This window comes from Chroicocephalus ridibundus, chromosome 7, assembly GCF_963924245.1.
Source record: "Chroicocephalus ridibundus chromosome 7, bChrRid1.1, whole genome shotgun sequence".
Classification (NCBI taxonomy): Eukaryota; Metazoa; Chordata; class Aves; order Charadriiformes; family Laridae; genus Chroicocephalus; species Chroicocephalus ridibundus.
In genome coordinates, this window is record NC_086290.1 from 25,452,993 (window position 1) to 25,741,350 (window position 288,358).

At 40.5% G+C, this 288,358-nt stretch overlaps 2 protein-coding genes across 9 annotated transcripts in view; both read left to right on the forward strand.

Annotated features, from left to right (window-relative positions):
- The first annotated feature begins 31,338 nt into the window (after positions 1 to 31,338).
- On the forward strand, positions 31,339 to 189,793 carry RAPGEF4 (Rap guanine nucleotide exchange factor 4). 4 transcript variants are annotated; one of them, XM_063341029.1, is made up of 31 exons: positions 31,339 to 31,497; positions 43,397 to 43,539; positions 44,662 to 44,750; positions 53,815 to 53,961; positions 106,675 to 106,747; positions 107,804 to 107,868; positions 131,750 to 131,803; positions 132,096 to 132,202; positions 134,111 to 134,232; positions 135,665 to 135,848; positions 142,246 to 142,330; positions 144,917 to 144,977; positions 145,718 to 145,794; positions 146,918 to 147,064; positions 148,247 to 148,362; positions 151,605 to 151,693; positions 154,699 to 154,777; positions 159,235 to 159,385; positions 160,703 to 160,791; positions 161,265 to 161,295; positions 161,539 to 161,617; positions 163,493 to 163,639; positions 164,849 to 164,946; positions 167,957 to 168,082; positions 168,538 to 168,716; positions 173,361 to 173,451; positions 175,637 to 175,687; positions 176,326 to 176,413; positions 176,750 to 176,814; positions 185,347 to 185,401; positions 186,915 to 189,793. In XM_063341029.1, exons 1-31 carry the CDS (start codon positions 31,433 to 31,435, stop codon positions 187,040 to 187,042), a joined length of 3,081 nt encoding a protein of 1,026 aa, XP_063197099.1. In that variant the 5' UTR covers positions 31,339 to 31,432; the 3' UTR covers positions 187,043 to 189,793. The 4 variants fall into 4 exon arrangements, with proteins under 4 accessions (XP_063197099.1, XP_063197100.1, XP_063197101.1 ...); XM_063341030.1 differs by lacking the exon at positions 175,637 to 175,687; XM_063341031.1 differs by lacking the exon at positions 131,750 to 131,803.
- Positions 189,794 to 199,152: 9,359 nt separating this feature from the next.
- The window catches only part of MAP3K20 (mitogen-activated protein kinase kinase kinase 20), a 96,072-nt gene continuing 6,866 nt past the window's right edge, over positions 199,153 to 288,358 (forward strand). Inside the window, exons 1-19 of one of the 5 annotated variants that reach the window (XM_063342655.1) lie at positions 199,153 to 199,357; positions 205,765 to 205,954; positions 231,191 to 231,278; positions 235,431 to 235,532; positions 236,320 to 236,385; positions 237,373 to 237,401; positions 237,517 to 237,654; positions 243,685 to 243,771; positions 247,367 to 247,441; positions 253,232 to 253,338; positions 259,019 to 259,154; positions 270,546 to 270,590; positions 271,414 to 271,444; positions 271,567 to 271,706; positions 272,888 to 272,950; positions 273,926 to 274,018; positions 285,512 to 285,628; positions 287,147 to 287,221; positions 288,274 to 288,358. The exon at positions 288,274 to 288,358 is cut by the window's right edge and continues 66 nt beyond it. In XM_063342655.1, coding sequence (XP_063198725.1) covers positions 205,796 to 205,954; positions 231,191 to 231,278; positions 235,431 to 235,532; positions 236,320 to 236,385; positions 237,373 to 237,401; positions 237,517 to 237,654; positions 243,685 to 243,771; positions 247,367 to 247,441; positions 253,232 to 253,338; positions 259,019 to 259,154; positions 270,546 to 270,590; positions 271,414 to 271,444; positions 271,567 to 271,706; positions 272,888 to 272,950; positions 273,926 to 274,018; positions 285,512 to 285,628; positions 287,147 to 287,221; positions 288,274 to 288,358 — 1,636 coding nt within the window. In that variant the 5' untranslated portion in view covers positions 199,153 to 199,357; positions 205,765 to 205,795. The other 4 variants (XM_063342653.1, XM_063342657.1, XM_063342654.1 and 1 more) reach the window with 4 other exon arrangements.

Consider the following 288,358-nt stretch of genomic DNA (forward strand, 5'->3'; position numbering starts at 1 on the left):
ATCTTTTGCAAAATTAATTTAGTCATCATACAATTTCTGCAGTGTCCGTCTTTGCACATCTCAGGCACATCCAGTAACTTACCAGAAGAAAACTCATCTCTGTAAGGAAACACAGTGTGTGCAGACTTTCCGTCTTTTAACTTGGAAAGATAATAAAATGTAAACCTTGCCCGTGTCTTTAATGCAATAAAAGCATCAGGTTGGGTTGAAGCACTAGGACATGGCTGAGTGCAGTGGTCAGTTCTTAGTTTAAAAGGTTGCTTGTTCTTGCCTACAACTGACCACAGAATCAGAGTCACAGAATGTCAGGGGTTGGAAGTGACCTTCAGAGATCACCTACTCCAACCCCCCTGCCAAAGCAGGTTCCCCTAGAGCAGGCTGGACAGTAACGCATCCAGGCGAGTTTTGACTATCTCCAGAGAAGGAGACTCCACCACCTCTCTGGCAGCCTGTTCCAGTGCTCTGCCACCCTCAAAGTAAAGAAGTTTTTTTTCCTTGTGTTGAGATGGAATTTCCTGTGTTCCAGCTTGTGCCCATTGCCTCTTGTCCTGTCATGGGGCACCACTGAGAAGGGTGTGACCCCATCCTCTTGACACCTGCCCTTTAGATATTTATAAGCATTGATAAGATCCCCTTTCAGTCTTCTCCAGGCTAAACAGATCCAGGTCTCTCAGACATCACACCAGCCCTTTCTAGCTAGCCTGAGAAATGGTGACAGTGCAGCAACTGGCCCTCTTACAGGAACACCGATTTAGATTTTGTCTAAAGAGACCCAGTGAAGGTTCAGCAATATATTGTGCTTTACCTACGCAGATGATTCACCATCCTCCAAGCAAGTATGACTTGTCCTTTGGCACCACATCAGCGCTCAGATTCTGGACCAAGAGGGGAAAGGGACCCTGTGACTGTACATTCTCACCGGATGGTGAATGTACCCCACGCCCTGCCTGTGTGCTGTGCAGCTGATGGGGCTCGCACAGCAAATCTGTTGGCTAAGCTGCTTGTGTGCGTGCAAAGACCTCGAATTTTACTTCCTTCTGAAACACTACATTTAAGCTTTGAAAACCTGTTCCCCAAAAGACGGGTAAAATAAGAAAAGGGATCAAATGCAAAGCTAAATGTGTAGATTTCCAAATGAGAGGGGCTGAAAAGTCTGGGACTGTGTAGCTTTATGAAGATCAGTAAACAGGTAATGTAGAGATATAAAAAATAGGAAGATAGATTTTCCACTGTCAATTACTACTTCTCCCAATCCAAGATCAGCGCAGAGATGAAACAGAGACATATCACACATTTAAAACCTAAGTTTAGAGATAGTAAATATATTTTAGATGCAACATATAAATAAATTGAATCGTTCACTAGTACAAGATATCTGCAAACCCAATAGATTAGCAGGACTGAACAAGAGAGTAATTAATTTCTAAAGGATCATAAGAACAATCTGCCACAAAGGTTTTGGACAACACAAAAATAAATGATTGGGCCAGAAAGAGAAAACATCTAGAATAATGTTGTTATTGTCCTCTATAGGGTTTCCTTGCATTTTCTATGGAATACCTGGTACTTGCCACTGTCAGAGGCTGAATGATGGACTGACAAGGCAATGATTTGATGAAGAGTGACAAATGTAATGTTTCTGTTCCAGAAGAATCACTAAACAGGCTAATTCCTGTGTGTTATTTTAGCATTTTCCTCTGAGAGTATTGACAAAAGTTATTCCTTCAGGCAAACTTCTGCTTACTTACTGTTTAGCATTCAAGAACTTAGAAGGAAATGTACTGACTGTGTGTATTTCTCTTCAGCCACACATGGATCATCTCATAGACTACCAATGAACATGGTTACTACCCAGACTAGTTTTGGCTTTGTGACACGCTGGTACGTTCCATGATTTCTAGTAATTCCTGAGGAACACGGCCCGTTCTGGAGGGGCTGTTCAATCCACATGGAGGGCACGGGAGGGGGAAGAGATGAATCGGACCAAATGGCGCAGGCAGTTGAACGGCCAGATCCATGCATAGTAGTACCTCGTGAGTTTCTGTGGTTGAGAAAAACAGCAAGTCCTTTCTGCTAGTGATTTGTTTCATTTTCTTTATCTCACAGTGGTAAGTATCCAAATATGGAAATAAGGTTAAATTTGGCTCAGCTTCTGAAAATTTGAGCTTGAATATATGCTTTAAAGTGCAGCTGCTGCATTGCTGTGAAATATGCTGCTACAACTGTACATCTACAATGAAAGCGAAAAAAGCATTTTAGAATCTAGTGACAGATAAAGCTGCTGGCTGAAGGGTGACAGGCTGCTGTAGCAGCATTTTTTTGTGCTAAGCTCTTGCTGTTAAGTAGCCTGGTCACAGCCTTTTAAATAAATTCAGAAATATTTCATTTGAAATATAGGCTTAGGTAAGCCATGGATTTAATCACTATAATGACAGGATTTTGCAACTAATTTGGATTTTCATTTTTAGCTGAATGTAATACTATTTTATGAACATATATTTCAGAAAGATTCCCTCAGACGCTTGTAATAAATTCATTTACAGCTACTTGCTTACACACAATAAATAAACCACTGGCTTATTTTTACGGAGAATCTGCACAAACTTTGTGTAATGTTGAACAATGGTAAGGGATTTAAAAAAATTGAAAAAATGAATATGACCTGTTATTATTCTCCCCTTTCTTAAAAGTTATTCAAGGAGTTAAGTTATTCTAGTCCATATAGGGTAATTGCAAAGCCTGGATTAATTTGCTAGTTTTATTGTTTTTTTAATACAAAGTCTAATGCAGATGCTGTTACATTATACATATAATGGCACCTTTTCTTTTTTTTTTTTAGCCATATGCTTGTGCAGTATTCTTTGCCATACTAACTGTTGGACCAAAAATTGGCTTAGCTTGATGTTCTAGATCCCCAAAATTCTGGAGCGCTAGAAATCCCATGCTCATTGACGACTATTGAGCTAAATGTACTGCATCATATATGTAAACCAAACCAGGTATGAATACAGCTGGAAGGTAGTACTACCATTTTTACTTCCTGGTATGTTGACTCTTAATGTGAGTTCCTGGTTTTAATGAGGAAATTGGGAAACAGTATGTGTTAAGAGTAGAAATATTTTTTTTAAACTGTTGCTTCTTGTAAAGAACAGCAGAAAACACCTGGCTTTCAAAACAGTTCAGCGTGTTACTTGTGTGGGGTATTGTATTGCTGTCATGCTCAGGCAGGAATCGTCTCGCGGCCTTTCTTCCTCTTCCTCTTTCCTGTAGTTTGTATGTGTCATCTGAGCTGCATTACCAGAAATATATCACACATTGAAAAATGTGATTAGAAATGATAGAAATTGCCTTTCCTTTGGAAAAATAGCTTTGTTGAGCATTAATATAATAAAGGACTTGTGGTCTAGCGGGAGGTGTCCCTGCCCATGGCAGGGTGGTTGGAACTAGATGATTTTTAAGCTCCCTTCTAACCCGAACCTGTGATTCTATGATTTCTCATGGTGTATTTGGATGAGGGTTCTTCATGCTGTCTTTGGAGATCACTGATCATCAGAAGAGCTATTCACGATAATATTATGTGTACAGAAAAACACTTCATGGTTTGGAATTTGGACTCATAGAGCATTTTAAGCACATATTTTATTAGTCATTTTCTCAGCCTCAGCATTAGTACACATGTAATGAAGATCTGAACAGTCTGAGAATTTTGATATCCTATCTGCTTGGATGTAAGTGGTGTTTTGTGAGTGGGAAGAGAAGTTAAAGCTGGTGTAGTTAGTATTTAGAGTTACTGCTTTCTTTTATACACCCACACACTGGAAATATTCCATAACTTTAAAAGCAAATCTGAGGTCAAGTAAAAGTCAGTTTTATTGTTGTTATGCTCTGGTTCCAACAGTTCTATATTATCGTTGCTTACTTTAAAATTGTATTTTTGCAGAGGGGGAGTGCTATTCTTGAATTTTTTTCATTGTTGTTCACTTTATCGATCAAGCTTATTAAGTCTGGAGGTGAGGGAAAAGCCTAATGAATGGATAAAAAAAAGAATAGCGAAAGAAAAGGGAAATAGCTCTGGGCCATGCTGATAGCATGAAACTCCTAATGGCCCTCAATTTGGACACATGTTGTAAATAAGTGAAGTAGCAGCACAATCAGTAGGAAAAAATCCATACAAGGCAATGGTAATTAAGACATTAAACCAGAAATGTAATAGCTGATGCAACTTTCAGGCACTGGATTATTTATTTCATAATGAAATAGTTTTTCCTTGCTTTTTAGAATATGTATAACTACATTATATAAATACAATCTGAGAGGTGCAAACTTCAGTAGCGCGACCTATGGCCTCACCAAAGGAAATCCAAAATATCCATTTGAAAACCTTGTATTTGAGGAATTAAACAAAAAAAGAGAGGATCAGAGATTGATGCTTAACTGTGTAAAGACTCGCGCTGAAAGGAAACTAATACAAACTGAATGTGAACGGAACCAGAATCTATCTATTCAGACATGGTACATTCAGGCAACGTCACAGTTTATGAGGGAGGTTCATGTCTTGGCATGCTGTCACTCCTCTCAACAAACCATGGGCTTGTAGATCTGGTAGAAACCTCCAGAAGTCACCTAGCCCATCCTCCTGCCTTGTAATGTGATCAGTTATAGTACTGTCATTCCTGATAGACATTTACCTTATTTCTTACTAAAAAACTTTCATAACAGACAACCCACAATCTCTCCAGGCAATCTATTCCAGTCTTTTAAGTACATGCACTGTTGGATTTTCTTTCTCCTCCAATGTCTAATTTTAAACTTTGTTCCAGTTTATTACTTCTTGCCCTGTGCAAAGTAGACAGGGAAAACACTTAATATTATTCTTCTTTTTACAATGGCCTTTTATATCCTTGAGGACTGTTACCATGTTGCCTCTCGTCCTATCACACTGAAACCTTTCTGAAATACAGTGCCCAAAATCAGACATGGGGCTTTAGCTGTGGCCTAAGCAATGCAGAGCAGAGGGATTATTTCTCGTGCCCTGCAGGTTATTCTCCTGTTTATGCATCTCAAGATCATGTTGCTGTTTTGCTTTTTTTTGCTTGTTGAAAGCTTTCCTTTTTTGTTTTGCTACAGTGTGCTCAGATGTAGAAAGGTTATTTTTTTTCTAATGCATGCTAGATGTTGTACATTCCCAGGACAAATGTCAGTTATTTTTAAAATATGTCAAAAACAAATTCTGACTCTAATATTAACCTTCTACATGCTGACTGTACGCAGCACTACATGACCTGCCAAAGATACCAGCTGCCTTTTTTTGTCATTTTCCAAGCAATGCAAACACACAAAATGTTCTGATCTGGCAGCCAGAGCCTGAATGCTAATGTGTAGAACAAAGTGTATTATATTTATTTATTGTAAAGAATAACTGTGTGCAGGGATATATTTAGATACTTGCACATAGGCTGCTGCATGGGTACACGCACAAACACATTTTGTTGTATTCCATCCTACAGGACAAGAAAAGCAGAGTAAATGCAAAAGTGGTGGAGCTTGACTTGTCTGTCTTACGCTACCCTGCTTAGGCTCCATCTTCCGTTTATTTTGGTAGAATCTGCTCAGTGCCTTTTACTTTAAGCAGCAGGAAGTCGACACCACATATTTTGTTCTGCCAGAAATAAATCTGAATTTTAAAGTCTTTGAACTCTAACCCCTCGGATGGTTCTAAGAAATTTTTGACTGAGTGCCATTTCCATATGGTTCCATCCACATTGGAACTGTTTTTTCAGAACGTTTTTATATCATATTCCCTTTAAAGTTTTCCTTGACCTGTGTCTCACAATAAAGAGCATTTCTTCATTTAAAAAATACCACGAACTGTTACTGATTGTTGCGTTATAAAGTGGTGGTTATACAGAACTGTCAAGTTCTGTAAGGATTGTAAATAGATTTAAATGTATCGTTTTCACCTGAATACAAAGTGGGTGGAGGTGGCTCAAAGGTTGGTTCAGTCTCAAAGAGAACTGCATCACAGGCAGTGGAGTCCTACCCAACTCTTCCTAAAGTTGGTGGAAAAAGTTCTCTGTATCCACACAGAGACTTCTAAAATTCTGTCATAATATCTATGTCGGCCTTTTGAAATCAGCTGGACTCCAGAAAAAGAGACCACACTTGCTTGGAATAGATTGGCATAGCAGGGATTTACCTGTATTTTATATACATGGGCTAGCCTTTACTAGGTGCTATGAAGGTAAATGTTATTTCTCTTCAAGAATTTCCTAAAAATCTTTATATGCAAACTTTCTGATAGACCAGAACTCACTTGTGATGAACTAATCATGAGGTACTTTGCAATGTCAAGGATTTTTAACATTTGATGCATTTTCAAGTATTTCTGGAAGCGCAGAATGGAGTATCAGTGTGGTTTTGGCATTTAGTAGTCGTGACCTAAAGCTATATGACGGGAGTGCGTTACTTTAAAAGAAATCCGGATAACTGCTTCTGAAAAGGTTCTTCCAGGAAGGAACACAAAGACAACTTCAAGAGGGCTTAATAATCTTTTCGGCTTGTCTGCTGGGAGACTTGGCTGCTCATCAGTCTTTCTTTTATACTTCTGGTTCTGAGTAATGCGTTCACTTCTAGTCATGTTAAAACAACTCCCTTTGTATATTTCCATGTGACCAGTACGGATGCATTCTTATAGTTCAGTGAAGTTTGTTTGGCAGTCTGTTGAAAATTTAATTGCTGAATCATCACTGCCTGTCCATTATGAGTAAATCCCTCTTACCTTTTGAACAACATGACTCATTTTGAAGGATACAAAAGGTATTTATTATTGTTATCGCTTCTTGGCCTAAGAGTTTGAGATCCTGCAGACTCTTTCTGTTGGAAAACAAGCTTGTGATAAGAGCAGGGGATTTCTGTAGAGAGCCGCACTGAAGAATGTATGAAGATCTAATTTTGTGCTTATAGGAGGATCTGAACAATAAGAAGCAAATTCTTTTGCCTGTAGCATCACCAAGTTTAGCACAAAATACATGGAAGTTTTTCTAAAAAACATACTCCTAGTGCTATTTTAAGCTATATTTCACATTTTCTTAGTATTTACTTTTTCCTATTTCTTGTGTTTCTTTTGTTTCTCCCTTATACAAAGGCAGATAAATGTTTCTCGAAATCATCTATTCGCAGAGTGTTTTAAATCTTTGCAGTCTGACATGTACCTTTGGAGCAATTGCTTGCATTGTGATTTGAAGGCTTTCTTGTTTAATTACTCTACAAGACATTTGTTTCAGTAGCCTAACCAAACTTAACCCAGACAATTATTGTTATTCTGTAGCAGCTTGGAAGAAAAGAGCACAGTCTCGGTGAATATCACCTGCACCACCAGCTCAGATTTAACATTACATAAATTCAGTCTCTTTTCCTTCTGTTTTAGATATTCTGCCTTTTCCCTCTGTCCAGACCAGTAACCTTGCTATTATACCAGATTCTCTTTTTTGTCCTATGTCCAGGTTACAGATTTGTCTGACAAGTCTATGAATTGCCTCTTTTCTGTGCACTGACCACCTCATCTCTATAATCCCTTACAAAATGTGCTTTCGAAAGCCTATCAGTTCTGGACTCCAAAAGAAAGTAAGTGTGGAAAGGAGGAAAATTACGCTGCTATGAGACTGCTTCTTCAGACAGCATGGATTATACAATGCTTCAACTGAGTTCTAGATCGCTGCATTTCACACTGCTCAAATTACATGGCTGGGAGAGTTTGTGTAATTTGAACCCTCCCAGGCCAAAAATTAGACACTAATGCCTGCAAAGCCAACGAGGTTGCGCAGATCTGACTGTTCAAGCTCTCTCCTTTATGTCTGTTCCAGCAGAATCAACCTGTGCATTGGCCTAGGCGTTTCACTGTCATACTGCTGGCTGATGAGTACATGCACATATTGTTAAAACATGTCAGTTTTGCGTGGTATCCTGAGATAAGAAACCACCTTCTGCACCCCAGGTCCTTTGAGTGAACACCTGAAAGCCTTGAGAGCCAATCTCCAGACAGATTTCCCTCATTCCCTGCGCTGCCCCTCACAGTTTCTTCCCTCCGCTTTTTTGCTTGCACCACCCCTTACCTCTTCTCTGCCTGTGGTCTGGCCCTATCTCTTCCCCAGGACCCTCCTAAGCTTTAACTACTGTCCCAATCCATGGTTCTATTGTAAGTAATCTATAAAGCATCCAAGTCATTCCTCGCTTTTTTCATAGAATCATAGAATGTGTTGGGTTGGAAGGGAGCTTTAAAGGCCATCTAGTCCAACCCCCCTGCAGTAAGCAGGGACATCTTCAACTAGATCAGGTTGCTCAGAGCCTCATCAAGCCTGGCCTTGAATGTCTCCAGGGATGGGGCCTCCACCACCTCTCTGGGCAACCTGGGCCAGTGTCTCACCACCCTCATTGTAAAGAACTTCTTCCTAATGTCTGATCTAAACCTACCCTGCTCTAGTTTAAAACCATTGCCCCTCGTCCTATCGCTACATACCCTTGCAAACAGCCCCTCCCCAGCTTTCCTGTAGGCCCCCTTCAGGTACTGGAAGGGGCTATAAGGTCTCCATGGAGCCCTCTCTTCTCCAGGCTGAACAACCCCAATGCTCTCAGCCTGTCCTCATAGGAGTTACCCCGTGTGACACAACTCTTCACTAGCATATGTGTGTTTCAATCCTGTGCCCCACTGCCAGTTTGTGAGCCTTCTGCTGCTTACCAGGAGGCAGAAATGTGTCCTAAGGAGGGCCAAGTTTGGATACCCTCACTTTTGTTCCCTGGTGGGCTGGAAGGCTAGGACTTGATTGTGGGAATGATGAGGCAGAGGAATGCACAGTACTCATATTGCAAGATGAGACAGTTTGGCCAGACAGCAGCGGTTTCCTCCCCTGTTTCAGGCCGTGACTCAGACTAAGCCAGAATTGCAGAATGTGCGATGGAAATTGCAAATTGGATGGCTACAGGCCAGTTACATCTGCAACTTGGTCAGTCACAGCGCCCACCTGCCTAAGGCAGATGATATATTCTTTGCAAGGACCTTCTGTGTTTTGTATGATAATGAGAATCAATAAGAACCAGAAAAAAGAAAACACATGCTTTCCTAAACAGCCCCTAAACCACAACTTCCTGACACTGCTGGGGTCCTGCTGGATGGTGGTAGTTACTACTTTTCAGACAGAAAGAACACTAATATTTTTGAGCAAATGGATGTTGAAACCCATAAAAGATGTTGTTGACCACTTTGGTTTTTTTCCTTATATTCCCAATCCAGCAGCCTGTAATTCTAGCAGAGGTAAATCCCATTGTCAGTGGAATTTTCACCTGAGGAAGGGTTTCCTAATAGTGGAAGGCAAGGCACATTTGTAGCAAACAAATTCCGACCATTCCTCTTCTCTACTGCAGCGTAATTGTGTTACAGTGAAAGGCTTTTAACTACGAATCTGACTGAATTGCTCAACCCCCCTAGGAGACATTCCTGAAACATGAATTTCAGTCTGGCACGCTGAACGCGCTGTTCCTGCAGCTGCTGCTATAGCTGACCAGATCCTCTGTAGGAGGAGAGCATTTTAAGGCAGTAGTGGCAAGGCAATCCGGAGAGAGTGTGGGAGAGAATGGTGCTGCTTCGAAGCCTGAATGGCGTTGATTAAAAGCTTCAGCATAGGTTTTAAAAGTGCTATAAGAAGTAGCAATTTTATACACAAAACACCCATCTATGTAATGAGTTACTGACTGTCATTCTGCTGACCTCAGCCTTCTAACTGCTTCACTGTTTTGTTAATCAGAGAATAAAAAAAGGATGCACTTTTTAATTTTTCAGGTTAATTTCAAACCGAAAATCAATTAAAACTCCATCATGTACTATACTACTTACAGTGATGATCAACTATGCATCAAAGATTGCCTTTTCTCAACAGTGTCTGGTTCATATATTTATTTAATGAACATAAGCATGAAAAGGTGCTTATTACAGGGTACCTGTCATAATTTTGATTTATTCTTATGAAAGCATGGTGTTGGCAATAAGCTCCTGGAACCTTTTGCTTTTCATCTTGATGCCCTGCCCAAAAGAAATGAAGAGGCCCTGCTCCAGTTCTAATTTTCTTGTGGAAAATAATGCAGAAACACACATCAAATAATATTACTCTCTTACTCTAAATAGATGAATACACCCGGAAAGGACACAAGGCTTAGAGAGCCTTTCTATGGATATTGTCTCTTATCAGCTCTTTATTTGATGTCAATTACTACATTTCCTTTGTGCTCTCCCAAACTGAGCTTACTCTTTAGATAGTTCAAATTAGCATTTTAAATGCTATCAGTGCAATTTAGGAAGCCCTGTGCTGCTCAGAACCCTCCCCTCCCTGCCTGGGCTGACCGCTTTCTGAGCAAGGGAGAGTCTTTCCAAGAACTAGTCTTAGCACACAGACAGCTCTTTAGGTAGTGAAACATGGCAAACGGAGAACAGTGTTTTAATTCCTTATTGTATCATCTATGCACCAGCGTGTTTGTGTGATTAATCTTTTCTTCTGTTCAGGAAGAGGTACATGCAAACCTAAACAAAGCAACAGGAGACAGGATACTTAAAAAGAAGTGACTCATCTCTTTTTGGTCAGTGCACTGAGATGACAAACAAAAGGCTTTCGAAGCCTCATGAGACACACACAGGGTTTCTCCCCCGAGCTCTGACTTTCATGCACAGAAAGCTCTTATTGCGTGGGCCAAAAAGTAGCATTAAGTGGTCCAAACAGGTCTCAAATCCAGATGATGGGGACTCAGATCATGTGAAATATTGCTGTCTATACCTGCCAGGTATACACAAGCTGTAAATGTGTTTTCAGATCCCACATGGTAAGACCTCCAGAATGAAAAAAAAAAAAAAAATCTCTTGAGGGCTTAACACCTGGAAGACATTTGGCTTTAAAAGTTAGATTTGAAAAGAAGTAGGAACTTCTGAAACTCTTTATTGATTGGTCTGATAGACAAGAAAAGCTGAAAAATGTTTTGCTACATCTCCCTTGCCCTCTCAGGATATCAAGTATCCAGGTTCTGAGCTGTATCAGGAAATCTGCCAGATCTCACATGTTTCTGCTGCTTTCAAGCCCAGTAGGAGTGATACCTACTTTTCTCAAGCCTGTTGAATGACACAGGTACAGGTTGCAGGGACACAAAGAACATTCTGGCTGATGGGATTATTTCTAACCTAAATGTGGCTCTTGGTTAAGGTAGGAGAAAGAGAAGTTTTATTGGCCTGGAAGCAAGTCTCAAAAAAGCTGCTGGACTGCAACCAAGGGGGAGGACGACAGCCTGAGAACACTAGGCTTATAATTCTTTTATTTCTCATTTGCACCGTTTACAATTCTGAAAGCTCCTTGTCTCGTTGGCAGGTCTCTTTCCAAGCTCAGCCAAGAAGCAGCCTATTTAGTTTGCTTTTGTTGAAGCTCTTTTTTGCCTATAATAACATTTAGGGGGATGTTCACTCTTAAGGGTAGATCTGAACTCTTTAGAAACCGTCATATTAGGCACCTGTCTTACAGAGGTACAATGACAAGGATAAAGAGTGAATAGAAAGGAGTTGTCCTCTTCCAAATATAAAAAAAACCTGTAATGGGGAAACCTTATAGTGCTATGATGTGTGTAGCCCATACAAATGTGATTAATATGTAACAAGGGAAAGGCCTGTGAGAGGTTAATTACTGTGCCTGAGGAACATGCATTATCCAAAAGAGAACAGAATAGCTGGATACCACTGGGGCTCTCCGTGAGCTAATCAAAATACATGTAGGTCAGCACTAATGTTGTGACATTTTTCCCAGGACCCAAGATAGCTCAGGTGTCTCATTCTGTTGTCCAGTCTCTTAAAGAACTCTTTAAAATAGTTACTACCATTGGTAAAAAACTTGTGGGTTTTTTAAAATACAAATGTATTCCTTCTCAGTGAAATTCAAAATGGTACCTTTTTAAGGCCAAAAGAGATATTTTTAATTTATGTTTTAAAAATGTAGTTATTTTTTGAAATCTGACACTGTGATAAAAATTGGTATAAAAATTCAAACTACATATGTTGTCCAAGAAGTAATTATAACAGCAGATGAAAGATTTACTTGAATATTTTTTGAATGCTCATTCTGTACCCTGACAATGGGCAAAGAGATACAGTATTCTTCATACATATTAAAGTGATGAAGGCGGAGACATTGTCTTTGCTTTCAAAGTGCTCAGCATATTTTAATAAGATGGTGAAATGTAGTCATATGTGCAGGCTTATTTCTTTTTCAGTTGAAAATCTTATCTGTTTCCATTTGAAAAAAGATGAAAAAATGTCTACCAGAGCCCCTCAACAATTAAGAAGTAGCTGTATATTGCATATTTTCATATGTGAATATATATATTTTTGATGCTAATTTGATGTGACATCAGTGAAAAGCGAAACAGATTTCTTTTGTGGTTTGAATGACCTTTTTCTCTTTTTTGATTTAAGGTGCTATTACAGAAGACACTTCACAGATACAACCCTGCAGAATTCCCATAATATTGGCATTATGAAATTTTCTGACTTGGACTTCACACATATTCCAAGGCAGCAACTCACAAAGTTGGTAATTTCATTTCTGCTTAAAATTCTGGACCCAGAAGTAAATTTCAGGTGCAGCCCCCAATTTTTCCAGTGGAGTTGTGAACTTACGATACTCCTTATGAACCCACTGGTGACTAGTAGCTTGAAAAGTACGTTTCAGTGTACATTGCATACTTGTCTAGAGCCAGAAGCTGAAATACTGGTGCAGACTGTAATTTCATGTGGAATGACTCATGGGATAATTAGCGTGGCATCCTCATGGAACGTGTATTATTGACCATCTAGATCTCTTTATACTTGAGAGGTGTAGAAAAATTGTGACTTCTCAATAATTGCCTATACATCTCAGTTGTATAAGCCAGTACATATACCACCCTGCCTTTCAGAGAGTGGCTTCCTGTATAATGCTAAACGGTCTATGAGAATTCCTAGCTCAGGACTGAGTTGAACAGTAACTCTGCTACCTTTCTTCATCCACTGAGACCCAGAGAAAGGGGAGAAGGAACAGGATTAGCAGGGATGGAGAAACACTAGGACAAACATTTTGCATAAAATACTGCCTTAAAGTCACAGTAGAAGTTCACATTGCCAATACTACTATATTGTTGGGAAAAAGTATTTTTGACCTGGTTCAAGTGATGGGTTACTGAGTTAGGCACAGAAGCATGCCTGTATCACTGGGATAGTAGCACTGGCATTGACTGTGAAGGTATCCTTCTCAATCCCTAGGTAAAAAGCCACTTTCAGTTCTATAACGAAAAAATGTAATTGAAAAGCATTTCTTTAATTTATTCCTCATCTTGTTCTCCATATAATCATGTGGAACTATTTTAAGTTTTCGAAAATGTTGTGCCTGGACTCAGCATTATCAAACTGCTCTACTAATTTTTGTGGTGCGGACAATTCAGTTTCATATTGGCTTCTTAAATGTGGATATATAACATATTGCAGATTAGTGAAATAAAGCAGCCAAGTAAATCTAGACATTTTAGTTGGGGGGTGAGGGGAAGGCAGACATTGGTTAAATTGTGCTTCCGAGTTGTGAATAACTGAAGTGGTGTTTCTGTGTTGCTTAGTTACAGTTTCTGTTTAGTTGGCAATGGAGTTCACTGAAAACTTTAGCTTCTGCTCCTGACAGCTACAAATGCGCATTCACATGTAATCTTATAAACTCAAATACTGTTAAATGCATGCCTAATATACCTCCTCAAGTGTGAGCAATGGATAGCATTGCCAAGTTGCAGAGTCAACACTGAACATCACAGTCGGGCTCAGCTAATTACAAAAAGTTTTCACTGGTTGATCCATTGCTTCAGCTGTTAATACTCTGCCCTGCCATATGCAGAACAAAGTTCAAGAGCAAACATGACCAATTTGCTAGTCTGGTTGGCAGAAGCCGGGCAGTGCTAATGGCCTCAGGAGGCTGATGCTGACTTTATGCCAATTTCAAATCTCTGCTCAGTCTCCCCAGTTTACCAAAAAAGCTACTTTTCCTTCCAGCCACACTGATAAGGGCAACATGCAGAAGCCTGGTATATGACTAATGCTTACCAAGTGTTACAAGGTTTGAACGGAGGGAAATATGAAACCTTGTGACCCTGACTCAGAATAGCCAAACTCCATCTGCTCTGGAGCTTCAAATGGTAAGAACGCCTCCATTTTTTACCGTGGACATTTTGGGAGGTAGGGTAAGGAATGGTGATAATTTCAGTCTTGTTCATTTTAAGCTGCAAAATTTTCATTAAAATAATCGAAAAAATATCTATTCTTAAATTTTTGGGGAAGAACTAATCTTAAGAGAGTGAGACAACCCTCAGATTTGAAGCTTAAGTGATGTGTTGGATTTAAATGCAGTTAGGAATCTCAAAGTAACTGGTAGACAAAAGACTTGGTTGTGTTGTCAGCTGAAGGAACTTCAGAGTTCTGAGTAGCTGCAGAAACACAAAATGTAAATGGAGCAAATGGATCCATTTACAACATGCAGGCAAAAATGTTGTATTATCATGAGGGGTTGAATGACATATACCACACATCGCGTGTTGTCAGGACTAAAATATCTTGGGAATTTCAAAAGTTCTCGGTGAGTATTTCACAGCTCAAGGAGTTGCATTCAACACAGTGAAATTCCGTGAGATCCTATTTTGAAAAGTAAAGAAGGACTAATCATAGTGTTTAAAATTAGTGGTAGCTTATCTTGAAAGGATCATATGATCACATTTTTATCTGCAAATGGAAACAGTGAGAACTACTTAAATATATACAGTTGGTGAACTTGTGGCCGAGACAAACAATTATAATAACATTCTTTAACTTTCTTGGAGTATGAATCATCTTTCACATAGTTTTAAATGGTAAAATTGTGATCTTATAAGCCATGATTAATTTAGTATTTTTTTATTTATTTATTTTTAAACACATGACTTTATCCAACAGGGAAAACTCAGAAACTGCAACTACAGGATATCACAAAACTAGAGAAGACGACTGAACAGGTACTATAGATTACAGCATACCAATCATTGGCTGACAGAGTGCTTTACAGCAAAATTTGGTATGACCCTTCGGCTGGTATTTGGTGTGGGGAATCATTACGGCAGATGTATTAAAAACACCAAAGAAAAATACCACTGATTCCTCCTTACACAAACTGAGTCATCCCAAGTCAGTGTCAGTACTCCTGAAACAGTGTGTTTAGACCCACACTAGAGGATGCCTGAAATCTCACTGACATTTTTTCCCTGAAATACCAATATAATGCTTCTTTCACTATCCTGAATACTTCGGTAGTTTTAAAAAGAAAAATATTAAAGAATCAGTACGATGTATAGGAACTAATTGTAACAATTCACTAGAATTGTGCAGTTTAAGTTCAGTTCAATTGTTTTGTCATTTATCAGTCTGATAGTTGTCAATTTTGTGCATCTTGTTGGCTTCTTTGAAATTACCAACCAGGGAAACCTAATCATTGCGTACCATCTTTACAGAACGGGTGCTTTTGGCTATTGTTACAGGTCACTGCTTTTTTGGTGAGAAATAATTTATTTATGAAATTAAATAACCTTAATTTCTACAAATATGCTTACTATCACTGACAAAAAGAAGGTTTACTGTCTGTAGTATCTTTCAGGTTTGGCCCTAATAAACCGGATAATAGTGTCAGAGACTTCTTGTTGTTACTTTTTAAACCATCACCTTTACAGTGATACAGCAATAAAAACTTGAAAAGGAATTACAAAAAGAATAGGAATGACATCCCTGATCACATAAAGACTTCAGCATACGCATACTTGACTCTCCCTATTCCACTGTAATCCAGGGAATTCCCAAATGCTCTAATGCTACAAATGTGTAAAATTTTTCAGGAATTAATGTAAAACGTTAATTCGTTTCTGCGTGCTTTTCAAAATGATTTGTAGATCCTCTTTGACAACAGCTAGAATGGTAAGTAAAGAAACAAAGAGTGTTTGGCTTAGAATAATCTAGGAATATACTTCCATTGCCCCATATATTTAAACCAGACAATTATTTCCTAGAACTATATTTTTCCAGATTATTTTTCCTTGTTTCCATGTTATTCACAAAAGTGTAGTGTTGTACTGAAAGGCTTTCCAGTCCTGCATTTGGAGGCAGGAGAGAAGGTTGGCTTTTTTTCTGATGATTATGAAGTCAGAACATTTCTGGTGACAGCAAAAGCCTCCCTTACCTCCAGCAAGCTGTTGTCCAGCAGCTTGTGAGCTGATACTTGTACCTGTCTTCAAACAAAGTCTGAATTAGTTTTCTCTAACTTCTCCCGTTTAAGAAGATTTGCTATTTTTATCAGAAATTGAACAAGCCCAGTTTCATAAATAAAGAAAGTTCTTTCCATATACTTTGTTTTGAAGAGGATTTCTGTAATTCTCAACATAAGCTTTTCAACACATTTCTCAGTCAAATGGTCTTTTCATTTCTGGTTTGATACATAGCTATGCAGTTCACTGAAAAGTATTTATTCCTCTTTCTACTGTCTGGAAAGCTAAATTTAATTATATTCATAGAGTGAAGAATAAAAGCATGGACCGTGCACACTGGTGAATGCAATTCACTTTGCAAATTGTTTTTATGGTAATGTTGGAGAAGGTAGTGGGTATTTACTTTGCAGTGGTAGGAACAGGGAGAACAGTTATGTTTCTTGCGGTGGAATATTAAACAGCAAAAACATTGGTAATAATAATAATGATCTTTCTACAAAGCACCACTAGGGTCACTTGGCTGATAAGGTCACTTGGCTACGCTTCCAAACTAATTCACATTCAGTTCCTTTTTTATTTAATTTATGAGAAATCCAAAAAGCTGTTGTTAAGATTGCATACAAATCCTACTTTGTGCACCATGAGGAGATAAGTGGTTTCAGTTAAAACTAAAATTAGAACAATAAAAATGCCAAACCCAAAAGAACAGTTGAAATTTCTAAACCAAGGCACAGAAAAAATTTAAAGAAGGCAGAAGGAAAGTATTATCAGAAGAGATACAAATCTCATAAGCTTCTTGCACTACAAATGAAGACAAGTGAAGCACAAAAACATTACTCTCAAATCCCTCTTGTATAGTGTATTATAATTGAGGTGTCTGCTATGGCATAAAATATTCTTCTGCCAGAAAATGAGCATCATTTTCATGAACTGTGCTTTTGAAATAATTGAAAATGTAGAGTACATTAGAGTACATTAGAGCATAATATTAGTTAATCTGATTTCATGTTGTAGCAGTTGCAAGTGCAAAAGCGTAATGCAACGGTACGATTTGTATCAAGCACTTTAATCCTCTCAGAGTGCTTGTTAATAGTACCAAAATGCTGACAATTTTTGTATCTACACAGTGAATGTGCTTGTTTTCTGGTACCCAGCAGCCTTAGGGTGATGGATCACAGATCCCATTCCACTTTCTCCAAAACCCCATGCAAGATAGTGATGAGCAATGTTGTCTCTGTGTCCTATGTTTAGGGTCTGCAGGATTTACAGGGCCAGTTCTGCATCACTTCCAGGTGTGTAACATTTATATTCCACTCCCACTCCAATCTCACTCGGGTTAAGGGCAAAAATTCTGTGTCCCTGAGACTTTTTTCTTGGGCTCTTGGCATCATATGGAAGCAGTGCTGCTAGCTTGGTGTGGGTCCGCTGTCAGACTACTGCTGCACACTTGCTTCCCAGAAGTATCCGTAAAAAGAAAAAGCTTTCAAATTTTTCTTCTTCCTGTGCCACATCTAGCTGTTAGCTTTAAATAATATCTTATGGATAAACTTATATGGTCAACAGAAGTAGCTGTGCGAAGGAAGGCTGACTGCCTGCTGGAGTGCTTTTTAATACTGAGGCTAGTGCGTTAGTGAAGTACATCGTTAACAGAGGTGGATGCCTCTCACTAAATATCTCTGCTTAATATAACTGTATTAAGTCTTCTAGACCCACCAGTGAGCAAACATAAGAGCCCTACCTTATAAGTAATTAAGGTTACTACTCTAAAGCCACCACTCCGCTGCTGCCTAAGTCTGGAACTCATCCATGCTTGAAGCATTAACACTGAAACACAAGCGCGTCCCTAAAACAAGGCTGTATGAAAACATCAGTGTAGGTGCGCTTCATTACTGGTAATAATAATGTGACATCAGATATTTTCTTTGTAAAGAACAATACCAATAAGCTAATGCCTAAAAATATTTTGCTAGGAAGTGAGTGTAGCGCTGCAGTATTTTTATATTAGTTTGATCTCACACCATGCTGTCCCTCCTTTCCTTCCTGCCCAATGCTATTTTAGCAATATTCAAGGTTTTTAAAAGATCAGTCCAGAAATCAAGAGCAAGGACTTGATTGCCATACTACTCACAAATGGCAGCTGTAGGGCAAATACAAAATGTCAAGTGATCACAACCAGTGCCTTTTTTCCTACTGAAAAGACTTTCTGTATTCACATAGGGTAAACTCAAAGGAAAAGCACATAAAAATGCATTTTCTCTTCACAGTATTCCTTTGGCATGGATAACAAGTATTTAAAGTACAGCAGATGTGCTTCTGCTGTACAATGGAAACAAAGTCTTTTATAACATCTGTTTAAATATTTTTACTTCAATACATATATTGCTGTAATTGGACAGTGGCATGTTATCCTCCTGCCCTTCTTTCCCAGAGGGAAAGAAGCCCTACATTAGTTTCAAATATTTAAATGTTTTACAAGATTATAATAAAATAACATAACATTTGTTGGCTTATTGAGGGGAAGTCCAAAAATGCCTTAAAAAATGAAAGTTGTACGATTTGCATATTTCGCTGGTTTGTCTGCTAGCAAATATTAACTGAGGCATTTTTGGTGGATTTTTGTAGTATGTTCTCAACCGAAGGATACTGTAACCTCGCCTCTTCCAGAGAGGAGAACGCCTAGAATAAATCAGTCCTTCTACAAAAGTGAAATGAGATGGGTTAGTCAGGGGCAATGTATGCTTCTACACTGTACATCACTCAACACTCAAAAACCTTAGCTGAAAGCCTAAAATCTAGTAAGCCTGGAAAGGATCAACAATAGCAGTGAATCAGTTCTTTTCTTGTTTAAGTTTTGCTGGGATCGTTCTGCAACAGGAATGAATGTGTAGTATCTGTATCCCTACCCACACTGATTTCACTCTAGAAAATCTATTAGGTTGTGTAAAAGGCACAAACATGATGAAATTCCCCAAACCTTTTAATTACATTGCTTAGAAACTGTTTTGGCAAAGGTGGGCTAACAAACTACTGCTATTTGGAGGGCCTAAATTACTAAGGAGAGCAAACACAGGTACTTATATGAACTTCTGAGAGAACTCTTTAGAGAGTTCTGCCAAGGAGGCAAGGGAAAATTCTAAATTCTAACAAAATGTCAAGGGGTGGCAATGTTTTTTGATCAGCACACAGCTCATGAACTGACCAATACTGGTCAGTTAATGTGTTCAGTTAATGTGGTCAGTTCAGTGTTAATGGCCTCATACTGGGGCTGTGCCCCATAACCATCCCTGGGGACTAGGGCAACATGAGGGCTGTTGGATATTCTAAATATCCATTGAGGGTGGGGAGTATGCCAAAGTCAGCTGAAGGCAATATTGCTGGGCTATACTGAGATCTAGCCCACATCCTGCTGTGAATTAAAAGGAACACAGGGAATCCTGGAGTGAACTGTCCCTAGAGATCCTCTTCTATCCTAGCCTTCTGAGGTACCCAGCAGGTTCATTTTTATGGCTTTTAACTAGAGGAAATATTTACATGCAGCAAGGAAAGCTGGCCACTATTGGTGGTCACAAATTATGTGTATCTGAACAATATTAAAATCGTAAAGTCGAGCATTCAAAATCTAGGAAATGACTGGATTAAAATCATCCATGGACAACTTGTATATATTTTTTGAAGTTATTTATGATCATATTCCCCTTTTTTTTCATGAGGATGCTTCTTCCATGCAGTGAACAAATGGACTATGCTTCCCCAATTAACTTTGTTTTCTGTGTTGCTCATGTCTTATGTTTAACTGAATACAGTCTGTTCAGACTGTACTGCGACCACAAGGTTAATCATACCTTTACAAGCTTTTCTCTGCACTCATCACTGTAGAATCAAGATGCTTTTCAAATATTATTAACTTTCACAACAGTGCTGGGAAATACAGAGGTAGCACTGTTATTCCCTCTTTTCATATGGCTCAGTAGGATGGACTTAAGGGACTTGAGCTCCAGCCTCTAAGAGAAACATTCTGCATGTGTGTACTCTCACTGAAAAAAACAAAAAACTGCACTGATTTTCAGAAAGGACATCCTTTCAGACCTCAGGTCCCTATTTGACACCAAGAACACAATAAAGGTGCTTAAAGAAAAGGTCACCAGAATATTCACAATAGCAGAACAATGTATATGTCCTAAGCTGTTTGGGTGACTGAATGGCATCGGCTGAGGGTTTCTGACAGAAGATAGACCCCAAATATGGAAAAATTCAGTTTAAGATCTTAAAATTTGACAAAAGCAAAAATGTCTGAAAAGAAGGTCCAAGTATGAGACATGTAAAGCAACCTTAATTTTGTCACCAGCATGACCAATGGTAGCTCTGGTAGTACCGGCCATGGGAAGTCTGGCAGGTGAGGTCCCAGAATGTGCCCTCCAGTCCCACTTCCTGAAATACTCCAACAATCATACAACGAAGTTTAAGCTTTCTAGGAACAGTCATCTAAAACAAACTCAGGGAATTTTGCCTTTCCACGGGGAACTAACTGTGCAGGCCTTGACTTGTGAAGTACAATGCATTTCAAGATCCAGGCTTGGAATAATAAAACATCTATTTCCCATATCTGTTTACCTCATTTTATTTGAACATGAGCCAGCAAAGTGCCCTTGTAGCACAGAAAACCAACAGCATTCTGGGCTGCATTAGGGCGAGCATGGCCAGCACGTCGAGAGATGTGATTATTCTCCTCTACCCAGCACTGACGAGGCCACATCTGGAGCGCTGTGTCCAGTTCTGGAGTCCCCAGTACAAAACATGGACTTACAGAGGAAAGACCAGGAAAGGGTAATGAAGATAATTAAGGGACTGGAGCATTTGACATATGGGGGGAGGCTGAGAGAGCTTGGACTGGTTAGCCAGGGAACAGAAGATTCAGGGGGGATCTTAGCAGTATTTATAAATACTTGATGGGGGGTGGAATAAGGAAGGCGAAGCCAGACTCCACTCAGGGATGTCCAGAGACAGAACAAGAGACAACAGATGCAAATTGCAGTGTAGGAAATTCCACTTGAATGTTAACAAAACCAGAAAAATTACTGTAAAAGCAATTGAATAATGGAACAGGTTACATTGAATAGAAATAGAACAAGAACACAAACATCAAAATGTCAAAAAATGTTAATATGAAATGAATCCCTGCCTTGTCAGGAGCAAGTTGTGGCTATGGGAGGATAATGCAAGCTGCCAGCAATTATGCAATATTTTGTCACTTCTCTTTCCCTTTTCAGGAACGCTTCCAAATACCAGATAGTTGATGAGCCATTAGGTCAGTGAGGAGGTGCTTCCTCACTGCATTTCTTGCCTGCTCCTAGAAGCCCAACTTCTTCTGCTTAGTGTCTAAGAGGTCTTTGTCTCCTGTTACTTCCCCAGTGGTAACTTCATTTTTTTCTTTATCTGCATGGAATTTTCTAAACGAGATTCTTCGCTATGGGCCTTGAGAAATTCAAATCCTGTACAAATTCGGAGTCAATGAACTTCTGATCCAGCAGTATCTTTGATTTCCAGCCTGATGCTCCCCTTTTACCCAATTTTTGTGCCAGCCTCTCATTTGCCTTTTTTCTTCCCTTTTGTTTATCTACTCTTCCCGTCTTTCCACTATGAAAGAAGCATTAGAAAAATGGGCATTTCAAGATAATTTAAAAGCTGCTGTCACGCATGAATGTTGCTAATTTCAGGGGACAGGGAGAATCTGAAATGCGGAATCTTTCTTCCATCAGGAAAATCAGAGAACACTGAAGACGACAGAGCATCTCTGTAAAGATTTCCCGTATGTTCAACAGTCTCCTCTTAAAGCTTTCAGATTTGTATAACTTTTCTCTAGAACCAATACATGAAAAAAACCATGCTTCGAAATAGCTATTTATTGTTTTTATGCTACTGTTGTGTTATTAACATATTTTTAATCCATCCAGGTCTCCTCCTGTTGTTTTTACACACACGAGGTAGCACCTCACGATTGCTATTTGACTACAGGGCTACAAAGTTTTCTGTCACATAAGTCCACAGTCTGGTTTTTAACGAAGAAATGCCACCTGTCTGTACCAGCCAGGATGCAGCCCAAACCACGGCTGTTTCTTTCCCCATGTGCCAATTGGTTCACCTTCTTTTCTCGGCCAGAATATGTCATGAGGGCTGCCTATGCTGTATTCAGCTCAATCTTTAGCCATTTGGTCTGTATTATTTCTGTGTATAAGCCGGTAAGCAAATTTATTGTATTTCCAAAGCTGTGAAAAGAAGACTATAAAAATTTTAGATAATCTGAGGTGCACTGTGTCATTTTTACTGTGTAAATAAATGATTGAATTTGTCTTTCTTGTTTCCTTTGCCTAATTTCACTATTTGTTTTTTATGGGTATGTGTTGGTGCCCCCAGCAGGCTCTCAGAAAAACTAAATCTGTAATCCCATGAACTAAACCCTGCAGAAAGAATTAACTTGTTTACTGTATTGTGATGAATAAAATAGCTGCATTGAATGTATATGAAGCTGCCCAATGAATTACTATATAAACGTGTTGTCATGTGCAAACATGTGAGTCACATATGGTCTTTGCCTATAACAGACCATACTGCAGTGTACAAGCAAATATAAAGCTCTGAATGCTTTCATTAGAGTACTCCTGTGATGCTAATTACAATCCTGTCCTTAGAGTAGTGAAGGAAACCTATGTAAACAGGACAGTCTCAGACTTACTGAATCTCTTTGACTTCATTGCATGTATTTATGAAACTATTACTTGCATTGAAATCATTTGCAGGTTTTATCTAAGTTCACTTTACAGAATTGGACTCATAGTTGTCCATCATCTTGACTGAAAGAACTGCAGAGAACTAGAATTTGCAGAAAATAATTAAAAGACTTGTTTCTTTATTCACTGAAGATTACAAGTCATTATTTCCTGTAAGGTCTAATTAAATTACATGTCCTAGCTATATAGGACTCATTGACAAAGCTTTTTAGAAGTGTTTATTTTATGATATGGATAATATTTTACAGATCTCAATTTTACAAACAAGGAATCAGTGTGACAGATAAGGTTGCTCACTTCTATTAAAAAGCAAGAGGCATTGGGAGCTAGAGAAGGAAGGCTATTGAAATCACCTGTGAACCAGAGGACAGGAATTTTATTTGCCAGGAATTAAGAGGTTTTTTCCCTTGAAAACCTCTTAATTTGAAGAGAGGTGTGTTACTCACATAAATAAAAGTCTCTACTACTGACAGGCTGTTTCATGAATTGTCATAAAGGACCTGAGGGGGACTGTAGTCAACTGATTTTATGCCACACATCTTGTGAATAATACAAAACCAGAGATAAATAGAAGAATCTCGTCATTGCATCAGAGCTTAGTTTTTCAAGTACCTATGCATCAATACAAAAACACAACTGTGAAAATTTCTGGAACTGAATGCTAGGATAAATGTGGAATAGACTTTAGGAAAAATAAATTTATCCTACAGTGATCAAGTAATGTCGAAAATGAAATCTCTTTGAATTTAGTCTGGAAATATCAATATTATGAAATTATGAATATTATGAAAATAAGGGACCTAAGGAGGCTCACCTTCTACTCAAATTTTCTTGCTGAGCTATCATCTATGAGGACACAGCGACCACAAGGATGTTTAATGGAGTACCTCACTCTTAGGAATTCCCAGGCTTTCCCTCAGACTCCACCCAGTAAAATGATGAAAACTAGTTATTTCATAATAACAAAGTATGATAGCCTAATGGCTTCAATGGCAGCTGTAGCAAATTTAGGGGCAGGCCATGAATTTCCTGCCCAGAAGTATATCCATCTGTATCTAGCAGAGAGAGCTGACATAAAGCTGTGAAGATAAAACTCAGCCCAAACAGTTTGAAATGTCTTCATCTGGCTCTGCAGCTAAGCAAAATCACCTTTGCTTTCAGCCTTTGATGAAAATTTATGATTGCTGAAATGCAGCAAAGCTGGCAAGGAAGGATAAAGGAATAAGGAATTATACATATGGACAATAAGAACTTAATTTGCTTTTGTACCTTGAGTGGAAGAATGAGTGAATAATTACAATCCAACGATTAATTCCATTAGCCATAGTAAGTTAGGTATGTCCCAGAGAAAGTGAGACATTTGAGCTGACAGTGCAGTGCGAATAAGGTACAGTGGAGTTCCTAAGTGCATACATTTGTGTTACGAATGAACATTTGTGGGGTCAGGTCGGGTCCAGAGGCAGCACAGCTGCTTTCAGGCAGTGGGGAGCTGAAATAACATACCTGTTAGGCTCTTATGGGTATGTGGAGAGCCAGCTTAGCGCCCCATGAACCCTATTCCTATGACTGGGCATAAAGACAGACCCTCTCGACCGCATCCGTGATTCAGCCCCAGCTGATCAGTTTGATTCGGGTCCGTAAAGAAGCAGTGATGTGTCTGCCCTGTACTCACAGAGTATGGAGCACGATGGCAGGCTGTGTGGTCTAGTGTGGCACTAAGTTCTACTGCCTCCTGAACGCTGTACTGAAAAGGGACATAGCACAGTCTGAGTCCCAGCCTGCCTCATATCTTTGGCAACTGCAAAGAATTTTCCTGATATTTCTCATCTTGAAGTTCCTTATGTTGTCCTGCATTGTGCATACAAAGTTCTGTTTAATCCCAGTATGCTGATGTGTCTGTAGATCTAAATACCAATAAATCAAAAGAACATTTATGTAAAGTATTCCATCTTCAAAGAACTGTACTTCACCAGCTAATCTTTACAATACTCTTGTGACTAGAGTTAGAACTTGTTGTTTATTTATTTCAATAGACTTTCTTTTTCCTGTGAAATAAGATTCTGAGATTCTGCCTTCCGCTCCCAGCCCAGCTATCTAGGTTTTGGTGTAACTGAGGAAGTGGGTTAAACAGAACAGCCCATTCATACCTTCCCCTGCTCATCTAGTTTTGTAAGACTGGAAGGATTTCACAGAAATCCTAGGGAGAAAACCCCTATTCAAAAGAAAGTAGTTCAAGTAAAAATAAGAAACCTAGGCATACCCATAATGTTGTCAACATTAATAATTTGAAGCATATTTCTTACTGTGTGGTTCCACTGAGTCTTTTTGGAATTAATCTCAGGATATGGGCTCAGATTTCAGGTGTGCAAATCAAATGACCATCTGTTCAAAATGCGACTCCACAGAAAGGCTTTGATATTGGTCATCAAACAGAAAAATGTTTATAGCAGTTCCGTGTAACATGCTGCCAAACCCGTGCCAAATAATAATACAAAATGTGATTGCTGCATCGTGTTTTCTTAATGAGAAATGGTATCACAAGCTCGCTGTAATTCACGCTATGAATTTGAGAGTATTTTATTTCAAGGAGTATAAATTAATACAACCCTCCTTGTGTTGGCCTTTACTATGATACGGACAACACTTTTATTTTACTTTCACTTGGAAGGACAATGTCAAATAAGGATGGGTAAAATGATGCTGAATGCAGCACTATATGTAATGAATAAGCAATCCTTTACTGTTCAGGAAATCTGCATAACTAGTAAGGCATAAATAAAATTGGACATATGTTCTAAGTCCAGTTATCTCTTTTGCTTTCAGGAATTTAGGAAACAGTCCTGGTCCTGCTCAACACAACAGCAAACTGCCACCTAATTTTAAAGAACCCAGAATCTGAACTTTATGGATTCACATAAGCATCAGCTCAGCTGTGTTTTCTCCACCTTGCACCTGTGCTCATGCTACGCCTTCTATATAGGACACTGTATGTTTTCTTTACAGTATTTGTGTTTCTTACCAGTTTATTTGTATTTCACTTCTATTTTGTTGTTGGCATCACTGAAACGCTTTCCAGAATATGCCAGCAGAGCTCTCATGAGAAGTGTGCTGGAAGGGTTTCCTGAATGATGGAGGGAAAGGCTTGTGGTACCTTGGGATTTCAAGAAGGTGCTTTGAAGGCAACTGGGGAGTTGTCCTGAATCAGTGAGGAGGACAGGAGCAAGAAAGAGACAGAACAGGGAATGATGCATGAAGTTAATTTGGGAAGGAAGTCCTTATTTGTTCTAAAAAAGCCTTTGCTATGTCAGCCTTAAACCCTTTGCTGGGTTTAAGGATTAGCATTGTAGAGGAGAATCAATATGTTGCTTGTGGACTTTACAGGACAGTTCTAATAACATATGTGTTGGTTTTAAGTTTGTACATCACCACATCTTTTGCAGCCCTCACAGCATATAAATCCCAAAAGAACTCACGTGCAGGTTTCTGTGTCTTTATTCCACTATATCCTGGTTACTCCTTTGAAGTCAGTAGGTGTTGTGTATATACAAATGGCAAAACATCATGGTTCTTACAACCCTAACCACACTGAATGTGGCACTGACGGATTCTAATCATGCATCATAGTTCTATCAGTCTTGATTTTACTTCCAGGGCTTCCGAGCGATCCATTAGTCTAAATTATTGTTTGAGGTAGAATTTATGTACTCATTCTGGACTTATGCTAATTAATTTGGATTCCACATAATAACGCAAAACATGCTTAAAATCAAATTAAGTTACAAAACTGAGATTCCTCTAGAGAAAGGAAATCTTAAATGTTTTAAAGCTCCTGGAGCTGGCCTTATCTTACCCTGTATCCATTGTATTTTAGGATTGTAGCCAATGTGTTGTGCTATCAATTAGATTCAGTATAGTCAGTGTGAATTAGAAAAGTCCTGAGGCTCAGCAATACTTCTACAGAGATAGGAATCAGGGGAGTGCATTGGTGGCTGGAAGCCAGCTGTTTCCCCTAGGTACTCTCTTGAACACAGATGGCCAGAACTGAGGACTGAGCTTCTGAGGTTTTGTGTCTTTGCTCTGAAATTAAATTGCTTTAGTTTGCTAGCTGCTGTGATGCCAATGGGCAGGTTATAGATTCTTTGTCCACTAATTCCTCACTATATCATAACTGCAATGTCATTAGTATGGAGTATTATAGATAGCATCCAAAACTGCTGGAGAAAATAGGGCAACCCCCACTGTTTTTTGTTTTAACAGTATTATTGCAGTTGCTTGATGTAATTAATGGTGTAAAGAGGTTTCCACAGTAGCCCTTGTTTGTACCCTATTACTGTGTAATGCACATCTTAATAAATACATTTAGTAATTATTTTTTTCAATCTCTAACAACTACCATTTAGTCCTTTGGTTCAAGTTTTTCATAGCAATTTCCTGTTTGAGGGGAATTTATTTTTTTCTGAAAGATTTTAGCAAGAGCTCTTTGGCCGTATTTGAGTAAAAACGTGAAGGAACGAGTATTTGTATTAGCAAGAAAACGCAAAGAAATAGTCAAGCATGAAATTCAACATGATCTGCCTTATGTGCCATAGTACAAACAATAGTTGGACCCTCCAGTTTCTGACTCTTAGTCTTGCAGGCACAGGATAACTGAAAGGCTGGCTGATTTCTGGTTCTCTGTGGCTTAAGGACTTCTGCATGTCCTGCCACTCCTTTGTAAACTGTAGAAAGTTAAAAGGTCAGCTGATCTTTTACATACCTCAGCTGGCAAATCTCCATTTCCCAGCAGCAATCGCCTTTGAAAGCAGCTGCCGTCCCAAATTTTTGGCCGCATAATCAACTCTCACAAATCAGACTGTAAAAAGTCCCATTAACCTTATGTTCAACAGGGAGAAATTAAATCTGAAACATTATTGTGGAGTTCCACAAACACTGAAAAAGAAGGATTTGTTTCTGAGAAAGATATTTTCACACCACCAGCCATTTAATGATGCATAATCCTTTATGTTTTCTCAGGTGAAACTTCACAAAAGCTGTAGTAGAAGGCACGTGTAGGTATAGGTGAGACTGAGCACAAGTGCATTTTTGGCCATTAACAATCCTGGGTCTCAAATATCTTTTGGGTCATCTCTTTTTCATACAAGTATGTAACTTTAAAAAGTAATGAAGAATGGGCACTATGAAGCACGAAGAGGAGATACAGTCCTTATAGTAATGAAGTGTGCTTCAGCATTTTCCTTCTAGTATGTGTGCTTACTCACAGGTGAATGGGCACTTGATCCTATTAACATAAGGCCAGTGCACTCAAATGATATGTTTCCTAGGCTGGTTACGGTCTGAATTCTTAAGAGTCACAGGATAATCTGCATTCTATTTGACTTGTCATGTGAGATATATACTGCTTATTTGGTACTTTTTATCTCAGGAGAACATGCAGTGAGCTGGGGTCCAGGATTTCTTATTTGAGTAATCAGGAGTTCCTGACATTTCTGTGCAGTTCGGAGACCCTTTGGTTGACACATGCTGACCTCTGAACCAATCAAATATTTATTGCCTGATTCCTAAGTTTCTCTGAGAAGTTCCACTCAAGTCTTAATCAGAAAGCTACATGATTACTCATAATCCAGCTGCCAGAGGTCTATTTTGTCTGTCTTGCTCTAATTGCTCTGTAACTGAGACACTTCTGAATGTACCCAGGGTTTCTAGCCCACTCTGGGCCTGTCTAGCTCGCACAATCCACAAAGTGTTAAACTCTCGTTTAATGGTTAGTCCACAAAAATTACATTTCTGAGCAGTGTAAAACGCCACAGCCAGGCATTTGAGCAACATCCCCTTCACGCCTACAGACACTGCATTCCTTGCAGTTAAACGCATTGGTAACTGCAGAGAGCTGTCTGAGAGCAGCAAGGTTGCTTGGTCAACGGTAGGCTCATGAGCACTGACAAAGCTTTTCACAAGTTGCATCCCAGGAGAGCATTCCAAAGGTCTTGTCTCTTCAAGCTCAGCCTCTTTTCTTCTAGCCAACTGCTTACCAAAGAAATATGCCTGCTTGCTACCTTTTATGGAGGCCTAGCCTGTCCTCTAGTGGTTGGGTCATTAAACATTATACGGATGGGAAAGGACTTGACAGAGGTGGCTTGAGTGAACACTAAACAGTTGCGGCACCATGGTTTCGCTGACTGAGCTATGCTGTTGCTATGTGCAAAACTGCTGGTACTGGTATGTGTAATGCTGTTTGTGTCAGTGAAACAGCCCGTGAGAAAAGATAAAGGCCTTCAGCTAAGAGTCACTTCTGGGTTCCTTCTCAGGCCTTAAGAGGAAAGAGCATCTACTGCAGCTTAAACTGGGTTGAGAGGAAGAAAAGGCAGTAAGGGCTGCCTTGTGTGATTGCTCTGGAGGGAAAATTGCAATTATGTGGAATAATGCGATGAATGTTTTATAATGGAAGTACAAAATTAGTGAGCTTTATTGATTCATCTGTAATGCACATACTATGTGATAAATCATTAATTTGAGAATTTAGAGTTTCTTACATTTGAAGCCCTTGTTCTGTTGGTTCCTACTCACTCACATATTGAGGAATGAATAGCATTGATTTTCCTCAAGTAGATTGATTGCTTAGACGCAAGAACTTCTCAATTTTTTCCCCACAGACTATAGCAAAGGAAGAGCTGCAGCTTTGATCTCACTGACTGGCAGCCTCTTCTATTCCTCTGGCACGCACTTTAATTTTTTTAAGGCAATATGAAAGAACTGGCTTTTGTGGCATTTTCCTCTGCTATGCCAATTTCTTAGCTCTATCCTTTTAGCAAAAGGGATTTTTAGATATATTTTCATCATACTGTTCAGTTAACATCATACTGTTCAGAAATAAATGTTAACATCATATCCTGATGTTAACATTTATTTCTGTTAAAGTGATGAAGAAGCTGTGGCAGCAATGAGGCTGTTAAAAGGAAGATGCAATATCGAAGTAGCGCATGTATGTAAGAAAATTACACTTGGTACAGCAGAAGAGATTAGAACAGAGGGCAGAGAAGATAGCCCATGGAGAACTGTAAAAGGCACTGGTAAATTGTCAGCATCTGAATTAATCATTTGTGTCCACACTGTAAAGCAGACAAGAGTTATAAGCCTGAAGGAAGGCACAGTTTGAGTTTTGTTTTGCTATCATCTACATCTGACCCCAAACATCCTGCTGAGATTTCTGTAGCTACCTACCCTTCTCCCACGCTACTCAAGGCAGGTTGTGTTGACTGTACGCTGAAGCTTATGGTACACAGATTACTTGGGAAGATATGATCTAGATCCTAAAATATTTTGTAGAAAATATTTCACACAGAACTTTGCAAAATGGGGAGACCTGCTGCTCTGCATTCCTCTGCTCCTCACGTTTTAAATCATGTTATGTATTAGCATCCTTAAAAAACCTGCATCTTGCAAGCCACGTTATCACAACAGAAGGATGTGGATGGTTTTCACTGTATGCTACACTCACCCTTCTCATGCTGTGTGTTGGGTTCCTTCCAATTGTCCAATCCTATTCACAGGCTGTGCTGCCCAGCTCATTTTTCACCTACAATAAACCAGAGCCTTTTTGACACAGTTTCATGGCTGAGGACGGGATGGACTGCAGGCTGGAGGAAGGCTTCAGAAAAATTCCTGAAATGCGGACTGCGCCTTCCTTCCACTCACCTACTGTGGGTGGAATACGGGGGTGGGGGGGGGGGGGGGGGGGGACGACGACGGACAGGCACACAGGGCTCTGGAGAGCTGCTAAAATACTCCTGAGCTGCTTATTATAACTAAAAAGCTTGTATTTCCTCCCCCTCCCCCCCAACCCCAGTCAAGGACATCTGTGGTGAAGCAAGGGCAGGGACCACTAAGCGGAGTTCAAGTGTGCTCAGGACGCCAACACCTTCCATGAGGGAAGCACCTCCTCTCCAGCCTGGCCTCACACCTCTGCCCCAGCCCAGTGCTCCCCGCCCGGCGGCCGCCGCCTCCCCGCGCCGCTACCTGCCACCTGCGGGGCGGCGGGGCCGGGCGCTCCCCCGGGCGGGTGCCCCGGGTCCCAGCCCAGCGGCGGGCCGAGGCGTGAAGGCCGCCGAGGCGAGGGTGGGGGCAGCCAGGCGGACCCGCACCCCCGCTCCCCGCTGCCTGCGGCGGGCAGGGCGGGCCGCCGCGGGGGCCTGGGCGAGCCCATCGCGCCGTGCGCGGAGGGAGGGAGGGAGGGAGCGAGGGAGGGAGGACGGACGGACCGACCGACCGGCGGGGCGGGCAGGGGGGACAAGCCGCCGCCAGCCGGGTGCGCGGCGACCTGATCCCTGTCCAACATGGTCGCCGCTCACACCTCCCATTCCTCATCCTCCGGCGAGTGGATCGCTTGCCTGGATAAAAGGTACTGGCATCTTCACAGGAGCGGTTGCGGGGAGGGGGATGCTGTGTGCGTGCAACCAGCCCCCCTGCATGCAAGCATGTACGTATGTATATATGTATGTATGTGTGTGTGTATGTGCTGACACCGCCCGCGCTCCCCATCAGATCCTGCCTTACATAAGGAGCGTGCAGGTGGGAAGCAAAATGCCCGGAGGAAGCGAAGCCGGGGCAGGATGAGAGGCTGGAAATGCTGCCGGCTGCGGAGGGGACGGGCGGTCCCCGCGGGGATCGCAGCTCTCCGCCGAGCTCGGCTGCCCGCAGAACGCTACACGTGCTGGAGGGGGAGCCGCAGGGCGGGGAGAGGGCGACACGGCCCGGGGGGCCTGGGGCTGCCGGGCGGGGGACGCGCCCTGCCGGCCATGGCAGAGCCGCTGCCCGCATCCTTCGCGCCCCGCGCCCGCCCTTCGCCTCGCCTCGCCTCGCCGCCCCTCACCTCGGCACGCCGCCCACCCGCCTCGCCTCGGCACGCCAGCCCCTGCCGCACCTCGGCTCACCGCCCCCCCGCCTCGCCTCGCCTCGCCTCGCCTCGCCTCGCCTCAGCACACCAGCCCCCGCCTCGCCTCGCCTCACCTCAGTGTACCGCCCCCCCACACCCTCACAGCCCCCGGCCCAGCCGCCTCACAGGTGGGGCGGGAAAGGGCAGACCCTCGCCTCAGAGCGCTCCGTGGCGAAAGCAGGTGCAGGACTGCTGGCCGGGAGGGGGGTGGGAAATATGTCCGCCTCGAAAGAGGACGCCGGAGGTTTCCCTCAGCGGCGGCACCTTCTTGTCCCCGCTGCGGCGGCGACCTGGGGGCCTGCGATTTGTCCCCCCGGACGGCCAGCACGGCGTGAGTGGGAGATGACGGCTGGCTAAGGTGTGCGCACTTCTAAAAATACCGGCTATTTAGTTATTAGAAAAAGACGTTCCTTGGAGTGCTTTCCATGGGTGTTGCAGCAGAAAGTGAGTCGAGTTGCATGGTGGGTGGCTTGAACGTCCTTTACTCTATTGCTACCTTCAACACTTACTGGATCAGTTCAGAAGTGAAGTCATTCGATTTCTGAATGCCCACTGCATCTCCTGTAGTCTAGGAAAATAGTAACAAAAATTTAGACCATAAATATGCTATAGGGTTCAAATAAAGCTACTGGAGAGAGTTCACTTACAGGGCGTATGGCAGGTTACTGAGCATCCTTAGCCAGCGCTGTGGAGAGAAGCCTTTGTGCACGCAGAAGGAACCTTCCTCTTCTCATAATTTCTGCCGTTTCCAGCTAACCTCTTAGTGGTGTAGGGCTGCTCTTCTAAGGTTTTCCTTGACAGTCCAGGCAGCAAACTGTAAGAAGCTAACGAAACTTTTGGTGTAGGGACCTGCCACGGATACTGATCCCTCTCTGTAACTTCTTAAAGGTTAAACATCGTCTATAAATGTTGAAAGTACTCTAAATGTAAATACAAACAGAACTGGTGATGGTGACCTCACCATATAAAAACTGAAGTGAAGCAGGGAGCTGGATTCTCCACTCTGTAAACTGACATTGAGTGGGTGTGAAGAAGCAGAGTATGAGCCCCAGGATTTTTAAATAGGTGATCCTGTAATTTCTCAGGTTTCTTAAATGCAATACATTGTGAGATCTAAATTGTAAACTGATATTCAGGGATTCATGCTTAATGAGGTGCATAGCCTTGGGGAGTGAATGATGTTCTAAGAAACACATGCGAGGCATTTAATTTAGAAATCTCTCTGCCATTATATTTATATGAAAATTAATATGCTGACCGTTTTTATACTGGGAATTTCATTAGAGCTATGAAGATGAAACTTTTTTTTCCCTTTTTGTTACTTGGAGTAAGCTAGTAGCACCAATTTGGTGAGTGGGAAGAATCAGTTCCAGGTGCCCTGAAGGATTATATATTATTATCCTTCTTTTCCAGAGGGCAATCTGGATGTAGGACAAACCCAGGACATGAGAGATTGTAGGTTTTTTCCTTGGTCTCTGCCATGCTTTGCTTTATGATCATAGGAAATACACTTACGAGCTTTGTTCTGTTTTTCCATTTAAAAAGCCAGTTAAAGCTATGCTAGAAAAGTAACATAGGAATCTAAGTACTATTAGATAAAGCATTTTTAATTAATTTACACACTTGTATTTCTAGAGTGTATTTCTCTTCCATAGATGACCTATTGGTGTACTCATTTGACTTACTATGTCATTTCTATGTATTTTAAGCTTTTTAAAAAATCTTAACGGCATTGTCTAAGGATTCTGTAAATATAGGATCACTTAATGAGCCAAATCTCTGTAGGATACCATGTTTTTATTGAATAATAAAGATAGTTTTAATACATTTTAGTTAATGAATATATTTTCAGGAGGAAGGTAGTCCTAAAACAGGTTTGCATTAGAATTTTAGGTGAGACACAACAAAGACAATTAAAATGGCATGTAATATGGATTATCCAACTTCATTCTTTAAAAAAAGGAGAATTAAGCTGTAAACGGAAATAACAAAATACATCATGTACAGAAATTATGTATTTTGTATACGTTCTCCATGTTTTTCCCCATGTCACATATCAAACTAGAACTAGTAACATCTAAAATGACAGCACATATGAAAATGAAGAACCACCAATATGTTTCAGGAGAAATGTTATTACTGTGTAGGGTACTGTGGGCTAGGACCATGCAGCTTCCATGTGTGTTTACTAACTACAAAAGCCAAAGATCCAACACTTAAATACACAGGGCAGTATTTATATATGAAGTCAGAAGTGCAAAGGTAGAGAAAAACGGGAACAGAAAAATTCATAACACTGTGGTCTATCAAGAATATTTTATTTTTGCAGGAGAGAGAGAGGATCAGTGGTTTACGCTGTACATCCTGGTTGCACCTGGAGATGTAAATAATTTTTCTGCTAAGGAAACCAGTCCTTTTATCTTTGAAGTAAATAGTTGCCTTATCACTGATTTCCTAGGGAGCAGAAGTATGCCTGCCATCTTAGCATTTTTCTGTATGTCCGATCTGCACATAATAATTAAAAGAAGGTTGCTGATTTATGCAAGTGTGTATAATTAGCTTATGAACAATGTCTTCTCTACTCTCATGGTTTCTTTCACACCAAAGGCTATCTAACCAGGAAGTTTCCATGTTGACATAATCTTTACTGAATGGTAGACAAAGTATTTTTTGCATAACTGTTATTTCTCTAAACCTGATCACAATTATGAATTCAGGTACGTGTTTTAATTGGATTTAAATACAAAATTTTAAATTGTGTACAGCATTCACAACAGTCAGAGATCCCAGGATTTCATACCTGCCTATGGCATCTTGTCTTTTCCTCTTTATTAAATATAACCTTTAGTGCCTTAGTGGACTCGAGGAGCAGATCAGAGAGCAAAGCATGTAACTTTGCTAGCCTGGTGTGCTAAGATGTTATGATCTTTGCTCAGCTATTTATAAATTATTAAAATATGAATGGGTGTTTTGAGGACATACTGTACATACTGAGCTTTTATATCCTTGTCATCCTTATTAGACTTTTGACTTGCATCATTTACATCTAACAAAACCAAAATAAGACATACAGAATAATATCTTAGATCTGTACCATAAGCCAAGCTCCCATAGATTTGAGTGTAAATTCTGGCTGAAGCTACGTAACAGCAACATATTTGACTGAGGATTTTTTTTTTAGTTCACTGTAACATATATTTGAGGTGTAAGTTGTTTGTATATGCTTAGTAGTCAACAGGTCTCTTGTGAGTATACATATAGGCTAGAATAAAGAACTGATATTCTGAAAGAATTGTTGTAAAAGAAGAATGGAAAACGTGTGTCGTCTTCTATAACCTAAAATTACGTCAAAGATAATGTGATATAGATTTGTAATCAGACAATATTGTGAATATTTTAGAATTGCTTTCTGATGCTATTTTATTTAATTTTAAAATATATTTTTAAGTGATTGGTAAAACACACATTGACTTCTGTATATTTTAAATTTCTACCCTTGCTTTTTATTTGTAACAAATCCATAGAAATAACTCTACCGCTTTTCACGTAGTTTGGATCTGAACAAAATCATGGACATACACTGCAGCTCCTGTTGGCCTGCATGCTTTTGTTTTCTCTCTGTATGTAGTAGGTAGCTAAGCTGGTGTATACTTGGATCAAGTCTGTGTGGGGATCTATCAGCAGCAGGCACCGTGGTGGTGGTGGAAACTCATAGACAGAGCAGTATAGACACACCCTAAGTGCTTTCTAGCACTCATGCAAAGGTGCAATCTTCTGAGAGTGATGAATAATAACTTATTTATCTTTCCACATCATGCAACTCATTTTCTAGTCCAGTGCAAAGGTGCAGTCTTTCATGAATAATAAAAAAGCTCTTTTTCTTTCCGTATCTCCTCAGAGAGACCAAAATAATTGTTAATATAGCTTGCCATAAGCTTTTAGGTGTGTGCATTTTATTGAATATATGAATTCAAAATAACTCATAGTGAGGGTGGGAGTTGTATTTTTAAAAAATTCAAACTGCTTTATTCTCTGCTCATGGTCTTAGGCATTTCTAGTATCAGCTTTCACGTGTTACGTGGGGTTGCAGTAAGTTACACGTTTGTTCTACGTACAGGTATTAAGAGGAAGAAAAGGTGATTGCCCTAGCATTCATGTGTATAAACATTGTCATGGCCCACCAGAGCAAACTAGTACATACATATGCCTATTAGGACAGAATATATTCAAATTTAGTTGGTAGTGTTTTGAAGTGGATGCGTGATTGGTGTGGTACTTGTGCAACTGTAAGTTTTCTCTTTTACCAGATAATACTGGAAACTGTCATTGCCTGAGTTATTTCTGGCATGTTTTTAGGATGTGATCTCTAAAATCCTGTATTCTGAGTAGATTAAATTTCTTTTATAACAAAACCTCATATTTAGAGCAAAGGATCTGTAGTCCTCAGCACAGGAATATCCAGTGTAATATCTCTTTGCGTCTGCATCTTACAATTTGCTGCATTTAACGAGCTCTTCATTCTTATGATACTTCCTTTGTTCTGTAAGTCTTTTTTGCACTGTATTTGTCGTGATCACTTACTACGGCTGCCGATTTGTCAGTATTCTCAATGTTTCCTGAACTGACTTGCCACTTCATTTTTGAATTCAGCAGCTGTCAAAAAGTATGTCAACGTAAATCTGTAGAAGTTATTTCCTAGCTGCTGTAAGTTTTAAATTTTCATTAGCTGTAAAAATGCAGATCCTAAATGGGTGAAAGTGCATTTAGCGCAGTGTATTGGTGGATGGCAGTGGCCAGAGTTTGAATCAAAGGATATCATCACTTTTGCATATTGTTCAATTATAAATTTCATTTGCAATGTATCTCAGAGCCTGTCGTCATATTAAAGTGCTTTTAATGTCTCTTATGAAGCTACAGTGCTGGTTAATGTAATTTCATCCAGACCTACTTCTGTCAAATGCAATTTTAACTGTCCTGAGCTCCAATTCACATTTATAAAAGTTGGAGGGTTTATTCAATGAGGTTTAGTTACACCTTGGTTGCAAAGCATGCACCATACAGAAAAATTTTCATAAATGAAAAGAGAAAATTTCCTTGAAATTTATTTTTTCTCTTGAAGTATTTGTCTTTTTAAAATGCATATGAAGGTAAAAAAAATTCTTTTTATGTTTTGCTTCCTATTATAGCTATATTGTTCAGGTAGTGTGTTTTTAACTTGAGATAAATCTTTATGAATATCATTACTTAACAAATACATCTTTTGACATACCACTATTTATAGAGTTCTAAAATTTGACCTATTGGAAGGATGCATAATTTGTAGAGCAGGGTATGTAAAGAAATGAAGCGCAATTGATTGCTCTGTCTAACCCTCCAATAATTTTTCAGTGCATTGGCCAAACTGAGATGAAGGCACAAATATAATTGAGTAATATAATAATGAGATGAGTGTGTAGGTAAAAAAGAGACCCCCATATTTGCATTCTTTTGGCCCTCACTAAGGAGGGTAGAACTCAAATATTACAAACTCTGCCTGCCTGCAGGTGACAGCCAGTCGGTCTGCTTTAAACTGTCTGGTCAAGCAGTACCTGCATAGATGAGGATTATCTACAGCATTTCTTGTGCCTTGCATAGCAGGACATCGGAGGTTATCATAGGGGTTCTGAGTCTAGGTGACAGTAGTAATTTGTTGCAAACTAAGCATCAGCAGTTTTACTTGTGTTGCCTTTTTTTTTTTTTTTTTTAAACTCTGGAATGATTTGTGTGTCTAAGAATCCTAGGGAGCAGGGTTTAAATAAAATTTTATTTCCTGTGCATCAGAGGAAATGTGAAAACCAGAATCCCAAGGTCTCATAAAATGGAAATCAAAAGAAAAGAACTGTAATTTGACTATTGTTGAAAGCCTCATGATGAAGTTTTCCTATGACAAGGGAAAGAGGAGCTGAAATGTGAATGTTGAAAACATGGATAGTATATATAGTACATAGTATATATAGTATATATACAGTATATACCGACACAGTAGTATTGGTAATACTACTGTAACAAGTGCAAAGTCCCTTCTGGGGAGAGTTGATTGCCTTTTGTTGCCATGGAAGTAAACCCTTAACTGGATGTTATTCAGATTAACACTAACTTTGTTTATATCTAGCACGTAAATCTCTTACAACAGTTCTAAAGCGTTTTGATAGGTCCCTGGTATCCCTTTCTTAAGCTTCCCTTTCTCAAAGAGAAATTAAAAGTCACAGAGTCTTACAGCATTGCCTGGAGGAGGGAGGTGCTTCAGTGTTGTCCTGCTCTCACTGAGGAAAAACGGTGTCTTGGTACTAGTATTCATCTGCATCCTACTGCTTTGCTTTTCTGCATGTCAGGAGAGGGTAGGAGAAAGTACAGGGAGCATAGAGGAATGATCTGGTTTCAGTGGCATTCCTTGCTGTTCTTTCCTTGCTCATGTTTCAAAGCAGACTATACTTTAAAATACTACTAAATTCACCAAATGCCTCATGGAAGTGGTTACTGGTACCTTCCAGCTCATAGAGTTTGCTTCTGCATCTTTGAATAGATGCTTTAGTTTTAACCCAGAGAGGAACTAGTTTTATTTGTCTGTTATGTAGTGTGATACTCCTTTTTCTACGAACAGCCTCAGCAGTGGAAGAAATACATCATGTCTGCTCATCCTTCATGGGCTGTTCATTGCTGTCTGAAACACAATATTGCACTTTTAAAGAGTTAAAAAGAGCAAGGGAAGAGAATGGACCTCAGTGTTTTCATTCAGTTAGAGCAGGGTTCAAATGTAATACAAATAAACATTTTAAAATTCTAGAGGAATCTTGGCAAAGAAGGTAAAACTACATATCTTCTGTTTTTTCTCTTTCAAGTGTCAAGCCAATTATGAGGAAGAACCTAAAAAAAGGACATATGGTAGAAGAGAAAGTAATAGGCTATAGTTAAACTTGATAAAAACAAAGCTAAAAACTCCAACCTTGTTCCTTTCTTCTAGGTTAACAAGTCTTTTACAGCATACATAAACATTCAAATATTTAATCTTAATACCATCAAAATAGTTTCTTTCATAAAGCTATATAAGCTATTTAAACAGAAATACTTGCCCAAATTGTATATGTGAAGAATTGTGGCAATTATCCTCTGTCTGTGTTTAAACTTTGAGGTTGAATAGTTTGCACTTAAAAATATGAAATAGACTTCTGAAGATACACTTCTGGCAAGTTTTTTTTATAATCTCCTTTTACAGATAGTCAAGCAGAGATTGTCAAGAAAATTGTTTTATCTCTATAAAATATATGCCTGAAATCTTCACAACCAAATAAATCAGGGCTAAAATATCCTTTAAAGAAGCCTTATTGACATAATTGAATAGAGATGTGTAACTAGCATTGATGCCGTCGCTTTTATATGTATGCTGTGATGTTGTATTGAAGAAGCAGAAGAAGACAGATGACGTGTTGTGTGAAAATATTACTGCCAGATAAGACTTACTGTGCTCTGAAGAGGCAAATTAGTATATAAATAAGGAGCTAGATAAAGCATTCGGTGAACAAACGAAGCAGAAAGGCTTGTAGGGCAGTGAAAATAAATTAAATACTCTTGCTTTTCATAATTTCCTAACCATTTTATAGCCCTGCTTTGCAACACTGGAAATGCCCATCTCACTTTGGCCACAGTGGAGTGGGATGTGTGCGCAGTGCGCTGTTGAGATACAAATTTAGGGACAAGCATATTAAATTGAAGATTGGAGGAGGGGTGTAGAGTGTCACCCATGCATTATCCTTCATGGTAAGAGATACTAAGTATGAAGTCTTCATTTCCTCATGTCAGTCATTCCTCCTGCATGGTTTTGTCCTGGCATTTGCTGTGCTCATGGCATGATACCTACTCAGTTATCGGGCCAGTTAGTGAAGTGTGGTTACTACAGCTGCTAAAGCTTTTTCTGGGCTTGTATCCTGTAGAAAGGGAAATGGAGATACAGCAGCAGTGCCCCACAAAGATGCTGAAAACTTGGGAAAAGGGAGTAAGAAGTTGGGTTTTTTTTAAACAAAACAGATGAAGACAAATGTAACACTTCTACAGTTTGTTTTACTTCAAATTTATTTTAAATTGGGTGAGGCAGCCTAGGTAGCGTCTACTTTGCTGGACAGAGTCATAGATTTTCTACGAGAAGGATGGCCTTGCCCTAAAATGCTTCTACTCTAGCTGATATCTCTAACAGACTGTTGAGAACTGAAGAATTTTAATTTATTTAAGAGTGTTGTACACACTTTTAGATTTGTCTGTGGTCCTAAACTATACATTGGACTAGAGCTTTCAGAAACAGGACTACAGTTAGGAAAGGACAAATCCAGTGGTAGTTGAAGTCTCACTGAAATGCATTTTTTAACTTCTTATGCTCACAGATATCAAGTTATAACTCTGCAGCATCAGCAGTGAGAGGACACTTCAGTAGCACCCCAACATCAGTGTCATGGAAGAGAACAGAGGGATACCTGCACTAGTTTAGCAGAGGGGGGCTAAGCTCAGTGAGATTGCTCTTTAATGAGCAGCAGTGATCACAGAGGGAGTGACTTCAGGCGCTCTGATATGGTCTCTGGAAAAGCCTTTCCAGAAGCTTTTGGAGCCATGTAGGGAGATTCACCTCTTTGGGGTTGACTTTTGCAGCCCATTGCCCTGGTTTGGGGAATGGTTCCTTTCTGGATTAATACCACTGCCTCCTATTAGTGTGACTACAGTGACATTGAAACTTGAATAACTCTCCATCGGCCATCAGTAGTACTTTTCTAATTAATAGGTTTAATCATTAATGTTCTAAGGAATATATTATAATATTATCTGTTTAAATAGTATTCTAAACTATGCTTTAAAAAAGTTTACAGCAACTTAGTAAGATAGCTGCAATGAGTAGGTAAATTTATGTTGTCCTGTGCTGATGTTGTTCCGTGCTAGGCAGCTTGTACTTAGGAAACAGAAAACAAAGTTTGGCATCATAAATAGATTCATTAATTTTAATGATGATGACAATAGCTACAATGATGATAATTTTATTAAAAGATACTTTGTAGAAAGTGGTCAAACTTTGCCTGAGTTTTGCAGGCATGTGGAAAAAGCGGTTAATTGGTATTAATTGGAATTACCATGGTATTTTATTGTTCTCATTATGCTCTCTCACTAAGTAAAACTATCCTTTTGAAACCAGTCTCATTGTGATAGATTATAAGCACTTGATAGAAATGAGTTTCGGTTCTACTACTATTACTGTTACACTGCAATCTGGAGTTTTTACACAGGCAAAATGCCATGTTCTAAAACACTAAGGGCCACCTCAGCTTGGGACACCAAGTGTTACTTAATTCCTTACTCCTAAACATTGAGGATATTTCCCAGGAGCTCTGATCTAATCCAAAGGCATTTTGCTGTCAAGCAGCTTGGATCCTAGTTAATTTTTATGCTTATTCACCATCTTAACCAAACAGCTAAATCTTAAACTAGGTGTTTGTCTTGTGTCTCATTTGAGAAACATTAATAAATTGTTATTCCAGGCTACAGTTAAGATTCCTTGCATGATTCTGTGCTGGCTGCTGCTCTCTCTTTTTTTTTTTTTTGCTTTTTTGTAAAACACAGCTGGAGGACGAGGTACCTTTTCTAAGACGGATTAATAGTTAAATCATTCACTGAAAGGCTCTCCCAAATTCTAGCTTCGTTTCCAAATGTGCTTGATCAAAATTTGTGCCCTCCCAGTAAAAATATTCCTAATCTTCTTAATAGGATTTTGACAAGAGAGTTAATGCTTATTAGTACCTGTCAGCTAGTGCACAGTTAAAAAAAAAGGAATGGGTGAAAATCTTACTTGAAATATTTCAAAAGGGAACTGTTGTAGTTGGTTGTAGTTTGAATTGGTAAGAGGATGTCACTGTGATGTAGAAGGAACTATACACCAGAGAGTTATTATTCTTATCTGTAGTTAATCCTCGTAAGTTGGAGTATAAATGAGGATAGAGATTTAATCCCTGCTAGACTTAATTTAATAAGAAAGATGAGAGACAGAGATTCAATGTGAGTAGGATCTGGGCGTCTTTCCTGAGACGAAGATTTGGATCCCTTAAGTCTTCGATTCCAAAGAGGAATATTTAAAAAAATCCCATGGAAGGAGTGCTGACACTGTGTGTGTGACAATAAGATGATAAAGATATGTATTTGTGAATTCAGGTTCATTGTAAGCTACCTGACTTCTGTTCATTTAGAAGCCCATCCACTGGCTAAGAGAATGTTTTTGTCAGTATTATTAACTAGCAGCATTTGAGTGAGTGATAGGTCTAATGATCACAGACAGTTGTCTGTCTTTCTGGTACCCCTTTATACATAAATGATTTCTGCATCTGATCCAGCATGATCTCCTAGGAACGTTCTGTGTTTCTTTCTGCGCATAGTGGTAGGCATTTAGTCTGTTATGAAAGACTCTTTCTAACGCTGTCAGTTAGTGGTTGGTTTACCTGCTGATTCATAACGTTTGATAATCACATTTAAAATGTATGTTATGGAGGTAATTTGCTTTAGTTTCATACATACGTAGTAGTTTTCTGAACCTGCTGAACTGCTGGTCCACTGCTACTTTGTTGGAGGGAGTTCTACAATTTTATTTTTCCTGAAATCTTGTGGGTTTTTTTTAAGGTGTTACTGTCATAGATTTTAAATGTTTTAAATATTTGGATTAAAACTCTTTACCCTTACCAATGAAGAGTTAAGATTCTTGCTTCTGTATTTAATTTGTCCAACGTTAAGAGACAGGAGCTGCATGAAAGGGAATATACTTATTGCAGTTGTCTTGCTTGCTTTCAAGTGAGAAGAGAAAAGAGAACACTCAAGTTAGTTTGTACCTAGTACAACGCGGAAGAGAGATGTGGATATAGCAGGTACTGCTGGTATCTAAAGCTTTTCTTTTAGCCAGGTAGAGAACTTCTATTTTGGGCACTGATTCCACAGACCTCTTGTATGTTTAGGCATCTGTTTATTCGTGTTCCCTTACAAACTTAAAACTATATGTCATTCTAAGCTCTTTAGGATAGGGACTGTATCATCATATATACTTTCGTGGTAATTGCTACAGGAGGACTTCCGTGCTAAATGGGGCTTCTGGACACTGCCTGTGTTGAAATGATAATAATCATGCTCAGGTTGATAAAGGAGAGTTGTTAGGATGTTTTGGGAGGGTTTCATTATGTACCTGTGAAATGCATTTTAATTGGTTTATATTGTAGTGTGAGGTTTAATGCAAACATTTGTAAGTCTGGTGCATGCAGGTGGGGATGTTTCTCTGGTAAAGCCCTTGAAAATTTTTTCCTTTGTTTTCTTGCAGACCTTTGGAACGTTCCAGTGAAGATGTAGATATAATATTCACAAGACTGAAAGAAGTGAAAGCTTTTGAGAAATTTCATCCAAACCTTCTCCAGCAGATATGTCTGTGTGGATATTATGAAAATCTGGAAAAAGGAATCACATGTAAGAGAGCTTCATATGATGATCTATTTTATGTAGATAAAATCAGGGGTTAGGCTGGGATTGTCTCCGGGAGATCAATGAGAGAGCACAATCAGTGGAACGTCCTTAAAAATGTTTACAGTCATAGTCATGGGTGAAGGCAGGACTAAACTGCTTGCTCTACAAATACAGTGTGCAGTGAATCTACGGTAACAAGGCACACATTATTAGATATAGGACTCTGCCACTGTTTTCTTGAAAGATTAGAAGCAAGTCATTGCACTATAGCCTTATTCTTCCTCTGCAAATGTATTATTGATTTCTTTTGTAGGTGCTTTGTGATGTCAGGGGCAAAAGTGTATCACCTAGGCATATCACTAATAGCGTGTGGTTTGCAGTCACTCTGGGTAACACAAGACAGATTTGCAGAGCTGCATACTGCTTGGGGTGCAACAGCTCTGTGTTTGCTCTGGCAACCTGTATGACAGATGAAGGTAGACAGCTGTACTTGGTCTATGAAGCTGAGATGGAAATAAGTGGTGGTCCTGTGATGGGAATGTGTGGGTTCCCAGAGCTGTACCAGGGGAATAGCTGATGGAGACCTGTGCTGTTTGGTAGTCTCAGGTACCCCTCAGGTAAATCTGGCATGCTTTAGGCACACAGCACTGGGGTTTGCTTAGAGTAATAGGGATTCTGATGCTCTGTAATCACACAGTTGGAATGCCTGAACATCAAAGTCCTGCAGTTGCTTCTCAGCCAGAACTCTTATTGAAGGCACTGAGAGCTGTGTCGGCATTCGAAGATTCTGAATTTCCAAGGGACATTGTTCAGAAAGTATTTTTTTTTGTCTGTTTTTTTTTTGTTTATTAACTAAGATAGCAGTAAAAGAGAAGCAAACTGGGCAGAAGAGTGAGACAATTTCATGTGCTTTCATTGTTTCTGTAGCATACCGACCAGTTTACTAAAATACGTGGTTTCCAGTGTCACTGGAAATACTACTGTGATAGTAACTAAGTAGTCTGATACAGCAAATTCTATAGTGCCAGCAGTGACTACAGTAGTGTAGTAATATGAGGAAAAATGTTTGTTAATGTTGCTAAACTTAAAGAGATAGCCCTTATTTACAAGATTTCATCTTTCCAGTATTTCGTCAGGGTGATATTGGGACCAACTGGTATGCTGTTCTGACAGGATCACTGGATGTGAAGGTTTCTGATACGAGCAACCACCAGGTAAAATAGATTTTTCATTGAAACCATCCAGTCAATAGTACAAAGAAAGGGTGTGACTTATGGTGAGGTAGATAACAATGACATATATTGTATAGATATTTTATCTTACCACAAGCATATTTCTCTGTGTCTCCTTTAGTCTCAGTTGTCCTTTGTCTCTGGAGGCAAATCATGCCATTGATTTCAAGAAAACTGCAATGTAATGCTCTGAAAAGTGGTCTACATTTTAAAAGGAAACAAGACTCCTCTGTCTTTTCTAATAGTGCCATATGAAGTTAAGCTAAAGATCTGAGTTCTTTTTCCTGGAAATATTCAGTCCTTGTTCAGAAAGTTCAAACCAAACACACCAACAGTGCAATCTGATAACAGCATACTGCAGTCTCCACTGTGAGAATGGTAAAGTATTATAGAATCATAAAATGGTTTAGGTTGGAAGGCATCTTAAAGATCATCTAGTTCCAACCCCCCTGCCATGGGCAGGGATACCTCCCACTGGACCAGGCTGCTCAAAGCCCCATCCAGCCTGGCTTTGAGCACCTCCAGGGATGGGGCATCCACAACTTCTCTGGGCAGCTGGTTCCAGTGCCTCACCACCCTCATAATGGAAAATTTCTTCCTGATATCTAGTCTAAATCTGCCCTCTTCCAGTTTGAAGCCATTACCCCTTGTCCTATGACTACATGTCCTTGTAAAAAGTCACTCTCCAGCCCCCTTCACATACTGGAAGGCTGCTGTAAGCCTTCTCTTCTCCAGACTGAACAACCCCAAGTCTCTCAGCCTGTCTTCATAGGAGAGGTGCTCTAACTCTCTGATCATCTTTGTGGCCCTCCTCTGGACTCTCTTCAACAGATCCGCTTCGTTCTTGTGATGAGGACTCCAAAGCTGGATGCAGTACTCCAGGTGGGGTCTCATGAGAGCGGAGTAGAGGGGGAGAATCACCTCCCTCCACCTGCTGGCCATGCTTCTTTTGATGCAGCCCAAGATATGGTTGGCCTTCTGGGATGAAAGTGCACATTGACAGCTCATGTTGAGCTTCTCATCAACCAACACCCCTAAGTCCTTCTTTTCAGGGCTATTTTCAATCCATTCTCCCCCCAGGCTGTATTTGCGCTTGGGATTGCCTCGATGCAGGTACAGTAGCGTGCACTAGGCCTTTTTGTACTTCATGAGCTTGGCATGGGCCCAGCTCTCAAGCCTGTCCAGGTCCCTCTGGATGGCATTGCTCACCTCCAGTGTGTCTACTGCACTACACAGCTTGGTGTCATTGGCAAACTTGCTGAGGGTGTACTCAATCCTACTGTCCATGTTGCCAACAAAGATGTTTAACAACACTGGTCTCTCTACTGACCCCTGAGGAACACCACTCGTAGAAAGAGCAGAGTATTGGTACTGCTGCCATGTTAGCCTGGAGGTAATACCTATTCAGCGTTAAGAAGTAAAAGAAAAAGTAAAATTCCCCCCAGATTGCAAGCGATTTCTCAGTATCTTGGTACTCCTGAATTTACAAAATTGGGAATTTAGAGTAAATACAAAAAAAAAAAAGGATGAGATCTTTCTCTTGGAGAGGGTTTCCCACCCATGTCGTCTAATGTCATGCTGACAAGTCATGCACTTCCTGCTGTGAGATGAGTCTTCTGGGAAGGCATCGTGTCCCATTCCCTGCTCCCATGTTTGAGATCTGGGATTGTCCCATCATGTAGCTCAGCATGGGGTTGTACCTCTGACATGTGACTCATTGTGCCTTCACACAAGTGGTATAGCTACCCAGGACCTGAAATACAACAGTACCCCTTTTTCCTGCCTTAATTGAATATAGCATGTGGGACTGCGGATGTATTCTTTGCTTAAACTTTGGTTGATTGGGGAAGGTTTCTTGCTTGTAGAAGATTGGCAGAAATTGGATTTTTCACTTGGTTGAGCACCGCATCACCAATGAAATTGGGTCAGAATGCAAGTCAGGGCAATGTGTGAGCACTGGGTCTTTCTATTTCTTACAGTAAAATGATAAATACAAAAGGAACTTCTTTCATATTATTTTTAGCGACCTCTTCAATATACTATACTAAGTAGAGACTGATTGAGAGTATAATTAGTTTGTCATTGGTATTGTCACAATTTGGAACAGTACTGGGCTCTTATGAGACCCTTTTTTTGCAGGTCTAAAGCAATCAGGAATATTTTCCGGTGTTTGCCGAAAGATGGCACTACACTGTTGTTAAGTTGCATTGCTCTTTACTGAATCAGAAAGAAATATATCCACAAAAGTGTTCTGCATGTGGAAGTTAAATTAAGAATCTATTTGGAGTGTTGATTTGTTCCATTAGATAGAGGATGGAACACTTCAGCCTTTTAAAAAATCTCATGTAAATATTTTTTTCTGTTTATTCAGGTTCACTGCATTTTCCTGCCAATAGGAAACTATAGAACTACAGTTCATGTTGTGCTAGTTTTAGAAATTATATTCTGCACTAATTTCTTAACCTTGCATTTCCTTCTCACAGAACAATGAACTGAATTCTTACCACTACCTAGTTGCCATAGGATACAGCCTCACTGCCAAAAGCACAGCAGCTCATGCATTTACCATTCTAGTGCTGGATAAGTTTGATGCTTGGGGACCCCCAAATAGTATTTGAGTCCAATATTTTCTCTGGTTTTGCTCCAGCTTGGAGTTTATACCTTCTCCATCCTTGGTCCCCTGCTCCTTGTCCTGCCTTTAGCTCCTGGGTGCCCTGTTCCAGTCTTGCCTGTACTTCCTTGTTGGCATGGCGCTAGTCATTCTTGAGCTTGAAGTACTTGCAAGTACTCCCTGCCTTCTTTGCTCACTACAAAGCCTCCTTTGCAAAGTCATAGTAATGATTAATTGCTCTGCTGTTACTATTATACCATAAATGGCACTAATGCTAATGAGAAACTGCCATCAAAACAGAAGAGATGCAGGAGTTTAGCTGAGTTTACAAGGTCAGAAGTTTTTAGTCTCATGTAAATAAGTACAGAAGGACTATGCCATCTTTTCTAGGAAGGGAGATGCTAACTTTAATTCCTATTGGTTAAAAACTCTTTAGAGATGACTAATAATCTTTTAATACTTAAGATGAGCAGGAGGTTGTACTAGATGACCTCCTGAGTTTTCTTGCAGCTTGAATTGTCCTATGATTATATGCTGATGCCTGCAGTGTTAATGTAAATATGGAAAATCAATTCTCTTGATTAAAAATACAGTAGTCCCACTTTTACTAGGTGTTTATCTGTCTGCCTGAGGAACTTCAATTTCAGCAAGTCTGAGAATAAATGTATCGTAGCAGCTGCTGTGTGCTAACTCTTTATGCAGTCACCTTTTGTGTTTGGTAGTTTTCTCCCATTAAAAGTGTGGTAAGTTATTGTGCACTTGGTGCTTACTTGGAGTGTCTTAATGGCCTTTGCTCCTACAGAGGCATGTTGTTACATGTCTTGCACTAGAAATTATATCTAAACGCACTAATGGATCAAGACTTCAGTGTAGCTAGTGAAGTGTTAATTCATACATATTCTTGCTGCACACCAGCTTAGTCATGGAGACACCTGTGATTTCTCACAGAAAATGTTAGTAATACTGATTAGAACCAAATTGAGAATTAATATAAATAGAAATATTAACATCACCTGTTATTTGCTATTATGGTAAGAGGAAGCATTCCATGTACTGATTTAGATAGTTTAATAAAGACAAACACACATATTTAGGGTCTCATAGGTAAAGCCTTGCCTTCATCTTGGTTTGGAAAAATCCTTTCTGACTGCTTGCAAAACTGTATTATGTCACAAGAGGGCAGTGTTAGAATACATAACACACTGAGTACAGGCACGATTTAATACTAAAATGGGTAGTTTGAAAATCATATTCAACTATTTACAATATACCTGTGTGAAAGAGTTTGACCAGAGCGGATTTCTCTGTTACTGTTAGTTCTGTTCCGCTGAGGTGGTAAAATATGCTAGCTGCTGCTGATCTTGGTGGTAATTAATTTGCCTTTTAAATGGGACAATACAATTTACAATACAGAGTTCTGACAGGATTACCCATCCTGTGGCTGGTCTGCTTTCTGTACAAATTATTTATGAATTTTCTGGCTATTTAACAATCAAGAAGAGACTGAAGAGGACTTTTTTAAGGTAAAAATGTCACACTATGAATTGCAGAGGTAAGTGTAATGAACTGTTTTGGTCTTGCCTCAACTTGTTTGTAACAAATACCCTGATAAATATTATACTTAAAAGTCACACAAAGACTTAGTAAGTCCCCTTCAAAATAAACCAAAAATGCATCCTGTTTAGAATTTATCAGAAAGAGGTCTTTACCCTCAGCTATGAACAAACTCTGAATTTAATTTTTATTTGGCACTGTTACCTACCGAGGTATATAGTAATAGAAGTTCCTCTTAGAGATATTCCTAGTTTGGTGTTGTCCTAAGAATACTGCTGACTGCCTTGTGTGTGTTTAGTTTTTGAACTCTATTTTGAAAATGATCAGGGTCTGAAGAATATCTGTTGGCAAAGTCTCAGAATAAAGCTGGGGATAAATGCATTATGACAAAATCATCAGTGTGGCATCTTTGCCAGATTCTGCAGCATTGTGTTTTACTAAATTAGATTCAGAGGCTTTTACCCCAAATGATTTAAGATTTATATTCCTATCTGATAAAACGAGGAGGAATGAACAGAAGAAAGACAAAGACCAAGTAGCAATTTGATCTGCAGTTTTGCTGTAGTCTGCCAGCTGAATCATAGTGTGCCTGGGGGCCACTGCTAGTTTATCTTGCCTGTGTTTGGGTGGAGTTTATTTAAGCCGATCAGATTTTAAAACCAGGCCAAACTGAACACAGGGCATTGACTTTACAAACAATTAGCCTTTTTTATAAAAGCTTTAAGGAAGGAGCTGTGGGTGCTTGGGTGGTACAGCAGTGTCAGTTGTGGGAAGATGCACAGGGCTGGGGATCAAAAGCCAAATAAGTTAGTGGGGTTGCTGAGAAGAATGACTGTGAAGTAAGAGATTCAGATGTCCATGTAAGAAAGGGAAGAATTTCCTGTCTGTTTGGAACTGAGGACAAAGGATAAGATGAAGTGGAAAAAAGGAAAGGGATTTAATGAGGACATTCCTTGCAATACTGCTTTCTGCATGCAAATGCCATTATGTGTGCATGTAAATGCCATTATGTATTTTGGACATAACCTATGTGAAGTCACAACATAGGTTTCTACTGTAGTCTGTAGTGTAGTGTAAATATGCCCAAGCTGGCTTGAAATTATTTAGTTTGAACATGAGAACTGCTCTACCCATTTTAAGAGATTGGCTGGACTAACGGAGTCGGTTGAGAAGCAGGATGTGTTGGCCCATGCTGAGCTCCGCAGTGTCATGGTTGTACTAATTTTGGTTTTGAACTCAGCTTATTGAAAGTTACTACAGAAAAATAATTCCACTTCTGTCTGCCAAGTAACCTAGCAAAAAGTTCATGACACTGCAGGTAGCTTTCAAAGGATCAGATAGAAAGTTATGGAAATAATGAATCTGTTATCACAGTACAGTTAATCTGATCTGTAAATATTTTAATTAGGAACTAGAAGAGAAGTTGTTCACAGTCTTTCTAGAAGCATAATGCCTCCTTTAAGCAAATCACCTTCTCTTGTGTAAAGAGGGTGGCCTAATGTGTGTTGGGAAACTGCAGTTCAAGTGTAGAAAGATATTTCTATGTTATCTTTAAAAGAAGTTTGATAAGGATTTCCTATATGAATGGGTCAAATGTGCTCCAATGGAGGTAATAGAACAGGAAAATAATTTCACAGATAGTTTAGTTTCATGTGTATCCTTTGGTTTCTCTGTTATAAAAGGAGATTTTTGCTGAGCAGAAACTGAACAGTGTCAAAGTAATAATAAGCAAACTTTTCAAAATGCCAGCTTTTGCAGATCTCCAATTAAACATGGAGATGGTATGGGGTCCTGGAGGGACGCAGATGTGGAGGTGAAATAAAGATACAAGGTGTGGGAAAATGATGAAATTAAAACCAAACCAGGTACATCAGCTCCCTTATAAACTCAAAATATTGAATAAATTAAAATTTCAAAGAAGAGTGCCCAATCCCTTTCAACCTAGTAATTGTAAATTTTTTCCTGTTTTTTTTTTTTTAAATTTCTCTTTCAGACACCATGATTTTGTTTAGACACAGTACAAAAATTCTAATTGCCAGGTTGGAAAATAGAGAGTGTCACAAGTCAGGGAGGAGCATGTGGGGATGTGCCTTGTGGTGGTGGGGGAGGAAATAAGGCAGAGCTTTGTTTCTGATTCTCACCATTCCATAGAATGGTCTTACTAATTCAGTAATGTTTTAGATTGATGGGGGCAGAGGTTTAACAACTCTTTCACCACATGTGTCTCACCTGCCAGTGAGAGTCAGTGAAACTGAATACACAAGCAGCTTCTGATTTGAACCATTTTATAGCGTGTTCAGAGGATAGATAGCAATGGAAACAATCTCATCTTTTTAAGTCTTTAATACCGCCTTTTAAATAGCTGTGTGAATTTTAGCTGGTTACCAGCAGCTGGAACACCCTGCTGTTTCTGGGATTGCAGAGGGGAACAGCAAACTGAGTTTTGAGCTGCCAGCAATCCTCCTGAAGTCTCCACTGAACAGCAGGAGATTCTTGAGTGTAAGGTTAACAGGCGTAATAGGAAATGCACACCTGATTCCCCAGGAGGCTGGAGATATATCAACAAGGAGCAGAGGGAAAATGGGGCTCTGAAGTCTTGAAGAAGACAGATGGGCTTGCTCCCTAGCTGGCTGTGAAACTGCAGCTCCATGGAGAGCAATGATGGCTAGGGAAAAAACCTGAAAGAACTTTCACTTGATAAAAGCTTGGACTTTAATGAAGGTAGATAGGACCATTCTAGCTCCTTGACTTAACACCCCACAATGTTAATTCATTTCTCAGGTTGAACAGCTGTCTCATCAGACGTTACCTTAGGAAGCGGTTCCTTAACCAACACCTTTCTTTTTCTCTTCTTCTCTATTCTGTTTTTAAAGATATATTCTGTAGGGTTGTAAAGAATCAAAAAAGGTACAGTGTTTATTTTTCTGGAGGGAGGGAAAGGGAGTGAGAAAGAAGTTGGAAGATGTAGATATTGCTTATGATCCACCTGGTGGAAAAGGTTCTTTTTCTGCCAGGCTATTTGTTTATTTTGCCTTAAACAGAGATCTTTTATCTGAACTTTCTAAATAAAGTTGAGAATAACGTACTGGAGACCTGGAGATCAAATTTTGTGTGAGCAGTAGGCACATTTTCTCTGTAGCTCCCTTGAGTGCAGTTGTGAGTGTGGTCGCGTGCCTATAGTGTTTCAGCTCTGAAAGGTAAGATTGTTAAGGCAGGACTTTAGTGTGTAGCCTGTATTATAGGCTGTTTGTAGAGGCTTCGGTTTAGGTGCCTAGGTGCTCATTCCCAAATATTCTTTCTTTTAAACAGTGCCTGTCCATATTTGCCTTCCTTGAAAATTTATTTCTGACAGTTAGTAAATTCTTCCTAGATCTTTTCTAAGACATAATTGATTTTGTTTTTCTGAACACATAATTTTATATGGTAATATCTGTGCAAAAGCAATTTGCTATGGTTCAGGGAACTGGACTATTATGGGCATTTGTCTTTGTAATGCAATTATAAAGCTACTAACTTGATCTTAATAACGTTTGCCTATTACCACTTATTAGATGCATGAAAGGAAAACAATGCAATTTTAAACACAGAAAATGATGCTGAAATATGCTCATGCATCTCTCCTGGATTATCATCCACAAGGATGTAGTGGATAGGATGGCAAAATTCTCTGTTTTTATTTTTGTGGGCATTTCATGAATCCTACATTTTAGAATTAAACTGTATTTCTAATGTTGTATCAAGTAAAATTAGCATGTGTTTTTATGTGTTTATGTGTATTTGTGTGATTTCTTTAGTAAATTGCAGTTTGTATCTGTTTAAATTTTTAATGCTGTTGCTATTTATTTTTTTTATTACTCAAAAGACAGTCATTTAAGGCCCAACTTAGAAAGAGATGTACGAAAGTGTTCAGCTTCAAGCCTGTGCTCAGGAGCGTAGCAACTTGTAAGCCTAAAACAGAATATGTAACTAAAGATCTTGATTCAGCAAGTTATTTAATTTCTAGTAGTTTAATTTTTTGTCTGCAGTAGCTTGTAATTTGTGTTGGAACTATTACAGAGGAGTTCCTGGCCAAGGGGGATTGATTTAGACATCTTTCCATCACATGAATGGCATGTGCTCATAAAGACTCTTTTGAAGTGGACTTTACTTGCATGTTTGGGACCATCCTGAATACTTTATTCCAGGTTGTTTTGGACTTTCATAGTTTTCTTGAAATCCCTGACTTATGCGAAAAAAATGTTGTTTTTTTTTTTTAGTCTGGTACTTAATCAGCAGGAATCCATTAACGATTGAGAGATTTACTGGCATTTTCAACAGAAAGGCCAAGAGTTGATTAAACTGTATGACTGCATTGTGCTCAGACTTTGTACAACAGAGAAATGCATTATAAATACAAGGGGATATTACAGTTGAAAGTTATTTACTGAGAAAACATAACAGTCGAATTTCCGTTCTGATGAGGGTAGCCTACAGTAGGGCAGAAATCTATATTCCAAGATTGCGTTTCCAATGCTAGTTATCGTCTCATCACCTCTGACATTTCCGAAGGGTCTCATTATCACAACAGTCTTTAGATGTAGATGAACAAGAGGTCTGAACTGTCTTCCAAAGTTGAAGGTGACTCTTGTGTTCTCTGCTTTGCAGACAGAAATCTCTAATTCAACTGATGGTCATAGAAACCAGCAGTCCTCCTTGCTTCCACGTTGAGGCTTCCTGTGTTGTTAATCAGCATATTGATTTTTTTGATGGCACTTTAAATTAATTTTCTTTTAAAGCAAATTGCTGAAGAATCTTAAGGCAGTGCTATTAGCAAATGTGACGTAAAGGCTCTTAAAATACCCTGGAATATTTAATATGTGTCGTTTTGTTTTTAATTCGAAGGATGCTGTGACAATATGCACTCTGGGAATAGGAACTGCTTTTGGAGAGTCCATTCTGGATAACACTCCTCGCCATGCAACCATCGTTACCAGAGAATATAGCGAGCTCCTTCGAATTGAGCAGAAGGACTTTAAGGCGCTTTGGGAGGTAAATTCAGATTTATTTGCTGTTTATGCAGAGAAAAGTGATTTAACCTTTTAAGTGTTTGTAATGAAATACAAGCACATTTATACCGTAAGCAAAATAATAATTCTTTTAAATTAGTTTGGACAAAAAAGAAAGTGTTTTTAGTTCTTCTTAGTGCTTCATATTTTTCATGATTACACACTCCTGTATTTCTTTCTTGTGGGCTTCTTTTAATGAAGTAACTTCGGTGAAATTTCTGGTGGAATTTATTTGTATACTGCAGGTGTTGCTTTCGTAGACTTAAACTTGCTTTTATTGCCAGCATTTATGAGGAGAGTCTATCCTTAATATATGCTGATATTTTAAATTATTCTCCTTTACTCCTGTCCTGTCACCAACTGTAAGGGGTTTAGAATTTGCAGAGGGATCAAGATCACTTAAAAATTAAGTTGCTGATTACATGTGAATTCCCTTAAAACTTTCCTTTGTGGAGAACGTACTGCTGAGATTCTTCATTCTGTAATCTGTGTGTACTTTGGTATCCATGCTGAGAAGACTTCATTAACATGTTACTGTGCTAACTTACTGAAATTCAATCAGTTTGCATTTTTGTAAGCATTACACTTGATTTTGAAAAGTGTTCTGGGAATTGGAGGGCATCCTGTTGCCCTGGCCTACACTATTGCCAGTTTGTAGCACCAGCTTGTTCTAAATGGTGACTGTACAAATTTAGGTGTTATGTAGAGAGCTGTTGGATGGTGTGACAGTGTCCTAAAGTTGCAGATCTAGCGACACTAACTGTATTTAAGAGATAGGTGCTGGTTGTAGCATTTTAGTTCAGCTTCTCTGCTAAGTGCAGACAGGTGGATTGGTTTTGGTTTTCTCTTTTCCTGAGACAGCAGTATTATACTCCAAATAATCGTCCTAACGCAATACTAAAGTAAGGCTATCAGAAAGAAAATCAAATCCACAACTAGCTCCACTGACCTAGGAAACAGAACTAATATCACCTGTCTACAAATATGTTATCTTGAGCATAGTTAATGGTGCAGCATGACCAAGGCATGAAATATGTGAATGAAACATGCTTGCCATTCAATGCTCTGACAGTCATTCTTTGAATTGCATAGCCATAATATGTACACTTTTTTTGGCAATGTCTACAGCTAAAAGAAAATGCTAGTAAAGTCTCATAGCAAATTTTAAGAAATTCACAGTGCAATATTTTCCTGCAGTTCATGCTTTTTCCTCTACAGGAGCTGCGTTGTAGTTTTAGACCCTGGCATTAAAAGTTTAAGTATGCCAGCGGTCTCATCTGTTTTAACATATGCTATATGTTGATTTCATATCAGAAATATTGGAGGAGTGGAGGTTAAGTTCCCTTCTTAAAAATTTTGAACCTTAAATCATAGAGTTGTTTTAAAACAAAAATGCTGATGCCATTTGCTCTTTAATCACTAATCCAATGTTATTTCTAACAATTTTGCTGATTTTGAGGAGTTTTTGATGGTAGATGCTTTTGCAAAAGGTCACGTCTGTTGAAAGTATTGGGAGCTATCACAGGGAGCCTTAGCACACATTTTGTATGTTGCAGATTTCATGAAACTGTGCACTAGAGCATGTCATGGATGCTGCAGGTGTCAGTCACAGACCACAGTTCACCTTTGGTTTGTGCAGTTTTATAGTGAACTTTTCATGTATTTTGGTGTGCTTTCTTTCAAGGAGGCTATCCCTGTGCTTTTAGTTAGTGGGAAATTATGCCATGAAATATAGCTTTGCTGTTTAGTCTGAGGTGGAATTAAGTTGTTCATTTTTTTCAAGGCAATATTAAACTGCAGCTAAGGTATGATAAACAGAATGTTCAAAACAGACAGAAAATAATTTAATAAAATTCCCCAAAAATATACTAGCAGTAGTAGCAATAGTATATTGTTATTGTTATGTGAACAAAAGTAATTACTTTTCTTCAGGGAACCTTTTTGTTATGTTATGGATGGTGTGTTGTTCTGTCTGCCTTATCCCAAGATTCACATATCTTTGCTGTGACAAAGCCCATGTGGGGAAATGGTTATTGATACAGTGGCGTGCCATTCAGATAACTTTTTTTATTTGTTTTTAATGAAAACCCACACAAAGTCACGAATGGATCACAGATATTTATTATCAGTGGTACCACGGTAAAAATGGGAAAAGGCAACAATGAGTGTCATTACAGTCCAGATATGGTGAAATCTAAAATCTGGTGCATACAAATTTCAGCTCTTCAGATTATGAGAATTTAACGCCAGAAAGAAGTAGTTTCTCCGTTAAAAAAAAAAAAAAAAAAAAGCTGAATAATTCCAAAATAATGTAGGTTAAGAAAGGTTAAGAACAACCTAAATAAACTCTAGGATTGGAATTCTTAAAAATGTTACAGCTTTTATGAATGTGGGATTTTTAATAACAGAAGTGCAAAAAATATATTTTTTGCAAACAAAGTTTTTTGTTTGTTTGTTTGTTTTCCCATGAAATTTACTTTTGGGGAAATTCTCCTTTTTCCCTCTTCGGAGGGAAAGAACAAATGAAATATCTGTTAGCTGCTTAAAGATTTTTGGCATACAGAGCATGGAAATTCCAAGACTACAGTTTTTAATATTCTTTTTATTTTTAGGTTGTGAATATAAACTTGGAAAATGAACCAGTATAAATTGATTCAATATTGACCTTAATTTATTGTGCAACTAATCTGAAATCATAGGACTAAGAGCTATGAACTATCTTCTTTTTTACTTAAAATTTGTTAACACTGAAACCTACTGGTAATGAAATTCACATTTGCAACAAATGGTTTTTTTTACCACAAATGTATGCAGTTCTTTGAAAGACAAATAAATATCCATTTATACCGCTTATGAAACTTTTAGTATAAACCCTGAAACTAGATTTTAAGAGTGATAAAGATATAATACCTATCTGGTTTAGATATTTCTAAGTTTAGAAAGAATTTTCAGAATCTCTATAACTTCATATTATGAATATACAGATTTTTCTGAGTTTTGTTTAATTTGAAAAGTAAATTTTCCTGTATTAGCTGTATTGCTCTAAGAAACAATTGTATTGATGGAAAGTTTCACAGACCAAATGTGGCATATTAACATATTTAATGCACAATATGTATCAAAGTGTATTAATTTATTTGAGTACAATTACAATTGAGTCTATACCTGAAAGAGATTGCTGCTTATAAACAGACTTTTTTCTTTTTTATCACTAATCTTCTGTCAATTTTATAACTTTAGAATCACAGAATCATTTAGGTTGGGAAAGACCTTTAATATCATTGAGTCCAACCATAAACCTAACACTGCCAAGTCCCACTAAACGATTAAATACTCATTAAATAAAAGACAGGATATTCTTTATCAAAAATATAATAAGATGCCTTCTGTAATATACACAACCACATATACATTCAACCCTTTTTCTATGACCTTCATTTTTAACAGTCAGGGAATACTGGTCAAAACAAATGATATTGTCCTGGTAGCGACAATTACCAATTAAAATGGCCTAGTTTTTTCTCTAACAACTATATCTCTCGAAATAGCATCCTGCTTGGGAACATCTGTTGGACTTCTAAGCTTACTCATCCTCAGAGACTTGTTTCTATCAACGGCTGCTATAGCAGATTGGAGGTGATGAAATCTCTGGTTAGGTTCTCACACAGCTGAACACTGTTCCCTGATGAAAAAGCTCTGGGAGGTTACGGGAATCACTGGTGACGTGCCTTTGTGCACCCATTGTCCCTGGCTTTCATCTCTGAGGAGCACTAACAAACATGGAAAAAGTTACAATACTGTAGACTTCCAAGGTGCTGTATGGATCTGTAGGAAGAGGTACTCTGTGTGGATAAGAACTTGCTTTCCCTCTTTAGTGTCAATGAGTTAGTGTGGTGCTAGCTACCGTGCGCAAAAACCTGTTTCAAAGCACAAAGGAAAATACATCCAAAAATAAACATGAAAGCAGAAGGCTACGCACGAGGAGCTCTGGTCATGCACATCCTGTTGGGTCACTGGCTTGCTCCACCCCTAATAGTTGGATTCTTTTAAACAGAGTAGGAGTGAAATGAATGTATTTGAGCAGTGTTATCATTACAGAAGTTCTCTGTAGTTCATCCTCAAGCTTTGTCCTTTCATGCAGTTGCAAACAGATTCAAACCCAGACAGGAAGGGAGTGAATCTGCTGAGAGGTGACTTATTTTTAGAGGTCTTTCCTACCACAGTGAATTACTCAGCCTTCCTTGGATAACATACAAATAACCAATTTCCTTTTGTGTGGAATAAGATTATGTTGGAAGTTACTGAACATGCCTTGAGAAACATTTGATCTTGAGTAAATGAAGAACAGCTATCGCTTCGGTATGCAGTAACTTTGGAGAGAGGGAAACTTGGCCCCCTATAAGGTCAGAATGAATATTTTAATTTTTTTTATTCCTATTCAACAGCACTTACACATCTTGTAGTCTGATGAACAGTAGTGTAGCTTGCTTCCTGCTTTTGCCCATCTGATGATAATTCATAAGCCCTGAGCAGACTTCACCGCTCTGAAAAAATAGCTTTGGGAGAAGGAGCTTTCTTACTGTCTTTGTTTTCTGAACACTGTGAATGCTTGTTTTTAATGATCTAGTTTAAAACCAGATCCTCTGTCAGAAAAGAAGAAATTTTCCGTACAGTTTCAATGGAATGCTGTGTAGGAAATATGTGTATGAAATGGCATGCTGACTTAAACATTGTAGCACTGTTCAGTGAGATTTCTGAATAAGGCTTAAGTTCATCAGAATTGAGACCACAGCTCTCCGTGCATTTCCATGTAGTATCAGTTTGTCTTTTTAAGGTGTATCTAATCATATCCCTTATATAAAGGTATAACATAATCTTATGCCTTGTTTTATGTGTCAGGATTATGGCAGTAGGAATTACAAAGGCACTGTAAAAATACATTAATGAAAATTAACATGTAAGGATTTTAATTTGATTTATCCATCTGGCCATGCTATAAGTACTTTATCAAAGTGTGTTACTAAATCTCATGTAGGTGTCTCGCAGTATAACATAGTAGGCAACATTTCAGGGAGGCAGCCTTTTCCTTGCCTGAGGCTGCTGAAAAATATACGTTATGTTGTTACTTGAGAATGTTCTTGCTTCTTTCTCTGGTAGATTCCTGAACACCTCAGAGTGTTTAAGGAGTGGTAGGAATCTCATGTAAATGTCAGTACTTTCTAATGCACCTTTTCACCGATGAGTATTCCATACCAGAAATTCTTTCCAATTCGTTTAAGTGAGAGATTAAATTTGATCTGAGAAATGAAATATTGGGAGGGGGGAATCAAACAAAAAATCGGATTCATGTCCAGCCCCTAAACTATCAACTTGATTTATGGTATACTACTCTGCCAGTTTATTGCCCAGTAATCAGTGGCAGAAGTCTTTGCCCTGATTTACTGATTTCCCATAGGTGAACATAGTAGAGGTATAAAACTACAGTTAATAAAATACAGAATATTTAGCTTTGCAGGATGGATGACCATGTGATTTAAAATAGCGAAGTGCTTGGAGACCCACCAAAGTATAAAAAGGTGGTCATGGAACGCTCAGCTGTCTTTACCTGCTTTGTGTCACACTCTCCATTGACTGCTCAAATTCTACCTTCATGATTTGTCTCTCTAATGGGGTTTTATTTGAGAAATGTAAAAGTGATCGAATTGTAGTAGCCTGCATTTGCAAGGTAGCTGGAATACTGTGTTCACCAACCTCTCAAATAGCCGTCTTGTCAGAATAAGGAAGAATTTTTCCATGTTATCAGATACAGAATACAACACAGAAGGAAGGCGTGGAAGGACCGAAGTGTGTGGAATCTGTTGCCTTATGCCATCTGCAAATCTTCAGCTGATGACCAATTCAAATTTGTATGCAAAGAAAGAGAGCTAGTGTGACAGACAATGAAAAATGAAGTGATGATAGGCAAGCAGGAGATTTTTTTCCTAGAGTAACACATGGAAGAAGGAGGAATATAAAAAGTCCTCCTCCTCTACCCAGCTTTAGAATATGACAGTAAACACAGAACTGGCAAGATGTGAGGAAAGCTTTGAAAGTAACTAACAACCCACCTTCATACCTTCTGTGTTAATACTGATAAAGCAAGCGAGTAGCAGGGAAAGATTCCAAAATTGTTATTATACCAAGAATTGCCAGATTGCACGCCCAGTTTTGCTGGGTGAATTGAGCATATTTCAAGTGAATACAATACAACTGCTTTGATACACATGGACCTAAGTTGGAGCAGAGTCTGCCCTTTAGTGCTGCAGTTATATTGGTTTTGACCATCCTTGTAACATGCTTTTAGGGTTTTTTCCTCTTGTTTTGCTTTGTCAAACATTTCTAATTTTAACGCATGATGCTCTGTCTGGTACAGCAGACTTAGACGAGTATGGCACAGCATTCTATCCTCAGTAGCCACACTTACATCAGAACAAGCCATGTTTGTCAGCATAGCAACACGGTGACAGCTGCTTTCATTCGGGTGTATTAACCACTTCACGTTTTAAAAAAACGAATGCAGATTTTGTGAATACTGTTTATGACAGTGTATCCCCTCAGGTGACCTTCCTGGCCATTGGCAGTGGAGAAACATATCTGGGAACCAGATTTTTCATTTCAGTAATGCAGCTTTTCTCTTGGTGTGATATGTACTGATGGAAGCCTGCAAGTCTTTTGACAGAGTCTTGCTATGATGTGTTCTTTTCTAATTAATGGCATTATGGCTGAAAAGTTCATAATCAATAATTGTCCAGTCTGTTTCAGGTAATTTGCTGTGCCACTATGTATGATCTTCAGTATTGTCAATGAGGCAGAATCTCTGCAGAAGATCAAGGGATCCAGTTAGTTTTAACTTTGGAAGTTTCCCTTTCTTTATTGATATCCTTGGTTTAAGGTAACAGACACAAGCATTTCAGACACCTCTTAAGCAACTGAAAAGATTGAAAAATCTCAGGCTGATTGGAAAGGCCTGATTCTTCCTCACGTCCCTCTGCAACAAACTTTCCCGCTGCATGGTCTTGTATGTCATCCCTACAATCGGTTTGTACATCAGTCTCCCCGTCTCTTCTGCATCTATTTCAATAGCAACATTTTGTGACTGTGTCACTGATCACTATGCAGAGGTGGAATAAAGCTTTGTAGACTTGATTTCTCTTAAACTATAGCAGCATGTTATTTCTCTTAGGTGTAATTCTGTATCACTGTAAGTAATGCCCATCAGCTTGAAGCCCCTGTTGAATCCTATTATGCCAGACACTGTGCAAAAATATAGTAATTCCTGTTTACAGCCCTTGTAAATGTTTATATGTTTATTAGCACTTCAAAGTGTCTTAAAATATATTGCAGAAAGCTTGACTTATTTGAGGTTCCTTCTTGGATAAAAAGAACTAGAAACATCCAGCGAGCATGTCAGTCTCCCTGTTAAGTAACGTCTTTATTGGTTTTCTCATATTTTATCATGGTTGGAGGTAAAGTTGAAAAATTGGAATTCATCCGATTTTCAAAAAAAGAAATTATTTTGATTAACTCCTAAAATATTTAAATTACAGAAGAACATCTGACAAACTGAAATGTGTACACTTAAAGTCTGCAGATGTTTTTGAGGCTGCTATTTTTCTTTGAAGCTTTACTGCCAAACTTGCACTTTCTATAACCAGCTTTTTTATTAGCAAAGAAAATGCTTTTCATCCTCAGCAGATTGTATTATTAAATGTGGTATCTCTAAGCATGATGTGCTAAATGGCAAAAACATATATTGCAAAACACAACTGGGAGCCTATAAATCTTATTTCAGGGAGCAAACTTCTGGACTTTTGTTAGTTCATTTTTATTAGGTAAAAATGTCTTTCAGAAGAATCGTAAGATTTGAAGCTTATAAAATATTTTCTGTCTTTTTTTCCCAAACATATATTGTAACTATCAAATCTGTCTCTCATGCTTATCTGTCACAGGGAGAAAAAAATGCATAACACAGCATTAATGTTTTTGTAGATATGTACGTGCATATGATCTGCTCTCTGTCTAATATGTATTACTACATGAAATTCCTATTTACCTTGTCAAACTTCTGTGTCAGATTGCCTGGAGCTTTGGGTATAACTGCATTTGGGTTTGGCAGTGTCCTTTCCTGCCTTAGAATGGATGCCAAAGTGATCAGCTACGGTCAACCATGGGATCGTATGTGGATGAGATTATTTTGGAGATTGACCCTTTCTGATCTTCTAGTCAGTGTTACCATCTCAATCTTTGGTTTCTTTTCAGATGAGTCACGCTTTTTCTTCCATACACAAAAGGTTAATCTATTATTGCTGATTTCTCCAGGTTCTTGAGAAAAATAGCAAGCCCCTAGAAGCTTCCTTTTAGCAATTGGTTTTTGTCGCTTTACAGCAATGGGTATGGTTTTGTGTTCCTCCAAGGCATTCCTACAGAATGTGTGCTTGCATGCTGCATTCGAATGGGTGCTTTCTGCTTGTACTGTATAATGGGTCAGGCAAATAATGGGATGCCATTTATTAGATCAATGGAGATGTTTTAATATTGACATTTTAAAAATCCATTAGCTTAAACCTGCTGGCATTAAAAAAAAAATTAGAGATCTTTGACAACAAGATCTGTGGCAGTGGAAGATCTTATGCAGATTAATACAAACCGAAAGCAAAGCTATTGCATTATATTATTATTTTTTATTCTGATACTCTTGTTTAGTTTATAAAACATTTTGTAAAAATACTGTAAAAGTGTTCACTTTCATGTAGCAAGAAAAATGAAACTTACAAGTCCTATTTAGTGGAATGTGAATTCCTCCTTCCTTAAGCAGGCATTAGCCTTAAATGAGCATTCAAAACCATAAAACTCAAAACAAGCTAAACCCCAGACATTATCAATCAATTAGGTTTATGGATTAATAAATGGGCTCAAAAAGAGAGTGCCCTTTCCTTGCCTTAGCTAGCACAGTTCTGATAGATGTCTTTTTCTGGTCATAATCAGAGCTGTAAGGTTCAGTGTTTGCCCCTTCCCTTAGACTGGTTCCTCCCCTCTTTTCATCCATGGTGAAACCCTACCTTATTGAAGTCAATGAGCATTGTGGGATTTCAACCCAGATAATTACCAATTGCTTCTTTCTCCTTGTGTAATATGCAGCACAGGCAGTTGGCACTAGGTTTAAATCCTCTTTACTCTCTTCCCTTCTGTAACAGTTTCTATCCACTGACGTAGCTGATGCAACGTGAGAGCATGAGGTTGGAATCACTTAAAATGATTTTGTGGCTTACCAGTTCAGGGGTGCTTAGCAAAATGGTCGACCCGATACTTGTACTGAGGTAAATTGTATCGAAGCCTTACAAACTCCAGGCATCCCAGAGGTACGCTTAAAAATGAAGATATAAAAGTCTAAGACTTGAATATGGAATATCTTTCCTGTGGCAAAGAATAAGAATTGCAGGGCCCAGCCTGTCATCTATGCTGGTTATGGCAAGTCCCAGATATTAAGAGGAGAAAGAGATCTAAAAAGCTCCAAGTAATCCATGTGCTTGCTCTTGAATCAGTCCTTGTTTCAATCTGAGTAGTGGAACTCCAACACTTACAGTTCTCAGGGTTAGTGGGTTTTGTTCTAATTCCATTCGTTCAGTGAGCTACAAAATTCCTAGAAATCTGTTCACCAGCGATGTGAAAATATCAGGCCTGAAACATGCCCCGGGGGTCCTGCAGGCCCTCTGTAATGTTTAATTCTCAAGGGAATTTATGGAACCACCTGTTCATGGATAATTTTTTTTCTTTTGGTGAGTGGTTGTTTATGCCACAAATATTCAAGAACAGCACGTAATAAGATGTGGTGGCCTTCTACGGCATGCACTCCCTCTATTTTCATACTCTAAGAAGTGGATTTTCATAGAATTTGTGTTTTCATCTAATATTTCTGTTACAAGCTGTTGAAATCTGTGGTTTATCAGAATTTGTGGATTCATGCCATCAGTCTGGTGTGATGCTTAAGGCTCAATTTCTTTATCGTTCATCTCATGCCTGATTAGGTAAGACCATTAGTGTGTATTTCCTCTGAACTCTGCTTAAAATAGTTTCTCAGTTAAATCACAAATGAAGAAGTTAAAAGAAAACTGAAACTCACAAATAAAAGTTTACACACTAAATATCTTCTGACTGAACTTGTGTTTATTTTAAACTACATTGCTAAAATACTCTTGTCCTTCTAGATGCTGTACTTAGCTCTAAGGTAGGCTTGTATGAGGGTGCTAAAAAAATCAACATGTAAAATTAAACCTTGCCATCGTGCAAGTACTTATTGATATAATTCAGCTTGCTTACATTTCAACTTCTGACCGTTCCCTGAGTAATTTCTATTTAATTTTGCATTCCACCTCTCTCTTGACCTTTGAGAAGTATCTTTTCTGACTACAAGTGCAAACTATTTTCTTGGAGTATTAACAACTTAATTTTCCAAAATAGACAAACAAACTTTGTTCTGTTAATTTCCACAAAACCCTATGCAGACATTCATCAGTACAGGTTGGTGGAAACAGGTACAATATCATCGTTTTGTTTTAGCATAATAAAAATATGCGTTACAATAGGATTTTTGTATGACCTGGTCTTTGAGAAACTGAGTCCTTCAAAGAAATCACGCTGTTCTGAAAAGACTGAGTTATAAGGGAACTTGTTCGAGTTCCTTAGGCTTTTATGCGTAATTCTCTCTGGGGATAATGCTGGAGACTCAGTACAATTAAGGAAAGATTAAAAGCTCAGTACAGGCTTATTTTCTCTCTTCTTTCTTTCTGCCAATACCCTTCAAGCCTGTATCCTCTCTAGAAGCACGAAACATTGTTCAAAGGCCTTTTTTCTTTCTGCCATAATTTCTCAGGCAGTTTTCTGGTACGCGTCTCTTCCACAGATTTATGAATATGGTTTCTCTTTCTGCATTTGTCACTTTTGCTCCTGCTCGCTTTTAATGTTGATCTCTGCTTAAGAGTTCATTGGTTATTTCTCCTTAGGTTTCTCTGACGTTTTGATCCTATTAGATAACCAGGGATCACCAAGCAGTTAGGAAATAATTCTTGCCCTGTTGAAGTCGGTGAGAATTATGCCATCACTTAGTATTTTTTAGTACATTTGCTCTGCAGAGCTAAAGCAATGAAATGTAGTAGAAGTGTAGACAATTAAGCAGGTATGTCTGAATACACCGATGGAGTAGCAGATTTATTACTGAGAAAGGACCCATTTTACATAATGCTTTATTAAAGAAGAGCTACGCTTCAATCTGAGCATGTAATAGCTGGGGCTTTTACCTATGCTGTTGCTGTGGTGTGGTTGAAAGGTAATATGCTTTGAGATTACAAGAGAAGTTGCATCAAAACTCTCATGTTTGCAGGTTGTTTCTGTCTGATGTATTTACATACATCTGCCATATGGAGTTGCCTTATAGAGGGTGTTAATTCCATCTGATCTCATATACAAAATGTACTTTGTGTCATTTTATTCCGAGACAGGCTTCTCCTGTTTTAACAACAGAATGTGGATTTTTCTTCCTTTTAACCTTTCCGAAGAATGACTTACTAGGACTTCAGAAAATGATGCACGCTGCCAGTTAGCCCACAAGTACTGATGCTTGAATGGGTTGTTGTCAACTTTGGACTCTAAAATTGTGTAGAGGTGTGAGGCGCAGGAAATCCTGGAAATGCTTCAAGCCCTAGCAGTGGTAGGAACACGGATTGTACTACCATAAGAATTCTCGAAGGGATTGATTTTACATGGGCATCCATACTGTTAATCCAAGTATCATTACAGAATGGTAGGGGAATTACCTTTCCTGGTATCCATTAACTGGACAATGTCTTTGGATAAGAATGGAGTTGATCTGTATTGAGTAAAATGTAATGAGTGGTTGTGATATCCAGAAGCAGACCAGGAGTTATGTTTTCCCTCCTTATTTAACAAAATAATTCATACTACTACTATGAATTTTATGCTTTTTAATGTGTGACAAAACAGTAGACCCACAAAAAATGACCCTTGTCATGTTGTTCTGTTGCAAGTAGCTTTTGCAGAGAGTTGGAGAGGTACTTTATATCTGCCTACTCCCCTGAGGGAGAACAATGGCAGAATATGGTGTATGTATATGTAAAATAATATAAAATGTCTAGAAAGAAATAGATTCTTGACTGTGACTATTCTTCCGTGTACCCAGCTAATGCAAAGCTTTAGCATTTTTCTTCTTTCCCAGCCAACTAACATATCTGCCGATTTTTCCTTTTAAGTATAACCTTACTGCTAAAACTTGCTCTTCTTTATTTCAATCTACATGTGCATATCTTCATTATCTGATAATGCTGTTGCCACATGTACAAATGAAAATTATTAATTTAATATGCTAAAGAGCTTTATACAGAAGCATCTCCTACTTTGAAAGCTGTTAATAATGAATGCTATCTTTATGTTAGATGTGTTCTTTTTAAATGAACATTTTTGAATGGCTTGCTTTGTGTGAGTAGAATTTGCTATAAGAGATGCCCATGTGACTGTCCCCAAAATCGGATTGCTCAGCATGATGAAAATAAATAGAAACATATACGGAAGTTTTGATACTATAGCAAAGAAAATCTCTTAATATTACTAGTTTAATTTTCAAACTTTAAGCAGGGCATGTGCTGCATTACTGGTCTTGTTAATAGTATGTAGAAAGGCACGATATTCTTAAGCCAAACCTGCCCAATTACACTAATTTTATTGCAATAATGGACAGTAGCATTTGCCGTGTGTGGGGCAAAAGGTTTGACATACTATGTCTTCTGTGTTTTGCTGTGACCAATACCTGCTATTTCAGAGAAGCTTGTAGAAGAGCCCTCGATGAACTGTTTATTGTAAAAATGGAGTGTAACAGCATAGCATACTGCATAAATAAAAACTCATCATGCTTCCTCCTCATCATTCTTCAAGAGCGCGACTGGTTCTGTCCCTTCTTTTGGAACTAAAATAATGTCTTTATTTAATGAGATCTGTATTTCTATTTCTCTCATTCCATTCACTCTCTCCATCTCCGCTCTGGAGAGCTATTGGTCCATATTGTACGCTCTCTAAAGTTTTCTCTTTGCACATTTTAAGTCTCCATGCCAAATGGCTTGTGAATGGGTGCTGCTTTTGGAGAAACATTCCACAGCCAAGTGCATCACATGCTACTAATAAATTTATCCTGATTTCCCCTTCAAAACTTGTTTTCAGAGTTCATTCTTTGGTTCTTGTCTGTACTTCTTTCATGCCCCTTGGATGATTTCTCTCCGTCCTCAGTATTTATATCCTTCACTATTTGCACACTGTGGTCATGTCTATGTTTTGTCATAACTTTAAAAAAAATAATCACATAACTTCTTAATTTTCCTGAAATGCCATCATGCTGCTTTGTATGAGCTCTCTGGAACACAAAATTATATGACCCTGTCTTTCATGTATATCTGGAACATACCTTATCTGGTGTTTACTATCAGTTTGACATGCCAGAATTTGATCACTGTTGAGATAACAGCATTTTGCTATTGTATTAAGGAAGACTGTTACTGTAGTTAAACTTTCTATTCAGAGCTAGAAATGATGTCAGTGGGAGGTATGCTGTATACTCCAACTATATTCAGGATTATTGCTTCCTAGACTTGGCTCACTCGCTAGCTCTACATAAATGATGTCTCCATTGAATTTTTCCAAATGGATCTTTTTCTCAGCATTGCTAATTCCCTAGAGACTTATGTATTATATTTATTTTTTGACCAGTGTTTTTATCTTCTCCTTGCCTAGTGTTTTCATAATGTATTATCAAGTTGTATATTCTTGCTTTGAGATTATGAATAAATAAAAAAATTAGGACCCAGTGCTTCAGTACTTCCTTAGACATCTCCTTCTTACGTGTTGCCATGTTTCATTATCTTTTATTTGCAGTCATTTAGCCAATTGTTAATTTTCATGACAGTGCCTCTACCCAAGGCATTTTCAGTTTTTTTTAAGATGAGCTTAATATGCTTTACTTAAATATTTTACTGATATCCAAGTAACGTGACAGCTACTGCATTCCTTTCGTCCACTACTTGCGCGACCAAAAGAAAAAAAAAACAACAGCAACCCAAATGTAAATTCTCCAACTTTGGCTACATCAGTTTTGCTGCTTTACAAATTTGTTCCTGTTAACTATGTGTGAGGGCTCTCTGATCTAACTGCAGTAATGTTTACTGCTTCACTCTTGAAAAGTAATTTCCAAGTATTTTTGGTTTTTTATTAATTGTAAGGTACCTTAGTGCATGGTGCTAGATACAGCCTGGTCTGAACTAAAGCGGTTAGTGGTGGTGTAAATTACGCCATCCATGTGCAGTGGATGTCAAATAGTGGAAAATTACTGCAGTTCTGGTATTGTAAAGGTTTACAGAATCAATTGTGAAAATTCACTCTCAAATGAAAGAAGGAAAAGTATATTAGAAAACAAGGTACTGACAGGAATATATAATTCCAATTTTTTTTTCTCTCTTACTCACGTGTTTTCATTCCTCTCCTTAGTTATTCCTAGCTGTCCTAGGACAAAATTCACCACAGCATAAACCAGTGCAACCTGCATTCCGTTATTCTTTGTCACATCTGCTAACATTTAAATTAAAGCAAATTAAGATTTTTGTTGGCACTGCCTCACAATTCCCTCTTATCATGATTATTGTTCCGCTACATTTGCCCCTCTATCAATATATACATCATTAAATAAATAAGAACCATAAATGCTGAATGGTCTCTTGTCTGAGTGAATACTGTTGGTTACTCTGCAATATGATGATTTATTTCCACATGTTGCGGATGTGTTCTCGTGTTTTTGGAGTATCCCTTTGTGCCCGTGTCACAAGAAAGCGTGAGGAAGAAGGAGTGACGCCAAACTCACCTCCAGCTTTTTGCTTCATGTCACATTTTGTTCTTCAGTCAAAAATTGTCTGGCTGACTGCTTTGTAGCAGCTAATCAAGGTCAGGAAGATAAAGCAGAAGTATAATAATTATACACTATATTTGGAGAAGCTGCAACAGTCAAAGTATGTACAGTTGATTTCAGTGACTAGTAGTCCCTTTCTATGCAGGATTTCTGTAAATATTCAAGTGAAAATATGCAAAGCAACTTCATTCTGTTTTCAGAACGACATTGCTCATAAGAAGTTTTATTAATGTTGTGCTCATCCCTTTGGCATGGCTGAAACAAGTAACTCTTGTTTCTGTGCCCACTCAACAAACTTGTTGACCTTCTGACAATTACTCATTTATGTTTTCACAGTGGCTTTGATTTCCAAAATGCAGTAATGGTAAACAACCATTGCTCATTTTTCAATAACACTTTAGTACCAGGTCCACCTCCTTTTTTGACTCTTGGCTTTTTACTAGTGCATTGCCTTTACCTTTTGCAATACGCTCCTTTGAGAAAACTGCCTTATACAAGTCTTACTGATTGAGATTAGGGGGTGATGCTAGGAACCAGAAACTTAAGAAAGCTTTCCTGCTCAGAAAAGTGAAAAAAATGCACTAAGTATCATGAGTTTTCACAATCAAATCCAAAGGCTTTGTTAAAAGCAAAGAAAAATGTGAGCAGGATCCGCTGCTGAAAAGAAACAGTGTACTCAGCATTTCTAGATTTACTCGTTCCAAACTTCATTGCAGGTGGAGAAAGTTACAATATCTAATGAACAGCTCGTGGCATTGATCTCTGGATAAGAAACCCATCCCACATTCACTATATGTAATGCTACCTCTTTACCTAGCGATCCTGTTTACATTTGCCAAAACAATTTTTCCCAGTTCTCTCCACCCAAGTTGGGTTTTGAGCTCCTCTAATGTTTTTTCTAAGTGTGATCTAAAATGTGTCTTACAGTAGTCTTTACACATGGGCTTTCTGAAGTTTAGCAATTTTTTGTGAGGCCATATCTGTCCATTGCGCAGATGCCCTGTTCTCCATGGAGGAAGCTATTTCATCTGGCTGGGTTTGAAGGCTAAGTTTAGCTCTCTTGGTTATTAAATATACATTTAATGATAGATTCAGCATGCCGAAATTTCATTAAGGGAAAGCAAGGGATGAAACACTTGGATTGTTATTTGCTGTGCAGTAAGACAGTTTATAACCGTCATCTTTTATTTTGTTTTTAACCTGTAGTCTGATCTGATGTGGGAAGTGGAAAGGACATTTCACAACACTGCCACTAAAATGCAAGCAGATGTACAGGGCCATTTTGAGAAAAGAGAAATTCATCTTCATTGTAACACTGTTGTTCTAAGGAAAAACACGAGGCCGATTATTACTGTTTAGAAGGATAAAATGTAGGCTTGTGCTTTCTGCCTATTCAGCTTTGTCCAGGGATTCTCAGTACAGTGTTGTTTGGCAAGTGGGTTCTGTAGTCCATGGCGCAGCACATATATAGTCTTTCCTGTTTTGTTTTCAGTTGATCCTTGCTGCTTGCGGAGCCCCACGTTGTGGCCTGTGCAGTTTGCAGCTGGTGGACTCCCCTGATTTTTAGGGATCTCCGTATTTCAAATCCTGTCTCAACTTTTATTTTGAAAGAAAGGCCCCTGTTTTTCTTGCAGAGAGTTTTTCTTGTTTTCCCCTGCTGTTTTTCTTGCAGAGAGAGCCTTGAAATGTAAACTGGATACCTGGGGTTAAAGTGTTCCTACTGATTTATTTTCCCTAAACATTATTGATTATTTGGTCTTCTATTCACTAAAGCCAGGTCTATACTAAAATTTTGCTGGCAGGGTTGTGGGGAAAATGTTATAGTGTTAGGTTAGGAAAACAGATTTTTTGTGTGGTATAGTTAGCCTAAGGAAGCACTTGTATAAGGGACAATTGTAAAAGAGCTTTTGCTGTCACAAATTTTATTATCCCTAGCATAATTTGCTGACCAAGGTTAAAATGTAGGGCAAGCTCTGAGTCGGCCTTTTGAAAACTGGTAGTATATTCCCTTAATTTTCCATGTCATGGCAGTGTTCCATGGGAGGAATGGGCTATCACTGATTAGACAAACTACCAGTAAATTCCTGTGTTCTTCCCTATGGAAAGCCTAAGATGTGCCAGCTTTGCTATGCACCTGTTCTAATTTCTAGCTGTAAAAAAAACAGGTCATATAAACCTGTCTCATGAACACCATAAGTCTTTTTGCAATTTTCTTCAAGGCATTTAATTTTACCCTCTTGTTTTCTCCATATGTAAAGTGAGAAAATAGTATATATTTGTTTCCTGAAAGCTTTTTGGTGATTGTTGAATGGTCGCACAAGCTGTAAACATCCAGATATATCATATGCAACAGTTGAACACACAGACTCTTAACTTCTATGAAGAGTTGCCCTTGACTATATGCTTTCTTGGAGCATCAGCACAAGTAGTTGGGTGCCCTTTCTGTGATGGCACTCTGACTATGGCTTAAAAATTCTGGGATTTTTTGTCTTTTATGTAGTTTTTGATAGGTTTTAGATGGCCCCCAGACAGTAATCTTATTGATCATTTAACCTCCAAAATCTTTCCTGCCTGTCTCAATCTAATATTTGACATCTTAAACAAATCAGATACTTGCATAAGTAAGCCCCCTGATGTCTTATCTGTGGTTTTGAGAACCTGCATTTTTTTTTCACCTGCATGTATTTATTTGCTTGAAATTGAAGCGGGCTTGAAATCAGGAATAAATTAGAAATACATTTAAAAGTCTGCATTTTAATATTCTTTTTCCTGAGCAACACTCTCTTTACAAAACGTTGTTTGGTTCGTTTCTTTTTTCCCCCAATTAGCTATCTTCCCTCTTAGTAAGATTTTAATGTGGATTTTTTTCAGTAGAGAAGTCATGTTTAATTAAAGGTTACTTGCATGTTTTCAATTACAGATGATAATTTGTTAGACTTTACACTCTCAATTGCCTTGAGTGATTTCCTGTAGAAATACATATAATCCCTCTGCATGTTTGAAGTATTAGCGTGTCATTTGCATAGCTTGTGTGTAATACTTAAGCAAACCACTGGGGCTTAGGAAGGACAGATGATGCTTTTTAGTGGCAGTGATACGATGGCTATTCTTTCTCTTCCCTGCTGAACAGATTTGGAACCAACTTTGTTGAGAGAACTGGAAATTATGTGATCAAACCAACGTGTTGTTTCAGGACACAATTGGGAGTTAAGCAAGTGGGCCAGCAGTAATGTTAGATTCATATTTTTGCTTGACATCAGTCAGTGCAGATTGTTGTTGATTCTTACTTCATGGCTTCACGTAGTATAGCAGAGAAAGTATGTATTAACACGTCCCAGTTGGTATATGTCAGAATTCCATCACAGATAAAGCTGTTGTAGTTTTTAGCTGCTGGAGATGAGATTGTAGGAGGTTTAAATTTTATTGCAACCATGTGTTAAAACCACGGTTTGTTTGGTCTACTAAAATAAATCCTGTGGTAACATGGTATATATGGTTCTGCTCACCCCTGTTTAGAAGAGATTAACTGGGACTGGGGTAGGTGCAGAGGAGGACTACCATGGTAAGGGAGATGGAGTGTGTATTTTATGTAAGACTAATAGAGCATGTCTTGGTTAGTCTGTTGTTGTGAAAGCTGATAGTAAATATGATTGCTCTCTATAAATACCTAAGATCAGCATTCAGGGGTAATAAACTGTTAAAGGACAGTGCTGCTCAGGAGCAGGTGGGTACTATTGCAGCTTGAGAGTGTACATTAGAAGTTTCTTTCTAACCGTCAGAGCAAGGAGGTTCCAAAACAACTTCTAATGGGAGTTGGGGGGCAAAAGAATGGTATGTTTAAAGCGGAGTTGAATTTTTATTTTTTTTAGAGTAATCTTCTGTGTGTGCTTGCAATAGCAGCTCCAGTGCTGTTTCTACACTAGATTTCAGTATTTTGGCTAATGTTCCTTTCTCCTAGTACAGCAAAGACACCTTTCATAAACCATGAGGACATCCATGTCACACTCCTTTTTGTTGGTGGAAGCCTGTTGGGAAGGTCAGCATCATTCTGTCCCCTCTCTCATGTAGTGAATCTTGAATTATTTTTTTTTGGTATTGTAGCGCGTTTCTCCACAGAAGGGGTGTGGGTTGGAGCACTGCTGATGCAGTAGAGCTGTTACTTTAGGACACTGTCCTGAGGCCTGAGAGTTGGGAATTGGAATCTCATTACCCAGAGAAGGCAACTGAAGGTAGAATTACTGCTCTTTGGGTGAGTCTGGTCCTGAGGAGGATTCAAAGGCAGATGGAGACGCAGCACCCTGGCTCCACCTTGCTTGAAATACAGACTTTCAGTACTCCGAATGTGTGGTGGTAGGCACCTATCATCCAGACAGACTTCTGAAATTCAAAATCATAAGATGCTTACTCAGGATTTGCAAGGAGCTGTGTGGAGGCTGGGAGGGCATGAGGTTGAAGGTATGTGAGCTCCTCAGTGTTCCTGTTTAACCAGCTGCTGGCAGCTCAGCATTGGGGATGCTTTGAAACTTTTTTTTTTCAGGTACCATTTCTTGGGAGATTCTCACTCTGGCTGCTGGGCGCCCTTCTGCATTCACCCGTTTCATTCCTTATCAACACACAAAAAGAGGAGGAAAGCTGGGGAAGTTGGAAGAAGTCATGTGCAGTCCTGCACCTAGATCTAAAACAGCCTTTGTCACAATTCTGTGCTAATGAGCATTCTTAGGTTACTGTGCTCCTGTGGCAGGTGTAAAAATAAGTATATGTAAAATCCAGAAAGCATTTTGAAATGGATGTCACCACATTTTGCCGGAGTAGACTTTCAGATTAGAACAAAAGTAACCTCTCTGTTTTAGGGTTTATAATAGAGTAATGAGTTAATTCCATTTCCTTCTTTCTTTCCTGGTTTCCTGTTTAAGGTAAAGACACTCCATGTAATGTTTATCTAAAATGAATGCTAATAATAAACAGAGAATAGGTCTTTATGAGTAGCTGAAATTTTTCTGCTATTCAAATATTACTAAAGTTTAAGCAGCACATATTTCTTGTTTAATATGTAGGTATGGCATTCGTTTCTTAAAAACAGAGAGGAATACTTTATCTTCTGTGATCAGAAAGAGTAGCAGCTAGGAACAGCAGTGATGTGAGTTGTTTTGACAGTGAGCAAACTTGTCAGAATGTTCACATTTTCAAGACTAGATGGTCTAAGACATCCATTTTTTCCTAAATATTTTTCAAAGTCCTAATGAAAATTTAAACAGCCATAGCTCATGGTGTCTTGAATTGAAAAGATCATAAATTAACAATTGCAATTTGCTGCTAAAATACTACTTGTTTACTGGAAAGTCAAAATAGTAACAACAAGGTTCAGTCAGGTTCTTTGTAATACTTTTACTAGCTGAATTCAGCAATCCCACAGTGTAAAATATGTCAGTCCTAAGGAGAAAAGAAAGAATTCATAATGAACACATATACTGTAAGGCACTGAAATAATTTTTAACCAAATGAGTTTATATGTTAAGTACCTTTAACATATAAGGTACTTAACTTGCTTTTTTTCATAAGCCCTGTTTGCATTAATTATTTTCACATTGTCCACTTCTTTGGGATAAACTAGAATTTCACTGTGTGCTTATAATACCTTTGTGTTCCAAAGTGAAAATCCCATGTTTTTGGCTGAAATGTTGGTGTATTACAGCCGTCTCTTGCCTAGGGCCATCTGCATAGGAGAATATTCCTTTAACAGAATAAATCACTAAAAGACTATAGCAGACTTATTGAAACCATTCTTCTCTATCTCTGACTACTGTTCTTGCCAAAGATATTAAAAAAGAGGCTCAGTGGATAAAAACATGGTATTTGTGTGCGACTTACCTGCTTTGCAATGGTTTCAGAATGAAAAAAAAATTGTGCTACATTCACTGGCTCTTTAATTTGGATTGCCAATGATAATGCAGAGTCTACTGCTAAAGAAAGGTAGGATGCAGAGCAGAAACATTAGTGCTAATCTGCTGCAGAAGGACTAGATAAATCAGCACAGCTCTCATACATCACTAAGAGAGAAGCTGATTGCAACTTGACCATGTGCCTAAGTGGTCACATCAGCAACAAGAACGGAGCATGGATAAAAAAACTAAAATGTACCCTTAGGGCTACTTGCTCTGCAGGACCTATAATAACACATCAATGTAAGTTTAAGATTTCTTTATTTTTTGTTTCCTTCTCTTGTAATTATTGCTGTTTACAAGATTGTGTTTTTGTTTTGCATAGATTTAGGGGAAATATAATGGAGCGAAGTATAATACTAAGCAGATAATAGTTTGATACTGTTTATGTCTGTGAATAATAATGGGCTTTATTACTGTGTGTCTCAACGTAGTTCTTTGAAGATGTTTTAATATTTAATCCTAACAGTCATATCTCAGAAATTCAGTAAGGTTTTTGGTGAGATGATAGTGAGATCTCTCTTCATTTCTGTCATCTTACATTTCAAAATGATTTGAAAGACAGAATGCCACAAATATATATGTGTGTGTGTGTATATATATATTACTTCTACTCTGAGAATTTTTGCATTTTTTTAATTCTTTCTGTTAAGAAAAACGCTTATAGAGAGTGATTTTTGTGGACCTTTCTGTTCCTGAATTAAGTACAGATGGTTATTTTCCTACAATTTTTAAAATTTGTGCAATGCTTTAATTTAATGTCACTTAAGCATCTGCAAATAGGGGAGGCAGGGATAAGATGGAAAGTGAATAAGCATTGATTGCTAGTCTGAAAATTAAATTTTAGAAGTTTTTGCAATAAATCTGATTTCAGTTCATTTTTTACTAAATTAGATTATCATATTTAAATTGAGGCTACTATAGAGCAAACAAATGTGTGAAACTATCCTGGATAGCCCACATTTCCTGCTGTATCAGACTATAAAGACGTTGTTGATTGTAGCTACCCAGGAATACCCTAATTGTAGAATTCAGAACAGCATGTTTAAATAATGCATGTGAAAATAAAAGGGAAAGGTGGAATTTTACTTTTCAGATGTTAAGGTGATTCTTTGTTCAAAGAGAAAAAATGTATAGTAAAAGCTATTGATGTGGAATCTTGGGCTCTCTGTCATGGCTTTAAGGAAAGAGGCAGGGAAACCCAAGACAGGTCTTGCTGTGCAGTCTGAAAGTGAGGGAAATTCAGAAGCAGTTCTCAGAAAAACCCCACCAATAATGCTTTATTTATTTACTTGGTTTTAGGGAAAGATAGGGGCTTCAAGCAAACAAATTTATGAAATATTAAAAAGGAGGAGTGAAGGATGCTTCAGTGACAGGAACTTGATAAAGTATGTGTAAAGATACAGAATGGCATCCATTTATTTTATATTGTTGTAGCTACAGCCAAATATAATTACAGGAGGCTTACAAACAGAACTAGTCTACATGTGTTTAATCTAGAAATAGTTTATTTTTGTAGAAATTGAAAAATGTAGGGATAGTTGTATGGCTGTTGTCCCCTTCCCAGAGCTAAAATACCCAGAATGTGGGCCAGTTTCAGGTTTTGAGACCCAGATATTTTGTGTAGGTCTTAACCAAAACAAAAGTTAAGTTATTAATAGTTGCCACTTCCCTACAAGAATAGTAGATGGGAATGGAGAAGGGGAAAGGTAAGGCTTTATGGCAAAAAGGATGCTCATTCTTCCCAGCAGAGTAGATAACCAACCTGGCCAACTGACAGATGAAATGCGAACCAAGTACAGAGTTTATTTTTGTACAAAATACGCATATGCATGATCACACAGGCTCTCAGTTGCACTCAGCCCCTGAAGCTGAGGTCCTGTTGGGAACCCGTAGCTTTAACAGTCTGACTTACAAAATAATAAACACAAAAAGAGAGGAAAGGTGTATGGCAACAGGAAGCAAAGAGGATTGGTGATTTCTTTGACCTTGTTACTTCTGTTCTAATGCACCCGGTGCGTTACTAAGTTGTAAACTCCATGGCAAAGATTCCTATGTTTTTGTTCTGTGAAATAGTCTCCTTTCGCGTGTGACACAATAATATAATCAATCTGGCTGCTCTTAATGGAGTTGGACTTCTGTTGGTAAAATAAAGGCATCCTTTTTTCCTGTTATCTGCGTTCATTGGAACAGCAGATCATTCTGGTTTACAAAGATAATGAAACAAGTAAGTAGTTTTCCTTTTCTTGTAACCGGACACAATTTATAGATACTCCTACCAAAGTTATTTTGAACAGTTAGAAGTGCTGTGACTGCTAAGATAATCTGCAGTTGTGTTTGTATTGTGATCTTAAAGCAAACATTTGTTTCTGTGAAGTTTTGTAATGCAGTCACACTTAAATTAGATGCTAAATGAATTGCGTTGCATATGGTATAACTGGATTTAGGTTACTGCTTCTTTTAAGTTTCCTTTTTAGTTGAAGAGACAAAAGTCTATTGAGTACCTTTTGTAGGCTGAATTTGGTCTTGAACGCAGTTTCCATTGGTCAAAACAAGGCACATCCTCTTCCTCTAGTGTGAAATTCTGAGTTTATCTGTTTATTATGATGAGTATTTCACTGTTACCTGTAAGCTCTTTCAGTAGACTCCATTTCAGTAGTCTTCATTTCCACCTTCAGTTTTAGTCAAGAAATTTATGCTAATTGTAGTTTCTTGTACTTTAGAGAAAAGTGTGCTAATGGACACTAATCCCTGCACTTTCAGAGCTGCAGGGGGCTCACTGATGGCAATTTCAGTATATTGACTTGGCTTATACCTACGATACTCAGGCAAACAACATACAAAATATTCTTGCTGCCATTGAGTTTAATGGAAAAGCTCCTATTAACCAAGGTTACCAAGGCAGGGCCTGAAACCTTAAAGCAGCATGAGACCTGTGGTGGTATCTCACACAAACAGAAAGGCTGTCCTAAGAAAAATACCCGGGTGTAATCACAGGGGTTCAAACTGGTTTGATTAAATAGTGTTTCTTCTAGTTTTTGATCTACAAAACTACAACTTCCACTTGAAGTTTAAAGTCTGGCCTCTACTATTTCTGTATTGGTCGCCGAAAGAAACTGTATTGCCCCAAGGAGAGGCCCTTCAAGTTGTGTGAATACCAAAGGAGAGATTGTACTGCTGTATTACTGCAATGAATATGTTCTGCTCCCATCCTGAAGCTTGCCAGTTCTGCTGGCCAGGGCAAGGGGTGACATGGTTTTCCTTCTTCCTGCTCCTCCTTGTCCTTTCTGGGCTCTTGTCACTTCTGATAAAAGGAGACACCATTTGCAACTATCCCAAGAGACCTAAGAACTGTAGATCTTTGAAGTATGTGAGAAAAGCTCCCATCTTGCTTTACGCACGCAGGCCTAAGAGCTCATTGATTCCTTCCACAAGTTCAATAACCACTAATCCATCCACTGAATTGTGTCTGGAATACTGGGTAGCACAACCAACCTCCAGTATAAAATGTTAACTCACAAGCTACAGTGTATAAAGTAGCCACAGATCAACGCAGGTACTTTCAAAGCATCAGTTACCACCTGAAGTACATTTAGAAAATTGTGATAAGCAACTTTGCCCTCAGACAGTGTTGCACGTGCTGTGAAGAGAGTACACGTGGTAACTGTCTCAGCAAAGTGAACTCTCATCCAAGTGTCATTTTCTTCTAGGGAAACGGTGAATCTCTGGAAGGGGCAAGAGAATTTTCCATGTAAATTGACTATAAAAGAAGTAGTACCAATTACAGCTTACAAGAAAAATGAAGAATTTATACCTTGATTGGGTCCTCTAACCGTATCTTGGAACCTGTGTTGAAGATCATGTAACAGTTATGAACTATTATGGAAGAAGATCATGTCTGGAAAGGAATTTCCTTGGTATCTCTCCTCCTAGCTTTCACATAGTCTTTCCAGCCTTGCTAAATGCTGACTCTGAAGTGGATTTCTTCCAGAACATAGTGAACTGCATGGTATCAGACTCTGCTGGGGTGCACACAACAGTGATCTCAAAGAGATAGCTCCTAAGGATCGCCACTCGTCTGATCTTTCGGTCTTGTTTAAGGGAGACTTAACAATGAAAATATGTTCAAAAAAGGGATCATGCAGACTGATGTTTATAACTATCCAGTGAAAATCATAGACTCCTAATTAGGATGACAATGTCTCATGGAGTTTTGTGAAGCTTCTAACAGTTTTTGTTACCTCTCTGTTATTATCCTGGAAAGTAAATAGTTACATATTGGATAACCATATGGATGATGTGTTAGTGTATTTTAAGAAGATTGCTCAGATGGCTCAGAGCCCATAATGGCAATGCCAGGATTTTTATGTACTGAAAATCTAAACAAATAACTAAAAGATGGAAGGAGCAATCACTGAAAGGAAGAGTGAGTGATAAAATGTAGAATTCACCATTAGCATTGGTGACAGAGATCAAGGCCAAGGGAGAAGTACAGTGTGACTTCTCGTACTACACTTGGACCATGTCCCAGTTAGCTTTCCATTTGAGCTGGGGGAGCAGTATGGGTGGTTGTTTCTTGTTTCCAGTCACAGTACTAGGCTGCCAGTGCCCTTTTTAAAACTCCATGTTCCTGCCTCTATTTTGTATTTCCTTAGTGACTCCAGCTGAACTTCCCAGCCGAAGGGGTGCATTTTCACTGCAAGATTACACTTGTCACCACAAGTCCATACAAACCCCATTTCTCAACTTTCCAACTTACCGTTGTGATAACAAGGCCATTGAATAACCTGGCATTATTTTCCTTGCACAGATGATGACTGGCAGGAGGAAGGAAGGAGGCAGAAAGAAAGGTGGTAGGAATAATGCAAGGCAAATTCTTAAGGGATTCCTCCTTCAGGGAGGTGTGTCTCATCATTTTTGTTTGGTGCTTGAACACTGCTTATGCAATATATACATAAATTTTCAGTCTGAGTGAAAAAGGATCCTGTAATCCAAGTCCACTCATTGCACTGTAATTGTAACCTCACTGAAGGAAAGGAACTGTTTGAAACACTGACGCTTTCATATTTTAGTCAGGATTTATCATGATCTGTAAAGCACATAATTCTCATAACAGAAAAGCTTCAGATGTTTTAAACCCTGGCAATTTTTCATCCAGCAAAGAGATTTGAGAAATACCCGGGCAGCAAGCCTTCTCTCAGACGAGACAGAGTGGGCTGGTTTATATCAGGAGCTGTACTTCCTACTTTGCTTCCTTTGCCAGAAATTCTCTTGCCAGAAACTCTGTCATTTCAGCTTTTATCTGTTTTTGAGGGGAAAGAAGTTAACCATCCCAGTAACATCGCCATCACTACAGCACTACAACAAGAAATCTGCAGGCAGTGAAAGGCTATGGAAAACTGATAATTGCACACAAATGCATCATTTCCCCAGGCCACGATAAGGAGTGATAGAGTTGCCAGCTCCATTTTACAGTGGGGAGATACATCAGTACAGATCCATGCCTTTAATATTAATCTGTGGACAATTCTGAAACAACAGGGTGGTAAATATGTTTGGTTTATGTCTGTTACTACTTTTGCTGTATAGCTACATATACAATTAACTATTACAGCCAGTACCATGTTCTGGTATTGGATCTGTTTCTTTGAAGGAACACACAAGCATAGGTTAGATTTTTCAGGAGCTTAAAAATATTCAGTGTCATCATGAAAATTTTCAGTGTTTGTCTACAGGAATCAAAACTTTGTTCTCTTTAGTCTAGGTATTTATGCACAGACCACATGGGCTTCACGGGGAAGGCCCGTGCTTGTGTTTGACAGAGAATTTGACCGAGTGGTTGATAACTGAGCAAGCAAGCTGGAAGCTTAAACATGTATGAGAGCCTATTTTTTATACCATGTGATAACAGTGTTTCTGATTGCTGCGTTTTTTATGGGTACTCTGTGTTAGTAGAGAGTATTTGAATGTAAGCGTGGAGCTCAGCTTGCTGAGAGTTAGTACATGGTGCTCAGCAGTCAGAGGGACCTCTCTCAGTTTCACTGGTTGCTAGTCATATCAAGAATTACTGCTGTGGTGAATGGCAACACTCCAGATTGCATCTCAGTCAAATGGGTTATTCTTCAGAGCAATGCTTTTCTGGGGAAAAGAATATCCAGAGTTCAGATTTTAAGGGCCTTTTGCAGTTTTAGTGAACTCACCTGAGAAGAGCAGTCAGTACTTTATGCAGCTGTTAACTTCTGGAAGTCTGTAATGTATTTACTGTCTATGCCAGGCAGTCAGTGAATGCTTGCAAACGGAGCTTTTTGGGTGAGGAATAAAAAAAAACATAAATGAGGAGAGACTCTGCCAGGAATTAGAGTGACATATGATCTATCACCTTTCTTTTTTTCTTTTTTTCTTTTTTTTTTTTTAAATTAAGATCTGTAGAGTGCTAATAACTTGATAACAATGATGACTAAAAGGGTTATTATCTTTGTTATATGTGCATTATAGCTAATTTTGAAAGTGCCTAGCACCTATCCAAAAGATTCAGTGACATTTATACAGCAGTGGTGGTAGTAGTGGTACTGGTGTGGGGTCTTGCAAAACAAGAAGGTTGAGCAGGGGCGAAGCACAGACTTTCTGAGGGAGCTGGAGCACTGAAAGACTAACAGAAAGCTGTTAGTGCAATATAGCTCTCACTTCAAATGCACAGAGAGCAAGTGATCAAAAATACAAGCCCACTGGCATTCTTTGTTATCTGGGAACGCTTGTTCCCATTGAACGTAGTCTTGAAGGCACTGATACTGTTTTTCACCCCAGTATGCTCTCCCTGATTCACTATATTTTTACTCACATAGGTATATAATGTCCTCCAAATAATCTTAAGCACAAAAATCTTGGGCAGAAAGGATTTTATAAGAAAGCTGGATGTTAATGCTCCAAAGGAGACCAGAGTATCTCCTGGGATTAGTGAGTAGGTGGGAGGAGTTGATTGCCTCAGGCATAGCCCAGGGCCATTAATTCCAGCTAGTCATTAATCCCCCTGTAATGCCCTATGCTGATGCCACAGTTCCTGTTACAACACAGAAATAGAAAGCTGATTGACCTATGGGCTTTGATGGGTTATGTTATTCTTATAATGATTGCTTATATTTCTAAATGCTCATCACTATAGCGTTGGACAGAGTTTCAGTTTGTAAGGTTCATGTCTTTACAGAGAGTTAATGCTTTGTTTGTTACTCACAGGAAGCCTGCAACGATGTTATTAGGATTCCATTCTGTCCTAGCCTTTAAATAAATCTTGACAAGATTGTAGCCTATATGAGGTGTACTCCCTGTATTGAGTCCTGGCAAAGCGAAGTTGATACAAATACTCTCTAAAGACAATTAGCATACGTATTTTCATATTTAGAGAGAATTAAAATTGAAGATGTGGTTCCTTTACTCTGTGGTTGCCATGTAAGGCAAAGTTGCATTTATTTTAGTTTTTGGTTTGATTGGTTTTTTTAAAGAAAAATCCTGAAATTTTAATGAGTTTGTTTCAATACCCAAAGAAATGGTAATAAAGGACAGACTCGTTATAAACCATTTAGAAGCAACTGCCATCACATGCCCTTTACATGCGTGCTCATGTACACAGCAGTACACAATAAAAGCATTGCTGAGCAGATCTTAAAGTGCAGCAGGAAAAAGTTCAAGAGCAAGAGGCAGCCCCCAGCTCCCAGCTTAGCACATCATGTGAACACACATGACTCTAAGCAGCACAGAGTTTAGGTAGCAAACAGCAGCTGTGAGAATTTTCAAAATGCTAGGCTTGCCTGTCTGTTTAAATTCTCCTAAAATGTTTTTGCTCAAGAAGAAAGTTATTAATCTCACCTTTACATAGAGTCCTCCTTTGTCAGGCCTCCCAATGTGCTTTACAGATGCAGAGATTTAGTACTGACATGCATGTGTCAGAGGGAAAATTAACAGACTGACTGCACCACGGTTGCACAGAACTTTGGCAGTGCAGAAATATGGCTACAGATGGGCTTCACTGCTACATTCCCTGAAAAACCAATACAGCAGTACTGCGTAGCAGCTCAGGTCGGGAAGTGTGGGATACTTTACTCAGCTGAAAACGTAGGTGAGTTAACAATGCTAGACTCTATGAGAACAACGGTAAACTGCTTTAACAAGAGAAGCAACAGCCGAGCTCTCTATAATTAGCACTTGTGGTGAAGACATAGATTGTATTGCAGAAATGTGAAATTCCAGTGCTACATTGATTCCAAGAAAGAGGGTATGAGATTGTTTGAGGGTTGTTCTAGGATAAATAACCACTTCCTAAAGCGCTGTGTTCATTATTTACCCAGCTGTGCCTTGTTTAGTTTATGAATTCAGAATCGATCACAGCAGAGTGCTAGGGCTTATTAGAGCAAAAGAGAAGGCTTAGGATAGACTGTCTTTTGGTGTACTAAAAATGTCTGAAATTTATAGAATATATTCGTAAGAGAAGTTGTACTTAAAGTTTAGCAATGGCAGTATGGAAGAAGGCTGGTATATGGATTTTTTCTCCCTCCTTATATGTGAGTCTCATAGACCCTTGTGTCCATCTCATCTCTCACCTAGAGGGAAAAGAACCAAAAGCCAATGTTCTTTCATTTTAGAAAGACTAGTAGGAGTTCTTTTCCATTCAGTTATGTTTACTAATTCTAACATTGAGGCACCTTTCCTTGAAAACCAGCGTTTTCAGAATGCGTGTTTTTCAAATGCTTTACGGTCGTTCCTTTTTCTTCCTCTGACTTTACTGTTACAGTTTGGCTTGCCACTGTGGAGGGGAGATGGGGGAAGGAGGAGGTGGTAACCCTCTTTGCTCTGTTTACTGCCCATTCTCCCCCTTTCCAGTAGTTCAAAATAAATTCTGTATGGTTTACAGAGCTGCCAGAGAAAAAGAGGGGCGGGAGGGACAAGAGGAGAGGGGAACAAAGTGAGAATGGGAGGAAACCTTTGCCCTCTGGGGTCACGGTGAGGCAAACTGTGCATCCATTCACCCATCTGAGAATCACTGTAATGTAAATTAGACCATTTTAGTGCATAATGAGGATTTGCTCTCCTACAACTGGGAGTTAGTTAGTAGTCTTAATTTAATTTCTCTGCTACCCAAGAATTTTTAAAAACTCAGTAAGTTAAATGATGAATTGACTCAGTAATCTAGTCCCTTAGAGACTGTATTTGCCAGGTGAATCAGGGGAGCTGACAGAGGTGATCCTGATCTTCCATGAAGGTATGGGTGAGACTTTATCTAGTAGTCCCTCTTGGCCTGAGCAGTCCTGCAGAAACCCCCAGAGGACTGTGTTAGCTGGCGGTGTATGCACGGTACTGAAAGATTCGTCTGGAATTAGGGGACTGTGTCTTTATCCCAGAAACCTGAAAGCAGTTTCCTCTGTTACGATTCTTTTTCTTAGCAGATCTCCTGCCTGTTAGCTTTGATCATCTGTGGGGTCTGGAATATTCCAGACTTCTGTTTCAAAGGTTGTTCTATAGATAGGTGTGTCTGAAACTGAAGGGAAGGTGTATGGAGCTCTGTGCAGACCTAACTCCGCAGAGTTTAATGTATGTTGGACACAAATGGAGGTCTGCAGTAGTAGTATGTTCGGGGACAACTGGAAGTTAAACCCATCCAAAGATAGTAGTGACTTCCTGCTCCCTGTCTAAAATGTTTGAGAGAGGGACGAGAAATCCTTATGTGCTGTTTCCAGAGAAACATGTACAGCAGTTTGACGCTGACTTATTGTTATTTGAATTTATCTGGTTTGAGTTCCCTTTTTCTTTGAAAGGACTTTTTTCCAAATATTTTTAAACTTCCTTCCTGATGTTTGTCTTTTTTCCAGATTCCAAAATTAGATCAAGTCACATTTCCTCATGGAACTTCTGCTGCAAGGAGGCATTGAGCTTTTGCAGCCCCTAGTCTGAAGGTGCCTGCTCCAGCGGATGACCTGCACTGTCATGCACTCTACCCAAAACCAATTGGACAATGGCAAACTTTAAAAGTTAATGCATGTCCTGATTACTGCCCCATCCCCCTCAGCTTGTGCTTTGTGACTCTTGCTTGATGTCGCTGAGTCCTATCTGTTCAAGGTACTATTTAATCCATGACTTGCCTGCTGCATTCTCGTTTGACCTGTTAACTGTGAAAGCAAAAAAGTTATTTAAGAATGGGCTTGTCAAAGAGAGCATATCTTCTCCCTTCAAAGACCTCTAAGGATTAATATTTGATTAAAATATGACTGCAGCATTAACATGGGTGCCCTGTGTCTTTTTGTAAATGAATGACTAGCAAACTTGTGGACTGTCTAGTTTTTAATTGGCAAATTATTCAGTGAATGCTTCAGGGGGAATTGCAGGGGAGGGTGAGGAGTTAGTTGATTTTTAGATAAATTCATTACTACTTTTATTCCTAGAGATAGTCTGAAGATGAGGTTTGTGGTCATCTTCGCAGTGGCTGTACGTATGACCAATGCAGCTGCTGCACTACCCTTTTTGCCTGCTTCTGTTTGCGTGCTCCATTCTTTATGAACTCCAGTGAATGGCTGCTGATAAAATCTGTTCTCAAAAGGACTTGGAGACCAAATTCCTGTCCATTTTAATACTCTGATGGATTAGAAGGACAACCAAATCTTTAGATATGATTATATGCTCTACAGAAGACTCTAGGACAGTCAGTACAGAGAAGGAAAATAATGTGTAGACTTACTGTACAGTTACATAAATACACTATTGGAATTCCTCACACTGTATCGGTCTACTGGAAAGTACCGTGGAATGGGGTATCAAGACAAGGAAAGAAGCAGAGCTTGAATCTGTTTAATTTTAATTTTGAGTTTGAAAGTCTTGATAGCACTTTGTAAAGAGAGGAGACTGTCCCATTTGATGTGTATGAGTTTGATGTTGCTATCTTTGTTTCTGTAAGTAACATAATCGGATGTAACAGCTTATGAGAACTAAAATAAGACACAAAGGGCTTCAGAAACAGTGTCTCTTTGAGTATGTCTCTTACTGTGTCAGTGTGGGGCTCCTGCAAAGGTCTTTGACTAATTTTCTTTTCTTGATAGTTGGCTGCTGACTTCTTAGTACAAACAGAATAACAGAAAGTACTTTAAAAGGACTACTCTTATTTCCAAAGTATTCTCAAACCAGAAGCTTGGTAGAAGTGAGATATGCAGGCAACTTCTAGTACATAGATTCTGCCTGCCCTGTGGACAGGCCAAGGAGTAGTGATGCAAACTGCAGTCAGAGATTTTTTTTTTATATACTCCATGATCTGGAAGACAGACCATTGGAAATGTTTGACTTATCTGGGTATTCATCTCTGTACAGTTGGAGACAACGAGACATTGCGTGCAAATTCAGGGTGGATGGGAGTCAACTGTTACTTTAGCTTTTCTTTCAGTGGAAAAGGGGACATTATTTTTAATGAGAAGAAATATTATACAACTAGAACTTGAATCACCTTCATGTAACATTTTTCTGGCTGATGTTAATTAAATTGCCTCAGTGAAATACTCCGAAATGCAGTATGGAGTGGAATGTATGCAGTATGTACATATGTGTGCATCTTCTGCTAAAATGTTATATATAAGACATAAAAACAACTTATTGTAACATTGGAAAGCAAAACCAAGTGCTATGTTGTTTTTTTAGAGTTTCATAGTGTGCTTTAGTTACTTCTGTAAATGTCTAAATGGTCTTGTGCAGAAAAAAGTGGCTATTTTCTCATGTTACAAAGAAGCAAATACTGTCTCAAGATTTGCCTTACCCCCTTTCTGGCTATTATTTCTTGGCTCTGCAGCAATGTCTTAAAGCAGTAGGGCCCCCTCCCCAACTTTTGCAGACCTGACCAAGAAGGTGACATGTTGGGTACAGCAGCAGGAGCCAACGGCTGGCAGGACATGGGCCGTTGTTGCGTTGAATGCATTCCATTGTGGAACCATGTCCGACAGTCATAGGCTGCATGGCCATGTGGGAAGGGGCTGGATGTAATCTGCATTTGCACCAGTTCTTCAGAAAGGGAATTCCAGAAAAAGAGATTTATAGACAGAGCAACATCATGCATCATCACTCAATATCGTCAGTGTCTGCTAATAAGTTTTAAAGCTGAGAATATAGGTAATTAGATGCTGCTGATGCAGACTACAGGAGGGAGGGAAGAGGGTTGCAAGAGGGATTGAATAGCTACATCCGTTATTGACTTGAACTCCTTGAAGAGTACATTAGATAGAGCTGTACCTTAATGAAAGCTTAGTATTTGAGATCTTTGTTGAAGTAGGCCTTACTGTGTTACGGGAAAGAGAACATTTCCAAAAATGTTTTGTTACAACTTTTATTTATAATTTCAAGGTTAAAAAAAGGTGCAGCTGCCATGACTTCTATCGCTAATGTAAAAATCTCAGTGGGTTCACTCCAGGTGCACTCTTCTCTTAGCACTCCGTGATTTTATCCAGTAGCTTTGGTTTTACTAATACTGGTGATTTCTGTCACCTCTTGAGAGGACACTGAAGAGCCAGGAATGGGTTTTCCATCTATCTACAAGATATATTTTGAAACATCACAGAAAGGTTTTGAATCTGGGCTGACCTTACTGTTGGGAAGCATTGCCCCGTGCACAGTGGACTGGCTGTCACCATCTTTGTAGGGCTGCTCTTCCTGGAAATTTCTAGGGTTGGTCATCTGGCCTGATAATGAGACTTATGCAATAGCACCTCATTCTCTTTAACATTAACAATTTGAACTCCATATCAGCTGTACGTGTCATGTCCCCTTGTAATTTAAATTGTAATGGTGTGCAACAACAGCAATAGCTCAGCGAAAATACATTTAGAAAAAAATGCATGTTAGATTAAATTATTGATCTAACCAACATGTTTTGACTCCAGGTACGTTGTGTTGAATTTGGACAGAATGGAGGCCTGGGAGGAATATATAGTCCCTGTAATACCACTGGACAGAATTTTTTTTAGTCGTAATGGAATTGTAATTAAAATACCTGCTGGTTTTTCAGTGATGGTCCTGGCGATCCTCTGTGCAGAATGCTTCTGAAATGTAGTTCATCATAACAGAGTTTCTCCAGTCTTCCCCCAGCTTACTCACAATGGGAAGAGGTTTTCCAGTTGACCAGGAGAGCCTTGTCAATCCCTAGTTAGCCTTGCGCCCAAGCTCCTGGGGTTTTTTTGTGCCAGCTTGCTTGCTGACCCTTAGCCATATTCATCTCCCAGGGAGACAGGGCTGGCTTGCCAGGCTGGAGTTGCCCTGAACAGCCAGCATAATGGTTCAAATTAGGGCTGCTGTTTTCAGAAGCTGCCTCTGACATTAAAGGAAACAGAACTGGCCCAGTGCTTACCGCTTCAGAAAAGCCATCCTCTTTGGAAAAAGCATTTTAATTCTGAATAAAACATTGGGTTGGCTTTTAGCTCATGAATAGCACTTTATTCCACTTCAATAAATATCAGTACCGACAAGTAACCACATCATGTCACGACCTTACGTCAGTGCATGGCAACGTTCCAAGTTAATTTTGGCTGTTATTTTCACAGATGCGTAGGACAGGTTTTTGTAGGTATTTGACAGCTAGTTAGGCAGTGCTTTTGCAGACAGAGGCTGTAAAGCAACCTGACAATTATCAAGGCTCCATGGAGTAGTCCTGGCTTCAGTCACTGACAGTATCTCAGGTACTTCCTTCCAAGACTCCTACTGAAGAGTTTGCTCCTTCAAGGAGCACGTGACAGTTGTTGAGTGTTGACAGACAACTGAAGAGCTATAATTTTATGGAAAGCTTTGGAAAGCAATGTTGCTTTATTAACAGGGAAAATTCAAGCAATTAAAAGTCACTGGAAGACAAATGCCCTCTCATCCTACTTGTGCTCTTCGGAGTCCATGAGGAAGGGATGTCTACCAGTGTGCAACCAGGGAAAGAAGTTTTCTTCTGCCTCACTGGGCCCCTGATTCAGGCAGTCTGCTTTCTGCTTCGACGGATGAATGAAAAACCAAATGCCTTATCTTTCTGCAGCTTTAGAAGCTTCTAATGCTACTGTAAGATCACTCCCTGCACAGTCCCAACTGGCAGTTACATGCCCTTGTCGTGTACTGTCATTGCAGAGGTGAACTTCTCCATCGTGGTTCCCTTTTTAAGATTGTATTTGAATAGAGTGTTGTCTTCATTTAATAACCCTCTTACTGGAGTTCGAGGCTTGATAAAGATAGGAGTTTATAGCCTCATAAGGAAGTCCCAAGTTGTCATATGCTTCTTGTGGGATTGTTAAAATGGCCAGCACTTAATAACTGTGTTTCTAAACGCTTAAATATCTTTAAATTCTGTGCCTGGGGTCACTGAATGTCAGTGCTGTGTAGTCTCTGAAATGCCTAAGTCATGTCTATAAATGGAATGTGGTTGCTTAAGTCATTCTGATGCTTTGGGAAATTTTGTACCCTCTGTTTGTTTGCCAATTAAATAGGGAAGGTTACTTTGTTGCAGATGCTTTGTGTAGGCTATCACTCAAAATATTACCATTAGGAAGTGTAGACTTCTGCCAGATTTCTCTTGATATTTTTTATTTACAGCAGAGAAAAACAGATTGAGGTTCGTCATTTAGTGTTTGACGGAAGGCCCTCTCTCTCCCAGTGCTCTGTTTCTATACAGCAATCAAATCCCACATACTGTACTATATTCTGCCAGGAAATCTGCTAACCTTTCATATAATACGTAATAGGTTTTATAGCCAGTGCTGCAGAGTGGTTTTCCATACAGGAGGATTTCCAGCTATTTTTTCCTGCTGCCTTGGTAAGATTTGCAATGGTTCTTTCTACAGTGCCAGATGTTGTACATAAAATAGGAAATTATATACTGTTCTCTTGCTTATTGAGCAGAGAGAAGAATCTACTTTTAAAACCTAGCTGGGAGAGGTTGCTAGAAATGCCAAGTTTAAAGAGGCAGATCAAGTGTGGGAGATGAGAAGGCAAGACAAAACTTGCCTGAATGTGATGATGAATGCTAAATCTCAACTGAAACACAGTTGATGTACTGACATTAAAGGGAATGTACTGAATATATAATCATTGTGGATATATGCATGGGGTTTTGTATTGTAAGATAATCAAATGAGTAGTTCTTCGTACATACATTTACTGACACTGATGGGAATCTCAGGAGAGCTCTAATATCTGTATTTAAAGAGATACCAGGCCAATTACATAGCGTAGTGTTTGTCTAGTCCTGAAGGGCTGCAATGTCAGAATAATACTATTTTGGTTAGCACTTCTATGGGATCCTTAATCTGCATATCTTGAAGCGTTTTACAAATATTAAGCACTTAATTCAGTAGCATTCCACTGGGCTGTGTTCACAGGGATGCTGATGCACTCAAAAAGTTCAATTTCAAGAGTGCCTCATGAATGGGCATGTCCCTGCCCATGGCAGGAGAGTTGGAACCAGGTGATCTTTAAGGTCACTTCCAATCTAAACCATTCTGTGATGATAACCCTGGTGCCCAACTGGTCACGCCTGGCCTGCAGGTTCTTTCTGCTTGGCCTATGGCTTTTTCCTGTCAGGTACTGGGGAGCAGCTGTTTGGCCACCCTGCTGCCTAATAGCCAAGTGCCACCTGCTGCCCCTCAGGCTGTTTCAGTCTCTGCAAACTGAACTGTGCCACCTGTCTGTGCAGGAATAGAGTATGGCCTGGGCTGCGTGACAAGGGGCCACCACAGAACTGCCCTCTGGATGCTGTAGCTGCAGAGGTTTGACCATTCTGCTGCAAGGCATGGGAAGAGAACCACAAAGGAACACATCAAACATAGTATTAATTCTCATTAGTAAGCAATGCCAAACATGTGACACTGAGAATTATAGTTCTAAGGGGATACATCTTTTATCTTTCAGAAACTTCTAAAACATACTGATAAATTCAGAGATGATTTGGGTCAGGCTCTTTGTAGCATTTTCTACTAGACAGAGCCACTTCAGGAGCTGTTTAATGTGTGTGTGTGACTGTTCTTTGTACTGTTTAGGGCGATGGTGAGAGATGCAAATAAAATGTCTCTCAGTGCAAGTTAGAGAAAAGAGAATCAACTTCTCTACTGGGACTGCTGCTCCAACAAAGAAAGCGTCAGTGGAGTCCAGAGTCCTGACACTTTAACCTTTCATCTTCTGGTAGCTTGAACCAGCTTTTCCGGCCACTATCCTGCTACTAGTGTACACTCTGGAAACCTCTCCTGAATTACATCTCTGTTGCCTGGTATATGAGCAATAGCTGAGTTTTACATGTCTTGGATAAAAGTCACACTGGCATGAAATCAGAGTAACACATGGGTGCATCAGACCCTTAGTTTCTCTCTTGGGGCAGAGCAAACCAGTAGGCCTGTGCTGGCAGTGTTGGTCCTGCTTGGCATCTTAGTTAGTTTTACATCTGCTCTTTTTTGCTCATTTTTTAATTAAAATGGCACTTTTGGACACTTGTAGCAAATTTCCTTTTTAAGAGGCCATATTTGCTCCATGCTATTGTTGACAAATTATTCCCTATGAAGCATTCAGGCACTAGCACTTTTTTCTCTTGTCTGGATTTTCCCACTTGTTTCCATTTTCAGGAAGGATTAGTGCTGGCTGACGCTGGCACTACTGACAGTCGCTGGGCAGTGCAGTCATTCAGTAGGTCTGCAGGCCTGTTTATGCTGCTCTTTCTAATTGTGTCAGGTTAGTAAGACCTGTCAAGCTTGCTAAACTTAGGTGATACCAGTGATGTGAAAACTTTGTGATTTTGCCATGAGAAAACACCACCAGCTGTTTTTCAAAACAGTGCCAAAAGTATGTCACACCAATTTCATAGAGCTTTTGTTTACTGCTTTTGGAACCTACTGTCATTTCCTAAAGTTTGGAGGTGAAAACAATTCCGGAAATTGTTATGTGATTCTTCTGTAGCATCAAGGTGGGGGCCTTTTAAATCCTGCCCTCATGCGTGTTACCTATTGGTAAGACAATGCAACAGAGCCTGGGAATAGAAGAGGGCCAGGACCCAGCTGGATCATAGGCTGTCTGCATGTGGCCCTTCCCAAGGATGAAATTTCCCTCTGCAGAAATGAACAGCAAATCTCCTTAACTCTACAGGGTAGTCAGACTTCTCATTTCCCAGTTTGAACCCATTTTGGTTCAAGTATCAGTTATGGTGAGTGAGTGGCATACTTGGGAGTATGTCAGAGATCTCCTGAGATCCAGCCTTCAGTACTAGTTAGTGGAAAATATGCTTTCCTATCAGAAGACGGATGATTTCCAATGCGTTTGATTTTTATTACAATATGGTTTGCAAAACTTGTCTCTAATATGGTTTTAGAGTTGTAGGTTAACAGAAGAATTATGTGAAGTGGATTAAGATGTGACAGCAGCTTTTTCTCTCTGTTAATGAAACCTTTCTTAAAGGCTGTTCTATAATTACACTTGTGGCTTGGTGGATAGTGCCTTGTTCTCATATGCAAGTCATTTGATTCCTCTGGTGCCTCATAACATTCAAGAAGCATGGACTCTTGCAGTGTGACTCATGCTGTAGCTTATTTTACTGCATATTCTATATAAAGACTTTCTTTGAATGGTGAGTGGATACACAGTGTCAAAGTGACAATAACAAGCTTTGTCTGTCTTGCTTCACAACAGAGAAAGAGCCCTACAAAAATAGACTGAAGTGTAGGTTGTTGCAAATTAGGTAGCCCTTCAATTAAGAAGTGTTCTAACTCTAGTATTACCAGTGACCTCGTCTTGTCTTCTAGAGGGACTGAAAGTCTCATCCCTGTATAGCAATACACTTGCTTCAAGAATTAATTATTCTTCTTGCTGTCAGAAAAAGGGTGAGGTATAGCAGACTACTTCTCAATAAAACCTGCCTCTCTTCTGTCAGGAGTGCATGAGAATGCCCACACGTATTTTTCACCCCTGCAATAGCAGGTGATAGCAATGCATTCCAAGCCAGAGCTGCCCGTTTTGGATGCTTAGCACCTTCAATACTGGCGTCAACAAAAGCCTGAAAAAATTGCAAGGTTAAGACACTTAGAAGAATTGCTAATGTTAAGAATCGAAGTTGCAAAAGCAGTTTGGGTTATAAACACAATTACAGCCAATGAATGTGATTGAAGAGTTTTTCCATGAGTGGAAGGACTGAAAAAGCTTATTTCCTTTCCATTTTTGCTCTTTCCTGCCACCAATACTTACCGTACCTTCCATGATGCATCTACTTGATGGTAGACAGCGTATGTGGTGTTTGGAGTTCCACCTGCGAGGATTAGCCAGCCGGCGTGTGTGTACGGACTGGTCAGCTGGCTGCTGCCCGGTGAAATGGGTGACAGAGAGTGCTGCCCTCTCTTCCCTTAGCAGTGACACTATATTTGGGACTTCTGTCCTATTGCTAATTTCTGTTTAGCTTCTAGGACCTTATTTGAGACCCATCTCAAATTTGGTTAAAATTTTTCCATTGGAATCAAAAAAGTTACTGGGAAGAAGGGAGAAAAGGGAGGAATTTCCTGCCAGGCAAAGGGGTTACATTTTGTTAGGAAAGCAGACCAGCAGAACAGAGTCTTTGTACCCACAGCTGAGTAAAGGAAGCCTGGCATGTTGTGGCCACAACTATAACACAAACAACAATTAAAGTTTGTTTGGGTACGCTTTTAATGAGAAGGTTGGGAAAATTATCAGGGACTGTTCAGTGTAAGAGAAATGGACGGAAAGATGAGTGGACAAGATGTTCTCTCTTCTCAGCTGCCACTGCAGAGTCAGACCCGGCGTTATTTACTGCATCCTCCTAGCAAGGCCTTTTTAAAAATAATTTTGTTATGTCCTTGTTGAGTCTCTTTGAATTTTCAAAATGTACTCATGCAGTGTAAGTCTTAAACAATCCATCTTAATTTGATAATCTACAGAAATTATTTAAAATCATGGTGCAGTAATACTGTGCACTGTTATTTTTCCTCTTCTGCTGAAAACCAGTTTAGTTTGCTCTCCATGTAAAAACACCGCATTTATCTAGTACTGCTGTTTGCTTTGTGTAAATATTATCCCTTGTAATACATTGTTTCCAATAGGTTTGGAACAAGAACAGCTAGGGTTCATGAGAAGCAGGTGGTGGGGCCTCCCCAGCACAGCCTCGTGTATTTATTTTAATGCCTTTTTGTCGTCCTTTAAACAAACAAATAAAACGTGATTCTGTAAAGAAGGAGCAGGAAATACAGAGATATCTAAGAAGTGAAAAATTGAAGGCAATGGACTAGAAATGTTTTACTTTCAAAATTAATGAACGTTCTGGCTGTATTAAACCTATCCATCTAGTGGGGTGGGTTAAGATTTCAGAATGCTAGTGGAATTATTTTTAGCCGTGTGCGAGGGGGTACCCAGAAGAAATGGCTGTTTGCCCAAGTGGAATGGAAACATAAAGGTTCAGAAAATTGGTTCAGTTCCTAGGGAGCTTGCTGTCAAATAGATAACTTTTAAACCCAAGTATAAGTTTTAGAATATACTTCTAAAAGTCAGGTCTTTCAGCATGGCAAATGTAAGTAAGTGCCACAAATGTTTCACTGAGAGCATCTTTTAGCCAGTTTGACAGAAGTTGTCTATCCCCTGAGAGGCCAATACTCGGGCATTTGTGCTGACAGGTTTTGGATGCTCGGGCTTGGCAAATTGTTTCTGGAGGAGTCTTAGTGCAGGAATAGCTTTTCATATTGCCCCTCAGATGTGGAATTTCCTTGCCAGATTGCCTCACAGATACATATGTAGTATACGGCCAAGTTTAATGGTCTGTTAGTGAGTCTTCAGCAGCCCCCCTTCTCTTTCTCTTACAGTTGATTGTTTACAGTCTTCCATCATAATAATTTATGTAGTCCTTCCACATCAACTTAATAGTAATAACTGTGTTTCTTTGAATCTGGTTATATCTAGTTAAACCTCTGGGATAGTTTTGGCTCAGTTTCTTTATTGGTTGCATCCCTTTTATAACTTTATATATAGTTATATATATATAAAACACTATATGTATATATAGTTATATAACTTTATATATAGTGGTATAACTTCAGTGCCAGAAAGTAACAAATATCATTCTTTCAGCTGGGAGAGTGTTTCCTAAGGCATTTTGGTTTCAGCCTTTGGAGATCTGTCCTACGATGGATGCCAAAGCTGTGACCTTCTTGTTCTCAGTTACCTCATGCTGCAATGTAATCTTATTTGCTTTATGTGAACAAAAGTCCCTGGTGAAGCATCCTCTTCTTGTATTTAGTTAATTTGTGCCATTCTGCACCTTTTGTGCTGTGCCACTTGCCTGCTTGCATCCTGCCTCTGAGTGCACTGTGAGCCTTCTGGACGGGAGGAGGGAGAGACAGGATCTGACCTTTCATTTTATGTGTAGAACTTAGCAAAGCTGCACCCCCGTCAGGCTGATTCCAGGGCTCTCTTGGCCAGAGGAGGAGACTGACATGATGTTACACTCTTCTCCTTCCACCCTTCTTTCTTTTTCTGGAAAGATTTATTTTTCAGTTTAGTTCAATACTTTACCCTTCGTTGTCTTGGGAGTTGTCTCCATTTTTTTCATGTTCCTCTTGTTTCATTTTTCTCTTTGGGTCATGTGTAGGTTCAGCCTTAAGATCTCTTTACTATTTTTTTCTACTTAAGAAAATCTACAGTGCATTTTCATTACTCTGCCCAGCTGCATATCTCAAATGCTTTTTTAATCTTGATGATAGATATCATTACAGATCATAGTGAGAATGAAGGCTGATAATGAGGAATGAAAATCAAGGTGACCATTTTTTGTGATTGTAGATTGTACTGTGAATGAAACTCCCATTCAAAAAACTAAATAAATAGAAAACAAAGGCTTTTTCATACAAAATTCCTGCCCACACTGAAGTGTTAGCCTAGTCAAACTAGGCTACATGCTTGATGCTCACTTCAATTGGAAAAAAAACACAATTTGAGTAATTTTTAAATGATAACCAAAAGGATTTGGATTATTTTTACCAATCTGAATTAATCTGGGAGAAAGTTCTGTAATTTCTCTAAACAACTCACTCCTCAGAATCTCAGAAGAGTAGAGGGACGGGCAGCTAAATAAAATGTCTTTGGTTTGGGGAATTCACTTGCACTGACTCCAGTCAGAGAGAAAAACCTTGACAACTGCGCCATCCAAATGAAGCTGTTGCACTGCAGATTGTTAATGCCGTTTACCTAATCCCTATGTTACGGCTCAGCTGAATCAATGTTATTAATGTTGTCTGCATTTCAGTTTGATAAAAGTCAGTCATTCCCATCCAGTACGTTTTGCTGTCTTCAGAGAAGATGCTGTTGTACAAGTCTATCAGAAGAGACTCTCTTTCTCAGGCCTTGTTGGGAGCTTCAAACATGAGGGCCACGAGGTGTTGGACTGTGCACGTGGATGTAAGACAGTAGAACTAAACACTGTGCTACAAAATAGATGAAATGTTATTGTGAACTCCAGCGGGGAAGTACCACAGGCAGCATTTAGTATACTACACTGTGCATGCACTCCAGGCTTGAGCAGCTTGACCCATGAGAGATTTATGCTGGCAAGGTAATTCCAGTGGTGCCACTGCAGTGTTTGCTGGCTGAGTTGGAAGTCCAGGTATTTTGGTGTCCTGTTAAGTGATCTATTTTCTGCTTCAGAATACGCTCTTTTCCATGGACTAGAAGGAGTAGAGTATGTTCAGTCATACTGCCTGAATTATAATTATTTAGTTTGTCTTTAGGTTTTCCCCTCTTACTTTTTATTGTACTTGTTTTGATTTCGTAACAGTGTTACTGAATGAGCTGCACAAGCTGTTTTTAAAGCAGCTTACGCTGCAATCAAAATAGTATTTTAAAAGCATTGAAGAAAGGCTAATGTTATAAGGGAAATTCCCTTGTATGTTTACTTATTTACACTTATGAAGTATCCTCATTATTGTTAGGCACAATTGAGTAGAAACAATCACTTAGAGGAATTATCCATGAAAAGGAAGCCTTTAATATTAGAAGAGTATTGGAAGTTGTTATTTGCTTGTTTCTGTGAGACTGACCCCCCTGAACTCATTGAGAGGTTTATATTGATTGTGGAGGAATTAATATTTAACCCAGAGTTTCCTTCCAGATGAAAACAAGTTTCTAGACCAACATACTTCTGTGCCTGGAGGTTATAAATATGAAAAGCAGAGTTACAGATCAGGTCACCATTTTGCTTTTTCTTTATTTGTTTCAAATCTCCTTGTAAAAAACTATAAGGAGAGGGAAGAAAAGAAGCTGTTCATGAACAATGGGTAAAGCCACTGCGGCACACAGCGTCAACACAAGGCCAACGTGTCATTTAAGTTGCACTTAAAACCAATTTTTAGGTCTTAAGTACTGCACAGACCTTGTGGTGACCTTACAGAATTTCACTGGAGAGGGGCGTGACTTCAGCCCACTGTCAGAGCACAGCCTGCACTGGGAGGTTTGCAGCTTTCCTCTCTCTCTGTGGTATGTACCTAGTTCCACAAACGTTTCTTCAGATGAAGCTTTTTTCGTAACATTCATGCAAAGATATGCTGGTCACGTGTACCAGGCCTTCTGTATTTGCAAGATCGCAGTCTCAGGGTGGAACAATAACTGGGTTTTGAGGCTCTGCTGACTTCTGACTTGTCTAGTACACACAATCTTTTTGCCTGCTCTGCAGGTTAAGATATGTGGTCAGAAACAAGACATGTATGTGGCTGCAATTACAGAATTTACCATTCTGTCAATGCATTTCATGAATATGAGCGTCTTCCTTGTGTGACCTTTTGTCTCAGCTGAAGCTCTGCTCCAGAAAAATGCTAAAAGATCAGTTCAGGGAGGCACACCATATTGAAGAAATAGTGTGGGAGGCAGCCCGTAGCTGCCCAGGTGAGGAGCTGAAGAAAGCCCACCTCATGCTGGATTTGCAAATCTCATATTCCCTGTCTCTGATCTTCCTTGTACTCTGTCTTCTTCCATAGCACACCCAGGCTGAGCTCACCTGAAAAAGTGCGTCTTTGCTTCCCCCCTCGTTAAAATAGTGCATCTAAAAATAGGAGGTGTGACTGCCTGATGGTAAAAGGAAGTATTTTGTGCCCAGAACTTTAGGAAATTGTTCTTGGAACAGGTTTCCCCTGTGCACGACCTGTGAGATGATGCCAGACTTAACTTGATCTAAGTGCTGTCAATGTAGGTTTAAAGGTTGGCTGTAGTGGTAAGAAAAATTATTGTTGAAGCGGTACCTTTTTCTTAGTAGTTCTGCTCTGTTTTCGAGACATATCTGATGGCTTTGCTAATAAAGGTGCAGGTTTACGATTGTTAGCATCGCAGCACGGTTTGAAGAGGAGTGAGGTTCTGTTCTGCCACTTGTATCATTCAGAAAATTCCAGCTAAGGTATGATTTGCTGCTTCTCTCCTACAAGTGATAATGAAGGGGGAAGAAAGGAGAGCACAGCTTGATTTTCTGATCTTGTATTGAGTTTGAAGCACTGCTGCTGACAGTCATCATCATCTGATTTTAAAGTGAACAAATTCAACACAGATATCACTGTGAAAAAGTAAACATGGAATTGTATAATGCTCTTTTTCAGCCACTTTTGAAAACGAAATACACGTTAAAGGCAGTTAAATTGAAATATTTTTTTCCTATAAATACATTATCTATTCTATGGTTACACAAGTGTAATAAAAGAAAACACATAAATAAATGCACTGTTTGTTCTTCTTTATATATTTTCTTTGTCCTCTTCTAAGTATATGCAGTCTTTCCCACCCCTCCCAACCAAGTCCTGTCTCCACCCAACTGCATTTCCTGAGTGGATTCCTCTAGGAGACAGAAAGGAGGACTGCATGATGTCATTTCTATATTTAAATTAGATGGAGCAGAATAGGCTGTGTAATTTGTTTAATCACTGCTCATGCTCTAATTTCCTTGGATTTGATTTTTTGCAGTGCAGTCTTATCTTCGGGTTTCTATCTGGTAGCCAAGTCTGCTATTTGGCTTGATTTCAGGGAGCTGGGTGCATTTTTCTTTTCGACTAAAACTCAAGGGGATTCTGTGATCAAGCAAATTCTGCACACAGAGCTTTTCAAGCACAATAAATTGATTTAAGTGGGAATGTGACAGAAAAATATATGCCTCCAAAACAAAGAGATCAAATAAAATCTAAAGCGTAGTTGATTAGAGCCATGCAGAAACATTCAGAAGATGGTAAATAGGTAAATAAATGGAAAAGATGCAGATTCATCTGCTATTATATAAACTGTACTAATTCTGGGATCAGGATTCAGCAATTTCAGTACAGGCATTTCCTGTATTTGTTTTATCTAAATATGACTAAATGGTACTTCACTTCTGCTATTTCAGGCCTTGTCTATCTCATTTTAATGACTTGATAGACTGACGTATACAAAACAGTCTCTGTTCCGGAAGCTGTGGAAGATCTTCACAGGGTTTGTTTTCTAGTTTGCCACAATACATAAAGATATGTTTTTGGTATTGTAGCATTATTTTCTCCTAATTTGTCTTTATCCTTTCCTTTAGAAATGTCTCAGTTCTGTTCTCTTGCCTATACTGTGAGTGACAGTGAATATATATATATATTCTGTGACTGACAAAGGCAAGTATTTAGTAATTTGTGGGATACTTGGTGTTCTAGAGTGAAGCACCAGCTTCAAGCAGTGATTTGCTATCCAGTGTTAAACAGCCATGGGTCAGGTCCTTTTTGTGATACCCAGTTTAAGTGGCATTGACCTGAAATATAAGGAATTTTTCTGATTGAGCTTGCTTTTACTTAGAAGAAATACTCTTACTAACTTGTAAATGTACTAAGAAGGCAGTATCTGAGAACAGAATTATGCCAGAGTCTTCTGTGTGTCGCAGCACATACTATCGGGCAATAGCAAGCGTGTTGTTTCGTTTCCCTTTTGCAACAAAATTTGGGTAAAAAACAAATATGAATATGATTATCAGTTTGGGGGGGTTTGTGAAATTCTGTGAGAATATTAGGCACTATTTATTGGAAAACACTAATGGATAGCAGGCAGATGGCCTGAGATTTTGCCTGTCGGTTCAGTGAGGAGCAATCTTTGGAGCATCAGATCTAAAGGCAAAGATCTAGACTTTGAGGCAGCAATCTCTGCTTGGTTTGGTGGGCGAAAAGAGAATCCAGCGATCTTTGGAGGCGCTTTCACATCTCTCCTTGTTGTTCTTGAGAAAAGGGAAGAAGAAACAATGCACAATGGGAATGACGCACCCTTGTGAGTAGTGCTCACTAGGGAGGGCGTTCATTGCCAAAATGGAATGACTGGTGCAGTCAACTTAGGAAGAGCAGAGCTGTACTGAGAGCATCAGTGATCAATTATTTATTGTCCAAAGAAAATTGAGAAGCTGGCCCACATTGTCAAGCTACAGTGTATATTCCCCCAGAGAAACTATTACAGGAGCATGGACAGCTAGTACGGGAGGATTGCAGAACTCAGGTAATAGTCAAAGTAACAGCATCCAATAAAGTAGTTACACAAGGTTTTGAAAAGTGTGTGTGGAAAGGGCACCCTGATGTTTGGCCTAGGGTTTCTACAACTGAAATGAATTACTTCGTGTTGCTCCCAAGTTTGCAAGCAACGCAGGCTCTGCCTTGTCACCTTCTCTGCTACCAATGGTAGGCAGAATGGGAGGCAGGAAAAGTGCATCTGGTCAAAAGTGACACTGTGGGTTGAGATTGTGAGTCGGGGAGAAAAAGAAGGAGATCATGTCTTCAACCAAGCACCTGTTGTGATCTACAAAACCTTCTCCCGTGTTACAAGATATTTACTTCTCCTATTCTCTGGCCACACGTAGGTTTACCTTGGGAAGGGGAAGCATCAGAAGCCTGACTTGACTTCCTAGTGCTACAAACCATCACTACCTGGGGTCCTTATTCCACAGCCCATCAGATGCTCTTTGCTAATTGAAGAACTGCTACACTTGTGGGAGTATCTGGTGTGGAACCTGCCTTCAAAGCTTTATACCCAGGAGGTCTTCCCTTCATCAGTCCTGAGTCTTTCCCATTAGAGTGCTATGGTTTTGCTACACAATGCATGTGGAAGACAGCAAAGGCTCATCTATTTTTTTCACATCTGCCTGGCTTGTTTTGGAGTGTTTGTGTTATATACATCTCTTTTCTGCTCCTTTTCCCCCTTTTAAACAGGTATTAGCTCTTCAGTACTTGCAGCAGAAGAGAAGGGACTAATTGCAAAGACATATTTTATATACTTCATGTACGCTGCAAAAATTTGTAAGGAATTTAGAGATAGCTTGCATCAGAATTACAGGAATCGCCTTTATAAACATTAGTATATAAAAAAATATACCAAATTATGTTCATGGAGTGGAAGAAAATCTATTGTAGTCGTGAAAACCCCTGAGACTAACTGCAGCTAACTGCAAATAAAGCCTAAATAAAAGCATGCAAAGGAACACACTGAAAAGCCTGATAATGAGTGGCCTTAAAAACCTGTTGGTATGAAGGTTCACCCCCAGCACCTCCCCAGTAAGGCAAGTGTGTGATTCTTTTTACCCCTTTTCTCCCGTCCCCAGCTGTTCCTTGTCAGCGCTCTTGTGTGCTTTAGGCTACAGCAGTGGCTGAAAAGGTCGTGTTAATTTTCACCACTGCATGGATATGAGGTGGTCAGTAACTGGAAGAAAAAATACTGTCTTTATTACTGGTGCTGTCAGATTAGATGCAGGAAGTGTCTGATCTTTAAGCTGTTGCGTGATAGAGTTTATAAATTGGTAGAAATCTGGAGACAGAGTGAATAGGTCACCGAGTGTAGTTTTAAAACCTGCTGTCATGTTGGATTTACGGAACTTGGAGACTTCTAGTAATAAACAAGCTTATGATGATTTGATAGCTGTTGTCTCTCATACAGAAAGCGTTTCCAGAGTTCATACCACCAGTGGAATACATTTTCAAAAGCCTTTTTGTAAATATTTAGTCCGTTAATCTTCAGGATGATTTTAAATGCCACCTACCAGTACAATTTAACTTACTGCATTTTCTTTTCATTTACAGACATTATGGTAACAAGATAGGTCTCACAGTCGGTATTGTGTTTTCCTCATTATCTCAGCTTTGAGAGATCTCATGCCTGGACTCCATTACTCCATCTGATACTGTGTATCTTTATGCAGTTACTGACCTCTTTCTTTGCATCCTTAGGTTTCCCAGCAAAGTGTTTCCCTGACTCCTTGACAAATAACTGTCCCTTGACATTTAGTTTGGCTGATGAAGTGACACAATTTTAGGTGTAAATTATACCTCCTATGTCAGCCTGCACCCCGCCGAGGTATCTTCATGGGACACCATATGGCGATCATAGCAGCCTTCCCTCCAGATACCCAGATATAGAAGGTAGTTTAATTTATGCAGAGGTCCCCTGGAGGAGTCTGAACAACTGAGCTTCCTGAGGCCATGTCTTGAATTAGTCCCTCTTCTGGTAATGCTGCCTGAACCCCTTCACAGGCAGCGCTGTCACTGGGCTGGCTGTATCAGACTCGTAAGTAGACTCATCCCATGGCAGGGTGGCACCTTCATGTGGAAGATGACAGAGTTGGAGTCCTTGGCAGCCTGTGCCTTTGTTCCTGGTGGGCTTTGCCATCCTGAGCATGAGGTGGGGCTGAAGGGGGTTAGGTGCATCCTTTGAAGTCTTATATGCAATTCTGGCTTATTCTACCTGTAGGTATTTTTTTGTTAATAGGCCCCAAAACCTTTTGGAAATTGTATGGTGTGTTCCATGTTTCGTTTCATGAGAACAATACCCAGGAAAAATATTAGAGAATTTATCAGAAGGGAAACTGCTATGCAGTGTATGATGACTGCGAATGCGGTACAGGAAATAAAAGAGAAAATGACTGTCTTCCTACAATTCAAGTTCCTTATCAAGGTGGATTAAATGTGGACTAATAATGTATTTCTGGGAAAATGCTGTTTTGGGAAAAGCAGAACAAAGAAACAAGTATCATCTGAACGGTGAGGAAGAACAAAAGATAAAAACCGTATACAAATTGATTTTATCATATCCCAAATGAAACATTTCAATTTTCGATTTTTAAATCACATTTCAAGACCAAATTCAGTAGAACAAAATGTTTATCTACTCTTTGAATAAAACGTCATTTCAACCTCTTGTGACGTGCTTTCCTTCTTTTCATTTGGCAAAAGAAAATGAGTTTTCCCCTTGTTTTATGTGTGTGATGTACTAGTTGAACTGAGAAAATAATTGTTTCTCACGTTCTTCCTCTCACTGAGTTCCAGGCATAGGACTGGAGGAGAGTATGGGAAAGCAAATGGTTTGCGAAAGAAAACAGGAGAGTTTTATCCTCAAATGAAGCAGCATTTATTTTGTGTGGCTGACCAGGGATATAACATAGTTTTGCTCCTACGAGTTTTCAGCTGGATTATGGGTGAGATTTAAATAATATGTTACTAAGCTTTAGGATGTAATAGCTTGTCTAAAAATAGGATTGGATTATTAAGATTAATGTAATCTTTGTAGCTTTTGTTATTATTTAGAATGCAAGACACTCTTCAGTGCTAGAATTGATGATATTTTCATATCCATTTCTAAGAAAAAGAAATGATAAAGGATAATTTGAGCCTCTGTTAAAATCCAGCAGACAACGTTTTAAAAGTTAATGCATCCAACCATCTCCATAGAGCAAAGGATAAAACTTTTAAATTGTACTAGGAGGGAAATTTTCTGTCTCAATTATTATGTGTGCGTGGTTGAAACCTACATGAACTGCAGCTGGTCGGTTGTTCCCATTTGGCTCCTCGCACGCCCTAAGGACTGCATGACACATTTTATTAATGCCCATCACCAGCATACCTCTTGCACAAGCTTGTCTTCTGACAGTTCCAAAAGGGAATTACAATTCTTTAGCCTTAAGCATGACAGTAATATAGCATGATTGAAAACAAAAACGTCTCACTTAGTCATTGACTTGCTTGTATTTGATAAAAGGACATTTTTTCCCTTGTTTTTTTTTTTAGCTTCTGTGAATTTCTTAAGCCCTAGACGGAGCTTTGAACCTTATTGATCATGTCACCAACATTCACTGAAGAAAAATACCAGTTACTGACATCAGTTACAATTATGTAGTTTACAGTGGTAGAAAGAACATTATTTTTGCAGTTACAAAGTTTCATGTGATAATACAGTTTGTGTGTGTGTTTGTACATAACATGAGGTGCTGGGTTTGTGTGTTTCATAACCTTGTAGTTTCACAACAAACTTTTAGTGTGTTAGGAATTAAATGTTGAGAGGTTTTGCACTAAATCCTGTATATTTAAAATCTGACGCTAAAATGGTATGAATAAGGAACTTCTGATGGGCCTTCAGAATAAAAGGAGGGTTTACCACCTTTAGAAGAGGGGACAGGCAACTCAGGAGGAGTACAGAGATCTCGTTAGGTTATACAGAGAGAAAATGAGGAAGGCAAAAGCCCAGCTGGAGCTCAACTTGGCCACTAACATTAAGGACAACAAAAAATGTTTTTATAAAATACATCAACAAAAAGAGAGCCAGGGAGAATCTCCATCCCTTACTGGATGCGGGGGGCAAAGTTGCAACCAAGGACGAGGAGAAGGCTGAGATACTTAATGCCTTCTTTGCCTCCGTCTTCGATAGTCAGACCAGCTATCCCCAGGGTGTTCAGCCTCCTGAGCTGGAAGGTAAGGATGGAGAGCAGAACAACCCACCCAATTATCCAGGAGGAAGTAGTCAATGATCTGCTTCTACACCTAGACGCACATAAGTCTATGGGGCCGGATGGGATTCACCCAAGAGTACTCAGGGAGCTGGCGGGAGAGCTCACCAAGCCTCTCAAGCCTCTCTCTATCTTTTATCAACAATCTTGGTCAACAGGGGAGGTACCAGATGACTGGAGGGTGGCTAATGTGACGCCTGTCTACAAGAAGGGTTGGAAGGAGGATCCCGGGAACTACAGGTCCGTCAGCCTGACCTTGATACCAGGAAAGATCATGGAGAGGATCATCTTGAGTGAGCTCTCACGGCAAGTGCAGGGCAGCCAAGGGATCAGGGCCAGCCAGCATGAGTTTAGGAAAGGGATGTCCTGCTTAACCAACCTGATCTCTTTCTATGACCATGTGACCCACCTTCTGGATGCGGGGAAGGCTGTGGATGTTGTCTACCTGGACTTTGGTAAGGCCTTTGACACCATCTCCCACAGCATTCTCCTGGAGAAGCTGGTGAATCATGGCATAGACAAGTGTACTCTTTGCTGGGTTAAAAACTGGCTGGATGGCCATGCCCAGAGAGTTGTGATTAATGGGGTGAAATCCTCTTGGCGGCCGGTCACCAGTGGCGTCCCTCAGGGCTCAGTTGTGGAGCCAGTTTTGTTTAATATCTTTATCAATGATCTGGATGAGGGAATTGAGTGCACCCTCAGTAAGTTTGCAGATGACACCAAACTAGATGGGAGTGTTGATCTACTTGAGGGTAGGAAGGCTCTACAGAGGGACCTGGACAGGCTGGATCGATGGGCCAAGGCCAACTGTATGAGGTTTAATAACGCCAAGTGCCGGGTCCTGCATTTCAGTCACAACAACCCCAAGCAACACTACAGGTTGGGGAAGAGTGGCTGGAAAGCTGCCCAGCAGAAAAGGACCTGGGGGTGCTGGTGGACGGCCAGCTTAACATGAGCCAGCAGTGTGCCCAGGTGGCCAAGAAGGCCAACAGCATTCTGGCTTGTATCAGGAACAGCGTGGACAGCAGGAGTAGGGAAGTGATGGTGCCTCTGTACTCGGCACTGATGAGGCCTCACCTCAAGTCTGTGTTCAGTTCTGGGCCCCTCTGTACAAGAGGGACATAGAAGTGCTGGAGCGTGTCCAGAGGAGAGCTACCAGGCTGGTGAGGGGTCTGGAGACCAAGTCATATGAGGGGAGGCTGAGGGAGCTGGGCATATTTAGCTTGGAGAAGAGGAGGCTGAGAGGAGACCTCATTGCCCTCTACAACTACCTGAAAGGAGGTTGTAGAGAGGTGGGTGTTGGCCTCTTCTCCCAAGTGAATAATGACAGGACCAGAGGAAATGGTCTGAAGTTGCGGCAGGAAAGGTTTAGATTAGATATTAGGAAGAATTACTTTACTGAAAGAGTGGTCAGGCACTGGAACAGCCTGCCCAGGGAGGTGGTTGAGTCACCATCCCTAGAGGTATTTAAGGAACATCTAGATTTGGCACTTCAGGGCATGCTCTAGTGGCTGAGATTGTAGGGGTTTGGGGTTTTTTGTGTGTGTATGGTTGGACTTGATGATCTCAATGGTCCTTTCCAACCATGAAGATTCTATGATTCTATTCTATGGTAGTGGTCCGTGATTCTCATGAATCCATAGTTAACAGCCTTCTCTCCATCCCCCCAGTAAAGTAGCTTTCTAGCTTGGGTTCAGCTGAACTTTAAAACAGCCTTTATGGGAAATCACACAACCAGGTACAATATTGGTTTATTAGGACCCTCAAAGTCATGCCTTGGGGAAGATGAAGGAAGGAACTGTTTTACCGCAACTTTTGATAAAATAAAGGCAGTATGCTCCAGTGAAGAAAGCAGGCCTTGTAGCGTTAAGAGTGAAGACATGTCTGACTGCCCCAGATTGCTTGGGTGCATGTGAAGCAGCAGACACACAAATGTAAATACCACATCGTCTGTTGAATGGCTTTATACATCTATACCTGACTGAATGTACCGTCGCTATCTTTCAGAAATATCGACAGTATATGTCTGGACTTCTCACTCCTCCTTATGGTGTTATGGAAACTGGCTCCAACAATGACAGTAAGTATGAGAAAATAGGCATCAGATGTTAGAAAAAAGAGAGGAAAGGGGAAGATGAAAGTTCTCTGGTTTTGGGTGGTGGAATTTAAATGTTAAATTCAATTCAATATTAGGACTGTATTAACACTGCGTATAGTAGGAAATACTTTGGAACTTGCCTAACTGCATTCCCAACTGTATAAAAGTGTACACAGAGCTGTACACAAATCTGGACTATGAGCCAGGCCTGTTGACTAAAGCATACTGTATGATGTCACATAGCATTTAACTGGTTATAGTGTTACATGAATTCCATGGAACATGGCCATGAGTCCTGCTAGTAAAATAAATATGACAAAGTGGCTTATTTTTTTAGTTAGGGCGAGCTACACGACTTGCCTGGGAGCCTAGGTTAGTGCTTGGGCAGGCAGCCGGCAGTACACACGCTGCTCTCTGGCCTTGGTTACGTCGGTAAGTTTGGGTATGTCTCTGCTTCATGAGCACCTGTCAGACTGTGGGATAGTGCTGTAGACCTGAATCCAAGAGCAGCCTTTGGAACTCATCACTTCCGTAAATCAAGGTACTTTTATTTAGTTGCCAGAGGATTGTTTAGATGCCAACCAGGACGGTATGTGGCGACTAGCAATTGCATCTGCAAATGTTGTCCCATAAGTTATGTGTTCAGTATGTTCTATTTGTGAAACAATAGCATAGCATAGCAATGCTAGTTAGTGCAAACTCAATGTCACGTTTGACTTCAGGTACTAAAACACAGATAATGTTAAATGAAAAAGTGTAAATAACTCCTGTATACATACTTCAGATATTAAGTTGTGAGAAAGTACTATATTTAACAAACTGTTTATAGTATTTACACAGGTTACCTTTTTGTCTTTTTTGTGTTCACAAGAGGAAATTTAATCTGAATAAATGTGTTTTGCTCTTAAAAAATCGTAGATTAGTGTGTATGTTATCAAAGTATTGAACCCTCTAACTCCCTGTTCTGTGGATGAATATCTCCACTGTTCCTTAAAGAATGTACCATATGTTTTTATTTTCTGTATTCTTTTTTTTTAGGAATGCCAGATAAGGACGGTATGTCAAGCGGCGCACTTTGCCAAGTTTCTAAAAATTGTAATAAGGTAAATCACACTTAGTTTTGCCTTTGTTCTTGATGGGGACAGGGGGAAAATACAAAAGTACAGTATTAAATTGAAAAGAACCAAGTGCAAATGCAAAGCATGCGGTTGATGTGAGTACAGTGTACAAATTGTAAGGATGCTTTAGACATTGTATTGTATAACTCGAGAAAGCAACTTGTTTAGGATCAGCATTATTAGAACGTGTACTGCTGCCAAAGTTTGTGTTACAATCTGGTTGTCCTATCTTTGTCAGAAAGGTGTTGAGGGTAAGGAAGAAAAGCAGCACTGTGACAAGACCAGAGCATAGCCAATGGATCATAAAATTAACGATTAAATCCTATTTTAAGGCTTAACTGAGTCTTAACTGATGCATAGGCATTGTTCTGGCCCTTTGTTCAGGGTGAATTTTCTCCTGTGTTCAAAGACCAGCTTAACGTCCCAGTTCCCCTTTGTAAAATAGTTCTGTGCCTTTAGTGTCACCAGATGAGGATCCACCTGAAAGAATTCATGAATATTTCTATGCTGTGTTTAAAGTAATTATAATACTGGGAAGAAATAGTATCAGGCATTAACCTTTAGATTTTTTATGGTAGGAGTAGAAAAATTGCAGTACTAAACAGATGCTTGGATGCTTTCTTTCTGGACATAGGAGTTTAATTGGATGCATTTTTGTGATGTCTTTAAAAGGTTAAAGGTATTTTTGTTACACAAAAAACATCTCTTGACAGCAGATAAAGACAATGAATATTTTAGCGTGTTTCCTTAATGCGAAAATAACTACTTCCACCTCTCCCTGTCTGTCTGTCCTGCTTCCTCAAGGGTACTGACCTTTCTTAATTGTCATATTCAGCCTTGATTAAATGTATGAATGTAACGGTGTGCAGTTCCTTTTTCTAGAGTCTTATTCACTAATCCTGTACTACTTCCTGACACAGTCTTATCCTGTATGAAAATAAACATTTTTCCATGCACTGAGTAATAACTCTTAGATACTTAGATAGCACCTTTCATTCTGTAAGCATTTTACAAACAGTTACGAGTTAAGTCTCAGTGCTTCTCTAAGATGTTGGCGTTTCAGTGCTACGCTTGGAGTTAAGCCAGATCAGGGGTCTTGCTTGTCCTCTCAGTGAAAGCATCGCGTGTAGGATCCCAACTAAAAAATGTTGTGTTTTCTGAAGCAGATAGAGGTAACAAGGTGGAAACGTCTGTCTTTCCTAGAAGGTGATATTCCCCCAGTAATGGGCAGTGATGCTCAGCTAAGGATAGTATACGCTTTCTGGTACAAAGTATTTTAGAAACGAAGCAAAATTTAATGATTAATACTCCTGCCAGTGGCTGGGCTTTCCTAGCACAACAGGACTCCTCCCACACAAAGAAATGTTCACCTGGGTAGGAGGCAGAACTTGGCTGGGGCAGGCTCAAACTGTTCAATGACTTTTACAGGAATAAGGTCCTTTGCAAACCGTATTAACTTCCTTTCCAAGACACATATATAAAACAGCCTTCTCCCTCCCACACCGTACACATTTCTGTGGAGAGAAGGTGAGAGAGTAAATATGTGACAGATGCTTGTCACCTTGTGTCATCCTGGAGGAGCTCAGACAGTCCCATGACAAATGTGGCAGAAGAACCTAGACAGCGTAGGAATGGTTCATGAATCCTAGTTCTGTGGTTTTGCCATATGGCCACAGTTCTCTTTAATTATGTTAATTGAAAGGTAAGTGCAGCAGAGATAAATACTCGGGTATTTTGTTTACTGCATGCAAGCTTCATTCTCGCAATTTTAAACTGTACAACTGTTACAGCGCTTACACAACATGTCGATCTTCATGCCCTGCAGTCAATTTTGAATGATCGGGGAGATACTGGGATTGCAGGGCCAGATTCCCAGAATTGTTGCCAGCTATTCGAAATACAAAATAACAGTGTAGCAAAAAACAGCCCTGTGTTTGTAATTTTCATATATTTTGCTTATTTTAGGGTGATGTATGACTGTTAAAGTGACTACTGCATCAGGGAAGGACATTCATCCAGGGAAAGGGAACTAAGTGTTTGCAGGACATCTTTAGACTACTTTATGTCTTTAGATTGCCAGAATGATCCCTGTGGGACTGGCAGCAACTATAGCTTGGAGAGGCCTGCAGGCTACTCTGTAATGTCCAGAAAAAGACTGAGTGAGGAACTTTCTGAGATTCAGAGAAAGTTCCTCAAAATCTTTCATATGGTAAGAAAACATTACACTCTTCGACAGAAGGAGATAACATAATGTCTTTAGTAGTTCTGATCGTAGTGATGCATTTATGTTGGGGGGCATGTGTGTTGTAATTTTCCAGGGAAGTTTATAACAATAAATAATTTGCTTCACATGAAATTCCATATATTCCACTCTTGAAATTTGAAATGCATGTTTTTCTCTTTTAGTCTGTGCTGAGTCCTTTACAAGGACTTTACACTTTGATAGATGATTTTCCATATTTTCTAATTATTTGAGTTTCATCTTCATAGCTTAATTTTTTTCTCCCATCACATCTATTAGTTTTTGATGAGTAACGTAAGATTTTTCTTCTAATACATGCCTTGAAATTTTCTCACCATATGGGGATGTTTAGTTTTCCTTGTTCATTAAAATCTATTAAAAAAATTCTATTTGTAGAAGGCAGCAAAGAGATTTTCTTTTACCAAACACGAATTCATTTGCATTTAGGGTTACATTATTGCACATCATTTAATGCAATGCAGCAGTTAAATTGAGCATAAAATACTGAGACAGAGTATGCTACTGTCCTCGGTTATATTTTGAGCAATGGAAACAAAGTCAGTTTAAAGCTGTCTTACATAAGGGAAAATAACACAACTTCGATCTTTTTAACTAGTTAGTGTAATATCTGTGTGCCAGTCTCTCTAGCTCTAGTTTGAAAATTCTCATGGGGTAGAGTTGGATATAGCTGGATCTGTGAGATGAATATAACCCTAAAGCCAAAATGACAAAATCAATAATAATTTCAAATACATTTTTGGAAAAGGTACAGAAGAGTACTTAGAACACAGGGGAGGTCGGATTCCAGCGTGCAGGCAGAATAGGTAGTGGTTCTGTTTCCATATATTACCAGCAGAGCTGGCAGCAGGGTTGCGTGGTGCTTCCCACTGCAAGATCCTGTTCTTACAATTTGGCCACTTTTTCCCTGTCCACGCTGAATTTGCCATGCTGAGATTATGCTTCTGGCTGATTTTTGAATTGAAATGTATCAAACCTCTCTGACATTGAGGTTGGGGGAAAATACAGAGCACATATTAAACAGCTTTTACCAGTGATGTACTAGCAATCCTGTCCTTTGGACGAGGAGCTCCACATTTGGGGCTTGTTCTGGCATTCAGGAGTGCCATTTGTGACCCCCAACAAAATAAACCATATTGTTAAGCCTTGAAAAGCCTGAGTTGAAACCAGCTGACGAGAGGCGTGTTACAGGTGTACCGCGAGCTTGTGCACAGGATGTGCGCGTTGCCTGTGCGGAATTCCCACACCGTTCCTCTTTGGTCCTGGGCTACTTGGGCATTCCTGTGTTGATGCTTAGTGGTGTGGGTTTTCTCGCAATCACTCATTCCAGTTGCCAGAGCAATGTTTTGATTGTTACAAAGCCAGACACTAACTGAAAACCACAGCTGTCTCCCCAGTGCTTTTCCACCCTCTACTGGTGCCCAAGTAGGATATGAGTAAAAAAATATCCCATTCTTCTATGGAGATGTGATATATAAGATAGTTTTAAAGAAGAGGGCATTGCAGAAATGAATTGCAGAGTCACAGGAATGAATGTGGGTAAGAACCGAGGACAGACCCGTTGGGAGTATGAATCTCCACTCTCCTATGGGGTATGGTGCCGAATGCTTTTTTCTGCTATCAGTAAATGTCTTAAACTCCTTTGCAAACTGTGGATGCTGTACATAAGAAAGCATAGGAACAATCCACAGAAAGAATAGAAGTCTGTGATTAATAACAATTCTTCTATTTAATCAAGTAGTTGGTAGTGAAAAAGTCCTAACCCTGCTCATGATCCAAGCTGAAGTTTTAGATTGTTTTCCATAATGGAATCTCCATATTGCAGTTTGCTAAAAGAACCCCCACATCCTCAAGAAACTACACCCAAAAAAATATCTGCTTGAAAGGAAGGCTGAAAAGTTAAGTGCTCAAAAGCAGAGAATTTCAAGAATGGAGACTGACTGAGCAGTGTTAATGAAGTCCTCTTATCTGTGTTTGTTATGGTACGGACTTCAGTTCTTTGTGTTTATTATGGTACAGACTTTGATTACCTGCTCACATATATTTTTTCTGTGACACAGTCAATTAAAACATCTCACCTCAAAAACCATGCTAGCTTTCTTTTTGTAGAAGTTAATCTCTGTGACTGTTGAAAACCTACATAAATTTGTGCCGCCTTCATTGAAAGCATGCATCCTGAAAGAGGGAAAGTGCTTCTTCATCTCCTTTGTACCGAGGAAACCACACTGAACACAGAAGATATAAGCTGATTAAGTTGTGCGAATTCATACAGTCATTCTTGCTATTGGGTGAAGGATATATCTTGGTTTTTTTGAAATCTCTCTCCTGCTTCATTTCCATTACGTTCCCTACGTTGTCCTTAGGTTTCTATTGTGATAAAGAGTTGGAGGAGCTCCCCCTAGTGCACGAAGTAATATTCGATGTAGCAAAGCTCCTCTAGGATGTGCTGAAAGTCACCTTTTCATCCATCTTCTTCCCCGGTTAATTTGATGTAGATTCCTTTTCTTTACTGAAATTTCAATAAGGCTTAGGTGTCGTGCTGATTTTTACGCATTTAAATAATTTGAGTGATTGCTAAAACATGATTTTCTATTTTATCAACTCTAAATGCATTTAATGAAATTATTTTGAAAAGATCTTTTAGTTGACAGAGAAGGATATAATCTAAGTGTTAATCCTCAAAATATTGCAATTTTCAACATTTCCAGGCAAATGAATATTCACTTATTTCAATTTTCAAGCCCTTAAATATAGCTCTGGGCATTTGAAAGTGTAGTGTTTGTAAAGATGACATTACAATTCATTAGATGCAGCCTTGAAGACCCCACACAAGACACCAGTAATAATCATGTTCATTCACCATATTAGCTACTCTAGCAATAAACACAATCATTTTACTTCTGATTTCCCTATATTTCAATTTACTTTTCCTAGATGACCGAGGAGAAAGCTTATCTTTTAACATATTCGGTAGATTGTCAAATGTGGAGTTTTTAGAGCATTAGCAGAATGCTAAGGGAAATGTTTCACATGAAATTGTGAGCCTACAAGAAAAAGTAAAAAGAGAGAGCAGGAAAGCAGGCAGTGTTCTAGCAAGATTATAGCTGCAGTGACAAGGTGTTTGGAAGTGGTAACCTCTCCAACATTCACATGGAAACTGTGCTGTAACAGAATTGATTTTCTCTGTGGATGGTTTATCTAACTGCCCAGTGATATGTGGGCATTAATTCCTGTCCTCTCTTGGGTGCTGTGCCAGAATCAGTTCTCTTATACAATGTTAACATAGGGTTAAAAAAATAACCCCCTTCTATTTTCTGTTTTTAAAATGGTTGCATAAAAGCACTATGTGCAAATATTTCTAAAAAATCTCTTTGTGCAGTCCTAACTGTACCAATTACTCTGAGGGGCTGCTCTGGTATTTTGGCACCAATTTCACATATATGAAAGTAATTTGCCTCGAGGTCTGTTCAAGTTCTTCGTTTTGCTCTAAGTGGAAGTGCTCAGGGTTCAGTCATTATCACAGCCTGTAACAGTTTGGCTAGTGCAGAGGCTGTGCATATAGTCCCTGGCAATGAGTCACATGGTGACAGCATATGGCAAGAGAGATAACAAAGACAGGAGCGTGAGATGAGTAGGAGCCTGTGAAAAATACATTTTTCATACATTAGTAATGAACTTCATCATGAAAAATGTGAAGGTCTTTAGATGTCATCAGAGCTCTTTAATGTAAACAAAATTGTTAGTAGGTCTGCTGGCTTACATAAGTAGGCTTTGCATGAACTAAATTGTTGCAGAACCGCCAGGGAAGGTGTTGGTACATCACTATCTGCAGTTTCAGCCATACGGAGATGATATACAGCTGTAGGCTTCCCTTCCAGATGCCAGTGTGAATAGTGATGCCTCAAAGAAAAGCTTGCACCACTCCATCTTCTGTTATCAGCTACCTGATAATCTGTGAAATATTTACGACCCATGATTTCATTGTCTACCCTGAATTCTGGAGACCCTAATGGCATTTTCTATTGGAAACAGTTTCTTCAGTTGTATTGAATCATATAATTGAGCTTCAATCTGACCAATACAGAACTAGCCAGAGTAGTCCCAATAGGAAACCTGCAGATCCTATTAGTGATTCTCGTTTGATCTATTACTACACAGGAATGAGTAGTATTGTGGAGAAGAAGACCAGAATCCTTGGTCCAGGTTGCTGTGTATTTACCAGTGTACTGTCAAAATAACTTAATTTCTCTTCAGTGCATACTTGATCCCATTCAAGGATCCCTGGTCCTTGAAGCTCTTCCCTGAATTTGGAAGAAAAAATATGGTCTATTCTTTCTACAATGGGGAGTTTTCATTGTGCTGGTCCTAAGGTTAAATAGAGCTGTCTACAATGACAGTCAGGTTGGTACAAGATGGAGGCAAGACTTCTCTTGGTAGATGAATTAAACTTTTTGCAGAAAAGGGCAGAATTTTGCAACCTAGAGATGCTACAGGAATATTCTTATTTTAAATTTTACCCTTATTTTCTAAGAGCAATAAGAACAGAGGATTAAATATATGTAGGTGTATTTCAGTTTTAAAATATAACCAAATTGACACATTTATCTTGGGAGAAGATGAATAACGGGAAAAATAGTGAATAGTGTCCAATAGCACAGCCCAGCTGAATTGTCAGCACCTGAAGCCAGAGCCTCCCTTTCCTGTCACAGCTGCAAAACATTCCAGAAGCAAACACTGCCCCTTTGCTCAGGAATGGGAAACCGAGCTTGGAAAAGCGTGTCTGCAACTGTATCCTTCTTTAAGTGCTGCAATGACTTTCTGAGTCATTGTGAAACTACCTGCAAGGTCCAAATCAGGGTAGTGTGGGTTTTTACATGAGTGAGGAGCAAAAAGATGAAAAATGAGAGGTACAGGAAAGTGAGAGAGAGAGAGAGAGACCTTCTCTGTTAGAAGCAGAACAAGCCATATACTCAAGTCAATGTTAGAGCTAAACTATATGAGTTTTTAGTTCCATTAATTTTACACTTGAGCATTAATATGTATGATCTCCACAGTATTTGTCTGAACGAACAGTCCCCTCGAGCAGTTATTGTTGTTATTTTTGGTGCTCTCCACTTCTCTTGCTTTTTTTTTTTAATCTTTGTGTTAGCCTTTATTGCAATTTATGCGTATGGTAAAGCCTTGTAATTCTTGTTTGTGCTGGGTGCTGTGATGCAAAGGGGGGATGGAGGCCTCTGCTACAAAGAACTCGCAGTCACAGAAAAGGTGGAGCAGCTGTCAGACAGAAAGATGATGGTTTACTTAGAATGTTGTAAGGCACGGAATTCACATGTGTTCATACATTTCAAATGAGTTTTTTTAGAGGAGCTTGTTGTGATCGGTCCTTGGTGTGATAATCCTAAGAGTCACTGGGAGTGGGGAGAAGTTGTTCAGAAATCAATAGACAAATGAAAAACTAAGTGATATATATTACTTAGTTAATCTTGTGATTTGGAGGGGATCTAACTCACACGGTTGGCCTTCTTCAGGGTAGCAGAGTAAGGAAGTTCTCACCTCCTCCCTGAGTATCCTTTTCCCCACAAAAGGGTTAGAGAGGAGCTTGGGGTAGCACGGGAAAGGCAATTTGGCTGAAGAGACGTTTTCCTGTTCTGACTCCTCTTGCCTAGCTGAATGAGTGTTGCTATTGTAGTTTAGATAAATAAAATAAATAATGGAAAAATAACAGAAATTCCTAGAAAATGCTAGAACTTGTAAAATACTCCATATTGGGAAATAAATGTGGGATCTTCTTTCAATAGGAACATCACACTCAGTTCCAGTTGTCTGGGGAAACAGCATATTGCCTTACCTGCCAGGGCTGGCAAGGGCAGTCTGATAATATACACTGTGGAGTCACATTTGATGACTCTTGCTCCTTGGCTGTGTCTTCCGTGTGATTCTGTCCCAACCCATAAAAAGCATGCACATATGCTCCATTTATCTCTTGTAGTTGAAAGGCAGAAAGAGCGGGTAATTATACTGAGAAAAAAAGTCCTTTTCAAGGTTCATGTCTTCAGACAAATCAAGCGTATACAAGTAACACATTTGGCACTTATATTTGAAACAGCAAAATGAATTTTTTCGAATCTTGTAATTATTTTCTCAAGTTTGGCAGAAAAATTGGATCAGGGATCTTAAAATCAGATTCCTTCTAGTCACTCATATCATCTCTCGCAGAGCATTTTGACTGCCTGTCCTACAATGCATGCTGGAAATTGGTATTCCACAAAGTCAATTATAGTTCTGAGTCAGTAAGAAGTAATCAGTGTGTCTGATCTGATCATTTAGCAGCATCTTTTTTTGTCTGTGTACAGATGACAAAAATTTGAGAGGTTAATAAATAGTGGGGGGAAGCTATCCGGTGACTTTGTTCTTCTTTTTGTGTTAGCTAATCAAGAACCAGGAGCCCATTGTGCTGGCCCCATGCAAAGAACACCACCACCAAACCAGTGTTCCCTTGCGGTGCTCATTTAGAGCCATTCCAAGTTATAATTGCTGAGGCAAAAGTGTCAGATATCTATGAAAGAGCCGAAAATGTAATTGGACTATTATCTCCAGTGATGGTTAAGGAGCGAGTGCTGTTCAGGTGTTTAAAGATTTATGATTTGTGACTTTTCATTATTTATTCTTTTTGTAAATTTCCTCCTGGAAGAAAGCTTGGTACAAGATTGTGAACGTGTTTGATCTTTGTGTGCTTTATCATCAGTGATGCAGCTGTCTTAAAATTAAAGATAGCAGTTAGAGAGGAAATACAAATACACATAGCTGAGTTGACTAGCAGAGAAATGAAAAGAATACATAATTTAGGTTCCAAAATAAAAAATGAAAAAAAAAATCTTACTTCCAATACCAGTTATTGCACTGCTTCTAATTAGGATTACTCAGCCACGCTTGTTTTCATCTTAGGAAATGAAATTATGTAAACAATTTTTATAATAACCTTAAATATGAAGTGGATGGAGAAAGAGCCAGTGACAGGGGAGATTTATGATTAAGTCTTTGTAAAGCTCCCAGTCCTGCTTTGTCCATCGTCACTCTTTAAAGTAGCTGACTTCAAATGCGTGAGTCTGAGGGGCCTAAAGAAACATCTTCTGTGACACCACTCTTTCCCTGTAGCCTTTTGCACAGTGTCTCAGATAGTTACTTTTCACCCAAACCCATTGTCTAACCCAGCCCTGACGAGGGCCAGCGGTGACACCAGGAGCAGAGGTGGGAGAGGGTGGCTGTGCAATAGGAAGATGGTGGGAGCATTGGGTCCCAGAGCAGAGCACATTTGGGCCCGGGGAGAACCGCAGGGCTGTGGCCACCCTTCCACAGCAGTTTCCAGAGACCTCCACTGGGACTGCAGGACAGCTGTCCTCCCCGGTGTCCCCCCTCCAACGTCCCTTTTCTCTACAACCAGCTACGCATGCCATCTCCTCCATCACACTGACGCTCCTGCTTACCTGGGGGGAAGGGAGCAGAACTGTCAGAAACACATAAACCTTTTATCTGACCTTAATTTTCTGCTGACGTGGATGAAAATCAGCTTCGTGGCCAGGGCTGGCACCAGCAACAAGACAGAGCCTGGGTGTGGAGTTCAAGGAGGGGATGGAACTGTCTGCAGCCTTAAATGTGTAACCTCTGCACAAAGCACTACCAGCTCTGTCAGCTACGGGCTGAAACTCTTTCCTGCCCCAAACCTGGCATTTCTGCCAGCCCAGGTCAGCTGCAAGGGAAGTGGAGGCACAACTGGCAGGGGATTGGTTTTTCCAGGCCAGCGTGCAGCTCCATTGCAATTCACTGCTAAGTCACAAATCAATCTGTGTGATTTCAGTCTCCTGTGTTCAAATACAGATTCGTATAATGTATTCCTGTTGTTGCTGTAATACACATACAGATCCAGGCAAATATTTGTTCCCCTCTCCCTCCCTCCTCTTGTATTGTCTTAATTGTGTTCAGAGCCAGCCTAGATTAGGGATTTTCAGCTTGTGGTCTGCAAACTGCTGGGTACTGGCAGCTATTCCAAATGAGTCTGGGAAATGAACCTAAGAAAAGCCTATTGTCACTAGCTGCACAACGTTCCTCATCTTTACTGGCAGAACTATAGGGGTCCACAAGATAAAGGAGCCTAACAGCCCCCCTCCCCTTTTATTTCCCCCAATTCAGTTCACACTCTGCTGTCAGTGTGAGCTGCTGCACATTCCAGGGTAATGTTGGAAAAAACCTGTGTCAACAAAACTGTAACAGTAAGGTTTCTGGCATTCTGGCATTCCTGCACTGTAAATGTGTAGCCACTGCTCCACAGTAGTCCTGGGCCTGTGCAATAGAATGGCTCTCTCATATTCCCAGTATACTGGTCCGAACTGGGGGAAAGAGGAAGGAGAAGAAAACAAGGAGATTGCCTTGCTAGAGCTCCTGGGTGCTACTTAGTCTGTTCGATTTCTTCAGTGTTACAGGCAGTGTTCTTGGAATGCTGTCTTCTGTGTTTTGTGTGGCTTTTCTGCTATGAGGTTTGGGGTAGAGAACCTGGATTGCTGCCTGGAAAGTGCTGTGTGACTTTGTGGCCGTACAGATGCAGGACAATCTGCAATAATACTGGAGTTCACTCTAACGGAAATTCCTCTGGGGAGGATGCATCTTCCTTTCCCCAAGACAGTCTCCTAGACCAGCTGTCATGGAGAAGCTGAAGATTCCTACATTATTGCAGAAATGATGTTTTTTTAACACAAGTTAGCTGGGAATGCTCTAGGTACATGCAGCATTTCCAGACAAGCAGGTTTGGATTACAGTAATTAAACTTCTCTGGAACAGCGAACATTCTCACACTGTGCTTTGCTTAACATAGTGCTACGGTCCTTATCCTTTATACAGCCCACAAAGAGTCACTAAAGAGTCAATTAAGCCAAAGAAGATTTTGAGATTATGTTTAAAAAGGAGGTGCATGGTTGATGGATGGCAGGGACAGATTTCAGCTGGACGAAGCAATATTTTTAGCGATGATGTGAAAATTAATGCCAACATTAAAGAGAGATAGGAGAATGGGGATAAATTACAAAATACATACAATGGGTCCCTTTTTCCATTTCACAAGGACAGGGCTGGTTCTGTGATATCCCTAAAAGCCAGACATCACAGAATTTACACAGCCTGGGCTACATACTGAGAGAGGTAAAAAGAGGTCATCTCTTTCAGAAACATACTATGGTGAACTGGGGTATAAAGAGATGTGGTTAGCTAGGGAAAATGTCAGGTAGAGTAATTTCGCCTCTTCGTATCAGTCTCGGGTTAATTATTGCAGTGTTCTGTGTGCATTTGTGGAGCCTATTTTTTCTCAAGTTGCAATAAGGATTCATTTAGCAACAGAAGCAGCTTGGAGTATGTTTAGAAACGTCTGTCCCTCAGTAGTTATCCAGGAAGATGAGCCGAAATGCAAAACAATAAGAACAAATGTGAACAGGCCTGGTTTAAATGATAGCAAGTTAGGCAGCTGCAAGCTCTGTAGGAAGTTAGGAGGAGAGAAGGAGAAAATTTACAAATATATGAAATATTTACTATTTTCCAATGCTAATTTTTGTTCAGATTGGCAGCAATTAATAGTATTCTTCTTTTACTGTTTTCTTGGGGAATACCTAATGTTCATACAGATGCACATTAACTCAGTGTTTGTATTTTATTTACTGATTGTTCCCATTGCATTATGGAATTAATGTGAAAAACGGGACAAATTGATCCATGTTGTTCAGATCTAATAATTTGATTCCAGATACCTTTGTATGTTTTTAATCAATACAATTACTGCCACTAAAGTACCTGAAGAACACTGAATTAATCGATTAGCTAATACAGCAATGAGTTTCCTTTCATGCAGGTTAAATGTGTGAGACCACAATTGGATTTTACTGTAAAAGAAAAAGAAAAGCTCTTACCCTTCATGGCCAGTATTTCCCCCCTGAATGTATGTGTTGGACTTTGCCCATTACTGAATCAGATGATGATGTGCCCCCCTGTCACATCCCACTTTCAGGAAAGAGTGGGGGTAAGCGATTCAGATTCATAAATCCCCAACGGCACGGACTAAGGTGAGATAAATCTCAAGGTCTGTATACAAACATTTATTACTTTCCCAAAATTATTAGTACAGGTCTTAACAAGTCCATGATAATTGGTTAGGTATACGACAAATTATGGCAAGCAGTGAGGTGTGCATTGTGTTACTTGACAACAGGTATACAACAACTTATGGCAAGCGGTGCTTGAGGTTGTTACTTAACAACTCTAACCATTACTTAACAACTCTAAAAGAGAAACCGAGGGATAGAGAAAGGAAAAGACAGAGAAAAAGACAGAGATAAAGAGATCACTGGTCCTGGTTCCAGTGTCTTTTTCAGGGAATCTTCCCAGGCATAATCTTCTTCTTTCTTGGGAAAAACCTTCCCAGCTACGATCTGCTTTTGTTTCTTCCTTGTTCCCTTCTCTAGGGGCACTTATTTTCCCCTTTTATATTTGCTGAATTAGCACGGTCCACCCCCCTTGCCAAGGACAGCCTCGTCCCAGGTTTCTCCCTTCTCCCAGGTGACATGTAGCATGATTTGGGTGGAGAGACAAGTGCCGTAGTCATACATGTTTATCATGATCTCTATAATCTTCAGTGGCATATGCAGGATGCGCGCTTCCATATGCATTTCATGGATAATGAAGCAAAGGTCACTTATCAGACACAATGGCCTCAAGAACCGAGAACTAGCAAGCTCATCACACAAGTGGCAGAACTGTCTTGTCTTCACAAGACAGTCCTCCCACTGCTTTTCCAGTGCCTGTGAGTCTTTGAATGTCAGGCCTGCATTTTTTATTTCCTTGCCTTCCTTATTTCCAATGGAATGTCTGAGGCATTCCGTTGAAGGCTTGGAGGGCCTTCTCTCCCTCGTCAAGGAATTTACAGGCCGTCTCTTACACCCGCTCATAGCAGCAGGAGGGAATGATGTTGATGGGTTGTGCTTAGAAGATGCATGTTGTCCCTCATGACCAGGTCCCTTCTGTTTTGGTTAGATCTGTCTGGTCACGAAGGTTCATTGTGGTTAGCAGACCTGTGGCAGTGCTAACGCGTCCCAGGGAGGGACGGGAGCTGTATCTTGCACCTGAAGCAGTAGGAAGAAGGGCGCTACCCTAACAAGAGCACAATCCAATTTTGAAAGCCACCCAATAGATGAACTGCACAGCCTGAGAGTCTTGGGTTCAGCACATCAGCACCCTCCATTTTGACAAGCTTTTTGTAGACTTCGTGGGAAATAGAAGTTTTAAGGAATATAAGGTTGTTTTGTGGATATTTGCCAAGAGCAGAATGCCTGTCTTTTCCACTGACGCACAAATATGTAAATTTAACAGAAGTGCTTGAATAGTTTTTATGTTTATGACAGAAGACAAAGCTGTTGAAGTAAAGAAATACTTGGCTGAAAGAAGAATGTTTGTGCTTTTTTTAAAATGTGTTCTGGTCTAGCCATCAGTGTGGGATTTCTCTCCTCTGTTTACTTTCATATACTACAGAAACAACCATTTACCTTTTTTAGGAAATATATGCTGTGTAGATGGAAAACATTGATATAGATTGTTAAAAATCTCCTGTGAAGTAGGATAACAGAAGGTGTTGCACTGGATATTGTTAGATTATTCCTTCTCAGTTTCATTTTTAGCTAAAATTTGTTTCTGAAAAGGATGACAGGAAGAAGAATATGGGGTAGATAGGGCAGCTGGAATCTGAGGCAGATGTGCTGCACTCCTTCAGTGTTTCTTCATTTCATGTACATTCACACAATGCACTGTCCTAAACTTGGAGAAGAAGGAACGTGGAGTCACCAGAAGAGACACAAAATGGGTTTAAATTAACTTCTCTTCCCTGCTTGCCAGAGGCTTTACCTTGTTGCTGACCTTCCCAGGAAATTCAGGAGGTAACCTTCAATGCCCTCTAGCCCTGTCTCCCTTTGATGACTTTTCCTTTCTATGTTAAAAAATCATTATAAAACGCTCAGAATGAATTTGCAGGCACTAGACTTTCAGGGTTTCAGTTGCAGCATTCAGCAGTGTTTTCTTTTTCTCATTCTTGTCACTAGTCAGAGGTGTGAGTAGCTACTGTCATCCCCATTTTATGGATGGAGAAGTTGAAACACTCAGAAGTGGAATGACGAGCTGGGGTCACACAATGCATAAACTGCTATCATGCAGGAGACAGTGGTGCTCCTGCCTCGCTTGGGTGGCATTTTGACTACACTAAAGAGTTTTACAGTTGATTTTAATAGGTTCACAATTTCATCCCCTAATTCACACTCTTATCCAGTTTTTGGCACCCTTATGTTTGGCATGAAGCCACTTCATCTGAAATTTTACCACTGAGTCCTCAGAGGGCAGTTCTGGCATCTGGGTGTGATCAAAGCATAGGAGAGCCCATCCAGTCCTGTTTGTCTAGAGGCATGCCTCCTGGGAGACTTCAGGGTGGAAGATGTGTGCAAAAGCTATAAAGGTATCTGGAAAGAAGTGAAATAAATCCTCCAGAAGCTCATTAATCTTCAACTTCCCTTCAGTTTGCCTTCTGAAGAGTTGCTGCATACCTGTAGCATGGGTGAGAGGCAGGTCTTAAAAAACCAGTAACCTTGCTGCCTAATATTTATCATACTTTTTCATCTTCATCATTATAGTTTGTTTCTCAGGAAGTAAACAATTTCAGGTAAACTTATATTAAAGCCATGGATACGAAGAAGCCTGTAACTCTCATGAGAGACAATGAAAAAAATGCTTTATCCTTTTGTAGGTTCAAAAAATGCAGCAGCAGAGAAACCCGTGACAACGCTGGCTTGAGATTCCTTATGACAACTGTAGTCACACCTCTATCAGAATATTGGGAATGCTCACGGCAGAGTTAGCATTTTCTGACATTTTATTCAATGCATGCGGTGTAGTTATAGCAGCTGTTTCATTGTAGCAGGGAAGTATAAAAATGACAGGAAAATAAGACATCATTAGCCATGTTCTGGGGGTTTTGTGCACTGGCCATAGTCTGTTTCAATATTCTTTTTCCCTTTGACATTCACAGTGAAGTATCATTTTTAGTAATGGCTGAATCATTTTGTGTTAAAAGGACGGACATTTGCAGTTTGTCAAAGAAACATTGTAGAAGTGTTAATAATGCAATTTCAATTTAACTTTCTCCAATAAATTTGCTACACTGATTGTGTTTGAGAATTTAAAGGGACACATTTTCCTGTTTATGCTATTAATACATGTAGATTACTAAAGAAAAGCAATTTGAGAATGTATTTTAAAATACAGCTTAGACTTCACATTGTATTACATTTAAAGAATACAGATTTTAAAACAGTCATCATTACTCTGAATATTTCGATAGTAGCCCATTTCCTGACAGTATTCAAAGCATTTTACAAAGGTAGAAATTATTAGTGTTCCTCTCTCCAAAAAGGGGGAAATGAAACACAGTGTGATTATGTGATTTTTGCAAGGTCATGCAGTCAGGAAAAAGAATAAAACTGAACTGCCTTAACCACTGGTCCTGACAATTTCTACTAGTCTGTTTTGCTTGATTTAGTTAGTTTGTAGTTAGTTAAATCTATGGGTATTTAGATTACAGGTGCTACCGGTTTATGAAACTCAGAAGATTTTTAAAATGTGATTAATTCCTGTTTCTGTGGAAGTTCCCTGATTTTGCAGACATCCTTGTGACTGTGTGTTCCTCTGTCCATACCTTGCCCTGCTTCCTGCTTTTGTTGTTTGCGGATATTTCTTAAAAAACTATATGGTTGTCTTTTGTGAGCATGGGTGGTTTGAAGATGCTTTGGTGATACAATTTTAGACTATCTAGTCTGGTTACAGGTGCTTTTAATAACTTGCATTGTTTGGTAAACAAAGATGAAGAGCAGAAACAGTGCTTTTTCTGGGTAATTTGTCCTTTGTCAATTGCAAAGTGTTGCTAAGTCACCTACAGACCTGGCAGGATGTCAGTCATTGTCAGGTTTGGACTTTTCCACTCTGGAGACACGAGCAGGCACTTTGCTCTTTGGCTGACAGTACTATCTTGTGGAGAGTGCTGGGGAGCACAGGTTGGTTCTCCCAGCTGGTACATATATTTGTGGGGAGATAGTGAAAAGGTGACCGAAATGTTTCCAGCTTGGTAGTGATGATTGTATTTCTCTTTCCACTTTTCTTGTCTTCTGGAGGGGCGTGGGGAGGGCTCTCTGCAGGTACGACTGTGGTCTGGGTTGGGCAGAACTCAGTCCTGGTACTGTGTCCCAACCATCAGAAGTCCCTGTGGCAGCGACTGTGTGCCAAGGTTTCTTATGGACTGAGCCCCTTGAGGGGTTGGTTAGACATCATGATGTAGGTTGTTTTCTGATGACAAGCGTTGGTCAGTGTATCAGCATGTTCTACATAAGGCTACTCCAGAGATCCAGTGTAGGCTAACAGAGCACAGAAATTCCTACAATACTGGTTACATTTTCCTTCAAATTTTGGCAAAAAATGCTTTTTAAAGGACCGTTTTAAGAAAGGATCTTTGGCCAGCTGCTTCTCTGATGTTTTTCAGTAAGCTGCATTCACCAAGTATATTGTTTTACCTGCAGCATCCTAGCAGAGGTTGGTGCAGTCTGCCTAGACTCACTCTTTCTCTGCAGATGAGAACAGGACCAATGGAGTTGACTTTAGGATACTCTGTCCAAGACTGCCTTCCACCTGGAAATGCACTCCCACAGCTATGGTACTGTATGCTTAGCTTTATCCCTGCTATGTAGTTATTCTGTTGTATTGGGAAAAAAGTTATCTTTACAAAGGCTCTCCATCTTTGGAATTCTTATTTATGCCTTTGGTTTGAAGTAGCTCAGATAGATGACATATCACCCCAAAAAAAGGAAACTTTTTGGAAGTGGATATATGGTTTTGAGAAAGAAAAGTAAGAACAGATGAGGTAGGTATTTTGTGGAAGGGCTGTAGGGACTTATGTTAATTGTCACCTGTATCTTACTGACTGGCTATACTTTCAACAATATTGTGGGAATGTTTTTTCGTGTGTTTTATTTCCTCCCATGTGAACCAGGTGGGGCACTGATAGCCTTTCAGGAGATGTGTACAAGGATATTCAAGCAAGTCAGTCATAAATGGCAGTCGTCAGAAGTCATCAGAAGTCATTTGGAACCAGTAAGAGCTAAAGATGCTCGGCTTCCTGAAATACACTTATGAGAATCAAATGCGATGGGCCTGACTCAAAACCCACTGAGTCAATTAGGGACTCGGTGATTTCAGTGGGATTTGGATTAAGCCCTAAATCACCAATAGCAGTAAATACTGAGAGTGTAGAACAAACAGACCTCTTAGTTATGTGGCTGTTGCTGCTGCCACCTTTCGACTTGTGTGGCTTTTCTCCTTTGTTTCTTCTGGATCTCTTGCCAGCCAGCAGGAAAACAGATGTCACTTGCAGTTCTTTTCAGTGCCGCCGTTGGAAATAGAGGGATCAACAGTAATGCACAGGTTTATCCGATCACCCTGGTAACCTCACACGCCGTGCTTAACTCCAGTAAATACAGAAACTTGTTCTCTGTTCTGTTCAGAGATGAGCTACACTGAGGTCATGGGAAAAACATGATTCGTTGGGTTTTGTTTTATTTGATCTTAGTTCTTTGCAATACACATTTCCTACATTAATGTTTGAGAGTAGTGAGTTAGGTCCCCTCTGTCATTTGATTCTATAGATCCAAATTGCTGTAGATCTAAAGCATTCATTCATATGTAAAGGCTCAGAAGAAACATCCCTTTACAGCTATTTAACAAGGGGAATAGAAAAATGTATTTTTATAAGAGATGTTCTTGGGTTTTATTTAGAAGATTCAAATAACTTGACAAATACAAACCTCATGTTAGGTCTCTATTATTGTTGTTCATTATATTATTTATTTGTTTGCATGTGGCTTGCTCAGTGATGTAAGAAGCACAGAAATAAAGGCAGCCCTTGCCCTATAGTTTTTAATCTAAGGCCTATTTCTCCGGAGATTAAATGTGTGCATATAATTATTCACATGAATAGTCCTATTTAAATTTATCGTATTGCTCTCATGCATAAATATTTGAAACTTCAAAGGAATGGAGGCTAAAATTAATACTTTCTCTGCTTCACCACAATTTAAACGGGGAGTTTTGTGATTGGCTTCATGAAGGGTTTCTTTGAATGGCCCAAATGTGAATCCATGAATGTACAGATAGGGATTTTGTCAACGTCCCATTTTATCACAGTTTCTCATGATCATTTTCCGCTTCCCCCTACCAACACCTGCAGCTTTGCCTTCCCTGCCCTCCAGACCCATACGCACCTTCTCCTCCACAGGGGGGATCAGCAGATTATATTAAACTGTCTGAGTGTGCACGAGTTGGAAAAGGGCAGAAGGCAGCTAAAGCTCAAGATGGTATTGCTGTGTTGCTTTATCTCATGCTGAAGGAAAGCTAAGAGCAGTTAGTCTTGTCAATACTGTGGCCAGAAGATGGGTAATAATTTGTAAACTGTTCTAATTGGCTTGCATACTTGAGCTCTTCACCTGGTAACTTTTCCCTTATTCAGGAGTCCTGAAAAATGTGATACAGCCCCATGCAGCATGTATGTACTTTAGTCACATTAAGTCTTCAAAGATACCATAATGTGTTAAGAAGTTAATTAAACACTCTGCTTTCTCTCTGCTGTTTTATAGGGAGAGCTATTTTTTTTCTTTCCAAGTGCTTTCTAAGCATCCCTTACTGAGAGATCCGAGATTGTAAAGACTTACAAAACATTTCTTGGACTTCAGCCAAGTTGTGACTATTATCCTAAGATACAATCCCTTACAGAATTTTTTTCTGATGGGAAGTTGTTGCAGGAACACTGTATCTCCTATTAACTAATTGATGTGACATTTCTCTGCCTTTGAAGCATGACTTGCCTTGCTATAGCAAACGTAGTCCAAGCCCTGTGGTTCCATTTGTTGCGTTTCATCTCATCTCCAGTGCAGCCGGAGTTCACTGCCGTAGCTTTGAAAGGCTGGAGTTTTGGGGGGACTCTTTGCTGGGCGTGTCTTTTGGATGGCAATGAAGTTGTTCCTCAGTAGGAGTGACTGCCTTGCTTTCTGGAGTCCAGGCTTGCTGTTCTGGGGGTTGTATTACTCATCACCTCTCTAAGCACCACCTTGTGGTTGAAGTAATTTTAGACATGTAAAGATGTCCTCGAAAATTCCACAGGGCCACATAGTGAGGCTAAAAGGTACTTCAGGAAAGCACCTAGTCCATCCCTGAGCCACATGCGCACTTCACTAGAGCTGTGTCACTCCTGACAGATACCTTATGTATGCTCCCAAGCCCCCCAAAATGGAGGAACCACACCTCCCTGGCAATCTGTGCCAGTATTCACTGTTCACGCTGTTAGAAAAGCTTCACCAATGTTTAACCTGAATCTTTCTTACAGCAATTTAAACTCTTTATTTCCTGATCTCTGCATGATGGACTAGATTGCTTCTTTCTTCTTTTCAAAGGCCTTTTGAATCTGAAGGCTTTTTTATCACACTTCTGCTAAGACTTGCCTTTTCCTTAGCTAAACAACTTTGATTATTTATGTTGTGCTTTCTGATTATTCTTGTTGCTCTCCTCTAAATTCTGTCCAGTTGGTTTAGATGCTTTTCAAGTAAAGCGGGCAAATGAGACACAATGCTTTCACTTAGGTTTTATCTAGGCTGACTAAAGCAGAACTGCATTATGTGTATAATCTGTTACTACATCCCAGTACTGTATTTGTTGTTTTCACGCAAGTGTTTCATTGCTTACTCAGTTCTGTTTAATATCTGTTATAAACTTTATTTCTTTTTCTGAGGAACTGGGCTAAGACACTTGTTCCCTACCGTGTCTTTGTACAGCTGATTCTGCCTTTTTCAGAAAAGTAGTCGGCACTCTCTGTGCTGCATGACAGCATTGGGTTTTTTTCAGACCAATGTCAAAACTGTATCAAATTGTAAGCTTACTCTCCAACGTATGTGCAGTCCTTCCCATCCTGAAGTCTCATGCAGAATCAGTCAGTGTACATTTCTACTTCATCCCGTGTTAATATTTAATAGTTATCAGATGTGATATATTCTTGAGAACGCTGCTCAGAACAGACCTCTGGTACAAGTGCCAGTTTGACTATGCTTCACTGCTAATTGCTTTCAAAATATACTTTTCCAACTGGCTTTGCACCTATTTTGTGAGAATTTAATCTGCCCTTTGCAGGAGAGAATATTTTATGAGAAAGTGCCAAAGTCTTACTAAAGCAAAGGGCTGAAACTCTACTGTTTCTTCCCTAGTCTATCAGTGTTGCTACCCGGTCATGGGAAGAAATTAGATCAGTGTGGCATGATTTGTTCTTGATTAATACACGTCACGTGTGACTCATCTCCCTGTTCTTTTCCAGATGCTCACAAACGGACATTTTCTAGGAAGACAAGTTAAGCTGACATGTCTATAATTTTTCAGCTCCTCCTTTTCCCATATTTCTGTCTTCTGCCTTCCTTAGTCCCCAAGAGTTGTCAGAGGTGGCTGCTGACGTTTCGGAGATGGCTGCAGCCCTCTTTAAGTTTCTTCAAATTTCCTGCATGAAATTCTACAAACCCAGCCAATCTGAAAATAGCTAATTTATGTAATATTTTTTCATCCATTCTTTTGTTTTTTTCAGACTGAGATTTTACTCCTGTCAGTCTACTACGTAGGATACTAGCCATCTCTCTGCCACTGATCTTTCTAATGAACAGTCATACAAAAAATAAATCAACTGCTTCTGGCCTTCTTGAGTTATCTGTCAATAGATTTCCCTGTGTTGAACATTAGATCAACAGTTCTATTTTCTGTGTTTTACTACTAAGGTACTTGTGGAATATTTTTTGTATCTCTTGATATTTCTTGGTAGATCTGTCTCATTTTATACCTTTGCTTTTGTAATTCTATCCTTCATTATTCAATTTATTTTTTATACTTGCCTTTTGTAAACCCCCTACTTTCTCCTTTCTGTGCATTTCCTTCTTGTATTTTAGTGAAGGGCTTTTTCTAAGTTGAGTCTTAACTCCACCTCTGAGCTCTGTGCTATATGTGTGGTTAGTATTGTTTCTTTAAGTAAATACCACCTCTCTTTAACTCCTTTTACCTCACACTTGTTCCTCCATGACCTGCTCCAGGAATTTAGCTATCAATGTCCTGGTTTTATGGAAATTTTTCTTCTTTAGGGAAATTATTTCTACTTTGATGTTCTTACTTCCTTCTGTAAAGTTCTGATGCTGGATCATTTCATGATCACCTTCACCCAAGTTACCTTCTGCCTTTGCAGCTGATCCTTCTGTATTGGTCAGGATCAAATGTAGGTGAAAAGCAACTTTCCTGCTGCTTTCTGCAGATTCTTGTGCTGTGCCTTAGTTTTTGCCTTGGGTTTTTTCTGTACTCTTGGGTTGAATCAAATTCTTCTAAGTGCCCTCTTTTTTTCTTCTTTGATTCGAATGGGAGATTTATTGACAAATCTTCATCCATATTCAGTTTTTTCACCTATTAGTTTTATGCATTTTTGTCGGAGCTTGATGGAAACTCTAAAGAACAAAAATGTGTATTCATTTTCGATAGTCTGTTGCTGTAAAAGTCTCTTATATTTTTTGTCTTACACATTTTATCTCTCCTTTGAAGTGTATTCCTAACTAGAATTAAAAACTGGAAGCTAGTTTGAGTATGTTGTGCTTTATTGATTTAAAAAATAATAATCTTTTAAGAGTGTAGAATGTAAAAATAATATTGATAATGACTTCAATGCCAATTTAGCCGACCATTTAAGTATATATTTACCTTCAGTTTCATTGAACTTGATGAGGACTTGAAATCCTTTTAAAAGAAAATGGAAGCAAAAATTATTAATAGAGTGATATCTCTGACTTCATTCTTTATTTATATACTTGATTGAAACTGTTATTCAATGGTTTTGCTTGCATTAGAGGCATCTTTCAAAAGATTCTTGCTATTCTTGGCATGCTTTACCTGCAATTGTGGACGGTCTAAAGCATGCTCCACGCAGTTCCAGAAACCAAGAAATACTGAGGGATGTTCTCCCGCCCTTCTGGTGGGACAGAAATGTTTATGACTTAAATGAGCCTTTGAAAAATTGTTGACTTATTAATGAGAAGTATCAGGAATCCAAATTTAATTGTATTGATTTGCCTTTTCAGAGACTTCTTGTAAGGTATGAGTATAAATGAAAAACCATTTGCATTGTTTTCCACATACAGGCCTCTCCGTTAAGATTATCTTATCTTTATTGGTTTCTGTCCTATGCTTCCCTTGTTTTCCCCTTTCCGGCTGACCAATAGTCTCCGGGTGCATTTATAGCATCTAGCACTATTTGATTACTACAAGGACTTTGTCATGCCATTAAAATCCTGTGGGAGCTAATGAACAGATGCCCAGCTTAAGAAAACCGGTACCTGTCAGTCCATCAGGGCACAGCACGTGTTTCACTGTACTTCTGACCTGGCTGTCCTGCCTTTGCCCTTCGGCTGTGCAATCACAGAACACCAGACAAATCCAGCCCTCGTGTCCTGTCTCCTGACAGCTCACACTAGAAGTAAATTTGGTCCATGCTGTTAACTACCAGTCCCAACAAAGCAAAATGTCTTCCCATAATTCTGAGGTGGCTGCTGAAGTTTGGTTTTCTTCTCCTTTGTCTCCATTCCTACTATCCTTTAACCCTCTGCTTTCCTTTTTCCTCTGTGTTCTGCCATGTGCTTCCCTTCTCCCCTCTCCTTTCCCCTCTTCCTTACATGCCTCTTTTCCCATTTCTCTCATCCCCGTCTCTGCTTCTCTCTTGTAGAGCCCTGATAGTCTTCTCTTTCACTCTTCCCTTTGGAGAACCCAGTCACCTGCTTTACTCTTTTCTTTTTCCTTCACCAGCCCCTTTGTGAAAGTCCTTACCCAGGTCTCTGTGAGCGGCCTGCGTGCTCTTGCATTTCAAAGAGTGGCTATAAAAGGGTTGCCAGCTAGGCCCCATGATAGGTTAGAAAAGACAGATAGTGGGAGCAGAGCTTTTTCTTCATTCCTTTTTCTTGTGCTATGCTGTAAGGGAGAAGAGAGATGAACAGGAGAAGGTGGAGGAGGAGGAGAGATTTTCTGTGGTGGGGGACCGAGTGTCGGAGGCAGCGGGGTGGGCAGGAATGCTGTTGTGCCCACCGCGGGTCGAGAGCCACAAGCGGAAGAGTCAGCTGTGCCGCGAAGCCGCAGATCTCGTGTGATGTTTGGCCATTGCACACTTCGTTAGTACTTCAGAAAGCTTACCATGCATAACTCATCTCCACGTGTCATGTAACTGTTTTAATTTGCTGAGGATTAAAAGCCAAGTTTGTCTTTAGGATGTCTTCAGAGAGCTTTTGCTACTCACGTGCCCTGGGCAGAGCTTGGACTTACTTGTCATTCTTTGTTTTTACAGCTTCTTTGTTCAATTTTTTTTTTATTTTAGCCTTTATTTTATTTTACTGCTCAACCTTTAAAAAATGTGTTTAATTTCATTTTATTTTTCAGACACCTCTTATTGAACCTCACATCCCACATCGTCCTACTAAAACCATTACACAGGTAATAGGACATAGGTGTGCTGTAGAGCCAGGCCACTAGACAAATGAAAATAACTCCAGTTTTCAACAGTGTGATGTGTATAAGCTGATGTTTTCTGTTAGATGTGATAAGTATGTGAGACTTAAAATCCTGAATATTTACTAGATTAATTTGCAAAAAGTAAGCATCTGTGTAAGGACAATTTAGGGAAAAGAGAACTTGTGTTTTGTTTTGCAGAAGACAGTACAGAGATTGCAGAAAGTTTTAAAATCTGTGTGTCTTGGTCCTTTTTTTTTTCTCCACGATCACCAAGGTTCCTTCAGAAAAGATCCTCAGAGCTGGAAAGATTTTGCGGAATACAATTCTGTCCCGAGCCCCTCACATGATAAGAGATCGTAAATACCATCTGAAGACTTACAGGTGTGTGAGCTGATTGTATAGAGGTCTGAATTTTTATGCCTGCCAGCCTCTGATTTGTGATTTATGCCTTACCATACTTGCAGGTCTCAAAAGGTCTGAAATTATTTTGTGATGCTATTTGAGTCTGGACGTTATGCAGTCTTTAATGGGCCTGGTAAATCTTTTCTGAAGTAATTTGACTGGAAATTGAGTCCATGATTGTGAAAAGAGCATTCACATACAAAAACTCTTCCAAAGTTAATAGCATAGTTAGCTGGAATATTCTGTGCAATATCAAGTTAAAATGTAGATTCTGTTCCCTTCGTATATCAGTAAGAGATAATAGGAAAGTTCACCAATATATTATGTTATTGTACTGATTGCTGCAGCAGTGTTGCTCAGTGTGGAGTTCGAAAAATTCACCTGGCTAGAAACATTCCTTATGTAGATTTTCTGCTCTATTTAAATTATTGGTTTTTTCGAGTGTATTGCCAGGCTTTCTCGTCTTCCTGCTGGTGGCAGCACTGTCTTGCTGAAGTGGGATAACAATGGCACTTGCAGAATAGGAATCTGACTTCAATAAGTCAGGATCTATCTACTGTTGGTTTAAGAAACAATCAATTTTTTTAGTGTCTAATGTTTAAATCAAATACCTAATGCATTATTCAGAATATATTTAAATAAACATTGGCTTAAAATCTCTGAGTATGTCTTTTTCTAAATAATAAATCAGTAGGTTTGATCTGCTTTTGAGATAAGTGCATTGATTTTCCAAATTTGAGACCAAAATGTATTTAATATGATGCTGGGTATCCGTATCTTGTGAGCTGATCTGAGAATATATCATGATATGATATTGCTCATTGTTCTGGAAGAACGAAAGAGCACGTATGATAAATGAAGATCAGTGCTGGTCCAAACAACTGCACTGTTTTATTTCATACATATCTGGGAAAAACTCTTACTGTTCTATCCTTGTGTTTTTTAAATATGGAATGCCAAAATTTAGATTGGATCCAGGTGAGGGAAAGTTTTGTCATTAAAATGGGATTATAATTGGAGGAGCATTATTTAAGCTAAGTTTCAGCAATTTCAGTATTATCTATTTCCTTGGTCTCTGAAAGTGATGCGTGAAGTGTGGAGCCACAGGAGCCTGTCTAGCACTAGCCAGCTTCCTCTCTGTTCTGCCTGTGATCAGTTACAGATGTGTAAGTTTTTGATCACATTGCTTATTTGCTTCTGTTCTGCTGAGGTACGGAGTGTTATGACAAAGAATTTTACTTAGTGACCATGTGGCTTTTTGGTTCTTTCCCCCCTCTTTGGGCATTCTCCAGAATTTGAGGCCTGCTGTTGTCTGCGTCTGGGTCAGTCAGGATGTGTGAGGTGACCAACACCTAGCATGAGAGAGCCTCAGAAACACTGTGGACCTACAAACCAATGTCCTCAAATACAGTGTGGCCCAAGTTTGGTTACAAATGGAGGAACACTCATAACACTCACTCTTCCTGTGGAGGCTGTTCTCCTTGGCAAAGCTTTTACAGTGTTCAATGATGTGTTTTCATGCAGGATTCTGAAAAGCGTGAGGCTTTTGCTATCCCATGCTATACAGAGAAGGTTTCCTTTAAAATCTGTGTTGAAGTTGTCGTGCTGGTACAATAGGTTTTGTACCAGGTGGCACGTACTCAGTCTGATGCTCTGAACTTTGCATTTCCCAAAACACTTATTGTTCTGATGTCTGATCCCTCAAAACTGAACACCTTCACTGGTATTTTGAGTATATACGTGTAGATGGTGACATTGTGTTTTCTGCAGGGAGATTTGAGTAAGGACATACAGAGTTTAAGATATCACTGCTCTTGGCAGACACTGTGTGTGATCTCCCTCTTGCCTAGCTCCCTTTTCACTTCTACCTATTTATTTGTCCTTAAGGCAATGCTGTGTGGGGACAGAACTAGTTGACTGGATGATGCAGCAAAGTCCTTGTGTCCATTCACGAACCCAGGCTGTTGGCATGTGGCAAGTATTGCTGGAAGAAGGTGTTCTTAACCACGGTAAGATAATCAGCATCTTGACTAAACCATGGGCAATGTGTGACATCAGTGCCTCTGTAGATCTTTCTTTCATGAAAAAGAATGGGACCATGAGCCCAAAAGAAATGCTGCAGAGCAGCCTGTTCATTCATAAGTGCCAGTGCAACACACAGACAGCATTACATGAATCTTGCTACCAGTATGCCTTTTTAACTTATGAGAATGTTGAAAAGTAAATGAACAGTTTATAATGATAACTCTAACTATACTTAGGAGTGCACTGGCTAGTGCTTATACTGCAAGAGCTGGATAGCGCTCAGGCCAAAACCAAGAGATGTATTACCATACAGAAAAAATGATCTTCATCAAAGATTTGCAGCATTTGGAAGTGAATGTGAGCATTTGTGTTTGCTCAGATCCATAATTTTGGAATGATTTTCAGCGGTTTTGGAATGGTTCCCAAATTCAGCACTCCAAATATTCCAGTGCAGAGATCTGGGATTTTACGTTAGTTTTCTGACTGTATTTCACACTGACTTTCAGTTTCCATTTGGCAGGATTTACTTGCTAACAGGATATTATAGCCCTCAAAAGGGTAGCTTTCTAAAGCAATATTCATATTTGAAACTTTGCATGTACAGTTTTATTAAGTTCAGAAGAGCAGTTCTATTACAGTACACTTCCATTTATCCTCTGCTGTGCTTCCCATATCCCAGGGAAAAATTTCCACACTAAGAAGACAGATTGTTTCCACCACTTCCTTACCCTAAGGGCTCTAACTTTAATTCCTGCCTAATATTCCCTTGAACTCCCAGGGGCAAACTGTTGCAAGCTGCATCACAGTAACCAACTCAACACATCGCTCCAACTTGCTTGGAAGACCAAGGGTTTGTCCTTCACTATATCATAGCCTGTCTTTAGAAGTCTTCTCTTGGTAGTCTTTCCATTAAGTTCCCCTGGGATTGCATCTTGATGATGTACATTTCTGGTACATCAGAAAGAGTTTAGATGCTTTTGTTACCTTTTAGCCCTGTCTGAATCATGTAGGGCAAGGTGTCCACCTCTTAGAAATTAATGACGTAACCATTTCCCCAATGTAAATTGTTTGCTTAAAAGAAATTATTTGAAACAATAAGAACAAAACCAGATCTAATAAGAAAAAAAACACGCACATGCACACGCACACACACACTTATGTCTACACACCCACAACACACACATATAGAAGCCGCTTGGAAAGTATTTGTAGTACACAATTTAAAAGTGTACCCTTCAGGCTACATAATTTGGACGTATGTGAGAAATAGAAGTGTTTCATACTCTTGTAGTTTCTCTGTAGCTTTCTTTCCCTTCCTAACTAATATATCTGTGACATATACGATGCCACCCAGATTTCTACAAGGTTAACTGTAATGAGGAAAGCTTTGTGTTTGACATGTCGTGTTGTTTTCAGTGGATCAGGAACACCACTTTCAAGACAAGTACTTATTTTATCGATTTTTGGACGATGAGCATGAAGATGCCCCTTTGCCAACTGAGGAAGAGAAAAAAGAATGCGATGAGGAGCTACAGGACACTATGCTGCTTCTGTCTCAGATTGGGCCAGATGCTCATATGAGGATGATTCTCAGAAAACCGTAAGCAGATTAATGAGTTAATATTATACATGAGCTTTCCTTGTGGCAAGGAAACAAGAGAAGTCTACATTTATTATCAGGCATCCTTTGGCCAGTTATTCCACTTCAGTGCCAGTTTGTTCAACCTCTAAAGTTTTTAAGTCCATGTTAAGTCATTTCCAGTCCTTATTAATGCTTACAAGTTGAACTATGTGTTGAGAATAACCATCAAAGGCCATGAATGCCATCATACACACTTTGAGGTAAATGCTGCATTAAGAGTTTTTATTTCATTTCTGAGTCTCCCCAAAAGTAAGTTGCAGGTAATAGAAGAGTCCTGCTCCGTTAACACTTTCTGTGTAGATGTGCGATTCAATTAACTATGCTGCTTTCAGTTATTGTGAGTGAGTAGAGTGGTAGGACGGTAGCACAGCAAGTGCCTTTCAATTACAGCTGTCAGTGGCAGCCATTAATTAGATTCATCCTCGGTAGAACTTTATTGAATTAAGATAAGCTGGACTTGGCCTGTTGTAGTTTGCTAGCAAGGTGTGAAATGTGGTTCTGTGGGTTTATTTATCCATTCTTATGGTTATAAAATCAATACATTGAAAAAAAAATGGTTTCTGTACCAAGGCCACAGAGGATGTCTGCCTGACCTTTTCATAGCTCTCAGATAGAATCATAGAATCATAGAATCATAGGGTTGGAAGGGACCTCTGGAGATCATCTAATCCAACCCCCTGCCAGAGCGGGGTCACCTAGAGCAGGTTGCACAGGAGCGCGTCCAGGCGGGTTTTGAATGTCTCCAGAGTTGGAGACTCCACCACCTCTCTGGGCAGCCTGTGCCAGATCATGTCCTCTCACTCGCCGGTTGGCTGACCATCCTTTCGGCAATACATTCTGGTCACACTGAAAACTGCACTAAAGGCCTTCTTTATGGGCAACTTTATTGTGACTTAAAGCAACCAGTATAAACTCTGTTTGACCCTTGAAGGCAATCTCTTCATTATGCAAGTAGCGTGTAGAAGCTGCTGAAGACATATTTTGCTGCTAATTAAGTGCACAGAGAATAATGAATTACTTAAGGTCATCTTCACAAAAGATTTACTTGTAAAAGGGTCAGTTCAAGAAAGGTAAGTAAACAAAGCTGGATCCTGCTCCTTTGAGGCAATTGGCAAAGTTTGTCTTAGCTATGGGGTAGGACTGGGCCTTGCCTACAGCGTGAGAACATTTTTTTATACTAAAAATGTTTTGAATCCACTTAACACAAGTGCTTGCTCTTGTTCTGGTTCCATCTGTATCCTTTCCCCGATCCATTCTTGGCCCTCTGCTGTCTGTTTAGATTGTAAGCTTATTTAGATGGCACTTTTCCAAAAATGCTAAAAGCACTGAATTTCGAAAGTGCCATCAGATACTTGTGCTTATAAAAACAGGTAACACTGCCATGCAGCAATAGTTTTAAAAGTATAAATTCTCTTTCCTCTGTTTATTAGAGGTCTAGTCAAACACAACCAAAGGACAGCTCACTCCCTGTCACGCAAAATACATAGACAAACTAGGCTGGGAGCATGGTGCTTCCATAAACCCTTATGCTGTCAGGGAAGTGAGGTGTTTTCTCCTGACAGAGATGTCCTGTGCCTTCTCCACTGAGGAGCTAAAGGGGGCTTCTTGCACCTATGAGCAGATGCCAGTCCTTCGGAGACTGTGAGCAGTGCAATGCGTGCTGTGACCCTGCACCTCTGCACCATCTCCTTTCCTTCAGGGTGACTGAGCAGGTTGACTCTTGGAGAATTGCCCCCTTAGATTTTCCTGGGTTTTGGCTGCCTGCTACTTTTTCTTTCCATCGTGACTTTCAGAGCAGCCAGTGTAAGTTTACGCCGGCAGGATCAATGTTGATTATCATCCATGCTCCTTGCAGAGAGCTGAAGGGCTGGAATGATGCTGTGGAAAGTACCGCTTTCCCCTCTCTGTCGTCACTTGCACAGCATCATCTGAAAGAATATTCAGAGGAGATTTTTCATGCAATATAGTGAGGGGAAATCGGTTTGCTCAAGACTGACAGCCATCTGACATCTTTCCCTATCCCTGTCCCTGAAGGTGCTTATTTTTGCTGCCCTTTGCTCGTGGGAGCAAGCTTCTACTGCCAGGCACCATATTAACTACTGTTCTAGTATTCAGTTTACATACGTTATGATTTTGTTAGTTGAAAGTCCACCCTGGGCTGAGCTGTATCAAAGCTGTTAAAATCTCCATGAATCTCAGAGTCCTGCTAGTTTTGAGTAGACACCATTACAGCTGCCAAAAGTTCAAGGAATTGTCAGGGCTTCAGAGACCCTGTCTCTGGCTGACCTGAGCAGGACCCACAATTTTCAAACCAACACAGCTGCATTTTATAATAGTCACCATTTCCAGAGAGGTTACAGAACTCCGATAATTACCCTGAATGAAATAAGACAATATTCTTTGATGAGAAGATTACTTTGAGAATTTGATTGTATAATGAAGCTGTTGCTTTGAAAGGTACTTTCTATTGTTCAAAATCTGAAAATCTCTAGCAAAAAGTGTCACTTGTTTTGACAGTCGACTTAAAAAATTCTCTGTTTATTACATTAACTGCAGCATTTTAACTGTCAAACTGTGAAAGAATGTTCTATAGTTTAAAAAACAGAATGGAGCTCAGGGAAATTTTTGGCAGACTCTTGTTGCTATTGGGTGGTGTTTTTTTTCTTCGGAAACACATACACTGAATGTGAAAATAGCTTTTTGTGAAGTAGCAAACACAGCTCTCTGCTTCTTATAATGCCTGGAGCACAGGTGCAGACCTTGAGCAAGTCCCTGCAAAAAATATTGTGGAATTAACACAGCTCTTCCTTACAAGAGTTTCAATCCTTCAGTATGAAAATACATCCTGAAAACACTTTTCCAGTTATTTTTATTTGATTTTAATGGTGTTCAGATATAGCTAACTTGATGGTAAACCCTAATTAAATAGGATGCTATAATACAAAGCTAAGCACAGTAATAACAGGAGTCTTTACAGAGAGAATGATATTAATCAGACAACAGTATTTCACTCAGACGATGTTATGGATTATATTCTTTTTTAGTACTCTAGGCTACTGTAAGTTAGCAGTATGACTGAAGCAAAAAATCTGTGTTATTTATTGTTGGTGACTTCACTCGGCACATTTTTTTCTCAGTACAAAGAGTGTTTGATTCCACGTGTGATCAGTAATCAAATTTTAGTGTCAACTTGCATAAGTAAGCTCGACAGGGTGCTAGGGAGAGGAAGTGAAAACAAACTTAAACATGGTAAACAGCACAAAAAATATATATTATAAAATATAAAAATATCTATTATAAAATATCCATTTAATTATTCCTAAGAATCTATAGCTTCTTGAAGGTCTTGTAAAAATTAAGCAAGATATATTTATTCTCTTATTCTTAAATTTTTTTATTTAGATATTGCACCCAGCTGTTAGTAGTAAGAACCATACTGGATTTCTCCGTAAAGCCTGTATGTATTAAGTTCTGTCGTCCTTGGTGGAGTTTTCTGCCAATGACATTTAATAAACCAAGTGTTATTTCTGGGACAGGAAATACAGATTATCTTTCCACATACCAGTTCACTGACATTTATGGGTGTTATAGGTGGTAAATTGTATATATGGAGTTGATCAAGGAGCACTGATTGAAGCACAAAGATTACGTGCTAGAATAAGTGAACACTCATTCACTTTCACATTATTCAAGATTATTCATGTCTCCTATATATTCTTTATGGTACTTGAAGACAAAATTTGTACTCTGAAAATATATGCGTATTTGACATATAATTGCAATGTTATGGTGTCTCTGGTCCTTTCCCTTGTTCTTATTATCTGAGAATTTTCTGGTTAGCTGTACGTACATGATTTATCTGTGGCAAAGTACTATGTTTCTGTCAACATCTTAGTCACAGAGAAGCTCAATGTCTCTGACCTTGATAAATTCTCCAAACACTGAACAGTTTTTATTGATCACTTAATATCACCTGAGTTCTCCTGTCCATTAATGTGTAGCCTTGTTCTCTACCTATTCCATTTATTATCCTGTCCATAACCAGCTATTGCTGTTAGAATGTGTCCCCTGCAGAAACTAGGTCTTTACACAGCAGGATCCTACAAATCAACATCAGTGGGTCACCACACAGGTTTTTCAGAAGCAGTGATGCCTAATATCTCTCCACGTGACATCTGCAGGAGCAGAAGTAAAGACTGGGTACATCCACTATAGATTGTCAGTCCTCCCAGTGTGCTAACGCAGGAGGCAAATGGACATACTGAAAGAAGAGTGTACCCTTTTGTCTTGATAGAGATCTGAGGTAGTAAGACATCATCCGTTCATATTTTAATGTCATGTAGAAATGTGTTAATTTGTTATGCTATGTTTTCTGTTTTCCAAGACGTGCTGGTTTTGCAAGCATGTAATAAAATTAAAGTTGTTACTTCCTATGGGCAGTATTATATGTTAAAATCCTAACAGTGTGTTTCTTAAATCTCCAATGAAAGGTAGCTCGTACTGGCTTAGCTTTATTCTGTACTTACTTACTTAAGCTGCTACTGCTCCACATAAATCACTAGGAGTGGCAGCCTTATAATTTCAAGCCAGATTCAGAAATAGTAAAGAGTATTTTGAGTCACTAGAGGGCATAGGAGTACCAAACCATTTTCTGTTTCTCCCTTAGCAGTTCATTCCATTCTGTATGAGAAAAGAATAATTTCATCTAAAACGTTTTTTGTCTAAATTGGTCTTTAATCTGGGCAATAATAAATGCATATCATTGGTAAGTGAAAAACAGATGAAAAATACAGCTGGCTTAGCACAGATGTCAGTTGTCCTTATGTTTTCTATGACTTCTTCAGTACTTCTTTCATCCAAAAGAAGTCTCCATCAAACTTCTTTTGCAAAAAGATGCAATATAACTTCAGAGTGACGCAATTGCTGGGTGCTCCTTCTCCCTCATACATTATTTAGATAGACTGATGAACCAAGAGGTGATTAGGAAGAAAACCTGTAGAGTACTATATGTCTTTATATGACTTTCCTGATCGTCTAGGTGCTAGTCTCCTTTAATATTGACATTTTAGGAGGAATACTTCTGTCAGGAGGGTTCTTCTAGGGCCGTCCAAAGATTCAGCTGAGCTGTTAATTCTTTAGACATCACACTTTGCAGACAGTGGGGTTTGGAACTGCGCAGTAGCCTGTTCTTAATGTGAGCATGTAAACCTTCTCCTTTGAAAGTCCTGCCCCTGAACCGGACTTCCTTTAATCCTAGTTCCTCGCATCTTAAATTTATCCTCTCTCACTTCTTATGATCTAGGTTGCTCTTTTCTGCTGTTCTTGGCCCATTGATTTAATTACTTGTGTTCTGCTTTTCACATTCTTTGAAAGGACTCAGTCCTATAAAAGTAACTTAGGATAATGCTTTAAAGGATTTTTTCTCTGTGTGTGTATGTAACTCCAATGTGCTGTCTGAAATTATATCACAGGAGCATTTGTCCTTTTAGAAAACAAACTTGTATTTGACACTTTAACTGAAGAGAATCTTGTGAATGCGAAAAAGATGGAGTTACTCACAAGCTCCTGCAACTCCTTCTCATGGGTACTACTAATTAGGTCCTCCGAAGCGTCTCTGACACACTACAGTCCTCAGGTATTTGTGTCCTTTTTTAGCAATCAGAAAATTTTCCAGTGTGTAGAATACCGAATTGCAATGATTTCAGTCACAGTGGCAGCCTCATTCCTTGTTGTGTTATAGGAGGATTATTCCTTCGTCAACACATGCTTTTTATTAATGGCAGCTTCTTGTATTTTTCAGTGAGAGAAGTTGAAACTATTGAGTTGTTCTTATTTACCTTTGTGGCTGAACAACAGCACTCAGCATTAACTCTCTAGTGGTCATTTACTGTCCTCCAGGATGCCCTGCTGCCTCTTCCAAATGGTTCAGCAGAAATTCACGGGCTCCTTTACAAACCACTACTACTGTCTGTTTGCTACAACTAATTAGTGCCACGTGAAAAAAAGCACAGGACCCACACCCAGGAGTCCTTTTGAAAGAAACGAATCTTTACGTACCATTTTTGATTCATCTGACCATTTTACTTATAGAACGCTTGATTTCATCAGGAAAGCTGCCTAATCAGGATCTCTCTGAAGTGGTTGCCATGGCTGCTCCTCGGTGTCATTCAGGTGGTTTCATAGTGCTTCCATCCTTTGTGTGTTTCAGTCCTCCAGCCAAAACCACCGTACAGCCCCGTGAGGATGTACCCTTCAGTAGAGAGTACAACAGCATTTTGTGTTGTTTTGTACTTCTCTAAGTGTTTATTTTGGGCATTTATTGCATTTTGCTGTCCTTTTTATCTTCTTTCTATAGGCCTGGCCAGAGAACTGTAGATGACTTAGAAATTATATATGAAGAACTTCTTCACATTAAGGCCTTATCTCATCTTTCTACCACAGTAAGTATTTTTAAAAATGTAACTCATCACCAAAAGGGATATTGAATTTTGACTTCTGGTACTTTATTAGAATTGGAGCGCCTACAACCCTTTCTATTTATACTTTCCATGCAAATAAGTTATTCCCGCCTGTGAGGACCACCCAAGCACTATGCAGATGTAGGTTGTCTTTTGGATATCAGATACAATTCTCTTCACGTGTTTCTGCCCACTGACTCACTTGGCACAGGTCTTCCGTCTGGGTCCATATCTGAGTTTAAATTAAGATGCATGCAATCTGACCTGACACCTGGGACTGCGGCCCTAAAGAATTTTCCAGAATAGATGTCTGATTTCTGAACTATAAGAAGTCTTGGCTTGAACCAGGAGGGGGAATCACACAGTGCAGAAGGGTGTACTGGGCAGTGCTGGCTGGTGGGAGTTTCGTCCTAGCGTGAAGGAAAGCCCATCAGACACCTTCTCTCTGAGTGGGCAAGAACAGTGCAGAGAACCAAGAATAAATGAAATGGAGAAAATGCCTGGAAGAGAGAACGCAACTGTTTAAAGACTCACCACCGTTAGCACACTGAGGGGGGGTGAAGAACACTCTTGATACTACAGGCATAACCCAAACCAAAAAAATCCAAACCACAAAATATTTCCAGAGGAGAAGAAATTCAGACTTGAGGTAAAAATCCATAGCAAGTTGCATATAGAGGAAGGATGTCAAATGATACAAACTGCAAGAAATACTTGGCATTTTGAAGAAGTGCAGTTGATTCCATGTTTTTAGTAAGAATTTGGAAACACCAGTGTATTACATGCAGCACGAACTAAAGCAGAGGACAGAAACCATGACTAGCTTAGAGGAAATCTTCAGAGGAGCAACAGACAGCATTGCTGCTATGAACCAAAAGATTAATGGTCAATCGACTTGAAAGCAAAGGCATAATTCCTAAAGTAGTACGTTTTCTAGATATGCCATGAGCAGCAGGAAGTAAAATGGAAAAAACTCAGGTCTCATGGTGGTGAACTAATCCCTGCTAGAGAAGCCTAAGAAGTTAATGTATGAATGAAAAACAATTATATAATACAGCGTTAAAAACAAATCAAAATCTTGGCGTCATTGAGAGGATTCATTCAGTGCAGAGGCAAGTGACTGAAATAGCTGAGAAGACGTCTGAGGACGTACATGGGTAGGAACGCTCTCTACAATGTGCAGAACAGTGCTAATGTATTTCCTGTCCTTATGAAAATATCATTGCCTTCAGGCAGAGGTTATAAAAGAGTTTGGTGAGATAACTGTTACAGAAATCATAGGCCTGTGGGTGCTTTCACTGGTCACTGTACCAAAAAAACCACCTGTCCCAACGCCTCCATTTATCCCTCTTCTTCTCCAGACAGCAAACAGGGAGTGCTTTGCCCTGGTTTTCAGGAAAGACTTGCGGGAGGGGTGGCTGGTGTGGTATGTTTCTGCTTGGTACTTGTGCAAAGGTTTGGTGGGTGCCTTTAGGACATCAGAGCCTGAATTTGTCTACATGTCTCAGGAGATGCAGCCACCAGACTCTCATCTAGATTGTGTCCAGAATTTGAGAGTTCTTCCCTAGGTTTTTATTCATGGCCTAATTTTTTTTTCAATTTAAACAATTGGGAGAATGGTGTGAAAATACTACTAATAAATAAATGTTGGAGCCAGCTTTTGACCTGTATTTGGCACAGTTAAGTTACACAGTAGTACCTCTGGAACATGGATTGTCACCAGCTGACATTCTCTGAAGACAAGAATCCCACTGCTTGGAAATTGGCCTCCAAGTCCTTGGAGACTTGCAGTTGTATGAAGAGGGACATAAAGCACATAGGAAAACTCAGGATAATATGAGATTCCCAATGCTGCTACTATTTTGTGAAAGTAACACCAACTACAGTGAGAAAGAGAGGTTTTAAACAGTGTCTCACCAGAGGCAACTGTCCGGTGAGTTGTAAGAGCTAATCCCATCAGAGCAATACGAACCCAGCGAGGAGCAGGCTGACCCCGAGGGCAGTGCCCCACTCTCCAGTCCTGGAAGAGGCAGTGAGCTGGACGCTTTGCCTGGGAAGCTGTCAGGCGTAAAGGGGCCTCAGCAGGTCCAGATGGCTGCACCTCACAGCTCCACACAGCAGAAGTGGCCAGACTTATGTCAGGAAGGGGAAGGGTACTGGTTTCTCAGGGAAGAACAGGAATACCACAGAGCCCCGTGGAGTACTTGGCAATTGCTAGTTATCTTCTGTAATAGATTAGTGATTACCATTTGAAATTTTCCGTGATGTTAATGGTAATGGCGGTTTCACATGTGTGTGTATGAAGAAAGATGTGGAGACTCATATCTTAAAGACGCCCTTGTCTGAGGCATTTGGAGCCAGGAAATGTAGAGGGTCATGTTCTGTAAAGCCGATCAGTAGCAATTAGGACATGAAGTGAAGCAGACCATTGTCTGACTTGTGACTCTGAATGATACTGAACAATGCAGAGGGAAGGAAAGCAGCGACTGGGGTATATTATGTGACTTCCCCTCACCAGGAAGAGTAAGATACATGTAAAAACCGTAATTTCTCTCTCTTTATTTTAAGGTAAAGCGAGAATTAGCAGGTGTCCTCATTTTTGAGTCACATCCCAAAGCAGGAACGGTCTGTAAGTAAATGTAATCCCGTGAGATCTTCTTTCTAATCTGTGGCGTGGACATTTAAATTCTTAATGTTTAAATGGCAAGAGCAACACTTGGATGCACTCTTCAAACTTGAGTGTTTAAAACCTGAGGTAATAGGTGTTGTCTTAGTCTGCTGATGATTGCAGGGTCAGTACCAAAATTAATTCTATATCCTTGGTTGGATGTATGTATCACCTACAATTTTGGTGTGTTTTTATCTAGAATTTTGGGTTGGACCAATCTTTATTTAAAATGTATTTTAATATTATCCTTGTATTAAAAAAAATCTGGCAACACAAAAGAAAAGTATTAAAATGTTAGATTACTCAGACTTGTTTATACTGATAAGTTTTAGCAAATGAATGGCAAATTCACGGCGACTAGAAAATGGGGTTAGAACATGGTGCTACAGGTGGGATTCAAATCTGTGTGCTGATTAGTAATTGATAACCTGACGTGTATTGATAAAGTAGTTGTTGCAATTGTCATGGAAAATAAAAGCAATTTTCACAGCAGTGTAATAAAATAACTGCTATATGGGTGTGTGGGTTTTTTTCTAAAATCTGAAGGCATTTGCTTTTAAGATCATAATATGCCCTTTTTCAAGGTAGACATTAATATGACTGCAATAGAGTTACCTTGAATTTTATTGAGTGCAGAATCTGGCCCATTTATATTTTGAATAACTATATTCTCACCATAAAATCTTTTCTCTCTCTTGTAGTATTTAATCAGGGAGAAGAAGGTACTTCTTGGTACATTATCCTAAAGGGATCAGTAAACGTAGTCATTTATGGCAAGGTATTTTTTCAGAAGACTTTTTATATGATTCTTATTATTAAACTTGTAAAAGTAAACTTTGAAGGAATACAGTCTAATTTAGAGCAAAATTACTTTGTCTGAGGAAACAAATTGAATGTAATTTTATTAAGAAATGACCCAGTGGTTTCACTGATTATACTTCCAGTTGATTGCTGTATAATTTCAGGATATATTACACACTTTCTGAATATAATTCGTCAGAGTTACATCAGTATCTTTAGGACAGAGTAATTTTCTGGAATTCGGTGAATTGCCAGACTTCTGTCTCATGGGGGTTTTTGCCCTGTCCCTTTACTACCGTATTCTCTTGCATTTGTATGACTAACTTTTCTGACGCATGTCTGACAGAAGTACTGCTTTGTGAGTTTCTCAGGTTGGATGAACCCCTCCCAAATTTATGCCAGCGCTTCATTTTAGTTAAGCTCTAGACTGAAGAGCATCTCTATTAAATTTCCTGTTTATGAGAGAGATTTTTCAAGGCAAAACATAGGACTTTAGTACATAGCAATCCCTTGAGTCTTTAAAAATCCTTACTTCCCTACTGATTTCTCATTCAGTGACCAAGAATACTCTATTCTGAACACCAAGCATTTCACCAAAATCTGGCATAGAGGCCCTGGTGCTTAAGTAACCCATATTTAGCTACATTTTTTACATCACTGGGTGGGCCAGATCCTCTGTTACTATAAATTGGAGTAAATGGAGCGCTGCTGATTTACACCAGCTGAGGATGTGTTATATGTGAGGTTATATGTGAGGTGTTATATGTTATTTCCACTAACTTGATCTTATTTTTTAGGGCCTCTTTAAATAAAAAAACAAACAACTCGACAACTTTCTGTCTTCAGCAGGGCTAGAAGAGTCCTTGAAGCTGAATGTAATTTCCGAGAACAAGCCAATTCTTTTCTATTCTTGCCTTTCTTTAGTAATAGTAATAACCAGCTATCAAGTATTGTTTCCTAGTCATTATTTTGGCTGTTGATTTCCTGCCAAATAGATTTGTTTTGGTATTTGATTGTGAAGTCCGGTGTTTGTACAAGGACTTTCAATAGAATCCAGAGTAATGATGGGTTTCTGCATGTAAATGTTTTGCTCTGTGCAGGGTGTGGTGTGTACTTTACACGAAGGAGATGATTTTGGCAAGTTAGCGCTTGTGAATGATGCTCCCAGAGCAGCTTCCATTGTTCTGCGTGAAGACAACTGCCACTTCTTGAGAGTAGACAAAGAGGACTTCAACAGGATTCTTAGGGTAAGAGTGGGAAGGGCTGCCCCAACAGCGTGATATCAGAACTCGCAAATTTTTCTGGAGTCCATCTTATTTCTATGGATATATTGATATTGATAACCTTGTTTGAAGTGTCCCTAATTGCAGAAAAGAGATCTGACATAATCTGGAATATATTAATCATCTTTACTATTCTTCTATTCCTAGCTCAGCCACAAAAATGGGAGCAAATGGAATCTTTTGTCTCTCACGTTTCTGTCATCTAGAATTTGCCAAGTGCTCAGTTTTTCCTTATGCTGTCCAGGATTTCTGGGTGATCTCCCATCCAAATATTGAATAAAACAAGATCACCCGTTCTCCCACATAGGTCAGTGTCAGGTACCTTAAAATCAATAGATTCAAGGCAGAATCAAGTGGCAAATTTAAATAAAGTACAGGTAAATACACAGATGTCTTTATCAGATAACTCTAGAAGGATATTCCCAGACTAGTTTTACAGTTATTCATGTTAGGGCAAATGTATTCCAAAGTCTAGCTGTAATTCTGTAAATACAAGTTGTTTTGCAATAATTCATAGTATAGGAAGTCAAAACCAGTGTCATCCTGTATTTGAACGTATACATGCCCGGTATTGTAGCAGTAAAACCTGTCCAGACAGAGTACTCTGCTAGAAAAATAACATAAGATTGTGTTTACTGTACAAAGGGAACAAGGATCCCATTAGCAGTAAGGTTGGGTTGGCCATGGAGATTCCCAACTGATTTAGCTTTTTTTTCATTTTCTACTGTGATCTGGTAGTAGAAAATGAAGTTTACTGCCCGTTTACTAAGCTAAGACTTAACCATTTTTAAGTGCCATTTTCTTTTTTTAAAAAGAGGAAAGTCATATTATAGATAATAATGATCATGTATAAGTGGGTTAGAGATTACTTTACATATGGAAAGTTTGGGGGAGGGACTTTTTTTTTTTGGCAAACTTTTGCCATAGCCAGAGATTTTTCACATGGTTCTTGCATTTCTCTGCTGCCCCCCCCAGTGCCAGTGCTTCCCTCTTGATTCTGCCTGTGAGAAAAGCAGAAAAAAGATAAACACAGTGGAAAAGAGCCAACCCCAGAGTCATTTGTGTTTGAAAGTCATGCACTTTTTCAGAGTAACTAATCAGCCAAATTGGGTGCAATTACTTTATTAAAAGTAACTTGTCTTGCAGGATGTGGAAGCAAATACAGTAAGACTCAAAGAACATGACCAAGATGTCTTGGTGTTGGAGAAGATCCCAGCAGGAAGCAGAGTTTCTAATCAAGGAAATTCACAGCCCCAGCACAAGTATGTTTTCATTCAATAGTGCAAATGTCAGACAATGATTAACCTTTTCATACAGTATTGTTATCCAAACAACAGCATATTCCCCCTTTCTATGGAAGAATGCAGTGTATATAAAGTTTTCTTTTTTTATTCATCAGCTGATCAAATGCCCCATACTGGATATTATATCCATTTCTAGCAGCACACCCGTTCTATGTCTTTACACAATAATTCTCTAAAGATCTCACTGTAAATACTTATCTCATGTAATAGCTTTTAAATGGACTGCACATGGAGAATGCTGAAACCCTATTAAGCTGACCTCCCGTGTAAAAGACGTGAGGAAAATACATTGTTTTATTGTTAAGTGCAGATATTTTCATTTTGGATTTTGAGCTCTGGATTCTAGTAAGAGTTTGCTAGGTACAATTTATATACGTAGATCTTTGGATCTCATGCAATGAAAGTCACACAGCTTATCTTACAGAATAGGTTTGCACTGTAATAACAATATTCATTATATTTACTTTCTTCCTGAGAGGGAAAAAGTACAGTTCCGTTTGGGTACTACTGTGATAAGAGTAGAGAGTGAGACTATTATAATTCCAAATGTTGGTAAAACCCCTAAAGGCTTTGTAAATGTGTTATTTGTAAATGGATGCACAATTTTCTTCAGAAACGCTTGAACAACTCCAACAAAATAAGCACCAAGAAGTTTTGAATCCTTTACCCTCGATTTTACTTTTTCTCAAAGAAAGAGCTAATTTAATGTGAGATATTTTGGGTACAATCTGATCTGGGATTTCATGTCTATTTTACCCGCATAACTGAATAGAAAGATTTGTAAAGATCTGTGAAGGGTTGAATAAACCAGTCCTTGTATTTTACATACACATTTCACATATTTCAAAAACAGCTGTTTCGTCTTTCACTTGATCTATTAGAAAAACAAACTATGCTACCAGGAAAACATGTACTCTTACAGCAAATTTTCTTTTGTCTGAATGAGGGGAACTTGACTGCAGCCAGTGGATTCGCATCAGCAGCTGCAACGCACAGCAACTTGGTCATAGATTTTAATACGTTTTCTTGGATCTGTTATATTCGCCATGCTTTCAAAAGTGAAAGCTTCATTTGAACATATTTCAAACACTATCTTCCTTGCAAACTCGTTGCTCCAGCATTATTTGTATTATTTAACACTTTCTTGTTCAGAATTCGATAAAAATAGCTGGAGACATTTATGGTCCCTGGTTACGCTGTATTTTAGAGCTTACATTCCAGGAATGTTTTCAGGTAAAGCTCAGAATTTCATTTATATAAATATTTTATGCATTTGGTCAGCTTTTGAGTACTATCAATGTGCCAGCAAGGGAGCTTTTGCTGCTAACGATGACAAATAGACATAAGCTACACAAAAAAGGAAGCTACCTTGAAAGTTCACTGTCTGCTTTTCAGCAGTCAGATTACTTTGTTAACAGTGTGTTGGCAGTGTCTTTTTGTTTAAAATCTTTCAAAGTGAGTTCACTGGTTTTGAAGATGACATTTCTTTTGTTTCTTTTGTTAGTAAATAGAATAAGTGGCTGCATTTCTGCTTGACAGTCCAAATCAAAGTTACTGATGTATTCTGATTTCCAGAATGTGTTACTGGAATGTGTTAGCTGAGTGTTCAGTACTTTTGAAAATCACTGTGCCCAAAAGAGAAGCTTAACAGGGACCTCTTCTTAAAGGCTTGCTGCTTTGCCCTTAATTGAGTAGCCTACACCTCTGATAGCTCTTCAAAGGTGCTGCCCTTTGGGCTTTGCTCCTAAGCAGGTACGTAGCATTTGCACTAGAGAAACGTTCTGCATCCCAAAGTTGTTCCCTGAGATACCCAGTCAACCAACAAACTAATTTTCTTCATCTTAGTCTTGGGGAAGACTTCACTTTGTGAGCAGATCCTCTCAGTTGCAGTTTGGATTCTACCGCCTCCTCTACTGAGGAGGCACAGCTCCTACATAGCTCCCCGAGCCATGCTTTCAAACAGTGACAGTTTCACTTCGAAGGACTAGCTCTGAAGTTCTCGCTCCCAAGATCTAACTCTTTATGGGTGATCACTCTCACGCAGGATGAATTCAGCAGCCCTGCAAGTCACTTCACTGTTCATTTTCACTTTCATATTCAGACTACAGCAACCTGTGATTTCTCTGCTTCACTCACTTAGATACTTGGTTAGTATCTCTGCGAGAATGTGCACTGGCTTAACAAGTGTTTGTGTTCTTGGGACATCAATACAGTTCTTCCAAAGAGGTTGGCAGGTAAAAGAACTGTGACGGTCAGCGCTCAAAGTGAGGAGGAGCTCCCAGGAGCTCAGCTCCACCACTTATTTCTCAGCAGGAGCAGAGTATCTTCACTTCTCGGGGTTTTTTCTTTCTTTCTTTCTTTTTTTTTTTTAAGTTTCATACTTTATCAGTTGGATTCCAAAAAAAAAAAAAAAAGAAAAAAGATGCAAAGATTGAAAGAATGGAGGGAAAGATAAAATATCTGATCTGCAAGGAAAGGAAAAAAAGGCGACAGGACAAGTTTAGCAATATCCTATGATATTCTGCTGGTACTTAAAATTTTGCCAGCGTTTTTGCATGAAACAGAAAAACCTGATTATTGCACTAGTTCTCTCACCTCCCTAAATTTACTCCAGGAAATGGTACAATCCTAAGTTTATCCACTTGAAAAACTTACTTACTTCAGCTATCTAAGGGCATTGCACAAATCTGAAGATACAGTGTGCTGTTTCATTATCTGCCTACATCTTCTCAGACCAACACCTGTCAGGGATGCTGAAGGAAATTGTTCCCTTGCTCTGACACTGACACACACCAGTTCTCATTTCATGCTCACAGTGAGTCTGTTAAGACCCTCTGATGACTGCGATTTATTCTCAGTGGAGGAGCATTTCTGATTACACTTCCCGAGGTTTGCACCAGTGCAGCTCTGTTGATTGCGGTGTAACTGTAGTGGTGTTATACTGGAGTCCTTGTGCGGGCAGGGGAGATCTGTCATCTCATGCTCTGTGGGTAGGGGGGAGAGTGTTACTGCTCCCATTTTACAGGGGGGAAGCCAACAAAGATTGTGAGGGGTTTTGTCCTAAGCCACACAGAGATTCTGATCAGAGCAGGTGTTTGTACTCTGGCATTCATCAGTCCTGGTCTTCTCACTGGTACACAACTGTTTCTTGATTAGCTGTTTTGTGTATGAGACACTAACTGCTTCTTTCCCTCCCTCAGGTATATCGTGATGTCAGGAACCCCAGAGAAAATTTTAGAGCACTTTCTAGAAACTATGCGCCTTGAAGCAACTTTAAGTGAAGCAACAGGTATCTACATGACAAAGGCTGTGTTATTATTACTGCATAAGATGGTCTTGCTGGTGGAACACTGCAATGTGAAGCTTTGAAAAGCAGCTAGAATAACAACTACCCACTGCTCTGAAACAGCCCTGAGAAAACCTAGGAAATCCAGAATTAAAGATAACAGTTCACTCCTCCTTGCCCGCTGTATTGTATTTGCACTTTTGGTTCAGAGTAGAACAGCAAAATCTCAAAAGGTGCCAGTCATAACTTTGATTCGGCACAACTGTAAGGCCAGGACAGGGCACGCATTACCACCTGATGATAATGGTACTCATACTTCTTGTTCTGGATGTCACTTTATACTGTGAACTAGCTTGATACCTCCAGCCATTGCATTATGCTAGTATAAATTTTCCCAAATTTTCATATCCATATCACATTTAAAGTATAAAAATTTAAATTACTTGTTTGTGAATACTTTCCCATGCGCGGGGAAAGAAGAATTGTTACTCAAAAGAGAAGAACTCAGCACACCATGGGCCAAGTCCCAAGAATGCAGGTTGCTGCAGCTGCACTTAATAGGTGCTTTTCTTTAGCATAAAGGGAACAGAGAATTTACATAATGGGTACAGATATTTGCTGACTTACTATTTGTAAGTATTTTAATTTTAAAAGAGAGTTAGGTGCAAAAAATTGCTCCTAATTATGATAAAGTAATGCAGAGACTTTTATATTAAGCTACATAATACCGCTTTAGCAAGTACTTTTTACGTTGCAGATGTTATAGATTCATAGAATTGTCTAGGTCGGAAGGGACCTTTAATATCATTGAGTCCAACCATTAACCTAACACTGCCACAACCACCACTAAACCATGTCCCTAAGCACCGCATCTACCCATTTTTTAAATACTTCAGGGTTGGTGATTCAACTACTTCACTGGGCAGCATGTTCCAATGTTTGATAACCCTTTCTGTGAAGAAATTTTTCCTAATATCCCATCTAAACCTCCCCTTGAGGCCATTGCCTCTTGTCCTATCACTTGTTACTTGGGAAAAGAGACCGACCCCCACCTTGCTACGCCCTCCTTTCAGGGAGCTGTAGAGAGCGAGAAGGTCTCCCCTCAGCCTCCTTCTCTCCAGGCTGAACACCCCCAGCTCCCTCAGCCGCTCCTCACAAGACTTGTACTCCAGACCCCTCACCAGCTTCGTTGCCCTTCTCCGGACCCGCTCCAGCACCTCAATGTCTTTTTTGTGGTGAGGGGCCCAAAACTGGACACAGCACTCGAGGTGGGGCCTCACCAGTGCCGAGTACAGGGGGACCATCACTTCCCTAGTCCGGCTCGCCACACTGTTCCTGATACAAGCCATGACACTGTTGGCCTTCTTGGCCACCTGGGCACACTGCTGGCTCATATCCAGCCAGCTGTCGACCAACACCCCCAGGTCCCTTTCCACCAGGCAGCTCTCCAGTTTTTTCAAACCCTTATCATTTCATGATCACTATGCCCAAGATGGCCTCCAACCATCACATCCCCCAAAATATATATTCAAAGGTGTTCTTAAATCCAGTTAATCTGTTACTGACCTCATAGTATTGGAGAAGCCTGTGGTCCATAAATGGTGGAAGAATTAAAAGATTACAGAAATCCTTTTAGAGTGTGTATTTTAACCACTTTTAAGAATAAAAATTATCCTTTTTATAGATACCTGTTTATTAGGATTACAAGCAGAATGTTGTTCTTTAAGCCTGCAAGTAGATAATCACAAGTTTACTATTCAGAGTATGCATGTATTATACATTTTTCTAAAACAAATTATTTTTTAAATCTTTTAAAAATTTTCCCCAAAATATCGGTGACAAGATTATACCTATATCCTAATGGGGTACAAAATGTCACAATTCACAAACAAAGCCATCTTTAAGATATTGAAGCTCAGAGTGCTGGAAAATCGAATTTTTAGTTTATGCATTTCTTTAATTTAAGAACAGTTAAAATCCACTTTGCTCTGGATATTACGTAAAGAAAATGTCCCACCCTTTCCGAGGTGAGTTTTCTCAACTGAGAGATATTTCGTTTATGAATTACAGTGAAAGCAATGATGTAATATTACATTGCACAGTTATCATATGTTTTCTGACATCCCTTACTTAGGGGTTTTTACATGTTTCTCTTATCTCAAAAGTTGCACTGTAGAAACGATACTCCAGGGTGTTGTGTTTATTTTTCCTCAGTGATTCCATATAAGACTTGCATAGTTTAAAAGTAAAATAAAGTTTATTCTCACAGCCAAACTTATTCTGGCCTCTGCAGCCAGGCCTTATAAATCCTTCTTGTCACAAATACAAAGATAAGGCAAACGGGGATTTACACCAGTGCTACCATGGATCATTTTAACAGGAAAAATAGCTTGCTATTTTTTTGCCAGAGAAAATGTCAGTCATATTCTTCATATATGTTTTAATGTAAAAGCAGCGGCTGTGATACTTCTGAATCAAAATAAAACCAGAAGTTTGACTGTCCATTTACCTCTTTTAGGCCTTCTGCTTATTGCTAGGAAATCAGCAAAGAATTAAATGATTTGCCTTCTCCTGTGTAATACATACTAAAAGTGCTCTCTGGTGTTGTAGTTCCCTAAAGCCAAATGCAGCAGCAGTTCTTAGGTACTCAGGTGTGGCAGGCCGGATTCTTATGCCAAGATCACTTGTAGAGAAGTATATCCAGATATTTCACTTCAGCACAGATGGTGGGTTTTTTGCTGTACCAAATTTCCCTTTGACACAGGCAAGTGACTGTTAACATAAGTGCAATACAATTCATGCAGACAAGAATAAAAGCTTAATAGTTCAGCTCTTATTTGTTCATTCCCCATTTTCATACTTAATGCCTGCAAACAAAGTGCAAAAAGACCCCTTAATTATCTGCAGAGGGCTAATAAGATATTTTAGCTGAAAGAAAACTCATCCTTGTGATCGCCAAGCTGTTTGCAGGGGCTTAGTTGACTTTTTTCTTTCTTCTCTTTTCACAGATTCTGTTTTAAATGATTTTATTATGATGCACTGTGTTTTTATGCCAAATAGTCAGCTCTGCCCAGCCTTGATGGCACAATATCCTTTTGTGAGGGAAAAGTTACATCCCTTTAACAGCTATCCCTATCGGTGGTGAGACTGAAGCTTCTCTCTCTCAAGAAGTACATCACGTTTTGTGGAGGCTGTGCCTTGTGGGTAGGTTCTCACTGTCTAACAGCTGTGCATAGCTCAACAACTCCGAAATGGATAGAGTATACCCGTGATGAGATACAGTCCCCGAGCATGAAAACCGTGTCTTTCCTGTGCTGATTACTATTTCAAGGGAAAGAAATGTACCGTCCCTCCACCAGATAAGTGAAATTTCATAAAAGTTTGGATTATCCTTTCCGTCTTCCTTGGTTTTGCTGAACTGCAGCATCTGGATTTTAACAAAGATCATTATGTTTTGGTGATTTTAATGGTCCGCTTTATAGATTACAAGCTGCAAACTGCCTCAAGCAAAAGGGTGCCTAAACTAGTAGATTCAGTAAGTAGTTCCTAGGTGCTGTCATAATAGTTATGAATAAAAGCAATAATCTATAATAACAGTCTATAGCAAATGTTAACAAACTGCAAGAAACTTCAATTGCACGCAAATCCCTAGGAGATGAAAGCTTACAGCGGGTAGCATTGAGACTGGAGGTGATTCTTGTGCTGTCTGCATGTTTTACAGAAGAGTCTGTGAAATGTCCATCAGCCAGTTACTGGCAGGTTATTTAGTTTGGGGAGCTGTTGGGCACTGGGAGTTTTCCTTGTGCACAGTGACTTGAAGCTATCAAGTGACTGGGAGCATTAAATAAACATATAATGTTTTCTGTTTTATAGAATTCTGACAGGGGTATAATAACTTCAATTCCCTATGTATTTTTTTAGAATCAGATTGGTGTGAAAGTGTGCTTTCCTTGAAGCTCACTGGGGCGAGTGACATCTGGGAAAGCTAACACCCTGAAACCACAAAATAGAGCATCGTGTCCTTGTCTGGCAAGCTTGACGAGCCATTTGTGTTACTCCTAGCAAGGACAGTAATTGTTTTGAAAACCTTTGGACCCATAAAACTGGTCTGCAGAAAATTGTTTGTACACCTGAAACAAACACATTTTCCAAAACCACATAGTTTTGGATATCAGAAGTATTATGAAATGCTGTTGCTGACAGCTTGGAGAGGGGAAGAAAAGGACAGCACTTTTTATCTTTGTTTTGGTGGGGTTTTTTTGATTTATCTAGCCCATATTATTCAATCAGTCCATCTGAGACTCAGGCTTGTCTGTCCTCAGTTATAATAGTATACCTCTGATACCCAATAACTGGGAAAATCAGATGCATAAGCAAAATGTACCTCATTGTTTATAGGGGAAAAGCTTTTCTGAAATCAAAGTTACAGTGTCACTTATATGTATGTGTTCACTTGTGATGAAGTCTGTTCTGGAGAGGAAGCTAAGACCATGGTCTTAAGTGGCTCATGGGAGGCATCTTTTCAGAGAGGAGGAGGAGGGCTGGAAGTAACTGGTATCCCACTGCTTTAGTCTCAGCTTTTCCTAGAGCCGAATTATTGTTTATCTGATCCATCCTGAATATGGAAAATCAAACTGTGCTCTCCTGATTGTACCATTGAAATTTATTGTTAGAGTTGAAAGGTTGCTAACAAAGCTCAACTTTTTTGAGCAAAATCACCCTACAAAAATGTTTGCCGGTTCTGTGAGACTAAGGAGAGATTTGTTATGCTCAGTCAGGAAACGAAAACAGAAAAAGAAAAAGAAGAAAGGCGATTCAGTCAGAGACATTGGTTTTGCTCCCGCTCCCAATTTCGAATCAGTACGTGTCTATTTTCCTATACCCACTTAGGATAATATTTTAGCTAGCAGCATGCAAGTATGAGTAGAGCTAGGCCACTGTAGTGCTTTCAAGCATAGTACAGGGTGTAAATTATTTGGGTTTTCACTTCTTCTACAGCGGCATTTTGCCATCTTTAAGTTCTTTAATCCTGAAAGGAAAGGACAGGTGTGCCATTCTGGCTAAGTAACATTATTGCTTGCTGCGGATTCAGTATAAGCACTGGATGGTGCTGTCCCTTGGCGCACCACTCTTTTTTAGTCATTAAACTATATGGGTCCTGCAATATTAAAAAAAATTACATACTTCTTTTTTATAGGGAAGCAAAGGACATGCTCCTCTGTCCTGGGTCAGGACAGTAGCCCTGTGTGTTGGACCCTGTTTCCCTCTCTTCTTCCCAGAGATGGAAATGGACAAATTCTCAGAGCTACAGCTTGTCCGAGGGAGGCGGGACAAAGCCCAAAAGAAGACTTGAAATAGAGTAGTGCCTCTAAAAGTGCACTTGGGATAGTGCAAGTGTGTGAGCGCACGTCCAGATGTGCATCTTTAAAGAGCCACTGTCTAAATATTTACCAAGTATAAACTCCTCTTTTGCTCCCTGTAGATGATAGTCCATTAGCATGTGTCTGTATCAGTGTTTTGTGAATCTCCTTTAGCATCATGCCAGAAAAATAGTGGGCGTTCTAATGGGTGCTGATTTTGCACATCTCCTGAAATGGTTAAATGTTCCCACGCAAGGAAGAACAGACTTCAGAATTGCTTCCATTTCCTAGCATATGCTAGACATAATTATATATATATATATATATATTGAACTCTAGCCATGTTGATGTTGATAAATATTTTACCATTATCTGACACTTGTTGCAAGTATACATGATATTTTACTTCTGATTGCAGTCTGCAGTGAAGCTGCATCCTGTAGGTCCCATAAAAATGGGAGAACCCTTCATTGACTTTCCCTGTGATAACATTAATGAAAGAGCAATTAATATAAATGAGCGGTAAAAATACAGAAAAATTACCAGTGCCTGTGATGAGTCAGTTAATAAGAAAGTAAAAATACATGAAATAATTACAGTGTTTGAAAGGTAAAAATGGCATGAGAAAAATGACTCAGTAGAATATTGAACTTGCTCCCTGAGACATTAGAGCACATGGCTTACAATATATTATTTACTTCTTATGACCCTTTGTCTTATTTACTCCTATAAATGTACTGGCATGTTTAGTTCTCTAGTCATTTTAAACCTTTCCAAATGAAATTAAAATGCAGATTTCTAACAGTTTGTCAGTGAAATGAGTGCCCTGGTAACCCTGGTAGCATGTCAAATCACTGCAGAGGTTTTGGGCAGGAGGATCATTTGGAAAGTGTGAGTTAATAGATACTTTTTCCCATTATATTTTATTAGTATAAAGTATATTCCCATTTGTTAGAGAAATGCTTCTAACTGAGAAACTTAAATATCTTAGATAATTTTGGTTTCTAATCAATATTTTTAAATCTTTTGTTAGAGCAACTGAAAGTGCACCTTGAAAGGATGCTGGACTTCACTGTGAGTGAAAGAATGTCAGTGTTTTAACATTAATCATTGCTATATAAGAGGGAATAGTATTATTCATGACAATCCAGAATCAGAATTTTGGTATCTGGGAAGAAAAGTTAAAGATGTAATTGCATTCATTCTATGCTTACTTCACATGCAGCCATTAGTTATTGGGAAACAATTTAAATATCTATTGTTGACTACTGATCAGTGAGAACCAGGCACACAAATTGTCATATCCTGTTTCTGCTGGGAATTCTTTACGCATGGGTTAAAGGCTGAAATTATCTCAGTTTATTGCCCATTGTGCCTTTCCTTTTTTCTTGGTTTCTTGCTTTCAATAAATGTTACTTTTGGTCTTTTTGCTATTTGCATATTTTTGTAATGTTGACACTTCATTGTGAAAGAAATCAATGAAATGCTTCCCATTTTTTCTTATTGTTTATCACAAAATAATTATCACAATTGTCCCAAATACTCTTTATTTGATAGAGTGGAAACTTCTCATTTCCTCATGTAAAATATGAGCTACTACGTGTAAAATAAGGCTTCTACAGAATTTATTATTTTACCCTATGTCTCTATAGTCAGTCTAGGCTGTAAACTTCCAGGTCCCACTACCATAACGGGACTGAGGTTTTCACCTCGGGTTACAGTAATTTCTAAAAATAAAGGGAGTAACAGTGGTGGTTCATTCCAGTAGCCTTCCTCACAAATGGAAGACTGGAATTGTTAATAAACACAAAGTGACATTTTTCTTTTTCTTCAACTGTCTCCAAAGAAGAACAAGGAGAAATATCCTTCTTCAGTCTCCGCAGTTAATCCTCTTCTCTATTGTTCCAAGTGTCATTTCTGTTCTGCTCCCCTACTGCAACCATCTCTGTGGTGGCATTGTGATCATTCCTGTGCTCTTTAGAGAATTCACTGTCTTTTTACTTTTTAGTATGAACGTGAAAGGTTTGTGAGTCTTTATTCTAGCATCAGTCAGAAATCAGAAGTATATATTGGGAAGTTATGTTTGAACACCCTGAAAATGGTTTGTTGGAAGTCAGTTGTTTGTGAATTTGTACTGGGATTGATATTTTCAATCACTGAGCATTTTCCTTGACTCCGTGGCACCTATCATGCCCAGCCTTCCCAGGGTACAGAGCAGGAGAAAATGGATTATGCCCTCAACAATAAAAGGCGAGTCATTCGACTGGTTCTGCAGTGGGCTGCTTTATATGGAGATCTACTACAAGAAGATGAAGCGGCAATGGCCTTTTTGGAGGTATAAAGGAATTGTCGTGTCATTGTACGGAAAAGTACCTACCAAGCAAGATAAGCTGAAAGCCTGTTCCTGGCCTGTAGAATTCTGTTATGAACTAAAGAGAAGTGGGTCATTTCAAAGTGCAAACTCGTAACTGTCTTTTGTCGGTTTTAGCTGCACACAGTATATGCACCACAACAGTGCTTGAACCGTTGTCAGCCTCTGGACCGCTGAAAATATCTGCCGGAGTTGCAGACCCCTTTCAAAGCATTGCGTGGGTAGATTGCTTTACAGCAGTAGATGAATTTGCCTTTTTAAAGTATTTTCTTGTGAATAGTTCAGAGTCTCTACAGGTTGAACTGGGGGGCTGCTTATGCCTGCCTGAGGTGTGCCAGGAAGGAGCTGGAGGGTTCTCACTCTACAAAACCAAAAATCCTTTCCACTTGAATGAAAGCTGTACTGCAGCTATTGGAACTTTGTCTTCAGAACCCTTCTGATCCCTTAAAATAATTTAATTCCTCAACACTGGTTGTAAGGTCATTGTGGTTGGTGCCATATCCTTGTATTTCTAAGAAAAGATGCACTGCCAATGTCATGTTAAGTCATTGTGATTGACATTATTATTACATATTGGGTTTATGGAACACAGTCCCATATGTTACTGGCTGAATAGAAGTTCTTGCCCCAAAGAGCTTAAAACTGAATCTAAGATAAGAGTTAGAAGAGGGGAATAGCAAGAGGCCTAAGTATGACAGACAATACAGCAAGCCCACACGGGAAGTCTTTTCATAATAGACAAGCTCTGTAGATAGACATAATGTCTTTCATTAGTCCAGAAGTTAAAGAATAATTACTAGTTGCAAGCACATAGATCCATCTTTGGGTCCGTTTTACGTAGGTGTAGCAGGAAGAGGTTGGGGTGAGGTTTAAGGGACCATAATACTGTAGCAGACTGGAGTAGCTAAGGATCAACAAGCAAGTAGCAAATGAACCACTAAGGACTAACAACCGCAGTGGGGACAAAAAACTTATCATGACAGATTATTTGTTAATTTTATGGTCTTTATCCTTGATAATCCGAAAATGCAGGTTTTGCACAAGCAGTCAGTGAGTTAAAGAGCCTCATCAGGCTTCCCTTCTGCATGTGTAACTGTTTCTTTAAATCAGCTGGAGATAAACAAGTAGAAGTAATAGAGGGTTGGGCCCAGCATGTGTTCTTCTATGCAGATTATCATTCTTTATAATCATTAAGCTATCAGATGTCATCTCATAATCCTCTATCCTGAGTACTGCTCATTTACCCTTATAGTTATTTAGACTATTCTGTATCATTTACAGGAATTTTATGTATCTGTATCAGATGATACTAGAATGATTGCAGCACTAAAGGAGCAACTTCCAGAGCTAGAGAAAATTGTAAAGCAAATGTAAGCACAGTTTTTTCTTCTTTCCTCCCCTCACCCTTCTTGTCAGTAAATAGATGAAGAAAATTTATTGCTGATATCTATTAAAAATCCGTTCTGTGAATGGCACTCTGTCATACAAGACTGAATGTTTGCATGCAAGCTTGTTTGGATGAATGCCTATGGCCCTCTATTTCCACATTATCCTTGCAAACACCAAACTCTAATTAAAAGGTTGACAGAAGGAATAAGAAATTATGTACACACCACTGAAACTAAACTGGATGCTCATTTTGTGCTTTCATGGACTTCGTACAGTATTTTACCTGCCTTGGTCATAGATGAACTATGCTATCATCTAGCCTTCTTTTCATATATGCAAGCATGAATACGTTGATAATGTAGTTTGACAAGTGGCCATGTTCTATAGGTGATTTTGTACACAAATTCTTCCAGGTAATATTTAATTATATATTCTATGCTTTACCTTTTCATAGTTCTGAAGAACCTAAAGCATCACAAAAGAAGGTAAGATAATTTATTTGTCCATTTTCTAAAGTAAAAGCTTTACTGCAGCAAATCCATAAGCATCATATCTTTGGTAATCATGGGTATATTAAAACAACACATTGAGAAATAGCTTTTAACATTAAGTGTCAAATTTTGCATTGCTACTCTTTTTCCTGCCATTGGTAAGAGATCTATTATAGTTCATGTCTAGCCCATAATGTTGCTTTTGCATTAATGTGAATCCTGATGATTCATTTTCAGCACAAAGTTCTTCTGCAGCTGTTCAACACAAGTGATGACAGAGCACAGAAACGCCAGCCTATCAGGGGCAGCGACGAAGGTGAGTTCCTTCTCTGCAAAGTTTTCTTGAGCCACTGAGATTTGCAGTAAATTTGTCTCTCTGAAAAAAATGGTCTAAAAATAAACAAAAGTACCTACCTACAGTTTTGAAGCTTGGCCTAAAGCAAACGCTGTTTGCTTTTGCTCACCCAACATTCTCCATCATTGGTTTGAAGTGCTCCTGGTCTTTTCCCTTAGTAACTTGTGCTATCAAATGCTGTGCTTCCTCAGAGAAAGATGTAAAAACCTTTAAATAAGGAACAAACAAAACAGGTGAGAACCAGCACAGACAGTGCCCATGCAGGTAATAAATAGTGGGTGGGTGCTGAAGGTCGTGTTTAAGCCTCTGTCACCCCTACCTAGTTTGAGCTAACATGTACAGCTGTTCTTTTGCAAGATAGGAGCGGAGCAGATAATCATGCCATGGATCTCTGCCCTGTGGCACACAGCCTAGAAAACAAAATCTGCTGGTTTGTCCTATTGCTATTGTTTGATTCTCTGAAGACATCAAGGTAAAATTTACAGCAGTGTATCAGAATACAATTTTCAGTTGTACTGGCTTTTCATATTGACCTTTACTTCAGGCAGGTTGAAGCACTGCTATATGAACAAAATCCTGAGCTCTACTGATGAGATCTGTTCATTGTAAACAATGATACATGCCCCTTAAAACTCATAAATCTGAGGATTTCTTTGCAACTGCTAGGGCCAGTCTCTCAATGGTTGTTTTGGTGTGTCTTCATCTCAGAAAATAGCATCTGCTTCAAGGTGTTTGATATTAAAGGATAGCTCTTGCTAGCGAACAACAGTAAAAATAAGGGAACAAAATGCAAGGTCATATAGCTGAGAAAGCTGGTGGTGTAAATGAAACCAACGGAAGCGCCATTTCAAAAGTTGGAAGTAACTGTGTATGAACAGCAGACATCCTGCCAGGTGTGCAGCTTCTGTTGTCCATATCAGTGTTTTTTCTAGGTCTACAAAGAGCAGAACAGTTGCTGCTGCCAGAGAAGTACCACTTCTTGTGTCGTGTGGACAGGCAGTAACTGCCCCTTTCGTACGGCTGCACCTTTCTCACTCGTAGGGCAGGCAGCACACTGAACGGTGAGAATCCATGGACAGCTGCAACCCCAGGGGCTGCTTGGCTTGGCTTGACAGCTGAGCTGAAGGAGTATTTTGCTAACTTCTTCTGTCTTAAATCCGTGTCACTTTGTGCTGCCTTGCTTTTTGCAGACTAACATACTATCATATTGATTTCTAGGCAGCCTGAGGCCTGGGTTCATGTATTACTCTGTGAGCCAATTTGCACTGTACACTCAAGTGTATTCTTGTTCGGGTATTTTTCTTCATCATCCGCAACATTTTTGATTCAGCAATTATGTACTTGCCTGTAAAAAATGGTTGCAACACAGTTTGATTTCAGTTCTGACTGTAACCAAAACTATTTTCAAATCTATTTTGTAAATATGAAAAGTATTTTCCTATAATTAAGAGAGTTTGCAGCCAGTTTTCCTGAGTCTTGAAAAGAAGTGTTGATTTAAAATATTATAATGTCTGGAACATAACAAAGTGCCAGATTAAATTGGCATCCATAAATAATGTAGCAATACTGAAAAAATAGTACTTCATGGTTTACTAAAAGCTCTGGGAAATCAGAGATTTCTACACTAGAAATTGTAGAGTATCTGAGGAATGGGGACCTATCAAAACTCCCCATTTTGTGGAGGTAGTGTAGTGTAGTGTGTAGTATGTAATGATTTATTGTTGCTTTATTTGTTTTTTATTTGTGAGGAGTGGCTACTGAAGTGAAAGTTATTTTTACAGTAAAGTCTCTGTGTTGTTAGCCGTGGCTTACACAGTGCAATCTTTTTTTCTTTAGTTCTGTTTAAGGTGTACTGCGTAGACCAAACCTACACCACTATCCGGGTGCCAGTGTCTTCCTCTGTGAAGGAAGTGATCAGCGCAGTAGCTGATAAGCTGGGTTCTGGAGAAGGCCTCATCATCGTAAAGATGAGCTCAGGAGGAGGTACTGTATTTGCATCATCTTAAACACTTCTCACGGTGAAGCAGAATATCAGGAGGGACTGAAAGACTAATTCAGTCAAGCCTTTTATATCTGTGTGCATGTTTAGCTGGTACGCAATTCTGTCTTAGACGCAAGTCCTTTCCCTGCTGCAGGCACAGACTGGAGCTCAAATGGGAGACAGCAAAAATGGAGAAGCTTGTGTATCTGCATGTTGCAGAGCAGAGCTACCCCGTTTCCTTCACTGTAAGACTTGTAAGAGTTTTTTAACAATAGGTACAGGAGGTAAGCATGGATAATGTCAGGTTAGACAAATGAATTGACAACAGCATAAAACACTGCAGCGTAGACATTGCGGTCACGGTCACTACCATGCTGGCCACTCTGTCCATGCAATCCACTACTGAGCCACTTAGTGCCAAGCCCACGGACCTAGTAGCATTGGCAAAGGGTCAGGAGCCAGCCCCCCACTATAGGCTGTGGAAATGGGAGAGTAACTGCAAGGTGAATTCAGCTGGAGAACTGGTGTTGCTGAAGTGCTGTGGTTGAGTATGACTGTGTGGACACACACAGAGCTGATGAGAGCTGTGTTGGAAGGCATTTTTGCAAACAGCAATGCCTGCCAAAACCAGCTCAATTCCTGAGAACTGACACCAGGCAGGTCTACTTTTTGCACTTGCAGCAATTTTTTATTGTCAGATTTGCTGACAGCCAGCACACGCTGGAAGAGACTGTTTTGTAAGTTACTTCATTATCTTTTCTTTACCTGTGATGTGATGCTGTTTTAGAATTGCTGTAATGAGATTTGAGTACAGTTGCATTTCATCAGCTTCCTATGCAGTTACTGTCTTCCAAGGAAATTTCTGTTAAGAACAGCTCTTGAAATGCTTACAGCTCAGAGAAGAATGAATGGAGTCCCTAATTATGGCTGAATTTTTGCAGTTAGTTTCTAGAGACGGCAGCACAAGCTTCTTGACCTGTCTATACAGGATTCCAGTTCTGTATGCCAGATCTGTAGGAGACTGGTTTGGGCTGCGCTTGCTGTCACATTTCTTCAATAAAGAGGACCTTGTCATTATCTATTGTGTACCCTGGACGTTGGTTTACTGTGCAAAATTTGTTCCCAGAAGGGTGATATGTGCAGCTTTCGGATCAGTCCTGCTGTAAATTCTACATATATATAATAAACAATCTTCTGTTTCATGTTTACAGAAAAGGTTGTGCTCAAACCTCATGATGTTTCAGTGTTTACAACTCTCAGTGTTAACGGCCGGCTGTTTGCTTGCCCACGGGATCAGTTTGATTCATTGGTATGTATGCATGCAGTTCTCAGAAAGTTCAATTCTTCAGTTTATCTGAACATTCCGCCCTCTTTCTGTTATCAATGCATTAAGTAAAAACTAGTGGAAACATTCACAACAAAGGGCTTTATCACAGTGCTATGGGATGAGCCCTGAAATTAAAACAAGGTCATGTTACAGTTTCCTAAGTAGTGCAGAAATCCATCTGATCCACATGACAGCACCTGCTCCCAGTATTCCCTGTGTCACACTGAGCATGTTAGGAAGAGCTGCATATTGTCACTAAGACATGCAGTAATTCCTGATCACAGAATTATATCCACAGGGATATATTGTTGAAGATAGATGTTACCAATTAAAGCATTCTGGAGTTTTGATTCTGACAGTAAATTCCTTAAAATCTTTTCTTTCTCAGCTCCACAAAATACTGTGTCAAAATCTCAGATGATTCTAACTAGAGTCACAGAAAATATTCCTGGTAGAAAGTCTGTTTTTTCTTAAGTAGAATTGTTCATAAGTACTTATAGTTTATACAGTAATTCTAACGATCTCCATGGGGTCTGCTTTTATAGAGTTTGATTTGACTGTACTTTTTGTTCCTTTTATTTCATTAAAAACAAATGTCATTGCCAAGTCATGTCAGCATGAACTCTATTACTCCTAGCCTTGTTTCAGCCTCCTGTATGCTTTTAACAAGCCACTTAGTATGTATGCCTGATTTCTTTTATAGATATGGTAAAATCTGTGCTTTGCTGCTGCTTTCAATTTAGTAGCCAAGGAATCCACATCCAGTGTACTGCAGTTCCATGCAGAGATACCCCTTGTTCAGTTTATTAAATTCTGGTGTTCCCTTAAGGTTAATTAATCCTGCCAAGTAGATACCCTCATGGGGCATGCTACTCTAAAGCAGGGGTGTTGCATCAGTACAATTACGCTGGGTACTTTTATATGGCTCTGCATTGTCTGTGTAGACATACCTTTGGCAGCAAATTGTCATGACTTTCCGTGCCTTTTCCCCTCTGCTGTTTACCATGGATCAAGTACTCGAAATGCTACAGGGAGCTCCAAGATAGAGGGCTGCAATGTGCTAGCTTTCATCAAGTGGACTGACTTCAGTAGGCATTAGGGAGGAACACTCAGCACCTTTAAAAAGGTTCTCAGCACTGCAGAGCAGAATACATCCCCTTATCTGCTGCATTTTTTCCAAGAGGTATAAACAAATTGAAAAATGTTACGTTACCTCCCTCCCAGTTTAATCCTTTCACATTCCAATTTCTGGCTGCTGCCTGTGCATGTACAATTATTCGCATTACACTTCGCAATTCCCATGTGAAAATTGTTCTGGGTTATATGAATTTTCAAATATGCAATGAGTTTACATCTAAGTGCCTCTTTCCCAGCCTTGGAAAATATGTGTTTGTTATGGTAACAGCTATGTTGTGTTTGTCTCCAAATAGGGGAAAAAAAGCCCTCTTTCAGTCTGTGGGCAATTCTCTTTCCACAGATTTCTACAAATTAGGATTTTCTACACAAAACTGCTGTGCCTTTAATTCATACTCTGTCTTAAACTAAAGAAATTTTGTGTTTGTGCAAATCCCAATTCAGAGCAATCTTCAGGCTGTTACAAGATTGATGGCTGTCCTGATTCTTTTAGATAATACTTGGCTTATACACACTATTTTTTAAAATTGTAGGTGGAACTTTTAAGGTAATAATGCCTGTGATTTAGTTTAATTATTTTTAATTAGTTTGTATTATGATGATATTTGAAAGACAAGTTTTCCCTACAGTACAAAGCAAGAACTTGTGCAGAAATAAAGCTCCTACATACTCTGTGTTGTTGAGAAAGTGACTTGACGTATTAATCTGGTCAGTCCTTTTTCTATTGGTAATATAATGTTCTTATATAAAAGGGGATTCATTTAGTAAGCTTATATTTGATATTGCAGTGTGTAAATATGGTCTGTTAATCTTGCAGACTGTATTGAGTTTCAACTCAGAAAGGAGCCTGTTGACAATTCCCTGCTCTGTAATTATCTAACAAAGACCCTATGAGAAATTGAGAAAGAAACTCGTAAGTGAACTCTACTGCCCTCTCCTGGAAACAAAACAATTAAAAAGTCGCATCACAGGAAGCTTTACTGATGTAATGCGTTTGAATTTGCAAGAGGGTTGTTTGTTAATATTTTAGCAGCGCTGGTTAAAACACTTTGACCCTAATATATACAACAGACGACTTCAAATCTGACTCGGTCTCAAGCCATGTTTTAAATCTCTCTCTAATATAAGATTTACTTATGTACAAAACTGTAGATCACATCTCATTTATTGGGTGGTATGGAAGTGTCTTTCAAAAATGTTTTATACTTGAATGGTTTAAAGGATTCTTTCTCATAAGACTGTGTGCGTATAATTTTAATTAGCACAGCCGGGAGTTTTGCAATCACAAATAGTGCATCCGTGTACTGTCAAAGAGAAGGTATGAGGCTTATTTTATAAATGATCAAAAGATCTTGCAATCACTGCAGATTTCTGAAGTACGGCAGATGTAATAATTCTCATCATTAGAATCAGTAATTTGCAGAAGTATTTGGCTTGTGCTTTGTGGCCTAGTTATTTGTGTAAGTGAAAAAGGAAACTGATAACAAAAGCTCTGTGGAAAGACCTATGCTCCTAAACAAACAGACATGCTTTAGTTAGCACAACGTGTATTGAAGTATTTATTTCTGGCTTCAAATTTTATACCAATGCTAAAAATAACACACTGAGAACAGTCTGTTTTATTTCCTTACCGTGCCTCTGAAGGGCTTTCAGAATTTTCCTGACTGTCCTGTGCATAGTGGATACTGATTTTGCACAGGACTTCTCATTTCTTAATGCCGGCCTGTGGTTAAAAGCAAATTTCAGTTTTCCTATTAGAAACATGCTTAGAAAAATGGTCACACTGAAAAAAAAAATCAAAAACATTATGGAAGAAAAGCACCGATCATGCATTTTTATACCATTTTTCCATTTGTAGGCACCATTACCAGAACAAGAAGGACCATCTACTGGTACAGTGGGAACATTTGAACTGATGAGCTCCAAAGACCTAGCACATCAGATGACAATTTATGACTGGGAGCTCTTCAACTGTGTGCATGAGGTATGAGGATCTGTCTGTTCAGCAGATTAGAACCTGTTAGAAAATGTTTACTTGTACATTTTAGATTTGTGCATTATTTGAAAAATTTTCTCTAAGCTTGATTTTCAAAAATATTACAATTAAGCCACCTACAAGTTTTGAAAGTATAAGGCATTCTTAATTTCATAGAAAAATGCAAAAATTAAGTTAAACTTCTCCTGAACATGTGCTGCTTATTGAATTACTTTTGTATGCTTTAAGGTATTAACCTATTTATACAGAGTCTGTAGTTATGCTTTTAGTAAGCCTCAGCTATCGTCTACTGGATTTACAACCTGAATCCGTACAGCAATAATAAACTGCAGTGCACGTTGCAGGCTAGATACTTACCTGGTCATTCTTAGCCTCTTTCCTCTGTCCAAAAGATGAGATTTCTAAAAAAAAAAATAAATACGCAACTGTTTTCTTTTTCCTAGCTGGAATTGATCTATCACACTTTTGGAAGGCACAATTTTAAAAAGACCACAGCAAATCTGGACTTGTTTTTAAGAAGATTTAATGAAATTCAGTTCTGGGTGGTCACTGAGATTTGTCTTTGCTCTCAACTCAGCAAGCGCGTTCAGCTGTTAAAGAAGTATATTAAGATAGCAGCCCAGTAAGTATACAGTCATCTGTGAGCTGGAAATGAGGTTCTGTATAGTCCATTTATTGTTGGTTTTGTTTTTTATTTTCAGACAGCCACACACAGTAGAGGTTAAAACATTCTCTATTTGGTAATTCTGTCCATTTCCTTACAGAGCTGTGTAGAACCTTGTTAATATATATTCTTCTTTTCTGTCTTACTCATGATTGCTCTTTGATCCATGATCTCTTAGGGGCATATTTTCACATCAAATTTGTGAGTAAATATATTTCAGCTCATTAGGAGAATCCTTCATTTACCTTTACACGCATTAGCAAATATTAATATACGAATTAGTAAATATTAACAAAACTGAGCCTTAATTTTCTTGAGAAGTATTTCTGGTGCTGTTCAGGAAGGCCATTCTCAGAATTGCCCCGAGTGGGAAAACTGAGAGTGGAGAGGAAAGAGATGTGGTATGGAGATGATGAGGCTCCTGTTACCTTCAGTCTGCTTGGGATATTTTTCTGATACTTTTGTTTAAAAATGCAATGATACGAGTGTCCTTTTTTGTTACTAACTGCTGGCTCAGAGGTTGGATAGCAGGCAATTCCTGCTGTTTTCTATTCTTCTATTCATGTTAAACTCTTCGGAGCCTTCAAGCCAAACATGTCGGCCTCAACGCCTTATCGCTGAGGTCAAGGGCAAGGGTGTGACTGACTCCAGAGGGAGCAGGGCCATGCCTCTGCCCTGCAGAGCTACAGGGTTTTGTCACTGTTGCCCTTTTCTTTCCTTTCCAGTTTGTGGTGTGTTTATTACGTCTGTTGCTGTCTGAACAAACAGTGTGCAGAGGTGCGCAGTGAGGAACTGCCTCTTCAAATGTTTGTCTGTGGCTTTGGGCGTTGTGACTAGAGGCCTTTAGGCTGCCTTCCTGAACGAAGGAGTTAATACTTCCAGTTAAACCATGAACTTTAACTTTTTTGCATTGTCAAGTGTAGTTGTGTGAAGGAAGAGATTACTGTTACAGCTGTGATGCCTCCCTCCTTCCAATTAATAATTCCACATAGCTGAAATCAGCAGTCACATTGAAACTCTGGATGAGGGTGCCTCCCTCCTGCGCGAAAGGCCCCGCTCTGCAAGTACGGACTTCCTTCTGGGAACTGCTTTGGGCCCTCCGCTTGAAGCTGAAGATTTATAAAATCTAGTGGTAGGCACGCAGGATGAGGTTTATATTCAGGACAGAGGACAGAACTTACCTGTTTTAGTTTCTAAAAATACATACGCTGCATATTCCATTATCTCATTCCACAGAGCAAAGCTGGGAAGCAGGCCGCCAGCCTGGCGGGCTGTGTCCAGGAGAGGGCAGTGGCACCCGCACACAGACTCATCGGGGTCTTTTCTAAGCTCAGAGGCATGAAATAGGAAAATGTTGAAATGTGGTAAATTAAGACACAATAGTAATTTCCATAAACACTTGAAATCAAGTATCCTAAAAATTACAGTTAAATATCTCCTTAATAAACTGCCCTAGGGCGTGGGTTCCTCAGTGTCATGGGTTTAATCCTAAACTATTTGCAACAGCTTGACAACCTCCTGTTTACTTCCATGTTTCTGGTATCGCTACAACGCTAAAAATAAATAGCTAAAAGCGGTCTGCTCTGCTGGGTCCTCTTTGTCTCCTAAAAGCAGAGAAATCTGAAGCACAAGATTTCCCTCCGTACGAACAGAGTGGGCAGGTTTAATTGCAGCTGCTGGAAAGGCGCTGGGAAGTTTTGCCAGGCTGGCTGCCCTCTGTGCAGTGCTGCCATGGTAACAGGGGCTACAGCAGGCGGTAAAACAAACACAAAGTGCACCCAAGTTAGAGGGGAGAAAAAGCCAAGAAACTGGATCAAAACACGTGGGCCCAGGCCTTGAAGCAATATCTTTGAGGAAGTTTTGCTTGTGAAGATCCTTGAGACCTAATGAGAACTTTACCCTACCTAGAAGTACTAGACTCATTAGAAAAGTGTTCGGGGAGAACAGTGCTGCACTATTAATCTTAGGCATGACTGGTGGTAACGAGATGCCTTGCACGTACCGATTTTCAAAAGTAACTGTTATTGAGAACCCTGTTTCAATTCTGTGACGGGGGGCTCAGATGCCATCGCAGAAGGCACATCATTTTGTGTCTGCCACCCTGCGCACCCTGTGATGCGTGCTCCCTGTGCGGGCAAGCGCAAGGCCAGATGCTGGCTCCAAGTGCCGTGCACACGTGCTTTCAGTTCCAGGAGCTGTTGTTGCCTTTGCATCGGCTGGGAAAGGATGTAGAGGTTACCAGGTTCATCTCTTTTCTCCAGCCATTGCAGAATTAAACTTTCAAACAAATGGGAGAAGCAAACTATATTTCCTACAGTGAGTTCTTCCCACATTAATTGTATTAGAAAGGCCTTCTAGGATGTACCTGCACATACGTTTATGGATATCCACAAAATCAGTTTGCATATATTTCCCCTTTGCAGATATACCCACAGGCTATTTAGAAGCCTTCGTGTGTATCACTGTAATCAGACAGTTTCATTCAGTTTTTGAAAATCATTCTTTCCAGACATATCCATATGTGATAACCCCAAGGAGCCTGTAAGAAATTTTTGAAGGGTGTGTGTTTACAGGGAAAATTCCAAGATGAATATGCTTGTCTAAGTACCAAGAGATTTTAACCACATGTGTGCTTGTGTTGGAGGCAAGGCTGTGTGCCTATGTGTGTGTTCACAGTTCATGCTAACAGGAAGATTCTTCCAGTACAGTCTGTTTTGGGAGACCTCTGCTCTAACCATACTGTGGTGCTTTGAGGGATCCACTTTCTGACATTTTACAGGCAGCATATATGCAGTGGAGCCATGCAGCACTGTTTCTCCTTCCTTACAGTGGTCCTCTACATGGAACTGAGCTATTTAGTGTAGAGCCTGTAGAACTTACAGAATATTTCGTGTAGAATGTCATACATCTGGATGTATTTTAACAGGGACTTTGTCAAATTACATTGCTTAACAGGGTATTTAGCAAAACATTTCCTTTTTAAAATGAAAGATAGATTCAGATTATATATTGCAGATAAATACATTTGCAGCTGCCTACTATGTTAGAGCACTACTGCTGTGTGGTACTAATTATTTTTACCATGCCACAATTTATTCTCAATGTCACAGGCTGTGGACAGATATCCCTTTCTGGATTTAGTTGTGCCTGGGGAAGAGGTTATCACTGACAGCCTATCCTGACTGCTTTTCATCCCTGTCTCCCCTCAGATCCACTAACGAGGCACTCCCTGACTTGCTCTACTCAGAATAAGTTGAGGTGGCTTTAACATTTCAGTTTATCTTTGCTAACCTTGCGCACTGTCCCTAATCTGCTGTGGGAGAATTTGTATGAGCAGCTCTGCCAGAAGATCTGAGGGGGCAGCAGTCTCCAACAGACAGACCATCAGATGGGAGAGAGCGTTTTTTTCACGCGCTCAGTGTTCACACAGTGCAGACACAAGTGAGACCCAGATCTAAAGGACTTACCCACTCAATACATCGAGTCTGGTGAAATGGAGGGACAGAAAGAACAGAATAACAATAGGGTGATGTGGAAATTATGGAGTCGGACAGTAGGATGTGATGATTGTACTAATTTTGTCTGGAGGTGAGGATGCCTCAGAGCTAAGAGCGATGAATAAAAAAGTCTGTCTGAGAATCATAGCTTAAATCTTGTGAAAGTTTTCTTGGTAAACAGCAAAAGAAGCAGAGACTGAGGTTCTGAAATCAGATGTTGGCAAATCAGTTGTGAAAAATAGCAAATTATTTGCAGGAACCTAGTGAGACACAGATTTATGAGATCTGGGCTTTGTTCTCTCTCTTCCCATTGAGTCAATGAGCCACCTGATGCAGTCGTGTGGGCTGCTCCTGTCAGATTGTGTCTACTCCTGCATATGCTGTATTGTATCTTCCATAATACTCGGTTACACATTTTTTCCTGATTGGTAACAAAAGTTCTCCTTTGCATTAGGGATAAAGTGTGACCTAGAACTCCTAGTGCCCAGGACCTCTTAAAGGATGCCAATAACAAAGGGCAGTTCTTTGCTTGAAACATCCTAAAGAGTTCCAAAATCTACAAGTACTAGGTAGAAATCATATACAGCGAGAGAGGTCACTGGCACACAGGCATCTCTAGACAGCTGGTCTTCTCCCTTTAAAAATACTCAGTGCCCCTGTAAACTGCGATGGAGATTGTCTAGGGACAGCTTCCAGCATTCAGTAGCTGTTCAGAAGCTGTCAGCACATTCTGCAGCAACTGAGGTTGTAAACCAGTTGCTTCCACTGTTTCTGGTATTCCCTGGGACTGAATTGAACCCCGTCTCAGGACTGTGTTTCTGGGTGTGGAGGAGCTTCAAAGACTCCTTTAATGTCCTGCAGAAGCTGGCACTCAGTGAAATGGAAGCAGGAGGTCATTTTAGGAGGGAGGGGAAAGGAGCCTCCGGAGCATGGTGGATTACTCACACGTTGGTGAAGTGGTGTGCCGCAGGCATGCTGGCCAGGGCTGCATGCAAATTCAGTCTCATCTATGCTAGATGCCTGGGTTCAGCTCTCTTCAGGTTGTCATGTGTACTTGTGTCCTGACCGATACGTGCAACTTAAAACCTGGCCCTTTGTGTTTCAGCTGTAAAGAATACAAAAATCTGAATTCCTTTTTCGCTATTATTATGGGACTGAGTAATGTTGCTGTGAGCCGTCTCTCGTTAACGTGGGAGGTAAGTCTTAGCTAAAATCCAATTCCAAGAAGTTTGACTGCAATTTGTGCTTTTGGTTAGCAAAAACATGACTTGGGCCTTTATTATTGGTAAAATTAGATCTACTAATTCAACTCAGTGCAGAAGCCTTTAGCTAAGGCTGACAATTCTTATTAGTAAGGCAGTGTATCCATGGATGTGTTGAATACTCGCAAGCATTTAACAAGAGTGACAACAGCAGCTTCTATTGATGAGCTAAACTGCCCAACAGATGAGCGAGTTAGCCAGTTAACATCTTACCTCAGCCCATCCTCTGACTGTACTGATCATTCAGTGAGATCGCTCCATAGATACTTCTCTAAAATCCGTCCTCTGTTTATACATCTTATTTTCTGATCTCCATATGGACTCTGTGGCCCTATTAAAATGTGGGTTTGTCCTAACCAGTTCTGGTTTTCTCTCTGACATGCATTCCCCTGCTTGCTGTCAGTTTAGTCTTCATTCTCAAACCTTCCACCTTTTTCTGTGGCTTTGCTGTTTTGTATGTGAGGATATAAAAAGGGTGCCATGTCCAGCAGGGAGAGATAGTAAGCACATGTAACCGCTAAGAACATACTGGTTGTCAAAAGCAGCGCAGATTTGAATGCGCATGTATTTTGTTCATTTGACATTCAAAATAGTTAGCATGACTGAGGTCATTGGTGCAACTGGGACCAAAATTTGAACACTTTTAAAAAAGAGCTCCAAAATAGGAGATCAGACTAAGACACCAGTCCGATTTTCAAAAGTACATGTTGCGCGTGGTATATACAATCGGTGCTAAAAGAAAAGATTTGCAGATCAGTTTCTCCAAATAATGACCCTTCATTTGTGGCTATTGAGAGGAATAGTTGGGAGAGCTGAGACAGTACAGGAGGGAAGAGGGAATTGCATGTACCTACTATATATGGCAATCTGAAATGGGCACAGGGTCTGAGCTGGAGGGGCACAGATCATTTCTAGGTGCGGGGTATGAACTTGAGTTCAGGGAAATGTTAATCATGCTCTGATTCTGTAGGCAGTCAGTTTATAAAGAGAATCTCTGGAGCTTGATTTTTAGCCAGATATATATACAGAATATGCTTTAAAAAAAAAAAAAACATGTCAAGACTTGATTTTTGCTATATTATCATGCATTTACATTAGTTGCATGCACAAATTAGATATTTGCAGGTGCAAATGTCCAATTATACCACTTATTTCACAAATACCTAATCTGCATGCATATGCAAACTAGGCACAGAGTTGTTCACACACATCATTAAAAATTAGGCCCTTGCTGTGGCACAGTGTAAATATCTTACTAGGGTACACACTTCAAATGCAGAAAGTATTGCAAAAAATCATTTCTGCACTATAAAGTCTCTATTAATTTTTAATGTTACCCGCTGCCAGCAGTAGTCTGATTTAATTTCTTATTAAAACTAGAAAGCTGACATATTCTGAGCATGCATAAAACATTACTGTGATCTCTGAAACTAATTTATAACGCATCTTATGGTGTTTATAGTAAAGTTATTTAATATATATAACATAACATGAAGGGGAAAGAAAATATTTGGTAAAGCCCATCTCATCGCAATCACTGCCTGATCAACTGACCGTGATTTATTTGTATAGGTATTGTGGACTGAAAGACTATTCATTAATTTATACCCCAGAAAGCAGCAGAGGCCCTTGGCTGCTGGGCACGCATTGAGCAATAGTTGGTGATACATCAGCACGAACAAAAAAACCTTGCGAGGGCAGTTCATCATAGGTATGAATAATTAAGCTGAGCTACCCCTACGCAAGCTATGTGTAAATTATATTTTCAGATAGCCTATAATCAGGAGTGGCCTGAAACCATTGGCTTGAACTTTCACTTACATTCTGAATTCAGTGATTGCAGTGTGAGCCAAACAAAAATCTGAATCTAAACATCCTAAAGGAGTAAATTCAAGTTGGGGTTTAAATCAGGATCCAGGTTTCATGGCTGGTCCCGTCTCTATTTATAATCTGGTTGCTAGGAGACATGTTGTATTTTAGATTAGCACATTGTTAGAAATATCTGGCAAAAAGAGCACTTTCCTGACTTAGGGCGTTGTAGATGGAACTAGCATTTACAGTAAAATTACCACACAAATTGGATTTAATTAAGGTTTGCTATTTTTGTTTTTATTAACAGAAACTTCCAAGCAAGTTCAAGAAGATCTATGCAGAGTTTGAAAGCTTAATGGTGAATAGCAATAGATCCCTTATTCTATGCACAATCTGAGCTAATTCAGTTTCTGAGTAACTGATTTGAATTCCTTGATTCAGAACATTTTATATGTCCTTGTTTGACTTTAAGAAGTTTATGATCCCATTTTAGAGCTGCTAAAACAAGTATGTATGACTAATAAATTATACTCTTAGGAACCTACTCTGAGAGAACGTATGTACCACTCAAAGTTAATCTGGGAACTCAGAAAAGCTTTATCACATGTTTTCCGATAGTACATATGGGAAATTACATTTTCCAACCTGGATTTTTCCAGGCAATACATTTTAGTGTTACAACATATGCAAAACTGGATCTGCAGCTGCAAGGAGGGAGGAAAAAATGTGTCGTTCCTTTTATGAACAATTTTTTTGTAATCGTATCTTACCTTGCTATTTGGCATGAAAAACGTTTGTGTTTAGCAGCTGCATTTTCATCATGTAAGCTATATGGGAGAATGATAAAAGGTGTCTTGGTTTGCAGATGCACTTTAAAGGCACAGGAGAAAATAATGATTTTAATAAATGCTGTGACATCTAAATGAATGCATACAGTGTCTCAATACGTATAATAACACATAGTAGTAATTATTTGATTTCTCTTTTTTTCTTAAGGATCCATCAAGAAACCATCGGGCCTACAGACTAACTGTAGCTAAATTGGACCCTCCAATAATTCCTTTCATGCCACTACTTATAAAAGGTAAGCTTGGATGTTACCAGAATTATTAACTTGAAAGCTATTTGTCAAATATTTGAAGAATGAGAGTAGCAGCAATAAAAAGCAAAAATCAATCTCAGTGTGAGGTATGATCTTTCTCCATTATAAAGAGCATGACACAGAGACAAGAAAAACTGCTTTAGTACATCAGAATATCATACCTCAATTTTACTAGTCTCAGAAATGCTGCAAATTAAGAACTAAATGTTTTACTTTTATAGCTGCTTTGATTTTTGTAAGGGATAGATAAAATGTTCCGCTGTTTTGTATGGCCACAATTCAGTAATGGGCTTTTATGTGGCTTTTATTTCTATACAGACATGACGTTTACTCATGAGGGAAACAAGACATTCACTGACAATCTAGTAAACTTCGAAAAAATGGTATGTATGACATATTTGAAATGAAAATTTAAAAAGACCTCCCTACTCGTCTCTTCAAGAGTGAACTTCTCAACAATGACTCCCAGGGCTAGAGAAAGTGAAGGCAGGACCAAGAGCTGGCAAAAATAGTCTGCATTGTGCGCAGTGCTTGGGGACCTCTGGGTTTCTGCAAAACCTCAGAGAGGTGGAGAAGCAACTGCCCACTGAGCCATGCACAGCCAAAATGCTTCCTAGGAGAGGCAAGCAGCAGTGACAGGAAGCAGAGTTGTTAGAGACAATTTTTAATAGCCAGTTTGGGATCAGGCTGTGATTTTAACTGCTCTTCCTTTGAACAGGACTGAACTGCCTCAGGCTGGGATAGTTCCGCATTGCTCCTCAGAGAATGAAAGCAGCTTTAGTACAGAATGTGCACAACATCTTATTTTCTTCTTTCCTTTAATAAGTGAAAAGAGACTTCTCTGACTTGATTGCTTTCATATTGGAAAGGGCGATCAATGATAGAAGGTTAGATTATGCTCAAATTTGATTTATTTTAAATCCTGCACTTCAGCTTTCATGATTTCAAACAGCGTTGTCAAAAACTGTAGGCCGGCAACTTCCCATGGCAGAAATCTCGACTGAAACTCAAGTTCCAAGTAAGAAGCAGTTTTCTTGGTGATTCCGTGATTCTTGGTTGCTAAGGCCATGTTGTTAATTAATGTGGTTAATGACACCTACATCTGAGAACGAGGGTTAGCCAAGCCCAGCTATGAGCAACTGCACTGCAAAACCAAACCTGACTTACTGTTTCTGCAGTAAAGCTCCACTCAGCAGCCATGCTAGAGCGTATCTACTCTGGCACCTCTATCTGCATGTTCTTAGTACTACAGTAACCAGAACAACCCTGTGGTTATTTCCACTGCACTGCAGAGGAGCTTGTCTTACCTGCTGAGCACTGATACCACAGAGGGGAATCAGCTCTTTAGAAAACTTCACAGTGATATCATCATTCTGAGTTAATTCTTCTCTTAGATTTTAGTCTGCACCTCCAGGACAGCCTCTGTCCTAGGATGAAAGTACCTCTCTACTAAGCTGAGACTTTTTTGTGGGAAAACCATAGTGCTAATGCCTGAGTAAGAGCCTGACCTCACTTTGCAATAATGACATTCTTTAATTGCATACGCAGACTGTGTTGCCATCTCCTTCCAAAGGTCTTGAGCCTTCTATCTCCAGAAAAGGGCTTTTTCCTGGACTACTTGTTATAATTAGATGATAGATAAATAGATATATTTTAGTGTAGGTAGTGAATATTTTGAGGAACACAAAGAGACCTCAGACTTTACTGGAGCACCTCCGAAGCAGGAGGGATGGCAGCTGCATTGCTGTAGCCATGGCTCTGTGGCTGGCTCTGTGTTCTCCACCTCACTTGGCCTACTTAAACCTCCTGAGCCAGAAGAGCTGGTACATCCGCAGGCCTCAGAGCTGAACGCCTCAGGCTCTTCTTTATGCCTGATCATGTGTAAAAGCCATTACAGGAGGCAGGTGCTCTCCTGTGAGCACTTGCCCATAGACAGAATTTCAACCCAGCCTTGTCATTTAGAAATGGTTCTGCACCACTCTGTACCACAGTTTGGCACTCCCAAGGCCAAGACTGAATTTTGTAGCAGCTTAAACTGATCTATATCTGGGCTGCTGCAGATCTGCCCTTTTCACCCTAGTCTGCACGTTGCCTCATCTTCAGGTGTATGTTATTTCCAGAACGTGGATTTACTAGTAGTACCCAAAGGTGTTAAATAAAGTTTTGTACTGCATGAATGTAGTATCACCCATTTTGATCAATAATCTAAGCTTTGAGCATTTCCTTTAGGAGGGGAAAGTGAAGATCAATTAATGTATTTTTGATGCTATGTATTTTTCAAAGAATCAACATAATGTCTCATGTTCCTCCATGCAACAGAAAGGGAAATGTTCTCCTTTCCCAGTATTCTAAAACTTTGTTCAGTTAGTGCTCTGCCTAAAAGCTCACTCTGCGTTTTCTCCAAGCCTTACTACAAGTATATCTTTTGTGTTTTTAATGTTCTTCACTGGCTATTCTGCATGCTTCTATGGTGTTTTTACTGCTTCTCTCAACCCATATCTCTTCACAGAAACATGTATTCAGATTCCACCCACATAATGCATTCAAATCCTAATGTGGACCTGGCGGGTTTTAGCTTTTTGCATGTGTCATCAGGTCAAGCAGAGAAGAAAAGCCTACTGTTAAACCTCAGTCGCTACCGCCTACTTGTGTTAAGCTCACAACTGTCATATCCACACATAATTGCCAGATATTAACTAGTGAAGACAAGACCACTCAGCCAGATAACACACAGATAAATTCAGCTCTCTTTACATAAGTATAAACTCAAGGTAAATCTGTGATGTTATTCTGCTATTTTCAGGAGAAAAGCAGAAACCAGATTTCCTCACAGGAATCCTGTCCTGCGATTTGTTGTTTCTGCCGCTTTGTTCTGCTGCATGATGTTCTGTCACAGGCAGATGGAGATACCTCTGAATAATACTGCTGGAAGCCACTCTATTACTGATGTCTCTAAAGCATCTTCCTTCTTTGGAAAATCATTTCCCTTGATCCATCCTAACTTTGATGGTTGCTGAAGTTTATGAATAAAAATATCTGGGCAGTTGCCATGGGTGGTGCCATTTGCCACCGGAGGAGGTGGGTCCCTCCGTCTCTCGTGTAAGCACAGTGATGAAACTGAGAACAGCCTCTGGCATCGTGTCTGCATTCTCACCACAGAGCTCTGATCCCGACAGCTGATGTGCTGCTGACAACTTTATTCCTGTAACTGGCAGCCAAAAGTAGAAGTTTGATCTAGTGGCATCTCTTCAGCTGAAACAGCTTCCTTTAAATCTTTTATATTTTCTGATGTTTCTGTTATTATTTATATTAAACAATGCATCTTAAAACAAGCAGGAGCTGTCAGACAGTGCCTGAGCCAGGAGTTCCCCGCGTGCCAGGAACAGCGAGGCCTGGTTCCGTAAACGTTTGTGTTTCATGGCTGCCTGGGCTCTGCTCAGAGCTCTCCTCGTGGCCGGGGTATGTGTGCTTTCTTCATGGCTGGGGAATTCTGTGTGAATAGGCTTTTGTCATAACATAGGAACTTGCACTACAGCCTTTTCCCTGAAGGAGACAGGAGAAGAGGGCACTTACACGATCTTTCTCCTGTCCACAGCCATCTATTTTCATAGAAAATTGGTAGGAGCTTTCTTATGTTTGAAAACTTTGTGTTCTTTTTTTCAAATTTGACAAAATTATCCGGAGAAGGGAAAAACAGACAGATGGTTTTAAACCACATTAGCCTAGGTTTTTTTTTTAGCAAGTCAAGCTGAAAAGGAAAGGGATTGAGTCAATTTTTTCCTGCTACACTTTCCCATAAATCAGTATTTTCAGAGGCGTAGTGGCACAACTGTGGTCTTGGCGGTAGTAGGGGGACATCACTCTGCAGAACATTGCTGAGCTTTACCTGCTGCTGCCTTTGGTTTTTTTGTTTGTTTGTTTGTTTTGTTGGGGGTTTTTTGTTTGGTTGGTTTTGGTTTTGCTTTGCTTGCCTTTTGCCTGCTCCTTCTTCCCCTTCCCCATCTCCCCATCTCCATGGATGCCTTTTATCTGGAGGAGGCTGTGAGGAGTGGGAGGGCAGGGACGGCCAGCCAAGGAAGAGAATACCGTGTTTGGTAGAGCCGCTGCTATGTGTAAAGACAGAAATTTGTAACTGGACCCACTTGGTTTGTACAAGATGTGGCCAAACAATATTGAATGTGTCTGAAATAGGTATACTCTTTGTATTTGCACTGTGCTTGTGCTCTTTACTGTGCCATTTATTGCATGATGCAAACGAGGGGGGTGGAGAAAACAAGCATTTGGCCTTAAAATCCAGCCTGGAGCATGTTATTTATACCTTTATCAGTAAGTAAACAGAATAACTAAATCACTAGTATTACTAGTGTAAGCATTTAGTAAAAGGCTTTGTCTTCAATACCAAACAAGACATGGTTTTAGAGAAGTATTGAGGGTCTTTTACTTATCTCATTGTAAGAAGCTGATGGAGACAAGGTACAAGCTGTTTCCACCATGTACCTTCTAGGTTGGCATATACTCCATGACCTTGTGTGGTAAAAACTACCTGCGTCTTTCCTCCTCTAGTAAGTTGTCAGTAGATGTTAGTTGTAAATGTTGTTTTGGAAGACCCATCTATGTAAAAACTGAAGACGTATTTGTCATAGAGGAACAAGCAATGAATAGGCTTGTAAAGTTTTGGAAATTATGTAGTTGTAGTTTGGCAGGTTGAGGACATTTTGAGAGCTGCAAGTAGGTGAAAGATAAAAAGATGGCAATAGACAGCAAACACAACTAGTTTGTGATCTAGAATGCACATTTGTCTTTTAGGTCCATTAATGACCCTCTTTTCAGGTGAAGGAGAGCCCCCAAAACTGTCAGTAGTATTAGTTCCTATAAACTCTGTATGATTTAGCAGATACAGGACAACCTACAACCTGCAGCGCAGTACATGGCAATAGATAACATTCAAGTGACACTGCTTTTATAGCTATATATTTAGAAAAATGTAAAAGCCCTTTCCTAGAATTACATCTTGCCAGGGAAAGAAGAGAGAGGAAAGTGAGGGAAGTACTGAGCATGACTCTCCGTAAGGACAGACAGTATTTCATACTCTTGACCACTTACTGATTTGTGCTTTTTTCAAATCTCAGCTGCATAATCCTGACTGCCAGTACAGAATTTTGTATTCATAGAGAGCGGGAAGATGCAATTACTTGGGAACTTTATCAGTGCCATTTCTCAAGTCATCAGACAGCCTGAACAAAGATCACTTTCCGTGGCACCATCTCCGCGTCGCACTACCCAGCATGTCTCAGAAATGGCACCTGTAGAGGGAGCAGAAGTCACGAGAGAGCTCTCAAAGTGCAGACCTGCCATAGCAGCACAAGACAGTGCCATGGTGCTGCCACTGATGCTTCTTTTTGTCAAGTCTCTTCACCCTTCAGGTGTGAAATGAGGATTAGAAAATCTGCGCATATTGGTTTTCGGGTTTTGTGGAGATGAACAAAAGGGAATTCACACTCTCATCCTTATGCAAAAAAAGGGCAAACATTCTTTCATTTTTGGAACATAAAGATTATGCAAAAAGTGTGTGACTAAAGCCCTTAGTAGTTTTCTATGGCATGTATGAATATTTATAACATTTAGAAACCTGGGTTTGGAGTGGATTAGAAGATAATATGCTGGCCTGCTGCCACTATTCCAGACTGCGTAAAACTTGAAAGGGTATTGTTGTGTATATATAGCATGCTGGTAGTAGTGGTGGCTTGGTGTATTATGCAATTGGTTCTATTTCAGAAAGATCCAAATTTAGGTTTGTATGGCTTTTTGATGATGGTCTTTCTTAGCACAGTGAGTAAACAGAGGTTAATTTTTGCAGGCATTGACTAGAGGTAATCCTCTACTTGGAGAAAAATTGTAAGGAGCTGGCAATTAAACTTCCATCTGAACATTTTTTCTGTACGTGTTTCTAGTTTTCTTGAATCAAAAGAAGACAATCCAACTTATCTACAAGATTCAGGAAAAGAAATTCACTTTTGCTTGAAATGCCGGTTTTCTGTTCAATTCACACCTTCCAAAGAGGAGCTCTTTGGAGTTTATATTAGAAAGTACAACAGCACCTGGAAAAAAGCAATGTGAAAGGAGCTCTTCGAGGATACATAATGCTCCAGACTCTCCCCATTGGGGCGTGATGATGTCTTCTGCCACGGTTCCTCCATTTATTCTACCTTAACACCCACTTCCTCATTCCTTTGTGTTACATCATTGCCAGGATACTTCTGAATGCATAGATTGAATGAGATTATCCTCAGGAATAGGCAAAGTAACTTCTTAAAATGAAGCCTTTCAGCCAACTGAAAGAAGCCAGGCAGTTCAGCCTTTAACTAGAAGTCAGACAAGTTCATTGCCGCTTTGGTTTTCCTTGCCTGGAACGAGAAATTCAGAAACAGTGGTAACTTTTTTAAAACCTTTGCTACACACATAATTTGTCTTTTGCTACAATACAGCTTTACAGTAATTATTCTGAATGTTATGCTTTTTTTCAGAACAAATTCCCCACATAAAGGAAAAAAAAAAGAGTAAAGTGGTTTGTAAGAACACACTTTTTTTGGTAAATCTAAGTTTTCACCTAAGAAATTTATTATCAAACAATGAGTCTACAGTCTAGCTCCAAAGATCATTAAGATATGAGGCTTCAAAACCTAAACATTTACACATCAAGCAACACTACCTATCTTCATAAAAATGAAGTGTCCTTAGCAAAGCTTCCTTTGAAGTTAGACACTCTTGAAACTTCATCAGATTGGCTGGTCCAGTTCAACTTTACAGTCTCTCCTTCAAATATTTTAGGGGAGTACTTTTTGAAATGGTATAAATCAAAATAGCAGCATCATGTAACAGACGCAAATACGAATCCACAGAGTTATGAAACGTTCACATTTACATGTTTGTGCTGTTTTGATTTTCATTTGTTTGGGTTAGACTCAAGAACCAACACTGCAATGTGCAGTGCTTTCTGTCTCAATCCAGTATTATAATGGGTGCTTATCTTGGAGTATTTAAGAGGTTCCATTGAAGTCAATGGGGCTTATTCATACGCTTAATGCTAAGCACATATGAGAATGTTTGCAAGGTAAGTGCCTTAGAAAATCTGCCTAGTAGTAATGGCTTGAAGAGGTATGAAAATTAACATAGGATAAAAATTACTCTTACTTGAAATCTATTTATTTTCCACATGTAAATACATATGACTTTAGGAACAATGTGAGCAGACGTATCCAAATTCCCTAAATCTTTTGGGAACTTGTGTTTTAGTATTAAAATATTGTAGATTAGTTTCAGAATAGCTACATTTCATTTGATTATACAATGTGTAATCCATGAAAATGTAGTACATGATGTATCAGTAGTGTTTCTAATGCTGACCACCACCCATACCTGGTTTTGTATGCTTGACAGTGCGATAAAATGTCTAAGATTATTCAGTATGAGTGTAAGGAATGTTTCACATTGGTGCATTCCCACATCTGGAATGACAGATTTCACAGAGGTATTTTATTTATAACATCATTTTCACCTAAGATTATAACTGTGTATTAATTGTGAGGAGAGTATGCTGTAAATTTTACTGTTTACTAGGAAGAAATATATCATTCCATTGTGTGAGGGTTTATTCCATTATGTGAGGGCTTGTTAATCTCACACAAAATTTCAAGGAGGTAGGAAGCAGCCTGGTGAGAGCGTGCTGTGTTAAAACAGGTCCCTGTGTTGTCATCATGGGACCGCCTTAAAGTGCTGGAACAAACGTTACACTCTGAGTAGGAATTGCATTTCCCTCCTCTGCTTTTTCTTAATCTAAGCAAAAGAAACTGACACAAATGTTGTCCTTATAATAGTGATTCAATCAAACTATCTAGCTAAGGAATTCAGTTTTACTGCTGAATTTAAAGTTTATTTGATATTATGCAGAACAACTAATTTTGCCCCCGCACTGGTGGGTGTATTGCCTGTGTGGTGCTGATCACACAAGCCAGTTAAAATTCTGCAGTCCAGAACTAACCTGAAATGTTTTGCTTTATGACTTACCTTCGTTTCTGTTCTTAAAAACTATTGTAAAAGAGCATCTGGTTTATCAAAGCAAAATGTATTGATTAATATTTTCTTACCTAAGTGAGTGAAATGATGGCTTATTTACTGAAGAGCAAGCACAGCCAAGAAGGACTGAAGTGATGTCTGCTTTTTTTGTGAATTGCCAGTAGAAGTGTCCACAAAAGTGAATCCACTTTTCAGGTTGGGTTAGATACACTTGTGCAAGCTAACGCTGTCTGACAGGTCTGTTTGATGAAACTTGCCCACGCGGCCACAGTTCTAACCGTGGCCTTCTCACCCGTGAATCAAGCACACTTCCAGAGGGAATCCATGAACATACACCCTCACATGCTCATTTTACACTGTCATTGTCCAGGAGGGCTGCATTTTAAACTCAAACTCATAGGGAAGGTGAAAGCTCTTTAATGGCTGAGTGTGTTCTAGAAATGGCCTTGCTGTTAGGACCTAATGGTCTGAAAATGAAGGTGTGTACATACTCCAAGTTGTTCCACATGATATTCCTTTTACTTTTCAATGGGGGAAGATGGTATCAAAGAAAGGCACATTGAAGGGGCTGATTTTCATTCTTAGTTAAGGCCTTTTACAGCATCCAAGCAAGAGAAAGGGTTCTCTGAGCGCATGTAAATTACACTCATGCTCATTTAAAGCCTGTGTAAATGCAAATCACACCCTACACATGAGGGCATCAGCATTAAAATTATATTTTCATTCATATGACTGCTTTTATTGGCATATGTCTTCACACTCAGGCACAGTTAGGTGCTTCGTTTAAATGATGATGAAATACAGTGCTTGTTCTCTGATTGCATACCATCTTTTCTTTCCAGCGCATGATTGCCAACACTGTCAGGACGGTGAAATTCTGCCGAAGCCAATCTTTCAGTAAGTGTATTACAACATCTGCACAGTCAGCATTAGCATCAGTAGCTACAGTAATTACAACTAATTCTGTGTGTACCACAACTCAAAAGCCTGGTTTCCAGTGATGCTTCTATGTTTGGATCCTCCGATGTTTCACAGGGTGAAATATCTTTCAGGAAGCTCTAATAACCCCCCTCTCCTCCATCTCTTTTCCAAGCATGTGAAGGTGCTAAATATCTGTGAGGTCTCTACACATCTGTCAAATTAGAATTGGTTGAAATTAGCCACTGTGTTCAGAAGTGGCTGAAATAAGGCCAGCAGACAGCAGCACACAGATCCAGCCAAGATACTTGCTCAGATAAACCCTGTTTTTATAGGAAACCAGTCCGGAAACATGACGTTTATAAATGACATAACCGCATAAGGTGATGACCTTAAAACCTGTTTGTCAGTATAATTAACAGAACTTAGTTGAGGCCATGTAAGATGACAGAGCTGTATGATCAAACATCCCATCTCGGTGCCCTGTCAGTCCCCGTCACACTGGCATTTCTTCAGCGCTTCATTCATTTTGCCTCACAGCAGCCTTCCTCTTTCTCAAAGAACAGAGTAAATAATATAAACCAATATATTTTTATAAAACTGGTTTCTTTCCATCTGGGTCAAAGCTTAACTCTAGAAGATCAATTAAGGGACCTTTTTTTTTTCTTCCACCATCAAGGTTTTTCTGCCTATGTATCTTTAATTTTAATCTATTAAGCACTAGTGAGGCCTACACATACTTAGAAATGCACGTGGATTTTCACTATACATAACAAAATGTTAGTATAGGGATGTACCGTATCCAAGTCCCGTGCTTTTTGTGTTTGTGTGTATTTATATATAGTAGATGCTTCAGTGTCTTTATTTTGGAGAAGTTTAAGTTACCTAACCTGTATTTCATTAAAATGTAACCTGTTCACTGTGAAGCTGAAGACACTCAGATTTTAACTCAGTGGTATTTCATAATTGTTGTTGGAGTAGGTATAATGCGGTTATGTTAAGTAATGTAAACAGGCAGTATATTTTGAGGCTCGACTGGGGCAGCCACTGATCCCTACAGTCTTACAGATATTTAATGCTGTGCTAGAAATGGGAATGTTTCATGAAAGGAGGCTTAAATCAATTATATAGTTTTCAATCTGTGTGAAAGCTGCTGGTTCAAAAGCTGATGGGCAGCTTTAAATCATACTAGTTAGCTATATAATTTATAGCTGTTGACTGCTAAGGTGATGTATAAAACCGTAACCAAGGGCCATCAATTTGAGCAAATGTAGCCAAGGATAGCTGAGAGAAAAAGTTAATTTGTGAGGGTAGTAACCAGAAAGACTATCAGACATGGCGGAAAGGTTTCAGAGAGAGCAATTTCCAAATATTTTCTTTTTAACTCACCAGGATCTGGTGTTTCCTGTGACAGCTTGTAAAGAGTTATGCATTCTGTTCAGGCATTTGTTCATTTAAGTGTATCAATCCTACATCGTTTCTCTTTCACCAGATCCTGACGCAGCCCTAACTAATAAGAACCATCAGGATGTTCGGAGCTATGTGCGGCAATTAAATGTGATTGACAACCAGAGAACTTTATCACAGATGTCTCACCGACTGGAACCGCGTCGAGCATAAACATTTGAAGCAATGATGAGAAATGATCTTTTATCCTGTCAAGGTCACTTGTTAAGAACTTCACTTTCTCTGCTACCGCACTGCCACTACAAAAATAAGCAAAAACATATTCTAAGGTCTTAGGCAACGCACAATGTCCCAGCCCGTCAGAGAACTTTGGCTGAGGCAGGATTTATGCACTGTAGTTGTATGGGTGGCCATGTTGTGAACTGTTAATTCTGAAAGTGGAGTAGATGATTTCTCATAGGGATAAAAAAAAGGCGAAAGATAAAATAGAATCGTTGGTGAAAAATGCACAAAAAGCTTCTAACAATTCTAAGGGAGGTAGTGTCTTTCTCTCTAATTAAAATTCTGTATTTTATGATTTATTCTCCAGGTCAGGACCAAAACTGGTCATCAGTTTGGCTTGCCCGGCTACTGTTGACCTCAGTAGGAGATGTATGTAAGCATCTGATGAAAAAATGTAGGTTTAAGAGAGGTCCAAGGTATAGTTCCATTCAGAGAAGACTTACAAATGTTTCCGTTCGAAATACAACAGATACTAAGAAAAATTTCTAATTTTTATCATACTGCCTACTACTGCAAGCAGTGTGGCCATTTCAGAAAACTGACAGGACTGAAAATATTTGGAATGATAAATATATTAATCCGTGTTTACATTTTACTTCTTTTTTTAAACTACCAATCAGGTTTTTACAAAATTCCATTACGGTAGTAAGGTTGTTGAAATCAATAGCATAAAGGTAGCAAAGAACTGGTTCAAAAAGAGCACAATATGTACAAACAGATTTCAAGAGAATAATTTCCTGCACATTAAAACCTTAAACTTCAGCTATAATTAATTGTGGCTGGTTAACACGTATTTTCTGGTCTTAAGCATTTCCAAATATCTTAATTTTCAGCCAATTGTTTTGCACTTTCAATAGACTGTAAATAAATGTTAATGCATTATGTTCTAGAATATTTATTTATGTAATAGCTATTGTGCCAAAATTCAGTTTTATTTATTTTGTTTAGCATGTTATGGGAGTGCAGCTTTTGTCTTTATACTTTGTGTGCTTTTCACGTGTAGGAATTGTGTGATGTAAGTTTTCTGTAAATAACACGCAGTACCTTATTAAATGTAATTGCCGGAAGGGTTTAGTCGCTGGCCTTATTTGCACTTTCAGCTTCATTCCTGCATAAATGCCGATGCTATTAATTGGCCAATACAGCAAACTTCGCTTGTCATTTGCTGAGCCTCAAAACCGCAGCTGACTGATGTCCAGCGTGATATGGATGGCCAGTGTAAAGCCAGTCAGAGCCGTCCCTGCCACAGGGGATGGCAGCCTTGCGCTCATGTAACACTACAGTTTTATTAGCTGGTTTCATTAGAGTTCCCAAGGAGGCTCCCTGAGAAGACAGAAAACATTTAAATCGGAAAGGTTTAAATGAAGAAGGGATGTGTGCTTCATTTTCGCTATCTGACTAATTTGTCCTGCTCGGTCACTGATGTGAACACTACAAGTTACCTCCTCTTGGCCAGGATTTTAGCTGAGGGTGGCTAACTCCAGTGGAGACCTCGGCTGATGTGGCACTCTTCGGTCACCTCAGGGAGGTCCATCAGGTCCTGCAGCCGAGCGGGAGGAGGTGATCTGGCATGTTCCCGTTCCCCTCCAAGATCACTTGTGCCAGCCTGAACGCTCCACGGGACGGCTGTACTGCTGCTGGGCAACCACTGATCGTGGCCAAGCCTGTGCCGAGGGAATGATGATGCTCAAATGGCAACAGGCTTTCCTGTTGCATTCACACTGGCTCTGCTCTGCGAAGCGGGATGTCATAAAACTGATTAAGCCTGAAATTACAACTATTATCTCATAATTAAGCTTCAGAGATGACCTCATTGATATAGCCTACGTTTTGCCTCAGATACAGAGTAGACTTTTCTTGGCATTGAGTGGGGCTGTGTGGAGTCAGTATACACAGACAGATTTTATTTTTTTTATCTGTAAAAATAATCGCATCCTTTTAGTCAAAACATAAATTCTGCAAAAGCTGAGAGTCACTGGGGAAATGCTGACACACAGAACCACTGTCTGCTCAGTACCTGCATCCTGCAAAGGAAAGAATTACACAGTTAAGAAATATTCTGCAGCATGATGAAATAATTTATTTTAACTTTGCTGTCTGACTAGAAGTTCAAGATGATTCAGAGGAAAACCAGCTAATAACATAGAGACAAATTTGTATCTTATTATTTCAAGTGAGAAATATTTCTTATTTCCATTTGTACCGCTCTATGAATATACTTCATATGGCTTTTTCAGATACGGAATCTTCCCAGAAGCAAAGTATGCAGTAGAGTAAACTGCAGGGACACAATAAATTCAAAAGACCTTTTTATCTTTACAATCAATTTATAACATTTGTGAGTTCTTGATTTTATTTGTTCCAGGTTTGTTCCTATTGTTTGGACTTTCATTTATTTCTGCGTTAACTGGTTTATAAAGCTGCCAAGTTTCAGCTTGGCTCTGCACATAGACCGATTCTTCATCCGTTTAGTATGTTTTTATCCCCTTGGTTTATCCTTTTATTCCTTAGAACCTCTAACTGTTTTACTTACTTGTTGCCAACCAACCTCTGTCGTCTAGATATATCCCAGTGATACAAACAGAGGTTTTATGGCACCTCCGTATCAACAAACGAATGCAGTTTACCTACTCAATGAAACTGGTATCTGGCATTTTTTAATTTTCCAATAAAGGGTGCTGTATAAATAACAAGTGTTGCTATCTCTGTTATCTAACTCATTCAAGTGGCTCAGATAGTTGCTATGGTGCTGATCACAGTCTACATACCTAGAGATTAAACGAATAGAACTTCCTTCTGGCTCTGCGATCCATACTGGGCTCCTCTCGCTCCCTGTGTTGACTTTACCACAGGAAGGCGGCTGTCGATATATTGCTCTTGCTGCCTGAAGTCCAAGCGACTGTTGTAACAGCGGGAAGAATGAAGAGGAGCTCAGGAAACATTGACATGTCAAAACGCCCACACTCCCTTTGCCCCGTGCTTGCAGCTTCTAGTCACAACTTGATCCTGCTCCAGTGGAGAGAAACCCCTTCTCCGCTGGCTCTCGGGGCTGCTCCGGAAGCCCGGGCTCGGATCCTGTGCCAACACAGCCGAGCAAAAGCCAGTCGGGCAATCCCCAGCCCTGCACCGCTCATGGTCCGAACTGCTTTAGCTGTAGCACTTGGCCTGGCCCATTTTGGCCATTTTGGCCCATGACAATGAGCACCGCATGAGAGTGCCCAGCCATTATTTGTGGGGGTGCATGAACCAGGGACCATTTCCAGTGGGAAATATGGACTGGCCTGTCCGGCCAGCCTCCGTCCCCTCCCCGCAGTCCTCCAGCGGGTCGCAGGAGGCTTTGCACCTCCGTCACACCCGCTTGCATCAACAGCATAAATGCTGCAGCGCAGCCCCCTCATTTCCACGCTGCAGACTGAAGAAATATAAAATAACGATTATGGCTGAGGGTGATGGGTCATACAATGCCGACACAGCCAGTCCGTGCTACTTGGCCTCACGCCCCAGAGCCCCTGTCCCCGTCTGATTTACTGGCAGAGTCACAGCTGTAGTTTTTAGATGAGAGGTGGCCGGGAGAGGTGACCGGGAGGCAGTGTCCACGATAAACATCTGCGGCTGGGGACCACAGAGCCGGGAAGGCAACACCTGGAGCATCTTGGAAAATGTTCTGCATTACCCGATTCCGCTGCTGACGTGGTTTTTTTTGCTCAAGCAGCCGTTCAGTGCACAAACACCTCTATTTAGGGCTACAGAGCCTGAAGAGCCGGAGGGTGCAGCTCTCCCCTCCCCTGGCACATTTCGCTATTGTTGCTTTGTCAGGATTTGCTGGTTTTCTCAATGAGCAGGGCCAGTGCTGGCCATGGGTGCTGGCCATTGCTAGGAAAGCCAGGGAACAAAGATTAAATCCAGGGAGGCTGAATCCAACGTACTAGGAGGCGGTTTACTGGTACTTTACCAACTTTACCGGTTGGTAAAGACAGGAGCCAAAATATTTTCCCCGGACATCTTGTTCCAACCTGATCAGCCGCAAAGACGTGGTGGTGGCAGATAAAAGAGTTCCGATGTATCTGCAGGACTCTGCAGACAGAGGGTTTGGGTTTTTTCCTCCGAAGGAAAAGGCTGTGCAGGCGCAGAGCCTCTGCAGACCACGTACAAAGAAAGAGACAGAGACAAAAAAAAAAAAAATCCCTCTTTTCAAAGAGACACTGGCAAAACAACCTTTTAAGCACAAGAAGTTTAAATATAATTTAGAAATCTTACAAAATAAGTCAGAGAGAAATCAAAAGGTTTAACCTGCAGGGGTACCAAAAGAGATAATGAATTTTGCTTTAAAAAAAAAAAGTATTTTAACAAAATGTAACGGCAGAAAATTATAAGTCTAAATTGTTAACATAGCTTCTTAGTAAGGTCAACTGCATAATATACAGTACCTTAACCTCTTCCAGCAATTTTTAAACACCACGCAGCTTAAATAGACTACTTCTGAATTCAGCGGTATTTCTTCTGGGAGCTCTGAATGCAAATCAAGAGGTAATAGTGGAAGAAAATTAAAAGATGTGCTATTCTCATTTCATTTTTTGTACTGATAATAAGGAAAGCAGCATAGAGAGTGATACGGCAAAGCGAACCTCTAACTTGAATAGCTTTTCTTTCACTGTTAATCTGAAATGCATTACACCCTGCCTTTTCAAATAATCATCATGTTCTTTACTGTAGCCTGCATTAAAGTTTAGCAGGCACAAGCAGGCAGCTGTCACCAGAGGTCAAGGTATTAGCAATCAAAGAAAATAATGACCAGATTAAAAAGTTATCATTAAAATTACAAAACCAGAAACTTTTACAGCAGCTTGTCCTCTCACAAACAGAGAGCGGAGCCTCTGGGGCTGTAGCTGTGCCCAGGGAACCCCCGCCACCCTCAGACATCTCCCGGATGGCTGGCCCTTGGCCAGGGGGACGGCAACAGAGTGGTAAATTGTAAATTCATAAAATAATGTAATCCAACCACGGCCTTGGCGGTTTACGACTCAAGTGGTGTGGGGACTCTTGCAAAAAGGGCAAACAAAAAGAGCACGTGCAGCTACAAAATCTATCGTTTGCATCTTGCCGCTGAAGGATATTTCACAGTGCTCATTTTTAATAGGTTTGGCGCTCGAAGGTAATTTCTGAATACAAAAATAAAGTCAGAAAACTACATGAAAATGCACAAAGAATACATAATTACTGACGCAAATTGGAATATTTTTCTTGGAAACTCCATGTAGCTAAAATGTGACACACAGGGGTACTGGTAAGAGCCTGACCTTTATTTCCTGGCCCTAATCCATTTGGGTCAGAGTGACAAAAAGCAAAGCCTTTGTCACATGGCAGGGGTCAGCCAGTCGTGTTTAATTTTTTTCCCCCTTTTTGCTTTCAAATGCAAATAAAGCACATTACCAATGAAAATAATGATTGTACATGAATACCTCAATTAAAGGAAATTTACATAAAGATACGGAGGATAGAGGTGACAGTAGCTACTCCAACATCCTAACAGACAATAATCCATTTCTTCATCAACTTCTGTCAATAATCATAAGCTTTCTGCTCTCCATGGTTTCCTCATTATAACACCACCTCTTGTGTTTTTAAATAGTTCTTTCTTCAGATGCCTGTCCGAGCCAGCCAGTGAATCCGCTAGCTGCATTTGCCGACTCTTTGTGGTTTTTCGCAGGTGTACATTATTTCTGCGCAGGAGTACGGGCGGCAGCATTGTGGATGTTCTCAGATAACAGAGAGCCAGTGTTGCCTTGGGTTTTCTTTAGATGTCCTCATTCTCTGTAGGACTGACCCTTGAGGGCTGCGGTACTGGCAGGTTGCTGCCGAGCGTCTGTTTGAAATCTAACGTTTCCTTCCATTTGTAATTCCTGCCCTAATGTTTCTCCTGTTCCAGTTGTCTGGCGCGTAACTCCTTTGTGATGCTCCTGATCAGTTAGCGCTCTTGCCAGAAACTAGTTAGAGGTTCGCATGGATTTTTATTTTTTTTTCCTTCCTGTCACAACTAGCCATCGTTAATAGTGTGCTAGTCTTTGGTGGGGGGGGGGATTGACCACCTTTTTTTTTGGAAACACAGGCAAACTGACCGATATGGCTAAACAGATTTATCTAGAATAAGGGCTTTTCTGAGGCAGTCTAAAATTATGGACATTTTCTAGTCTTATTTCATCTCTAAACCCTAGGAGAAAAAGATGTGATCTTCAACAGACAGATTTGTTTCTAATTTATGTGCTCTGGATTAAACAAGCAGCAAAAAAAAAGTAAGCTACTAATACTACAGTACATCATTAACAGGAGCTAATATTTTCTTTGTAGTTCAAACAGACTCCCTGTCAATGGTGGCCAAAGTTTTCATGATTCCAGTCATCACCTTTAATTTCCAAGAAAGGTAAATGTATTAAATAGCCAGACACTAATTAGTTCGAATAAAGAAAACAGCTTAGGATGCTTTAAACCAGCTGCTGAATGTTGTGTGTTGTCACCTTCCTTTGGTGGTCCTTAGGGGAGGAATTGTCCTCCTTCTCCCCAGGCTCCCTACGACCGAGAAACCTACTGGAAAAAAATGACGAAGGAAAGGAAGGGGCTGTTGGTTTGGTGGAGCTCGCAGTGGTGTGGATTAGAAAACACAAGCAGGCACAGCAACAATGAATTGAATACAGCTTTAAAACAAAGAAAACGGTGTTGACCCATACTACATTTCAGAGAAAAAAAAAGTCCTGAAATTGGAACAACAAATTAAGTCTATTGGACAACAAAATTTAATGTAAGAAGGAGTATGAGCTATATATATATAATTAAAAGTATGTAAGGAAATGGTAACTGAGCAAAGCACTAGTGAGTGGATTACAGCTGAGTATAATGATCGGCTAAAAACTGTGGTGCCAGTAAAAGATAAGAAAACCATTCTTGTAAAACAATCAGGAAATGTACCTCGTTAATATTTTGCCATCTCATTGCTATCTCCTTGTTAACTGTATTGACATTTTTGTAGAAGTTATATGTGCTTTTATACTGCACACATGCCAGATCAAAAGACAAATAGTGTACGAGCTGTAGCCTCTGCCAGTTCTGAAAACCATTTTGCACAAAGCAGGTATTTGATCGACACATAAAACACCCAGCACACACAAGCCTTCTCTGCCACACGAATGCCTGTATTTTATCATTCTATTCTGTACTTAATAATTATGCACTAAATAATTTTATAATTAATTCCTAATTAATATTTTATAATAATATGTTTATGATTTTATGTTAAATACACAATATAGGCCCTTTCACAAAGTCCTTAATTTTCTCTCTCATACAAAAAAAAAACAGATAAGAAAATAACAGCAGAAAAAAATACCATTTGTGTGGGTCCGAGAGATGTACAGTGGTTAGCACGGGCTCTGTCTTTCTTCAACCCCTAGGAAAGTTGGGAATCAGCACAGCAAGGAGCGGGGCTGCGGAAGCAAACAGGAATCATCCCCGGCCGTGGGGGCGCGGGGGCTGCCAGCAGCACGAGGTGGGTGTTCGTGGGTGCACACTCACACTGTTGTTCCTTGGCAGCAGGAAAGGCAGGATTGCCTCTGTGCCAAATCCAGAGGCAATTCCTTAGATTTTCCACTCGCTAGGGCTCGCTGGCTTCGTCTCTCAGGAAGACAAAACGCAGCTGATTTTGGCTGCAAGGTCTCTTTTAGTCATGAAACAAACCCTGTTTGTGTTTTGGGGTGTAACCGCAGAGGTGTGTGGTTGCAGCGTACCTGGACATACCTGCATCAACTTCAGGCTGGGCAGCATAAGCCAAAAAAAAAAGGATGCAGGGAGGGTTTTCAGGTGAGCTACTCGCCAACCTCTTCCAGGTCACAAACCTGATGCTACAAATGGCATAAAATCAGTGCTACCACACTGTTACTGCTACTATTGCTCAAACTAGCTAGACTAACACTAGTGTCTGCTACCGCTACATCCTTCTACAGGGATGTGTGTACAACTTCCCATTCTAGTATATCCCAGGCATGATCCCCACCATGTTTTCTGGCCAATTTTTTAAGCTAGAACCGGAGGCAAGCCCTATCAGCCAGAGAAGCAGAAGCGCTTCAAAGAAACCTCAGTACTGAGCCTGAGCTGAACTCTGAGCCCATCTTGAAGGAGAACTGAAAAAATACAGAGCAGGTGTCCACCTCCAAATTATCTGTGTCTAGAGTTTCATATACAGTTTAAGCTGGCATAAACGTCCGCTGCTGCTAAAAAAGCACTTCCACGCTCGGTCCCCTCTCAGCTGCTCCTATCAGCCCCTGCTCCTCTCCTGCCACGAGTCTTTGTGCACTTGCCCGACGACCTGTGTTCAGATCTGGGGGAATCATAGAATGGTTTGGGTTGGAGGGGACCTTAAAGATCATCCAGTTCCAATCCCCTGCCGTGGTCAGGGACACCTCCCGCTAGACCAGGTTGCTCAAAGTCCTATCCAACCTGGCCTTGAACACTTCCAAAACGGATTGCTTCTCCCTGCAGTAGCTTCGCCCCCACAGCCCAGTGCAGCAGGCAGCCCTGCCAAAAGCCTGCTGGCAGAAGGCGAGGTGGGCACTGCAGCCACAGGAACGGGGCTTGCCGGGCAGGGGAGGGGTGTGACTGCTGCTTTTGGCAGGCAGGATGGTTTAAACAACCTGGACGTACGCACGAAACTATGTTTTCCATGTTGAAAGGCGGTGAGATGTCATTGCACACCCAGCGTCGCAATGAGATGTAAAGAGACAATTCATGCAAATCATTTCAACTCCAAAATTGAGTTAAAAGTTGCTAGAGCTGCCTTTATCCTTTGCCAAACGTTGTGGCTTTGCAATAACTTTTGTTAGCTTTTAAATATTTTCTTTTTCTGCCTGTTCCACATAAATGGAAGAAGCCTGGGATTAGGATCAAGTTCTCCAAAACTTAAGAGTTTCTCAGATTGAATTTGCTGCCTCAAAAAAGGGGGAAACCATACCACCATGTGTTGGCTCATTGTTTTATATGGTATTATGACCACCCAAGAAACTCCAGTGACGCCAGTTTCTGATCTTTTCCAGGTAATTTTTCAGTTCTCGTGATAATGGAAAAAAAAAATAATAAAAAAAAATATTGAAAGAGTCACTAGCCAGAGGGCAGAAAGAATACAATCCCCTAATTGCACATCTAAAACCTTGTTGTAATAATTCCAGCCTCACGACAGCGTACCACGGGGGTTGGACTGTCCTCACACAGGCTCCTTGGCTTTTGCTCTCTTGTCCTCTATTAAAGCAAGTGCAATTACGTGTTTTAAAGAGTGGCATGTTAACGCAGTGCCTGATGCAGGCTTGCACTCCTACTCTTGGAGTAGGAAATATTAACCACCCCCTCGTTTCTCATGTGCTACTGGAATGGTTTATTTCTTTCTGCAACCGGGCCTCAAGACAGACATGATAAATCTGAGCTCTGCAGAGGCACTGCCCTGGACAACACACCTGGACAAAGTGCCCTAGGCAAAAGACCTCTGAATGCAAGTACTTCACTCTCTGAAGCAAATGCCTATGAATTGAGTGATTTAACATTTAAATAGATTTTAAAATCATTTGACTAATTGGCAATTGCCTCAGACAGGAAGGATAAACACGTTAGTCACAGCGTTTAAGAGACTAAGTATGTGGCATCTCTCCTCCTCCAGAGCATGAGTTTCATGTGATTTGCATTTGATATTTGTGCTTTCTTTTAAAAAGTGGCACCTTTGATTGACTTTGTCTGGAGAATTCTCCAGGCTCACCCAGCAGATCAGTTCACAGGAAAGCACAAGCGCTCTCAGACCAGGCAGAAATCCACCTCCTCCTGCCCACCCTCCTCCACTGCCTGTCTGGGCAATGCTGAACCCGCCAGGTGGGCGAAGGGGGTCAACAGCGCCTGCTTTTTGACTTTCTTAGCCTCTTCGTGTACTTACTGCACCGAGTGCTTCAGATCTTGCTGGACTTCACTCCAGTTAGTTATTATGAAATAATACATCTTACTTTATGCCCAGAAATGTATACTTGTGCTACACTGTTTTAAGGTTTTTTTTACCCTCCCTCATGCCAAAATAACACACCGTGGGCTCCGGGGAGACCTTACAGCAGCCTTCCAGTACTTAAAGGGGGCTTAGAGGAAGGATGGGGAGGGACGTTTTGTCAGGGAGTGTAATGATAGGACGAGGGGTAACGGTTTCAAACTGAAAGAGGGTAGATTTAGATTAGATATTAGGAAGAAATTCTTTACTGTGAGGGTGGTGAGGCACTGGAACAGGTTGCCCAGGGAAGTTGTGGATGCCCCATCCCTGGAGGTGTTCAAGGCCAGGCTGGATGGGGCTTTGAGCAGCCTGGTCTAGTGGGAGGTGTCCCTGCCCAGGGCAGGGGGTTGGAACTAGATGGTCTTTAAGGTCCGTTCCAATCTGAACCATTCTATGATTCGATTGATCAGTAATGTGTTCTTCCATGACTCACCTTGATACCATACATCTTTGTGACGTACAATTAACGTGTATGATTCAGTGTGACGCTGCACACCTTTCTGTGATTCATTGTGCTACACGACTGATTTTTATATGGCAGATCCACACATACATACCACGATAGTCAAAAAGCAGAGGTAACGAGGAGCCGAGGCTCTCCAGTGAATGCAAAACCAGAGACACCAGTAGATGAGCTGGGGAGAGTGGTGCGGAGCAATGATGGGCATCGAATCTTGCATGATCCTGATCCAAAAAATGTTGTCACAGCCATGTGATGCGTTTGCCTCAGTAGAAAAATTGTTTGCCCCCCAGTCTTTTGAGTCACTTCCTTTAAGCGTGACTGCTTATTTTCAATTTGCAAAAAGTTTTCTGCAACAGCAGAGTACCTCACTGACATCAAAACGTTTAGATAAGGAAGGGTCTGTGTGGCTTCAGAGGGTGGAGGTAGATTGTCTGTTTTCTTCCTGACCTGAGATGACCCTCCTGAGGACAGCCGGGGAACATGGACAGGGGACGGGGTGGGTTGCACTTGCCAATCAAGTCACAGAATCACAGAATGGCAAGGGTTGGAAGGGATCTTCGAAGATCATCTAGTCCAACCCCCCTGCCAGAGCAGGGTCACCCAGAGCAGGTTGCACAGGAACGCATCCAGGCAGGTTTGGAATGTCTCCAGAGACAGAGACTCCACCACCTCTCTGGGCGGCCTGTGCCAGGGCTCTGGCACCCTCACAGTAAAGTTCCTCCTCATGTTGAGATGGAATTTCCTGTGTTCCAGCTTGTGCCTGTTGCCCCTTGTCCTGTCATCAGGCACCACTGCAAAGAGTCTGGCCCCATCCTCTTTAGATATTGCCCTTCAGATATTGATCAGCATTGATGAGATCCCCCCTCAGTCTTCTCCAGGCTAAACAGCCCCAGGTCTCTCAGCCTTTCCTCAAAAGAGGTGCTCCAGTCCCTTGATCATCTTTGTAGCCTTCCGCTGGACTCTCTCCAGTAGTTCCCTGTCTTTCTTGAACTGAAGAGCTCAACTGGACACAGTACTCCAGATGTGACCTCACCAAGGCAGAGTAGAGGGGGACAATGACCACCCTTGACCTGCTGTCCACGCTCTTTTTAATGTACCCAAGGAGACCATTGGCCTTCTTGGCCACAAGGGCCAAGTCCTCCTCTTCTTCCACATTCCTAGAAGGAGGACTGGCTATAGCGGCACAGCCTTTTCCTGGGGACCTCCAGACCCCTCTCACCGACCCACACCCACGGCAGCCTGCCAACCCCAGGTGGCACCCAGCACTTGCTCGTGGTAACACCACCCCAGCCCTGGTGGCACAAGAACAACGAAGCAGATTTTTTTTTTTTTTTAAATTACCACCACCTGGCCATTCTGGTAATAATTTTAGATAAATTTATCTATAGCGCTCGTCAGCGGCACCAGCCACCGCAGGCCTCAGGCCTGCCCGCCCCACAGGCCGCCCGCCCAGCCCCGGCACCGCGCCCCCTGCAGGCGGGGCGGCCGCGCTGCCCGCTCCCCTCAGGCGCCGGCGGCGGCCTCGCCTCCCCCGCGGGGCTCGGCGCGGGGTGGCGCCGGTGCGAGGCGGCGCGGGGGCGGCGGCGGCGGCTCCAGCTCCCCGGCACCAACCGGAAGCGCGGGGGACGGAGCGGGAGACGCGGTTGCGCCGGTTCCAGCCTCCCTCGGCGGCTGCGGGATCGGCGCCGTTCGGGTCCCGCCAGCCCGGAGTCCCTCGGGGAAGGTGAGGAGGGGCAGGCGGCCGGGCAGGAGGGGCAGCGCGGGAGGCGGCGAGGTGCGTGTTTGGCTGGGAGGCGGCGGGCGGCCGGTGGAGAACGGGGCCGGACCGCGGGTGTCTCCGCCGGGTTTGACGTTTCCCACCCGCTGAAGCAACTTTGAAAGTCCTTGGGCGGGGGGGGGAGGCGCTCGGCCGCCCCGGCGGCGCGGCCTGACCTTGCGTCGCCCCGGGCAGCAGCCACCGCCTGGGCCAAATCCCCCCCCACACCGCGGGAGGCAGCGGTGGGGCGGGGGTCCCGCCGGGGCCGGGGGCTGGGCCGTGCCCGGTGGTGTCCGCCGAGGGGCAGCCGGAAGGTTGGGGGGCGGCGGGGCGGGGAGGGCCGCAGGCGGGAAGGGTGCACTTCCGAGCGGGTGGCGGCGGGACGGGGACCCTCTCCCGCCCCCCCGCTCCTCTCACGGTGTTTCAAACGAGTTCGCTGCGCCTGCACCTGCTGCGGTTTCCTGGCGTTTTGGGCATAAAATCTCTCAGGTTGGACTTTGAGGTGTGACTTTCCTTCCCCTCCGTTTTTTTCCTTTTCCCCCTCATTTTTATAAGTGAACTGGCATTCTTTTGGGTTTTTTTCCTGTGTTCGCTCAAGTTCATTCCTTTCCACCAGTACTCCTTTTTTTTCAGCGTGCGTGTGTGTGAGCCATCCCATTACCGCTCTATTCAGCCTGCTTTGCTGTGGGTTTTAGTGACAGAGCCACCAGGAAAGCCCTGGATCATTACTTTTTCTAAATTCCAGAAGCAGAAATAATTTGAAAGCACTGGATTAACTGGGTCACTGCCTGAAAACATCATAGCTTTCCGCTGGAGGCATGCGGTTAGATGTTTTCAGGACTTTGCCCTGAAATCGTAAGTCCTCAGAAGCCTACTTGTTTTATCTGCCAGTAATGTGCTTTGCATACCGGTGGCAGCGTGTGAATAATGGTAACCCTGGAGAGCCCGGCTTGCCCACGGAGGAGATGACAGAACCGTTGACAAAACCAAGGCCCGGATCCTGCCGTGGTGCCTGTGTGGGACCGAGAGGCTCCACGGGCCAGGGTGCAGGTGTAGCCACCTTGTCCTTCATGCGCGTTGTTGCATGCGTACTCCTGGCAGACATCACTGTAAGGTATAATGTAAGCGAAGTGAGCAGTTGACGGTTTCTCCGAGATAAAATGTTTTCTGTTTAAAGTGAAGCCTTTAAACCCTTCAGTCCTTGCCATTGACACAGCTTGGGTTGAAAATAGTTCTTTTCCTGAAGTGCTCAAACTGTTTAGGCTGAGTTGAGCTCTTTTTCCGTAGCACTGATGGTTATATAAATTCAAATAAAATTAGAAATGTTATTAATGGAAGGTATGCAGAATTCTTAGGTTCTGACAAAGGGCAGGCTCAAATGTTGTTGCTTCTGTAACTAAGGTAGGCAGAGCCATGCTTCCAGCCTCACCCTCTGCAGGGCTGCTGCTCAGTCCGATTGTGAAAGTTTAGGAAACTGTAGGGGTTGTTGACTTCATTTTAATTTACTGGGAGATTAGAAGATTAGGATATATTTAATTTGGACGTGCGCTTGGAGTTTGTTTGCATCTTATCCATCAGCAGTTCATGATACGATTAAGGGATCTTTTATTTATAAATATTTCTTTCTGCATTATCTCTCGTAGCTCGATATCAGTGTAACTCCTTGTCTGTTTAGACAAGAGGGCGGTTTACCCTGTTTTGGGGTTTCAGTGTTTTTTTGCTGTTGTTTTTTCTTTTTTTTAAAAAAGGTGCTAGATAAATATGCTGCTGCTGCAAAAAGTCCAGGTTGTCATGCTCAAGGACTGTAGGCCTTGTTGGATACAAAGGATGATTTGGGTCTAAAAATGGATGGTCAAAGATCTTGAAAGCAAATGGGCTCTTTTGCCAAATAAGGAAACTTGGCACAATCTGCTGTGTATTTTAAGATAGCACAAGTGTAGTGTGCTACTACTTTATTGGCAATATGTTGGCAGCAGGCCTTCCTGAAAGAAGCACAGAATCCTGCTTTGTGGAACCACACAATGAAGTGAGGGTGGCATGTTGCGTGCTTGTTCCCTTTAATAAATTACAAATCCTGAAGTAATCGAATGTTTAAGCAGCGTCAGGTGCACGTGCAAGGTGAGGGATGCAATTTTCAGTTCTGCAGCCACGCACCGAGCAAAATATGAGTTGCAGTTACTGTGCAATTTGTGCTAAATTCTTTCCTGCCTCTAACTTGCAAGTCCCTGAGTGGAAGCTCTCTGTACTCCGGGAGCAGTAGCTGAATGATGAGTAGTGGGGTCTTCTGGCTTGTACATCGTGTGAAGCAGAGAGTTGGCACGGCAGCACTTCCCCAAGGGCGCAGGCTGTTTCTGGGGAGCTGGAGTGTAGGAGTGAACATGTCGGGTTCTTCCAGGGTCGCTGGGCTAGGATGCTGGGCAGCCTGCAGCAGGGTCAGTTTGCAACTTGGGGATTCCCTCCCCTTGGGAGGGTCTGCGGGGAGCAGCAGGTGTGGGACCCCAGCAGGGTCCTGGGGAGGGGCCCCCGCGCCGGTTGCTCCCCCAAAATGCTGTAATCACAACAAGCCAGTGATGGTGGATGGTTTCCTACACGGAGCACTTATTACCGTACTGAATTAGGCTGCTTGTGGCTTAATAGCTTGCTGCAAAGTGACTCTGCATAATAGAGACTTGACATGTTAAATACTAATGTTAAATAATGTTAAATAGTAACCCGACGTGTTAAATACTGCCAAATGGGGATCAGATCTGTTTTTTTAGTGTGAAATGAACAGCTTCTAATATCACGCTCAAATAAGTTATTATGAGGGAAAAGAAAACCTCACACATGTAAGTTCTTGCATGATTACAAGCTCGTGTTAACCATTAGAAATAAAACAGAAGGAGAAAGTTCCCCCCCACCTTGCCCCAAGATCCCATAGGAATAACTGAAACAACCAGCAGTTGAATTATTTCTTCGAATACCTGTCATTCACCCTTTCTGAACTGTCACATTTTCATTTCATCGACAACAAGCAACAAAGTCAGTCGCTGTAGTGTTGCCCACTCCTACACCATGATAGTGGTTAAACACTGGGAACTGTGTTAGTGGGGAAGGAGGGTGCTGGTGACAAACCTTTGTTACGCTGCCTGTGGGGGGAATTGCTGTAATGCCCCCAGCCCCAAGGCTGGAGACCCTGTTGCAGAGGATTGCTCTCTTGGCTGCGAAAGCGTAAGATGCAAAGAAGTGCCACACATTGTTGGAATGATGCACTTATTTCTGATGCACGTCTAACTCTATGGAGTTTAATGAAATACCTGATTTATTTTTTTTCCCCTTAACCAATGGTGTAAACTCAGATTGTTAAGTATCTTTTAAAACAGGATGACAAGTTAATAACTGTGTGTGGATTTGTCACATGCAGTTGTTACTCTAAACAGTTGTTTTCTCAAACATAACAAAGGGATTGATCTGTCTAATTGAGGATTAACTACCTTGCATCCCAAAACATGCAGTAATATTTAAACAGGTCTGTTTTTTCATCTAGAAGGAGAAAACTGTATACCTAACTTACGCTGTCATTAATTACATATCTCTAAATAGAAGAGTGCCCCATGTAAATCTCCTCTGTTTTCTCTGGAAAAAAGCATGTGGAAGAACTTCATACAAACCAATGAATCATTCTTTAAATTATATTACTTTATTGTATGCTGGTGCCTATAGCATCTGCAGCTGATTGAGCGCTGCAGACAAATTTGAAATTAGGGAAGCGTTAAAAGAACGAACAGTAGCTTCTGCGAATGCTGTGCTGGGCACTGCGTTGGGATTGTATAAATGTTTAGGTAAAGTTTTAAGCAGCAAGGAGGACACGTCAGAAAAGTACTCGCTTGTCGTTGCCAAGTGTCCGGTGTGCATGGTGTACCATCTTGAGGTCTGTTTTCTGTGGAATCTTGGAATAGCATCTTGTTCTATGTTAGCGTAACTTTCAGAAGTCAAATAATTCACTTGTTTATGTGAATGATTTGGTTCTTCTGGGTGAACAATAGTTCAAAATAGTTTGACAGCTCTTCAGAACTATTGAATTCAGATAGTGAAGGCCAGAAATATTTGTTTCTTTTGATGTATTTCTCTTTTTGCTTGATTTTCTGTTCCTTCTGCCATCCCAAATGCAACCATCTGTTATCAGCTGTTCACACTTTCCTGTTAAATTTATGGTCCAGTCGGTGCATATGCTTTTGCCTATGAGTAACATTACTCTTCTGAATAATTCTCTTGTCAGTAAAGAGATTATTCACTGGAGCATAATTATCCCTGTGCATAAACGTGTGCAGGGCTGTGGCCTTAAATCGTGAAGTCTCTGGGTTGGGAGGCTGACCTGGTTTATTTGTCTATGAAATGTCACATATGCTTGAGACACTGTGTACACAGCATTAGCTTGGAGCAACTGCTGGAGTAAATGAGGTAAATGAGGCAAATGAGCTTTTTTTTCTGAAGACCTGCTAATTAAGCAGCACGGGCAAAGAAGCAAAAAGTTAAAACTGCCTTTGCTACCCTCCTGATTTGCAGGAGTAACCAATGTCCTTTCCCTTGAGCTTTCTCTAAAGAACATGCATGCAGGGCGGTGCAAAAGATGACTCTGAGATGGCAGGAAACCTAACGACAACAGTGACAAGGTTATAACAAGAACAAAAGGTCAGCAGAAGAGTTCAGGCACTCATATTGGGGAAGGAGCTGGCAGGGTACTGGATGAATGGACTTTATTTCACGTCCCACGGGTAACCCCTGCTCTGACTCGCAGAGCTGGGGAAAGAGCGCTCGTGTTCCCTCACTGAGAGCTTTTCAGGCTGACTGTCGGCAAAAGACGTGCTTGGAGCCTGCTCCCTCCTAAACAGGATGCTGTCTGTAAACATAATAAAGTTGTCATGGTGTGGTGAGCGCTTGCCTCTACCCTTATGGGTGGTGAAGAGATTTAAAACGAAGCAGGCAGTTTCAGAAAAGGCTATATGTTATCTTATGCAGTATGTAGAAAAAAATGTCAGTATCTTCATCTCATTTGGAGAATAGCTGCAACCAAATGGTGCCAGAAATTTGTAGTCAAATGATACCTCAAAATTTTCATCAGATTAGCTGCATGATCAGGAGAGAGCTGGGGGGGGAGAAATTATGTCTTTGTGCTTGTAACAGATGGGACTGGGATGAAGAGGGTTCGGCAGTCAGCAGAGCTAGGTGTATTACAGGTGCATTTCCCAGCCTCGGACAGCACATAATGTGTGGATTCCATCTCAAAAAGCCCTATGGATTGGAGGCTCCCAGAAGCCACAGTATGTTTTGATACTATAGTTAGCCTGGTATAATTGGAGGTGTGATTTTCACCAGCAACCCAAAGTCTCTGTGTCTTTTTTTGGCTTGTTTTATTCAAACCCATCTCTTTCATTTTATGCTGATAAGTTTACTTTCATTAATTGCAAGTATAGTAACTTTTGCTGATAATTAAAACTGCTTTGTTTTAACTGGTGCATCTGAACCATTCCTGCAGCAGGCTTGCCGATGGTTCTGGAGGATGCTGTGTCCTGCAGTCCCTCCCACTAAGGACCTAAACCTTCCGAATCTTACACCATTAAAAAAAAAAACCACCTAAAGTTAGTCATTGTTCATGCATTTAGGTGATAATGTTTCTTGAAATTCACTACGGGCATAAGCTTAATCACTGTGAAATCTCCGAGGAGGACGTTCTGTTCCCCTGGCAGCCAACATGGGATCATCTCCTGAAACTGCCGACACCAACCCTGGCACAGGCTGCAGAATTTCACGTATTGTAACCCAGATGAATTACCCTGTCCTTGCGCTTTGTTGTAACACGCGAACAGAACTGAGTCACTCGGGCAGAGACGTTGGCCCTGGCCAGGTTTTCCCACATCCTTGCGCCGTGGACTGTTGCCTCGCCCCGAGCACCGGCAGCCTGCGCGGTGCGTGCCGAGGGGCGGCCGTGGCGGCGGCAGAGCCGGCGTGCCTGGCATGCCTCAGCTTCCAGGCAAGCTCCCAGTGGAGAACGCGCTTCCCGGCCGCCGGCGTGCTTTGCTCGCCTCGGGGAGGGAGGCAGCGCGCCTGCCTTTCGCAGAGCTGCTTCCAAGGTGTTTGGGGAAACGTCAGTATTGCTCTGAGGAATATTTTTAGTCATTTCTATCTTCCCAGCTGCTCCTAATAACTCGTGCAAATTATGCAAACATTTGCACAGCCTGTTGGAGTGGGAGTTCCCAGGCTCTTCTCCCGTGCCCCGTGGATTTTACTCTGGCGTGTTCATGGCAACTATTCTGGTTTTGGGGTGTCTGAGCATGGGTAAGAAAGTCCATAAATCTGCAAAGCATATGTGTTAATGAAAGCTTTTCTCTTCACAGGTTTTGCTGTGGTATATTTTGTCATTATGAGATGTCGTCTACCAGTGCTTCATTTGTGCAAATTAGATTTGATGACTTGCAGTTTTTTGAGAACTGCGGTGGAGGGAGTTTCGGGAGTGTCTACCGAGCCCGATGGATTTCTCAGGACAAGGAGGTGGCTGTAAAGAAGCTGCTCAAAATAGAAAAAGAGGTAAGAGTTTATTTTTCATTCACTTAAATTCTTTTCTAGTGTCTTCCATTCTCTAGCTAATTGAGGCAAACTACCTTGAGCTTTTTGTCTGTTTAATTACAAAACTGGATGACGTTACAATGAAGACATACTGAGGGGGCCCCAGCCAAGGCTGTCTCTGATTTAAAGCATTATTGTTTTACTGTTTACTGTCCTCCCCCACTTTTCTTGTTTAGCAGCTCCTCTCTGCCCTGGCCCTGAGGAGAGGAGAGCTAGCTAGCTGCACCTGTGGAGCTAGTAATTTCCCTTTGGTACTGCTGGGCATGTTGCTAGTTAGAAAGAGGTGATGTTCACTGTCTTTCCCACTTCTGTTTTCTCCTCTTTACATCTGGTCTCTTAAGTGCTGTGGTTCGCGTCTGTGTGTTCAGTGTAGGCTTAGTGTGTGTTGCTCAGCATTGTCCCTTCCCTGCCTGCTACAGGCTTTAATCTGGGGCCCCACTAGCTCTGAGTTAGTCACAGCCACGCTTGGGCTTGGTCTCATCTTGCAGTGAGGTTTAAGCCTAATGAGCCACCTTCCCTCGCAGCATCCTGTGCACCTGGAAAGGTGGACAGGTCCTTGGCAATCGGAGAAAGCAGAATTAACTTACTGCACCTTTACCAACTAAGGTTGGTTTGAGAGTTTTTTTTAAAAAGATTTTTAAGTTTACCTAAAAATCCTCTTGGCCCTCAGCTTTGTGCAGTCCCAGCAGAGAGACAGTGTATGTGATTGTCACAGTGCTTCAGTCTGCCTACTGGTCACCACTGCTGATGCAGCAGTGAGGACACACCGGTGTAGTGATGGACAGCACAGTTATTGCACTGCTGTTCCAGTGTGATCATATCTAACTTGCATACAATATCCTCAAAGTATTTTAGGAAGACAGTTATAACCTGGAGGACAGCAGAGCAGCACCAGGGATAATATGCTCGGTAAATAATGAGACACCAAAGTTCATACACTGCTGCAGCAACCAAGTTTGTGTCATTATATCATGCTTAGCGGTGTGATAAGCATGTTTGGTCATGATTAAGCAAGTTGCTGTCTGAAATAACATGGAAGGATCTCATGATTTTTTCCAGGATGGTGGGAGATGTACACCTTCTGTCCAATGTCAGTTTGTACTGTTCTCTTCTATTTCTACTATTTGTTAATATCAAAAGATAGACAAGTAAAATGGATGCTATGCAGTATCAGCCGTGCGCTCCTTAAAAATCAACTGGTTCGCTGATCTCAGTAGTTGTCAGTGAAGTATCTGTTGAATAGATGTGTTTCTGGTGGGATTACACAGGACTCTGCTAGATGCGTTGCTAGGTACTTCAAGCGTTTTTGGAAGAAAATTTAAAAACAATATTACTACATCTTGTGGTGGCATTAAACCCTCGTGGAATGGGAAACGATGGAGAAGGTAGGACAGTCATATGTATTGCTTGACACAGTTGGACCATTCAACAAAAATATTTTTTTTTAAACCATCGAAATACAGTGTTCAGCTTGTAGTAATGAGGGACACAGGTTGCACACTAGGAAAAGGAAACTCTGTGCTGGAAAGAATTTAGTGTGATTTAAGGGTTTATTTAGGGATTAATGAAGACTCGCAACTCATTAAGAGCTCATATCATGGTGCTGTTAGGCAAATTAGTTTAATGCTCTTGCATATCCAAATGAGGATCAAGTCATTTCTAAGAACCAGGCGTGCTTTATCTTGGTATGTGGCACTGGGGAAGTGGGCGTTAGGCAGTAGGTGCAGGCCCGGTTCTGTCGTGTTTAAAAGAATGTAAATGAACTGGAGGGGCAGCCCAAGTGGGGACTGCAAAACACCCTCAAAGAGTGGAAAGTAGAGGGGCTGTAGGGGAGTGTGTGTCAGAAGGGGCTGATGGACATTATCCATCAGGATGAGTTGACAGAAGAGGAGGAAAGTGCTTTCCAGCCCAAAATTGTTTATTTTCCTTCAGACTGGCCATCATTTGCAGTTTAAACTAACAAGACAGGTTATAGTTGGGAGCAGCAGAGTGTGCGCACCTTCTCCTGAAAGTTTTCTGGGGAGGCAGCAGAGAGGCAAGTGTTGATGCCTTAAATAGGTTTAGCGAGTTTTGCCAGAACTTGTTTGTCAAAAACCCTAGAGAATTAAAAAATGAGAGCTTGTTTACAAAAACTGCATTTTCATGTGGAGAAAATGCTGGGCTCGTTTAATCTAGTGCAAAAAGTTATTACAGGAACTAATGGTTGCGATCTGAAGCCAGGCAAATTAGAATGGGAAATAAAGCACAAATTATAAGGAGTGAGGATGAGTAACACTTGGAGCAGACTACAAAGGGAAGGAGCAAAGATGAAGAATCCTTTCCATCTCTTCCATGTCTTGACATTGAGATGTCTTTTTGCGCAATTCTTTTTGGTCAAGTTGTTAAGCTCAATGTGAGAGCAGCTTGCTGGTGTAGTGGCCTGCGATGTCCCAGAGGCCAACCTCAGTGACCTGAAGGTCTCTCCTGACCCTAAAGGCTGTCAGTCTGTTCGCATACATAGTATGCAGGATGTTTGTCTGTAGTGATGACAGTAAGGAACATCTGTGACCGAACTGTGCTGAAAGTCAATGGTGGGTCAATGGCTTTTCTGATAGGAATAGAAAAATAACTTGCCGTAACTGTAATATATCTGTGTTTAGTAGGTGTTTGGATGGTTTGTGTTTAATCCAGAAAACTAATTGTTACCCTTTCTGGTTTGTTTGAAAGGAAGTGTCCTTTTAACTTCATGACTGATTGTCTTGTATTTCTGTTAACTGCTGCCAGTAATCCATAACAACTGATTAAAAAGAAAACAGAGGAGAGTTGGGAAAAGCTTGCTCAGAGGAATTTCGTGCTAGCCAAGTACAAGGGCACAAGCCAAGTCAATAGAGCTGTGGTATCATTCTGCAAATATGTTGTATCTGTGTTTCATTTTATTAAACAAGCCAATCAAAACCAACAAAGATCTTGAAGGCTTTATATTAGCCAACTGGCTAACAAGTCCTAACATGTGAAACAAAGCGATTTTTGTTCCAGTATATAGCAGCATATCGTACTAAAATACGTGCTCAGAAAAACTTTTAAGTACGTGGAAGGGTGTTGCTCAGGCAGATTTCTTTAAAACTCTTTAAAATTTGAGAAATGGGAAGACCTCGGCAAGGCATTAACTTTTCACAAACAGGCGGTAAAATGTGACTGTGCTGGAAGAGGCGTGTGTTTATGTGAATAAAATGTAGCTAAATGCAGCTAAATAGGTGTGCTGAGAAAAACAAATATGTTGCAAGACCTTGATTAGAGTATCAGATCTGAAACTCTGGACAAGACTTCTGCTGATTAAGTAAGCCATAGGAGTGTGTCCTGAGTGATTAAATAACAGCAAAACCAAAATTAAATTGCTGTTTTACCATCTAGACCAAGCATTTAGCAGTTTTAGTTTTTAAGCAAGGAGTTCCTTGTGAATTGTTTCATGGAAAATCAAACTATCAGCATGATGTTTATGATGCACGTGGGGGGAGTAGAAATGTAGTAGGATGTGTGCTTGCTCCTTTTGCCCTAAGTGATAATTATGTGCGCTCATTGAAGAAAATCGCACACTTACTACTTAGGAAGTTATTTGCTATTTTTGTGAATGATTTATATGAATTATTGGATAAGCCCATGATTTGGCTCCCACTGAAATGAATGGGAGAGATTGGGCCCAAAGGCCTTATTCTGCAAATTGCTGGCAGTTCTTTTGACTCCATTGTCTTGAGCTGGAGCAAAATGTTACAACCTGTTGTTTTATGCCTCGCCACGTTAGATTTTCACGGAATGGCACCTCCTTCAGTTATCTGTACGTCTCTGACTTTCCCCTGTTATTTGTCACTGCTTTTGAAGGCTGTGCTTTTGGTGGCTGCCTTTGGGCAGCTGGCATCTGATCTTGAGTGTGGTTCTGCACCAGGAGACTTTTTACTGCTGGAATTTTTACCTGAAATTTGAATTTAATTTTAATGTCACTGCTCTTTGGAAGTATTCTGTGATCCATGAACTGTCTCTGTACTATTGAGGGACAGCGGTATTGCATCTGACTTGCTTGCTTCAGCAGTGACAAGCACAGTATATAGGTAGAAGATTGTTTGATTTCATGCAGTACAGATGTTCCTGGATTCCTTCAAAATGCTGGTGGTTGTCTATGCGAACTGCAGGAGAGAGGTGGAAAAAAAAACCCAGTAAAATGTAACTTTAATCTTATTGGGAGATACTTCTGGTGAGCTAACAAAACTAACTTGTGGATAGAAGATGTTAAATTGAGTGGGATTAACTGTGCATGCTTTGTTCAGTCATGTCTGTGCAATGCATTTGAGTTTTACGAGGTTCAAAAATAAAAACGTGTTTTTACTAGTTTCAATGCTGTATTGCTGTGAGTCTGACTACCATGGAAATTAATTTTATATTGTCAGGTTTTCTTGTATGTAATACATGTGCAGTAAGCTTTAGGGGATCTTCTAATGCTTCATAAAACTTTTCATGTGGAATATAAGGCAGCTTGTTCACTTTTTTGATTTTTTTTTTTTTTTTTTTTTTTTTTTTTTTTTTTTTTGTTAATGATCCGCTTCTGGAAGGGACTGTCCAGAAAACATGGATTGTGCCTGTACCTTCTGAAGGGGATGAGTTAAGTATAACCACATGCGTGTCACTGGGCTTACCTCACTCATGTTTGTAGTCCTAAAAGAGAACATGTGGTAATTTTAATGTGGGTCATGAGAGTAAGGACTGGGAATGACTTTCAAGAGTAACAAGAGAAAAACAACAGAGTGAAATAGAGTAAAACAAACCAAACCAAACTGAAATTGATACTTAGCCCTGACAGGACTAAAAATAGCAGATGTTCTTTTTGCTTGCAGTTTATAGCTGGTATGGGTGCTTGGGTGCCAGCCTTGAATGACTCTCCACACTGGGACCTAGCTGACATGAAGGGCAACTTTGATGCCTTTTTTATTATTTTATTAACTCTTTCTAGGAGCTCCTACTCCCTTGCCCCTCTCATGACTGAGTCAGCAAGTATTGAGGGTGATTCAAGGTAACATTTGCCAGGAAAAGGCTGGATTTACCTGGTTCCAACTCGGAGCAGGGGGATGGCAAACCCCGTGTTTGCAACCCATGGTTCTTCGTTGAGGGTGCTATTGCTAATGAAGGGTGAGAGTGTGGGCTATATAAAGGTACGTAAGGTGTAGGAGTCAAATATATGAACTTTCCAGAGATCTGTGTGCCTATATTGGAAAATTACACAGTTCGCAAAAAAAGAAAGGTTGTATATCCCTAGAGTAAGTGACCTCATGGGAACCCTTCCAGCCTCATATTCACTTAAAGAAATACTGCTGTTATCTTGTTAACAGCTAAAAGGAAATAAAACTGTATTTATTATACCAGAAGGGTGTCTTAAAATATCTTTGTGTTTTACTGAGTGGTTATTTTGCAGGGTTTTCTGTTTCTTTTTTATGTTTTGGTGTAGGAAATGGTTTAGAGCACTCCTTTTCATGCTGACTAGGGTATTGTCAAAAGCTATTGAGAGGATACTCGGTACGCTTTCTAGAATGTGGAAGTTGTCACAACGTGGAAGCTGTTATATATTCTGTATCTTGCAGAATAAATTGTTTTGGATAGGAGGAGAGACTTCTGCAATAAATCTGACTGCTTCTGAGTTTGCCCTACTCTTGGCTTTCATTCAAGAGAGATTTTCTGGAGGACTTTATTTTGTAAATGAATATCACGTTTTCAGGTGTAAAGAAAGTCACTGCATTAGATTTTCTTAGTGGTTGCTTTGGATGAGACTGTATTGTAAGTGTCGAGTGGCATATCTGTTGCAACCAATATGGTATCAAGACCCCATTGGTATTTGGGAGATAGCAGTATAATGAAAGATGGTGTAGCATTGCCAGAATACAATTATTCTTGGGAAGAATAGGCTTTGGTTTCATTTTGCCTGTCTTAAGAAGAAACTTCATTCGTCTTCATCTCTGCTCCCCAAAACGATCTCAGAAGTGTAGCAATCCAGGCACAGAAACGTGTTTGTATTTTGCTACATTTTATTGTAGTAGATTTTTTTTACTTGGGTATTTAACAATTTTTATACCAAGTTTTCCATTAGATGAGTAATGACTTCCAGAGTTGCTTCATGTAAATAATGAGTATTTGTAATACGAGTTTTGTGGCTTACTGAGGTTTTTTGACCCAGCTTAATTTGAGATTCTTACTTACACAGGCTTGTGTATACACTCTTAATTCTTTTAAATCAAGCCAATTATGGCTTAATTTGATTTAGACATCAGTTTCAATGAAACTGGCACGTCAGGGCCCAGACTGGTAATCTGTGGTTTAAGAAGTTATTTTGGGTCAGTTGAGACATAGTGACTGTCAGTGTTGTCATCTTAGCTCGCAATAAATGAAAAGCAATTTCACAAGTGCTGGGAATCTTTGTGTAGCCATATTTAAGAAGTTACCCTATCCTTTTTTTTTTATTAGCTAAACCACCAGATTTTGTACTGAAATGATAAAGGATTAAGTGCCCATGTCCTTCTGTTGACTGGTGGGCAGCTTTGAACAGTTACTACATAAACAAACTTGATATACAGGTAAATTAATAAGCTAAGATACACCAGATTTGCTTGCTACTTCCTTTCACTTGACTGTCTTGAATTGTCCTAAACTTTGTCAGCGTGAAGCAAAATTACCTTGTGTGTGCTGCTAGTGAAGAATACACATGCAGTTGCCATAGCTTGGTTGAGGCACAGGAACTTACTGTGTGCCTGATCCCTGGGTTAGGACCATCTCTGTGAGGTTTGGACCCTTTAACCTCAATTATCTTTAATTTTCTTTTCCTCAGAATGTGCAACATCTACAGGTGAACAAGTTCTTATGCTGGTTTCCTACTAATTATAAATAAATGTTGTTTAGAATAGAGAGAAAATCTGTCTCTGGTTATTTAGAAAGCGCTCTTTCTTATCCTTTCTGCTATCCACAATATGCAGCCTGTTAGGATATTATTAAATATTCTTTAGTTTCATGATTAGTTTAATTCCATCATATATTGTCTTAAAAATTATTCTGTCAATCTGTCAATTTTTGTTTGACAGTGGGTTGCTCAGGTTGCCAGTAGACACTTAACTGCAATTAAGGGTATTTTTCCTCATTTTATTTTTTAAATTTTGCTCTAGGTCTGTTTCTCCCTTTTTCATTTTCTTTTTGCATGGGCTCAGTTATTATTTATAATTTGGAGTAGAGGTTGTGTTGCTTATTTCTCCATGCCGGCAACCCTTGACAGCAAATGGCAGTTCTTTTGTTTCCCCTCCCACGACATTCTCTGACCCCAAGCTTCTGTTGAAGTGATCAGCTGCAAAATGGTATTTTTGGATGTCTAAGCTGTCCTGAAGCTTTGCTGGAGAAATCTCAGGGACACGGAAGAGATCCTTTTCTCTCAAGGTAGTGTTTTAGGCTGTTGCAGGCTCAAGCAATTGAGCATTGGTTTAAGTTAGCCTTATCTCTGTATTTCTCTTAACTACATAGTTTTCTTAAAACAAGGTTACTGTACAAAATTGCATGGCAGGTGAGATCTAGTGGTAACTTTAGAGTAGGTGATTGTTTGAGTCTCAAATGCTTTGAGGGACAGCTGGCAACTTAAATGTCTCTGATCTGCATTGCAATCTGTTGGTGTTGCAGTCCCTGGAGACTCTAATTAAATAATTTACACTCACTGCAGGAAGTGGAATGACAAATTATTGTTTCTGATAACACCAAAGCTGCTGTTGAGGTGTGTGGAAGTCTTGTTTGACTCTAGCACAGTTTCTGGTGTGTTGCATCCCCGTCTGCTGGTTCAAATGAAGTCAGGGATCTGTGCTGGAGTTGATGTGATCTGGGTCTGGGACCATCAGTCTCCTGGAGGCGTTTTTCACAGGTGTATTCCCAGCTAAGCACCAGGACCACAGTCTTTGGTTGGGGACTCCAAACTACCTGCCATGCACATGGTAGCAATGGAATTTTGAACATGTTTTGTCCTGTTAAGAGGGCAGTAAAACACTCGATAGGACTAGACATGCCCTTCTTTACTTGCCTTTTTTTTTTTGTCCTTAATTTTTGACTGGCTGCACGAGTTGTATAAGGGTCTGGGACACAAAATTTTATTGAAAACAAAATTGAAGAAAAATTATATCTAAAAACATATCTTAACTTTAAGGGAAGCCTCAAAATCAATCTTTTTAATCGTAATGATGCAACTAGGACTGCAAAAGTTATTTCGCATTTACCTATTGCCACTTATTAAGGTGCTGATAGAGAAAGTTTCCTTTTTAAGAGGACAATATAAACAGTGAGGAGGAAACATTCCGACCTGTTTATGTTAGCTGGAGGCTGCAGAGGAGGCCAGAGAACAGCTTCAGCGTTAACTCTTTCTCTCATACTCAATTAATTATGCTAACGCACTGGGGAGGCCAATAAGAGCAAACACGGAGCTGCTCTTCTGATCCAAACTACCTCGTTTGACTTTTTAAATGTGTTTCATCTGTTACAGTTCAGCTGCTGGGGAAGATACCCATATGCAAATACATGTTCCTTTATGAGATTAATGTTCAGTGAATCTGCGTTTGCATAACTTGTATTTAAGAAAGCTGGCCCTGCTGGGAAACTAGGTGACTGGAGTAAAAGTGACCACAGTGACTTCTGTGGCTCCTCGCTCCCCTCTGCAGCTCGGCTGCCCGATGCCAGGAGAGCGGGCCAGCCTCTTGCACACAGCAGGGTCCCTACAGCCGCAACTCCTCAGCAAAGTAGTGCCCGGCCCCTGGATGTCACTGGAAGGGGACAGTGCCACGTGTCTTCTCTTCTGCCTCTGGTTACTCGCTTATTTTACTCCAAAGCTGCTGAAAATTGAGGTTCCTTATGGCTAAACGTCGTAAGCAGGGGAGAGAAGAAATCGTGTCATGATACGCACCTGATCAAATAGGTGTGGGTTTTGTGCATCAGGCACATGAGTTTCCAGTAGCTGCATCAAAAATAAGCATGGTTTGTAAAAACCCTTGAGCTGCTGTAGGAGAAGCGAGGAAGCTCTTGATAGGTGCAAGAAGACAACATGTAGTTGCTTTGTGCAAAGTTCATCATTGGAAGGTGGAAAAAGCAAAAGGCAGGCATATGCTGGCTGGGCGGATGTCGGCTTTTCAGTGAAAGCTAAGGCTCTCTATACATTTTTATCTGGCAGAGGCAGAATAGGAGAGGTGAGTAGGTTGTTATTCTGGAAACTTGCTAAAGTAATCTAGTTGCAGCACCCTTGAGTGAGTGACATTTTCCAAGAGGATATCTTTTCCTCTTCCTTGGATGAATCGCAGAGCAGAGAAAACGTAGTGTGTGCCTGTATGCAGCTAGCAGGGGAAAAGCATAGAAATCACTTTTTGTCTAATCATATAATAACCTTAATTTTAGTAATGTCATATGCATTTGAGACAATCCTATCAACAGTGATGGCTTATAAGTAGTGATCGGTGGGTTTCCTTTTTGGTGAACTCTACTTTTAATCTCTTAAACCAAGGAAAAGGCTTTTTACCTTGACCTCTGTGTTGTGTCTGTGCATTCTGAGGTGCTGCGTGTGATCTGAGTGTGCAGCAACTGATGGATAAAATTCAGAGCTGTTGAATTGCTCTTCCTTTTGGATGTCACCTTGCTAGTACCCCCTGTAAGAGTTTGCAAGGGCCCTAAAGGCAAATACGAGATCCAGAACCCCACTCGTTAGGACCAAGCATTTTGGAGTTCTGCTTTTAACTTTTGCCTTTTCGGTGGTTTATGTATTATTACCAAAGTCATTATTGTAAAGTTGCCTCTCCAAGCCAGTGTCTCATCTATCCTGTGCAGAAGTTGGCAGTAATGTAGTTTCTGGCATCGTGTCCCAAGTGGCTTGCTCTGTTCCCATTGCAAACCGCTTCCCTGTTAGCGCTACAATTCTGGAAGGAGTCCTGCAGTTTTTCCCTGACTGGGAATAAATCTTGGTCCTCCCGGGGTAAACAAGCATACTGTTGTTACTTACTAAGTTTGAAATCTGCAGTATGAAACCTCCTGCCTTTTCATTACTGTGTTTCTGTGCTATACTGTGAGAAGGGAGAGATTCCCTGCCTGTTACAGCTGTTACCAAGATGAACATGGAGTAATAGCACTAACAGGGTGTCTGGCTCAAGAAATTCAGGGCAAGTGACACTTGATTCTGTAACGACACTGGCATCGTCTTTTAGCTCTAGTGACATGGTTGTTGCCTTGAAACTGTGACCTGAGGTCCCTTTTTGGGAAACAAAAAAACCCGCAGACCCATTTCAAAGACCAGGGCAGCTGCTTTGTTTGGCTTTTAAAATCTGTGTGTCTGCCTTTTTGCTTGGTCAGTGTTTAGAACCATTAAAAAAGTAAACGTGACATGGGGACTGAGATCCTGCAGCTAGAGCTCCTTTATAATTACATATTCAGCTACAACCGTACAAAGGAAAATGAGAGTCCCTTTTCCTTTATGTACCGTATTTCAGTTTTCCCTTAGGTTTAAATTGGCATTTTGGACTATGTTCGCTGGAGCCACTGAAGAGCTTATCAGAAAAGGAAGGAAACAGAGGGAGGGAAAGAAAGATAGATTTCCAAATGACAACCTTTTGAATAGTCCAAGTTCAATCCCTAAAACAAAAAGTGGAATCTTTTTTTTTTTCTAAATAATGTGCTCTACAGTCTCACCTCTCATCTTGAGAAACATGAAAGAGCAAGTAAAAGAGATGACCCAAATCACAGAGTTCCTTTGAAAGAAGAAATTCAGCTGTTTTGAACACTTACAATCAAAGGAAGTGGTTTCCCTAATTACATGAACTATGTGAAAGCTCTCAGAATAGCTCTTCCACCCCAGGATTCCTTGCACTTTAGAAGTTTGCATAAAAGCTCACATGGAGAATCAGATGCAAAGTGTTTGATTCAAATTTTATTAGGCAGTAGTGAGCATACATTCATACCTCTAGGTTTGACAGCTGGTTGGGTTTGGTCCACAATCCTGGGTTTGATGGATTTCAGTCCTATACTTTAAAATCTTTCTCTCTTCAGGTTCTCCAGTGAGACACCCCTTTCAAGAGAAAAGTGGAAATACAAAAATGGAGAAGGTATAGAGGGGTCTCTTTGTGAGCTTTCAGTTGAGGATTCTTCACCCTGATTAGGCTGTTCATCGTTGTCAAAATCCATCCCTATACACAGCTTTTAAAAAGAATGATGAATTTTACTTCCTCTCATTTTAAAGAAGCTGTATATCTTCAAATATATATTTGGAAGAATTGGGATCAGAATTCTACAACTTCAGTATTACTCTAGCACCACCATTTACTTCAACTCATCAAAATTCTGAATTCAATAGAGAGTTTGAACAGAAAAAAAGCAATATTTTCAGAAGGCTGTTACACTTTGTGCTTTCTTTTTGTACATACACAATAATACAGGCATGTTAGTCTAAACTAAACAGTGGGGACATAGGAGAAGATGCAGGACACTTCTACAGGCTTAAGATCTCCCTTCCTTAAGGTTTTTTTGGTGGTTTGGGAGTAACGGGGCAATTAAAATGCTCAATTTTCTCCAAATTTTGGCAAAGTGGAGTGTAATTTTATTTTTGATCTGTAGAAGATGTCTTTATTTCTCAAACAGTTTATTAGCGAAAAAATGTAGTTAGATTTTTAGCAAGAGTTACGAGCATTCATCGCTAAATTGTCTGTCACGAAAGTGCTAAAGATAGGTATCTAATCTTTACCTAGCTAAAATTAAAAATTATTCTTCCTTTCCAAACCATCTTTGAAACTAACAACAAGGTGCTTTCCCTGATGATACAATATGGTTGAAATATTAATAAATAGTATTTGCAAGGTTTGCAATGGTATGCGGGACCATCACACTTGCTCTGCACAACAGTAATCTGCAAGTTGTCTATTGGAGCCAACTACAGTAATTATATCCAGATTTGATAAAGACAGAGAAAATTGATGAAATTGGCCTTGATGAGAAGTCGTGAAGTCCTCCGAACTCCAACAATTCAAACTCAAGAAGGAAAAAAGGCAGAAGGGTTATGACTGCCTTCCGGATATACAGGATCAGCCAAACCCTCTTGACAGTAACACTGAGTACTTACAATAAGATACCGCTAGCTCTACTTGAAGGGAAGAAGAAATGTTTCTCTGGGTGGTTTTTTCCTGCCAATACTGCATCTTTCTTACAAGAGGTGGCCTTCTGAAGCTCCGTTTTGTGGGGTTTTTTTTGTTTGTTTGTTTGTTTGTTTGTTTTTTTTCTGGGCGGAAGGAAGGACTTTCCCTGGAGTAAGGGAGTTGTCTCCTGGAAGTGAACACCCTCAGTAGGCCAGTGGTGGTGCAAGTGCATGGCACAACATCAGCGCACAAGGAGAGGGAGGTGAAATACAGCACTCCGACAGGGTGGAAAAGAGTTCTGTCTGTGCCCTCCAGAGAGATGTGTCTCAGGCAGCGATGCTTTGTGATCAGTACTGCTAGAGGATGAATTTTGTTTGGATGAAGGAGAATGCTTAAAGTCATCCCAACCTTGCTTGACCTCAAGGCGGCATGGAAAATTACATTTGCTCATGTCTGATCCTTGATGGGACTTGACTTCTTCCTGTATGTAAATTAGAATAGTCCTCAGAGTTTTTGCATACCTCTGGCATTGGAAAATGGGAAGCTGTGGTATATGTGATGCCGTTATTCTTCCACAGCAAAGGAGTTGTTGCAGGTTTGAATGTGCTTTGTGCCACCAAAACAGCATGGAGCTCCCGGGCCCTGGATCCAGCTTGTGAGCTCAGTTCATTGCAGTGAACTTCGCCAGTCTAATCCTTGTCGTACTTGGAGCAGAAACACCAGGCGGTTAGTAATCATGCCAGGACTATGGGCGTTGCTAGGATAGGAAGAGAAATGCCAATTCTTTTTTGCTGTGCTCAGATTCAGACTGGAATTATCATTTGCTGCAGCATGTTGCCTTCTCTTCGGCTTTTCAGGTAGAGCCCGTGGGAAAGAGGTTTCATTGCTACGCTGCACAACGTGACCCCGGTCGTGAAATCCTGTGGGCTCATGTAATGCAGCGTTCCCGCTTCCTCTTTGTTGTTTTCATTTGTTGCAGGTCCTCGGGAAGCACCATGCAGGACGATGGAGGAAGTAGCACAAGTCAGTTGTTTTGTAACCACAAAATAGATGATCTCCATTTTCTAACTGGCCTTTTAAACATTCTTAGTCCCCCATTGGGGTATGTGTGCGTATTTATTTCTGATATGTCTGGAATTTTTCTAATAAAACATTGAAAGAGAAAATTCAAATGAAGTCTGAAGGTCCAGATCACTGGTGTAGAAGTAGAAACTCACAAATGGAGAAATGCCAAAGCTGAATGTGGTTGCAAGATGTTCTTTCCCTTTACATGTTTACCCTAAAGTGTACTGTGGTTACATTGTGGAGTATTATTGCAGTACTGTTATTTTTGATTCAACTGTCTTCTATTGACCACTTTTTCCTACATCTGTGTTCTTTTAGAAATTTTGGTCTGTTCATGTGTGTGGGTTAGAGCAGTTCTTAGAAACATTTTGTACACCTTGGAGAATGAGAATTAATGGCACACATGATGCTGTGATTTTTCCACGTTTCCAACTCTCCTTAGAGGACATGCTCCTGGCTTGCATGTGCACTGTTCCACCAAACCATCACAAAGGAGTTGGAGTAGGTTTTAGGCTTTGTGTTCTCGGTTTGGCTTATTGTTCAGTTTTGCTCTTTCTGGTGGGTTGGAACTGCAGAGCTGAGGTTGCAGCACAGACACGGGTAGACGTTACGGTACCTCCGGTCATTCTGTCATAACTTTGGGGAAGGAACTGGCTCGGGATATTGCTGTTGGTTGGAGAAGAGGTAGTTAGAGAAAGTTAGACTTTTGGCTTAATTTGGTATCCTGTGGTGGTACAAAGACTGTGTGAGTTTTCTGCCCCTTGTAATCTGCTGTTCATAAAACTTGAAGCCACTGCCTTCACAGGATACCAGGTCACTCTGTAGTCTCTATCACTCTTCTAGGTAGGTTCTTGTAGATTTCCACTTTCTATAGAGTTCAGGGATATTGGTATTCAGGTTATTGCCTTTTTAAACAAGTTATTTTGAGGCTGACCACTTGCATTCTTATATAGATATGATGCCAAAATAATTTTTTTTAAAAAAAGGTTTTCTTTTCTGAAAACAATTTCTTCGTAAGAAGGATTAGAAATGAAATAATTGTTGGTGACATATCTATGTAAGCAGATAGCTATAAAGAAGTCTAGATGAGATAAGGACTTCTGCGTATGAGAAAGTAGTCAAAGGGAAGTAGGGGAAAAGCAGAAGTTACATGTCAGAAATATATAGTATGGTAATACTAGTAACTGTGGTTTTATGACACTAAAACAAATTTTTAAATATTGCTAGTTTTCCTCTAAGGTTTTTATCTTCGGCATTGTTTTATTTGAAATTTTTTAGTCTTAATGGAAAAAGATTGAGCTACTATAAAGGTAGCCTGAAGAATCCCAAGAAGAAATGAACAGTGGACCTACTTTGCATAAAGGTAAAAGCTTGAAATTTCAGGAGTCTTGTCTAGTTTCATTTTTTGACCATTGCTACTCAGTAGGGGTAGCGTTTGAGCCAAGTTTCTAAGTAAAACACAGTTTTGAATCTTACGCAAAGAGGAGAAACATTTCTGAAAAGCAGGTAAGGAATTTATGTCCTGAAACTTCATTTTTGCTGGGAATGGAGACTGATCCATAATGGTCTAGGTGGTAGTGTGGACACAGCCAGAGAGCTGCTGTGAAATCTGCTCTTCTGGCTGTTGCTTGATGTCATGGTCCTGGCTGAAGGGCAGTCAGTTGGAGAAGTCAGATTTTGGTGGAGTTGTGAGTCCTGTGTTCCCAGAGACTGTTCTTGCTTATGTTCTTGCCAGTCTCAGCAAGGTGAAAGGGAGATGTGACTGTAACCTGCGGCGGGATGCTTACTGCTTAAGTCATGGTAAAGAGAAAGAAGACTTGGCAAGTCTTCTTTCAAATTCAGGCACAAACTTGAACATAGGAAGTTCCAACATGAGGAGGAACTTCTTTACTTAGAGGGTGGCAGAGCACTGGCACAGGCTGCCCAGAGAGGTGGTGGAGTTTCCATTTCAGGAGACATTCCAAACCTGCCTGGACGTGTTCCTGTGCAACCTGCTCTGGGTGACCCTGCTCTGGCAGGGGGTTGGACTAGATGATCTCCAGAGGTCCCTTCCAACCCCTGCCATTCTGTGATATCACAGAGGCAGCTTGCTGTTCTGGATTCAGGAAGGAAGGTGATCTGTTGCTAATACATGGTAAAACCAAAACTGGAAGCAGATTCACCGTGGAAGCAGAAGATACTTATTTCTGATAGGAAATAAAAAGATTCACTGGAAGCAGAAGTCTTCACCATGATTCATGATGGATTATTTGGACAGTTGCACATAAAATCATGATGTCTGTCATTCAGATAAAGTATTCAGAAAATGCAGAGCAGTCAGAGATTCAGATTAGGGTGAAAACTCATTTTCTTGAAAACCCCAGATTTTGTGAGCTTGTGTTATGGCATAGGTAAATGTAGCATGAAAAATCTTCTCATCCATGGAGGATTCTCAGATGCTTGAGCAGAAGAACATCTGTAGTTGGCAACCACTTTCTCTCCTTTTTCTTATGCCAACTGGTCACAGCCAGAATTTCTGTGTGGAAAGTTTTGTGTCTTTTTAAAGTAGGTCGTCTCTGGGTAGGGAGTGATTCTTTGCTTTTCTGCAGGGGCAGGTCATTTTTGAGTGACGACTGAGGAGAGCCTTCTACAGAGCTTTGATAGCTCATGTGGGAAGCAAAACCCCACGTGGCTTCCCAGCAGTTGCTGTTAACATATAACAGAGAGGTAACACATCTTGTGATGTGCTGTTTTCGTGAGGGTGGCCTCAGCCTGTCTGGTTGAGGATCATTTATTGGAATTCCAGTGGTTGTTATAATTCCAGAAAAAGGGTTCCCCATCAAGTGCTGTCCCTATCATTAGCTACAGTAGGTCGGGTTTATCTACTCTAAGACAGGCTTCAAGTGAGTCCGTGAAAACATGATAATTTTTTTCCTTGGTTAAATTACAGTTTTTGTGATCAAATTTGAGAAAATACTTTAGTGGAAAGGTCGTGGCTGCTTTAGAGGAGACGATTGGGATCCATGAGTATAGCTGCTGTCTCCGTTGAGTCTGTGCTAATTGTTCAGCAAAAGCCACTGTGAAACAAGATTAGACTTGTTCTTCTAAATTATCGTATCCAGATTCTGTATCTGCAGACCTCAGAAAAATCATTAATTTTCTGCTAATATAAATTATCTGCTCTAGCTGGATATGTAGGGACGTACCCTTTCTCCAGATACCACTTCTTTGACATATTTTCCTCTTCTGTTGCTCCTAAACACTGCAAGAGACTCCTTGACAGGGGATGGGTTTTGCCCATCCCTTGTCATACCATAACGTCTCTCCAACAAGGCGCTCATGAGACTTAAAGTGACTTTGATCTCAGAAAGAATTTCCTTGGATGTTTTTCCATTTGTTGGGTCTGGAAAGATTCGGGTGTTCCCTATTAGTCACGATACCTGCTCACCTGTGGAGCAAGCAGGGAGTCAGAAAGTTTCACGTTTCGTTATTCCCTTGTATTTTAGAGATGCCATGGGTTTTGTTGCTGTACTCTATAGTCAAAGCAGTTTTGTGTTCAAAATGATTGCGGGTAAATGGGAAAATTTCCCAACACTGAGAAGAGAAATGATGATTGCTGAAAACTGCTCTATGGGAGGTCAGGTGTTTCCAACCTGCTGTTTAGTCCACTCATCTATTGTTTCTGTTCAATTGCTGGTATTGCTTTGCAGCTGGAGGCAGCTTCTTACTCGAAATCTGCCTGATTGAAATATTTATAATATTGCAGGATGTTGCTCATTTCTAAACTCTTACACCATTACAAATACATAGTTTATGCATGTTTTGTAGGGTTTGACTAACTGTGAATAACACTAGTGAAATCCAAACTACTCTTCTTGCTCTTGGCAGATCTCCCTTTACCAGGTACCTTAATATTAAATGCTGATACAATCTCAAGCTGCATGCTGCAAAATGTAACGCTGCTGTGGGATATGTGTGGACGTTTTGGATTTCTAGTTGAAATCTGTGTGAAAATGGGTTATTTGTCCATGATCTTTGTGCTTTTTTCTTTTTTTTTTCCTTTTCTTTCTTTTTTTTTTTTTTTTGGTAAATGGCAGTGTAATTGTAACTCAAAATGTAATTTTCAAGCTTGTTAAACCTTCTGTAAGGATTTTGTGCAGAAAGTGCCCTTGCTTAGTTTTATCCTAAATGCTGCAGCTTCTGCTAACAGCCTCTTCTCTCATTGATAGCAAGTTTTTCATCCCCCATCATGAGGAAGACCAACACCACGATCCTGCAATTGCTGGGTTACTGGTGGGTGTGCTCCGTGTGGTTATCGTGCTGGGCTGATGTATGTGGCAGGACTGACCCAGGTATCTTGGTCTAATTCCCTCTTTCTGCGTAAGGCAGGAGGTCCCGCTGCCACATCACAAGGATGGATCTCCCCATGATTTTTGGAGGGACCAACCTGCTTTCCATGAGCTGAGCAAGCCTTTGGAGTGTTTTGACAGGCATGTTCTGAATTCACTGGGTAGTACCCCTAGTCCCATAGCCTTCAAATTATCCTGAAAACTGCCAAGTTATGTGCAAAGGCCGCTGCAAAAAGTTATAGATTATAAAACTCAGTTTTCCTTTCAAATGGCCAATATCCAATATATTTTACTACTAACAGGTCCTACGGTGTTACTTACCTCCAAAAATGCTCATACACGTTTGGTGATGGTGCAAATGAAATATTTTAAAGTAAATTACATACGATGGGGTGAACCTGTAACAGCACATAATAAATTTATGTCCATATTCCTTCAGCACAGTATGTTATGACAGTAACAGAACCGAGGTATCTTGGTAATGTGCTTTTTTTTTTTTTCTTTCTTTCTTCAAGATTGCAACATAAAAGCCAATACAAAGTATTTAAAGTGTGTGTTTCTACCACGGTATTTCCACAAATGAGAAATGTGTGGTGATATAAAACAATGGATTTAAAAAAAATGGTAAGCTGGTTCTATAGCAATGGGAATTTATTAATTTCCTTTATATTTCCACTTTTAATCTCTGGGACTTATAACAGTGTAGGACATAATTTTGGAGGCAAATTTGATACTTTGAAACATTTGCTCAATCAAAATGTTTTTAAATACATGTAATGTACCTCATTGTGGATGTACTCACGAGAATTTAATGCTGTTGTTTACAGAAGTGCTGGTGGCACCAATCTGAGAATGTAATTTAACCCTTCTTGTCTGTGTGGTTTGTGAAATTGTATCCCTACAGCATCGAATACATGGCTGTCTTCTAAGACATAACAAATGCTGACAGAGTTAACTTGTTAATGGGCTACAGAAAATAGCTTTAATTCACATAAGTGATCGTCTAAATGAATACTAAAAAAGAACCCCAAAGTCACACAGCTTTAAGTGATATGCAGCCATAGTTTTAAGAACTGTGACTGCCTTTTGAAAGGGTTGGTAACGTATTTGTGTTGGAAGGGTGCCCACAGCACTCATCAAAGCATGTGGTAACTCTGCTTATTTGCAGTTAAAAAAATCTTGCTGAGGATTCTCTGGCTTTGCCATGTTCATGTGGTTTTCCTCTTGCTTTGTTATTATCAAAGACGGTTTAGTAGGTTTAACAAACATGCTCCGAACTGGGTAATCGGTGTGCTTTGCTTATTAATAGCTTTCTTCTTGGGGACCCCAAAGCAGAAAACCTTCATATATATTTTTTTTTTCTTACAAAAATTTACGAGAACAGACAAAACAGTAGGCAAAGTCCTAAGTTTTTATTTTGTATCTGCTTGATTTTCTTTTTAATGTCAAAAACTGTAATAATTGCATAACATCCCTGCTGTAGATTTTTTCCTACTAGTTTTATATTTCTAAAGTTCTTTATGTATCCCTTTATTTTTTGCATATTGAGAAGAACATTTGTGAGCAATGATAGAACATCAGTTGTCTAAGACTATGGCATGATGATAATCCAGAAAGAGCTAAATTATATAAACCATTTCTATATCCCGCTCATTAAGAATTGCATTCAGCTTAACTTTGAAAGGACAGAAACAATGAAGTAGTAAAAATTTTTTGCTGTGAGTAATTTCTGGCTTTTATCAAAACCTTAATGTGATTTTAAAAGAACGGTCATGAGGCTGTATAATATTTATGTTAAACCATGTAAAACATATGAATATCTTTTGAAAAAGTATGCAGGTTTTTTTTGGTTTAATGATTTGTCAGTGTTACGTTAAAAAAAATCGTAAGCCACTAGGACTCTAAGGTGCGTGTTTTGACTAGTGTTTTGTAGCTGAACTGTAGCTTTAGATGCTCATTGTTTTAGTATTGCATCTGTAAAATAATGTGGGCTCATTTACGTAGAGAAACTAGTGTATTATAGGAGACAACAGCCCTTATTAGAGGTTGGTGAATTCACAGGAGAGCATTCCTGAGACACCAGCAATGGACACAGACTGAATGTATTTTTGAGCAGGAATCTGGAAATAAAGGTTTGGGATTGATTCTGTGTTAGCATTCTATAGCTTTTTTTCTATGTGGTTGTCAGTAAATAGAACAATTTTAATAAAATATCAGGTGGCCTCTTCCAGCTGCCCTTTTATTAGACTGTAAAACCCCCTGAGAGTAGCTAAGTTGCAACTCTCCCAAGAACATGACAAAGGTCAAAGCCTTTAAGATGCTACAAGACTTAGGAAAAAATACCTTTTCAAAGCTGCCTTAAGTGTGTCTAAATACCTCCTTAATAAACACGGCAAACATTTATTTGGAAAAATAAATAACCAAACTATTGCACAAGGTAATAATAAGTATTAGAAGGCAGTTGAGGGAGTTGTATTAATCAGATTCCTTAAGTAGCTAACTGTGTCTAACCCTGTAGTTTTGCATGGAGCGAAGGTGCCTCTTGCTGTGCCATTAACTGCTTTATTGGCAGGAGAGTTGGTGGCTGCTGGCTGACCTGATGGTCTCGCAAGGGGCTGCAGCTATTGCCCGTGTTAATCGTAAACCAGCCTGCTCAGACCAGGGTGGGAGGACGGCTGTACTTTGTCCTCTCCGACCAGCGCTCCAAAGGGATCTGGAAGAAATGGGGATTAAGTTGCTGTGGGCCCAGTTTGCCCGGATCCAAGCAAAAAAGTCTTTTTGATACCGAAAAAACTCTGTGGATGGATGTTTTGCAGATCCAGCTGTGCTGCTGGAATAGGCTACTAGCCCAAACCCTTGATCCCTTCTCTTGACTACGAGTGTGAGCGTAACAATTTTCTAACGTATTTCCAAGGAGGACCAGAGTGACTAAAATACGCTGAGTTGCTTGGTCTTTGCTAACTTTAGCTGCCTTGGGATAGGGAGCTCTAAGAGGAGCAGCTGCGGCTGATGTGAGTAGCTGGCAGGCAAGAACACAGCTGTACGCAAAGTGCCTCCGTCCACATCCTCGCTGCCTTTGCGGCTGCAATTAAAGACCTGATGATAGGGCCTTGTCTGCGTTCCCGAGTCATGCCAGCTCAGCATCAGGTGGCCGTTGCCCACATCTGCAATCGGCGCTGACCTTGAAGATCTCGTCCAAGCGTTTTGGGACTTGTCTCATCCCAGGGAGCTCAGGCTTGTGCTGCCCGTAACAAGACCATGCCGCCTTCGTCCCCTCATCTGCTGCTGGCCACACTCAAAATCTTACCTGTTTCTGTTCAGCAGTTGCTAGATGCTAGACCTAGAGGAGGACCTTGTTCTTACCTGCTGAAAATACTGAGGATGTGAGTATTCGTGTACAGTTGTTTGTAAGAGGAGGTTCAGAGCAGAACTAGCGGGCCTAGAGACAACTGGGGGGTGATCTCAGTCATAGCTGACATAACTGACATTTTCACGTATGTCAATAAGCAGAGATTAAACAGGCATAAAAATAAATTAGTCCTTAAGCATTGTGATCTAGACCCCGGTTCATAAGACACAATTAGTTTGTACACTGAGGGATTACCTGAGTTCCTGAGTCTTACAGTATAATTGTCTTAAGAATCTGGTTTGGTTTACAGTAACACTACAGGAGACAGTGAGAATTAAAGTGTTTTTAGTGTAATTTGCTCTGACCTTGGATTTCACGATAGTGGTTGAATTACGTAAACAGTGGATTAGGTTTGTTTAGACTTCCGAATCCCTCTGCCTTCACGAAATGGCATCTAGTCTGTAATTCCCTTCAGCAGGACTCAAGAGAGGGACGTAATTTCACCCATACCTGCGGTGTAAGTACAGGGTGAATGGTTTTAGCATGGTTTGATGATCAGTACCGGGCTGTGACTAAGCTTATCATGGGACTAAGTGTAATATTCGACTCCACTGCAGTCACCTTGTGTGTCTGACACTGTGTTATATCCAAGGCATTTGTATTTACATGTTTGGGTTGTGCCTTTCCTTCAGCAGAGCTCCTTCTAGTTCTGCTTCGATCCAACATTTAAAACAAAACAAATCTGTCTTTCACCCCAAAAAAGTAATACAATGAAATAACTGAAGACTTGGTACTTATAATCACCATGGCTTTAGGAAGGAAATTGATGTTCAGTTACGCTGGGTAAGATAGATCGCAGCTTTACCGAGGGAAGCGAGTGTGTGTTGTCCAAGCCAGTGGGTCTGGCTGCTTCAGTGGCTATTAGGCAGACAGATGCATGGCAGGATTTTCTTCAGAGCATTTAGGAACTTTGGATTTAAGTATGAGTTTGATGCTTAAAGGTGATTCTAAATATTCTTGTAAGTGCCTAAGAGACCTTTGAAATACCGATCTTTAACCACCGCTTTCTAATTTGCTATCTGAAAGTCAGTCTTTCATTGAAATATGGCACCTTCTTGTCAAAAAAAGTACAAAAGCTTCAAAGATGTGGATTGACTTGCATCTGGTTCTCACTGTAAGGAATAAGTGTCTTTAAATTGGCTAATAGAGTTCACAGCTGATCTACAGCAACTGAAAAGAGCAAAACATGAAAGGAATAGTCTCAATCACTAGTGCCAACAACAGCAGAGTGATTAATAGTGTTTAGAAAGGATTTGTTTCAGAATAATGGTCCTTAGAAAGCATTTGCAATTCCCTCCTCCCCTCCCCCAGTTCTTAATTTGGGATATCTGTGGGCAATTAGTAGGTGCCTTTCCCTGTTCTTGGATGGAAGCTTGCTTTGGTGTCTGTTAAATCCCAGTTTAGAGTATGAACATCAATGTGAAGATGATGGTATTACCCACGGTCGGCACAGCGTATCTTCATATTTCTGGAAGATGACCTTAATGTGTAATATACTGTAAATAAGAGAATATTAGAAAATAATTACTTTTGAATCTCCAAATAATAAAAGCACTGTGCGTCAGTATGCCTGTGGCAGCAAAGGACTCGTCCTTTTAGCCTGGTGATCCTGTCTTGCTTGTCGTCTGTTTCATGTAGCATTGAGCAATTGCAACGTGCTCTAGGTGAACCTGCTTTGGCAGGGTGTTGGACCAGATGATCTCCAGAGGTCCCTTCCAACCCCTACCATTCTGTGATTCTGTGGTAGGCCTGGGTTTTGCTGGTGGTGTGGCTGCAGTGCAGCCCCTCCTGTTGTCCAGACACTCTGGTGGGCTTTTGACGGATCCAGCAGCATCTTGTGTGAGACAGAGGACAGTCACTGGGTTTTGCGCATTGCTGCAATAGAATAGGGAGCTGTGGCCCTTGGATGTGTTCATCGTGTGGCAATTTGATGATTCTCTAAAAAGATTCATCTATAGTACAGCTTCTGTAGCCAGGGCTTAAATACATTATGCCATGGGAAAGTTAAATGCAAGACCAGTCAATTTAATTCTAATGACCAGTTGAGGTACATGTATTGTAAACACCAGCAGGTGGTGTGCACAGTGATTTGAAGACGTGGATTTTTAAGTACTGTACAAGAAGGTAATTTTATTCCACTCCTCTTGACCAAGGTGTTCAGGAAAAGATGGTCTAGATAGTTTATCTAATGTTACTTGTGGTTTGATATTCCCGTCTCATTTCTAACAGTATTCGGGTAGGCAGTCAAGGGGTATTAGTTCTCCTGGTTATCCAGCAGTAATGCTGATAGGAATTAGAGGACATTCCCCAATTTAACATTTTCTAAAGAAGATAAAATCATTAGTAGAAAAGTTTTTTGAAGTATAGGGGTCTTGCGTTTGCCACCCCATGGAGATGGAGTTTTGAATGACCAGGCTGTCACCTGCATCCTCCAGGCTACTGAAGGAGGTTGGAGGTGCAGGTTGTGAAATGGGCAGCACTGCTGCTGCTGGAGTCTCCTGTCCTGGGAGGCCCGTGGGGCTGTAGCTGGATGGCAGAGCTCCTTCTGCCAACAGATCCCTTGCTGATCTGACAGATCCCTTCTTGGATCTGTTGACTGGCTGGAGGAGAGTTGCTGATTACCTGCAGGTGAGTCTTCCCACATTTGCTCAGGCAGCTGCCAATTAAATTATTTTGTGGACTTGTAGATGAGTCAGTCTGCAGTACAATTTGCTGAAAACAGCGTACATTTAAAAAATTACTTTTCTGGTATTGCGAAAAAAGATGACTCATTTCGCGGTAACATTGGCCCTTGCTGAGCAGGCTAAGCAGCATGAAGAACTAGTGCAACCCAAGTTAAGTTCAAAGCTATAGTTAAAGATTTAATTGAATACGTGTAAATGTCGGTGCCTTAGCTAAAGATAAAGGTCTTAATTCAAAACTGTTTTGAAGTTACTCAGAAAAGGCTTTGAACAGCAACAGCAAAAGACTGAGCCATCTGACACCTTTGTCTGTAATCATGCAGTTATGCACATGTATCATGGTACAAGCTATAAAACGTAGGCCAAGAAAAATACTGTTTTGCTATGCCTATACATTTATTACAGTAACACTAGCTGGTGTACCATGGTTTTCTGCATCAAAGCTGCTATATATAGTCTTCCTGTTTTCAGTGAATCTTGTAGATTCACTACAAGGCTGCAAAATAATTTAATTGTCAGCTATCTAAGCAAATGTGGAAGACTCATGAAGGTAAACAGCAGCACTCCTCCAGCCAGACAGTGGATCTGAGAAGGGATCTGTCAGATCAGATACTTTTGATAAATTCGGAGGAATTAATTGTGATTTTGTTCCTTTCAGACGCTCTTGACTGGTATAGAGTTAACATAATCTCAGAGCCTTAGGTAATGCATTGCGTAGAGAAAAATACATGATAGTATGTATCTGTATTTGCATAATACACATACTTGTGTAAAGACTTCTGTCTAAAGTCTCTTGAGTATTTATTTTAATATACTACAGAGGCCAAACTGTTGAGAGACCTTAAAAGAGATGTCTGGCCTTCTCTTCTCTGAAAAACCACAAGGACTGTATGTCTTAATTTCTGTGGATACGTTCTTATTCTCTTGCAGTCTCTTTCTCAAACCTAGAAGTATTGTTCAAGTGGAATCTGAAGGTTTTGTTATATTTATCCAGAATTTCCAAACATCTGCAGCCTGCTCTGAGAAGCAGGTTCAATTGCGCTGCTGGCTGTCTGGCAATCTCAAGTGTGCTTGCTGTGCATATTCAATCAGACCGTACCGCGCATGCCTGGAAACTCCATGTTTCCAGTAAACATTGGATGGAGCTGTGTGTTCATGGTATGCTCTAACAGCCTGAAGCGCTGGACTTGCTGAACCCATAGTACTTTGTGCATAAACACAAATTCTGGATAGGACTGCCACAGCTCTGCCAAAAATCCCAGATCTTTCTTTGAACAAAGTTTTCCAAGGCTTTCAGTTTTTCCAAGGGCTTAGCTTCTACATCTGTGCCTTGGCCATGAAAGAATAGTCTGAAAATTTTTATTTATTCCCCCCCCCCCCCCCCCAACCATACTAAGCATTCATCTGCCAAACTGCCTCATGAGGTTTTCAAATGCCAAGCATTTTTGGACAGTCTGTCCTAGATACCTGTGTGTTTATATATATGTATGTGTATGCCCGCTTGGATATAAAATAAACTATTACAATAAATGCCCTACTTTTAATTGTTGAACTTTCTTGTTTGTTTTCAACAGGCAGAAATACTCAGCATGCTCAGTCACAAAAACATCATTCAGTTCTACGGAGCTGTCATCGAACCTCCAAATTATGGCATAGTTACAGGTAAGGATTTTTGTCTGATCTCTGTCTTGATTCTGTAAAACTCCAATGTTACAAGGTATTAGCTTTACCCAATTTCAGTGTTTTTCTAATTGTTCTGGTTGCCTGTGAACGTTAGAGTGCTCGGCACTGCCTGCCTCAACGTAAGTGGGAGTGCTGGAGGTAGGAACATGGTTGGGAGCAGGGCTGGGAGCAGCACAGGGGCAGTTGGAGCCTGGGGCGTTCTTAATGCACAAACTCAGCACTCCTTTAAATAGAAACTTTCATCCTGTTCTGTGAATTGCTTATCCATTTTAACTGATGTGTGGGAGAAGCAGAGGTTTTCATGATACGAAGTTCTGGCAAGTTCTGTGAAAAGGGAAGGCTGAGAGTCTGCACCGTGAATTGTGCCTGTACTGAAAACAGGAGAATCTGCATTGGGAAATTCACAGCCATGGGAAGCGCTTGAAAAATAGTCAAGGGTTTGTTAGACACCATAAGACAAATCCCTTTATTCAATGGAACCTAGGTTTCATTCATTCTGGCATTCCTAGAATTATGCAGAGGTTGGGTTTTGTGGTTTTGAGGGTTTTTTTGATCACCACTTTAACTTTCCATCCCTTATCTTGGGAGTTGGTCCAGATAGAAAATTACATTACAGATAATGTAATTTCTCCCATTCCTGTATGGGAGAAACTAGGGAGGATAGTAGTAGCAAGCAAATCTACAATGTGCTGAAACAACGTTTGGACAGGTAAAAACCATGAAAGCATGGATTAGGAGGCATGTTTTGGCATATCTGTAACACTTCAGAGAGTTCGATGTGAAGAGTAGTCTTTGCATGTGGCACAGTCTAATACCAGTTTGAAACACAGCCATTCAGGTTTTTCTTGGTTCTCAGACGGTGGACAAAACCTGGAAAATTCAGTTGTTTCTACCTGTCTCCTAGACATCCGATTATCACAGTAGATGGCAGTGTAATCTGGTGGGAGCACATTTGAGATACAGCAGTGTTCAGAGCAGGGGGAGCTTTACTTAGAGGAATATCAGCCTACTGTAAGTCGCGGCATTGCAACCAGTGCTCCAGAGGTGCATGGGGGTGACCACAGTCTGCATGGCTCAGAGGATACACTGATGATAGCATAGAGACAGGAACTTGAATACCTTCTTGAAGCAACAAAAATAATAGAAAGCTAATCAATCAAGTAATGTAATTTTACGATAATTTAAAGCATAAGTGTAATAAGCATAAACCAGCAAGCAGAGTAACAAAGGAGATGTGTAATCAACAACTCGGGATGATGTCTGGATCAGCAAGTCCGCAGTTTGATCTCACAAAAGGTCAGCGTTTGGAGGACATTTGACCTGCTTGCCAGTCACAGGACAAAGTAGTTCCTTATGTCATTGGGAATGGGGACTCTTTAACCATCTGTGAGAAAGAGACTATGCTGCGCAGTCCAACCACTTTGTTACTCGGGGAGCTCCGATTCCACCCTGGCTAAAGAAAAAAGCTTTTTTAAATAAACTGCATTGGTTCTCCCTGCAGCTTCCAAGGAGACCAGAGTCCTGTGGGTTGGAGGGGAAGCAAGGCTCCATTTCCCCACACATTTTCAAATGAGAGAATGGCTAGTGAGAAAGTAAATGTTAATTGCACTTGAAATATCTTTTAGCGGGATTTTCACTCTGATCTTCTGGATGGCCTTCAGTGTTGCAGACTTAATCCTGTGTTTAGTCAGAGATCCATTTCTTATGAGGGAAAATCCCAAACAAGACGAAATCCTGAGAAACTGATGTTTCTTCAGAGTGATGGAGATGAGGGCATTCAGCCAAGCATTGGCACATACTGAGCATTAGCTGCACGTAACGTCTCGTGTGGGATTGTCAGAGTTCTCTGAGAAAGGCTACATCTACAGTCAAGGCACGTTTCCCTGCTGGGATGTATGTCAGCGTTACAACTGATCATCCTGCCCGGTGAGCTGCTGACATGGATCACATCATTCTAGATGTCACTGGCCTTCTCTGTCAACAGTGGTCTCAATGCCTAGCTTGCAGATCTGGTTTTTGACCACAGCTGCTTCTTCCCAAAAGGTTATCGGAGCTTGTGCCCCTCGTCCGCACAGAAACGTACGGTGTATCCCACAGCCCATCACAGGGTGGGTCCAGTCAGGCATTCAGACCTTTTCTTTCTAAACCAAATACCTCTTCTCCATTATTGACAGAAAATGATCCTCACAATATGATTTCCAGATCCATAAGCTTCTAGTAAAAACCTGTGGCACAATACATTTATAGAAGAAATACTAAAGGATCGAGCTTTGTTATTGAAACTTGCTTCCCTCCATTCACACAGTGGCAAAGGGCTCGGGGAGCTGAGTTGTCCCTGACCCTGGTGGATCAAATTATGCATTGTAAAGGCATGCAAAGCATGCAGCCAACCTATTCCTGAAGAATCCATTTATAAGACAGCTGATGACATCATGGGTAAAAAAAGCGTATGTTTTAATTGAGGAAATGTGCAGGTCAGCAGCTTACTCCTCTTTCGGTGACATCAGAAGCAATGCTTCTGTCTCCTGCAGAGGCTTCTTTCAGCGGGAGGTCCTGCAGGAATGATCCAGAACTAATTTGCCACTTGAGTGTTTACTTTCAGTGGACTTCTGTTTTCTCCCTCTTTCATTTAGAGCTGGAATCTTTTCATATGGCCTGCCATGTTCTAGGTTGCAGATTCAGTCTTGTCAGTGAGTTTCCTTCCTCACGCGGTGATCTCCCAGTGGCTTTGATTTCCTTGATGAAGAACAATGTTTATTTTTTATACATTTAGCCTATCATGTATCATTAATTGATTAATATTATTATTAACAACAGTTCAGATATATCTGATGTAGTCTTAGCAATGATTTTGTGGCTGCTTTGAAATGACTGAAATTAAGCATTTCAGTTGTATACCAGCTGGTTTGCCACCTTAGGTATGAAGATTTTGGGAGTCTTGTAAGTAGGTATTAAATTCTGCCTGAGAAGCACACTGAATGGCCTTGGGAGAGAGGGAGGGAAGGCTTGAAGTTGCTTCTTGCGTCTCCCTGGTCTTTGGGCTACACGGGGTGGCACGTGCCCACTCTGTCTTGGCAGCCAGGTGGAAGAAGATGTATCAGCTGCTTCAACTCGCGAACCTCCTGTTATGTTTTTGGTGAAACATGAATGAATACTAAATAAGTATACAGCTTATTTAATAAATACTAAGCAGAGGAGCTACAGCCTTTAGACTGTTGAACGTGACCTGCAGCACATGGAAATCTGGCCTGCTTGTCTCAGGGCTAGACCTCTAGATTCATCCTTCCATTTTTTTTTCATGAACAAATGATTTGATCTGCTATTCTGTTCCTCCATGGGGAAATAGGAAAATAAAATTTCAATTTACCTTTCTATTGCAAACACTTTCTTCCTAACAGAACATTGTATATTTAACATCTGGGTTTACTTTAAAAAAATAATAAAAATTTAAAAATATATCCTTTGTTATGGCGCATCTTTTATAAGCAGTTCTGCTCACCAGTGTGTCTTTGGAAACGATACCACCAAACTCATCCATTAATTGCTCTTCTGATCAGGAGCGGCAATTTCACTGTTTAAATATGTAAGAATTTCAAGTTATATAAAAGTGGCGCTGTGGAGGTTTCAGTTGTCTCCAGTTTCACACCTAAATGTGTGTAGGTGTAACTAGCTTGTTATTCCAGCTCTCAGTCCTGCGAGCTCTGACGGTCGGACTGGATTCCATCTGCCACACTTGCAAACACCAATGGGCCAAAAAAGCTCTTGTTTGTACTCATATGGATTTCTGTAGGTGTAGTTGAGAGAAGTTATGAAAAAGGTCTGTTGATCCTGAAGAAGGCGCATCCAAAACCTTTTCTTCTGGAATTTGAACTGCTTTGCCTGAGCTTTCTTGATGCTGAACCTTTGTAATGTCTTCTCATTTTAATTCCTGCTGTTATGTACGATTTTACTTACTGATTGAACTGCCATTCTACTACTACACTAGTAATAATGTTAGCTGCTGAACCCAAATGCTTTGTCATTAAGGTAGAGGTTGACTGCTTTCTGGAACTGGCAAAGTTTCCATGAGACCTTTCAGTTTAGATGCAATGTTCAAAAATGTCATGTGAGTTTGTTGTTGTTTTTTAACAGAGTATGCTTCTGCTGGCTCACTGTTTGATTACATTAATAGTAACAAAAGCGAAGAGATGGATATGGATCATATCATGACCTGGGCAACTGACATAGCTAAAGGTAAGCAAGACGAGTGGTGTGTTACTATCCTACACAGCCAGCAACGTGTACAGCTGGAGATGCTTTCCCTATGAAGTCAGGAAAGCCTTCCTATATTTCCTTATTCAAGTTGTGAAAAAAAAACAACAACAACAAAACCCAACCCCAAACAAATAAAGAAACCAAACAAAACTCCCCCAAACAAAAAAAACTCAAACCCCATTCACTGTGGTTTTTAATATGTTCCTTGCTTGTTGTGAATCCAAAATAATTTCTGGAGTGAAAATGGCTTCTGTGAGCCAGTTTTACTTCTGGTTTGCCCCTAAGTCCCAAGAAGATAATTTTGCTGATGTAGAGTAGTTATGAGGTAAAGCGCATAATTTGAATTGGGACATTTAAGGAAGCTAAGGGCTTATTCTCAGCAAACATACTGAAATTCTTCATATAATAATTCACAACAAGCTGTTTTGTCCTTTGTGTTCTCTGTGAACACAAAAGAATTAGTGTAAACTAAAGAACGAACAGTGAATTCATGTCTTAGCTTCCCTGTGTAGACAATACCTTAGAGAAAATAACCAAATACAACATAAAAGCATTAACATACCCATATAGATGCTCTGAGAGATTTATGAGTTTTGCTTAGTGTTTTTTACTCAAAATAGATTATGGGAAGCTTTACTTCTGCAGGGTATCAATATGGCATACAGATATGCTAACTCATAATGAGGACAATTAATGGGTACCAGAAAACATGACTGCTGATAGGTGATCAGTCTGCCTAACTGGATTGTTCCCTTGTTTCGTGTAGGAATGCACTACTTACACATGGAAGCTCCAGTCAAAGTAATCCACAGGGATCTGAAGTCCAGGAATGGTAAAGTAGCAAAACACTGAAGCGCACTTCATTTACTGTTACTGTTAATGTAGCGTTTAAATCCGTACCTGAGCTTTGTAAACGTGCAGAACTAACGCACGCCTTGTTTGTCATGAGGCTGCACTAGGAGTTGTTGAAGCACAGAAAAGCCTGTTCCCTCCTCCCCATCCCGAGCCCGTCTGAGCTTTGTTACGGTCCCTGGCATCATTTAGAGCACTGTGGAGGGCTCTTTCAAGTTGTGTCTTGCTGACCATGATTGTACCCATCTTATCATCTGTCAGACATTGCCTGGAAGCTCCTTGCTTCCTTTTTCTATTGGGAAAGGTTGAGTACCAGGAAAGGCTGGCAGACACCAGACGCAATAGACTGGATAAGGCCTATTATTTCTTATCTGAAAATCTTGTCTTTACTGTGGCCTGTTTTGAGGTTTGACAGATATTCATGCTTTTGAGTAATGTGTGCTCAGTGTCGAGCTGCTCTGGTTAGTCTGTATTTGGCAGTTGACAACCATTTACGAAATTAGCTGAACATTGCCTTTTAAATGAAACTTTCACTACTAATAGTGGGATAGGAGGGACAGAGATTTTAAAAACGCACGTAGGGAGATAATAGCCAAGAAAAATATAGATCTCACCTCAGTTTTAAGTTTTCTCCTTTTTTTTAATGAATCTTTCAGAGCACTTCTTGTTAAGCCTAACTACATTGGGGAGAATGGAGTTTATCTGTATTTTAGCTATAGTTGCGTTGCTGTCTTTGAACTCGGTAAGGCCTGAAAGGGTTTGCATTTGTTCAGAGGCTTGCAGGTATTCAACAGCTGTTCTCTAAAGCTTCACAAAGAAACCAGGACAATCGTGGGTGTATGCATGTTCAGGTGCTGCCTCACTGTATGATCATTTTTCTTGATAAAATGCAAAGTCTTTTGCTGTGAAAATGTATTGTGCTTATTTTTAATAGCATTCTTGTAACCTGTTGCTTTTTCATTTTCAGTTGTTATAGCCGCTGATGGTGTGTTAAAGGTATGAACACTTTAATTATTTGTAGAGAGCTGCCGCTGCTCAACTTGATGTTTTGATGCCTAATGAATAAGGTTGATACTCTAATATCTGTTTATTTTTTATTTATTTTTGCCAGATCTGTGATTTTGGTGCCTCAAGGTTTCACTCCCATACAACACACATGTCATTAGTGGGCACTTTTCCATGGATGGCCCCAGAAGTTATCCAAAGTCTCCCAGTGTCTGAAACATGTGACACGTACTCGTATGGAGTGGTGAGTGCTTCTCATTTCCCTACATGTAGTAGCAGATCTCTAGTGTGACAGAACTCATGTGATGCAGGAACAGCAATTCTAAATAAGGACGACAAAAAGCATCACACTTTTTTTTCTGACTGACCCATAATTTATGATTACATGCTTGAAAATGATAGGAAGAACAGTGTCTTGCATGTTTAGTAAGATCCTTATCTGATTAGATTAGCAGTGTGCCAGCGTGGGAAGCGCGTGCTTTACCACAAGTACTCGGTGTATGTCTGAAGGCTTGCAAGAGCCACCGAACAATCTGCATCATGAATCTCTGCTTGTGTTTTTTAGTGGAATGGAAGAGAAAAAGGTTGTGTTGCAATAGGTGTGTAACAGGATGAACTCATTAGGATTCCACTTTCCATAAAATGGAGTGTCACTGATTTTATATTAAAAAGTAAGCCACTTCTCCATGCTTAATTGTTTGAAAGACCCTGCCATCATTAGCTGTGAGAACAGAAGACTGTGCCTCTTGTGGTGGTAGAGTCCGCATCTAAACATTTAGCAAAGGCCAGCATGGCTTTGCCATTTTTCTGAAGGGGGAACAATCCGTTATGGTTCATCACAGTGTCAGGTTTGCAGGTACCATAATGTGAATTATTTCACCCTGTCCACAGTTAAACTCTAATTTGGTTTTGCTCTGCAATACAGAATAGGCTAGAAATAGCCAATTGTGTGCCTTCCTCTGACAGAGAACAATAATGAATACTTTGGGGGGACAAAGGCATATCTGTGTATTAACCATTTTTGGGTTTGAATTCAACAGTGGGTGGCAGAATGAGGAATTCTTTCAGTACCTGTCAAGTATTGCCTTTTTCTCTTTGAGGGATGGGAGGAGGCAGATGTGAGGGAGGCACTATTGTTTTAAGCTAGCACCTATGACAATACATAGCTAAGCTGATGTCACAATGGAAGATGACTTAAACGTTTTGCCAAACAGTTGTTTACAGTGAAAATAAGATACGAGATGATGTGGCGTTGCTTACAAATTAAAGATTGAAGGTTTGCAAGGACGGAGAAAAAGCCTATATTGGCAGACTCAAAATCCTTGCTTGCTTAACTGAACTAGGTCACAAACAGTAAGAGAACATAAGCTAACAAATGTAAATGTTAATGTAAACTGTTACTGGAAGCCATCGCATATTATCCACTGAAGGGAAACATTGCAGTTTCAAAACAAAGCAAAAATGTTAGAGGAGAAATTCCAAAAATGGTCTTATAGCTCAGACTGCCCACATAGTCATCTTGGTGTGAATTGACTTTAAATAATGTTCTAGAAGTGGGAGAAGGTAAGAAATTACTTAATATCTTATCATGTCAACTATTACCAGAGCCTTGGGATCAGTATGTCACGGGTAGTTTATTTTTCCTCATCCAAAAAGTAAAGCTCCTTTGACAGTTCTGTGCTTGGAGGTAAAACTCAACTACCCTCCATAGGAAAGCAGTTCAGTGTTGCTAGAGTATTTTAATGTGGTTGCGGGTGTATAGTGCTACTTTAGTATGCCTAAGAATATTTGACCCACATTTTCTAATATATTTTTTTTGAACTAATGTATCCTACTGTGGGTAGAAGCTTATGAATTCATAAGCACTTAGGAATGAATTTGTGTTTTTATAACTCTAGTCTTGGAAAACTGTTGTTTTCAGAGGAGATGCAGGGGTAGAAATGAGGAATGGCACTGGCCCAAGTTACCTGTTGATGCAATTACTGACATAATGGGGTTATACCAACAAGGAATTGTCCAAATATAATATGGAAAGTTGGAATCTCCTTATAATAAGTTATAGGAATCAGAGAATTAATTAGAGACTGAAAATAAACAAAAAAAAAAAATCTTAGAAAGGGTATTTTTGTCTCTTCAAATGATTATCATCTATAAAAACAAAATTTAAAGAATCCATTCTCAAAGTGTAACACTTACCAGCAGCTTTTGTGCTAGAGAGACAAATCTGCTTTTCTTCAGTTAAAGTCCTGTTAACAAAGAACAGAATCCTTTCAAATGTAAACTAGTAGATGCTAGGAATAGATGTTCTGTTTGATTCTGTTTGCAATATTTGTCGCCTTCCCCATGGTTTTCTTTAATTTCTTTTATGCTATTTTTTTTCTTCCAACCAGTCTGTGATTTTAAATATTCCGCTTAAGGTGTTTGAGAGCTTTTTTCCATCAGGTGTCAAAGTCTTTCTGCAGCCATACAGGCCTGTGTTGCTCCTCAGCTAAAATGAATTTTCTTCTTTGTGACCAGTTGCATACATATTTATAGCTAATGTTCAGATTAGTTTGTCCTGCTCTTCATGGATGGTTAAATAGGTCCATATAGTCTCGTTGAGATATATAGTAAATAATTCATAATACTGCCATGAAATGCTAAAGCTAAATGTTCCAGGAGACTTACTACAACGCAAAGCCAGATCTTGCACTTTCCTTCAGCCACGTTGTGATTCCCTTTTCTAATCCATTTCCAAATCCATACATTGAACAACAGATACCAAGTGTTACAAGTGATCAACCCAGAAATGAATCTATGATTGTGTGTGTTGCTCAAAAATGATTCCTTGCTTCTCTTCCAGATATGAAAGTGTATATGGGATGACAATGTTCACTCTAAAAGCTGTTTTGAAATCATGAAGATACATGCTCAGAATACATTATCATGCAAAAATTGTTTGTAGTGCACTGCAGTGTGTGTGTGTATTAGTATAAATGTTTAATCATACAAAGCTTATGCCATGTAGCTGAATTATTTTAACACAAGAACAAAAAAGTAAAAGCATTAATTGGCTATTGGTAGCATGGAGGCTGCCGTTAAATGTAGCAGCTGTTACGCTCCTAGCAATAATTCATACATTGCTTTAGCTATGAGAACATACGTTATTTATAGAGGGAATGTTGGCCAGCTCCAGGGGTTATCCCTTGCTCTTTTTGAAAAAAATTGAGATCTTTAACTTCCACTTGGATCAATGCAGAGCAGACTGACCTAATTTTCATGCCTAAGGGCAGCACCTCTGAGAGTACAACACGTTCTGCTCATGCTGTACTTCTGCTGATCGTGGCTCCTGACCCTCATCTGGGAACACTTTCCTACCAAGAGAAAACACTTATTTTTTTTCAGTGAAGGTGTTCAGAGTGTTTGTTTTTTCTCAAATTACTCATTTGGATGTTCCCTATCCTATATGGCACTTTGAGTCTTTGTTGGCTTTGCACTGGGGCGGGGATGTGAGGGTTTTTTTTTTTCCGTTTGGTTGTTGTCACATAGTTGAGAGGATAAAAATTGAAACACACACAGCTGAGCTGACAGAAGTGTGTCAGCTTTTTCTGGAGATGGTATAATTCTTATCCTCAGCTTCATGCAGAGGATGAACATTCATACATGTGTCTCTCCTTTCTGTTTCTCTGTGTGCAAAGAACAGCTCAGCATCTTGAATCATTCTAGATCATTCTACTGACTCATTCAATAGAATCATTCTACAATTCTATGATTCTATGATCTTCAGAGGCCACAGCTTACAAACCACTACGTTAAATGATCTTGCTTTGTTTTCCATCGTTGTGTCTAGCGTGGCTGTTTCTCTGTGAGCGCCTGTTGTCCATCATCACAGAGACATGAGGTCCTCAGGAAAGCAGATGATCCTCACCATCAGAGATGGGAGGGGAAGTGAACCATGTCAGTATCAATTAAATTACAGGAGAAATGGAAGATAGGTTGATTTGCACATGAGGTGAGCTGGGGAGCCAGTTCTGAACGTGAACATAGTGTACCTTGCAATAAAGAGGCTGGGGTAAGTCAGGTTGAGGTGCTTTTTCTGGTGCTGAATGACCCTGGGGGCAGGAAGAGACAAATGGAAATGCAGAAGATACCTATTTGCTGCTTTTTAAAAGACTGATAGTGCAATCATTCACCTTGGCTGATGATTCAGGGTAGCTAATTCATGAGACAGGGTTGAAGGCTCCTATAAAACTGAAGACAGAGACACGTCACCATTGGAAGGAAAGGCTTTATCTACACCATTGGCCTGAATGTGAAATTTGCATTGTTGTTAGAACATTTTCTAAACCTGTGTAAATAAATACAAGGATTTCTGATATCCCCTTTTGTATCTTTTACTTTCTTATACTATTAGTAAATAATAAGGCATTAAGAAAAATTCTCCATATTGTGTCAGATATTATACTGTTTTTCTCTTGAAGTGTTTGAAGCCAGCACTGTTGGTTTAGGAAGGCAGTGATCCTTACAGGCAGTGGAAATAAACACTACAAAGGTGTCATGATAAAGGAATTCTGCGCAAAATGTTCTGCACAAAATTAATGTGCATGAACGAAACAAGACAACCCTTACAATTCAGTCTTCTGAAAGAAAGGTAGCAGAGCAGTAGAGTTTGTCCAAACTTGATGTTTGGACATCCAAACTGATGTCCAAACTTGAGTTTCTTCTCTGTGTTTTCCTGGAGCAGCCGTACAGATGAGGTGGTTCTACAAGGCTGCTCAACTGCACGTTTGATTTGGTCCAGGGGCTTTTGTTTACAGCTGGCTGTTTTGTACACTGCTTTGTGGTCTGAAGTACATGGTACTGCTAAATTACTTTCTTCTCTCACAGTTAATTTTCTTTCTCTACGAGTAGAGAGGGGATAATTGGAATTACAAATTGAGGTGCCTTTTTTTTCTTCTAAAAGGAATGAATTGACGCAAATGGGAGAGTTGAATACCTCTATGATAGCTTTCCCCATATATTTCTTATTGTCAGGAAAACTGTCCTTTTACTTATTTTTCCAAGATACCCTTACCTTTACTAATCAGTCTTCTGACTCAAGCAGAATTATTCAAATAGGTCTATTGATGGAGTACCCCGTTCACTTGATTAAAGGCCCAACTCTGCTGCAATGCTTTTTGTTCTGCTTGAGCAGCGTCTGCCAATATTCTTGCATTTACTTTCTAATTACCTTCATAGCTGGCCAGAGTCCATTCAAAATGATGTAGCTGGAATAAGCCTGGGTACTAACTCCAATAGTGAGGATATAGAGACTTGCATAAGGATCTTAATGTATTTGGTCAGATCCTACATAAATGATGGGTTTTTTTGTTGATATGCTGGGTATGTGAGCAGAAGAAAAAGTTTGCGTGTATATATTTGTAACAAGATACGTATATGAAGGTTCTGATTTTAAAAAAATGAGAGAGGAAAAAAAAAAAAAGAGACACATACAAGTGAAGGTACAAAGTGCCCGTTAATTTGGTTGAACTCCAATATGTGGTCCCAATGGCAGAAAAGCAAGTTGGATTCATTGAACTTGAAGCCTTTTTGGTGATGCCAAACTCTTTTCTACAGAGTAGCTTGGATTGTTGGGTATTGTGTCACCAAAATGCTAAAAGCACGCAAAATGAGATCTTTCTATATTGAAGGACAGTGCATCTATAAGATATCGAGGAGAACAGAGTAATTTTCTATATGCTGTATAGTGTTTAGTTTAACATAATCGCATACTTGGAGATGAACAATTACAGTTTTGATTGAAAAATTGTATTTAATATTTTCATAGGCATATCATAGGAGGAAAATAGCTTTTGGACCGTATTCTGACTATGGGGAAGCACTAGTTGCAATCGTACAGAAATATTTTTAAGTGCAAAATGACTGCAAAGCAAAGATGTGTCTAGTTGGGGCTGAGAAGGAGAGGAGTTCATTGTCTTCCCAAGTCTCAACTGCCAAATGTGAACTTTATAGTGTACAAAGAAAGTAAAAAGCGTTTTCCATGGCTCTCGCAAAATTGCAGGCATTAGATCCCACACAACCCAGTTTTTCGTCTGGGCTTTTCTGTAGAGGAAAAAGCAGAAACATTCAAATTAATTTAGTGAGAGGATCTTGCACACAAACACTGGTCCAAGTTCTGCAAATGGAAACTGGTTGCCTGATAATTGGATACAGAATAGGGCTGTATCAAGGTTTAATAATGTATTTAAAATACAAAGTACAGAAATAAAAATTCTTTTCTTTTTTTCTGTTCCAGGTTCTCTGGGAGATGCTAACAAGGGAGGTCCCCTTTAAAGGCTTGGAAGGATTACAAGTAGCTTGGCTTGTAGTGGAAAAAAACGAGGTAAGACTACGTTTCTACATTCAGGTACATAGATCAGAAAACAGTATTGGGGTTTTGCAAAAGACTTTTTCATCTTCTTCAAATTGAAAGTAAGTTCACGCGTATGGAAAGATTAGCAGTAGGAGCTAACACAAAGGGTCAAAGTGATGTTATTCCTCATGAATGGACCCTTTACATCTAATTGTTGCAGCTTCACGTCGTGATGCTGTAGATCAAAAATTGTACAAGTACTGTACTAGTTTCTCAGTCTCAATTGTAAAACCTAGGGGTTTGTTCTTAGTGATGAAAGAAGCCATTGCGTCCAAGGTAGGGGAACAGTTTAACTCCATCTCCTGCGTTTAGGACATCTTTTTACTGGCCGGGAGTTGATATATCTGTAAGAGACCTTCAGCTACTTCAACTTAACTCTCCCAGCAGGAGTCACTATAGTACAAGAAACTGCCGCTTAGATGAAAATTTCAAAAATAAAAGAAGAAAAAATAGTTTTAAAAAAAGAGAGAAATTACAGTTTTGCCACCTACGTTCAACACTACATTGAAGATGAGCTCCTCACTGGTATCGGCAAGGCTGTGGCATAGCTGCAAGCCTCCTCACGCAGAGTCTTTCCATTTCAAAAGCACTTCAGTGGTGTAAACACCGTTTGTACAGTGTCCCCAGCCTCGCTTTTCTTCTTCTCACAAATTGAGGCTTTCAGTTAGTTGGACATGTGAGCGTATATCTGAACACATAGTCCCTTGATATCAAAGACAGTAACTACATTTAAAAAACATTTAAAGTTGTGACTGTACCACACACAGACAAGCATGGAAATCCTCCACAAAGATGAAACCTCCTCTATCTAGACACAGCGGAAGCTTGGGAAACATTACAATGGCGAGGCAGTAGCTGTACAATACAGATACCTATTATTCTACATAAACTGTTTCTCAAAATGCTTTAAACAGAGGAGTTTCCTCCTCATAGTTTAATATTTTTTGTTGGTGTTTTTTTTTCCCCCTCTCTCTTTTTTTTTTTTTTTTTCTTCTATTTGAGGACTGGATTAATTCCAGTGAGTGATACTGTGATATACCGATTAGTTGGAAATGCTACACTAACAGTGTGAAGATTATGAATGTGGCCTTCTACAGTGTTTATCAGAGCAGGAGGCACAAAGAGACTCTTGCTCCTTAGGAAAAGCTTTGTACATCATTTTGAAGGACTGAACCAAAAAGCCGTCCTTCCATCAACTGTATTTCTTTCCTCTGCCTACCACATGCAGTTTTATGTAAGGGCTACACAGTGGCATTGGGAATGTTGTGAAGAGATGTCGTCATTTGCGGAAAGTTGGCAGAGGGTACAACACACATTTCTCTACAGTTTTCCAGAGCAAGGAACTGTGTAAAACACAGTATGAACAAAATGTGACATGACACTTATTTTACTCATGGCTGAAGAAACCTCAGGGGTGACATTTTCAGAGCCAGCTGTTTGTCTGCCAGGTACCACTAGCCTGTTGCTACCATCTTCTTTGGAAGGGTGCCAGGGAGCTTAGAGGGCGTTAACGCTTGCTTAGATGGTTTTTATTTTTTCTGGCCATGATTTAGGGAACGTGCCCGGCATAAGCCTTGTAAAAGTCAGCTTGTGCTACTTTTCTTCAGAGTTTCTATGTCCCAAAGCAAGTGGGAGGGTCAGGTTCTGCTCTCACTTTGCTCTGTTGACATCAGTGGGGTTGCGTGGTTCCCGTTCACAACAGAATTGAATCACTGTTGAGCCGGTCCTTCATTTTTTGCGCTGCAAGTCTCTTGTTAAAATCAGTGTGGGACTGAGGCCAAAGCGTAAATGCATAGGGTTAAAAATCTCCCTTTGCAAAGCCTGAGCCCAACAAATGAAGTGGATTTTAATTATTCTGTATGAGTCTTTTCCAACTCTGCATAATTTCACAGCATTATTTTTATTCTGGTAGAGTTTCTATATAATTATATATATATTTTTTTAAATCCAGAAAATAAAAACATGAGAGTTCAGATTATGCTAGGCATGATCTCATAATAAATTACCACTGAGAAACGTCATCTTTATTATAATATGACACTTTTGGAACCTACTACTTCTTTATTACATGACAGATAACATCCTGCACAAGCGAGACATATAAATGGTGATTACAACTGATTTTCCACCTCCTGGAACAGTGAGGGTTACAGGCAAATACTGTAGCAAGACTAGCCAGTGTATTTTTAGGCTAATGACTCAACCAGAGATCAAGCACTAGTACAGTTTGTTTATGCATTGTACAAATTTCTGTGTATTTCTCGCAGCGAAAGCTTTGCACCTTAAGGTATTACATTATTTTAATAATTAAACTACAAAGTGCCCTGGCTCTGTATCTCATATTTCCAGTTTTCATGGTGTTCAAATGCTTGTGCAGCAGAATTTACTTTGGCTGATGGGGTTTGTAAGGCTGGGCAGGTCACGTTGCAGTAATGTAATGGTACAATTTGACATAACTTGCTCTGCTTTGCTTCTGAAATGCCAAGAGTAGGACAGATCAAGGGGTCTTCCTGGCAGGTTGGTCTGAACAAGACTGTAGTATCTGGTTCTCACCTGTTGCAAGACAAGGAACCCTTTTTCCAGCTTGACCCCTCTTATATTTGGACCCGTTTTCACTGAGGAACTGTTTTTTGTGTATGTTTTTTTTTAATTTAGTATGAAACATCTGAAGTCAGTTAACTGCCTTAGCGAGAGCAGAGGCATCTCCTTATATGTGTAGTGTTGTTGGGATGCACAGCATTAATCTCAACTGGAGAGGCTTTGCTATCCGGGTGTGTGTATATGAGAATAGATCTGCTTTTAGGCTTTCCAGTGTGGAGGCAGAGTCTTTAAACTAAAAATCCTCTAAGACTGACCGAGGGAATCTTTTCATGGTTTAAAACTCTCAGTAAAGGAAATCAAACGAGCTTCAAACTAATTCTCTGTAGTTAGCGGTCCTGGCCTATAACCAGCAACTCCTTGTCTTCAGTCATCAGGAAATATTTATATGAGTTCACTGTGCTCTGTGAGTGCTTTCTGAGATCTGTGTGTTCTCATTAATCCTTCTGACCACAGGCTCGTGAAACGTCTCTTGTGTCATGTAGAGCTTCACTTAACTCTTTTCAACTCACTTAATGTAATCTACATTTCAGCCATTTGTTGTATCAAAAGTAGTATTGTACAGCTGGATCATCTGTGTGGGAGAAAGGAATTAAGGCAGGCTGTACATTATACCTATCTTGACAAGCATCTTAGAATACCATGCAGTAACCTCCACAAACTGTTATGTTTTAGTATTAAAAGTAGCTTGCCTTGTTTTCGCTTCCTTGTCTCCAAGCTTTCTTAAGCAACTCCATTTGTGCATTTGTTCCATTCCTTTTTTATAGGTCTATTAATTTGTACATATTGCTAGCGTTAATAATTTTGACTTTTCTTTTTCATAGCTCAATCCTTAGTTCTTATATTGTGTTTAAATGAAAGAAGAGTCTGTTTTACTTCTTGTAGTTGTGTTGCTGTTATAGGGGATCTATTAGTAGCAGCTTAAAGGGAAATGCTTCCAGTAACTGGTACATTCTCTCTCCTTTAGAGATTAACCATTCCAAGCAGTTGTCCCAGAAGTTTTGCAGAACTGATGCACCAATGTTGGGATGCTGATTCAAAGGTAATTTAATTTGTGTTTGATTTCTACACCACCCCATCCCTCCCCGGCCTTGTTTGGCTAAGTGTGTTACTGTTTCTTTGGGGGACAAGTCCCAGCTAACACCATTGCTGCATGACAGTAGACACATTTCTTCACAAAGACAACCAAGAGTGTCTTTTTTTAAATGTGTTTACATATTTGTACCTAAATGTCTCTCTTTCCCTTTTAATCCCTAATTTACCTGTCTACTGAAGACAGTGCCTGTAAATAGGGTGAGATAGCAAGAATGTAGCCATTTTGGAACAAGTGAAAAATTGTTCTTATCTATTTTCTTTCAGTAGTTAATATTGAATCTTTCTTGGATGTATGTGTATGCCTTCCTTGTGTTGAAAACCTGTAAAGAATAAGTTAATCCATAAAATGTGGGTAGGAAAGGCAGCAACGTATTCTAAATTAATGTTAAACCTTTCCTAATCTTTTCTCTTAGGACTTTGTATGATGAGCTTATAATTATTATACTGTAATAATATAATAATAGAAGTATTGTAGTGTATACTGCTTAAGCACGAAAACAGAGTAAAAATACAGGTTAGAGCCAAACCGTTGTCACTGTTAATCTGCCCCTCTGAGAATAAACTAAAAGGGAAATCAAAGAGAGTGTTTACTCAGTGAAAGATTTTGTAGGTTGCAGGTGTTACCTTCTTTAAATTGACTCTGCCACCATCCTGTTGTACATAAAACTGGCTGGAAAGAGCCTGTGGGCAAGCTAGGTTTATTACCAAGTATTAGCATACATTTCCTTTGCCTATGAAGGAATTTGAGAGAGGGAAAGTTAGTTAAGGAAAGGAAATTATGCTCTTTTTCTCAAGTCAAGGCACCAGGAAGAACTTTGGTCCTTTAAACTCAGAAGAAAGTTAACTACTACTTCAGAGAGACTAAGATTAATTCCAAGGTGAATTATAGCACTTAGGTGCTCTAAAGCTAGAATTTACCCCCAGAGAGTAGCCACAGAAGAGCAATAGCAATATGAGAAAGGAGGTATCCCTTCCTGGCTTCCCTTTTTTTTTTTTTTTTTTTTTTTATTTTAAGCAAGGAGTTGCTTTCCTACAGAATAAATCTGGAAGCCTGAGATCCATCATCAGTGTGTGGTTTCTGCATAAACACCCATTTAAATGCTATTCACAATATCTCCCTCTTTATTCTTTCCACAGAAGGGAGGGGAGAAAAATGCTTTGAGTCTTTTAATCTACAAGTAGACTGTTTAAGTTCTAGGTCAGTAATTACTGAAGAGCACTTTCCAGTGGGAATTAACGTTTCTCTAATAACTACTCCCAAGCATCAGCATCACTACCAAATGCCACAGAATAAGAACTATTGGAGCTTCTTTTCTGTAATTGCAGCACATACTAGCTCAGCTCGCACTCTGGCTGTATATAAGTGTACAGAAGGAGAGGGAGGGATCTGCATGTTGTAAAAGAAGGGTGCCCAGCCATCGGGCTGAGTTCTGTCTGCGTGAGCAATTCACCTGGGTTTGGGCTGGTTCCTAGGAGCGTTGTTCCCAGAGGCATCTCTGATCTGTGCAAAGAGTGAATCTCAGGTTAGATGGGTTTTTTGACAGTCTGCTCTTTGCTACTTTTTTCGTGCAGCTTCTCTTCTGTTAAGCAATTATAAATGCTTTGTTCACGTGACTGAAATGGAGTAATCTCTGGTCACAGTTTGGGCATGTGACTACCTTATTCAGTCACGTGTTGGGAAAGGATCGCTACTTACAGCTCTCAAAAATGCCTTGATAAAAGGCTGTGCGGCCTACACGAGCCAAAAGATGGAGCACACTCCTCTAAAATACTGCTCTCTGTAACATTCCCTCTTTGCCAGGATTAGTTTTAGAAAATCAGATAGTGGATGCGTGAACAAGTTACTGAAGGTCAAGTGGGGGTGAGCTTGAGGATGTCGGCTGCTCAAAAGCAATTGCTAACGTGCATACTTTCAGCCCACAGAAAGCCCAAGGTATCTGTAGGTGGCTTACTGCTGAGGAAAGAGGGATGTGCATTACTGTGGAGCTAAGGAATACACTTGGAGAGCTGCTGCAGAGCAGCTGGAGTGTCAGACGCTGCTCAGGCAGTGCAACTTCCTCATGGGAATGGACAGAGTTATTAACTTTGCTTGGAATTCTTAAGAATTTCTTCATACATGGAGAAAAATGTCTGCAGTGCATTGCTCCACGTGATATTTGTAATGTAGTCTTTATAAAGTTTAAACTGTGGTAGTTGAAACAGTCCCTAGTGGGTTCAAAGCGTTTTACTAAAATGCTAATTATTAGTTATTTTAAGTTAGTACTTATTAAAGAATAATATCTGTCTTAACTAAGTCTCTTAAATAACTACTTCCACATGTTAAAATCGCTACCAAACCAGCTGCTTTTGCCTGGGTACTAGATAATTGTACAAACAAGGTTGCTCATCACTGATGCCTTTGTTTACTGGGGATACTGGCTTTTGAGACACAGGTGAGTGGTTCTTTCTCATTTCATCTGTTCCTTCAGTTTATCCCCACTTTAACATCAAAGATGTTTATAAATTACTGGACATTTTAATGGAAACCAGAAACCTAGGAACAGAGAAGCAGCAAGAAAGAAAAGCCATATGGGTTAAATATCCTGGTTTTATGCAGACCTGTTTAGTAAGAAATACTGAGTGGAAGGAAACAGTGAAAACATTAGCCAGAATTATTTCTAGAGGGGCATATATTTTAAAGATTTTTGTATGAGACATCACGGATATAAAGGGAAGCAATTTTCAAAGGCGACTCGTGCCTCGATATTTTAAGAATCTCTTATGAGGAATGACTTGAGATGCCTGATTTTCTCGAAAGCGCTAAGCGGTCATCCACTCAGAAGAAGATTTTTTTTTTAAAAAAAAAACGCTTCTTAGCTTGGGCTTCCAGTTTCAACAATCACTAATTGCCAGTTTTAACCAGGTATCAGTCTGCACTTAGAGTGCATTTATTAAATCTGAAATTATTCTTGTCTAGGGGGAAGAAACCACCACATGGCAGTGTAGACTTGTGCCTTCCTGACAGCTTTGCCTCCTGGGAAAGCTGGTACCTGTAAATGTGGCAGGGTAGCTGGTGGCTGGTCACAGAAATTGCACAGCCAGAGATGTACAAGCTTTGTCAGTACTGTATGACTGTGCGTTTGGTCCAGCTCTAGTTGCACAACTCAACAGCTCCTTTGCCTGTAGTGTAGGACCCAAAGAGCGTATGTTGCTGCTCCTCCCAAATCAGTCAGTCGGTGCTTTCACCTGCCCTTAGTAAAGCCCTGTTCTCTGTCATTGTCTCCACTCCAGTTACTCCAGGCAGGCCTGACAGTAGTGTTGACTGTGCTCACTTGGTGTCAGCCCTGCCCTGTACTTCCTGGCATACTCTTGAGAAAGAATCATAGAATGGTTTGGGTTGGAAGGGATCTTAAAGATCATCTTGTTCCACCCCCCCTTGCCATGGGCAGGGACACCTCCCACTAGACGAGGTTGCGCAAAGCCCCATCCAGCCTGGTGTTGAACACCTCCAGGGATGAAGCATCCACAACCTCCCTGGGCAACTTGTTCCAGTGCCTCACCACCCTCACGGTAAAGAATTTCTTCCTGATATCCAATCTAAATCTACTCTCTTTCAGTTTAAAACCGTTACCCCATGTCCTATCATTACACTCCCTGATAGAGTCCCTCCCCATCTTTCCTGTGGGCCCCCTTTAGGTACTGGAAAGCATCTAAAGGTCTCCCTGGCGCCTTCTCCAGGCTGAACAACCCCAGCTCCCTCACCTTGTCCTCACAGCAGGGGGGCTCCAGAAGAAGGACCAAGGAAAACTCGTGGAAGTGTTTTGTAAAAGAATCCTACATAAGCCATAAAATATTGTAATCAATGCAGCATGGGGATGTTTGCCCTTTGTCTCTTTCTGAAAACAGAATTAGTTTAGTAAAGGCACCTGCCAGTCTATGGACTGTACGTAGCAGCAGCAGGACCCTGGTGTATTGGTGGGGAGCCACGATCTCCTGTCTGGCAGCTTCCTCACCATTTGGGAAGCTCTTGAATCCCCTCAACAGGTCACACCCACTGGGGTGGTTACAAGAGATGCAGCTGTAGCACCAAGAAGGCTGTGAGGGCTGTTGGAAAGTTCTCCTTACCCAAAACTGCACCAGAGTTGTGTTGCCCCGGTTGGTGCCAGTGGTGCATTTAGTGCTTTGTACCCCCTCCTGCAACATGCTCCCTGACTGGGGAGATTGGAGCTCTTCCCAGGCATGTTCAGGGGCTCTGCTCAGCCATGGCAGGTCTTAGCAGCATCATTGCACGTAGGGGGACAACTGCTGCCTCCCCTAGCCGCCCTGTAAATGCAGGGGGACCCGTTGGGCTTCCACACTGGGACTAGATGCTGGGTAGGCCCCTGCTGCCATGCTGCTTGACATGCCTGGGTTGCCACTCTGAGGATGCCAGGCTGGGGGCCAGAAGCACATGGTGGTGGGGGCAAGCGCTGCAAAGAAAATCTGCATCGCTCATCCAACTGCCCGCTGCCTGAAATCATGGAGACGGACCAAAAAATGACAGACAAAGCCTCCAGTTACAGCCAAATAGCGCAGCATTGCAGTATGAGAGAGCTTGTCTTTTTTTTTTTTTTTTTTTGTTATGCATTTGACACTTTTTCATGCTGTTTGACATTTAAAATAAAGAAATTGTCTTTCTTTTATAATGTGGAAATCACTTGGATCTTCCTGGGAGAGACACCTCAGCATTGTTCCTAATTGTTTTTGTGCTCCCAAATTAAAATGCACGTTTTAATTGTGGCATCTGTAATTTTAGCAGAAATGGTATAATTACAGGCGCGATAGAGAGAGAATGTGCATCATCCCCTTATTATGTATCTACATTTTGTTTCAACCTTTTGTCTCAACCTTGTCTGGGGTCTGTCAAACAGACTAACAGAGTCAGCGCTCTTTCAAGAAACACATTTAACTCTGGCTTTTTCAGTTTTCAGTTATTATCATACTTCATAGCTTCCTTTTGGGACTAAGGGGAAAGCAGAAAATACAGATAAGTTTTAACCGCTCTCTGTGACCAGTGAGCACAGTGGGTGCTGGATGGAGAGCCCAAGAACAGAAAGTTCAGTAAATGAGGCCAGGACAGAAGACCCCAGGCACCAGTGACACGAGCTTGGCTGCCAGGCGAGACGTCCTTGTCTAGCCTCAGTCTTCCCTGGCTGCTCCTGAGTAGCTAAGGGAGAGGGTTTTGTAGAAAGTCAGTCCTTCTCTGCAAGCCAGAAACCCATTTTTGATGGGCAGCTAAATAGCTTGTTCACACAATAAAGAGTTTGGGTTACTTACCTGTAAAAGGGCATCTGTCTAATTACCAGTTGCTAATGGGTCTGACCTTCTCTTTTTGGCAGTATTTCCTTCTTAGCTTGAGGAAAACTTTATTATTTAGAGTTAAGAATCTTCATGGTTATTGATGCTACTAATGTCGTTTAACACTCTTATTGAGTACCAAAAGGTTTTACTGGTAGATATGGGAGACCAAGCTAAGGCTTGAGTCCTGGTACTTTATGTGACTCTTCCCAAACTGACCTTTTCTTCAACGGGAAGAACAAAAAAAACCTCACAAATTTACAAATACACAGGATGCTGTATTCAGAAAGCAGCATCCCAATTGCTGTTGCTTGCAGTCTTCCAGTTGAAAAATTCCTGCAACTAATTTTACATAGTTGTATATGAATGCAAACGCTGTGTTTTGTTTTGGTGTTTTTCTTTTTTTGTTTTTTGTCTTCAGAAAAGGCCATCTTTCAAGCAGATCATTTCAATCCTGGAATCCATGTCAAATGACAGCAACCTTCCAGACCAGTGTAACTCATTCCTGCATAACAAGGCGGAGTGGAGGTAAGTTTCCTTCATCCTAAAAATGAAAGAACGTGGTTTTCCTTTGAAATGGTGTGAGTCCATATTCTTCAGAAGGACATCAGACTCCGGTGATGTATTAGTAGAAAATATCTGTGTTGTGGTATTTTTAGAACGTAACTTACCTTGTTTTTTTTCAGGAATGTCCAGAATGTTGTGAAACTTGTATTAGGAGCCAATACACTTAGCTGTACCCTGTATTTATTATTACACTGGTTTAGGTATCATGGTATTTATGGGTTTGTGATGCACATCTTAAAACCAATTATGCGTTTTTCAGTCAATAATGCGAGGGTGAAACAATGTCTGTCTGATGCAATTTTCATAGAAAATGTATAGGCATATGTTTATATTTAAAAAAAAAAAAGGGATAAAGGGCATAAAAGGATACACTTTCAAACCATGCCTCCATTTGTCTTTGCTTGTATGTGTTCTGCCATTTTTTCTGCATTCTCTCCTTTGTATTGACCTGTGTCCCCGCATTCAGCATATGCCCAGGCCAGCCCTAGTTTTGCGTAGTGCACCCGCATTGCCTGAGCATGTGATTTTACCCGTTGCTGGCTGGAATTTTTATTCATAAGTGATTATAAACAGAGATGAGAGCTGAGAAAATTTTATTACATGACACAGTTTTACAGTAAAAGTTCCAGCCTATTTTCGTCATGTGCCAAAAACTTCTTAAAAAAAAAAAAAAAAAAAAAAAAAAAAAAAAGCAAGCCTGCCCCTGAAGCTTATTTGTCAGGCAGAAAGCTTGCTGATTCGCAGTACATCCTTCTGTTTGGAAAAGAAAATTTGAAAACAGATCTGCATGGGCAGGAGATTTTTACCAGACGATCGTGCCTCAGTCTATATTAAGCGGCGCTGGCCCCGCTCCAGGTAAGCTGGGAGCAGAGAGATTGAAAAGATTCCCTGCCTGCAGCCGGGGCCGGGAATCGAAGAAGCCCTGGAGCAGGGCTGTGGGTGGATGGAGGACGGGGGCGGGCAGAGCCCACGGAGACGGGGCTTGTCTCAAAACCAGCATCCCACGTTTCCTCCGCGGACTTCCAACCAAGGCAAATCGCGACGTATCGTTTTAATCGGGCGAGTGGAAAAAGTGAGCTGGCGATCACATGGTGGGAGTTATTATAAATAGCCGGGGCCGGGGCCGCTCCTGCCCTGACTCAGCAGCGCCGGCGGCAGCCCCGCCGCCTCGGGCACCGGCGGCGACGGCGGCGGCGCGCCACCTCCTGGCGACAGCCGCGACCTGCGGCACCCGCACCGCCACCGGGGCGGCGGGGCCCGGGCCGCGCTCCCCTGCGGAGGGGGCTGCGAGGGGTGGACGCCCCCTTCCAACCCCCGGAGTGGTCCCGTGGGATGTGCTCGGTCAGTGATTTTATCCGTGGCGGTGCTTTTACGAGCCATCAGGATGCTCTCTCCCCAGCCCCCAATCCATATTCTAAGGCTCGGAACAAATTTCAGGTATTTAGAGTATAAAAACATATTTCTTGGTTACCATTATTTATGCAGACTCTGGACATTGTGGTTTTGGTAGCAGGCGGAATAGAATACAAGGAGTGTTGGAAGAAAAATATCCCCCAGGGAGGGGTTTCTTATACACTCCTGGGTAGTAAAAATAATTATTTAAAAGATGAGCAAGTACTCAAATTCCTCTAGAAGGAAATAACTACTTAAATCTTGCTAATATAGCAGAATAAAAGCCATGCTAATTGACATTTGGTTACATTAAACTTCTCTTTTCTTACTAAACTGATTAATTTCTTGGAGTGTGACTCAAGTAGCCCAAGTATTTCTTGCAAATTTTATTTTGATGGACCTGAATTGTTCAGATGAGGAATGGCTAACAAGGTGTTAATTAAAAGCCATGGAGAAACAAAAAGTTCTTTGGCACTACCGAGTCATGGGAAAACGTCTTACCATGGAGACTTGTGTTAAAGGGAAATTAACTTGGAGACAAGGAACTATGAGAGAGAAAAAATGATTTCATGATAGGGCATGATTTGCCTGAAAGCAAAGTTGATTTCTGAATTAAGCTGAAATGAAACACAAAGTGCAGAAAGATCCCAAGTCGTGTGGGGACTTGCTCAGGAGCTGGGTGAGAGCGACACTCTCATACGTCAGTTCTGGTAACGGCTGCCTTCCCTGATGCAAAAGCCATGTCTGTACGGAAACACTCATGAAGGTTAAGCCAAATTAATAGAAAGTATTCAAAAAATATGCAAGTTAGAGTAGATGAATGAGTTGTATACATAAAGTGATCCCAAGGGATAAACAAAAGCAGACTAAGACCATTTCTGAGAACGGTTGCGCAGAAGTTCAATGTGGTTTAACTTCTGCATTGAAAAATGTTTGCTTTTTACTCATTGCTCTTTTTTTTAATTATTTTATTTTTTATCCTGTAGTGATTTGCAAAGAGATAGTTGGACCAGCAGTAGGGAAAGAATGAGATGTATTACCAAGAAATAGGGAATTTTAATGAAGCCTGGCTGTCAGAGCCCTGGAGAAGGATGGGCTTGGGAAAAGTGAAGGTGACGCTTGTTCTTTGAGGGACATCCAAATTAGTGATCCACATACCGCACTCTCACAAGGATACTGCTCTTATCAAAGCAAATCAAAGCTCAGACAAGCTGGATTACATTTTTTCCCACTCAAAAAAAGAGCAGGTTTGTTTTGTGTAGAGACGTGCAAAAAATGCATCTGTAACAGCAGGTAACCAGTCTTCAGCCTCTCTGACTGGCTGACTTGAAAACTGAGAGTGGGCTCAGTTTATGCAGGACTCACAGAGGTGACAAGATAAATGACACTTTGACCTATCTTTAGTGTGGTCTTATTTGCAATATTTACTGGTCTTGATGTTTCTGTTAATAATACATTAATAATAATTAATACATTAATCTGCCTGTTCTGTCGTTTCCTTAAAATAAGTCAGTATTTTATTTCCTAACTGTTCTACCCTTCACATTTTTATTATTTTATCAAATAGCAGCCCTATCTTACGGCTCAGTTGCACGGGTCTGCCTTCATGTCTTTCTCAAGTCACTTTTATTACAGTAGGAAAAAATTACTATTGAAGTAATGATGTTCCAATTCAGTGAGACATCACATTTGTCTGCATTTAGTCATATATACTAACTGCATTTCTCCTTCTACCCTCTCCCCACGAGCGGCTGTTCTAATGATTAAAATAGTCTATTAGGGATACTTATATTAGTGTATCAGTAGCAATTCAAGACATATAAACAAATGCCAGTCATTATTTTTAATCTGTGACTGTTCATCATTATAATTTCTAACAGTACAGTATACATTCCTCAGTGTCACAGAATGAGATTATTCTAGAAAAGACAGTGTGCTCAGACTGCAGAACTACAGGAGCAAACAAATCCACATGCTCTACCATGGATAATGTTTCAAGCTGCTTCATTTATGAAGTAAGACTCATTAACTGGGCAATGTACGGTAGCTCTCTTTAATTACACAGTTTTATTATACAGTGGAATTATTTCTCAGAATGCAACTGTTTTCACAGACTGACCTTTTATTATAAGAGAAGTTTCTGTCTAATGAAGAGAGGTAATTACCACACAAAATAGACTTTTGACATATAGAAAGCTATTGTTACCAGGACTTTCCTAGTGCAGAATGTTATTTAAAAGAGAACCTTAATTTACATATTTTAAAAATTACAGAGTTGCATGTAAGTAGTAGTGAAGTTGAGAGACAAACTAAGGAAAGCAGCACTTGCAACTATCCTCCCCCCCAGTAGATTGCATAGTATATATTGCACCTGGCAGAAAGGTTTTACAATAGGGAAATGCACGCTTGGAGTCACTTTCTGACCTTTTATCCAGAGCGTTTTTGTTTTGTTCCTTTATTAGGATGGGTGTTTTTTCCTTCATTAGGATGTGTGACCACTTTCCCCCCAGCACCGGGATCAGCCCCTCACCTTTGCATGCCTAAATATGGGAGAGAATTTTGCTTGAAATCTGAAGCATAATAATTGCGAGGGGCATTTGTTCTGACCACTACATCGAAGAGCTCGCTCAGCGGGATTTAAGTGTGATAAATGCCCTTGCCCCAGGTGGCTGATTTTTGCAGTAGAATTAAGCGTGGTCGTAGAGTTTGCTCGTTCTCCCACCCCTGAATCCTTTCACTGTACTTTGTGAGCTTTACTCTCTGACAGAGGTGTGTTACTAAAATAAAAAAAATCTATAAGATTTGGAATATTTAAGTTGTTTCATTGACTTAAAATTTGTGTATGCATTTTCCCACATCGAGAGGCTGAACTCCTTTAGGTTGATACTGGAGAACTTAATCATTCCATGCTAGGGCAGGATATTTACAGGAAGAAATACTCACTTTTTTCCTATTATCTCCCCACCCCCATCCCCCCAATAGAAATGAAAACTAACTCTGTTAGTCCTTTTATTTTCTTTTTGAAAACATCAGAAGGAGGAGATTTTGTTTATGGCGTGTTTATGAAGGGAAGAAGTTGTGAAAGTTTGAGCAGAAGATTTGGCATTGCAGAGTCTCAGTAGCTATCTTCAGAGCTCTCTTTAGGATCTCTTGTCTCCTTAGGAGCGTGCTCTCTCCAGGAGGAAAATGAAACGCTGCGGTTGATGATTCCCACGCTGTGAATAGGGAACAGTTGAAGTACTAGTCAGGACACAGGTGGCAGGCAGTGCACAGTCTCCCAAACAGTCACAGAAACGGTTTGTTAAATGCAAATGCAACCTCTGATCCAAATGGGAGGTTTTTCTTTGGTTATCCCACAAGCAAAAAATGTGGCTGAATTTAGTGGCAGAATTACTTTTGTGTACTTTCTAGTATTCACCCGTGCATTTGCAGCGCAAAACTTGTTCAGCTCTTTTCCAAGAGTTCAGTTCAGTTCGTGTATTTAAAAGATACTGCCTGTCAGGAAGCATGTCAAAGGAAATCGCTTTCTTAAGGGATGAGGCACATGCAGTGCAAGCCAATAACGACAGTATCTTGAAGCTTCTTAGAGTACTGCCCTCATTTCCTGCCTTTCTTATTTTTCACACCTTTGCATGTATGGTGAGAAGCAGAGGAAAGTACCAAATCCTTTTATTAACTATGCCAGACTTGAGAAGCTTGTATTTGTAGCCTTTTGCAGGGCTGGGTCGTATCATGGTTTATATTCTTGTTCTTTTATCCTCACCTAGAGAAACAGGAAGGTAAGTGGGAAGAACAGCCTAGTGCTGGTTCTGTGTATTTTGAGTGTAAGTCCAAATAATATTTATAGCCAAGTTATAAACCCAGGCAGCGGGGCCTCTTAGACTGCCCGTGTTGGGTTGCTAATGATTGACCTGTTACTAGTTCTTAGTGCAGTTTCTTTATGGATAAGATCATGTTTCACGATGTTGAGGGAAAAGACAGCATTTTAGTTTTTAAAATGTTGTTATTATATGGCGTTTTACTCTTTCAAATGTTATTTTTCTTCAACTGAAGGTATTGTGGTATTCTCAAGTATAAACATTGCCAGTTCTTAAAGCTCTGAAAGGCTTTGCATTTGGTAATTAAATGAACTGCTTGAGTTAGTATTGTACTTTTCAGCCTTTCACATTTAATTAACATTCAAGTGGGAATTATGAACAATTTATATCTGTCAGGAAAAGACAAGACGTAACAAATTGTCTCTGTGCAGATGTGAAATTGAGGCAACCTTAGAGAGACTAAAGAAACTGGAGCGTGATCTGAGCTTTAAAGAGCAGGAACTAAAGGAACGGGAGCGACGTTTGAGGATGTGGGAGCAGAAGTTAACTGAACAGTCCAATACTCCTGTAAGTAGACAATAATTCAACCTTTCATCTTTCTTCAGAAAGTAATTGGAGCTTTGTCTATGTAAATCTAAAGACACACCGAGGAAATAGTGCCCCTATTTTCTTTAGTTGTTCCTTTGGGCCAATTAAAGTCTTATTTATTACATCACTGCAAATAGCTATACTATTTTTAAAAATTTCATCTAATACATTAGATATCAGATATTGCTGATAGTTCATATTGTGCCATGGGCACTTAAGTAGTTTCACCTTGATTTAATTACAGTTCTCAGCTTTGAAGGTTGATTGCATTCAATAAATTCATTTTTCAACTAGAAAGCTGTTGACTTTAATGGATGCAGGATTTGGTCTTAAATGTAAGAATCATCTGTTTCTTGCAGAAGGCGGCTTGAGAAACTTATGTGGATTTTTTATTTACTTATTTTGTTCTTTTTCTTGGAGAAGAAGCAAATTTCCATTCTGTGAAAAAGGGGGTCAAAATTTGATGTGTTAATTTAGGGCTTTGTTCATAACCATAGTTAACATTCTTGTACTGTCCAGTTATTAGCTGTTAGGATTGCCACATTTCTATTAATAAATTGAACAAAAAACCTTCTTTGGATTATCTTGAGTTTCTTAACGAAATGTGATGCTTTTGACTACTGATTGGCAGAGGGAGGACCACAGGGTTGGTGCATGGCTAGACATACTACAACAGAATTGTTGTTAAGAAAAAAATACCGCATAACCTACTTGTTTTTAAAGCACTAGATAAAACAAATACCAAATTGAGATTGCAGTCGCATATGATTTTTTTATGCCCAATTTTATCCTACTTACAACCTTCATTCCAACCAGACCCATTTACATACAACTTGTGTTTAAGCTTATTGCTATTGTTTGAATTAAGTTGCATTCATGTTCCAGCTGTGAACATACGCAGTAATGAAATCATGAAGAATGAATGTTTTCCTATGTGCAGATACTGTATGTTCTCAGCAGATATCTGTATGCCTGCTTTAACGCTTGCAAACTTCCAGTAACTGAGCTGTGGGCCGTCATCTATCCTGAGCACAGCATGAGACACAGCCTTAATGAGCAAATCTTTTCACGAGCAAGGCCCTAGGGTTTTTTTTTTTTTTTTTTTTATGCTGTACTTGCTTATGACTTCTACTTTTCACTTAGTGCTGGCATTGCTGGAAGAATAAAGCATTGTGCTAAGGCCTATTGTGCTAAGCATGAACTATCTTTCTGCATAACATTAACCCAACTCTCCTATGGCATTTAAATGCAATTTCCTCTAATAGAGAAATATAGATTTGTTTTTCCCATAGATCTTTAGTGAACTGTTAACATGGAACGGCTTTAAAAAAGCGCTGTTTTGTTGGAAAAAAAATTTGACATACTGACAAAAATTGGCTTGTTCAAGCAGGATTGTTTTTTTCATAGCAAATGAAGTTCTACAAATACAGCTATATTTTAAACTCATAGCTGTAAACCATTTGCAAAATACCCCCCGGCGTTCTGTTTGCAAGCTGTAATCCTTGGAGTCAAGTGTCTCCCTCCCTCCCTTGGTTCATTCAGGGTACGTCCGCTCACCGGCATCAAACTGGAGGATTGCAACAGGGATGTGCTCTGCGCGATTTTAAGCTACCTTGGCTGTAAGAATAGTAGTAAGGATATGGCAACCAGAGCTAATAACACAAGCCAACTAGGCTTATACCTGGTTCTTAACCAATGCTAGGCCTTGTTGTGTCTTAGCTGGTACTGTCATCCCCGCTCTGCACTTCACAGTCACTTCCTCGTTTCGCTCTGCAGCAAAGACCAGAGGCCAGTAGATACTGTTAAAGTGGTGTCCAGGAGGAGAAACTCAAACCAAGTGGAAGGAGGACAGCGAAAGCTGTCTCTGTGACTTGTTTCTCCAGTGTTTTAGGGTTGGTAGAAGCTTCATCCTGCGTGGTAGGTAGCTATGAGTGGCAGGCTGCTCCCACTCCAAAGAATAAACTATAGCTTTACACACATCAGCATGAGAGAAGGATGAGGCCAATCTTTAGAAACACTTCAGTGAAAGTAGTGTTTCTCCCTGCTCTTGTTTTGACCCTGTTTCTGCTGTGTCTCATACAACAGACACCTTTGAGTCTGATCCTTGCAAATTCCCTTTGTGCAGATCTCCAAGAGCCTCTTGCACAAGGGGATACGGAGCCTTTTGGGGGAATAAAATATATCCACAGCTGTAGTGAAATGGGAGACTTTTGAAAGAGGACCTGACTTTTAAGAAGAGAGTGTAGGTAGCTAAGCTGAAGCTCATATCTAGAGGAAGACAGTCAGCAAGACATGAAATCCATCCAGATGCTCACATGCGGTGCCATGCCCCTGCAGGTGATCGTTTAAGAAGAACAGTGGCTTGCACAGAGATTGGGGATCCTAGCAATCTATAAAAGTCTCTTCACGATAGTTGTCATATGCAATGCGACAAAGGCAGGTCCAGTCGCAAAGGTTCTGCTCTCCAGATAACGAGAGGACAAAATAAGGAGGTAGTAAGGTGATTATAACTCACAAAATGAGCCACAGTCATGGCCCATTCACAGCTTACCCACTGCCAGGTATTGCACAAACACTGACCCAGAAACGTGTTTTAGGGGAAAGCTGTTATGCAGCTTTATTGATTTTTATGGGGAATTCTTCCCAGTGGGTGGGTTTCCATGGATCTAAAGTGACTGAAACGCCAATAGCTGATGGAAGAACTACCTGACGATGAATCATTTATGCTGGGCATCTTGTTTCCGTGGCTAGATCATGTTTTTAAAATATTCCTTCTCTTTATCAGTAGGAGCTTTTGGTGTCCTTGATCCGAGTAATGCTCTGGTGATGGTGTGGTTTTGTCCGGTACAGCCAGGTGTACAGAAGCTTAGCTGCAGGTTCCTTCATCACTTAACCATAGGACACATGAAGAGTATTTAGGGCACCCCATCTCCCCGACTTCTTAATTTTATTTTTATTTGTTAAGCTTTAGCCACTAGCTTTTGTTAACCACGACACAAATGGGAAGCCTATATAAGTAGGGAAAACTTGAGAGGAACAAAACACGGATATTGCCCTTTTTAATGACAGACAATTTGCCAATGTAAGTGGCTTTGACAACAAACAGGCACTCTTTGAGCAGCCTGGCCAGGAAGCCTCCTATGTTACGGACCAGGGCATCACTGTAATGACCCCTGTAACTCGTTGGGACCAACTGCCGTTGACTCTTCGGCCAGTTTTCTGATTAGGTTAAAAAAGATGTGGAAAACCATGGATTTTGGGCAGGTAGTTTTGCAAACAGCTTTTGAAAGAAAGGCCAGTTCAGGTGTCTGCACACAGCTCCCCTGCTCTTGCTTTAGTAGGTAGTTTAATTTGGGGTGAAACTCCTGAGTTTTTACTCCCTGAGAAGAACAGGCAAGCCTGTCACAGATGGTACTAGCCCGGCCACTCTAAAGAGGCATTGATCGTTATTTAGCTGGAGAGGGCACATTCCATTTGTTATTACAAACAGATTGGGTCAGGAAAATGCCATTATCTGTAGGTGAAAATTAAATCAGTAGGGATTTAATATGATGTACAACCAAATGGTGGGTATCTATTGATACCTATTGATATCACTTAAAAAAAAATATAAAGAAATGGGGGGGAAAAAAAAGGCACCCGAGCTGAAGAAGCTGACCAGCTGACCAAACAGCTCCTCTTTCCCTGCCTGCTCCTCCTGGGGACAGCTTCCAGAAGCAAGGTGCTGGTGCGGGCTGGAGGCCAGTTCCTGTGTCCTTTGCACTGGTGAGAGGCTTGTTTCTGATTGCGGCCGTGGCAGGGTGACCCCTTCCTCTCCTTCTGAGCATACGCCCCAAACCGGCCTCTGCACAAATAATACTGCTGCTGTTAGCTCTGATGTTAGAGGGCTGCTACTTCTGCACCAAACTTCGGGAGCTTGTTGGGGTTCTCTGATCTTAACGTGATTTATTCTTCAATCCTGAAAGGTTCAATTAAGCAACTCAGTCAGGCTTTTGTTGTACCCGCATTGCCCTGGGAGCAAGTCCCCCTGGCTGGGAAATGTCACGTGCTGTTTTACACTGTACAAAATGAAGGATTGAAGAGTTTGAATCTTTTGTCACGAAAGCTCTGCTACCTGTGGTTCTTGCCATGCGACTCAGTGATTTTGCACTTTTGTTTAAGAACAATGACCCCAGAATGAAGCTGTCTGGTTAAATGAATTCTCTGTGTTTAGATTCACTAATCGTTGTGCTTTCTGTTGATTGCCAACTAATCTGGTGGTGTCTTTTTTCCTCGATTTTTAAATTGGTTCTAACTTTCACTTTTGCTCTGTCCTTTCCTCCTCTAAATAGTTTTTCTTACCTCTTGCTGCAAGAATGTCTGAGGAGTCTTACTTTGAATCTAAAACAGAGGAGTCAAACAGTGCAGAGATGTCATGTCAGATCACAGCAACAAGTAACGGGGAGGTAGCTGGCATGAACCAAAGTCTGAAGGCCTTGATGATGACGGGCTTTGGGGATATCTTCTCTCTGAACCAAGCAGGATCTGTCCTGCAGTCTGGAATGCAGATAAACATGCAAGCCAAAAAGAATTCTTCTAAAACCACCTCTATGAGAAAAGGAAAGAAAATCAACATGGCTTTGGGTTTCAGTGAATTCGACTGGTCAGATGACGATGATGATGATGATTATTTTGATGACACAGATGATAGCAGCGAATGAAATCAGTTATAGAATTAACCCTGAAATCGGTTTTAGTAAAGCAAAACAATAAAGTTTTAGAATGAGAATCCTGTCAGTTTGGTCTGTTTAAATCCTGTAAAAGAAAAAAAAAAAAAAAGGCGAGACGTTTTCCAGGCTGAGCATGTTTGTGTGTAGAAAGACATGTTGTTTTTGTTTAGATTGTGCTGACTTATTTCTGCTTTGATGAAATTTGGAACTAAACTTTCCGAACTAATTGAGATTATTATTATTTTAAGAACCGTGATTATATCTATAATTCTTGATGCCTGATTACAGAAACTATGGCTTGATAAACTTCAGATCTGACTACACTGGGGGAAACTTCAATGCCTTTAATGCAATTAATGTACTTCACATTTTTCTTTTGTGTTTTTTGTCATTTCCCTTACCCCTTTCATTGTCAATCATACGAATATACTTGTACTTCCAGATTTGCTGTTCTCTATAGTCAGTTCTTTTTTACTGTTGCAGTGAAGGGGTTTGCTGTGTTTCTAATTTAAAGCCTTTTTCAAGGCGACATTGTGGGAAGTCACAAATAGGTTTCTAGGAAGAGATAAGCTTGGTTGAGGGGAAGAGAGGGGTTAGTTAAATACACAGTTTAAAAACTGAATAGCAGCAGAATCCAGATAATCCCTTTTAGTAGATGATGTTTTTTCCCCCCCTCACGTGTGTATGCATGTGTATATAATTCACTCCAGCAAAGCGAACTGCAATCAGACCTCTGCATCTATTATCAGATATTGTGATCTAGAAGCTAATTTTCGGTTATGTTGATGTAAATTCAGGAAGCCTCATTAACTTTGATGGACTTATTCTGGTACCTGAGAGTAAAAATCGGTGTTAGTAAATTTTGCTTCTGTTGCATCTCCTAAACCGTGTGTGCTACCCTTATGAAAGGACAAAGAGAAGCCACAATGACATTTCAGCTTGGGTCCTGCTACTGTGGCTTACGTGAAATTCTCCATGATGGCGGTAATGCGAGGAATATTTACTAGTCTCTGCGTACCTGTTTTTTTGCAGCTAAATCACTTTTAAGGTATTGCCACCGCTGTTACGACTTACCATAAAACTCAGTGTGTAACAATCTGCTGCAATAATTGCCTGCCAGGCACTTATGTTGAGAGCAGTGAGTACGTTTCTCCTGATGACCCCTTTAGTGGTGATGCAGAAGGAGGGAGGGAAACCAGCACTAACACAAATGCAGGTTAGAAAGGAAGATGATGTAAAATATTTGCCCAAGGAAGAAGGGCAGCATTTCAAAAGGAAAACGTTACTGTCTAGTTCAGCTGTAGTGGGAATAAGCCATCAAAATTCCGTTCTCAATTACTGGAGGGGTTTCTTTTATGAAAACTTCTGTTTTTGAGTGGCTTCTTTAATTATAGGCTTGCCTGTTACACAGCTCTAACCTACATATTATGGCGAGTGTTTTTGTAGATAGCTTACAGAAAAATGGATACATTAGATAACAGCAGGCCTGAAATCATTACATGTTCACTCAAGAAAAGAGAAAGTTCTTTGAAGGAGTTTTTCTAGAGTGATGAGCGGGCACCTCTTCGGGTTGTGAGAGAGAATTGTTTTATCCTTAAGCATCAGCACTGGTCTGGTAACCTGCAAGGCAGCGAGTGCTGCGCTTCGAGCTTGCCCGCTCCTCTCACTTCACACAGAATTAGACCCTCCAAGATGCTTCGTTTCTGTAGGATGTGGTTCCTACATTCCACCTTCTTCCTGATGGTTGAAATCCATTGGCTTGATGTTAACCCTCTTGTATCAGGCAGCTTTTCTCACGAGAGATTTGTAATTTAAATGATGTAATAAGACTATGGAGTATCCCAAGGAGAAACTTGCTCCTTCAGCGCTGGTAGGGGTGGCTTCTTAGGTCCATCAAAGCAACCCGATTTTAGGGAGGAAAAGGGACATTGAAGGGCAAACGATTAAATGGAAATAAGAGCAAATAGGCTGTTTCCAGTTCAGATTTGTACTATTTTTGTAAGTCTATGTCTGCTAGCACCCACAGCAATGATACTATTTTTGTAACTGCCACTTTGCACCCAGGAAAATTTGATGGATTTGTGTAATCTAATACGTGCACTTTAGATTTTAAGATGTGTGTCATTGTGCATAAATTACTGTACCACGTAAGCGGTGTAGGGTTGTACAGCTTTAACTGAAAATGAAATTTGGTTCAGTACATTTAATATTCAAAAAAACAAAAAAAATCTGTTGCTAGCATTGATGTTTTGCACTTTTTTAGCATCTGACAATCTCAGAGCACTTCGTGCACATTTATATTTGCATGGGTTTTAGCTCAATTTGTAAATCTACTCCTTCATCTTTACAAAAATAAAAATAATCCTTAAGTAGTATGACACAGGGTTTCATAGTTGCAAAATCACAAGATTTAAGTCTGTCATCAAGGTTTTGTGCTTACCCAGGCGTGTATCTTATTTCAGCAAAATATCATCAGAATTTGGTAGCGTGCCCATAGGAGTTTCAGCTGTCTACTTAGTTCCAGTATTTTTTAATGACACAAAGATCGATTTTTTTCCCCTTCCCTTTTCTTTCCCCATACATTCTTTCTCAAAGCAAATTAAGCTATTTTAAGGAAAAATTTAAACTCCTGTAAAACTTACCTGTGCGTTCAAAGTAGCAATGGTTCCTGAATTTTAGAGAAGGTGGTAACATGACAAACTCTTCTGGTGCAATTCCCTTGCGATAGTGTGATAGTTAGGATATCAGCTATGCTTATTTAAAAAAAAAAAAAAAGTATTGATTGCATTTTTACTTTCCTGTGATGACTTTCATACCAAATGTCTCCAGTTCACAAGCCAAAAAATCATATGTGAGAATCAAGCTGTTTTGGTTTCTGCCTCTGATATGCTTCTCACTAGATAAAGATTTTGAAAGTGGCTGTGGTGGACAGGTATGTTGGTTGGAGGAGGTCAGAGTATTTCATCTTCCACACCTGATTTTGCTCTGCAGTGCAACCCAGTCTGTCTTCTACCTGTATTATCACCGAGGTATCCAGATCTCCACAGCAATCCACAGCCACATAGCGTGTCAGCTTATGAAAGCATTAACCAAACTCACAAGGTGTTTCTCTGGCTGCTCTGGGCTGTGGGCAAAACCACCAAAAGCCTTCCCATGCCTTGTACACCTCTCAGCACACTAGTCCCCAACAGGCCTTTTGGGATCACAGCTTTCTCCACTTTCCATAACGCCCTGGAATTATCTGCAGTAAAATAATATTGCTGCTTTTGGCAAGAGGGGAAAGGTAAGAACCAGGCCTGAACTTCTCATTTTTACCAGGCTGTTGTATTGCCAACAGTTGACTCAGATGGCTAAATGCCCTGAGAGAAGAATGGTGAGGATTGGCTTTTGGCTTCTTAAAGATATGGGGTGCGCTGGGACCAAGACAGGATGCCCAACTCCATTTTCTTTTCCTTCAGCAGTGGAGAAAAAAACGGAGAGGGGAGTTAATGGAGTAAAAATTTGATCTAGTCGTTTTTGTGATGATCACACCACTAATTCCTTGGAATAGAAAGTGTCCTAAGGCACGGTGTGTCGGTGTGCTGCATCCCCAGCTGGTTGCGTGCTGCCTGGCATGGAGTTTGTCTCCTCTGGACATGAAGGGCTTCCAGGAGGTGAGGTCTGGAGCAGCTCCTTGTCACACAGTCACGTTCTTCACTTGTCGTTTGTTTATCGTTCCAGCGGTTTTGTGTAGATGTTGATTCTCTTTCCTCCTGGGTTTTAAAGTGGTTTTTCTGAGTTAAATATTTGATGCAACAACGGTAAATCTGTAGTGTGCATATAGCTGTTCAGTATTCAGCAGCGTTACTGTGTGTCTTTAGCACTGTAGTTCCTTTTTCTGTAATCAGGCAGCTTTTACAGGTTTTTAATAAGACCTCTAACTTGACAGAAGTTTTAACTACGGTCCTAGGTAGAACGTTCAGGTAGAAAAATAAGTTCATTTAGTAATTTTCACAGCCCTTAAAATGCACTGGTAGGAATCTGGAGGAGAGACCTTTCCCTTTCCCCCCAGACTTCGACTTAGTGTACACTGTAAAATCTGCACAGAGATTTCTGATGTGTGAAGATTTAAGTTTAAAACTGTAGAACCAGCAGCCTTCTTTAAACATTTTATATTGTGTGCTAAATATTCATATGCCTTTTAAAGTCAGATATAGTCCACTGCATTTCTTGCTTTTGCACTACTGAAAAAGTTTTGTACTGAATACTAGGAGTCAATGCTACCTACACTTCCGAGTGTGAACCGATGAGATTTGAATAGAAAATATTTTCACAGTGTTAGAAAACTTTATCCTCCTTTCTGAAAAAAAAAAACCAATGCTGAGCGCAACGCCTGTGCCAAAACTCTTGTGCTGTAAACTGAATATATCATTTGTGTGGAACATGCGATGTTACACTTCTGTGTGGGAAAACCTTGCAGCGTCAGTTATTCTCTTTATTGCACTTGACATATGATGTCTTGTTTTATTCACACTGTGGATTTGATTTTCCAGTGTAAAACCAAAGCAAACAAACAAAAAGAAGTCATGGAATGTATTCATTTTCCTCAATTGGTGTCATAAACTTTCTTTTGATGTGAACTTTTTCCTTTGCTTCTCTTTGTTCCGAACTTCTATTTTGCAATAAACATTTTGACAGTAAATTTTATGCATCTGTGTCCCTGTGTAAAATGCTGGTATTACAAGAGATTCCTTATTGTCTGCTGGTTTAAGTTACTTCTTGTATTACTCACTGTGTGACATTTCTCCTTTATTCTCCTATTTTTAAAAAAAAAAATCGAAATAATACAGAACATATTCTGCCACTGGTTATATTTAAACATGGGAAAAGCTGAAAAAAATCTCTTGTGCAACTAAAAATGCAATATTGCACTTCTGCAGTAGACAATTCAGTTGTACAAATAATCCTACCAGGCTCCTTCTGCAGCACCAGCCACTTTGTAAGTGCCTACAAAAGGCACAACCCTCTGTCTTCCTAAGGATGTTTACAGTTGCCACATGCCCTCCTGTGTGCTCAGGTGTTGCCCCCAGCACTACTTTTGGCCCACAGCCTCCTGCCCAGGCTGGGGGTGACCGCTAGCATAGGGAATGCCGGACTTAACAGCGGGTAGGTTGAGTATGTTGGCTGGAAGTATGGTGTAGTAGAGAGAAATCGTCAAGAAGGTCTCTCTTTCCCTGGCAGACGCGTCTTGCTATCTGCCACTTCACCCTCGTGCCTTTGGCTCTGTCCCTTTTGGGGAAGCAGTGAGCAGAGGGGTGGGTTTGAGGGTCTGCTAGGTCCTCCTCACAGAGGTGGCTTCAGCTGGTTGTGTGGATAGCTTGTGCCCAGCAAGGTTTGGCTGAGACATTGGTGGAGGAGAAAGAAGGTCTGAAGAGTCCTCAGAGTGGGGTGAGCAGCAAAAAGTCATAGATGTGGAGGCAGAAATCAAAGGGTGTTGGGCAGTCACAAGAGCTTCAGTGGGAGTTTCATGTGGATGCTGCAAAAGCTTCAAGTTGTGGGTGGGTTACACTAGACCCTGGTCTCGTGCCTGGAGAGCCAGGGAAGTGCTCAGGCTGGCACCTAATGGGCAACTCTGCCCCGTGGCTCGGTGTCCAAGTGGACGTAGGCAGTGCTGAGCGCCTGCCGGGGGGGTGGAGAACTTGTGGGTGGCAGGGCTCTCTGGAGGAGGTCACAAAGCTTTGGAGGCTGGTGGGTAACCCAGCTGAGTCTCGCCTGAGTCAATGTTATGTACATCGAGTAAGTTTGCAACTACATCATGGTATTGAGCCTGTGGGAGACGCTGACAGTCCAAATACATACATACCGATCAATGTTAACCCTTTAGCAGGATAAAAATGCCAAGATGGTGAAGCTCGGGCTACCATCTGCTTGAATGAGTAAAATGGCAGTCAGTGCTATGGTGACGTCTTCTCTTGTGTCGGTTTTCAAATCTTCCCAGAATTCCACTTAATGCAGCCACCCTCCTGTGCATCCGGCGTGGTTTCCTTGTGCTTCAAGAGCTAACACCGTCTTGCGTTCAACCAAGTGCCCCGCGCAAGCTGCAGTTCGGGGGGAGGCTGGAAGCGCCGCACTCCCCCAGCCTCTGGGGAGCAGTTACCAAGCGTTGGCAGAAACCAAAAGAGACTTCTCTGTAGAGGAAGACTAGCCACAGTGGCCCAGCTCCACATTCTGCGTTCACTGCTGTCTAGTTACAGTTTGCCTTCCTTTGGCAGAAAATACCCATCCTTTGGGAGAGAGCAGTAATCACAGCATTATTTTCAGCAGAAAGCGGGTGGTTCCAAAGCCATAGCAAAAGCGAGAACCTTCCCATAGTGTCAGAGCCAGAGGAGAGGCAGCTAGAGAGTCCCTTGCCCTCCGACAGTTTACTTTTGCTTCCTAAATTCTTTCTGTCGGAGACTTGCTGATAATTTTATCTACATAAAGCGATGGGATGGATTTAGCACCACCACTGTGCTGCTGGAGCCAGCGTGAATCCAAGGGTTTAGTACAAGAGTCGCAGCCTAAACTCCTGCCCTTTGCAGGGGAGAAGGAACCGAATAAAATCAGCCACCAGAGTAAAATTTGGGTGAAGGGGAGAAAAATGGTCAGACGGTTTTCTTTTTAATTCATCTCTCTCACACAGTTGCTGCCCTCCTTTGATATTTGTGCGTGGACCGAAGAAGATGTGGTGAGTATTTTGTGTTAACGTGGCCGACATTGCGCTGCTGGAGCTCTCTAACAAATTGCAGTGGGTTCGGAGGGAGGGAAAGCCGGATCAGAATACCTAGGTGAGATTTTACTCATATTTGTTGGGTGAAACTTGTGTCCCAGAAAGGCTTTAAAATGACCCTGAGTAAATTAAGGACTCCAGCGACCTTCTTAAAATAGCCACATTCTCCAATGTCCAGAAAATAATCTGTGCTGGGAGCCATCGGCAGCCGGGAGGGCGTTCCGGAGTCAACGTTTAAGGAGCGTGGAAGTGTCCCAAGACCTGTCCTGGACAGGACAAAATGTGTTCGAAGGTTTTATCCCACTGTGTGCCACCAGGATGGCAATTAACTGAAAGAAAGTTCAGGGTTTTTTAAAGTGGATTCTCTCTTTCATACAAATTTTTTTGTATGAAATTCATTTTTTTGCATAAATTTCATCCAAATTTTTTTATGTGGAATCTCTCTTTCATACAAAAGAACGGCATTGGGTCTTTTTTACCCTTTTCTTCAGTTAAAAGGCTAAACAAGAAATTTCAGCCCTTCTAGCACGTGACAGATCGCCGAGCTGCTGTTTCGGTCGTTTCTCTTGTTCTTCGTAACAATAAACTGAGGAAGGTGGCTGCAAAATAGAAGGCAGTTTTTAAAAGCTGAATAAAAGTAATCTTGAGTCCTTTAATCCATAAAGTTAGAGATATTTTTATATTTAGTTTTAAACAAGAATGGTTACTTGTAAACTCCAAGTAACTGTAATTTAAGATGTTGATAATGTGAACTTCAAGACTGATTCCTCTTTTTTTGCAGTTTTTCTGGATGCAACAACTTACTAGAAAAGGTAAAAGCTGTTCGTATGTACCTTCGTATTCGCACTTCTGAATATCTGTACATTTGCTCATCCTTTTTTCTCCCTCCAGTAACGCACCTTATGGATTTCTGAATAACCTCTCTTATCTTAAGGCGATACTTCTGGGGAAATGAATGTATATGCTAGCTTGTTTAAGGAACACCATATCACTGGGAAACAATTGCTTCTTCTAGAAGAGGAGGATTTAAAGGAAATGGGAATTGTTTCCAGGGGACACATCATCCATTTAAAGGTATTTAAGAGCATATGTTGAATGCTGCAATGGGTTGTAGTGTGAATATTAAGAAGGAGTCTATATTGGTTTTCAGTAGTATTAACGACAAATTGTAAGGCCAAATCGAGAACATATTTGGTATTAAAAATCCTGAGAGTTACAGGTTCATATGGCTCTCGAACCCAAAGCAACCTGAGCGGTTTATGAGGCATGAAAATGTGCTGTGGCCTTGATACTCCTCTGCAGTTCTTGGTTTGCTGGTGGGCTGGACTATCAGTACTGCTAAAGATTCACCTAGGAGAGCCATTTGCCCGGCAGAAAGCCTTGGATATCTTCAGAGAGAATTCTCCCTGAAGGTTTCTCCTTAGCTGAGGGAGGAGCAGATATGAAAACAGTTGTTTGAACTGAAATTGGTGAACTTCTAAACTTCCACATCTCTTGACTAACAAAACTCCGTTAGACAACTTTAAAGGTGGTTTGTTGACAGCCAGGTTGCTTCGCTCTTAAAGCTTTGTCTCATCGTGTTTTAAATATATAATACTCGTATTGAGTTAAGAAAATCGCGGTCTGGAAAACACAATCATGACAGCAATAGCAGTATTAATACCGTAGCCACAGGAGAGAGAGCACTTTCCTGGCAGTCGGCTTTGGAAAAGGATTTCTCTAAAAGCAGCATCTATAATTCTGTTGGGTCTCAATGATTTTATACCAAAATTTACTAGTAAAGAGATACTTGCATCCTAATTGCTAGTCCTGCAAATTTAGCTTCATAGGTCACACAGATTTATTCCCTCTTTGCTCATTTTTTCCATGCCACACACCATTACTGATATAGTTAATTTACATTTCCTACAGGGAAAATTATTGAAACTTAATAAAGTCAATAATGCCCAAAATGAAAGATTTCAGCTTCCTGGGTTGATTGAGCGTAAATAAAAACAACCAAAACAACCCCCCAAACATCTCTTTTCTCCGATTAAGCAGATCTGATCCTGAATGCGAAATGGGGCTGATCTGCTGCGACAGTTTCCAGAGCAGGGCTGTGTTTTAAACTCTTCTCACGTGCCTTAATGTATCCACAGTGGAAAACACAGCGCTGCACACGGAGTTGCACTGGTTTTCATGCCGGTATTTGCAGTACGAGATACTGAATAACTCTCATCTGATTTTGTTGATTTATTTTTATTTTTTTTTCCTAGACTGCTATTGAGAAGTTAACCCATGACTACCTAAATCTGTTTCATTTTCCACCATTAATTAAGGCAAGTCTCCTTGTTTATATAAGAAGTGCTTCTGGTGTTGGTAGGAGTATTTTACTGTTCTCGTGTCTCAACTTTCCTGCCGTTTGTTGGGGGGGGGAGCACAAAGCTCTGCATTGTGACAAACGCGAGGGTTGACAGCAGCGATGGGTCACATCAGAACAGGTAATAGGATAATAAAAGGAGACGCTAAGATTTTATCTTGGAACTGGTAGTATTAAATTAAAAGGCTACTGGTTGTGATTCCTTCGCTCTCGTTAATCAGAAATTACTCTTAAGAGCCATTCCTGTAACTGGCGCCACGGACTGCTCACCACTGAAGGATGGCAGACCCCCGGCCCAGATGAGCTGATCGTTCCTCCGTTTGTTAATGTTACAGGAGAGAAGGATGATTTATAATGTCTGGTCACCCTCGTGTTAACCTCTTGGGTTTCTGATAGCAGTAACAAGAACCATGCAAAAGGGAGAGAGTGTTTGGAAACCTTGGGGTTGCCAGAGCAGATATTTGCCTGATTTAATTCGGTGAGCTAATCAAGCAATTCTAGACCCCAAAGCCTGAAGTAGCTTTTTTACTCATCATTTATTGCACAGCTATAGAGTGAAATCCACTTAAAGTGAATTTGCATGCAGCGAAACCGCTTTCCCTGAAGGGGAAAAGGGAAGTCAGGGCTTCGCCGCCATGTCGGGCCGTGCCAGCTGCAATTCCAATGGCAGTGCCTGCCACGATGCTCGCAGCAGCACAGCACTGTGTCGGAGCAGCTCGGCCAGCAGCAGAAATCGCTCAGCATCTCCCAGGTGCCATCCACTGCCCACCATAAACCCACCCAGAAGCCCTGGCCCCTCTTGGAGCGGCGTGATCGGAGTGATGGCTCCTTCCCGCTGCCCTGAAGGCAAATCCTGCTGCCACCAAAGGTCTTGCTGCTGTCTCCCAGGGGGTTGTGGTAGATGTGAAGTCTCACCTTGCCTTTTTTTTGGCAGGATTCTGCAGGTGGAGCTGAAGAAAACATAGAGAAAGTAGTGAATCTCGAACTTGTTTTTGGTTATCACTTGAAGCCGGGAAATGGTCCAAAGGTAAGCTGGGAGCGCTGGATCGGTTGATTTGGTTGCCTTTAGAGACACTGCCCAGAGGGTCCAGTATCTTCTGGACACAAAAATATAATTTGCAGTGAGAATCCTCTCTTGGAAAGGGCTGACCAAATGTCAGTGTGACGCTTGGGGCTGCATCGATGACGGGGAACTGCACCCCAGAGCAGGTGAGGAAGAAAAGAGTGGCACAGAAAGCTTTGACTGAAAGGTTTTTTTCCTCGTGATCAATTTTTTAACCATAATTTTTGTAATTCAGGCTTTTACTTTGTTCCTTTTATCCCCATGGGTGTGAAATAACAATCCAGGTATGCAGAAAAACCCATTCAAAGGGCGGTCTTTGATTCCAAGGGAGAGTTGAGCAGTGATGTATGCCTCATGTCAGCGGACAGCTGTTATGTTTGTCTCGACAGAGAGGTGGTGTCACTTCATGCAACCGAGAGGAGTTTGGAAAATACGCAGCATGCATGGCTGCCGGCTGCGGGGGACGGGACTCATCACGATGGCGACTGTGTTCCCTCAGGGTCCTGGGGAAGGCAGGAGGGGAAGGTGCGGCACATTGTGACGGCAAAACTACTGTGCAGGGGCTGGTGGAAGGCAATTAGCAGCGTGCCACATCCTAATCAAACCGCAGCTCCAAGCCGAGCTGGTTCAAGGATCTCTCGTCACGCCCTGAGTAACGGGAGCGTTGACGAGTCCAGATGTTCCAGCAAAGCATTTCCACCAGGTTGTCTTTTCTCGAGAGTGAGGTTTGTCCCATGCTTTTTGTTTTCTTTATCCAGCCTGCCATGGACTCGGAGTTCAAGGGTTTTAGAATTAGTCATCTATGTGGAAATGGTGCGCAAAGCATTTCTGAGTTAGAGTCAGGGGTTGCGACAGCAGGATTTGTTTCCTTTTGTGCTTGACAAATCTGCATTATGTGTCCACCCTAAACTTGTGGGTGGCTGACTTTCATCTCGTGTTATCTGGCTGCTTTGCTTTCAGGGCATATTGTTTGCAGAAGTCTCTTGATTTCTGTACTTGGTGGTGCTTGCAGAGAAAGCATTTAGGTTTGTACTTGGTAGGAACTTGGACTCATACTGAAATCATTTCATCAATTTGAAAAAGCTTTTTAGCTTTTTGTCTGGATATTTCCTTTTTTTTTGTTTGTTTCTTTTATCCTAAGCACTTTTTTTTCCCTACGAAAATCTTCTTTATGACTATGTGAATTACTTAGACTGTCTCAGTGTTCTTATTCAAGAACATGTAGCTTATGATGCTGTACAGCTGCTTTTTTGTGCGTGCATCTTTCCTCTCCATGTGCAATGCTCCAAGGAACTAAAAGTCCGTGAAATAACTCATATCTCCCTTCCATTTCCAATACGGGTTGTGAGCCCTAGCACAAGGAGGTGGGCAGTCTTCCCCGGGAAAGAGCGAGAGGTGGAGCGAATAGACCTCTGAGTGTTGGAAGGAAACTCAGGTCGCGCTAACGCCTACTAAGTTTGAGGACAAGTGGATGTTTCAGCCATGATGGCAAAATTTGCAAATGAGAGAGTGTCCCAAAGTCTATGGGACAGAAGCTGAATTGTTACAAGAGGACGGGGCTAGTTTGATGGGCCTGCATTGTGCTGCCATAACCTTTGCGGGTTTCTGACGTGCCAACTGAGAACCCCTTGGGTTTTTTGGTCCTTCCTTCCCCATGACCTCCTATTTGGTCCTCTCTCCTCTGTGTGCTGTTGGGATGCTTCCTAAGGAAGCCGTTCCCCCCGCAGCCACGAGGACGTGCCAGGGATGCCTGCGCTGGTGTCCACCACGCCACAGCGCCTGCGTCCCTCATGCCATTCCAGGGGATGTGCCATTTGTCACCTGAGTTTGTCTGGGCTGGAAGCTTCTGTCCAGGGTCTGTTTAATAACTCATAGCTGCCTTTAAAGCTGTTGCGGCTAAGCCCTTTTTTAAAAGTGGACTGGAAGGAGAAGATTGACTGAGCTTTCGGGCAGGATGAGCAACATAAACTGCATTAAACATTAACACTAACAAAGACTGGTGTGGCACATACAGTACAGAAAATTTGGCTAGCTTGCTTCTTTGAAAATCCCTGGATACAATCTTCTAGCTCCCCTAGAGGCTGCTTTAAGCCAACTACTGCTGCCATCCAGGTTTGTTCCAAAATGAACTGGAGATACCGGGTAAACCGGGATCGAAGGGTTTAAATTTCTTTTACTGTCCCATCTTTGTAAAAGAGTGGTGCCTGTTTTTATAAAACTGGGTCAGCAGAAACACTTGAGATCATACCTTCCACCATCTTCATAGCTAAAAAGCTGGCCTACATCAGTATAAAAATAAATTCCTCAAAGGAACTTTCCCCTCATCAGTCCCTGTGACCGGCTGCCTAGCTAAGAAGCATTTCTCCTGTTTTAGCCATGAGGAAGAAGAGGCAGTAAGCTCAAATCTGGGTTACGAGTTGAGAAGGTGTGTTCCCCGGGTGATGTGTAGGCTGATAGACCTGTGTATGTCAAGGGAGGTTATGGGGCTCAGCTGGGAGCTGGTGTGGCGCCAGAGGAAGGGCTCGGAGCCGGGGAGCCGTTCATGCTGGGGGTTTTACCCCAGGCTGGCTCTGCTGTGGTCTCCTGGGCTGAGCTCCCGTTAGTGCTGGTAGTTCATCTTCTGGTGTAACCGCACCTGGAAGCAAGCTGGTCCACGCGCTCGGAGGTGGCTCTGCCAAAGCATGGGACAGGACACACACGTGGGACAAACACACGCTCCTGATGCGAACTACAGCTCTGGTGTGGGCGCAGCCTCGGTGGGCAGCGTGACATACTATGCTGTGAGGACAGGCTGAGAGAGTTCGGGTTGTTCAGCCTGGAGAAGAGAAGGCTCCGGGGAGACCTTATAGTGGCCTTCTAGTACCTAAAGGGGGCCTACAGGAAAGCTGGGGAGGGACTCTTTATCAGGGAGTATGATGATAGGACACGGGGTAACGGTTTCAAACTGAAAGAGCATGGATTTAGATTGGATATCAGGAAGAAATTCTTTACCGTGAGGGTGGTGAGGCACTGGAACAGGTTGCCCAGGGAAGCTGTGGCTGCCCCATCCCTGGAGGTGTTCCAAGGCCAGGCTGGATGGGGCTTTGAGCAGCCTGGTCTAGTGGGAGGTGTCCCTGCCCATGGCAGGGGGTTGGAACTAGGTGATCTTTAAGTTCCCTTCCAACCCAAACCATTCTGTGATTCTATACCACAATGCCACAGGGCATAAAAGTGCTGGATGAGCTGGTCCATGACTCAGAAACCCTTTGAGGGGTGCGGGTTAACTGAAATGGGTTGGCTGGTCAGACCACAGCACCCTCTGAGGTGTGGAGATGCTTCCTCGGGGCACAGATGTCCTCTCCCTGGTGCTGCACAGAATCCAACGACACAACCAGTGCTCCTTCTCCATGAGCAGGCAGAAACTTAAGGGCCTTAGGATTGGCAGTGCCTTTTAGCAAGGATCCTGAAAAATATACTTTGGGATGGCATTTGAATGTTTAGCCGTGTCTGTGCGCTGACTGAAATGTTGACTTCCCAGCACGCGACTTTACCGGCCTCGGGTTTGTTATCTAATTTAAACTGCATCTTCTAGTGGGATTATGTTGGTTTCCACCATCTGATAGATGCAGTCATTTCATTAGGGTTTCCTTCCCTTTTTAGCTGCATCTTTGGAGGTGATGAAAGCTCAGTTGACCTTCGTGCTCTCCGAATGCACCAGGAGTGAGCGCTGCAAAGCTAACCTGGTTTTTAGAGGTTTCTTTTCCAACTCTTGTAGCTCGAGTTATGTGGTTACTTCCATTCACTTCCTTTTAATGACCTTTCTGTACACAATTCCCACTGAGCTGAAAGGTGATAGATTTAGACATTTTATATGATTTTTTTTTTCACCACAAATTAAAAAAAAAAGGGGGGACGCCAATTAACTCCAAGATACCAAAGAGGGTAAAAAAACAAACCCTGGCAATTGTGGCTTGAGCTGATCCGCAGAACTGCAGAGGGAATTTTCAATGGCTTTCTCATCCTAGGTGGCTCATTAAAATTTCCCAATCAAGGAAAGATGTCTGAGCTGTGTCGGCTCCGCACTGATGAATCACCCAACCCCTTAAGAAGGATGGTTCACAGTCTTTTTGTCTCCTGTTGATGCATTCTTTCGTTTTGGTCCTCAAAAGGGCAGATTTCACCATGCCTTTGAATGTTTTCATTTTTTACCGAGCGTGGCACATTCTGACCTATATCCAAACACAAAGCCTTGAAGTTGGCTCGCTATTTTGCCTTCTTTTCCCCCCGTTACCTCTCCTTCCATTTGACGAAGTAAGGAGCAGACCCTCTTCAAAACCATCTGCTAACTGTCTGAAGTATTTTCTAGCCTCGGATATCCAAAGTGGGATATATTTTAATGCCGTTATTTGAATGTGTAGTGCAAAAGTGAATGTAATATTAAGGCTACTTTGGAGAGACATTGTGACCAGCTCTTCATGTGGAGAAACACGGTCTGGCAACATGCAGGCAGTACCAGATAAAACGGTACTAAAATATTTGTTGTAACTGGAATGCAGGTTCGCAAGTGCTTGAGACCGTTTCTGCTGCTTCTTCCTCTTCACCCTCCCACTTCATCAGCATTGACAAAACTGTTCTTTACTTTCTTAAAAATAATTCCTATTTATTCTGACGGACGTGATATAACATCACCACTTTAATGTGCCGCCTAAGGTACTCCTCACGTCAGAAATGTGGCAAAAAAATAAAGCAAGGGCTGAGGTCTAAAATTGAAAATTCCGATTTTGTAGTTTCTCTGTTGTACATATTCCCCGTGCTCTGGAGGTATTTTAACCCACTTCAGTAAGTAAAGCTGGTAGAGAAATTGGTTTTATTTGACTGTTACTTTGCAAGATACTTGCAAGTCGCTGGACTTTCTAATGCGGGGTTATTTAACCTTATCTCAAAACCTCATCTTCTAAAGCTTCTCTCTTTAATTCCATCTCAAAGCACAATGCTTTCACTACTAAAGGCTAATAGTTAACGCAAGAATCAGAGCAGCTGTGTTTGTGTGCCATTTTCATAGATTTGCACCTATTCTAATAAGTAGTCAGTAAAGGGGTAAATACCTTCTGAAGGAAAAAACCCAATACCTAAGGTGTAAAACAAAACCACGGCCACCTTTAAATATAACCAACACCGTTAAGAACTGGTTTGTGTAGTCAGCTGAGGAGGTGGATCAGTGGTAGGGTATTAGAAGTTTAGCGCAAGTGATCTGAGCTCCTTGTATTTTCTTTCAAAGAGGCTTTTCTGGGCCGCGTGTTATTTTGACACGAGATGGAGCTGGTAAAACTCCTTCACCTCCGCTGGGATTGCTCCAGCTGTAGCGTCCGTGTGTAACTGAGGTCAAACTTCAGCCAACACCTTTTAAAATCCTTGTGTCAGCAGTGCCGAGCCAGGGATTCCCATCAGAAATGATCGATTTTTCCATAATCCTGAAGAGGCATATAGGCTTTCCAGCTAGGTAATTTGCTCACTTGACTTTCTCGACTTTTTAATCTGAAGCTTTATTTTTATACCCTGGCTACTCTGAATTGCCTTGCTGCCTTCCACATGTTGTCTCTCGTGTGTACAGCCTCGGCCATGGATACATCTCCAGAAGCACAGACAGGTTCCCAGTTGTCTGTAGGCTTGGCACGTGTCCTCTCCAGGCAAAAGCCTGGAAGAGGAGCCTCTGTCCCCAGCCTGCACAGGACAATTCCAGAGGCACTACTGTGCCTTTCCTGAGCTTCTGCGCTCCCACCTCTCCATGGCCAACATCCCTCAGGGCTGACAGCCCTTGTGTGCGAGCTGTAGCCTCCGCACACCACCCTGCCATCGGTGGCGACATGGTGGCTGCCCGGCTGCAGTGCATTGTTCCCTCGAGTGGTGCGTGGGAGACACCACCAGAGGACAGGGCTGGCTGGGACAGCTGGGGAAGGCACCCGTGCTGCGCTCTGGGAAGGGACCCGTCTTTTCCACCCTTCCACCTTCGCAGTCCTGCTGTCGCAAGCAGGATGCTCATGTGGATGATGATGCCTGCGACCGCAGCAATCCCTGTTGGCAATATCCCTCGATGGCGTCTGATCACATGGCAAGGGCAGCTTTTGGTAGACACTAGGGCAAGGCTCGGCACCGCTGTCACGGCAGAGCTCTCCGTCTCGGCTGCTGCTCTTCTCGAGGCACCAGCAGCCCCCCAGCACGTAGCGGTGCCCGGTATTTACCATGACGTTCCCCTCCGCGGCGGCACAGAGCTTCACAGCGCTGGATGTTAAAGAAAGGCGCTGTCAGGGGACAGATATTTTTGGTGCCGCCGGGTGGTCTGTGTAGGTGTTAAAAGGGCCTTGTGGATCTCCAGGCGAAGCTCCAGCCAGCCGGTGCCTGTTGCCTCGCAGAGGAGTAAGGGCTCCGGCTTTCAGAGGAGGCACCCAGGCAGCTGATAACATAAATATATCTTTGGCTCGCTTTGTTTCTGTACGTTTTAAGACCATCTCTCTTGGAAGGCCTCCCCTCCGCCCCTGTTTTTTTCCGCCTGCACAGCTGAAACAAAACCGGCGGTGGAGCCACCTTCTCTCGCTGGAGCCTGGCTGGCAACAGCCTGCCCTGACCTGAGACACCAGCCATTGTTAAGGGTATAACACATTTACATATTTTGCAATAAAACATCAGTTATTTGCATTACTGTGTCAAGTTTTATTTGATTCTTTCACCTAAAAATGACTCATTTTCCTTTCTTGTATTTTAAAAACCAACTACTCTAAGCTTGTTTGAGAATAATCAAAAATTGCCCATTTAGCTAGAAGTCATTTTCTTTTCAAAAGGCAAATGTTATTTAATCTTTCAGCTGTTCATTGTGCCATCATAAATACTTTCTTTTCAGCACAGTTGTGGGGACTGAAATGAGCCCACTAATTGCCTCCCATTTCGACTGACATGTGGTGGTTTAGTGGAAAGAGAACACAGCGGGGAGAAGGAAATAGGAGGCTGAGAAAATGAGAGCTAATTATTTTCACTGCCTCATGTCAGGCTCTGTGTCAGCCTTGTTTTTACAAACTGGAAGGTTTAGCACTAAATAAAACAAACTGGCGTCATGTTTTTATATACTGGCAGTGTCATGGAAGCAGCTGCACATCTCAAAGACAATATAATGCCTGCATTCGCATGGACACCATCTGACAGCCACTGTGAGCCACTGCTAATGAGGATATCACAGTGGTGCCAAGTGAAAGGTGCTGAATTATGTATGATTCTTCATCAGTGCAGCAATAGTCCTGTACATCATTATGAGACATTGTTTTGCTGAAGAGATTAAAACATTCTTAGTTCCAGACCCTGCAACCTATACACGCTACAAGAGGTTATTAATGGAATTTTTAGGGAGAGTTTCTTGTGGCTTTCTTTTTGGTTAAAAATATCTCATGGGACAAAGCCGTGGTGGGTCATGACACTATATATATAAAGAAGAGAAGCAAATTAACCATAATTGTGTTATCTTCCTTTAAATCCAGAATAATAAAATATAGTGTAGCAGGGTGATACATAATGATAAATAACCCAAGTGCTGTCACTAGATGTTCAACTCTAATGCCTTTAAAACAGCAGGTTTCAGCAGCTGAGGTAGATAATAGCTAAGAATGTAAAGGAGCTTCTGGGGACCTAAATCATCAACATGCTACTACTTTTAGAACCAGCATGACCAACATTTTTTTTCATATTTTTTTCATCTTGCGTTACATCTTACTTTTCTTCTAATATCCAGTTGCCTGCTACAATGCCAGTTCCAATTTTTCTTCAATCTTAAAAAAAAAAAAAAGAAGTTTATTGCAACCACTGATTTTAAAACGAATCCTGGCTTTGGGCCTCCTTGAAAAATGAGGTGTCTCCCCAGCAAGAGTTTGAAGCTGTTGTTGCTTGACATGTTTGTTGTTTAAAGCCTGTGTCTCATCTTTTTCATTTCCCTTTTGGTTTTTGTTGCAGACGTTAGTGTGTACGGGGTTAAAGGAATATTGTAACCACAGAGAGCAGGAGACTTAATTTTTAGAGTGTTCTTATTTTCTGTTTTGAAGCCGAGGAGAAGTGGTTCAAAATACACGTGTGATTTGCTTTTCCTTTCTACAATCATTTGCGGAGGCTGCCGATTTATTGACTTTGTCAAAGTGCTATTCGGAAATGTCTTTCACACAAAGTTTTACTGGTTGTGCCTCTGAAACTAGATTTGCTTTTTTAAAAAAACCCAAAAGCTGGGATTATTTATTTAAATCAAAATCAAGCAGATAAATATTGGGAGGTATTTTAATGCTTGAATTACAAGATGTCCAGGGAAATCTCTTTGAAGGACTTGTGTAAGTATATTTATCAACCAGACATTTGGAACAAGCCATTCCCAAGTTGTTTTCTCCCATACGTCTGGCACTAAATGTAGTCTCGGTCCAAGGAATCTTACGGCTCCAATTCATCAAAGAATTGATGTACATGTTCTCGCCAAATTTCTGCTTAAGTGGCTGAGCATTTCTCTCCATTTGTTGCTAAATAAGAACCTTAAACTCAATGGGAAAATGGGGAAATGAGTCCCTTTTTGCAGCACACAAATCTCACGTTATTCACTGTGTGCCTGAATAAAATGGTTACCAAGTTTGTAAGACAAGTAGCCATCTACTTATCTTAGATACTTCCCAAGTGCCTTGATTCAAAAGTCACCTGGACACTGTCTTTTTTCCTTCCTTTTCCTTCCTTTCTTCCTTCTCTGTTTCTTTCTCTTTTCTATCTTTTCTCATTTTCTCCCAGCCTCTCCTTCCCTTTCTCTCCTCTATTTATTTCCCCGTCTTTCTCTCTCTCTCTCTTTCCCCTTTCCACTGATGATTTTACAATAGCACAAAATGAAAACCTTTCCAAATAAAACAAGACATGTATTTTTGAGTGACCAGAGAGGGTACGTTGAGCGTGGTAATTTGCCCTTTTGGTGTCTGCGCGGTGTGGCTGGAGAGGACTCCAAGGAGGACCGGCGGTTTGGGGGCTGGATGTGGAGGACAGGAGAGCGTATTTCTTTCTGGGAAGTGGCAGTTCGGAGCCGGGGAAGGCGGTGTTTGTGCAGGGCTCATGCATCCAGGGCTGCGTGGGGCAGCCTGATGCATTTCCGCGCGGAGAGGGCTCCGGTGTGCGCGGCGGATCCGGCGAGGGGCCGGGCGCTGGCAGGTGCCCACCGCCTGCCGGCCCCTGGGCGCACACAGCTTGTCAGCTGCCTCTTTAGAGACGGTTGTTTGATTTATGTTGTTCATTGAAACGCGTTCACGTTTGTCAGATGTGGTCTGTGGGGAGATGTGAGTGAACAGCACAAGATCCTGAGTAGTGAAGGCACAAGGTGCAGCTCTGGCTCTTGGGTGCTTGGCACTGGTCTCGCGGCAGGAGATGCGCTGAATTAACTGGAGGATAGTATTTTATGTCAACGTTTTGTTCTTTCCTTGCCTCAAGTGGTTTTATAAAACTTAGAAATGTCATAAAGCATCTTGTCTCTAGCCTCAGGTTCGATCTGCAACAGGGAATCCAGGTAGCGTGACTTTAGGAAGTCCTGCAAAAAAGTCTGGCCACATGGATGGTGTGGGATGGAGAGGAGCGCAGGTTGAGAGGCGAGGAGGAGTCAAAAGACAACTGGCTTCGCAGTTGTTGTTCAGGTACATAGCACATATGGTCCTCAGCCAACGTCAGGGCTGATGCATCGCACTGTACCTACCTGGGAAGAGACAGGCGGAACCCCTGGTTAGCTGACAACTCGAAACAGGACATGCAAAGACAGACAGTCCATGATGAGGAAACGGAGGCACAGGGCAACTCCAGCACCTTCTCAGGTTGCTCAGGAAGCCAGTGGCAGAACTGGAAACTGAACTACTCGGTGGCTGCCAGCCTCGCTGCAGTGCCCTGACCGCTGGACTGTGGTTCCCATCGCTCAAACTCGCACCGGGGCGATGCGGAAACCAACTCGCACGTCCACTCTGCTCGTAAAACGCAGAAGCTTTCAATGGGGACAGATGGACACGCAGGGCCAAGTGCTTTCCTAAGCATAATTTGTTGTTGCGGTTCGGAAATGATTATACTCCAGTTTTCTTTTATCTTGGAATTGCCAATTCAATGCCTGATTGAAAGCTTTGAGACTTCTGAGGGCTGAGCTCCTACGTTACATTTATGAGAGATGCACGTGCAAACACTAGCAGATAATCGCATGTGCGAACGGATACTTTTTAGGCTGCGGTACATTTGTGTGTGCAAATAACTGCTTATGCAAGCCCTTGGCCCTCAGCGGCCATCTGTGTCCCCATTGAAAGTTTTTGCATATTGTGAGCAGAATTGAGGGGAAGACTGTCTCCCGCCAACGCCGAGACCACACCTGCTCGGCCAGTGGTGCACGGTGGACACAGACCCTCCTGAACCCCTGGCACATCTGGAGGAGCTCCTGGCTGTGAAGGGGTGATCCCCTCCTGCCTGCACGGAGATGGAGACACTCTGCTTCACTGCAGCCCTGTTGTCCCTCAGGGGATGGATTTTTGGAGGAGCTCAGTCCACCAGACAGTATTTAATCCCCAAAGCACCTGCCGGGCACACCAGCAAATGTTGGCTGGTTTGCACCACGGACGGGCAGTCCCTGGTCCCCAGCGGGAGCCTCCCTGGCCACAGGCACAGACCCCAGTCCCAGCACTCAGCCCACATGGGATGTCCTGCAGGATGCTGCCGGAGCTGCCAGTCTCTTGCAGGAGTTGGATGTTGGCCCTATGTCCAGCTCATGGGATTATTTAAGGATACTTTTTATTGCTTAGGTCTGTTAGACTCACTATGATCGTTTTCTAAGCTGATCTTGCTTATAATTAGTAGCGCAACTGGAGGTGAGCGGAGTTGAGGATGCTCCGTGCCTCACTGGGCACGCGGTATCTGAAATAATTGAGCTGTAATAACCAGCTCAACCTCTTGCCCGTTATTTGAGCGACTGTCTTAATGGTGTTTCACAGACCCTCTGTGAAACATGTGAGACTGGCAAGATGTCCCCGGGGCTGGCCGTGACCCCGGGTGATGGTTCCCGCCGCTGTCCTGTGCCTCCACCGCCATGCGGGTGTGCAGAGCTCCCGCGCTGACCCTGCAAAGGGCTGTCCACCCCAGTGGGTGAAGCCACCATCCTCCTGGGGTCCATCAGGGGGACCCACCCTTCTGAAGACATCCTGACCCGTCAACGTGGCGACTGTCTCTCAGGGTGAGCTAAGAGGAGAGCAAACAAGAGAACCCGAGGGTTTTCCATTATCAACACCTTTACTGGAAAACGTGCATATCCTAAAATACATCCGTGTTCCTTATCTTTGTCATTGGGTTATTTTTTCCCCTGATATATTAGGTTTTGGTTGTTTTAGCTTTCGTTTTTGTTTCATTTTGGGCTTTTTTTATTTGTATTCTATCGATCCAGCGTTCTTTTTTTATTATTCATAGGATTGTAAATGGAAAATGTACATGGAGATGGACGGGGATGAAATTGCAATAACCTACATAAAAGATGTGACATTCAACACTAACCTACCTGATGTAGAGATTTTAAAGATGACAAAGGTATTTACAGCCTTAAAGCTTTCACGAATTCACAGATCTCAAACAAAGACATTAAAATACCACAGCAGTCGACTTTTGTGCTTGCAGAAGCTCAATCTCTTGACAGCTTTTAAATAAAATGCACATTTTAAACAGATTTGTATCATAATAGGAGTTAGGTATTTTGGTTCTCTTTTAAGCTGACAATAATGTTAACAATAGAAAAATAAGAGAAGGAACTAATTTATATTTTCTTGTTTTAATTCCATGTTATATCCTCTGAATTTATTACCCCTTTTAAAGAAAAGAATGTTCAAAAAATTACTTTCCTTTTCAAGAGAAGAAAGTGATTTAAATGTTCCAGTTTGAAACTTCATGTGATTTGTCTGGGGTTTTATTTTTCTCTCTCTTTTTCTTTTTTTTTTTTTTTTTTTGACATGGTTTTAGAACTTTTACAGGGTTCTAAAACTCCCTCTTTCATGCAACGATGGGTTGCAAAGACCGAAACCCGTCAGCAGACAGTACAGCACTGAACATCTGCAATTCACCGTCACTGGGCTTTTTACCTTATTTCAGAACCTGCCTGTAAATATTTACCAGCCAGTATTTAGACTCCTTTTACCATAAGCAACAGAAGCTTTGTTAATGCAGAGGGCATTCTGTTTGCTCTTATTTTAATTGTTTTTATTAATATGCTGCACTTGATAATTGCTAACAAAATAAATTTCCAAATGAAAAAATATACGGCTTGATTACCTATGAGAATGCTGCTCTAATGTGCACTGGTAAAAATCCCCAAGCTCCTGAATGCTTTTAACCATGAATTTTTGGGGCAAAATTGTGGGGGAAACTTTGGTTATTTTTTTTCTAAAGCAAAAACTGAAAATCAGATTCTCAACAGTCGGAATTTTAAGGAAAATATGAAAATATGACTATTTGCCAAAAAGGATTCTCGTATTTAATTCACGCTAATACTGTTTTTATAGTTAGTGATTTCTGGAACAACACTTGTGATTTTTTAAAATTGGTATTATTTTGTTGCAAAATAGTTTTCTGTTTAATTTTCATCTTGGACAGTTTAATTTTTTCCTTTAAAAAAAAGGGGCTTAAAGTTAAATAAACTAATAACCAGATACAATAACATTAACTTTTCATGTAAGTCAGCATTTTTATGTCTGTCAGGGAATATCTCTGAGAATCTCCAGATATTTATTCTTGCCGGCCTCTGTCAGTCTAGCAGAAAAAAACTGTGCGTGCACAAAAATGAAAAAGGTTTATGGCCCCATGAAAACATTCTGTGTTGTCTTACCTACTGTCTGTTATTTATAGAAATCTCTTCTCAATTTCCTTCTTTAACCAAGGAAGTAAATAATTCCAAAATATATTGCTTTGTCTCCTAAGATTTTTAAGAAAAGTATTGATGTTAACAATGTGGAAGCAGATGAAAAAAGGCAAACGTTGAAAATATCTTTGGGGTGTTTCAGAAACAAGTCAGGAGATGAAGAGCACCTTATAAAACTCCCACCATGTTTTTTTCAGCCACCGTTTGTAATGGAGAAATGGATTGTGGGGATAGAAGAACACCAGTCTGTAGAATGTATTGTTACGTATGAGGTAAGCTCTAAGAAACAAATAAAAAAAATTGTTTATCCAAGATAAAGCCTACACGGGAGGTGTGGAAATAGCATCCTCTGGCTTTGTTATATCCTATAATCACGTCTCAGCAGCGTGTAATTAATTGTCAAATCTAAAGTTCAGAGCAAAAGCTGAATGAGGTTTAGGCTGTTGCCTGGGACAGCTCTTTTTCTCAAGGAGGAAAACTCCTTTTGCTTGAAGTGTAATGGTCAGTGTTGTTTGCCTTACTTGAAGAGACTGGGTTTTTTACCTTTTCAATGAAGTGCTAATTAGGAGAGCTGAGAAGCAACAGGAGAAGAAAAAAAAAAAAAAGAGAAGTCAAGAGTAAAATAGGGTAAAATAAAACCTGGGAGACAATGCAACGCGATAGAAACGAGCCTTTGTAAAAAGAGTTTGCAGTTACTTACAAAAGCGTTTTAATAAAAAGCAATGCTGTGCATCACAAGGAGGCGAATAATTGAGATTCTGGCTCTGTCCTGAGCAAGGGCTCGAGCAGTGATGGAGAGACAGGGAAACCCTGCATCTTGCTTGCCTGTCTCAGAAATGAAGAACAGTAGTTTCTTTCAGCCTGAAGTTTCTCACAGGAGTCAGAGGCCCTTAAGAGCAAACTGAAGAGCGTGATCCTCCAGGAAAGTTTTGTGGAGGGTCCCCCTGCAAAAAATACCTGCTTAATGCTACATCTTTTAGCAGAAAACACCCCATTTGATGCTCACATTAATATAACTAGTAAAATACATTTTTGTGTTTGTAGAGGAAGGCCTTCAGATCTTTCCTCCACTTGGTACATAAATTGAGGCAGTTATTCACTACCACATTTTTAGCATAATCACAAAATGCCAGCCAAAATTATCTAGAGTCTAAAAATACTTGAGAACTGGCTAAGTGGTTTTGCAAAGCAGACTCTATATTGCAAACGCTGCTGCCGCCCAGGCACTAGTGGAAGTTCCCTCATAGGAGAGCTTAGTGGGTTGTGTGGTGTTATGTCCTCGTCTGCGTTGTGTCCTCATGTGTGTTGTGTCCTGCCTGAGCAGAGCGACGTTAGAGCTCCCAAAAGCACCAGGCACATACAAGCTATCTGCTGGAGCAAGGTGAAAGCGCAGGACGAGGTCGAGACAG

What these genes read in the sequence shown, in the direction of transcription:
- RAPGEF4 (XM_063341029.1), top strand. Translation starts at nt 31,433, where the DNA reads ATGGTCGCCGCTCACACCTCCCATTCCTCATCCTCCGGCGAGTGGATC. An exon ending in TCTGGAAAAAGGAATCACAT is followed by an intron (nt 43,540 to 44,661) that starts GTAAGAGAGCTT and finishes TCATCTTTCCAG; the next exon opens with TATTTCGTCAGGGTGATATT. An exon ending in AGGATGATTCTCAGAAAACC is followed by an intron (nt 135,849 to 142,245) that starts GTAAGCAGATTA and finishes TTCTTTCTATAG; the next exon opens with GCCTGGCCAGAGAACTGTAG.